Raw genomic sequence first — 269,269 nt, forward strand, 5'->3', positions numbered from 1 at the left:
TTAGTTATAGAGATTCGTTTATTTATATTTAAATATTTAACAAATTTTAAATAACATTTAGGCCTAATAACATTGTGTTGTAATACGTAGGCCTAATTAGAAATAGTGTGGATGCTATTTTTCGTATTTTCTTATATGGATGCCACCTATCCTCGTATCTTGGAATTATGTCCTAACTTTGGTAATATTACAAAACTAGTTTTTATAGAAATGTGTATAATATTTTTGATATTTGTTTAGGCCTACAATTTGTACAAAGATGTACCGAACATCTGTCTCTGATAATTGTTGCACTGTAGACCTACATTTTTTATGTTTCCTTGACGTCACTCATGTCACGCACAAGGTCAATATTCAATTAGAAAGAGATTGACCTTGATCTTGCCACCTTATTATCTTTTTGACTACCCGACAATTATCAAAGAATTCTACGCCATATGTATTTAGTTTATTCGTCACATTTAGATATCTCATTTCAATTTAGCTCCATAATTATCATTTTTCAACGTATAACCTATTAGCCACAATTAACACCTGGTTGTCGTATGCAAAGTAGAGAAAACTACATTCCAATGCGGCTATGTCGTATTTTCTGTTAAAAATAATACCTCCTTGGTATAACATTATTACTTATAATTTTCATTTTGTGGATGAAAAGGAGGACGAGGCGATGGTCAACTGCGGGCGGGCTTGCTGGCTCTGTATAATTAAACTCGAGTTCATGGGATTGTACCTGGAGGATCCGTCCTGCAGGTAACACCTTTAAAGTTCGCGTTTAACTTACAATTTTTCTACACAGTTAAACTAAAACTAGTAATTTCTCATGGTATTAATGTTTGTGTTGTGTTGAAGTGGTGTTAAATTTTCTCACTTATAAGAACTTTTTTTGTAAAAGATTTTATTCAATTAGGATTAATGTTCTCAGATTAAGGAGGTGGGTCAGACATTTAGGCACCACGCCCTCAGCACTTTAGGTAATCTATATGCAAACTACGGTATAGTGTTATAAGTAAAAAAATATATTAAATCTGAATATGGTATAGTTATAAGCTGGTTTGTAAATGCGATACCAGGACACAGCTGTTGGCTTAGAGAAGTTATCGTTAGCGATTAAGAGAAAAAGAAAATAACGATGAAATAATAGAACTTTGGTTTGGTAATGTTTGTTGGTATATTATGAGGTAAAAACAATATGTTTTAGCAAATGATTGATGCAATAAACAAATAATATGTCCAGATAGCCTTTAGAAATATCAATAATATTAAGTAGTGTGTGTTTTGCCAAAGTAAAGAATAAACTAGTTATGATTTTGCATTGGAAATGGGATCAATGCCTAAACAAACAATCATGGATAGATTAAAAATTCCTGCTAGCTTCAGATAGGACTGAAAACACTTCTAGATGAATGGTTTAGATTTGAGAACCTCAAGCTTCTTCAACATTAGCCTAAATTGCTATAAATAATATAGGCCAGTTATACGATTTTATTTGCAATCTGGTAGAACCGTTTTGAAATATTACAATTCAACATACTTTATAAGCGAAACGGTTGCCTAGAATATATACCTAGGACTGCACATCTGTTTAATTGTTTGGAGAAATGGAGAACTATATATTACACAGCAAATGTACTTTTTAGGTATAGGCCTATTATAATAACTCATTGGATATTGTGCAACTTGTTTGCTGTAAAACTGATCTTGAACTGTGTAAATATTTACTAAGAGTTGTTTAAAAGTACAGTTATATTGCATATAACGGATTGGATAGGCCTCGGGCAATATCGTTCTGTATTTAGGAACAGGGAGTATATGATTGTTACTCGCAGCTTTTGAATGAAACCCAAATGGCAAAATATCAATTCGGTAACTGTTTCAAAAGATTTTATAAGTCAATATAAATGTAGGTAGGCCTATATTGAATTTTACAAGTCAATGAAGGGTATAATAAATAAAACGTAATAATAAATAAAATGTTTAGTAGGTACCGTAACCAATTGCTTGAAGGATAGTTGTGGAGCACAGTGGCCAATAGAAATACTGTAGTATAAATAGGAATATTGCAGAGTAGTAATTTTAGAGGCCTAGAATAGAGAATTCTCCATGATATAAGTAACGGCAGCAGTATCTGTCATTAGTAGATGTCAAGTTGAAACAAAACCATATTTCTATCCAAATATTATAATGCTTCGTAAAAATGTTAGTAACTACTTGTGATTGTGCAGAAGTTTAATAAATTACGTAGATCTTTAGAATTTAAAAAATATACACTTTCACGAAGATAATTGATGATTATCAATAAAAAGCTATTTTGGTATTAGACCTATATAATTGCTTTATTATTTAGGTCTGACATGATAATAGTATATTAATGCTATAACTTGTGATGGTGCAGACTAGTTTTTTATAAATTGTTTAAGGACCTTTAATAAATAAACGATAATATACTTTCATGAAGATAATTGCTGAGTATTAATATAACACAATAAAAACTATTTCGATATTAGACATAGGCATATTTGCTTTAATATTTAAAGGTGTAAAGTCTTGACAGTTTCGATCATTAACCAAATATAACGGAATACCTAACGCCTGTAGTTTTACTATTCTAAAAACTTATTATTGTTTGTTTTAATCATGATCTATTAGGTTATTATGCGTAAAGATACATATGAACACAGGGAATTTAAGCTTTTTCTGATCTCTAACAAAACTCTCATTACTACTAATTATCTTTAAATCAATTGTTTTTAATCAATTTTCTACTAATTCGGCAGTAGAATTGAACGCTAACTTCGTATTTGGCAATAAAGTAAGCCTAGTTAGCATAATTAACCAATGAAGTCCGAATCAAAACCTTACTTTCTCAACTAAGGTATTGGCGTATATGCATTTAACGTACAGGTAAACAAATACAAAATAGATAGCCACAATCATAAGAGGTCTTAGTGATTGAACTTCTCTATATTACCAATTTTAAGTAGGCCTTATTATTAGTACTTACGTTATTATTACGTATGTCCTTGATGGATGCTCAAATACTTGTGAATGGAACGGCAGCGCTAAATAAGGACGAAGAATGCCTTTATATTTGACATTTCATTATTATTTTGGTCACATACTTGCTACTGCAGGCCTTATATTTGTATAATATGTAGGAGCAGGCATATCAAATTTCGGGAAGTTCTATTTACTAGTATAATGTATATTTTATTATTTGAATCCTAATAATTCGAGGTATGTCGTATACGAATACGTAATAATTATAAGTATGGTTCCTTGTTTAGCAACAGTAGGCTTATAATAATGAAATACCATAATATAGAAATACAATTGTATATTATAGACCTAGGCTTGTTAATAAACAGAAATATTATTATAACTAGCTGATCAGTTTTGTTCAGAGATAGGCCTATCCGTAATATGTGCAATAATAATATAAAATCCAACGTACTATACCGTACGTCAATTAAACATTTTTTGTTACTAGGCCTACTGTAATTTGTTTTTAATCGTTATCTCATGTTTTTCTGCATTTTACTTTTACTGAAGTGTTACACAATGTAACCACCCTTTTAGTGTATTGCGTGTAATCCTGTTCTTGTACTTGACAAAATGAAAGAATGGAAAGTGGCAACATATTTATCAACTTTAAACGAAATAATGTCCTATATGAATATATTCCCCTATATAAATTAGTTAATTAATAATAATAAATGTTGTTTTTGGTTAATTAAAAAAAAATGAAAAAAGGGGATATTTTTTTTTGCGTGAAGTTGTTGTTCGAAGTTGTGAGGTTAAGAAATGTGTGGAGACAAACTTCTGTTTAACGGCCAAAAAGTAACCAATACTGTAACTTAAAGCAGATTAAGATATATGATAGTGTTATTTGATACATTATGTTATGTAAGTCACGTGGGAAGAGAGTTACATATTTTTAGGGTTTGATTCTGCCTCGTTTAACACCCCTTGTAAATCCGTATCTATTTTCGTTACAGAGTAGTTAAACGGACATTTTCGAAACCGTAGACGCAAACAATTTTTTTCAAAATAACAATCATAATTCAAGCTTAAATTCACTAATTAAAAACTTCCCAAAGAAGGAACTGTAGTATTTTTCTAGATATTTTGTAGGTTTTAACGCAGCCCTTGGCTATGATTACCGCAGTCTATTTAGAAACAACCTGTTGACTAACAAGAGCCATACAGGTAATCTACAATAGGTGTGTATAGGAATTGCTCGAAAATAACATTGACCCCGGCGTATACTATTGCGGCTGGGCTCAAGGTCACGTAGATTTCCGCAGCAGTGCCCGCAGCGCATGCTTATTCTTCTTATAAGGGCTCTGCGAGAGGGCTATATAATACCAAGCTTACAGGAAGCTGGCTTTGTCAAAGCCTGCAAACAGTATTCTTTCCATTTTGTTTTCTTTAGGCTTATCGTCGTTGCTACTTGGCATTTAAATTTCCCTTTACGGTAACCTTGGACCTAAAAGAAAAGCAAAGTTATCGAAAATAAATACGCCTAAAAAGTACAACACCATACACGCGATGCGGAGATAATAATGAAGTTTTACATCATCTTGTTGCACGCAATGCTAAAATAAAAAAAAAACTTTTGTAAAGATTTTCGTTTTCTCTCTTATTGAATTTAACAGTTGGTTGGTTTCATAATTGGTTAAACAAATTATTTACTTTTTATTTAATCGCAATTATTATTAATATAACAATTATCAAATTTCAATCAACAATCGTCGGCTTACCCACCCATCGGCTACTGAACACATTTATGTAATTGATGGTAGAAGAAAGATGAATGAGCATATTAGAATTACATAATTGTGCATTGATATGAATCCGACCTTAAAACAATAAGTGTCATCTTCAATAACCACGCCCATTATTAATTATGTTCTACGTTACCGGTATTTGAAAGTTTGATCGATATAAATATTATCATCGCCTCAATGTTCAGTGTAAACTGAAACTAATCTAGGATTTGTAGTACATTTTTAAATTTGAAACAATAAATGGATGATTTTTTTTTATAATGACAATAAAGATATTTTTCATTAAAAAAAATAATTCCTTTAAAAAATATGTTTAAAACATTTTTTTAAATGTTGTATGGCATTGTAATGTCACATATTACCGTAATTATAGTACTCAATTTGACCAAACATTGATTAAAAAAATATTTATCTGAAAAAAATGTAATTTAAACAAAAAAGTCATCCGAATTTCAAATGATCAAATTCAAATATTTATGTTATTAATCTTCATTTTTCATGTTTTGAAATATGGATAAGCGTAATTATTATTTTATTATTCTTAAGTCAAAAATATTGATTTACTTTTTTATTTTTGTTCTGTTTATTTTGCTTGTTGAAATGTTTATATTTATAAATATAAGCACATTTAAATTTTGTAAATAGGTATAAATAGTTTGATGAATAAATATTGACCCTTAGATAAATACAGAGGGCGTAACATGCAAACTGATCAATACATTTAACTTAATTATTAATCAAATTCTTGCTGTTAACTTGTTCACAACGAGGTTCGGCGAGGCTGAAGTTATCATGTTAAATGTACCAAAGAACTTCTTCGTAAAGCTTAAAGATTCGCCATATGCTACATTAATTAATTATATCTCGTATCATCAGGTAAATATTAAAGATTGTTGGTTTCAATTACGAATTTGCAAAATAAATATTTCTCTTGTCCCTTGTATCTTTAGAATTTTGAAACCCTAATCAATTTGCAGGCTTTATTGTAATGTACATCACTATTTATCAAGTATACAGAACTATTATTAATGCTGAGTTGATGTAGAGAAAGTTTTTTATTGTGGAAATAATCATCGCCATAACTTCAAATACAAACACATTTCATTGAAGTTCTGTTGAAAAATTCACCTTTTAAATTTAATTTTTATTTATTTTATAATATTATGATGTATTCAATTAGAATTTAATAGATTAGTTACCGTATTAATTTTAGAGAAATTTATAGTTTTAAATTAGTTCATAAATGATTTATGAAAATAGTTTGGGAAACTGTACCGTACTTACCGTACACCTTATTATTTATGAGAAATGTTATAAATAAACTTTTATAAATTAATCAAAAAGAAAAAGAGTTATATACCCGGCTAAATGTCACTTTTTGTTCCCTGATATATAATAGAGAATTATTAAAAAAAAAAAATAGAGTAGGAGCTTAATTTGAGATAACATCACAAATGATGTGATAATTGCTTGAAACGTCTGGAAATTACCGGTAAACTCTAATTTGTTAACTTGTTACTATATTATCGTATTATATTAAAAAGCAGGTAAGCTCCTTCAACAATACATGGTATAATACAAGTATATAATACTGACATTTAAGACAAGAAAAATAACGGTGTTTTGGCCATGTCTATTACTTAACTATAGAAAAAATGTCAGACTGTTGTTTGACAAGTACTTTTTCTATTTCATTTGGAGCCAGATTATGAACAAATTCAATTCAGTTTGTTTTTCATCAACACTTTATCAGTATTGATTTCCTTACAAAATACATGTATCTATTGTAATAAAAAACCAACATGTTTCGTAAGCACGTCAAATAGAGAATGATTCTAGCTTCTAGAAAAAAAGAATTAAGAAGGTTTATATCCGTGGTTAGTGGAGTTTGGCGCCGCTACTGTTTTGCTACGCCTCTGGCGGTACACGCTTGTACAATGAGCTTTGGCAATACCTGTGTACAGCATGGAAATTCTATCTTGTCGTTTATCCGTAACCAATTGTTGGCAATCCAATAACACTAACTAATATTGTAGAAAGGTGTCCAATTGCTCCTTAAATACACTTCGTAATTAATTACCTGTTACTAAATAATCCGAATGAGTGTTAAATTAATCGATACGATTAAGCAAATTTGGTATGTTTAATTTTTCAAGCAAGTAATAGGGATAAAATTGTGTAAGCGCGATGGTATATTCTAATTGGTTGCACTCGATTTAACTTAATGTTGTTTTATGATTTGGATGTGGTTATGTCGCATGCTCAACTGCTTCGGTACAAATGAATGAAGAAGATCTAGCCTACGATTTCACGCATCTTTTGATTTATATAGCAAGCAGACAGATCAAGAAACTTAGCGAATATGCTTGCCTACAAATTCCTTCTTCCTGCCTTTACGATGGGTAATTTTACAATAAGCCTAAAGTTTGAAAACGAAAGCACTGACCAAACCCGTTGTTGAAATATGGAGAAACGTTTTCCTTCAGAAACAAAAACCAATTTAAATCATGATGTACTTTCAATGTTCTGTCTCTCCTTTCTTTTGTGAGGGTACTAGGTCTACATTGTCTAAAGTTAGCAAACATTTTCCCTCCATGCTGACTCCTATCCGTCTTCAAACAAACGGCAGAAACAATCGTATTCACCACTAGACTCTCTTCTCTTGAAAATACTAAACATTTAGCGCTACCATATTCCATTAAATTAGCAATTAGATTCACCCCGCTTTCACAAATTGATCTGTTATTGCCTGTGTGTATTAATTATGAACATTTGTAAAATAGAATATAAAATAATTACGTTGTTGGTTTTTCTATTCTTATTACACTATTCAATTGCATGAGGAATTGATATCTATTTTAATAAAATTTATTTATTTAGATAAAATTATTTATTTCTAATTTCTCCATGGTAATTGTAACTGCAACTACGAATGGTAGAGATACGATGATTATTGTAAATGATACTAATCATTGTTTTTATCATAATCATCATATCACTCATGAACCTAATCACGACCGGACACGATTTACGCTAACATCATAACAAATTTGAAACATCTTCAAAGATATTTTTCCGAAGGTCACCAATATTGTTTGAATTTTCCACTTGAACTGAGCATGACATTCTAGGCCTACCTGTTAAGACAAAGGCCAATTTCAAGGTCAGAATTTAGCAATCCAAAGAAGCCTAATCAACTAGAAACATTTGCGTGCATACGACTGATTTTAAATTTTCCGGGTAATAGCATAAACATAGCAATTGTACGTTCATTATATTGTTTTTACTATACAATAAAATTAATTACCGTAGACTGACACGCGATTATCATATCCTAATTTTAAATTTTAAATCAATTGGTGGCGCATTTCATGTATTGTGCTTGTGTGTTATATATTAAGAAAGATCAAATAACGAAATAATAGTAAACACGAGTTAAATTGGAAGATTATTGGTGGTAATAATAACCACGTGCATATAAAACAGGCCTAAATATTGTCAGACGAATTATTGTGAGCAGTACGGTACCTAATTTGTAATTTTACCTGGAATTTATACATTTATACACGAAGTAGACCGTAATCAAATATATCCTATCAATTAAAAATAAAAAACAATGGTGGAATCAACAAAATATAGGCCTATAGCACCCATTTAGTACACTAGGTCAATTTAATAGATATGTATTGTGTATTGTAGAAAACATGCGCTTTTAGATAAAAAATAACTCAAAGTAGAAGAGATCACATAGGTAGTTCTAATTGGACCATGTGATTGATTTACAATGTTTGTAAAGTTTATTATTTTGTAGAAAAAAATCGTATGAACTGTTTATTGTGTTAGATTTAGTACATTTTATCAGTCTATACTCTACTATTTTACAGTAGTCAGCAAGAAAGTAACTTGGACTTTCTGCATGGTGATGTTAAGGCCTAAACCATTTCAAAAAATAAACACCAAAAAACAATGAAAAAAAATACGAAAAAACAAACAAAACCAAAAACAAATAGGCCTAGGCCTTAACTAATTCAAATTGATGGTTAAAGTTTGACGTAGGGTCAAATATTCTATAAAAATGCTATTGTTTCGGGTTACTAACTTTGGTTCAGGTTTTCAAAATATCTTTTGACTAGCTTGCTTATAGGCCTAACGGGTACGGAAGGAGACACGGTCTAGTGTGTAAGTGATGATAGAGCTTAGGCTATTGTTACCAATTAATTAGTTTATTTAGATATGTTGTGTATCTAACGAAATCAAATACAGCAATGTATTTAAATGTTATTTCACTTTTAGCAAACACAGCGACAGCTCAATAGGATATTATTTTTCAATGTATTTAACGAATAATAGCGTTACCACAAGATATGTTTGAACCTACATTTTGCACGTGGAAGTGGTTCATAAAAGAAACCAAACACTACAATGTACTCACATGTTATTTCAACTGACAATGTATTAAAAAATAGAAAAAAAAACAGCAATAGGCCTAAGTAATACAATATTTGATTCTTCTTCTAACTTTTCATTTATAACGTTATTCAACAATGGCTTTACCGCAACCCATGTTAATACTTTAAAAAAAATAGAAATTCAGACGCCCATAATTCAATGTAGCAAGTAAAACACAGTATGGTATACGTTTGGTAGGCCAATATACTAGTTGAATTAAACCAACTTGTTCTATATAAAAAAACAAGCATGTAACCATTAGGCCTAAACTTATGGTATCATCATTCAACAAAATATAGACATTTTACAGAAATAAAATTAGTATACATACTCACCCACTTCAGCATAAGTTGAATATATAAGTAATCGAAAGAATATCTTTCCCAACAATAGTTGACTTAAATGTAGAGATACTGTAAGCATGTGCTTTTCCACAACTGGAATAAAGTGCGCATTACTATAAGTTTGGATAAAAGTTTATTAGGATTTGATTGGCTGTGTTGTTTTCGATGACGTAACTCATATTGAAGTAATGCCTTTACGATTGGTCAAATAGTTTCCGATCTGTTTCTGTCAGTAATGAATGAACTTAATTTTATTACAAATGTTTATGTTTAAAGATCAAGTTGTACCGAATGATTTAGAGATGTAGTTGTTTGACAGTTCTCGTTCTTGTTGAATGGAATGAGGTGTACCTGTTAAAATAATATTTCAACTACAGGAGAAAAATGTTACAGATATATTGTGCCCTAAACATATTTGTTTTTTCAATTTTTTTTGTTGAATAGGCCATTTTAATGTCACAAAATAGTTATTCACTTTGACCAAAAACTGGATGAGAAAACAAATTATTTTCCTGGAAAAAACGTAATTTAAAGCAAAAAAAACAAAACAAACTTAGGCCTATATTGTCTGTCAGACAATGGTTTTTAGTTTCAAAACTGTTTCTTTCGTCTTTTTGTAAGTGAAATAATTGGTGAATAACTTTCTGAACTGTAGACTATATGTTTGGACTAAAAATATAGCGCGAAGTACTATAACTACAAAATTGGACAGACGGTATTAATTCATTACAGGAACTGTGATTAATCATTTAGTTAAAATTCCAGATTGTTTACATTGTTAGACATAAAAAAAGGCTAGATTTGTTTTTGTCTTGTTAGAGTGATGAAAAGCACACTCTTCCCTTTCCGCAACGTCATAAAAAAAGTACAGTCACGTGGAGTTTGAGTGTAGGGTAATTGATGAAGTTTCATCTCTTATTGTGTTATCAAACTGACACGAGAGAATTAAAAAATGGTGATTCAAAGAAATAAACTACTTCCGGTTTAGAAGTGCTTCAATTGAAAAGTGAACAAATAAAGGAAATGCAATAACATGTAATTCGCTCTTGAAAAGTAACTAATATTACATAAGACAGTTAATTAAGTATTTAAACTTGTTGCGTGTAGTCTTTTTTGGTGTTTTTGTTGGGATTTTTTTCGAAAAATGGTCAAATGTCATATGTTCTTATTTTAATGTTTATTTTACACGTACGATTTGGTATTCTCAAACATGTTTTGCTAATTGACAGTAACGGTATTGTTTCTAACAGTGCACAATTACTGTGTATACTTCTATCAAACATTACATTGGCAATTTATAAATAATATGTTAAAAAAATTGTAGGCTTAGTTAACACTCATCAAGATTTTCAATTTTATTATTAATCTACAAATGTGTTTATGCGTAGGAACAAGATGTACAATTGGTATAATTACTCACCTCTTATTCCATCAATATAACCATTACCACCCCGCCACACCCAACCTCCCCAACCCAAGAATCGTCCTACACAAACTATACTACATCAGGTTTCTGTTGTCACGTGAATATCAACGAATGAGTGTTGACAGCTATAGTAGGAAGTAAGATAGTCAACAAAGATGTTTTCGAATAAGCGGAAAACAATAATGTCGTTTTTAATTCCAAATTTTAATCAATAAATTAGTTTTTATTGTTTTTAAGGGCCTATCTGTTGTAAATTACGTGTTTTAATGTCACAACAATCACTTTTAAATGTCGATTTTAATTAGTTTTTAAATGTATACTGTTAAATTGTTAGTATCTAACTTTTGATGATGATGTTTGTTGTCAATTCAAAATGTTAAACAGCCTATTTCTGATAATTTGTTTTCGCATATATCGCTTTTATACTTGTGTATTTTAGACTGATGTAGGCCTACCTTTTTTTATCAGGCATAAATATTTGACTTTGGAAGGGAGAACCAACTTGAGTGAACTTGACAGTATCTTCAACTTATACCTACATGGTAAAAGCATGTAGGCCTACCTAATACATTATAGGTCATAGTAAAGGGTTAGATTTGTGTGTCTATAGATGGCTCAACATTATGTGGAGTTGTTGTAATATCTCATTGATTAAAACTCGACGACTATTACCACAATGTTATCATTGGTTTTAATCACACCGTAGATCAACATGATATCGTTAAAATAATCCTCTGTAGCCGCTGACCATCTAATTAGTCATAATAATGCTTTATGCGTATAAAAGCCGATATAACACTATATAGATTGCTTAAAGATAACCTACATGATAATCGAAATCACATCTTAAGGCATAACTAACTACATTATCGATGTTATTGTCTCTCACTGTAACGTATGTATATCATAGTTTTCATGTCAATTTTACTTCTACGCAATGCTTTCTTTGAGAGAGTATAGTCTTTGGGACACTCCGTATTCATGGGACACTTTCTTGCGCAAAACATGGAAAATATGTTTCAACACAACTGCCGACCTCTATTCAGAGGACTCTTCCTTGTTGGGTCCTGTAAATAAGTGAATGATAACGACTACATCTTCTTATCTCGTACTTAAAAAGATATCATGAATTCTAATTTAGTAAATATTAACAAATTCAATTAATGAAATCACTTCTGTTAAAAGGCAATATATTGTCTCTCTGTTGCCATTTAAATTTCAATCTTTTCTATATGAATTCAAATACTACTGGTTCGTAAACCTACTTTTGTTATCGTCTTAATCCATTACTTAATATTAATTACAGCACTTAGACCATTGTGCCTGAACAGTGTTCAACACAGCCAATCAAAATTACGTAAAAAGTAGTAATTAATTAGTCTTTCTTTAAAATCACCCTGTGGGCATGCATTACGCATGAGCAAACGATTGTTTCCGTTTTTCAGAGTATGGTATTCTTTCATTTTATTTAGCCTATTGCTACTTAATGGTGTTTTAATTATTGTAAGTAAAATTCACCAACAATAGCGTAATGTTCAACATTGCATCTGTCGCACAGGGCCCGCTCGGGCTTATTTGTTTACCAACCAACATAGAAAAGAAAATTGTATTAGTTACCTCTAATCTAAACAATTGTAAATCTAAAACGAAAATGCAACCGATTTCTTATATTATTTAAATATTCGATTACAATAATCATAACAATAACAATAGTTTAATTGTCCTTAAATTATTTTTTAATTACATTTTTTGTGAATATTTTTTTTATGTTTAATTGACCACACTTCGGGCACATTGATGGACTTACTTAAATTAAGTAACAACTTAACACAGTTAATTTAGCAAATTTGTAAAAAGGTCATCATTTACGAAAACCTACGCATATTATTTAGTCACGCAACTACTTCATGGCTTATTAGTAATAATAATTGTTAATTATTATTGGTCGTTACGGGTTACATTTGGTCTACTTTACGTTTGAGTTATTATACTTCAGTCATTCATAATGTTATGCTATTTCCTTACTCTCAAATTAAATATACCGATTCTTTTTGGTGTTGTGGCGTAATCAAACGACATATATATTATATTTAATGTATAGGCAATGATCTACTACCACAGGCCTAACTTAGTGAAATGAAGTAATTCACTACTGCTTCTAGGATAGTATTAATACTACCGTATTTTTACATTTTTTAAACAAATAAACAAATACGACAGCCTCCTAGATATTTAACAATAAGGGAAAAATGAAACGGCAATTTAGTCTCACCATGGAGAAACTTATTTCTCCATTGTCTCACTAAAAGTTAACAATAAAACAGATCAGTAGAGGGCGCTAAGTAGACTACTAAAGGGAATCATTCTGATATTAAGATTTGAAAAATGTAAAGTTAAAAATTCTATAGTAAAATAATATAAAATATTCATTTCTTCGTATATAAAATATAACCTTGTTTAAATCAATTACTTTCGTTCAATTTAAAATCTATAATGATAAATCATCAGGTAATTGTATGCCTTTTGAGTGTTTTTTAGACCTTCTTTGTAACTGTTATGCACCTTTTTGTTTCGTTCTAGCCTACACCCAAGATGTGACCTGGGATGCTTGTAACATTCTTATGTATTTATTTTTAAAAATTTAAATTTAAAAATTGATATATCAATCAAAAATAATACAACGTCTGCCAAAAGGCGGAAAAGTAGTATTTTACAATTGGCCTACAATTCATAAAAAAAAAAAAATTAAATTAAAGGAAAAAAGTTACACATCAAATTAATTGAGTGTATTTTTATTATTTTCAGAATAAACAAATGAATAAATACATTATTTATTTTAAATCAATTAAATAAAAAAATGAATCCTCACCTTAAATTATATTTAATTTAAAGATATATTTAGGTTATGGCTAATGATTTGTAATTGTATATAAATAATAATTTATTAACTTCCCGCTAATAGCATAATAACATCCAATGGCGAAAGTAATAACCTACCATAGGATAGTCGTTATTAAAACATACTCATCCGAATCTATTTCTTCTGTCTTCTGTTATTCTAACAAGGCCAGATATTGACAGCGTTTCGACTCTAACACGGCACGATATTCATTCGCCCTGACAGATGACGTCATCATCCCCACACGGTAACTTCTTTACAGTTATCTGATAAAAGAGTAACTGTGTTGTTCTGAACATTATTGATACCGGCCGGCATCTTTTCATCTTCGATACCATTTTTCTTCTCATCCTGAGACAAGTTTTAAAAATGCGTGTGAGATATGTGCTTGCTGTATTCATGACATTATTTATTTGGTGAGTTTACCGGAGTTTCTAAGTTGTTTTAACGCCCCTTTTATTGAATAAAACGATATTTATAAGTAAGTTTCTTTTTGTTTATCCAATTCGAAAAACTTTACATAATAATAAGTACAAACATAACTTATTACTACTACTACTACTTTCTCAAGTAGACTGTTTATCTTCTCGAATTGGACCAACAAAAATAGAAAGTTACTAATAAATTGAATGTTTGAATCAAAATGAAAATATCTTAAGTTAGGTGATTGTTTAATTAGATTAGATATATAATAGTGTGTATAAACATTGTGTGTAAGCCGGTAACACACCTTATATTAGTTAGCATGTTTAATTACGTTTTAGACAGACTTGCCGAAGTATTGACTACAACCTCTAATGTATATAAAGTTCTTATTCTGGATTATTATCGAGAATAGAGATAATAGAGCATCTATTCTACCTATCAGGCTTGATTATTTACCCGGGTAAGTTGGTTTGATAGGCGGCACAATTATCGCTAACTTTGGTAAACTTTGGCTTACCAGGTAAATAAGCCTTAACAGGCGCGGTGTCTAGGCATACCGTATGTGTATTAAGAGATCTATCTTTCTTTTTATTAACCTGTTATAAAAGTCTCTGTTCCACTAATTGTATTTTCAGTTCTGAGTGTATGATATGTTTTTGTGGTAAAACACTGAAGGAAAAAAAGAAACTATGTAAAGGTTCTCCAACCAAATCCAGCGAATGCCCGTTTGGAACCAATTTGGTACCCGACGCATGTGGGTGTTGTCAGGAATGCTCTAAGGTAAAAGTTGTTTATTTCTGATATCACTATGTCTGACTACGGTGGGTAGATTGTTGTAGGCCTACACATTACCGTAGTAAAATGTCTGTTTTTGTCGTCATCATAATCTTCTTGCAACCCACAATGCACTTCGTTATCAACATCATCACCATAGGCCTACTAATTTATTCAATAAGCGTCAACATAACACTTCGAACCAAATCCTCTCTTCATCGATTTATGTTAGATCATCATCGTCATCATTATCATCGTCATCATCATCACCTCCTTTTTCTAGCATCACCTTTCTAATCATTATCTAACAACAGATCTATGTTTTGTCTTTGCAGAGATTGAATGAGCCCTGTGGTGGCATGATGAGTGCGATGGGAAAATGTTCAAATGGCTTAATTTGTAGTTGCCGACCACCATTAAACACTGGGTACTGCACTGTCCCACAAAGTGAGTACAGTACTTATTGAATAAGAAATGGCTTGTGTGTGTAGTTACTAATATTGGTAAAAAGATAAATATTTTGGCACACAAGTCCTGTCATACGTATATTTGAGCTGGTATCAAATGTGGTGATCCGCTGGTGGCGCTCGTAAAGAAATACTAACAACATGAACAAAGAAACAAAAGAGACTTGAGATAATAATTGATAATTCCTCTGTTTGCTCACGCGCTCCTAATAGTACTCGTTAAAGATCTAGGCCTACTCGACTACTGCTCGTATAGAAACAGAGAGGAGCTGCTCAGACACACTGATAACAACAGGGTACACCGCCATCTACACTAAAGGTTTTACCAACTGTTTTGCTTTCTTATAACAGCGCCCCCTTTTATGTATTAATACTAAGCAGTAGACCTATGAGCAGCCCTACAACAAAATCACCGAATAAAACTCTAGATAGTGTTTCATGTATTTCACTAAATTAAGAAATATGAGCAAATAATTAAAACCATTTTATTTCTGAAAGCGTATGTGTTTTTATTTTATAGCATGTGACTCTGTAAGGAAAGATGATCCGCGGGGTTTTCTGACCCCAAGATTCAACAGTCACCATGAAAAGTGCCGCCAAAAGCTAATAGCGCCCTCCGATCAAGTTGTCCATCTCATGATATACAAAGTATCTGGTCTTGGATACGCTCAACAAGGCAGGACCTGCGTAACAAAACTCCAGATCATTGACTACACAGAACATTCAGGAAAGCAGATCACCGACGTATGTTCTAATCAGGAAGGCGGTTTTCCAATCAAGTTTAAGTCTTCTACGCGTAGGTTAGATATCGTTTTTATACAAGATGAACGTGGCTGTGGTTATTATGGACCGTTTGATATGAACGCGAAGTACAGAGCCTCCTACGAGTTTGTACCAAGTGAAGGATCTGGTACTGATGAGTCTAACTTGTCTATGATACCATAAATAAACGAAACACATAACTTGTATTTGTAGGTATAGTCATAATTTGGAGAAATTAATTTTGTATACAATATAATTATTTTTTATACACAAAATAATTATACTTTTGTTTTTACAAAATTGCTTATATTATATAATATAGGTCTTGTATATTAGTTTAAATAGTTTTCTACTATATATTTAGGCCTATTTAGGTAAAATTTAGGTATGATAATGTAATATGAATGTCTTTATGTTAGCTGCCAAAGTGTATTGACAATAGACTGCTATATACTCAGTAAAAGTGGTTTCTATCATAAATTGATTTAGCAAATGTTTATTTAGAATCTTTCTTTTAAGGGAACCCCTTCGGAATCCAACAAAGGAGAATGTCTCTCCTGGGTCGAGTTCTACTGTATTATATTAAACTTCCCTTCTAAAATTCATACATTTACATTTAGGCCTACATTTAATAATTTTCTCAAACTACGATATGTTTAAGTTATTAAACGTACAAGCATGTCAATCAATTGAGTCTAAATGTATGTTCCGTGAAGGTTTAATTACACACCTTAAGTCCTACAGCTTGTACCTATGTCAAGGGATTAAACAATTGTGAGAATCCAATTCAGTATATCTCCAATGTAACACAGCAGAATGTTAGAAATGTTCGGTATTGCACGACCGAAATTGAATCTTCCGTTTGAGCTGCGTCTCAGTTTTCTAACAAACTCAATTTACCGTTCAAACGCTGACGCGTACGCAACAGGTAGTAACGAAAGCTTCGCACGATTTTTGATGACGTCGAAACAGCAACAGTCGTTCTGTGTATGCTACCGCGAGCAAGTTAAGATTCTAGCTGAGCTCGAAACAAATTCACACTGGGTATAATTCATGTTTAAACTGTGTTTAATGTGCATCCATCCTGACAGATAGAAGGTGATAAGTATTTGATGGTACCGCTCATCTTACCAAATGACAGCGGACATGTCATAGATATGTTTGTATATTCAGTGACGATTTAGAAATAAATACAATGATAATACATAATGCATTAAGCGAAAAAAAACAAAGAAAAGCAATAATGGAACATTATTATTTTTTTCCGTTTTCATCATCCTGTCATAATTCTCTTAAGTTATGTTCATCGTCGTTTATTATTATTATCTTACTGTTATTATGATAACATATTTTATGATTTTATTTATATTTTTTCGTCATCGTAATCGTCGTTGTCGAGTTATTATCGCCGTAGTTTTTCCGTAATATCGTCGTTACCGACAGGTTGATTCAAGCAATTCATCGTCGAACCAATGTATCATCACACGTCTGCAGTCCTGTGTTTTTACCTCCGTCGTCAGTTGTACTTAATGTACTGTTATATACGATTATACGGAACATACTGTTTACACCAGTTATCATGTGTAAAAAAGTGTAGGCCTTATTCACTTTATTTGTTATCTCAATTATTCAGAACATCCAATTTTATACTTTTTAATAATTTTCAAGAATCGTAAAAATGCATTGAAACGTTGACATGTCCATGTCCGATTTCGGGATACAATGCTTTTTTAGGCCTATACATCTTTATGTTTAAACTAGCTTTCTTCTCGACGAATCAAATAAAATTGATGATCGAGTCGGACCACCAATATGTACTTGTTATATTGTAGTACAGTGCTGTATTTCAATAATAGCTGTACACGTTTCAAAAACAATTTGAGAATTCTTTAGAATGTTATCTAATTGTAAAATCTTGATATAACTTTGTGGTATTTTACAAATGATTTAATTTAGATTTTGAACACAAACACTTCACTATAGTATATGTAGTGATATGCGGAAAATACAGAAAGCACGTACCAATTTTCTATCCGCTGATTTAAATGATACCATTAGATAATTCTATTAAATTCAGCTTTCGTTAGCAGTTTACTAATATCGAATTGGCTACAAATGTTCTAGTGCAATGTTTTCGAATGGAAATATGGGAACGGTTACAATGGAGTTGAAAACGAGTATAATACATCACACCGCAGTTTTGTCACGTCTTATAATAAAAATATTTGATTTAATAATGAAAAGTAAGTTACCGAAAACTAATTTTAGTATGTGTGTGGTGTATTTGTTTTGTATGCATCTTTTGATGAAACATGAACTAGAGATTTTTAAAACATGTTTAAGTTTTTATACCAAGGAGCTTTTGGTTAGTCCTAACCTGTAGAAACCCGAAAGCTTTCTATTGTTGTCGTTTGTGTGGCACACATCACCCAGTATAATAGTCACTTTTTATTTGAACGTTCCATATACTCTTGTTATATATTACTCCAATTTGGTAATTATTTTGTTAAAGTTTAACGTAATAGTAAATGGTATCCTAGTAGATCTTAGATGTCAAGCTCATTGCGATTGGTTCACAGCCAACATCACATAAATAAAAATAACGTATACACGATTTGATGTATTTATTCACACAATACAGTAGTCACATTGTGCTCAGGTAGACAAACTTTATTTTTTACATTTAATATAATTTTATGTACATTTACGCAAAATCTACAAGCATGAGATAAAAATGTACACTTTAATTTAAACACAAAACTATAATATAATTATATTTCAATGAAATAGTAATAAATAAATAATACAAGTTTGAGAGAAATATAGTTTATTAGTAGGCCTAAGGCATGCCTATCGTAAATTCTTACGACGATAACGTCATTAATTTCTAAAAACATCGGCCGAAAAATTGGATATTTGGAAAATTGTTAGAAGAGGCAGACATCATTTAGTCTTTATATGAACAAGCGCCAAATTATCAACAGTTAGTATGCGTAGAATTACTTCAACTCGAAAATCGAAGCGACAACCATATATTGCAAACGGTGTCATCGCGCATGCGTATTATAGAATTAGGAGATAGGATGAATACTAAATGCGTGTTACGTTTACACTTTTTAATTACTATTCAATACTATAAATAATTTTAATCACAAAAACATGCCTCCACCCAATTACAAAAATATAACCATATTGATTTTGCGTTTCAGAAAAAATTATGTTCCTCAGTATAGAACAAGTATTTTAATTTATGCAATGTACGTAAATGTACTCATGTACTTTTAACTCATAATCTCAACAAGCAATTCTAAAGAACTGTCAGAAACCAGTAGTCGCTCGAGCTTGGCATTGCTTCAGTGCTGGTTCCGTTTAGTTGCGTGTTCATGTCGCTCAACTGATTTTATTACAACCCACCGTAGACAGACGTTTAGAAAACATTGTTTGATTATTTCAGCTGCATATACCAGTTTTATAGAAATGAAACCATTCCATTTCAAAAACACCACTGTAGGCCTATTACAAGAAAATATGATTTAATCCGTTTTCTCCATTCTCTGCGGAGAAATCAATCGGGAACATTGCTGTTGAAAACTTCTGAGCAAATATTGCATCTAGAAAATAAAACAATTGAAAACAATCAATGTAGGATTCCTATATGTTTTATCGAAAGTTATTTATTGAAAATTATTGTTTGTGCGATCTGTATCTAAAAACAGCAGCCATGGTCCAGCAAACCTCCAACCAAATTATTATAAGCTACAGGATTGATGATAACAATGTTTTACCAATTTTACGATGATGTAATAACTTGTTATAAAATGGTACTACACCCACCTTCATCTGTGTCTTCGACACAAAGTCCAAACACGAAGTTTCCGAGACTGAAGCTACATTTCAAACCAGGTGAACACGCACCGAATAGATCATTAGTACCCCCACAGACTTCGTTTTCAACCTGTGTAATTAACAAAATAAATACTTCGAAATAAATTACCATAATAATAGATATATACGTTTGTTTTGAAGAAGTAGTACATATTTTGGTATATTTAGTCATTAGTTTTAGAAATTCCCAAATTGCTCGATATGAAAAGTACCACTTCAAAACGTTCAAAACTTCAGTAACAGTTTAGATAATAAAACATTACAATAACACATAAAGTATATTTATAAGTATAAGAAGATTGAATATAAAACAATAGCAGTATTGATTTATTAATAATAATAATTACTAGCTCCAGACTGTAAGGTTATCGCCACCAGAGGTATGCGAATGATAATCGTAAAACAAACAAACACTTTCTTCCAATAGAATCAAACATTATGCTAAATTGAAATTGAATATTCGTTTGAGAGTAATACAATATCTTCTGAAATCTAAAGAATGTGAAAGATTATATTTTTGGCCAGGTAAGTGTTCCATCGGGACTGGATCCGGGTTGTGAACACCAGGATATTCAGTGCTTGTCATCGCCAATAGTTGTCAATTATTGGCGTGACAAGAAGTGTTGGAAAGGGGTTTTCAAGAAGGGGTCCGTGAACAACCTATGGTGGGTTGTAGAGAAAGGGAACATTGTTTAAACCAGTGTGAATACTCAAGATATAATGGCTTTGAAATAATGGCGAATAAACAGTAGAGTCGTTTATAATACGATTTTTATGGCATCAACGTAAGTGTGTCCCCCTCCTATGTCCCACTTAATTATGTACAGTTTATGCATTTTATGTAATATTGACATTGTGATGGGAGTCTTTTTATCATCTTTTAAAATGATTTTTAAGAAAATAAACCGTAGGCATATATTTATTTGTATTGTCACGATTACAAACTGTCTGCCATGTCTGGTCTGTCAAATTATACTTCCTAGTTTGACATTTAAAACAACACTAAAAGGCAAATAACATTTTTTATGTGCATAGTGTGTATCAATATAGGAATAAGCCTGCTTTTAAAAACTTTTATATAAAAAATTATAGAATTAATCCCTATCAATTAAGCACTAATGCTTTGATAGACGGTGTTCTGTTATAATAATGCTCGTGGTTATAATGGAATTACTGTAGTTGTGTTTATATATACATTTAGGAAATGTTAGGTTCGATTATTTATAGTAATATAATAAGAGTAATCGCTTTGAAGAGCGCAGGTGACTGATTTTATTTTAATATGTAAATAGCATATTTTTATATTCAATATAGTCTTGTAGGAAATAATCAACTCAAATGATTGTTATAGTACAGTCCTACACTTTATTATATATTACTCAGAATGAACATTATAATTTTAATTTATTGTTGATAAATGATCTGCTTATTTACTATATTTACTATAGTATATTTTTATATTCAATATGGTCTTGCAAGAAATAATTAACTTAAATGATTGTTATAGTACAGTCCTATACTTTATTATATATTGCTCAGAATAAAAATTATAATTTGTATTTAATTGTTGATAAATAATCTGGTTATTGGAAACTGTTACTTTACATTTCATTTTTCTACCAAAATTGGATGCGATAGAAATTGGTGATATTTTATTATCATAATCATTCTGTTATATTTCGTACTGATTTCTTCCTCCCACCAAAATGCCCTTTTTCCTTTCCATATCTGATTTACGGTAACATCCAGTTCATTTGCATATTATTTATTCAGGAAGGTGTAACCTTTGTTTGCATTCCTTTGTGTCTGTAAGTCCAGATGTGTTCCAAACTACGAGAATGGCAGATAGAACATTATGGTAAGATTTTAGTTTGTTTTGGATTGTCTATAGCCTACCGTATAGCAATCTGCTATCAGTAGATCGGTTTCCATGAAATATAAATCCATTTGACCAAGTCTCAATAACCGTTACTCTTTAAACTACCATTATCTAATATCACCAGCAAGTAAAACTATTAATTAATAGAACGTTCAAATTACCGTTCTTACCCTGTATTATCCAATCAGTATCGATTTTCATTTTTAATTTCAAGTGTGAAGATGATGCGTGTCTAGATAATTTCATATTATTTTGACCTTTAAATATCGTATGCATTGAAGTGTGATAGGCCACGTGTTAATTTGAAATTAAAACATATGTGTTGTCAATCTATCATAAGTATAAAAGGCTATTAATGTCTGTCATTATCTTATTGTTAGGAAAGTGAATTCTTTCTTTAAACTTTGAACGGTTTGGGTTTGGGGAATTAAAATAGACAATTAACAAAATAAATAGTATAAGTATAGACCTATACATTTATAGGTCCATGGTATTAGTAATTATTATTTGGTAAACATCACTATTCAGATTGATTAGGGCCTACCCTAGGCCCACCTTTCTCAAAGTTTACTTATTTAGTAAAGTAGCTTATTTTAGTTAAAATTGTAAGTTTAGATTATTAAAAATATTACAGACATTTCAGTACATTCATAAATATATAAAAAAAGAACTCACCCTCGTACAACGTTGACAACATGCGCACGAATCGTATTCAACTACAGCATTTTCGGCGCATGCGTCAATTGGTTTCGAACCAGTCACAAACTGTTCACAATGTTCCGCCAATTCAACTTCGTCCATGTCCCAACATGGACAGTCATCAGCCAGCACGCTGTGAACGTAACAATGTAACAACATTACTTGTATTCGTTGGTAATTTAACTTGTACTGACATCGACATTCGATACAATCAATGAATTATTTTATTATGTGTAAATTACCGATGAGAATTGGTAACACTCTGGGGCTAAATGGGTAACTCAATTAAATTTTGAGATTGACATTATTGTATTTTCCCACAATCCAAACTAACTGAATAATGTACGTCGCAAATATGAAATTGAAATATACATTTTAAAATAAACTCTACCTGAACTCTGTAGCTTAATATTGTTTAAGATTTAGTTTAATAAATATCTGATCATTATAAACAATTATTTGGACCAAAAAACCCCCAAAAAACTGAAACATGTAAATAGACACCCTAATTGACAATCAAACATTTGCTTATGTTATGTTTGTATATCAAAAGTTATCATCTTTTAGCTATAGTGTTTCTAGATATGGTGGTTGATAAAAGACAACTAACAGCTTAGTCACATGAAGTAACTGTGTTTGTTTGATAGAGAGAGATGGTATTTATTGACAAACGCGTTTTTCAGATGTTATACATCAAAACTCAATGCACTTTCGTGACATGTTTGACTGGATTTGTTATGTTAGTTTTCAATCAAAATATGGTACGGAAGACAAGCTGGGATAGGGTTAAGTTCATGCTTAAAGGTGATATAATGCCATCAACTTAAGAAAACAGAGTCTTCGTCGTATCAAATAAAATATAAATCTTACTCTTACAGATAAATTTAATTTAATCCACGAGTTATCTGCGTATCAGTTTATTTAACAATAGGATCAGATTCATCAAACTTGCTTACCAAAAAATCGTCTTAACTTAATTTCAAGTCACATATTTTGCTTAAATCAGTTTTTAAAATAGCAATAAGTAAATAATTTTCCCCACATAAGATAAAAAAATATCTGGTAAATTTTAATGTAAGCAAAAACGTATTCTTTTAATAAAATCTAATTTAGTTAAATTGTTGGAGATGCAAAGGTAACCAAGTTTTTTTTTTCGACATTTTCTTTCAATATCAATATGAAACTTTATAAAGTACTTTTTAGTAGAATACGTTAACAAATTTAAAGTAACATAAAATAGAAAAGGATCTCACCGAAGATATAAAATTATCAACCATGAATAAAAAAAAGTTATTAAAGATACTATATACTATATACATACAAATCTGAAACGATACCCAACAATATGACGACCGTAAAGGTGATATATCAAAACAGAAAAAAAAAATCTCACAGTAAGATCCAGGTGATAACCTAAGCCACATTGAAACTCTTTTGTTCATTCTCATATTGATTATAACTTATTTTGTTCGTGTAAGCGTGTTCTAACAGTAAATAGTCGATGATTTCACAAGTTTGGAGTGTGGGCAAGGAAATTAATTTTTTTAATTAACGAAAAACTGTCAAATGGAAACAATTCTCCGGAATTGTAATTCATTATGTAAGATCTGTTTCAAAATATTAACGAATCGTTATTCATTCCGTTGACTATGCGTTTTTTTACCATGACTTACCGTTTTGCCTTTAAATTTATAATTAGGCTTAGATGTAGAAAATAAATCTGAAAACATTAAGATTTATTTTCCCAGAAAAAAAGGAGTTTGTTGTTGTTGAATAGGTAATTATATTATTAAATTAAGTCTTTGGATACTCCACATTTTTTGGCAACAGAGAATTTATAGTTTTTATTTCCATTTATATATTAATAATTTCACATAATAGTTATTCACTTCACCAAAAATTAGATGAAAAAATATTTATCTGATAAACCGTATCTGGAAGCCAATGATGTGTTACTGATTACATTTATTTTGCCCTTTTTTAATAAGCGAAATCGTTATTAAAATAATATTAACAACAAATGATAGAACATGTGTAAAACTTAATTTAATTACATTTTATAATAATAAAAATAAAACAATAATTTATAAATAAATTATTCCGAAAACAAATAATTTAAAACCATATACTTACCTTGGTAATATAACCGCTGCAATTAAATAGAAACACAACATGTTGATGAGGTAATTTAAATGTTCCGCACAGATAAACCAGTCTTCACGTCACCACGCTATAGAACAGTCTACAACTTGGTACAGGTAGGCCTATTGACACGGGAATTGATACCTGATAGAGAAATCTTCAAAACAAAATTTGGACTGCGTAATTGAAATTTAGCTAAAAAATTGAAAAAGCGAAACATGAACGTCCACTATATCTATAAAACAAACACTTTCTAGATTAAGAAATAGAAGATGCGGACGGCCCTGTTCCAGGTGTATCAATGAGGAAGACATCCGTCTCGGATACCTATATAAGATACCTGGATATCTAGGGGTTGTACATGCTATAGGCGAAGCCACGGGTAAGCTGTTGAATATTTCCCGATATAGAACGCGGTGAGGTATTACAAATTATGCGCATTGCATCTGTCAGGCCGCCGTATGCGAGAACCCCTATGATCTAACGTTACGGACATTAGCTCCAATTTTACCTGCTGTGCCGAATCAGTAGAACGGGGCTAGAAACGTTAGATCTGAATCAATTGCTCAATTGTAACCGCCTAATATCTGGCTATGTTGGCATTATTAGATTTGCACACAGTTATGACAGCCTTGATTTGTTAACAGTGAATCGAAAGCGAGATAGATGTCTGAATATAAATATAAAAATATCAAGAATGTGGACTGAATCGATCCTTTGTTAAGATCGTCTAGTCGAGTTAATTTTACTATCTATTTTAAGAACCAAATATGTCTGTAAAACAAATTTGTCGTTAGGTTACAAAATAGTCTAGATAATCACCCAGTCAAATTACTTTGACTTTATTTATGGTCCAAATCTATGTAAAGAACCATAACAATTATTTTAAAGAAACAGTATTGACTTATCGAGCGAATTTAGAATTATTTAATTGTTTTTATTGCGTTTTATCCGTTATTTAAGATGTAACAAGCTATCATATCACACTTAATAGAAGGAATTCATTTAATTTCATTTCTATTTATTATATCATTTGCATAAGAAATATACTTCGGCGCCGTAAACAATATATGTCTAAGTCTATGTCTATATAATATTTTGATTTGATTTGTTTATAATTGTAAATTTGCTGGTTAGCATTAATGTAGATAAGTTGTAAGGCTTTTGACTAAAAATATTCCGCAAATGATAACTTAGTTTAGCTTATATACAGTTAAAAGCGACATTTTAGTCTGTAATGAGACAAGTTTATTCCTGTATTTGGCATGTTACTTAAAAACTCTAAAGCTAAATCATAATACTTTTATCCATACAATGTTCTGTTTCATTCATTCATTCATTTGACCAATTTCGAAATAATTTTATTAAAAATAGTTCTACTGTACATCAACATAGCTAAACTAGAAAACTAGCAACATTACCAAAAAGCTAAAACGAATTGGAAATGATGAGCAGAGAATGTTTTAGAGACGAAATAACCACCTAGTATACAATATAATAGCCTAAATTGAGATATTTGACCGTGTTTCTATTCGTTATTCAGTTCTAATTTTATCGCACAGATTGCACCCTGTGGTTTGTACAAGTAAGTTCTTCAAATCTTCGAGACCTTTATTGTTTCAAATTCCAAAGAGTCCAACACCTATAATATATAAACGTGATTTCATCAGTATTGAAACGTTAGATAGATCGAGGGTATATGCCTATCTGGTGGACTAACAGTTTAAATGAGATATATATTGAAAGCTAGCATAACAATCATACAAGTCTCCAGACACCTCAGTCTTATGGAATAGATTAAGAGCGCTCATTGTATTTTAATTTGCTTCTTGGTTATGTTATGTACTAGAAAAACGCCCCGGGAATCAGGGTATTAAATCTGTGTATCTTTTACCATTTGGGGACGACGGGGAAACACTTGTAATAACACGTCTTGTTTTTAGAATTTTTACTACCAAATTTCAGGATTTTTTCTGTCGATCATTGCATTATGCTTTATGACGACACGGGCAACAACAATTGCCTATTGATAATTTAGTTAACTAATTGGTATTGACTAACAATAGTACAATGTACCTAGGTGTTATGATTATATATTACGGTACTATATGAGTAAAGCTGTACAGTAGGTATATTCGTGGTTAACGTGTTTACCTTCCAATTCCAACGGCCAGGGTTCAATTCTGACAGCCTGAAATGGACTTATCCGTCAATGGGTAATTGGCGAGTTTCTCGCTGTTGGATGCGTATAAATAATGATGATAAAACAATATTATGTATGAATGAAGTAGGCCTACTTGCTTTATATGGTCGAGGCCTTGTACGACAACAGATGTCTTTCCGAGAACATAACGACAAGACCCTTCACGAAAGGAAAGTAGGAATTCACGTTCAAATATCTGCCGAGCGAACATCCTAGTCGCTGCTGATTCGCACACTTCATTCGCTGTCGGAGGTTATAGGCGGTCAACTTGACTCCAATCAAAATCTGTCTAAATTAAAGTTACCTCTTAACTTTGCCCTTTAAATAGCATCATCACAGCAGTGTATGACCTTGCCGATTTAGTGTCGGCAATTAGACATGGCATAACTATAATGTAACTATGTTTTAAAGATATGACTGCTGGCTAACTATCGTAAGACGTGAATTGGATTATTATTATTATTGATGATTGATTATTGTAACAATATAATTCTATCGTACCGCCTTTTTTTCAATTATCAACCTTTATTTCGTTAGTAGGCCTATTATAGCTAATCAATCACAAATATATCGCAAATCACATACTGTATACTAACGAAGTTTTTTTTATATAGATAATCATAGCAAGGCATTCCGGAGATCAATGGGTTAATTTGTGGCTGCGACACGATCAGTTCCACACCCCTTAACAGACACCGCGCCGCGGAGAATATGTAAAATAGTACAGTACTGTGGGTTTTGTCGCAGCCAGAAATAAGTAAAAGGACTGTTACGAGTGCCTATCTTGGTATGTTACTATAATTTTGTGATTACAGTTATTGAAAAATACTGCGGATGAGTCTTGTGATATAAAAAGTGCAAACGATTTATAATAACTAAATAAAACAGTCGTCATAGGTTAATACCCATAATGCAACACAATCCTTTCCCTCAGGAATCCTAATGGAACAGCGTTGTAATTTACTAATACTAAAGCCGCATGTCCGTTTTACCTTTCCCTGGTGCCTGCCTAATTACATGACAGATATTTACAAAATGATAAACAAACAAAGCACTTAGTTGTGCAAGGTTTTTTTTATATGATATGATTTATCAATTCCCCCAATGGAATAGATTTAATATCGATTTCGACATAATCATTTATTATTACCAGGACTGCGTGGTATTGAATGTCAATTAATTTCATAAATTAAGCAAAAATTATGATTAGATGACGATATTAACGCATGTTGAACAGCTCACCTTTTGGCCAAATCAGTTTAAAGTTTAAGTTGCCACTCATTACCGTAGATACATTTAGAAGCAAAACAATAACTTCACTTTAATTATTATCCTCTATAATTCATATAATGAAATTATACATACAATTTTGGCAAGAAACCTTAGGCAAAATTTGACAAATTAAGGCCTAAACAATGAATTATACTAAACACAGTTTCTTTTGTTAATTAATTTCATAGAAAAAGGCTTTGGCGAGAATGACAGATTAAGGTAATCAATGTTGCTAATATATCATATTTTGAGGGAATAATTTGGCGTATTTGGAACAGTAGGCCTACACTTAAATCAATTACGGACGCATTAGGCATATACCATATTGTCATCATCATGTTCTAAATTTTAAAATCATCTGACTCGGTGGGTCTTCTTTTTCTTTCACCATCTGTATGAGCTTTGCATATTAAACAAATAATCTTTCTGCGTTTGCCTACAGATTAATTTTCTTCTATCCCCTTTCAATTACATTATAATCCTACCCTTTAATATCATATCCCCTGAATAGGAGTTGATGCCTAACAATCTAATATAATGTTTTCCTCGTTCGTTTCACGACGAGAAAGTCTTCCCTGGATAGTGGGTGTCTCGAGGGAAGAGTTCCCTGCATTAGTCAATAGTTCCTTCCCAGTATAATAGATCTAAAAAAAATCATATTCAACTTACACGTGTGTTCATTCGTTTAATAAGATATAATGTCCGCCAAATATATATTTTTTTTCAATTTTTAACATTAATACTATTATAAAAAACGAAATATGTATTTGAATAAAAATGATACGCTGATGAAATTTGAAAAAGGTGATTTTATTTAATTTTCTTTATTAAAATGAATCGTCAGAAACGTGAACACATATTTCTATGGCCAAAGAAACCTTGCGAAAAAAAGTTAGAAGAAAATACTTATAACACAATATTGCAATAATCTAAAACAACTAACGATCCATTAACTAATCTCTAGGGTAATAAGTAGGAGATTGAAGTTAATACATGAACACGCGTTTATTAGTCCATTTACTTTTTGGTAACCGAACCATCGACATCTTTTCGGAGGACAGTTCGTTGTAAACATCAAAAACAAAAATGAGAAAGTTTGTGGCATTTGGACTTGTTTGCCTTGTTCTTGCTGTTGCATTTACAGAATCAGTAAGTATTCCCTTTTATTATGCATTTAGTAGCATAAGTAACATATAGCAAAACATGCATGTATATAGCGTAATAATTAAGTAAATATGTATTTGTTGGCAGTACAAACGACTTGTTTTTGTTGTTTTGTTTGTTTTACCATATTTAAAGAGGGTGATCCATCCAGCAATTGCTGATCATTAGGGACCCTTAGAGGTTCACAAGACAAACATATACACAAGACGCTCTACATAAACAAAGTCTTATTACAAGTCTTTGGGAGTGGAGTGGTAGCCAAGCATCATAACCACCAAGCCACAACTCCACTCCATGAACTCCACTCCATGTGAATGGTTCTTAAAATTGTAGCTTGTAGTTTACACGATTTGACCATCAATGTCTGTAATTTTAGAGCGTATAGGAAAGCTGAAAAGTGTAGAAAATAATCAAAATAATCCATACCCGTATCATGTTATCTATTGCAATTTCAATTTCCCTTTAGGCCAAAGATATTGCATGGACAAACATTGTAAACCTACCTGAAGTGTGGTGTGGTTAAAGGCAATATTGTCTAACTACCATTTATTAGTAAAGTTTGACCAGATTACTGAAAAACAAATCCACATATAATTTGATACGAGCAATGCTCCATGCCTATTGGGTGCTTGTTTGACCGATAGTCAGTATAATCATCTGAACAGTGTGAATAAAAATAATTATACTTGTACTATTGTGAATTCCACGTTATGTTGAACCATTAGGAATTCACACCATTCCATTATACACTACACACATTTTAAAGAAAAATAAATAATTGAACACAATTTAGAAATATTTTTCCCAATTTGTTCTACATGTTTTCGATAACTATCAATTTCGTCAAACTTTTGTGAATCGTTGTGAAGCAACGTTTACAACGTTTTCAAACTGAGTTTGTCACGTCACTGATGACGAATAAATTAGAAAGACAAACACAGATGCTGACTTTAACACTTCTCACTTTGGATCAGCAGAAAAACAAGCCTCGTATGGTTCCACTTTTGACGCATATTTATGGAGGTTTCCGTACTTTACCAATCTGTCATGATCCATTTGTTCTGCTTGTTGCTGAACAAAAACAATAAAAAATAAGATTTTTATTTTTATTAAACTTTGTTTAATGCGGGTGACTTCAAACAGCAAAAGGTGACGTGAGGCCCTCAAACATTTACAAAACAAGAACGATATACATACACAAGAAAAACAAAAAGAAATTAAAAAGCCTATTATAATGTTTATAAAAATATATTAATATAAAAATATGCCTTACAAAATATTATATGAATTGGGAAATTTTATTTGAGAACATTTCGTAACCTAGGGACAATGTCTGCCATAATAGGTTTTGGGGTGAGGTGTTTTTTGAGTCGCCTTTAAACATATTTAATATTTCGGATTCAAATTGGTAATGCATTAAGTAAGGACGATGCTTTATGTAGACAGTCCCCGAAGGTTTCAAAACAAGAAAAGGGGACGACGAAGTAAATCTTTATAGCACTTTGAATGCAATGATATCTTTTGTGGGTTCTTGTAAGATGGCAGTTTTGGTAGTCCGGTACGAAACCGTTGGTGGCGCCACTGACAAATGTACCAGACGATTCCATTCCTCTCAGTCGGACGATTATTCGTTCTACTAATTATATCATTACGAATTTATAGTTGCTTTTGGTTTTTTGTGAACCAATGTTACAATATTTAGTTCATAGTATAATACTTACTCTTTTTAGGATTATTAAAAAAAAAATGTTTGATTTGTTTTGTTAGGCCTACTAATGAGTATCTCACTAACATGGTTGGCAATTGTTCTTTCAGAATGCTCGAAGCTGCTCGAGTCACGCCGACTGTGGCCTTCTCTCTGGTATGTCATGTAGAAGTGGCTCATGTGTAAGAATTGTTCGACGAGATGGTGAGTATTTATAATTACGTAGTTAGGCAGGTCTTTTAGGAAGTTTATGTCCCTAAATGTTGACGATGTTGAAGGAAAGATTATATACAATCAGTTGTTACTTACTAATTTCTCTTTTTTTAGGCGGCGATAACGGTTTGGCACAGTTTATCGGATCTGAACTCGAACTAGAAATCGAAGCAGATGAAGAAGATGATGATGAAGATGATGATTAAAAAGTCAATCATGTGATCGTTTTCTCGGCCCTCATTGGTCATCTTTTCCGGAATTTTTCAGAGCTTTATTGTAGTATAAAATAGAAATTTATTCCACATTCACAACGATTATAATTAAGAAGGTATCCTCTGTTTGTTCAGCCTGTAACAACAATAAACGTCTTCCATAAAAAATGTCGTTTTCGTCTTGATTTATTACATAGTATCACGGAAGCCCAAGCAAATCAATTAATTAACTATTTTTATTATATTAATTGACATTGTGCTTCTAATGTGGGTTAATGTTGTTGTACTGATGACTGATGACACGTGGGCCATAATGTAATTCAACGCTATCGCATGGTACCTTTCCCGTAACTCAAGTGTACACGAAGCATCACTAAAGTGACGAAAAACCATACGTACAGAATAGACATGTAGCCCACGGTAAGCGAGCGTAACGCGTAACAATTATTTTATTATTAAATAATATGGAAAATAGGGAAACCGTCGAAGAACCGCTCATTTTTATTTCATTTGTGTAGGTGAACAATGGACAAATCTGACTTGGATTCAATCATTTTGTATTATGTTATTAAGGTACATTGTTATTCCATACGGTACAATTAGTATTTTATTTATTTCCAACTTTGTTAACGTACAATACGGACCTGCCTACTCGGCGTAAGTTAATTGAAATACTTGATATATGCCTAAGACGTCTTATCGGAAACACTCATAAGAAAAGTATTTGCGACTTTTCAGATATCTAAAGAACACAATTAAAGTTTTACAATCAACATCGGCACATCAATAAGATTGTAGTGTTACCTGTTTATTATATCGAATAAAAAGAACGTGTTTGTGGTCATACGGCCTCATGCAGCTGGAATGGGAATACTATGGTCTTGAAAAGTTCAAAATTCCATAAAGATTTGTTGCTTCGTTTTACCTTATTATTTATTCTTTTTTATATTTAAAATGTTAATACATTCACCTAAGGCGAGTGAGTGGCCGAGCGGTTAAGCCAGTGGGACCGTAATTACGTAGAACAAGTATTTTTGGATAAGGACTTTAAACCGTCTAGCTCATGTGCACTTTAAAGAACCTAGTATATCTTCCGAGACGAGTAGGGGGTTACCCCGGTGTACATCACAGCCACTGATCATATCTGGGCCCTCTGGAAGACCAGTCTTTGACTGAAGAGGTCACCCAGTAGAAATATTTCAATTCAATAAGCTGAGGTCATCAACAAACTTCCCTTTCGTACATTACCAAGTAGCGCCTGAATCACATTAAAGAAAAATACCAAATTTCGTGTCATGTGGAACACACTTAAAGATTCTAAATAGACATGGTTCCATGATACCTAACATGAGTCAATAACAAATAACGTTATCTGTACAGTACATAAACCGCTGAACACAACCAACTGTCAATAAAAACGGAAGATTAATATTCAATAATACCCATAAGTCAATTATTATATATTCTGGGTTCCAAGATACCTAAATCTCTACCGACTTCCAATGGGTAAGTATGTAATCCACCTTTAACAACATAAAGGTTAACATCGCATTAGTTTAGTAATTCATTTCACTTAATGGTTTACACTTAGACCACATTATATTGTTATCATCAAAATCAAAAACTGTACCAATTCCCCCATGGTTGCAGTATGTTGTATTATACAACTCGTAATGACATGACCTGTTTTTCCTTTGTACAGAATTTGTTCAGAATACGGGCTGCCAATATGCCAATATGGTTGCGCTTAGTTATCTAAAATAGAACTACTTTCAGAACAGGTGACATCCTTTTGAGAAATTTATTCAGATTTAGTGTGCAGGTGGTAAAACCGTACGGAATCAAAATATCGCCTTTGGTCCATATGGCTAATTTTCATTGTTTTTAAGTTCTGTAATAAATAATAGAGAAAGTCCTACTCGTTGTTTTATAATTATCATATGTATCATCTTGTGGTGAGAAGTCAATTAAGAACTGATAATAGGCATTATAACGCAGCGTATAATACAGGATCTGTGTTTTAGTCGGCGCTCAAGTTTTATCAGCTTAACTCTTAAAAAAGTTGATTTAGCTATACAAAACGTTCATATACTTGTGGTCATATCCTTATACAATACACTGACAACGTGTGGTCACCTGAACTCTGCCGGGTTCAAATCCTGAACTCCTCCGGGTTCAGATTCTGAACTCCTTCGGGTTCAGATCCTGTGACATGAGATTGTCTTCAGACACGTTCCATCTACAATGTATCTTTGTTGATAATCTGTCGTTGTGTTAGTTCCGGCGGTTTCGAAATTACTAGAGGAAGTTAAAGATTCAGTATACTTAATTCATGCTGTGACATAACCTATGACCTATTGTATTTTGTCTGTTTCGAAAAATATCTAGGCAATTGGGAAGATCTTACAACATACAAACAGAGATAACTTTACCTACGTAACGTCTCCATTTTCGTATGGGTCTCAAAACTATATTTGTGCCTTGATGGTTTAAAAAAAACCGACAAGAAATTACACTATATACTTATAACATTTTGCTTTCATTTGTCATCCAGAGGGTCTGATTGAATTGCAAGAGTCAATGACCAATTGAATGAACTTGTTGAAACGTTCGTGTACCACTGCACAACCAACTCAAAGAACGGAAGCGTTATTATATATAATATTATGATCTCATGCTTTGTTTTTGAAGTGGTGATATTGTATTTTTAACTGAAAGAGTGTCTGTAATTCGTTCTGAAAGATGTTTTTATGTTGTCAGTTCAAATTTTAGGTCAACGGATTGTGTCTAAATTACAACTTTAAGTTGTTCGATCTTTTATTAATTTAAAGTGAAGTGGTTGGGATTATTCATTGTTTCGCTCTAAAGAATAGAAAACTGGAATCAATATGTCCCTAATCAGGATAAAACTTTAAGGACCAAATAATACAATAGATAAAAAAAAAAATTAGTATAAATATGATATACATCCAGGCTATGATATAAGTATAAAAGACTTCATCAGGCCCAGTGCAAATCATTCCACCGGCATCAGCATCTTTAAGTTGCAAGTGCGCACATACAGAGCAGCAATGGCTAGGTCTAATTACTTTGGACTTCTTGGTATCTTTGTGTTATCATTAAGTTTTGTATCTGGGAAACCTTCGGTATGTATATGCACTTTTTAAGTAAACATTTCAGGTAATTAATTTGCAACAAGTGTATGTTAGTAACTTTAAGATATTTATGATATGGACCAAACTACCATTTTCTGTTGGGCCATTCATAGCTGAAATTCAGACTGTAGAAATCCGTGATGGCATAACATCTTGTTTGAAATTGAATCGCATAATACTATTTATAGTATCATTTTTTAACTTATACTACTTGATAACATTTATTTTGTAACATCAGGAAAAACTCTAAAAAGCATACCACTAGAAGTAAATTCTTTGCTTCATTAATTCATTTATTCACTAACCATCTTTACTTATATTTTATTTGAATTTTGAACAAGCTCGAAAGAGTAATCATTATGTATTTCAAATTTAAACAATTGCATTGTTAATAAAGTAAATAACTTTTCAGGTTATGAAACTGTCAAAGAGAGACGTGATGAGTTATCTTGCATCTGAAAATATTGATTCAGGTTAGTAAGGAGTTGTTAACTTTATTGGATTACAGTATCTTTTTTATTGTTTGAAAGTTTGCATGGCGAAATCAAATGTTGATATAAACAGTGAGGACGTTCAAAGCATATTGATCGAAACGTCGACAAACTCCACAGTTATTTTAAGAACTAGGCCTAATTCTGTGTACCGAAAACTTTATATCAACAGTATCTTTTTTCTTACAAGCCCAATCTTACTTGGTACTAGTTATTTGGCTTACAATATTTATGAAATAAAATCTCATGTAAAATAATAATTAAAAAAGAAAATGTTGAATAAGCCAATTTAAAGTATAACATAATTTTTTCTTTTTTTTATAAACGAAATAATTAGTTTTGTTCCTTCGTTTTGGTAAAAATGAAAGGATTAAAAAATGATAAAAAATTACGAAATGGTCCAGTATTCAAAGTTTCATTTTGCAAATCTTATTCGTCATGTTTTGGGGACAATATCTTATCTGTCTATACTATCAAACTTTCTGTGACAAACAAAATGCCCATATATGGACATGATGATGTCATATTACTACCATATTTAAGTATATCACTACCATATTTGGGCACATCACACTGTTTTTTGTCAAACTAGTTTGATTGTGTGGACATAGCTTTAAGGATGATTCTACTTTTGTTTTAGTTGCTGACTTTGACATTGCTACTACGATGTATATACAAGATAACCATAGGAACAAACGCTCTGTAAACGTTGACGAAAAAGAAATAAAATTTAACGCCTTTGAAGAGAAATTTCATCTGAAAGTGCAGCTTAATATAGGTAAGACATGATTATTTAAATACGACACGGGGCAAAGTTATTCCCAATTCTGATGTAATGTTGTTGTTCTCTATTGGATATACAATACATCGAAAATACTCCATATTGATTTTAGAAAGATATCAATCTAATCCACTGGACTTACTTGTTTATTAAACAGTCCAGTGTATTAGATTGATATCTTACTACTTAATACTACCTTGATGAATAAGAATATTCATATCCGTACTCCAGATTGAGTTATTTCCACTTCCCAAATCATTAGGGAATCTTGATTTTCTGTTTGAAAAACATCATCGACCTTATAGGAGACTGTTGTTGACAATCCTCTATGATGGCGAGAGGTTCGGAGCCATACAGTACGTAAGATCTCTTTAGCAGGGATCAAATGCTCATAAAACTACTTTATTGCTACAGAGCGAGATTATTCTGCTACACATTCATAGTATTCATTCAAATATATGTATAATAACAAGAAATCAGCAAAAACTGTTTCTATTCAGACTTTAGATCAGTATCAGTTATTGCAAATTAAACTTTTAAAGTAAAATTTTCAGTTTAATTGGTTAAATCATGGACACAAATAGGGGCCTAAGTGAGTTAGGATGACATTCTAGTCGAGAAGATTACTGGAGAAATGCTGGAAAAAGTTGATTGTAATTCTCAATAATCACAGATTATACACCTATACGACATATCCATTCATAAATTTTCAGTAAATAATGGACCTGTGTATTAATAATAATAATATTAGACCTTCATGAAGTTATTCACAAATCAAACAAATCTAAAATTAATTTGTAATTGCGTCTTACTATTAGTACTACCAACAATGACTTTGACTGTATTGTATGTATTAACGTTGATACAATCCGCCTTGACTCTCGTTTGACTTTTGATTTCTTGAATAGACCATTAATCCAACATGGAAGTTTAGCTATTTTAATATTTAAGTATATTCAAATGTCCAGGTCAGCTTTAAGCTTGTGGTTAACAAAATGAAGTTAAACCAATGTTTATACTGAGATATTGATTGGATTGAATCTACATGTTTAAGGAAGGTTTTTTTAAATAAGAATAGGACTTTGGTCTACATTGTACACTTTAATATAAAATATTGCTAACATGATGACATTACAATAAAGTAAGAGTGTTTGTAATGAGATTATAGAGATGTACTTGAGGAGTTCAGAACACTTTTCGAAGTAGAAAAATATGGATTTATAAGTAGATAAAGTAGTAAAATAAATATTGTTTTCAAAACTATAGTAACTTTAAATAAAATAATAGTTTTTTTATTGAAATAATTATATGTCAGGAGGTAGAAAATACCGTATTTACTTAACTTGACTTATTTCCTCATCTTATCGTTTCAAATTAATAATTCAATTTCAGTTCACCGGCCGAACAATAAATTAATGTTCTATGCCTGATGTTTGAATAGGCCTATAAATAATATATTTTCATTTTCTATCTAGTAACAAAATTTACACATTCATATTTAATATACTGTAAACTCCACATGCATTCCTATGTTGTTTTATTGTACATACACAATCTAGGAATGATTTTAAATCGTTTGTTATTAATCAACAGACCTTTTCCCGGCAAGTTTTGTGATTGAGAAGATTGGCGTCAACGGAAGCACCATTCACACGCCCAAGTTTGCTGATTGCCACTACATTGGGAACTCTGTCAGTCATGATGATTCGATTGCTGCTATTTCAACGTGCAATGGAGTTGTAAGTACTGTACAGAGTAAATAGGTCTCATTTTTTCCAATTTTTTTTATCTCTCTTATTTTTAATTTTTAATGGCAGCTTTAATAGTTATTCCTTAGTACATACTACATTGTAATAATAAAAATTATTTTACTATCCGTAAATATTGGCTCACTAGACCTGAGAAGAGTTTCTTTGAAAATATTTTTGTAAATAAATTCTTCGAGAGAAACATCTTTCACTTGGAACTAGGACATGATCATAACTTGCTATATAAAATATATTTATTTCTACTTAAAATAATATACAGAATGGATATATCAACACCGGACTTCATGATTTGTTGATCCGTCCTTTACGTCCGGAACACGCCGATAAGCTTCGTCTACGACGGAGCAGTGATGACGAAGACGTAGGTTCGCACATTGTTATCAAATTTGACGTTGTTAGCCATTGTTCTGTTGGAGAATCTGAAACTGCAGAAGATGTTACATCGTCAACTTCTTCACCCACTACACCATCAACAACACCATCAAGTGACTCAGTGACAGGTAATATGTTTTTTCTGTTTGTATGTACATCAATTTAGAAATACAAATTAGGGGAAACCAGAAGGATGTGAAGATTCACTTTTAATAAAGACTTTGTGTATAGCACCTTGTGTATGATTAACAGGATTGTCACATTTAAGGAATGAACACACTTATCACTACTTTGACAAAATGGCCATGATACTTATTTGATATTGCATAGTATTTATTATGTTATGTCTTAAATGTAGATGATCCATTCGAGTACCAAGAACAGACCAGCGGAGAAAAACATCTCGAACTGCTTATATTTGTAGATTATGAAATGTACAAATACCATGGATCAGTGACTGAGGAATATGCTACAGTTATACTTAACGTGGTAAGTCGTGTTTAGGTTGCACCATCGAGTGACTTTGAAAAAAAACACTGCCTGTAGCTTTCTAGACATTTTGTTTAATAATCGTGTATTTCTTCCTTCAGTACCGTTTCTATAACTAGACCTTTCTAGAACACAATTAAAATAATATTGAATTTAAATGTATACATACATACACACATTTATTTCTACAATACTGTATTTAAGCACAAACAATACAAGTTAAAAAAAGACAAACAAAAGATTGTTATTTAACTTAGAGAAGGACCAAACGAAACTAGACCAGGTGGCGTCATGTTTGCGACAAGTAGTATTTTTAAGTGTTGATAGAAAGAAAAAAGAACGAAACGACTTAAAAAAAGAACCCAGTCGGCTAAACCGACTGGGAACAAACATGCAAAATGTTGGAAAAAATCCCAGCATAATCTAGCCATGTTGATCATGATGATTGACTTGAAATAAAACAAATGTTTGATAATAATTTTATTGTAGTTGTCAAGCTTGTTTCTTCATAAAAGTTTGGGTGTCAGCATGAAAATACACGTGACTCATTTAGTCATCATTACTAATCCGTCTGCACAGGTAAGTTCTTCCTTAATAACATTACTAATAACGTTGATGACTATTAATGTACATGTGGTAGTTGATATGGTGATTGCTTTTTTCAAACTTCTCTACTGGGAACCGGTGAATAGCAATAACGCATCACCTCAAACTACCGAGCGCGTACAACACAGCCCACATGAAAGACATACTACTTTACTTTAAAACCATTATCTATAATTTAATTGTTTAACTTGATAGGACGCTCCATCGCTTTCACCTGATGCAGCATTCAGCTTGGATAGTTTTTGCAATTGGCAACGATCACGTTATGACGTTGATAGTGCTGCAGTTCTAACAAGGTAAGTCAAGCACCTTGGATATCAACCATTATTATAGTTCGGTTTAAATTAATAACACAGATATATAAGTTTACTGTATTTACACTATCCATTACATTTCCAGATTTGATATTTTTGGAAGCTCATCACGAACCATTGGTTACGCCAGTATTAGTTCCACGTGCAGCGAGTTTCGGCGATGTTCAATCAGTGAAGACACGGGATTAGGTCTGCCGTTTACACTGGCACATGAAGTAGCCCATAAGTAAGATACTCATTGTTATTTCAGTGCCATACCACCCAACGTATTTTTTTCTTAAATGTTAACATACATTATTGCTTGTCAACCGTTGACCTAAAGACAATTATAGTAGTTTTCTCGCACTTTTCTCAGATTCTGATGGTGTTCGCCCAATCTGTTCTTCTTCTTCCTCTCCCTTTTTCCTTCCAATGACCAGATTGTCGATCTCTTTCAGTTTCTGGCACTTACAGTAATAAAATCATCCTGAGTCATCTAGCCTAATTTTAAAACCATGCAAAACACCAACTTTTATTCCATTTTCTGTGTTACTATTATACCGTAATGTAGATTATTCCATTTTCTGAATTACCACAAATTTGATTTCGTTTTACTATTAAATCGCTAATATATGCCGTAATGCAGATCAAAATAAGTGGTAACAATAGTACTAAGTTGATACTGTTTAATTTCAGCCTGGGGTTATCACATGATGGAACTGGCAATACATGTGAAACGGGTGTAAATATCATGTCTCCCTCAACGCCAAGTGGCTCAGGATCTTTCAGCTGGTCAACATGTAGTGCCGCTGGTTTACAAAACTTCCTTAAGTATGTTTAACAAGTTGTCTTTCTCTACTTAGTGAGAGTAAAATGTACTCTACTACTCTAATTCGTTAAATTTATGGTGTTTTTTCATTGTATCTTGAACTTAATATAAAAATATCTAAACATTATTTTAAAACCTATTAAATTCACAGCTCTGGTAGAGCAACCTGTCTGGACAACGTTCCGAGGAACACAGTGGATGTTTCGTTATCTGCTGGTGGTCAGCGTTTACCAGGCCAGGTGTATTCTCCTGACAGACAATGTGACTTTAACTTTCCTGGCAGTCAAGGTGTCTGTAGAGGGCAGACTGTAAGTATTCTCGGTAATATAACATGATGAGAAATCAAAAACATTAAAACCATCATCAACTTTATTTGAAAGACTCTCCTGTCTTTGTTTCTATTCATTTTTGCATTTCCAAAAATGTTTTGGTGTTCATAATATGAAAACAAACAATTTAACATTAGTCATCTCACTATTACATTAATCGAACATACATTCTTTTAACTTACCATTATTCATTAAGTTATTGTACTCTTCTAGGAAAATTGTGCAACAATGTTTTGTGTACGATCAGAGGGATCAGGGTGTACCACTCGTAACAGCCCTATGCTCGACGGGTCACCATGCGGAGACAGTAGGGTAAATATACATAAAATATGCCTAAAAATGTATGTGCTTAGTATGTTTTATATTTTATGTTATAAAACGATGTTTTAAATAAATGTAATCATGTTGTAGTGGTGCATCCAGGGACAGTGCGTTCCAGCAGATGGGCCAATTGGCGGAGGAGGCAGTGGTGGTGGTGGTGGCGGAGGCGGCTTTCAGATTACGTTTATTTGGGTGACAGTGTTTTCTGATTGTAGCCGATCCTGTGGCGGCGGTAAGTTACAATCCACACAAATAACATCAATACTTTATTGCTGTTTGTTTTACAAAGCAGCTACAGTATTGGTTTTATATTTAAACAGGACTGGAGACTCCTAACATAATATGCAGGAATGAAGAGATTCGACAACAAGTCCGGGATAGTAATTGTGACATCCTAATAAAACCCATTCAACCACCAAGCAGATCTTGTAACTTACAACGCTGTCCCACAAGGTAGGTCCTTAGGTAGGAACATTTTTCTTGATTACCTACTTAATAAATAAATATAAACAACAGCAACGAATAATCAGGAACCTTTTTTAAAGATTTTGAATCTTTTTTTTTTTTTACAAACTCCGAGTTTGCCACTTTTTGGAGAAGGATGTGATACTTGAGGCTGTCCACTTCAGGTCCACATGACTACATTAAGCCATGCGCCTCAGATGGAAAGCCTCCAGTAAATATCAACCACCTCCAAAAGTCGGAGTTTGCAAACAAAAGTTTGTAAATGTAGACTAGGCTTAATAAACTTTAATTTTGTTATTAAAAAGATGGAGCACTGGAAGTTGGTCAGGCTGTAGTACAGATTGTGGTACTGGTGTTCAAAACCGAAACGTTCGGTGTTTGTCTGTGAGCCAATTTGGATCTGAACAACCGGTTGCTGATAGTGCATGTGATCCAGCAAGCAAGCCACTATCATCAAGATCATGCGCTGGTGAACTCTGCCAGAGTTGGATAACTGGTAATTGGAATACATGTTCTGTTACATGTGGAGATGGTGGAGTTCAGACACGGCAAGTGTTCTGTGCCATACAAACTCAAAGTGGTCAACGCATATTGGCAGATAGCGACTGTGATAGCTCATTGAAACCAGATACATCACGAGCTTGTCTAGGGTCTCCTAGTTGCCAAACACCTTCATGGAAAACTGAAAACTGGGGACAATGTTTTGGAGCGTGTGGCGAAAGTGTTCAAACCCGAAACGTTTTCTGTTCAGTACAGACTCCTAGTGGACAACGGGTTGTTCCACAGAGTGACTGTGTTCAACTAAAACCACGCACGACACGTGAATGTACTCTTCCAGGCTGTCCAACGCCATCGTGGAACACAGAGAACTGGGGAGAATGCTCTGCTGTTTGCGGAGAAGGAATTCAAAGGCGCATAGTTTCCTGTGCAATACAAACAAATGGTCAGCAAATAGAAGTTGCAAATAGTGATTGTCCTGGCACAAGACCTGCAGCAACACGGACTTGCGTAGATGCCAATTGTCAAACACCGTCGTGGTCTACTGGGAGCTGGGGAGACTGTTCGACTGATTGTGGCATTGGAATTCAAACACGTGAAGTAAACTGTTTACAAAATAATGTTCCTACATCTGACAGAGACTGCCCTGGTGCTAAGCCAACCGAAAGTAGGAATTGCTTCATAGAACAGTGTCAATTTGCCTATTGGTTCGCTGGTAGTTGGAGTCAATGTTCGACGACCTGTGGACTAGGTCGACAACAGCGGTATGTTGGTTGTGTCTATCAGAATTTTATTGTTTCAGATAGCAGATGTCAAATTACAAAACCAGATGAATTCCGTGAATGTCAATTAGATGACTGTTCTACCAATGTTTGGGTAACAGGATCATATTCACAGGTAAGACCTTTTTTATATGTAATGATTGATACTATTTCAAACAATATTAATCTGTATCTGGCATCAATACAAGTCACTCACTTCATTTTCATAATTCCATGCTCTTCTGGAGTTTGTGTTCATCATTCAAGTCGTTTGTTTCTACAGTGTTCAGTAACTTGTGGAGAAGGAGAGCAATCAAGAAGTGTTACTTGTCGACCTGATTCTAATAGTTTGATTATTTTACGACAAAACGAATGTTCATCTTTTACAAGACCATCAACGACACGGAGCTGTTTGAATGCATGCGAAACTCCAGGTAGAACCACATTATATAACATACATGTGCTTAGGAGGTACACATATGTAGTAGTGTAGTTAGACGGCTTATTTCCCCGAAGTTTAAGTTTCTCCATATCTGTTGTTAACAAAGTTTTCCTTCAAGTTGTCTTTCTGTATACTCAATGTACTTTGAGTTTATTTATATTAAATATGTTTTTGATTTTGTATATAGATATTTCATGTAACAGCGTACTCACGGAGAATTACGCAGTCTTTTCTTCTCCTGGATATCCCCACGGTTTTGGCCCAAGTCGATGTACAACACAGATAACAGCGCCCCCTGGAAGGCGTATTCGGTTAACTTTCAGTTTTATATCTCTTCCATTTACTCAAGATTGTGACGATCACATAATGGTAGGTGAATGTAATATCATTCTGTATTGTGTATAATCTCCCGTTAGAGTATGATATTTAAAAACATATTAGTTGTAATGTAGTTTATAAGGATTTCAGGTATGACAATGGTACAAGCTAGAATATCGTCTATTGCATGTTGTTCGTATTCCTTTACGAGCGCCACCAGCGAATCACTATCAAGCTTTGATTCAGTCTCCAACTTAATTATGGCACGCTATGTGTGCCAAAATATTTATCATTTTACAAATGTTTAGCCGAATGTTGAACCTAAGCTAAGCGCGCTGCCACTGCAGTTGCGAACGGCACGGTTTAATTTGTTTGCATTAACTATCACACGTGGTGTGTTAAATAATGTTTTATTAATTCCTACTAAAAGAGATGCCATAACAAGTTGTGCGTTTTTTTGCAGGTATCAGGTGGTGTTTTATCCAGACGTTATTGTGGTTTTTCAGTTAATGTGCAATGGACCTCACCAGGAAATGAAATCATAGTTGTTTTAAACACCAACCAATACAGTCAACGCCCAGCGTTTTTAGCATACTACGTTTTTATAAATTAGTAAGTCAGTTGGTTTGAAATTTTAAATAATATTTTTCAGAAACAGTTAGATACATCCTCTACTTAAATCAGTTTAGATCCGACAATAATCAATATCAATGGACATAAACAAAATAAAGAAACAGGCCATTGTTAATATAACAAGGTAACTAAACAACGAGAAAGAGAGAAATGGTAGGCCTACTAAATAACAACAATGCATGGCCTTAAAAAGGACTCTTCTTCTTTATTGTAATCTCTATCTTTCGTTCTTACTTGCTTACTTCTCAAGCTCACTGGATTAAAATCTCTTACACAAATTCTACTTTAAATCCCACTATACCATCGGATTGTTATTATGGGTTATCAAACAAAAAAAAATGTTTTTATTACTTATATTTTGAATTTAATTGATAGATTTGTAGAAATATGTTTAAAATGTAGCAGATTTAAGACACACGTGAAACCAACTGCAATACTTGTATCATTACAAGGTTGGCAATAGCTTTATGATGTATTCTAAAAATACAGATACTTTTACTGAACAAGTATTTTATTGTCTAAGTTTCTTCATAATAAGAATATATTGTTCAACGAACAGCAGAAACACTTTGCTGTGTATTGATTGTTGACAAAATAATTTTTGTTTCGTCTTTTTTGTTGAAAATTGATATTTATTCATATAAATTGTACGTCATGTATGATGATCAATCATAAAAAATAAGCTTTCAAGGCTATGTGCATATTTTAGAAATTTGATCTGATTGATTGTAACTGCAATCTCATGACATTTTATTTGCATTATTATTTGTATTGTTAGTGATTATTAATTTAGTTATAATTTATACAAATTGTTTTTAATATTTTATTCCTTTTGATGTTCTCAAAATATGATTGATATTAATGAGAACACTGTGATAAATGTTACGAAATGTAAATATTTATAGATTACACTTTGATCACCTTGTGGCCTACCTTTGCTACATACTTTTATATAAAATAATAAACAACATTTAAATAAACCACCTACGTCTTTTCCGTTTATTTATAAAATAGGCTTTTATCGATTATTATCGGTTAGTTCCGTGTGGTAAAAGGTAACACGATAAAGCAGTATATTACAGTAGACAAACAACATCCGGTTGTTCGGCATCATGCTATTCTGCATCCGGTTGTTCGGCATCATGCTATTCTGCATCCGGCAGTTCGGCATTAAACTGTTCAGCATCCGGCTGTTCGACACCCGGCTCTTGGGCATCGGGATGTTCGGCATCCAATAATTAAAATCACATCTTTTCGCAGAGCATACAACGAAAGTCATAATGCATCATTTTAATTTGCATTTTTTTCACATTTTTCCTGAATTACACTTCGTAAAATTACAAGCGTCCATTTTAAAACGGAGCACCTTTGGTGGAGAAATGTGCATTACACAGAGTTTGTCACATACTGTATGTATACAAAATAAAAAGTAAACTCAGTACTGTAAAGTTGTGCTTGCGAATTTATTACCATACTTATAACACGACAATAAAAATAATTAACACCATCATTTTAAACTTCCAAACACTAAACGTTTTTTTCTTAATATATATTGTTTTTACAATTTAAAAGTACACTTGTTTTTTGTCAGTCAATTGGACAATATAAATATATTACACTTTAATAATGCACTGGCCCCTCAACACGATAACTGGATGTAATGTCGCACAAATACAGTACATAGGTGATCCGGTGTATTGTATTGTAGACCACTTAATAAAGATCATGAGGATAATAACATTTTGCCGATGCACAACATTTATGTATCGTTTTTTGGGAACTACTTGTAACATTTTACCACCCAAGAAAAGGAGAAAATGGAAAAGTTATGTCATTTTATTTAGGACTCAAATTCAATTTAAAACCACCTCAATAGTTTATATTGTATTGTTTGGTAGAGAATGCTTTACATAAGTTAAGTGACCATAACCATAATATAAAAAAAATGGGATGAGTCTACAAGAGGACAAAAAAAAAATGATTTAGTACAATGCCACTGTTAAATCTGGACAGTAGCAAACTTGTCGCTAACACATCCCTTCTGTGTGGGACATAAATGTATACTTGCTGTCCGATCAACTTTAAGAATATAATTAAAATATGTACCAACTCTAGCACGATGGAGCAGTTACCCATACCCATTTAGTCAAAAAGCAAGATATGTTTTCAGATATGTTTTGAAGATTTGTGTTGCTTCTTGTTCTCTTCTTTCACATACAGGTTTAAAATCAAACGATATAGTCTTTTCTTTATCATTGTCTTCATACATTGTTTCAAACATTAACGTCGTTGGATTGTGTTGAACGCCTTTTCCTACCTGGTCCACTTGAACCAAACATTCCTCCGCCTCCTTTGTGCAATGTGCCGATAGCTAATTCTCGGCCAACTTTAAGTTGAGCACAGCCACCAAACCCTTCGCATCCACGTTTTTCTCTGTAATGTACATATAATAATATTAAAACTAGTAGTTGAGCCTCTATTAAGAGTTAAGAAGAAGGGGAAAGAAGTTAACACATAATATATTGTTTCTTGTTCATAACGGAGAAGTGTCCACCTTAATGACGGTGTCCCAGGGGAGGGAGTCAATTGTATCATGACAAATAAAATGGACTCGCATATTACAATTTAAGAATTTTAGCAAAATACTTTGAGTGACCTTATTTGTTTTATCCATGTTGGAGTAGGCCTGTCTGTTATGTTGTAAAAGAAATTGGGCCAAATTTCAAATATTGCCGCGTAGTAATCTTTAGCCGCCAGTCATCACTCACTCACTCACCAGGATTCCGCGTTTAGTAGTCGTCATCAACACAAGTCAGCAAATAAAATTAATTCATCAAACGTTCCGTAAGTTATGTTATTCACAGATTTGTATTGATCTTGATTAGACACAATGGTTTACTACTCTGGGACGTTTTACGTGTATATATGTTGTGTGTTTTCTTCCTAGGCCTTGTGTTTTTGGGATCTTTCGAGAGTAACAATATTGAACTAGGCAAGCAGAGTGGTCGAACGAAACTCGAGCGGTACGCCAAATACCGTTTGGAGTACAATGGCGCTACTGTTAAAAGCTACTACTTCCACGAGGCAAGCTTTGAATCATCAGTATGATGTATACGGTCGGAAAGTAACAGTTACTACAACTGAAAGTATAATACTAAAGAAACCATACTTACTGTTGTAGTTGGTTATGGTTATCGAGATCATTTAGTTCTGCCCATTCATTATATATATCAATTCTATCAGCCAGGTCCCGTAAAAAGTTTGATGAGATGATACCTCGTCGTTCCCTTTTACAGAAAATAATCACAATTTGAAAATAATTAGCAAAACAAAAAAAGAGAAAGTAGTAGAATTAATACCTTAAGAAGACACTAAGCTTCGGGGCGACAAATGTTTCCCCTTATACTTGGTTCCCACTAGAGACGCTACACAAGACGTAATGCAACATAAGTTAGTTGACCAATCACAAGCGATGAATTATTCGAACTTGTCATTGGCCAACACGCTTGCGTTGCGTTTACGTCCTTACGTTACGTCCTAGTGGGAACTAAGCTTTAGAGGGTCGGCCGAGTGTTAAAACATTATTCATGTGTCCCCTTTAAGCTTAGTTCCCACTAGAACGCAACGCAAGGACGTAAACACAACGCAAGCGAGTTGACCAATTACAAGCGACAGTTCGATTAATTCATCGCTTATGATTAGTCAAATCCCTTACGTTGCGTTACGTCGTTGTGTTGCGTCTCTAGTGGGAACCACGCATTAGTAATGTAATGTGATATAGCGCATTCCACAATGTGCTGCCTAATTAAGCTTGGTTCCCACTAGAGACGCAACGCAATGACGTAACGCAACGTAAGTGATTTGACCAATCACACGTGATGGATTATTCGAACGGTGGCTTGTCATTGGTCAACTCACTTACGTTGCGTTTACGTCCTTGCGTTGCGTCTCTAGTGGAACCACGCTTTAGATGTGGGTTTGTACATTATTTAAAATTGAAACTCAATATTCCAGAACCAAAGAGTGTGTTGGATACTGTTCTTTATTTCCAACACTTCCAATTGATCTGAGCCATTTCTGTCATTGTTTTCACGACATATAACGAACTGTGGAAATTTACTCAAATAACGCAAATATAAGAAAATTAAAGCTTGGTTTTTCGCTCCTCCCAATACGACCCAACGCAATGAATGTACTACGCGCACGTAATTTTACAAACTGCAACTTCTGATTGGTAAAATGACTTGTGTTGTAATTAACCTAGGGACTAAAGCGTTTGATCGATCATGCCAATTTAACGCCACACGATGGGTATTTTTTACGTGTTGTGTCCCCATTTATGTATAACAACATCTTTTTATATAAACTAGTCCTGTATCTATAAAATTATGACACATGAATTGACGTCAGCGCCATTTTAAGTTGTTTTTATTTGCCTTCAATAATTATTATTGGTCTGATTGTGTTACATATCATATTGTGCATTTTATAGCATAACATATTTATTATCATTTTGTAATACCATAATATAACATAATCATATAATATTACGATTCAAATTGAATAATGCATTGTATCATGCCATGCATTTAGATCGTATAAGTTGATCTTTTATGTCTTATTGTAGTTATGAGGACAATAATATCTGGTGTACTTTACATACCTACTGGCTGAAGCTGATTGGACTATACAAATTAGTAAGCAAGATATTAAAACACTTGATATCCATGATGTATTCATGTTTGAAGATGGTCGTATATCCCTACAAAAAAGATGACAGAAGTTAGTAATTCTTTTAATTACTTTTTAGTATCCGTTGTAAATGTTATTGATTAGTTTATGTACAACTGTTCGGCTAGAATTACAATCGATATTCACTGGACATTGTCAGTTACAAATTAAACGTTGTAGTATGTAGTCTGCGCGTGACGCGAACACGTTGATTATGTACATTTTACTTTAAGTCTTTTGCGGTACAAGGTGCATTTGACGATATAAACGCTCACTGAACGACGATTGGCTACCTACTACTACTAAAGTCCACTTTAACGCCGTATCGTATTTACGGGTACATTATACAATCGCGGAATGACGTTTATTTCGTCATCGGCTACGAGTGTACATGGTAAGCCTACACTTGACGCGATATCATGAATGTCATTTTTTTATCATGGCATGGTACTGGACACTTTTTCATGAGGCCCTAATCCAGGCATATGCACTCGACATAAACACGCCTGGTTTCTGACCGGGTCTTAACTTCTGCATGTAGCCCACGTAAATCAAGCGTCAAACATAGTTTATACTTATTCACGCGATTATCTTTCATACCGTATGAAAACTGATCATCGTAGGTTTTTTTTTTACAATAAGATAATCAAAATGTGTACAACGATTGATAGAAGATTGATACAGATAGCAGGTAAATTTGACAGGTTTCTTCATTACAACGAAAATATTGTTTCATTACTATAATTAACCCTTTGGTTACACAAACTCGCATTGTGTTTCAATACATTAAAAATAATAATTAAATCTGACGTAGTTGACAAACGCATTGCCACAGGGGCGGCCATTGATAATACTAATGAACAATCCATCACTCATTAGAATTTTTTTTTTAAAGAAAATTCGAATAAGTTGTCACATAAATGATGAAAAAACTATATATCAAAATTCATCTTCAAACCTCATTAAAGGCATAGCACAAGGGATGGTGTCGTGTTATTTTGGTATAAGTTTTTTATACATCAACCCGCCCATCTCCCCCATCCCCCCCATCCCAAAATAATGAACAGAATATAATATTACATAACAAGAATAATTAGCATATTATAATGGATTATAATCCATTACATTGCCTGAGGCACAAATAGCAAGATTTCCTTGGCATTTCGGATGTGATATTATATTGATCAAATCTACTAAGCGAATATTGTAAAAGATAAGACGTGAATACAGAAAACAATGTTAATAAAGAAGAGTGTTGATTTGGGTGTCGATCTAAAAGTGTGTATGTTGTACGTTGTTATGTTATTTGTTTTAAATACATTCGGAGTCACATACTGTGGACACAAATAACGGTAAATTACGTTATAAAATGCGATGACATTATTAAAAAGGAAAGCCTTTTTATTCGTTTTTTTTAATAGAATACTTTTAAAGTTTAGCCCTAACAACTTCGAATTGCTCTTAATGGGTGTCTGAAATGTTAAATCAAATCAAATCTTTACTTGTTCCATATATAAAAAGGTGTACATGGAAAAATTGTTTTCCATGACAGAAATATTGTAAAACAACAAAAAAACGTTTTATATTGTTACTATTATGTCTATACACGTCGATGAGTATTTGGTATGCGAAAGACTGTTTTGGTCGTAAGAAATTTATTAGGATTGGTTAAGTTAGTTAACCTATGCAACTAAGACGAGATACAGCTGCTGATTGGCACATGCTCCTTTCCCCTAGTTCTTGCGCTTCTCTTGCCATTTCGATCACCTTCTAAACGTCCTCATGCATGACGCACATTAGTTTGCATATACCAGGATTAGGCTATTTTAATGTATCCATGCAATTCGGTTTATTCTTAAACCGGAGATATTCAATCAGTGTTTAATATTTACAAAATGAAACCCATGGTAACCGTGCTGCTGACTAAACACAAACAAATCTTGTTAAAGAGATCATTTAAGAAAAAGTCGGATTCTCTCTATTCTGCCTCGTTTAAAATCACGATGAATTAACAAATTCATCTCGGAACCGATTCTTAAAATGACTAAAACGTGCTCGGAAACCGATCTCGACACAATCTTATAAAGAAAAATGTGATGCAAGTCACGTACAGGTAAGGCTCCATAATTAAGACATAAACCAACACGTTGTGATATGTAATGATTAAATGCTTCTTCTGACGACATAGGCCTAAACAATTTCTATTTCGATAATCGTTAAAGAGTAAATACAATTTATTAAATACAACCGCATGAAAATCAAATTAATCGTGTACCGATAAATATTAGTCAATTTTTACCTAAACCGTATATTCATTCGACATTTCGACTACTTATTTCTAAAATGAGAAATTGCGGCTGAACGCAGAGGTTTCTGTAATGTACTCTGGATTTGCATTATCCAGTCACCATTATCGATGCGCTTGCGGATTTTGTCAGTGCCGAATATTCCAACATTGTAGTCGTAGGAATGATTAGTGGCGCTCTTTAAAGAATGGCAAAACTGCTTACTTGATTTCTGACTTCTAACTGACCGCCAAAACAAAAAGCTTTAGAGTACAACGTCAAACGAATTAGTGATCGAAAAGACGCACCTAAATCGCGCAGTAATGCTTCTATTTTGTTTAATGTCTCAATTTGATAAGTCAGATAACCGACGTACCTTGTCACATGCTGTTAACGGCAGATAGCATTTGAAATCTTCAAAATTCATTCGCTAAAGCTCAGGGTTTAATTCGTATGTTTTTAATTGATAATTTCTTCAACTTTGCCCGTATTTTAACGGAAACGTCAGTGTTTTCTTTGCAGGATTTAATGTCCTTACAATTGTTGTGCGCATGTTTGTTAACATAACACACTTTTTACATGCTGATTTATTATAACTGAATTTTTGAACTCACAAAAGGCTTTACTTATCATTTGTCAATAAGTTAGTTTCTTGTTCACATGACGAAGATAACACTATTACAATGTAAAATTGAAGTCAATGTAGGTATTACATCCCACGTATTCTCAATATAAATTTTGATCGGATGCTTAATAATCTGGTATTTAAAAAGTTTGTTTTCATATCATTAATGTATAAATGTATTAATATATGTTTTTCGTTCAACACAATAGTTCTAACTATAGGAACCTAGTGAGTGATGTGGTTTAAGTATGAACTCTTTACGGAAATGTAGTGCGGGCGTGAATAACCATTACCTGTCTGTAGGTAATCGTGGAATATTCGTTTTAGTAATTGCAGTGTTCATGAATGTAATAATAATGATATTTATTTGGCATATCAAGTACAATCTTGCCAGGAGCAAGCAATAGGCATGTAGGCCTGAACAGATTTAACTGCCCTTGCTCCAACATTAACAAAGTAATTATTTATAACAAAGTTAGAAAATTAGTTAAAATGACATAAAAATAATATATGAACTAGATATTCAAAAGAAAAAAAAATGTGTTAAATTGAAAATCAAATGAAATTAAAAGAACATAATTGCCACAAATCAGTATTTTATTTATTTTATTTTCAATCTTTCTACATAACAAAAAAAAACATATAAGTATAACAGGGGAGTAGCGGAAAAGCAAAAGTAATAAAACTGTCATCTTGTGATGTGCTTCACCAGCCCCTGTCAACTAGGACGATACAATGAAACCGAGATTATAACAAAAAATATAGAAAAATACATAGAAAAATATGTATGATGAAACCAGGTGATTAGTGATTTGAGCTTTTAAAGTTGGCCTACCAAAGAGCAATTTTTAATATCTTCTGGAATTTTTTCGAATAGTCTAGGAAAAATTACAATAAAGTAGGAAAGACAATTTGTTCTATAATATTATTTTATTATATTATATAATAATGATTTTTTGTATAATATACATTATTGAATGAATAAAGATGGGAGAGACCCATAAAAGATAAAAAAAAAGTAGGAAAGTGGTGTAAATCCTTACTGTACGATAAGGGACATTTTTATACTCTATGTGTATACGTGTCATGCAACACATTTTAACAAACAAACGCACACGAGTAGGGAAAACTGGAGAATTCAGACACCCCTTTGGTGGCCATATTGGATCCGAGGTGGTGGATCATTTTCAAATGTAGTTAAAAACCTTCCCAGTACAATTCTTGTCATTTTAATACTCCATGTTTATGTGAGTACAATAATGTGTATAACCGACACACGGTTTCTCTTACAAACGCATCGATGGTATTCATCCAAAAATTAATATAGTTCTAAAGAGGGACCCTAAAGTCAGTAAGAACACAAAAGAAAACATGTATTGTATTGCATTCTAAATGTTACCGATTCTGATGGGTTTAGTCAAACGTATATTAAAAAAAAAATCACTGTAACACGATGATTATGCGGACTAGACATAGTGATAAACATACTTAGATTATAATGAAGATTTAGAATAATAATGATTAGTCATGACTATACTATTCTGCAAATGACCCCCAAGTTAACCAAACATCATAAACAGAGGATTATTTGGTTTGTACTGAATATCTTAAGACAACATTATTTTAGCATTTAATCCGAGATATTAATATAAACTACTATCAACACAAAATTCCTAAAAACAAGCATATAAAGTATCTATTTTCTATACAAAAAAGTATCATTTATGCGTACAAATAAGATGGTCGAATCTCTTTTGGAAGACCGTTACCATCAATTTTAATATATTAGTAGGCGTCTTGTAGCATGGAGGTGTAACAGATATGTTACCTCCATACTCGTTACGTAGCTACAGTAGATCGTAGGATAATGAACGAATTAAAATTATAGTGTAGACAGAGCTTTAAGGCGGTGGATGCGAATTTGTTAAAATCACTTTAGATGTAGATAACGGCCGTCCACTTTTAAATGACAGCTAGGCTTGCATGCTGATTAAGATTGTGAACGGAAAAAAAAATAACGGGTACTGGCTATTACTGATCATTTTTTATACCAAACAGTAAGGCGCACTTTCAACTGCATTTTACTTTTGATTTAAATCACTTGCCCGGCAGCACGGATGTGTATAATGTTGGCAAGTTACAGAATGGCATGACATATATAATATACAGTACAGCATACTATAAAGTCGTTCATGTAAGCACCTTTGCATTGAATCCGATACCTTAAGAAATGTATAAGCCACTAGGTTCAGGATAGGATAGAAGGCCCGCTGTACAGGGCGCCGCTGTTATATTTTTGTATAATTATGTTACAATACAGCCATTGTATAAACACAATTTTTTACTTCGCAAACATTATGTTCTTTGAGGAGAAATTATAATATTATATTCACATGCTGTTTACTTTTTTTGTTTACATAATTTCTTGAGAGATGTTTATTACAAGAAAAAAATCAAAATACGGAATTTATGCTAAGTAAAAATGTGTCTACACAATGGCTGTATTGTTCCAAACAGCGCCCCGTACAATGCAAATTTCCTACCACGGTTTTCGAATTGGTAAGACATAAACTAATTGTAAGGACAAATATATAATATTAGGACTTGTACGATAAATGTTAAATTTATAATAAATCTATGCCTTAACTATTGGACACATTTCTTGAGTACTTTTGGAGCGTGTTCATGATTATAATATTTATTATAATTTAATCATCTTTTTCAAGGCTTAGAAATTTCAATTTTATGAATAAATAAAAATAATAATAACATTAAAAAAGTACAGCTTAAGAATAATAAGGCGTATGTAATGAAAATGATAACTCACATTAAAAGATTACCGTGCATTTTTAATTTAATAAAATATTGTTAGCATAAAGATTAATTCTGTATAACACATTTACGAGCTCGTAAGAAAAATTAATAAACAGTTAATAGAATAGATTAGTTATATATAAAAAGGATTACTAGCAAACTCATTCAGTAATTTGCAATAGCCATGTACAATTTGCTCCCTTCTCAATTCAATTCATTTTTTTTTATTTCGGAATTTCTGGTCCATAGAAAGTAAATTACATAAATGAATTAAAAATAAACAAGACTGTACTAATTAGTACTACTCATCTCAGGATAGCATTCCACATGGAGAGCATCTTTAACTTATATATTATCCTTGTTTATTTCCATTGTTTTATACCATTTAAAGCAATACAGTATTTAATATACAGTAGTAAATATAATATATTTTTAAAAATAAGCTCGTATAACGCGGTTTTGCACTTTAAATGGCTAGCATGGTATACACTCCATGTTGAATAAAGCAATTTAACATTACATTGTGGAGGCTTATATTGCCATGATTTCCACGTACTGAAAGACATCAGAAATTTTGAACTCTCAATTAATATATTTTTCAAAATAATTTATCTAATAAAAAAGATGTGGACAATATAGAAACATGCTATACTTGGTAAGTTATCGTTAACATTTCTCTATTGGAAAATGATGAATACAATAAGCTTATAAACATTGTTTTATATAGATCGGTTATTAGTAATTTAACTTTGGTATATACAGTGTTTTAGTAGTAGTAGTATTATTTAATTGTTTTCCCACTGTGTATGGTAGATTTGTTATTACCAACTGAAGAAGATCAATATACCAACAAACAAAAGTAAATCAAAGAGTATTTTTATATTTGGTGTTGATGACCTATGTATTCTTCCTCAATGCAATCAATATACATTTCATTATCAGGCATCGCAAACTGAATTAAATCAAGACGTAATTATGTTTACGTCCTAAATTCTTTGGTTTGTACGTTAATAACTATTTCTTATTAAGTAAACAACGATCCCATACAAGGCATGTGATTGTTATAGGTCTCTCTGATTAATAAAATTCAGAATTTTAATATTGTAGTACAGTGTATGTTTTTGTAAATGTCTGCATTATAAAGTTCAGTGATCAATCACAAACTGTTTGTGCGTGATTCTCTCTGCGTATCTCGGTTTATTCAAGTCATTCAAATGGTATTTAGTATTCATTGACAACTCTGCTGATTTAACAAGAGCGAAGCGTTACGTCATCTTAGAATCAACCCTAGAGAAACATAGACACTATATCATAAATTAGAAAGCGTCGAAATGACGGGTGCGATGGCCGACCTACATGATGTAGATACTATTAATTATTGTATCACCTAACTTTATCTTAATCAAGTCTATACAGTTTTCATATTAGGTCAAGATTTGGCATCGATAGTAAGATTACATCGTAATCTGAGAGTTAAGACATCGCTGATGCAACGCTCTCTGTTGCCACGCTTGCGTACAGAATCTTATTATTCAGCAATCTTACCACTTCCCCCGGGAAATAAGCATCATCTTAACAAATAATGCGCTTTAAGATTGCTTCTACAATTATGCTAAGGACTCGGAACCTTCTTGAAAAAAACTGATGTGAACTGTGATAATAACCAGATACCATTTTCAGTCACTTTTGTTAGATCATATAGATGATTGTGAACCTTATTGTGTCTGTTCAACCTGATTAATTACGACTCATCGTAATAAAATTATAGCATGATTTATCACGTTTGTTCTAGAGTAAATGAAGCCATACTGAATCTTGGATATCCGTAGATTAGAGGGATTAAATGTAAATCACTTGGTGAAGGATTAGCAGTAATAATTTATCACAAATTGGCGAATGACTTTAAGATGAATGTCCCGGAACTGTAAACATTAATAATGTATATGAATTTGATCTTAACTTTCTGAAATATTGAATAAAAGTAAAAATATTAGCACTCATTCTCTTAAGCTCTGTCTACACTATCAAACTTCTATATATGGACATGATGATGTCATATCACTACCATAATTGGACATATCACTACCATATTTGGGCAAATCACACTTTTTTGTCAAACTAGTTTGATAGTGTATACAGTGCTTTAGATTTCCGACAAATTGAGAGTGGGTAAATATTTCGAAACAGGTAATGTTGAGTGTTTAAATTTTCTAATAAAAAACAAAGTGAATGATAATTTAGAATTATTTTTCTTTTCTCGTTGTAGCCGAATTATTTTATGTTTTCTTATAATATGAACCGGTTTGTTATTTCATTAGTTTCCAGTTATAAGCTAAGTTAACCTTTACCTTTAAGATGACAATTATTTGTAACTTTTGATTTTTTTTTCTACACAACTGTACAATATCAATTATGTAGAAATATTTAAAATATATAAATATAGTCCTATATTGTTTTTAGAGACAAGTAAATAAATATATTTATCAAAATCCTATTTGCAATTGCTGACGAAAAGAATATTATAGAAAATAGAAATTATACTCAACTTCTACCACAACATAATAAAGCAATCGAAACAAACAGAAGTAAAATGTCAAAACAAAAATGTTTCTAGAATTCAAAAACATATTTTAAAGTTTTACTCTAAGATAAATTTTTAATTGAAAATATAAATAGGAACTGTAACTTATACCTACACTTAAGCCAAAAATCTCTAGAGGGCGAAAGTAATTTCGCAAAGAAATGATTAGTTTTTACTTATACAACAATAGAAGGAAGAGTTAACCTTCGTATAATAATCCGAACAAATTATCATAAATGACTTGTTTCTCTTTATAATATTCAAATCTGTTTTATTATTAAAGATTTTTTCTAAAAACGATCAAATTCAATCAAAAACCCATTGTTTGAAAGCTAATTTGACTATTTTGTTTTGCTTTAAATTAAATTGTTTTCGACTCAATTTGTGTTCAAAGTGTATATTATTTGACAATAAAATGGCATATTCAACAACAACAATTAAACAAATGATTTTTTTTCAAGGGGACAATACATCTTTAACAGTAGCCTAATGCAGTTATAGTAAGATTCCATAAAAATACTGAAATAACCAGTTTCGATTCATTCGTTTCTTATGGGTTTGAACAAGCATTGATGAGTTGTAGCATTCATTAGTCGGTATGTTTGTTTTCGTGATGCCAATATCCTGTCGTGGGTCCTAAACTTTCCCCACAAGTATAATGTACAAATAATGAATGTTTGTGAGTTAAATTTGGAGAATATTTCATGAGTTAAATTAGATTGACTCTTCTATTAATGAGGTGAAGCCGAGTTAAAAAGTCAGGCTTTCAACGAATGGAAATATTTTCAACTTTCATCTTCTACTTTTCTAAAGTAAACGTTATCAATTAATCCGCTGTTTCCATCCTGAAAAATGGTCTAGGCTATAGAGGCTAGGTCATTAGGATAGCGCTCGAATTTTGATTGCGAGCAAACCAAAGTGGTGGTTTCCGAATACACGCTCACCTCGTGTTGCTGCACATTGTTTTAAAATGCTTAGGTCGACAGAAAGCTGTACACGTGCGATAGAACCATTCAATATAAGTGTTGCTTTGTTGATGTACACCACGTCCACCACCACACATTAACATCCATTAACTTGTTAAATTACTTTTAAATGGTGAATATTGCATTCAAATAGAAAAATATGTATAGGTTAGTATCCGCTTCCAAAAATAAAGATTATCAAACTTTGAATAGGTTATTTTGTAGTTTTAATAAAGTTAATCACTTCTGTAGAAAAAATGAAAATAAAAATAAATAAAATAACATGATAAATGGTTAAATTCAACCAAAAATCCATTGACTGGCAGCCAATTTGATCATTTTTTTTGCTTTAGGCCTAAATTGCAGTTTTTTCAGGTAAGTAAATTTTGTTTCGATCTAATTTTTGGTCAAAGTGGATAACTATTATGTGAAATTAAAATTGCATCTTTAAATGTTAAAAGCTTAAAAAACCCCAAAAAAACAAAAAGCACGATGAAAACAAGCGGAAAGGAGAAAAAAAGAGGAAAGTAAAAGTTCATGTCAGAAAGTCCACCCAAACCGAAGTATTCGCACTCATTGCTAACCAGGGTTCGAACAACTAACTTCTATACAATAATATTCTCGTAATTTTGATTACAATAACATTAATTACGTAATATTTTCATCTTGTGGCTTCATGCCTTAATTTAATCAGAAGACAAAAATACGATTATGTTAAAGTAGATTAAAGGATCATAATTAATTAATCATGGTTTCTCTTTCAAATATTTACGTAAACTAAATATATAAATAAACACTGACGACTGTCGAGTAAGTATTTATTTCGTAAATCCTGTTTTCAAGTGTCAGCTTATGCGCATGCGTATTCGCATTTTCATCTTCCAAATTCCTGATTCTACGAATTCTAGTTCCATGAGCTTTTTGCTTCAACATTATAGATTGTATTCCTTGCGAAGCGAAACATTGCGCAGCCAATCATAGTTCATGAAATGAGTTGTAACGCGTTCATTAGCAGTCATGCTTAGCGAATACAGACACCCGATCAAAATAACAATCGTACCTATTGTCTGTGTAAATAATCTTAAAGGCCAATTTACACAGACAAGCAGTAACGGTAAGCGGAAAACCGCGTAGCTTGTCCCACGTACCGCTCGTCTGTGTAAATTGGCCTTAAGGGTAGCGCGAAAACATTGGATTCGCGAGAATGAATTCCCATAGTGGAAATCGGGCTATAGATAATGAATTACAAAAATATTTTATATTATGTCACAAAAAAAAGATTTCTTTTTTGTTGGCACACATGCTGCAGCAATTGCAATAGTGTTTATTCTTGAATCCCTCTTGTGTATTCGTCTTACAAGATTTATAAGCAACACTTTACTCACTAATACTGTGGGATAATCTTAAGAGAATACTGTCGAAATGATTGTAACATTTGAAAGTCAGCTTCGTTGGATTGTCCATGTGCCGACAGATTTATTGGCAAAAAGATTACCAGACAGGGCACGGGGGCTTGAGTTGAATACGACCAAGTGAATGAGTACGTCAGCGGTACAGTGTATCAATATGTGACGTTAGTGCGACGATTTTAGTCTAAAATATGCCAATAAAAATTACATTATGGAATAATGAAGGAACTATGTGTGTCTGCTCTCGGGTTTTTGATGGATGCCATCATGAATCTATTTATGGCAAAAGAAATGAGGATATTTGAAAATTATTTTTAGATTTGATACTAGAATTTGAAATATGGGTTAGGGCTCCGTGCACTAAACACGAAACGGCGTACGATTTGTTTATATTGCTGAGACTTACGGAACGAGTTGACCAATGAAAAGCGACAGTTCGAATAATCCATCGCTTGTGATTGGTCATATCATCACCGTAAACTAAGCAATTTAAAACCTAATTGTACAATGGAAATACATAAATAAGGTCTTCACTACTTAAAAGGCAGTGTTTTTAATAAGGTAGAATGGGTTTAGCCCCTAAAGGTTTTAAATTTATATAGCGCAAAATACAAATAGTCTCTATGCGCTGTTTAGCACAAGTGTGAAAATGAAAATGTTAATGTAAAAAAAGAACACCGACTAAATTGACCAAGACAACAGAAAAAAAAGTCCGAAAACGGCCTCTCACATCACCACACTTTTTCACTAACTTGTCAAGACAAGATAACAATTTTGGAACAGCGACCACGAAAGATTGCTCCCCATATGACTTCAATCTACACCGTGGATAGTCAAGAGTGGTTAAGTCAGACGTTGACCGGACCGGAACATGAGTTAAATTATGATGGTTATTATGGTTGATTATGAATACACATTTACTGAATAAATTCTTACAGTATACAAAGCTAAGTAAATTGTTTGTTTCAAAGCGACATAATTTGACGTTGCCAAGCCTAATTGGTCCTCGCGTGTCGCTCGAATTTTACAACGCGTGTTACCCGCCGATAAAAGATTTATATATAATATGTATATGGTGTTGTTGACCCGTAGTGATTAAACACTCAGTATAGTGTATTCTTCCTGTGCCAATGTATCTTTGTATAAATAAAGAAATCTTTAAGGCGAAAAATTGTTTAATTCATAAACGACAATCGGTTTGAAAGACAGTAATTAACCCAACGGAGAGGTTACAGTACGGGGTCAGATGTATCGCTGACTGATTAGCCAAACAATCTAGACAATTCGACCTTCTTACGGAATTGGAAAGAAAAATCAAACAAAACTATAATAAACTACTTACAAATAGTAAATTGCCTTCCGGTATATGAAATATGCCATTACATTGCTATTTTTAATTCAATTTACAAGACAAATTAATTTATTTATTATGTGCTGTATAAATTAAAAGAAACCGAAGTTGTCTTTTTATATCGACACGACTAAAAACCATTTCTGTCAAAAGCCATATACAGAATGATCTGCAATAACACACTTGTGACGCTGCTAAGCCTATGACGTTCTCCTAGCTCTATGTGACGCTCTTCCTAGCCCTATGTGACGCTCTCCTAGCCCTATGTGACGCTCTTCCTATCCCTATGTGACGCTCTTCCTAGCCCTATGTGAAGCTCTTCCTAGGCCTATATGAAGCTCTTCCTAGGCCTATATGACGCTTTTCCTAGCCCTATATGACACTCTTCCTAGCCTTATACAATGCTCTTCCTGGTCCTATATGACGCTTTTCTTCGTCATTATGACGTTCTCTCTAGCCTTATGACGCTCTCCCTAGCCTTATGACACTCTCCCTAGCCCAATGACGCTCTCTCCAGTCCTATACGATACCCTACGACACCCTATACGATGCCTCTACCTAGCCCTATATGACGCTCGGTACTAGCCTGCTGACGCTCGGTACTAGCCTGCTGACGCTCGGTACTAGACTGCTGACGCTCGGTACAGCCTGCTGACGCTCGGTACAGCCTGCTGACGCTCGGTACTAGCCTGCTGACGCTCGGTACTAGACTGCTGACGCTCGGTACCAGCCCTATTGTCTTTGGCTTAGTAATAATATATGAGTATGGAAATCATCAAGTCTTACGTTATCTCTGTTACCATTTGATCTTTACAATTTGAAAATAAATTAAGATTAGATAGAAATAATGTAAGATAAATATTAGATTCGATTAGATTAGCCTTGGAATGATGTTACTATGTATCCATTGCATAAAACTAATAGCAAGTTATAGCATAGCCCTTGAAATATTAAAGTTCATCTTCGGGACAAAACGTCATTGTTGATAGTCATGAACAACTGTGTTCGCTTAAGGGATGTGAATTAGTGTATTGATTTTCTATGTAATCTGTTTTCTTTCTATTTAAACTTATTACACTACATATCAAATAACCAATTTGTTTTATAGAAAAAAAGAAAATTAGTGTGTAATATTCCTAAGGGTATTTATTATGTATATAATAATGCTTAGGTGAAACACAAGAAATGATATGTAAACTCAAGATAAAGGCCATTAAACTATAAAAGTAAAACACTGTTAACATGTTAGTTCGGTAGTCATAGTAGCATATTAATTTCTATGAGATAATATCATAAACATAATTTAGAAAACATCCAAGAAAATGCGTCATATTACAAACATAATTCATCTTCGTTGCAAATTGATTTCAAATTTAATCTTAAATTTAGCCTAACATTACAAATATGTTAAAGTATACGGATGGTTAATGTGTACGTAAAATGTTGAAGATCGAGTTACAACAGCATAGCGGTTGACGTAGACTTACACACTTACTAGAGGCATAACATAACGATATCAAGTGAAATTCTGTGCAAGTTATTTAAATGATATTTTAGATCGCAACCGTTAGACGAATGAATTAGAAGAAGCATTGTACCGTACCTGTTGTAGGCCTAGCACACACACCAACTTTGGGGCGTTTTTTACAACTATTCGAATCATATGACGCTCTCCCTAACCTTGTGACGTTTTAACTATCGATGTGACGCTTCCCCCCTAACCCGTCATATCGAGATACAATGCAATCAATATAGTTGTGAACGTATACAACAATACTTTAGTAATCAACTAGGAATCATAACACATAACAAATTGTATGTAAACCGTAATCAAGTGAGTTTAAACATGTACTGAACGTACTGTATGAAATCGATTTACTAGTTTGTTACGGTATATGGCAGTCAGCCACATTTGTATAGTATCATCATTACTGGTATTCCCAGAAAATCCTGATCCTTAAGGAAGTGATCGCAAGTATTTCCTTCTACATTAGCCTACTCAATAGTATAGATATCTATAGTATAGATATGTTGGGACAAATTCGTTCAAATTTTAGTTTAGAGCCTACTCTTAATAACATGTTTAAACAATCTAGTCTAGAAGTCTAGATAATGTTACCAATGTAGCTAAAAATGTGCTTGACTAGATAATAGCAAATAAACGCTGTTAATGTGATTTTCATTTGTTTCAATACGGTCATTCTTTCAGGGATGAATTATTTTAGTGTGTTTTTTTACAGTAAAGCTATAGGACAAATACATGTTTTCAACAATCACTTCTTGTTTCTTTACACTGCTCTAGTTTGGTTCCAATCGAAAGCGTTTGAGCAACAAACCCGTTTGAATTAATTAAGCTTGGTTTTTACTTACACGCAACGCAATGACGAAAGCGCAACGCTTGTGATGGATTATCCGAACTGTCGCTTATCATCAATTCGTTTTCGTTGTGCTTACTTCCTTGAGTTGCGTCGTAATGGAAACCAAGCTTTAAGTTTCTATTATAGATTTCAACGAGGTAATTCTCTTTCCACCGCACCGAACTAACAAATCAATAATATTAGGCATACATATTTTGCTACAAAATTCAATTCAATATACTAAATAAATAATAATCAAGTAAAATTTATTAATCAAATTTAAATCAGAAATATCAATAAATGATTCGACAACAATATGATATTTTAGATAATATCAATTTTGAAAAGATCAACATTTGTCTCTTTAGTATAATGCTTTACTATAGAACAGCATTAAGTTGGCTAAATGTGTTATTCTAAGTACAGTTTCAAAAAGTTGGGCGTCTAAAAGCAAATATGTGATGCGTTTAAAATATACAAAATTAAGAAAACATGTTTGAAAATATTAAAAAGATCAAACCATACCAATTTATATACATTCAGAAGTGAGAGAATTTGCTACAATATCAGAATTAATGTGTTCTTAATTGATAGCTCGAAACTTCTTACCTGAAAAATAATTGAAGCAAAATCCACTATACGATATCTTGTGTATCCCACCTTAGTTCTTTCAATTGTAAATTGTGTTCACACAAGCAGATAATTTCTCAATCTCATTTATACCTCGACAAGGCCAGTCTACTGGCCAATGTATATCTCAATTGGTTGAATCTATTTTGCTGTATGACGTCACAAGTAAAATCTTTATTGGTGCTGTTTGATTTGTTTATAAGGACTTTGATATTTAATAACGCATGTGGGTGATCGCATCCAGGATTGAATGGTCACAAACAATTTAATTGACTATGCATTATCGTCAGTAAATATACTGGTAATTGGGATGGTATTCTTTTTTTTTCTTCAAGTCGCTGATTTGTTTTCAACCAACTAACCCACTATGTATACTATAAAATAATGACGTTCAATTAGACGGAACTTACGTACATCTCGTATTTTTAATTCACGGAGTAGTTGAAATACCTGTAAATAGGTGAAACGGTCAATTAGATGGGCGAGTGATTCATAAACGACACATTATCGGCACACAAACATATTTAGTTAATTCTTGAGTTATGACGAGGAGACAAGGTGACGAGCGTATTCAGAAATCGTATTATCATTTTTTGTTTCGAATTGTGTTTTTTTTTAATGAAAAAGGAAGATTCATTAAATCAGACTTTGGGTAGGTTACTATGTAGTTTTAATCAAGTTAATCACTTCCGTAGAAAAAAAAAAGAAAAAAAATTTCACAAAACAAAATAAATGGTTAAAGTTAACCAAAAAAACATTGGCTGGCAGCCAATTTGACTATTTTTTGCTTTAAATTACAGTTTTTCAGGTAAATACATTTTTTTTTTCAATCCAATTTTTGGTCAAAGTGGATATTAAAATGGCATATTCAACAAAAAATTGTTTTAAGAATTATTTTTTTTCAGGGGGACAATACATCTTTAAGGTAAACGCGATTACAATAGGTGATTCGATGATTTAAAAAGGAAAGATATGGGTTCTAGACATAAAATGGTTTGCTTTGAACTTAAGCATCCTTTGCATTGTATTTAAAAGAAATTGGAATGGGGAGAGGGGAACCCCGCCACATTTTTTTTATATCTAAATGGAGCACAGGCATAATCTTGTGTAAATAGTTACACAGACTTAACATCAGTAAACGATTCAAATGTAGCCATGCACTTGTGTTATCGCTTTTGGCAGTAATGATACATCTCCAAAGTACACTCGACCCAGATGTAAATTGTAAATCAAGATATTTACCAAAAGCCATATAATTAATTACAAAACGCAACTGTTTCAAACATTGTTCTTAGTTGTGAGGTAATTAGAAGAGTACATTAAATAATTTAATTACATTACAACGATTACCATGTCAGAGTCAGAGTTCGAATCCATCGGTGATACATCAGTATAGGATGTGTATATTATTTATTATTTATTAATTTACCAATGATATTGGCACAGATATGCTAATTATAAACTGTTATCGTTATATTTATATGGAAATAGATTCAATAATGAAAGGAGGAAGGGCCTTCCATGTCAACGCATGCGCACAATTAACATGACGTAACTTAAAGATGGGCTTCTAACCACATGATCACAGTGTCTGCACTAAAGACACAATTCTGTTTACTAGAAAATTTGCATATTTTAAAAATGTAATTTAAAAACCGCAAAAATCGTGTGTGGTTGGATGGCTTTATTACATTTTGTCTCCACTGGTTTTCACTTTCGAACTGTTAACATTAGAATATCTTGTTGGGCAGGTTCACATCCAATACAATACCCCCGTTTCGTGTCTTTATATTGTACTGGTTATGACGCTATTTTCTGTTCCAGAACTTTAGAACATTTTTGTTACACTTCGGGTCAAATGTGTAGTTATAATAATTCATTGCGGATCTTTAAAGCATTACATAATTTCTGTTCTCACATTTGTAAGTATAATATTTAATGGTGGTATTAAATCGTATAATTGGTCTATAATAAATAAACACATCTCATTTGGTTGTTTCTGATGCTTTATTATATTTTCACATAATTATTGGCCTACGCTTAAATTTGTCGATACTACGACTTTACTAGAACGGCTAATCAATTTCATAACGTCATTAAATTATGTTAACACGAACGGTTTTAATCAAGTCTAAACCAGGCAAATGAATACAATTTGTACTAACATCAAAGCTACTTTTGTGGGTTTTCATTATTATTAGACGCATCTAACAAAGTAAGATGATAATAGTAATATTAACTGTATTGTTAGTCGAACGTACTGTTTATAAGTTTAACTAAGAAGTAGGCCTACATTAATCTGAGAAAATAACTGTTTCCCATTTGAAAATTGTATACTTTTACTTTGATCTGAATCAAAATTAGCTGTTTAAAAAAAAATCTGTAAACAAATTATCCTGCGCATGCTCAGAAACATTTCAACATGAGCAAAATGACTTTATACTTTTACTTTGGCCTATATGAATTCAAATTAGCTGTTTAAAAGAAAGCTGTCAACAAATTATTATGCGCATGCTCAGAAACATTTCAACATGGGCAAAATGACTTTTGTACTCGACAGTTGCGTAGTCCTACGCTCCTGTAATAATGAAAGCCCCTATAAAAATACTACTAGATAGTGATTAGGTTCGCTTTTTAGGAATCCTGTCTCTGCCTGGTTTTGTTTGATGTTTTCTTGTTCTTTGTCCACGTTTTTTTTAATTAGGTGATCATTTAGAATAAAATGATCACCTATTGTTATTGTACTTGCATTAAAATATTTTTCTTCTTTCTGTACACTTTTTGTGTAACAAATATCTCAAAAAGTTAAATGTCAATGATTACCAAAATTTCACAATGTCTTTCAAATACTGTAACTTAGTCCTAATAAGCTTTTGAGCGTGATCACTCACCCGTGACGTCATTTATACGCCATTTTGTGAAATCACATTATCAATCATATCTCCATAATTCATTATCACATATTAATAAAATTCACTACACGTAAGGTTCAGGCCAAGGGTAAAAATATTAGCAAATAAAAACGCACGTGCACGTTGGGTCATGCGCGTGAAATCGCGCGTTAAAAATTTAAAAAGCTCAAAATGACGTTTTGATCAATTTAGAGCATGAATTAGGCCATTTGCGTGTTTTAAAAAATTACTGCGCAAAAACACGTTTTTGCGCGTGCGTACATAGAAAGCGTAAAAAATACCAATTTTTTGTACAAATTGCATTCTACTCATCTTCCTTAGTACATTCACCAAATTTGAGTCCATTTCGACTTAAAATAGTGCTATACGAGCAGGTTAAAAATGACAAAATGCGCACATTAATTGTACAAAAGTGCTAAAAATGGTAAAAAATAAGGCCTTTTTAAAATGAATATAACTCTTCAGAATGATGGAAGGTGACCCCCAATTTGTTTAACTTATTATGGAAGCCAATGAGTTGTAGATATAAGTGTATATACACATTAGACGTACAAAATGGTACAACGTCATCATTTGGCCACATGAATTTTAAAAATAGAGTTTTTACCTCTTTTGTCATAGACCACCATATTCAACAGAGCGCAACTCGCTTATTTGTGATCGATTTTCTTTTAATTTTTAATATATTCTACCTCAACCAATTATGTTACTCATGAGTTGCCCATATTTTCATTTTGATGACATCTTTACGTCTTAAAATTTGAATAACGATGGTTACGTAATTTCACCTACAACGTATATTTGAATACCTTATAGCTCTTCTGAATTAAAGTTGACCTTGATGTTTATAACTTATTATGAGAGCTGGTGAAATGTAGATATGAATTCATATAAATATTATGCCTATCAAATGTTGTGACGTTATCATATGGCCAGTTGAAGTTAAAAAGTAGTTTTTTCGTCTCTTTCGTCAAAGTTGTACAACTTTTAAAGAGCGCGCATCGCGCTTCTACGTGCCAAATTTTCTTCCAATTGATATATTTCATTGCTCAATTCATTATCTTTCGATATCGTTATCCACAAGTTTATTTTGATATTGTCATCAGTGCCAAAAAATTAGAACATGATGTATGTCCGTAATTTCACCAATGCTACACTGTATATAGATATACAGTATATACTGTACATAATGTATATGGCATATAATAGGCACATAATAGGCACAACTCAGCACTATAAGCGTCTAATAGGATGGCATACATCAACATTTTACGATCGTATGTTAACATACGTGCATGTTTAAAAAATATTAATGTCAATAAAATTATAAAAATGATCACCTATAATTCGTCAAAGTGACGAATTAAATTCTAGTTTTTATTGTATTTTTAGGGAGACATAATAAGTGAAATGAAATAAAATTTAAAGATTGTTGGAAATGTCAACGAACTTAAAACTCGCACAACATTAATCATAACCGATTTACCTCTTTTAATTACTAATCAATTCATTATTGGCCTATCTAACAAGAACTATTTGGTTTAATGTTTGAGCTGTCAATTTTATTAACCTTCAATCTTGTACATGATTGAGAATGATGCTAGCTTTATTATATTTGCTGTTAATAAAAGAGCTGCTAATTCAAGGATCTTTTGCGAGCCTTTCCTCCTGAACTATTAATACAACTGATAGAATCTAGATGTAACTAAGAAGGTTCGTGTAAGATACACACGTGATATCGGCAGTTCATGGATACTGGCATATAAACGTGTCCCTTCTGTATACTATTTATATTTCTTGCTGAAATTCATATACATTAGGCCTACTATATTATACAAAGATTACATTTTCTGAGATAAAACGATTTTTTCACGAATTTGTATGGCAAAATCTTGCCTAAAGCTAAAATAAAATTACAGATTTGATAGGCCTACTGAACTTAACTCGTGGAAATATATATGTATATATACATATTTGCTGGATTACTATACTCAATCGGGAACTTGTAGTGGAAACTCATGTCACTCCATTTTGCAATTAATATTATTTCATTGTTTTTACAAAAGGGACAGAAAATAATGTTGACAAGGCCATGATCAATAATTGTTGGTTAAACGTAGAAAAAGAAACATTTAATTATATTCAAACAAAATGTATGTTACAAAATATTTCCATTTCTAACATTGACATTTTAGAAAGTCAATTTCAACAACAGAGAGTGTATTATATATGTCGTTATTGTCTGCATCGTAAAACTGGTGATAAAAATACATGTTGTTTATCGACGTATTGGGATAAAATATATCAACAACATGCTGCTTTAGAAAGCATAAACAAATCGTGTTTTTTTAGCTTTTTCAGATATTTTTAAAAGTCGTGTTTAAGTATAACTGTGTTATGTATTTTAGTGTATTTTAGTGCATTTGTTATTATAAATCATGCACGGCAAATGATTGGTTACACGATATGATACGTATTCTTTTTAGGCATAACATTCTGAATTTAGAGTTCTTAATTTGTTCAACAATAAATTATGAAAAGAGGTGGGATTTATAATAACGTTTTATTATGTACATTTATTATCTTGTCGTGGATTGGTACATCGTTTGTTAAACCTTCGTATTTGGTACGACCCCATCAGGACCCAATGTAAAGGACGGACACACATCAACGCAAGTACATTTATTAAGCGACGCAACGCAAGGACGTACGCGCAACGCAGGCGAGTTGACCAATGACAAGCCACTGTTCGAATAATCCATCGCTTGTGATTGGTCTAATCACTTACGTTGCGTTACACCCTTACTTTACGTCGCTAGTGGGAAGCAAGCCTTATTGGTATAATTGGGCTGCGCTGCGTGTACGTATTTGTGTTGCGTCCTAGTGCGAACCAAGCTTTTGTTCTTTGATATTTTCTGTTTCTGCTTTGTGAGCATTTAAACAAAATTTAATCATCTAATGACGCTTTAAGATTGCAATATTCATAAATGTATTTCAATATAAGTAATGATATTCCAGGTAATATATTCACTTTATGTAATTAATAACATGTAATTATCACTAATGTAAAGACAATAATAATATATTAATAATAAAAACCATTAGTTTAGTCAGAGAAATTCCTGTAGCATTAGCAGTTCAGCAGTCACTAGAACGTCTCACTCCAAAATCATGTAAATCAACGAGTAACGAAGTGAATAACAAACTGAATAATTCATGGTACTTTTTTGGTGATCGTTGCATATTTTAGTTGATTTATTTTCAACATCAAATGCGGTACTTATTCTTTGAATTGACGCTTTTAAATTTTGCCTAAGGGGATCAAATACGTCAAGTTGAGACAATAAAAAAAAACTCAGCTTACATTTATTTTGTATGTGGAAATCTGATAGAATTAACAAGTTACAATAGAAAGACTCTACATAATTATTATGCATTTCAACTTCAAATTGAAGGTAGCATATCTGTCAACGTTGTCTGATGAAGTATATATTATTAATGTAATATTTGAACCTGTTGAGTATTTAAACATATGGCAAAAGACATCAAAAAATTATTATTAATTAATGGAATTTATTTTCAATGTTGATCATAATTCTTCCAAAAAAATACAATCTTCCTTAGAAATACAGTCCTATAAAATACTCTCTTCCTAAAAAATACACTCCTGTATAGGCCCTAATACTCTCTTCTTAAACAAAACTTAATAAAAGGTACAACCTTATTTAAAATAATATAATCTTCCTAAAAATACCCTCTTACCTGAATCCTCAGGGTGCTGCACCGCTGTCTTGTTGTCATGTATTTTTGTGCCTGAAAATTGAATAAAATAAATAAATAAAATAAAAATGTAATATACCAAGGCCGTTTCTCCTAGTGTATCAAGGAGAGCTTCATAAGTTTTTGTAGTTAATCGGCAAATTCCAAAAAAATTGATTTTATTCTAATAACCTTAACATGACTTTAAAAATAATTCATATGATACATGTGTTTCTGTATCATGGACTTTCCTAATATACTGAACACAATAATATACAGTACGGCAAATTGCGTGTAATATGAATATACAAGACGACACATAGACATTTGCACAATATTTAATACTCCACTTAATAACAGTATCAATCTCACAATCTAATACGATTCTATAACCTAATCGTTATAACTTTAAATAAACGTTTTTGCATGTAATTTAATATAAGATGGCCTATATCATCCCGTTTATGAGATATATCATGTACAAATTTAATATCGAGAACCATATGTCTATACTACGCATCTAGTCAGTTTTTTTCTTGTATTATTTAGTACGAACAAACTGCAATCACAATGTTGATGTTATTAATGCATGTAAAAGCGCCGCTAATTATTAGTTTATGCGAGAAATGTACGCCATATAAATGTTAATGTTAATGCTTAAAAAAACAGGCATTCGGTTGCTTTAGAACAACATTGCATTTAAATAATGAAGAGTTTCTATTTAATGAAAGTGATAAAGATAAAATGGAAGTGTTATACTTAATGAAAACAAGGCTACTGATAGTCTTGATGAAAATATTGGACGAGTTATTTTGAAATTGGAGTTAATTTTCATAAGCACTGTTTGGTGAAAATAGTAGATTGACATTAAAAATGCCAATACATAAAAAAGATTGAGAAAAAATGTAAAACGGATGATACCATTATAATTGTCAACGCTTAAAATAATTGTATTGCAAGACTAATAAAAGTGCATTCAGATTAAAAGATTATTCCTTCCTTCGGTTATATATTCATTCGTACAAAAGTGATGGACTTAGGCGATGACAAGAACTGTAGCCCGCACTAACACTAAGCTCTGTCTACACTATCAAACTTTATTTGACAAAAAAAAAAGAGTACCCATATATGGACATGATGATATCATAACACAGCTTAAAGCACGTGCATCTTGGTTGTGCCTTTTTATTTCATTCTGTGCCTTAGTAAGAGGCAAGTGAATGTGAGTTTGGTGTAGGTATGCATCTTTTCCACCGTTACAAACCTTGCTTAAATCCTGCTGACTCTCTTTTTTTAAATAATGAAAGACAGAAAACTTGTTTATTTTGTTTTCTGAACGATTTATTTCGTTGTTATCAGCATTGTATACTAAACAGGCATTTAATCATAATATAAATCTCCTCCCTTTCCATCTCGTTTATATACTACAGCAGCTGATGCTTTTTAGGTGGCTGGTAGTTAGCCTTCAGCGCTATCCAACTAATGGATGTGTATTTTGTAATCGTACTCTTCCTTTACATTTTGATACGTTTGAACATATATCAGAAAATTAAAAACCCGGATTTTATTATTTAATTAGATATTTAATCACTTTTCGGACTATTACACTCCCATTGTCTAATTTGTAATTGATAATCTAACGTAGCGTATTTAATTGCAACTGACATAATCGGTGCATCTTCATCTTACTACTCGAATTATGTTGATAAAACCTTCTATTAAAGTCTGTTATTAGATTATGAGTGTCAGGACCACAATGCAGATTTTCATTGACGCATGTATTTGCCCTTAGGAAGAGCAAATCACTCAGATAGCCAAGAGGATGTCAAGAAAATAGTGTAAAATAATCACGACTATTAGAAATAGTGAGAAAGACACTATTATCTGATTCTGAAAAATGATTGGGGATACAATCTTTTACAGCTTAAGGCTCTAGAAGACAATATCTATTGGTCCGTACTAACGGAAATAAAAATGAAGAAAAAGTTAATAACAGCCTGACGTTTTTAAGCATAATTTCTGTTAACAGCCGCGTTCTATGTTTACTTTATTTTCTGCCTGAGGTCGGACAATCTATCACGTTTGAATATAATGATGCGTCTTACATAATGCTGATTAGTATAAGACTTGCCGATAATATGATAATACAAGGGTATTAAATATAATTCTCGATCTTGTACTGGATATTCTAGCTCTTGAAAAACTAATATACTAATAATTTAACTTACTTTTCGTTACCGAAAGACTTTCTTGTTAAAGAAGATAATTGTATACAATATTTAATTTGTTTATGCATTTTTTAATATTACATTTAGAATTCTGTCTGTTTAAATGAGTTTTCTGAGTTGAATGTTTAATTTGGAAGTATTCCATGTTGCTTCTATTAATAATAGATTCTCAATTTGTATTTGAAAGAGATATATTCTGGTTCTAGCATTTTTTTCTTTTCTGTGTACTGTTAATTTATCTAAGAAATGTCGATACTGTGAGGCAGTAAACATGCAGTTTGTAGATTGTAGACAGAATAAAGTGCAACACTGCTAGATATTGAATGTATGAAAGCTAGATATTGACAATATATTTTTAAAAACAAAAAAGAAAGGAGGGAGGGCGGGGGAAATAACTGACTATAACGGACTATATTTTAATTCTATTTATGCGTTTAAACGGAACGCGAATCACATTTTTGAAACGAATATTTTAGACTTGAAGACGTTTCTTTAATATGATTTCAAGCAAAATAGTAGATATTGACAATATATTTTTAAAAACAAAAAAGGTGGTGGGGAGGGGACATTGGAAATAACTGACTATAACGGACTATATTTTAATTCCATTTATGCGTTTAAACGGAACGCGGATCACACTTTTGAAACAAATCTTGTAGACTTAAAGACGTTTCTTCAAGATGATTTCAAGCAAAATAGTAGTTAGGGCGTCCCATAGAATACATTTATACATACGTAAATGATACGGAACAAATAGGTTCCATTTTACTAAAATTAAAATAGGCTCGTGTTACTTGCTTACGCAAATGATATAACTCAACTGCACCGACTTACTAAAATATAATATTGTTGAAATATGATTAAATTATAGTTTTCTAGTATTTAAGATTTGTTGAACCTTTTAACAAATCTTATTTATATTTCAATATAATATTGTTTGAACGTGTTCAAATTGTTTGTGTAATATCTTATTTTCTTCTTGAAATCCTATAACTTTACCAAAATGTGTTAATAGAGGATGTACGTTTATAATTTTATCCTAACAAGAACACGTATTGCCAATAACAATATATTGGAATAATATAAAGATAATAGATGGAAATAATGGATTTGAAAATATTTGAATTATAATTTAATATAAGCATTGATATTAAAAGTAGGTCTATGAAATGTGTACCGGTGAATGCAAATGTTCGAAGAAAAGCTTGCAAAATTTGCCAATAATCTGAAAAGTTTTTATTCAAATGTCTTTAATGTTTTCGATACGGTTGATGTAGATGTACCTATTTCATGTATTTTGTCACGTAACCTTTTTTGATATATTTTCGTCTAGTTTTCTGTAGCTGTGGTGTTTGTATGTTCTGATAACGATTATTTGATTGATTTAATTTCAAACTATCTCGATTAATCTGTCCCCTGGTAGAGTAATCTGATTGGCTAATATGAACTTAAAATCAAGTTAATGACACCATTGCTTTTCAGTCGTCCTTTCATCTTCCAAGAACGTCACAAAAGAATTGCAACAATGTGATTTTGTTTATCATATTAAACATGATTTGGAAATTCAAGTTATGGTTATTGTTAATGCATTATACCTAAAATTATATTAATCGGTTAATTTGTAGGGTAACTGGTCATCTTATCAGTTCATTGTGTTAAATGTTAGTGTCTTAACCCATTTAAGACTGCTTTGTAGAAGATGTTTGTGGTAAAGAAAGTAGATAACATCGTATAGCCCTTAGTTAATGACTATAATAGTTTGCTAGGATTCTAACGAGTTTATCTAATATCGTAAGCGAAACAAAGTGGATGATGGATAAGTAGAAATAAATTCTAAATAATCTATCTCAGTTCTTCTAGAAGTCATAATGGCGGTAATTCATTACTGTAAAATCATGCTGTGTCGTGTACAGTAAATTAACCCTACAGCACCTCACAGCGGATTTGTTCAAAATATAATGTTTAAAAAACCTCACTTAATAACAGTAGAGATTTTGCAACGAAAATGGCTAATTCCCGAACCGCCTATACCATAATTTAATAACCAATTTCGACAAACACGATTAAGAGATATACACAAAATAGTGTTAAAAGGATTTTGTATTTCCATTACTAAGATTGAATTCTTCCAATTAAAATGACATATAGCATTGCACAATTCAGATGATTATAGATTAACAATCTGTTTTTAACATGCACGACAAGAACCTATGTAATATCTCTTTATTTGCACGTAACTTAGGGACTTATATTTGATTAGCACAAAAATACTTGGATCGAAGTAATCAAAATTAATTTAGTCAAAACAAAAAACAACATTTTTACTGAAATTTCACTTATAACATATTTGTCTATGTATTTTTCTATGTTATCTTTATTATTGCAGTTTTAATGTATTGTAAGCACATCACAAGATGACAGTTTCATTACTTTTGCTTTTACGCTAAAATTACACCTTTTTTGTTATGTAAAAAGATTGAAAACAAATGATACATAAATCTGGACCGATATGATCGCCACTCTGTATATTTGTTTGTTTAAAAATATTGTTTTAAGGTTTATTGTAAAGAATGGGCATAATGCTCCGTTCTTAATGTGCACTAAAGACAGAAATTTGTCGATTGATAACCATTAAGGATGTTTTAGTTTCCGAAATAATTTGTTTCAGGTTCGTGGCTTCCACACTTATCACAATAGAGATATTGTCTCTACAGTATTACCCATGAGGTACGATCGCCGCCATGACGGTTGAATCAATCGCGGGTGCATACGTGAGCATAATAAAAGTATTACACAACTTGCGAGTTTATCAGGTTTTTGAACTATTAACCTATTGTTAACGCAAACAATAAATTAAATATTCGTACCTTATTATGTTAATAAATCTTGATTTCAAAGCAATAAATAATTACAATTTTTTTTTCATCAGGAGATGGATAACGAAAATTGAATATGAATTAAGAATAAAAAAACGGCTGAAACTCGTCGAGAATATCTGAATGTCGGCCTACTTTATATTATAAACTAAGACAACCATTCAGAAGTTGTCATTTTGTGTAGGCTCTGGCGACAACTTTGATGATTATTTTGTTGAAACGATGGCAAATAGATAGATAGTATTCCCTTATTACATGAATATTTTTGCTCTCTTTTAGTATTATATAGGTCATTAGTCTATTTTTGTAATTTGCTCTGTCGGCATTCTCTGTACACAATTCTCATTATTGCTATATATTTTCTGTGCATTTAGTTTGTAGAGTAGATGGTCAAATAAAAATAACGTGACTGTGAATTTCGTGATTGTTGACTATGAGCGAGGACTGTTGAATCACGGATTATCGTCTTTTACTGCTTTACAGTCGGTAATAAATTGTATACAAGTCAATGGAGGAATGCTTCTCAAACAAATCAAGCGTGTTCGTTCCTTAGTTCTATCGCCGTGTCATAAAATAAAAAGTTATGTAGGATCAAGGGTTAAGGAAGGATGTAATCGTATGTTTACCTGTATTAAAAAAAAAATTACAATACAATATCCTTTCTTTCTGACTTTGATTGTATTTATCACCGCATGTAATTATGTTGCAAATATGTTTTTCCCCTAAACTTAGTTCCCACGAAAGCGAGTTGACCAATCAGGATGATCCATCGCGTCGAATTTGGTCAAATTACTTCCGGTGCGCTTACGTCTTTGCGCTGCGTCCAAGTGTTTATCAAGCTTTAATCCTCTTACTAGAATTCGGTCATTTACCTTAGGTCATTACAATTGACCAATGACTTTAGGAGAATGAATACGAGAATAAAAGAGCATTATAATTATTTCTTAAGACGCATAAAACACTCGTCAAATACGTTGACCTCTAGGCTGCATTGCCATCAACAAGATGAACTTGAACAGATTTCCATTTTTAATTTAAGATTAAATATGTTATAGTTGATTAAAAGTATCATTGCAATCATGCCAAGGAGAAATAGTTAGATACATTTATTTGACTTTTCTTAATACTATATCTAGGTCATATGTAGTAAAATGTACAATGTAGGAACGATCACATTTTATTGTTTATAAACACTGTATTTAATAAACATTATGTAATGGACATAAGCTCTGTATCACACGATTTGCCTAGATACTGTACTCTCGAGAATATTATACAATATAGCCTACCTTGATAACTACGGATGATAGCCTATTACAATCAACATTACAGTGTTATTTGTCCACACTGCTGTATTGCTAATAGTGTTTTATTTATACATGAATATCAAAACAGGCATTGATTCTTCCTATCAAAATCTAAACTACTAAACGAATCCCAAATGATTATCTAATATTATTAATATATCAGGCATGTAAAATAAAAGTTCCGAGATAGAATAATAAAGAAGTAACAACACTGCCGAGTGTAATAAACTTGCGATAACATTGATAAACTTTTAGCCTTGTAAAATGATATTCACTAAAATAATATATTCTTTTTTCAAGCATTCAATATGTAATACAGTAGTAACAACTGTATGAAGGCTCATCATGTAGCGACGTAATGACGGCGTTTGTTTGTCATCTCTTTTAACTAGAGGCTAGAAATGACACAATCACTGCAGCATCCTGTGACAAGCTTTACATAATTCATGTTGTGGTAATTAATAAAATAATTAGTTTACACCGAACATAAAAATAACATGATTAATATGAACTCAGAATATTAACAATTTTACAAGGATCTAAAGAAACACGTACTCAAATCAATATAGCATTAAGGCTTTAGGCCTACGGCGAAAATATAATCTGTTAGAGTAACAGGAAGTACTCCACCGGTAAGATGTGTAGGCCTATTATAGGCTACTGTACTTTGTATAGGCCTATATACTACTACAGAGCCCACAAAAACAATAAATAGAGTCAGATTGGCACTATAAAGATACAAAGGAAACAAAGATTCATCAATTTTATCAACTAAGGCTAAAATAAATAAATTTGAGCTAAGAAACTGAGCGAAATACTTGAAGGAATGCAGAGTGTGACGACAGAGGGCGCTTTATTTAACTATTTGAGCAATATTTAAGATATAGATAACTCGAGATTTTAATCAGCTTTTGTGACGTCATCAATATATCGATTTAAAATCAAAATCAATAGGCATGGTCTGTTGTTATAGCTATTTATAAAAAAAGAAAACAAATTGTGAACGATATCGTACAAACAAAATATATAAACAAAACTAGTATAGTAAAATGATCTGGTAAAATGTTTGTTCCTCGTCTTTCCGATGAGACATTAAACCGTCGGTCCCACGAGAGAAATAGGCGATAACAGTGTAGTAATGTCTTACTTCAAACCAACAGCAATCAGGCAATTTTGATCTTTAATTTAGAAAGTTCAAAACCAATCATTAAATCTTTCAATATGGATTAATGTTTGTTACTTTAATATAATTGATCTATTGATTTTAGTAATTAAAGTAGCTGCTTATCTCCTGATCTTCTGTACTATAAAAATAAAAACAAAATGCCTATATCACGAATTCGTGAAAGTCAATTAGTCGTATATCATTGATTTGTTGTTATAAACTTTTATGATGTAATTATTTCTTTCGTTCAAAATACATAATTCGAATGTTACCTTGGTGCTCCATTTGGCACGTGACAGCGCGTATGTGTGTCTAAAACATAAATCCTTATTGTAACAATCAAATATTGTTACGTGAATGTATTCGTCAAGATGACAGTCACGTCATATATAATGTTAGTGACAAATAATGAAATGAAAAGTGATAAAGAATGCTTACAGTATAACAAAAAAAAGCATGGAACATCCTCTTGATCGACTTTGAAAGATAATTCTGTTAAACCATAAATGACATGACATATACTTCTACAGGTGCATGTTCTACACTGTTCAATTATATTATATATTCGAAAATGAAATATTTTAGGATTTTCAACACATTTCAGTAATAATGAGGATGACATTTGTTGTCCTTAGGCTCTCACATTTCATGTACAGCAACCCATGTAACCCTTTATATTTTATTCAGTCGACCTACTTTCTCATTTTGACAATAAATACATAAATTTCAAAACTATGACATGTTTTTTAATATCATTATATAAACGTCTGTATATCATCTTGATAAAAAAAGGCCTTCTGTTCAGTTCCATGGAAACAATGTATTTAGTTCACGTTCAGCTTTCGTTAACATTATTTTGAAAATGTTTTTTTTTTGTTAAAAGCTGTTAGTGTGTGCCGTCTATAATCGTTCTACCCCGCGGTAGATCTAGCCTCTCCCCTGGTCTTTAACATCGTTCTGCCCCGCGGTAGATCTAGCCTCTCCCCTGGTCTTTAACATCGTTCTACCCCGCGGTAGATCTAGCCTCTCCCCTGGTCTTTAACATTAATTGAAGATAGAAGTAGCGTACTAATTGAATATAGAATCATTTTGTATTCGTTAAATATGGGGAGAATATTTTAATTTCTGATAGCCTCAACGTGTATCCTCGATAAATAGAACAGTCAAACTATTCTTCCCATTTCAACTCATAAACGTTCATGTTTATTATTAATCATTTTAATATAGACACGTTGCAAAGATAATACTTGATCATGGGTCGATCATAGATCATGATAGGATGACCATGATATTAGATCAATACATGAAGTACACATGTAAGGTACGTGTTGTGTAGGTGTAGTTTATTCAATTTCATAATAAGACATTTAAAAACCTGATAAAACCAATTTAAAAAGAATCAATACGAATTTGCACTTTTTAATATTACTGGTGTATTTATGGACTTTTTTTGAAAAAAAAACCTCATTTTTTTTTTTGAATATTTTTTTTTTTATTACATTATTTTTGTTGTTGAATATGCCATTTTTTATGTCGCATAAGTTATTCACTTTGACTATTAATAAAAAAAAATATTTACTTGAAACAAAAATGTAATTTAAAGCCAAAATAGTCTGTGTGTGACCGCATATACCCATGGTTCGCTATATCCATGACCGTTATACTTATTTTACTTTGGGTGTGGGGTGGGGGACATTTAATGAATGGCCGATACTGTGTAGTAGGACATCAGCGGCTATTTGTTAACAAAGAAGTTTCCAACACACGTGTTATCTAGTGACAGCTTATAGTTCTTTTCAGGTTTATACTTAAAGCAATTTTTTGTTTATAGCTAGTATTCGACAGGTAAAAATAGACTGGTAATCCACTATAATTCTAATTCCATTGCTGGCTTTTTCACAATAATCACCCACCTCTGGCAATCACGGAAAACATTTCCAGTAAAAATAAAGCAACCGTCGCTTTTTTAAAACACAATAGTATAATTATCGTTAAATGTAAAAATATATCTTATGTAATATGTTTACTTAAATGAATAACACTTGAACTTTTTTTAGGTTTTCTAAATATTGTCTGAAGCGATATACCGGTACTGTTGACTATTTAAGATTTACGGTGTGACGCGCGCGAAGTATTAATATCAAAACAACCAAGAAAAAAATATATTAAAATTGTTGTTATGTTGAATCTATTGGCGCTCCCTTTTACTAAAAACGTAGACAATAATGTGCAAATATAATATGAGTAAGCTATGGGTTCCGACCAGAGCATTTTGTTTTCGATGTGTGATTTGAGATATGATCCTAAATCAAGAACCATGAAATACAAAATGTTCGACACCTCGAATCCACTAACTAACCAACCAAGAGGCAAGAAGTGAACATCACTAGAAGGTTCAAGACATTGTATTTCTGTATTGACTTTAATTATCATGTACTAAAAAATGTCTTCAATGTAATAAAAAACAATACATCATTGGTTATAATTGGTTGTATTACATCATCGCGATGACGTCATTAAAGGTTTATTATACGTCATTGTCTTTTAATGTATTTTAGTTTTAAATAAATCTAAAACACCATCATAATCATTTCTACAGAAAATTGTTTTTTTTTTTTTTTTTTGAGTAAATTACCAGTTCAGGCCAAAATTACTGCACAAGTGATTTTAATTCATTCAGATTATATTCTACGCTTTAAAAAGTAATGGACTTCACGCGTTCCCAATCAAGTTTATTATTTTCGGCGTTCCATATTTGAGATCTTGTTACCATGTATTTTCAGGTTTTTTTTAAAGTAATACAATTTGAAACTCTCGTATCTTTAAAATAATTTTACCTTAAAGGGATTTTCCATTATTGCTGTAAACAAAATACTCAATCATTCCAAATATCACGTAAATGTTTTGGGTAAGTTGTTGAATTTCATTTTACGTATAATGTATAAAACAGTACGGCACTCTCAATTCAAAATGTTGATATAAGAAAGCTTTTAGAAATTTGATGTATTATATAGTAGATTGCCAACGGTACTATTAGATTCTGTATTAGGTGTTCATTTTGTTCTGTCAATATGAAACTGTGTTAATAAAGGATACATCATCCGAAAGTTACATTGTATGGTTATGGTTTAAATTATACAGTAATTTGTACCGTTCACACGTATTCAATTTTATAATAAATAAATAAATAAATGTCGATCGTGTTAGTGATAAAAAAAAGGTATACGACAAGTACCATTGACTGGCACTCATATACCATTATACTCTAATGCCACATTTAAACATGGTCTCATCTAAGTCAATACCTTAAAGGACAACTTAACCGAGGACCATATTTTTACAACGTATGAGGGATGTACATATGATTTCAGAACAATCGCGAGACTAAGGATATCGCCGCACGCACTCGCCGTACAGCCGTCGCCGTAAATTGCTGTGACGTCACAGGTGCATCGCAAAATCTACTTAATGAGTCCAGATAAGCAAAAGAAACAATAAAAAAATCATTTATATTTTTTACGATTTATTTACAAAGTGTGTTTACTAGAAATTTTTGCGATTTGCCAGAAAACTCATGACGTAAATTTTGTGATGAACCTGTGACGTCACAGTAATTTATGGCGACGGCTGTACGGCGAGCGCGTGCCGCAATATCCTTGATCTCCCGATGGTTCTGAAATCATATGTACATCCCTAATACGTTGTTAAAATATGGTCCTTGGTCAAGTTGTCCTTTAAGGACAATTCTAAAAAAATGCATTGACTTAAGTGAAATAATCCTTCTTCGTGATATCCCTATTCAGAAAACACTCACATTAAGACGACTATTTTTCGTGAAGCGAAAATTAGGAAATAAATATTTTAAAGGCGAGGTGCGGCCAAAAAAAAAAGACACTTTGTGGGGTCTTTAAGGTAACACTCTAAATATGTGTTCTACTGTTGGCCTACTCGTATTTAAGGGAAATTCACAACAGTACAATAGTCCCATGAATAATAGTTGATTAATTGAACTTATAATCTGCTTACGTACAGAGCAATGTAGATTATTAAATTTAAAAAAGAAATGTATCCTGTAATATTATTGAACGTTGAATAAAATGGTAATGTAATTATTATTATGTTATCCTTATAGTTATTACAATAATGCAATTCAATTTGGAAAAAAAAACTGATTAGATATGATAATGATAATAATATTTTTTAAATAGTTGTATGATGATAATGAAAATTAAATTTGGTTGATGTTTGTGCAAAAACTGAGCTTTCCTAAGTGGATGTAAATAATATAATATTTGAAATTTTTTTGTTGGATCGATCTTTGTTAAGACTTATACAAAACAAAAACAAAACATATTTTACTTGGAAGATTCGCAGTCGGTATCTATAATGTGTACAGTATCATGGACACGTTTTTTGATACATTGTCACATGTATCACATGTGTCGCCATAATATTATAGTCCATACGTCTAACTCAAACTTAACATTAACATCAGGCGGCACATGTGATACTGTATTAAAGATTTTGCCTATACTGACATAATATGTCACATATAATGCCATAATGTGGAAAAAGAACGAATTTCAACGATGTATTGCATTTATTATTGCCAGTTAGAAAATCGAATTAGCATTAGTAAATGCCACTAGATGCGCTCAGATTTAGGGCGAGTTCGGGTAATGTAAATATCTTACAATGGTGCATTTCTTAAGTCAGGCCTTAGGAACTTTTGATTGACGCAGATTCATAGACCAATGATAGTCAACCTTTCAGAAGGTAACCATACATTGCCCCTAGAGTAGCATGGACTTACATGGGTAGAATATTAATCACAGTACAATTAGTTTTGTCTAAATACAGTTTATACATTTTGTAATTCTAGAATATGTTGTGGGAATTCAATTCTTAGAAGCGATAGCGCATTTGATGATTTTAAAGGAGTATTACTCATTCTTTTATTTATTCAATCTTACCACACAGTCAGGGGAAAATGGCAAAATGCTTCCTACTTTTTATAGAAATTTATCTGATAATCTATATTGTTTTGACAACAGTGCTTATTTTGCCATTTTCCCCTAACTGCACATACCACAATAATACTTTTGTCTAATAAACGAAATTCATTTCATAATCTCGTGTTTTAGGAAATTATAAATGCGGTATGGTATGTTATTTAAAGCGAATGTGACAATGGTTTCATTCAATAAACTGCTATGATCCACATCCGATTCAAAACCATGTCGAGGGCGTGTTCGTCAATTGTGTTTTGCCCTAAAGTTACACTTCCTTCACTGAGTTCGGTCTGATAGTTGATCTTTCCACAAATAGTTTAATAAGTGTCTTTACTATGCATTTTACTGAAATGTAAGACCTAATTGTTTATTTTTATTATCTTAGACCTACAGCCTCTTTGATGGACAGATGACCCTATTATACACATTAAACAATCCCCTATAATGGGCAAAAAAATACTTTTTTATATTTTAGTCAAACTTTAGTATTGGGGGGGGGGGGGGGATTTAAGATTATTTAAGGGTGGGGGAACTAGCCTATGTTGTTATCTGGTCTGAAAAAAAACCAATACAATATAGACAGCCTTTATGATGAAAAACAGCGCCCTCGACGGCCTTTATTATGGAAAAATGAGGCCCCTACTATGGACATATTTCAATAATTTGTTAATGATTTTAAATAATGATGAGTAATTGCTATACAAACAAAGTTGATATGGTTAGTGGGCGTTTACATCCAGTAGAAGTTCGAGTATCGGTTAATCGATATATTGATTATAATGTAACTAATTCTTTTTCAGACTTTATTATCACCTTTTACCGTTCTGCTTCACGTACTGTATGTCACACAAATCTTGCTACCTCCAGCTTAGACACTTGATTATCTTTACAAAAGCAACGTAATAAAAACCGACGTATTTTGGGATAATGGAATTAAGTTACATCATTTTGATTATGTATTGGTAGTTTATACGTTTAAATTGATTTTTAAAATGTCTAAGAGAAAATCAATTTGCATACAAGTCAACTCGTTTACTGTCATGCAATGATCTCTTTGTATTCCTATCATCGTTTTATGCTATTTACAATCAGTCATGTCCATGTCAATTTCAAATATTTGCATTTTAACTATTCTAAATAATTAACAAACGTCTATTCTGCTTTATGCCAGTGGTTTTTCCACTTATAACATCTGTGTATGTTGAGTTTATCAACTATACAGGATTTTATTAGCTTGTTGTACAGTTCATCGGATAGCCATCGGTGTTTAGCAGTATGAGGCAATGTAGTTTGTTACATAACATGTTAAATGAACATTACACACATTTCTACCAACATGCCTACACTGATCAGTTCGCCTAATCCGTGAATAGGCCAGGTATCAAAACCCAAAGTCCACCTCCGTTTTCAGTTCTGCAGTAGCTTTATTGTTAATCTTATATTCCTGCAGCCTGCACCTTACATATAACAATAAGCGATAATTAAGGTAATTAAATAAAAAGGCTATTTTTACACAATGTTTTCAATAAAACACAATTCATATCTTTTTAAAACGTGTTTAGAACATCTTCACAATGGAATCATCCAATTCCGTCGCCAGAATATCCGAGAAAATCGTAGTTGAAAAGATTGAATGGTCATTAGAGGGCATAATTAGCACTAAAAGTACACACGATGAGCTATAATTAATATATTCACTACCATGTTGTTTTCACTAAACTCGGCATTTCATCTATTATTACTCTTTGTAGTTTGCGTCAATTACTGACGCTCCGTCATATACCAGGAAAGAGTATAATTCACTATTCCATGGACATACGGATAATTAATTATGTTACTACAATATTTCCTTTATAACACAACTTACATAAGTGAGAAAAAGTCCGATGTAACAGATGTAATTTAATTTGGCGCGAACCAGGTATAAAGTTTTCTTCTATTTATATATGTATATATATACACATCATGCATATAACATTAATTCTAAACCGCCCGGTGATATACTGAAATTTAATTAATTAATTTGAAGCTATAAAGATGGGGAAATCTGTGAGAATGAGAAAAAGTCGCCCCAACCGAGACTCGAACCCGGAAACTTCTGCTTGATATGCAGATGTCCTAACCATTAGACCACTGGGGCTTTCATGGTATATATATATTTATTTTTGTTTGTTTTGTCCAAGGGTTTTACGTGACAAGCTTTACTTCTTGTAAAATCCTCTATTAATGGTATATTTCTTCATTATTTAATTTGTTATTGTTATTTTCTATGCACCCTTAATAGAAATAAATGTTTATGAATGAATGAAGTTGTGTTTCATAATGTTTCCATAACAATGAAGATATTCTTGAGGCGTGAGAAGTGGAATGGAACGTTGTATTTATCCGTCATTTAGGCCTACCGTGAGAGAAGTAGTATCTGGTGGTATGCTACTGTGATTGTAATGCTTCATCTTGCTATATGAATGTGTGCTCAAACTTATAAATATATGTTACTAAGTGATGTATAGTGTTGGTTAAAGTTGGTTAAAACATGTCTTTTGAGTACTTAAAACAGACACAAGACGGATATATCTATATTAGCAAAGATGCGAAAACTATCATGGGATAACGACGTCATTTAAAGTTAGGGATTGCATTAGTTAATTGACTTTATTTAAGCTACCTTTACACTTATGACAAAATTCATTTTTAGACGTCGGCTTGATTTTTTCACGTGCTAAATTCATGTTTTATTTAAACTGACAAGGAATTTCTTCATGGTTTTTGCAAGAGGGCGATGTATATACTTTGTTGTTCACGTCAACTACAGGCCAGTATGATGGTTTAGTAATTGTAAGTGTGAGAGAGTGAGTGATGAAGTGAAGTGTAAGTGGAGAGCAAAAACTAAAAAGAAAAAAGAAAAAAAGAAGAAAGGAAGAAAGAAAAAAAAAGAAGGAGCCTATATCTTGGGAAGGCCTATAATCATACAAAACGAAACACGATACCAGTTTAATGTTTCCTTATGAATCTACTCCGATTCTCGGTACTGTATCTATCCCTGGTCATAGGATGGTAATATAACATCGAATGTGTTTCACAAAACAACCTAAACTTCCATGATACAGGCACCGCATGTGATGCAAATGAGATTGTGTATTACCAAATATTCCTATGAAACTGAGCCAAAATGGTAGTATATTGAGATACAGCAGTGAGAATTGGATAACGAATCGAAGATAAAGTATTATTTTTAATCTGCAGTTACAGTTGGACTTTAGCATCACAATGAGGAATATTTACCCAACCCTATGATAGCTCAGAGCTTACGGATACTGCCTATTGATCGCTGTTGGAAAGATACAAGCCAAGGTGAGTATGTGAAATAAATGTTATAATTGTTCTGCTATCATGGTTTCTGTGCTCCTAAATCTGCGGTTTAAGTGGTAGTATACTAAGCCTACTTGCCAAACTTACATCTAACGTAACTAACACAATTAGTATTACAAGTTTTATCGGTGGATGTCACGTGGTAGTCGAGCAACAACTTTAAAAACTTTAATTTAGTTAAGTAATTTGTGGATATCACTTCCCTTTATTTCCATTAAAGATATTAAAATCATAATCTTCATTATGGTGTACGATATATAACTGACGTTTATAAAAAGAATTTATAATACTGCGGAAATATTTCAATTTCATATAAAACCAAAGAAAATACAATACTACTGTATTCGGATGTTCTCTAACAAAACAGTTCACGATTAATGTCATGTCCCATTTATGTCACAATTCATGTTTGCATCGTACTGTATGTTGTATTTCATTTGTATTGTTTTTTGGTATTTGCTATATTTGCGATAGCCTAGTGGTCAGGACACTTGACTACCAGCACTCAGCTGAGTACCTGGTTGAAAAATACTACGGCGTGGAAAGGAATTGATCACTTTCCAACCACAGAATGCTCTTGAGTCTTGTACAATAAGCAGAGCATCTGCGCTGTTCATAATGGTTGAGACTAACTTTTACTTTACTCTTTTATTCTAAAGCTATCAGGGAATTTTAACTTATAAAAACAATGGTGGACTGTAAACAGATTGGCAGTAAATTCTCCGTGACATTCCTGTATGTGACTAGCATATTCGTTTTGGTAAATTGTTATTAAAATTATTTGTTTAATATGTAATATTAATATTTAAATAAGAACAACAATTAACAACACAATTGTCAGTTTGGTGGTATAAAATATAGAAATAGATCATTATTAAATATATATACAGATATTGCAGTTTAGCAATCAATATAACATCATCAGCCCAAAAGAGCCCTCCCATCCAGACACCATTCATTCTTACCCCGAAATTGCTTTCACGAAGAAGTTTAACAAATTCATTAATAAATATAGAAAATAAAATTGGTGAGAGTACACACCCTTGTTTTACTCCTTTGTGGATATTAAACTCATCAGTCATGCTTTCCCCCACTTTTACTTTTGCTTTAACATTGTCATATAGTGAGCAGTTTATTATCCATTATACGAAGAATATGTATTCATTTATACTTCTACAAAGTACGGCATTACCTCTTGCATTTATAAGTATTGCTTAATTACATTTCAAGTGATTAGTAATAAAGTGGAAATTCCGAAATAAAGCCAATGATGCAAAGTTCAAATTGTTCGGCAAATAAAAAGTTGTTTATCTTTGCTATTGACCCGTGTAGAGTTACTTGATACCTATAGTGTTTACACTGCAAATTTCAAATTATGAATTTTTCAATTTCGCTACTTCTATTTAACGCTGACAATGCCATATACATGGCTGCAGTCGCCTGCTCAAATTTGAGTTAGTGATTACCGACCAACCGACCGACATAGTGAGCTGTAGAGACTAATAATGCCTAGATTTGCGACGACCGCCGCATAAAGCTTGTTTCCCACTGACACGCAACGCAGGGACTTCAACGCAAGGACTTAAGCGCAACGCAAGTAATTTTACTAAAAGCAATGGATTATTAAAAAAATATCGCTTGTCATTGGTCAACTATAGCCTGCGTTGCGTTTAAGTCCTTGTCTGCGTTCCAGTGAGAACCAAGCTTAAGGAATAACCCCAGAATGCCACGAGTAGCACCGACAGGTGGAGGTTGTGCCATCCCTATCCCTCGTCAAAGATTATGTGTAACTTTTGTCGGGGAAAATGTCAACTGAATATATTTTTTATATAAATATTATACGTAATTGAGGACATGGAAAGAAAACCGAAGGCTACCTATGGATGAAGACGTCGTGAACATAGGCCTTATACTCTATGTTGTCAATAAAAAGTTATTTAATGGTTTTATTTTTAGCTTGCAGGAATAGCTACACTCAGCGTTGGAATATGGCTTTTCACGGTATCTGATAACATTTCATACCTCCTTGATGAAGTTACCTTATTTGTGGTCGCCATTATGATAATTGTAGTGGGCACGTTATCAATTCTTGCCGGCTTATTTGGTTTTTACGGTAATTCAAGAAAAAATAAATACATCATAATAACGGTAATTCTATTTCAATTTTAAATACTTTTTTCAACGTGTAAACTAATCAATTGATAAATGCCCTATTGGTGTCTTAAAAGAGCTGTTATATTGCTTTAGTTGTTATTGTTACGCTACTGTCTTTTGTTTCAGTATGCGATCGTGGTAGCTTTTATCATTTTTGTAGAGTTTGGCGCTGGAGTTACAGCACTGGTTTATCAAGATAAGGTAGGCTTATAACAAATAATATTATATTCTTATTTTTCAATCGTAATTTTGATTATCAAATTTTAGAACCATGCCTTTGGACACCACATAGGGAACAAATGAGGGGCAATGATTTAACATTACGACCAAGCTCAGGGAACACTTCTATTTAGGGGAAGGTGTCCTCCGTTTATCTACTACATGTATTTAGATTGCAATGAGTAATGCTTGACCAACGATTTTCAGGAAATGGAAAACGTGTCAGAGTCGTCTTCCGTTCCGTTATTTTGAATACCAGTAACCTATAACACTATATTGGCCATCCTATTTTGCAATTCTATCATATTTCCAGGTACGCTATGAGTTAGAAGATAATCTAGAGTATATGATTAGGTATGAATACACCACATCATACCGTGCAACAGAAGCGAAATCGGCTATAGATTATCTCCAAAATGAAGTAAGATTCAAGTATTTATATAATAATATTGTGTCCTGCACTATCCATATAATTGATTATATAAAACAGATTGTGGTGGTGATATCGTTTTTCGATCACACACGTACGGTTTGTACGGGATGTAGAGTGTGAATGATTCTATTTTTGAACACTAGGCCTACACCATTTTTACGAGTTTGTATCTGACCAGAGAACGGGAATCCGGACTCAGGTAAACGTACAGTTTGATACTTTGATGTGCAGGAACGTTCTTAGCTAGTGGCGCTTCATACAGTATGACGCGTCCGATTTTAAAGATGATCACTTTTTATACAGTTATTTCATGATTCCTCTCGACGTATACATTTAATCTCTAGTGTAAGTGTTGTGGAGCTGATGGTCCTATAGATTGGTACCAATCAGCGTATTATTGGGATACAGGGAAGAGGGTTCCAGAATCCTGCTGTGCCCAAGGAAATGATTGCGTGGACGATTCCTCGTATCGTAGCAGCGGCATTTACCAGGAGGTGAGTTTGACCATGGCAATCTAACAAGATGATGAGCTCCGGAGATCAAAGGGGTTATCCGTTGCTGCGACAGTTCCACGCCCTTTTAACAACAGACACCGCGCGCCGCGGGGAGAATATAGTACTGTTATGGTATTTGCCGTAGCCAGACATTAAGATCAAAGGGCCCTGTTATGAGTTCCTATCTTGGCAAGGCGAGCTCAGTGTCCTGTTGTTAGATTGCCTTGGTTTGACAATGGAAATAGAATTTATTCTTGAACGTCATCGTTAATATTTCTATGGTATTATATCTTCAGTGTAACAAATGGATTTTTTAATCTATTGATATGCCTATTTCGAAATCAATATTGAATAATGAACATTATTGATGTTATTAGGCCTACCGTATATTACCGAATTCTTGATAAAATGTTTGTTTAGGGATGTACGCTGAACGGAGGCGACTGGATGCAAGAAAACTTGGTTGTAGCCGGAGCAACTTGCTTAGCGATTATACCTGTCCACGTAAGTACTATTGTAAAATATCTTCTACTCCTTTTAAATGTTTGTGATGGAATAACGGTGCGAAGAGAAGAGTTTATGCTTTTCTTGTCGATTCCTCTAGAATGTCGAAAAACCAGATTTATTCTAAATTAAATAAAAATGACATTGGATTGCGCTAAGTAAAGTAAGCGGATTCGGTATGCGTTTTTAAAGCTTGGTTCCCACATGGACAACGTTGGCGCAACGCAAGTGAGTTGACCAATCACAGGCGACAGTACGGATGACCTGGGCGTATGTCTAAGTGCGAATCAAGCTTTAGTCCTGTCATTCAAAACTAGGAAAAGGTGATAATCCCGTTAGTCTCATACTCTTTTGTAGATGTTCAGATTTCAAATGTGTTGTTTACTTTACCACGATCAAAATGTGGATTTATTCTTCTTTTTTTTAATTCTCTGCAGGGAATTGCTATACTGGCAGTGGTATGTTTTCGGTGGTTAGTTCCAACAGACCTTAGCAGATTACTGTGATAACGCCTCATGTTTACCTATTAAGCTCATTCCCGACCCTACTGAATATACTTTCAGTCATAAAGGCCAGCTATAAATAGGCCTAATTTTGTAATGTTATAACAAATTTTTTTACTATTTCCTATATACGAATGTACATCATTATAGATATGATGCAATATGCAGATTGTTGAAATATAACTTTTAATGAATTGTAACTTTAATCGTATAATCGTTATAGTAGCTTTAATAATAATGTAAAGCAGTGTGTACATATATATTTAATATGATATAGATACACCTTTTGAATGGCACATTATACAGTAGTTATAAAACAGCGCCCTCATGATGTATAGAACGACGCGAGTTCGAAGTTTGGATAGATGGCGTTTGTTTGCCCTTATCTATTTAAATCATGGAGGATGTTTAAATTGACTACCTAACCCAGCTTAAAATGTTTCCGTGGAAACAGTAACAGGACATCGGTACTGAAGGACGCGCTTTATACTAATACATGTATTTCTCTTCTCAGGATTTTTTTTCATACAATAAAATAATAATATATACTACATATAGCGCACTTTTCATGAAAATAACATGATTAACCGGCGCTTTACATAAAAATACATCAAGGACAAAATTAAAGAATATATTTAGGAGAGACTGAATAGAAAGTGTAATGTTCAAATTGGATTGAATTTGGTAGCTAAATAAACGCACTTTTATACATAAAAGCTTGTCATTGAAACAAAAAAATAAATATAATACTTGGTGTCTGGCGGCGTTATTTTTGATTAAGACGCGTGTAAAAAGTAGATCACAACAAGACAGGAAAGAATATATTTACTCTTCTCTGATCACAATCATACATTTATTTATTTTGGGCTAAAAAACAGACGTTTACTATTTCAAATTAAATAGTTAATTAATCTTGCATCTTATTTTGTTAAGAAACATTAAGGTTTAGGTGAAAATATTATGTACGTCTTTGCTATTAAATTTTATTTTAAACATTAGATATGTGAAGTTATCTCTTAGTCAATACTTAATTTCTTTAACGTGAAGTCTTATCACAATATCGGACACCCTTGAACGAGGCCAATACGTCCGATTTTCCGGATCGATGCACTATGAACGAATTTAGGAACAATTTCTGGTTTCAGTTGTAGGCCTAGATCTGGCCCGGCCCACCCAGATAATAATGACTAATTCAAAATGCCACATTTAAAAATGGTTTGTGAGCGCTTCCAACGCGTGGTTCATTCAGAATGGAAAAAAAAAGACAAATATTTCCCTTTTGTCGAAATTCCTTACGTAAATTACACGTTAACAATAGGTCATTTTGTCTAATCAATAGACGTCCTTCGACCGAAAGAAAAACATTTGTTTTGTAAAGCGTAGGTTTGTGTAATACAAACCTACGCGCTCGTTCCGCCTGAGTAGTTTAAATGACCGAAATCTGGGAGTGTCATCGAGGCGGTATTCAATCAAATTTCGAGTCGTAGTAAGTAAACATCGCTCTACGAAAACGGTAAGTTTCTGCTCATATTTAATTTACTTCTTTGTTCATTAATCGAGAATATGTTATCAGTATTAATGTGGTAATGGTATTTATGTTGATGTCGTATCGAGCAATCCTTTCCGTGAATTGTCACTGTATGGATTTTTCGAATTGTTGACAGTACTGTACATAGAGACTGCGGAGATTCATAACGGCATACGGAGATTGACCTACTGTAGTTTATTACATATTGTAAACTACACTATACATTAACACTACTACTGTATTTCACTTATTGTTTACTGTTTAGTACGGTATGATGAAGATTGTATCAGCTGCTGTGTTATGCTTTGGCCACGAACATAGAATAGATTCCATCTTGTCACATTGTGTATGTAAAGACTGTTACAATACTAGTACAATAGTAGTTAATTATTCCAACAAATCGATCAGCAAAACAAAAGCGAACGGTTTCGGTTGAATACGACTCACTCTTCTTTATAGAACTATTATACGTTTCTATTGCCACTTCTTTGTAAGAGAGTGTGACTATCATTATTGCACAGAGTCGATCGGCTTTCTGGTAGGTTATTTATGCTCTCGCTACCTCTTTTTCAAATGAAAAATGTATACTTTTTTATTCTGTAATATAATTATCAGTAATAAAGTAAGATCAACCAACTTTTTAGTTCAACTATCATGGTTTACTGTTTTTCTATTTATACATTCATCAGGTCCGATATATTTTTGGTAGGACCAATTTTCACTTCATTAAAGGAACGTTTAAAGAGCAAGGATATGTAAAATAAATATATATAATAATATTTTACAACTCATTTGGAAGAGGTCACCATCTATTGAGTTGTTTGAGAGATTCTCTATTATAATAGTAGAAATCTACAATTATTAAACCAAATCTTTCACTTCACTGGACTTATATACTATCTATGCTATATACGTTGAAGTCCGAAAATTAAAAAAAAAACAATTAAAACAATTTGGCCCGATTTTATCGGTATGGGAGTGGACGATAAACAATTTTTTGTTTTTGTATGGCCTTTATTTAGCATAATTTTAAATTGAAGATAACAAATAAAAGGAGATGATACAATGCTTGTGCGTTTGGATGAGAAACTGATGATCAAATAGGAACTCACAACAGTGGTTGCTATAACAACAAGCTCACGTTTTATAAATACTTCCTCAATCGTAGCCTTATTTTGAAGATTTAAGAATTTTAAATTTATTACTTCTTTTGTTCAACATTTATCTTATATTTAATAAATGTGTTGTGTTGAGAAATTTATATTCTATAAATATTGTACTGTACTTGCTAATAATATACCAATTACCATGGAGGTATACATTATTTTATAGCTATACTAAAACAGTCAGTGACCTTGTCTTTAGCTCGTGAATAATTAACATACTTATATGCAGCAGTACCAGTAAATATTGTTATTATTCTTTTAATAGGAACGGCGCAAACACAAAACTTTGCTTTCATATTTATATAAATTTTCTTCCTATATCAAATGGTTGTAGGCCTAAATTATTTATACGCAACTTCACGAAGTGTGAATAGTGCTAGATAGTATGTCAGAGTGAGCTGTTATTATCAATCAAAATGACTATTTTTTCGACCTCTCTATATAAAAAAGAATTCAGTGATTAAAACTAATGATATATTCTTTAACATTACGACCGAATGATAATGACGTATATTTTGCCATTCACTTTTGAACAATCTATGTATGCCTAGGCTACAACGACCTAATTAATCTACCATTTGTACTGTGTGAGTGCAATTAATACTTAATACTCCCTGGTGTTGAGCCAACGCCTAATTCCAGGGTCAATCAAAACTGCTATTCTATAATTCCAGAATCTGTTTTCGTGATTAAAATATAAAGAATGCATGACATAAGTAGCCCACGGGAGTCATACAAGTTAATGAGCAATGCATCTTTCCTATTAAGTATAGTGCTTGACACATGGTGTTTATATTATAGGCCCAATTGTTCCATAATAATATAATAATGCGCGCCTACAGCCTATATTTAAACAATAATATAAAACAAATGTATACAACTATGTTTTTTCATGACATAAATATTATTTAGAAAATATTTCCACGTTTAGTACAGTGAAAGTAGTATAGTATAGTATAGCTTGTGTTTTATTTACAACGTACCACCATGACGTCATCATGCAGACGTTATAATCGAAAGGAATTACTTCCGGTTTAATTCAAACGCCCCTCAGAGTGAGTTGCATTGGTGTACTAATGCAGCTGGTTTTAAAAGGTTGACGTATGTAAATACGGTATGACATATAGGTTTGACTCGACAACCGTAATAATAAAATAAAATTGATGGATAATTAATTTCGGGATTCACTTTCCCCACCCCATGGGGCACCAACTTCCAATATTTGTTTGCGATGAGTTTGACATTTCTGACTCTTTGTTATATGGAATGTACGCAATTGTTGTAGGCCTATGTTTATACTGTATATATGGATAAAAAGAGCGTTGTTTATGTACAACAATATACTGTTATTATAGATAGGTTAGATAAATTTCAATGGCGCTCATTAGCATAATTGTACACTCATTATATTGCGGTAATGAAATAAAAACCATCGGTTCCCACGACAACGAATACAATATTGCAATTATTAACTGCAGGTCTACAACGCCCTATCATGTATTTGATTGAGTAATATTTAAATCAGTCAGTTATAGTCCCAGGAATATAATTATTTATTGTTTTTGTTATGATAGTTTGGCATATGAACCGTGACAGTCCGCAGTTTTCCACTGACATTCATTATTAAAATCATGAATATTTTTGTTTACTCCTTCGAAAAAACCATACCGTAGGCCACTAATTATCTTTCGATATATTGGTCTCGTTTGAAACATGCCCATTATTATGGTTTTAAGTTCTTTTAGGTCATTTTTTGTTCATTTTGTTCTTAAATAAAACCATCCGTTCTTCATACGAAACTTTAGAAAAAAAGAGAAGTATAAGCTGCTAACATATCATTTTACAGTATGTTATTATTTTATTGCAGAAAACGAAAACCTAGTTCATCATGGGTGATTGTTGTACAGCATGCGGATCTGGAATTGCTAAAATCATATTATTTGTACTAAACTTGATTGTGTGGGTAAGTAATACTAATACAGAACTAACTTGTTGCCCTTTAACTTACTGCTGAAGTACGGTAAGCTTTAATACAGCAGAACCGGATGGGAACCAATGAAATGTCACCTTGATAGGAGTGTCTCTTTGATGTGTATTGGCCGTAGTGTAAAAACATATTGATCCTTGTTTGTTTCACGAAAAAGGAACCCCTTAATATATCCACTGAGTAAAGGTAACTCCCGTATTGATTCCTGAACGTAGGAGAATGAGCTAATTTTACTAAGCCTCGGCATTACGTGGCAGGGTGGCTATACGCCTTTCTACGCCGCCTTATCCTCCCTAGTATTTTCAACCAGGTGCTCATTTATAGCTGAGTATTGACTGTGAGTTGTCGGGAATTGAACCCGGGTCGCTCTGTATGACAGTCAAGTGTGCTGGGGTTCTAACATTCCCCAATAACTGAACAAATATAAAACAATAATCATTCTATACGGTGGCCTTTTTCGTGTAGGACGACAATATTTATAAGTCGCGTTTTTAACTTCCCGTGAAGTCATTGGTGATGGACCAATACATCCCAATTACCTCCTTTGAAACTATACTGTACCGGATAAGGTTGGCCACTTAACACGAAACTGATGATAATAAATATACGGTAGTAGTAGGCCTACTCATTTCTTACATTGTATATACCAAGAACGTATAACTATCCTTTGTAATAATTCAAAGCATAAATTTAATGTACGGTAACGGTGGCAATTAGTGCATTATTATATTTTTTTTAATATGATGAATTTTATTATCATAATTATTTTTACGGAATGAATATGATTTCATAACAACACGTTGCTGGGTAACTAGTAAATACGTTTGCATTTTACGTCGACTACAGTATTATTCTTCAATTAAATGTGAAGTATTTTCAATTGACTCTAAAGTTTAATATCATTATATAATATGTTAATTATTATTGTTATAGTGTTTTGTGATACTAAATCAATTATATACTAATTAATTTAGGCCTACATAAATTAACTTAGGACTCGTTATTAATTTTATTATAGTTTATTTGGCCTTCTATCGATTTGAACACGCAGCATGTTGCTCTTTACCATGATGATCAACATTGCAAGGCCGCTCACAGAACAACAATAACATTTTAATAATAAACGCATTCAATATTATCAATATAACCTTATATTCCCAAAGGCGTATAGTCATTGTGTACAAACGCAGGCTTAAGTGATTGTGTGGTAATCATAGTGTCCAGTTTGATTAAATTCAATATTCACAATCTACTTTATTAACGCAAAGAATATATATTTCGTTATAGAGTAACATAGAGCAAAATTTCTCTATGTATCTGTATAATGAATGGGTACAGCGCCCACCTGCAAATGCTGGCCTAATCCCAGGTTAATGTGTCGACTTGGAATGTAATATCAGGGAGTTGTAAAATATTTTTATTTTTTTCCTAATTTACAACTCCCTGGTAATATTAAAACTGTCCTACAATTTCTTGCTATGTAATATCACGGTTTATCACGGAAGCTCGAGGTCTTAATAATAAATGATGTATAGTTAATATTAAAAGATGTTTATGCCTTAATGAAATTGTTAATCAAGATAGGCCTATGTAGCAATAGCATCATTTGTCAGATTCAGACGTGCTAGACCTACATTATATTACGGTGTGAAGCACTTAAAAATGTCTTCTTCGCTCTACTAATAACGGATTCCCTGCCATTGTGTTTTCTACGTTTAGCTGTCTCGTCTACGTCGTACTGCGACAAACTGATCTTCTTATGTGACGTCATTATGACGTCATTAACATTACTGTTATTATACATTAATGAATTTGAAGGCTTACCGGTATTGCTTAATAAAGGCTAAGTACCCTTAAACCGAATATCTTGATGACATTAGTAATAATTAGTGATAAGTAATACATATGTATACATGTGTTATAAGGTTAACCATAAATCAAATAAGAGTTGATGTTGTATGTCCATCTGTCCGTCTGACTAATTCAATAACGTGGTGAGGAGAAAGGGGTACAACTGACGTATACGTTTGATTTAAATAACAATCTATGGTACCGTACGCAATACATTTTTTACGATGCTAAATAATGATCATCATTTTCATTTCAGATAGCGGGATGCGTGATACTAGGACTTGGTGCATATGTGTACATTGAGGCAGACGATTTCTCATCGCTCATTGAATCCGATACAATTTACAACTTTGCCATTTTACTGATGGCTACGGGTGGATTTTTGTTCTTGGTTGGATTAAGCGGCTGTTACGGTGCATGCGCAGAGAATGTTTGTTGTCTGATGCTGGTAAGCTCATAAGCTGTACATTATTGTAAATATGTAATGTGTGGCCTGTGGTTTCAGTTCACTGGAAACAGAGGAAATGTTTGTGTGGGCCCTGTACTGTACGTGCCACGCCTAAATTATCTATGGGGTATCGAATTTTTTAGACTACAGATGTCACAAACTCCATTTTCTTTCATTCTTCCACCTCCTTCTCCTCTTATATAGCAGTTCATGCAAAAAGAAACTACACACGTTGTATACTTATAATACTTATATACTTACTTACTTCTACTTTCTTATACTTATTAAAGTTATATAAGTAACGGTTTCAATCGTTTATAAACAGTAAAAACAAACTCTATTTCTTCATGCTTCCACACCTCCTTATCCTCTTATATAGCAGTACAGAAAGAAACTACACACGTTGTATACTTACTGTATATACTTACTTATACTTTTACTTACTTATTCAAGTTTTATAAGTCACGTATATCGTTTATACACAGAAAACAGTGAAATTAATAATTAATAACAAATCTTCATTAATTTTTTGTAGTATTTTGGATTAATGGTTATTGTGTTGATTATGCAATTAGCCGGTGGTATCATGGCATTTATCTATCAAGATGACGTAAGTAATTGTGTTGTCCTTCTCCACATATTTTCTATGAATATATTCATAGTCACACTACCATGGTATCGGCTGACGATTTATGTTTGTGACTTGTTGAGATTTTGACGGTTATGTTCAGTTTATTTAGTGATTGGTTGATTTTGAAGGAGCTAATCAATTACAGGCAAATTTACACAGACGAGCGGGTAGCGATAAGCGGAAAACTCCCCTCCCCCCACCTTCCCCACCACGAGAATCTGTATCTATCCTGGGTTTCTGCTCAACCGCTTTTTGTAAATGGTCATAAGAAAGAACATTACCGTTACCGCTCATCTGTGTAAATTGGCCTTAAGAGTCAATAGGCCTATATTTAACTTAACACTGTACGGCCGATGTAATTACAAGCAAAAACACGATTGTATTATAATTATTATAAATTGCACTTTTTTCTGTTTTTAAATAGTTGCGAGCTGAAATAGAGACTACAATGCAAAATGCTATTAAGAACGATTATGACACAAACACAGAAACAAAAGACTCAATAGATTATGTGCAGGAAAAGGTAAGTAGGAAAATATCAAAGTACAGTAGAACCTCTTGGGACAGCTTTTAGACCTTCAAAAAGTTAGTAGTATTAAATCACATATCGCCCCTCGTTTGTTAGACGAGAATGCGTGGTGTCCCAAATGGAGTGGTGCTATTGCAGTAACTATGGTAATTAGGCCTATAGTTGTTGTGTATTATTATGAATAAAGCACCAAAAAAACATTTTAGAACAGAACTCGTAAAGGGCTATAGCAACTCATCATTCAAGATTCGAGTATGCGACTATCGTTAGCTTATATTTTGTAAGAAAGATAGTAGGCCTAAATTAGTAGATCGGTGACATGTAAAGTAGATACCTCGGCCGATTCTCACTTCTGCAAATGTCGTATCGCATCTACTAGCACAACATGTAATACTGCTTGACATGTGACTACTATCTTAGGAGCAATATCACATGTGACACTTTATTTACCCATCTCTATCCTTATAAAAATAAAGTATTATCCACATGTGTCGTGACTGCGCATCACACAATACTGCCTAGAAAGGACAGTGGGCCGAATCGGATGAGAACCTTAAACTTATGCCGTATTGAATTTCTTAATAGTTTGAATGCTGTGGAGCTATTTCACCAGCAGACTGGGATGGCAGATCCTTGGGAAAACCTGCATCATGTTGTAAGGAAACAGACTGTAACCCGTCAACGTCGGGAACTACATGGGAATCTGTAAGTGCAGTGCAGGCCTAACCAATGGTCATCATAATTGATTATCATTGTAATTATTATCATCATAATTATTGTCATCATTAATCATCACATCAAAGTCATAATAACCATTCCAATTTACTCTCGAAATTTGCATGCATGTTTTTGTTACTGATGTGACATTTAACAATAACATTTTGATATTTCCCAACTCGCTCACCAAGCAGCTGCTTATTTATACCTCCTATACCATTGATTATTTATTTCACAGGGATGTGTCGACGCTGTTGACGATTGGGGAAAGCAGAATCTTTTGATTCTCGGTGGCCTGTGTCTTGGTCTACTAGTCTTTGAGGTATGAGCACTATCGCACTTTTTTTAAATAGATAAAGAATTTGTAGATTGGTTATAAAGATAGGTTCCCAATGATGCAGCGCAACGATGTAAGCGGAAGGCAAGTGAGTTGACCAATGACAAGCAACAGTTTGAATAATCCATCGCTTGTGATTGGTCAAATCGCTTGGGTTGCTCAATTTCGTCTCTGTGGGAATTCAATTCAATTCAATTCAAAGCAACATTTATTTTCTCCTTTCATATACAAAACAGATTTCAATGAACAATATATATGTAAACAAAATTTCGAAAGAAGAAGGTACACGCCCAGAAAGATGAAAAACACATCTTGTGGAGGACGTACCTATTACAGACACAGACAATGAAAATTTAACAAAAATATAAATGAAAAATAAAAAATAAAATTGACCGAGGAAAAGTTAATATTTGGAAATAAGGTGACTTTTAAGTTTAGATAAAAATGATTTGCTAGAAACAGAGTTTAAGATGGGGAGTGGCAGATCGTTCCAAAAAGTGGGTCCGGAATACCTAATGTTGTGTTGAAAGTGGTTGGTTTTATGGGTTGGAATATTTAATTTTGAACAAATAGGGGTATGATGATAATGAATTGAAGAATTTGGAGTGAACATGGAGCAGAGATGTTTGGGAAGGTTAGAATTAATAGAAAAAAAGATGAACGAGCCTTGTTGGGTTAGATTGATATCGGAGACTTTGAGAAGATTAAGCTTTGAAAAAAGATGAGATGAATGAGACAGGGGTGGGGCGCCAGATATAACCCTGATGGGTTATGTCGATGTGTTATGTCACCAAATAAAGTATGGCCAAATAGCCAAAAGTAATGACACAAAATAAAACTATTTCGTTTTATTATTGTTTCTTTTCAGCTTATTCCAATGTGCCTTGCTTGTTGCTTAAGGAAATTGATCAAAAACGACTAAATATGGTAATATTTTATGGTTCTTGTCTACGAACTGTGTTTTAAAATTACTACCCATTAACATGTTTTATATTATAGAGTTGTCATTACTCTATTTCAAAGAATTTCTTAAACGTTTTTTAGTTAACCATGTCGATTGTATATACTGGTACTTGTATTTATCAATGTAGAAAGTGTTGTTTTTAATCTAGGCATTCGGGTTGTATTGAAGTGTAAAAAAGTGTATTTCAATCTTAATTATAAACCCAACACCACGTTACATAAGCTACGGAAAACATGGCGATTGTAACAATATTGATAACAAGTTTAGGCCTAGAAAATTGATATGAAACACTAGGCAGCCAAATTTACTCGGCCGGGACTTTCTTTTGATAAAGTAAACCTACATTCGAACAGTAATGTACGATAGGCTACAGTAGATATAGTACTATACAATAATGTCTTTCGAAAACAGCACCGCCAAAATTAAGTTTTAACTTTGCTTAGGCCTAGAACCTTCTAAACTTTATTCGACTAATTGTTTTAATATAGAGGTTAGAACACGTCACGCGGCCAAGTGAATTGTGTGTTTGTACTTTGTGGAAATATGCACACTTTCATTAATAATATATTAAAGATACATTTTAAAAACTAATTAAACTTTTTTTTAAAGTTTATAAACAATTGCAGTGCGAAGGAAGAAATCAGGAAATTAGTTATACGTATTTTAATTTTATAAGTGTGTATTTTTTATTTAAGGATTGCAACAATGTAATTGGTCATACGTTTTCATACCTTACTCTGACCTAGACTGTCCTTTATACAGAAAATTGCTAACAACTATTTTTTTTATTACAATACCTTATCTGGTCTTTGATAGGATGGAGAATACAATACATACAAAATAATCTATATTTATAATGAAAACACTTTTAATATTTTTAACGATGTTGTTATAGATTTTAACCGATTTTGAATTTTATCTTGTAACTATTTATAACAATGTTATTTCTGAATTATAGTGATAGCGCGTTAATAATATATACGATTAAATACAAGGTTTATCGTATCTTTAGTGGATATTGTAAAGTAATGAAGCAAAAAGACCGACTTAATTGTTGAAAGAAAAAGATGACATTCTTATTGTTGAGGTAACATGCACGATTTATAATATAGTAACCAGTTATGTCGAAAAATAAAAGAGTACAGGGATTTTTTCCAAAAATGGCCAAAATATCCACTTTTTAAAATTCAAATATTATGCAATAATATTTCTCTATATGTATATATTACGTTATAATCATCTTATAGACTGTTTTTCACCAGTTATGTCGAAAAATAAAAGGGTCGAAACTTGGTCATTTTCGACAAAATCCCTGTTCTATAGTACAGGGATTTTTTCCAAAAATGGCCAAAATATCCACTTTTTAAAATTCAAATATTATGCAATAATATTGCTATATATGTGCATATATTGCGTTATAATAATCTTATAGACTGTTTGTAACCAGTTATGTCGAAAAATAAAAGGGTCGAAATTTGGTCATTTTTCGAAAAATTCCCTGTACTATAGTACAGGGATTTTTTCCAAAAATGGCCAAAATATCCACTTATTAAAATTCAAATATTATGCAATAATATTGCTATATCTTTGCATATATTGTGTTATCATTATCTTATAGACTGTTTGTAACCAGTTATGTCGAAAAATAAAAGGGTTGAAATTTGGTCATTTTTCGACAAAATCCCTGTACTATAGTACAGGGATTTTTTCCAAAAATGGCCAAAATATCCACATTTTAAAATTCAAATATTTTGCAATAATATTGCTATATATGTGCATATAATTATTGTCTTATAGACTGTTGGTAACCACTTATGTCGAAAAATAAAAAGGTAGACATTTGGTCTTTTTCTATAGTACAGGGATTTTTTCAAAAAATGTCCAAAATATCCACTTTCTAAAATCAAATTATTATGCAATAATATTGCTATATATGTACATAATATTGAGTTATCATCATCTTATAGACTGTTTGTAACCAGTTATGTCGAAAAATAAAATGGCCAAAATATCCACTTTTTAAAATTTAATTATTATGAAATAATATTGCTATATATGTGTATATATTGCGTTATAATCATCTTATAGACTTTTTGTAACCAGTTTTGTCGAAAAATAAAATAGTACAGGGATATTTTCCAAATGTGGCCAAAATATCCACTTTTTAAAATTCAAATATTATGCAATAATATTGCTATATATGCATATATTGTCTAATAGACTGTTTGTAACCGGTTATGTCAAAAAATAAAAGGGTTGAAATTTGGTGATTTTCGACAAAATCCCTGTACAGGGATTTTTTCCAATAATGGCCAAATTATCCACATTTTAAAATTCAAATATTATGCAATAATATTGCTCTATATGTGTATATATTGCGTTATAATCATCTTATAGACTGTTTGTCACCAGTTATGTCGAAAAATAAAAGGGTCGAAATTTGGTCATTTTCGAAAAAATCCCTGTACAGGGAAATATTCGAAAAATGGGCATTTTTCGACCCTTTTATTTTTTGACATAAATGGTTACTATAGCACAATAAACATGCGCAGAGTCGAATAATGGGTTCTGCGCATGCCAACTATGCTATAGTATCCAGTTTTTTCGAAAAATAAAAAGGTCGAAATTTGACCATTTTTGGAAAAAATCCCTGTACTATAGTACAGAAAAATTTTCAAAAAATGGGCATTTTTCGACCCTTTTATTTTTGGACATAAATGGTTACTATAGCACAATAAACATGCGCAGAGTCGAATAATGTATTCTGCGCATGCCAACTATGCTATAGTAACCAGTTTTATCGAAAAATAAAATGGTCAAAATTTGGCCATTTTTGGAAAAAATCCCTGTACTATAGTACAGGGAAATTTCCGAAGAATGGGCATTTTTCGACCTTTTTATTTTTGGACATAAATGGTTACTATAGAACAATAAACATGCGCAGAGTCGAATAATGGGTTCTGCGCATGTCAACTATGCTATAGTAACCAGTTTTATCGAAAAATAAAAAGGTCGAAATTTGGCCATTTTTTGAAAAAATCCCTGTACAATTATAGTACAGGGAAATTTTCGAAAAATGGGCATTTTTCGACCCCTTTATATTTTGACATAAATGGTTACTATAGCACAATAAACATGCGGAGAGTCGAATAATGGGTTCTGCGCATGTCAACTATGCTATAGTAACCAGTTTTATCGAAAAATAAAAAGGTCGAAATATGGCCATTTTTTGAAAAAATCCCTGTACTATAGTACAGGGAAATTTTCGAAAAATGGGCATTTTTCGACCCCTTTATATTTTGACATAAATGGTTACTATAGCACAATAAACATGCGGAGAGTCGAATAATGGGTTCTGCGCATGTCAACTATGCTATAGTAACCAGTTTTATCGAAAAATAAAAAGGTCGAAATATGGCCATTTTTGAAAAAAATCCCTGTACTATAGTTCAGGGAAATTTTCGAAAAATGGGCTTTTTTCGACCCTTTTATTTTTGGACATAAATGGTTACTATAGCACAATAAACATGCGCAGAGTCGAATAATGGGTTCTGCGCATGCCAACTATGCTATAGTAACCAGTTTTATCGAAAAATAAAAAGGTCGAAATTTGGCCATTTTTAGAAAAAAATCCCTGTACTATAGTACAGGGATTTTTTCCAAAAATGGCCAAAATATCCACTTTTTAAAATTCAAATATTATGCAATAATATTGCTATATATGTGTATATATTGCGTTATAATCATCTTATAGACTTTTTGTAACCAGTTATGTCAAAAAATAAAATAGTACAGGGATTTTTAAAAAATGGCCAAAGTATCCACTTTTTAAAATTCAAATATTATGCAATAATTATTTGCATAAATTATATTGTCTTATAGACTGTTTGTAACCAGTTATGTAGAAAAATAAAAGGGTCGAAATTTGGTCATTTTCCGAAAAAAATTTTTTTTCCAAAAATGGCCAAAATAACCGCTTTTTAAAATTCAATTATTATGCAATAATATTGCTATATATTTGCATATATTGCGTTATCATCATCTTATAGACTGTTTGTAACCAGTTATGTCGAAAAATAAAAGGGTCGAAATTTGGTCATTTTCCGAAAAAATCCCTGTACTATAGTAGGCCTACAGGGAGTTTTTCCAAAAATGGTCAAAATATCCACTTTCTAAAATTCAATTATTATGCAATTATATTGCTATATATGTGCATATATTGCGTATAATCATCTTATAGTGTTTGTCACCAGTTATGTCGAAAAATAAAAGGGTCGAAATTTGTACTATAGGCCTATATAGTACAGGGATTTTTCTCAAAATGGCAAAATATCGATATTTTAAAATATGTATATAATATTGATGTAACATGCGCAGAACACATTATGTATGTCTGCGCATGCCAATTTTATAGTAATCAGTTATGTAGAAAATTTATCGAAAATATCGACATTAAAATATGTATATATTGATTTAACATTCGCAGAACATATTATGTGCGTCTACGCATGCCAATTTATGATATAGTAACCAGTTATGTCGAAAATGCCAATTTATGAAATAGTAACCATGCCGAAATAAATAGTACATGGATTTTTTTCGAATAATGGACAAATATAGACATTTTATAATATGTATATAATATCCTTTCGTTTGCTAAAAACTCAGGATATAAAACAAATTATTAAATTGTTCACCTTCAGCCTGAAGCTTCAAACGTTGTGTTTAACGCGTTAGTAATCAGGTTATAACGAACGATAAATGAGACCGTAATTCTGTAATTCCCGAATAATCTTACTAGTACGTCCTCTTGTGACATCTTTTAAAAATGTTAACAATACTGTATAACTATACGGACACATTTTGATCGGATGAGGGCGTCGTTGTAGCAAGTTAATGGTCTTGAATTTGATTTCTTAAGTAAACTATAATCACTTCAATTTTCGCGGGCATCATTGGAATTTTGTTCGAAGTTCACGCCACGCCATCGCGATTTAATTAACTTTTAGTTACACAGTATTTTAATTGGTCTGATTTTACGCTAACTTCATTTTTGAGCTGGTACCCTACGTGAAAGTGCTATATCGATATTTCTAGAGGATACAGGGAGTGTAGTGTGATAAAAGGTGAGGTTGTAAGATTATTCATCGATTGTTGCACAGTTTGGTACGCGTTGGTAAGCTAAATCACAGTAGGTGTTCCTCATTTTAAGGTAATGCAATCCAGACGGCTTTTCTGGTATTAGATGTATAGTACTATGTATGAGTACAAGGGTCCATATTAAAACAATGGAATCGTATGTTTGTTTTAATCAAGTAGGCCTGTGTGATTCTATCATGACATGTATTTTTGTTTTTTCAATAGTTTTTTCAGGTTATTGGTATATAAAATGTAATTGTGGACATTCAGAAAATGTGTCTGTTGTATCTCATGTTTTAAAAATGGTTATTGTTTAAAATTCTAGAGCCGAGCTATTTAAGCATATTTTATATTCCTTCTTCAACCATGACGTATGCCTAAATGTTAAGTTATTAATATTTAGTACCTCTAGTATGGGATTATGTACAGCAGTTTGGATTCTAAAGTATGTATAATAGATACTTTTTAAGGTTTTTGCTTCATTTATCGTCTTCAAGATAAAGGTGATCTTCTTTCTTTGTTGTTAAATTACATTTAATCTAAAACTAGCCTAACATGTTCTTTATAGTAGTATGCCTACCATATGTTTCTTATTTATTGAGAGGAGACCACAGAAACTTGTTAATGTAAAGTGTAAAGAGTTCTTTAAAAACCAAGTCATGTATACCACTAGGGGTCGCGCCAACGGGCCTTTTACATTAACACACAGACGAAACGCATTTGTTTGTTTTTTTATTTGTATCGAATTGAAGTGTAGAGTAAACACATTCAAAGCCACGCACTAATCTGAAGGTCAAGACCATGGTCGACTTTTAAACTTTGTATAATATTTAAACATTATATTATGGTTTAAACTATAGCATCAAAGTTGTAATGTGCTACTATAAATAATACATACCAGTATAAGCGACTGGCACATAACATCAATGCGTATAACGACACAATCTGTGTGTATGATGTTAAAACCGAAATAATTAAGAATATTTGAGGCTTCAGGGAATGAAATCATGTTGGAATTTCAGACTTTATAGACAATTGAGAACCGTCTAATCTACGGATCTACGCTAGCCTACGGAGTAAATACCATATGGCCACGAATGTGCTGCTTTTGTTAAATGCTGTACATTTAGGCTAGGCCTATATTTATTATGAACTTTTGATTTAGTATAACTATAAATGCCTGAAAGATTTACGATTCATTTTTCTAATAATTTTCATCATGTGACCATGCGACTTGCCTGTAAGAACCAAGTTCATTGAACCATGGAGGACTTCCTTTAAGATTTAACTACAATCCTCACATGATTATCATTATAAAAATCAAGCCCCGGGGACAGATCGTTGCTTTTGTTCATGCGGAGCATATTAGGCCCACATTTTTTGGCTAGGCCTACTAGAATAATTTCATGAGTTTTTGTTTCTAGAATGACGTGTCGCAGCAGTTTTATTCGGTCTGCTTTGATGGTGATTAACCTGTTTGTTTGGGTAAGTTATAATATTAAACATTAGTTATGAATAATTATCTTCATCTTTAGGCCTATAAGTGTTATGCAACTTTCGTCGGCGTTTAGCCAAGACAACGGTCATCTAGCTGAGCCAGGGAAGAGAGCGAGGTTATTACACAGTCCAACTCAGCTGATATTTATTAATTTTCATCTACACCCTAGAAACATTTTTATATAATGTTTACTAATATAAATGGGCCGGCTGTTTCTAGCTATTGCACTAATAATCTACTATACTTGAATGCATCTAGCCATAACCTGCGTTGTTCTCACTGGCACCTGTAATGCAAGGCAAAGACGAAGCGAAGTGCGCAATATATTTTGACCAATTTTACGTTGCGAGATGTTTTAACGAATGATCGTACGATCAAAACGGTATTGGGTATGTTCTTTGTTATATGTTCCTAACTAATCATTCATAGAAGTACTGATGAAGAAGTCAATGGCGACTATAGAATGGACCCGATACCTGACTTTCTTCGACTTTTGATAATAGTTTTGAAAAATGTGTTAGGATAGAAATGTACGATTATGATATACAAGCTACAGTTCGAATGCTCATCATTGTGTTTGGTCAAAACTCATTTATTGGGTCCGGGATCCAGACTTTATTATCCTTAATTGCAGCGAATTAACTACCGGTATGGTTTTAAACAATTTAATATCAAAGTCGACCTTATGTCAAACTAAATAAACCATATCAATGACGAGGTTTATAGCCTACCCTTATCAAGCTAAAGTTACTAAATTTAAATTCCACCATAAATCGTAAATTAAATTAATTGGTATGTTATTGATAACTATACTACCCGTACATTGGTTTATTGTACTGTCTTTACTGCACCAAACTGTTGCACTCTTTCTTAACTATGTCATACAATCTCAAAGAAGGCATTGAGTAAAAAACACAGTATTTTCACAATAGAGGAAAATTGTGAACCACGATAACACAGTGAAAATTGGCGAGTTGTAGACAAATTCTAAACAAAGCAGATCTCGTTATGTTGGTTGTATATTTTTCAAAATGTATGTAGAAAATTTGTAAAAACCATTTACAGTACAAAACTTGAAACCTTAAATAAAGTCTTTTACCTCCCGGATAGGGGCCTAACATAGTAATGCTATTGTGGCGGTCCATAAGTTCATAATGTAATACTGTACAATATGCGCACGACCGGTGGGTCAGACGCCTCACTCACTCCCCGCCCATTGTTTTCTTTAGTATTTCTCTCAAAATCTAATCTTCCATTACTAAGTATATCAATAAATTCAACACAAACACTGCGCTAACCAATTCTTATATTATTTAAATATTTTCTAATATTGCTATAGCTAGGAGGAACAGCTATTCTAGGCGTTGGTGCATGGATTGTCAGTGACCTTTCTGATACCGAACAAGAAGCTCCGGGTCAGGCCTATATCTTGGGAATTGGAATAGCTGCAGTTGTTCTGGGTGTATTTGTTTCATTAATTGGAATCAGTGGATGCTGTGGAGCCTGTAAAGAGAATGCTTGCTGCCTGAAATTGGTATGATAACTTTAGCTATGTTCACACGCTCTTTTGTCTATCGCAGTTAAATACAAGCTTGTTCACACGCTCTTATGTTTATCGGAGTTAAATACTGCAAGCATTCGGTTTATCTCTCTTTTCCTTTACGTTCAAAAATGTTGTGGTCTAACGTAAACCGGAGTTATATAAACCGTTATACTGAAGTTGCATCGGAGTTAATGATACGGAGGTGTAAGATACGTTGGATGTACAGTACCTCATGATTTGAATCAGCTTAAATATGTTATTGTGCGTGTGAACATGCTTCTCTCCAATACTATAATATTGGAAAACGCAATGATAATAGTCCTTACATTTTTCAAATCAGATACCGGGTATTTAAATCCAATTTACTCTTACAGGATTATATTTATTTATAACTATTATTATTATTTTTTATATGATCATTATTTTAAAATAAAGATTGGTTTGTATTCCGGCTTTCCTATTGTTTCCCTAACCATATTGTTTGTTTACAGTTTGTTGCCTTGGTGTCACTATTGGTCTTATCGGAACTTGTGATAGCAGTGTTTTCTATTTTGATGTCTAGCCAGGTACAATATGTTACTAAATGAAAGTTCAAATATAATGTTATAATCTACAGTTTATACGATAGTGCATTTAATGTTTTTTTATTGGAAACAAAAAATAATGTAACTTGAGGTTCCATTCTATCATCTTCTCTAATTTCCACCCATAATTTATCATATCATAGGCAAATTCTACAATACAGCATCACATGCGTTTCCGTGTGATCCCTGTATTATGAAAAGTTAGGTTAACGGTTAGGGTATATGATATTATTTACAGAACAGGATTTACAGATACATGTATAAATTTGCAATAATATTGCAAACTTGTAAAAATACGCACTGTACAGAGAATCGGCAAACTTTTGCATAAAATGTTTTATTACAAAATATGTAAAGTTATAGAATGCCGAGTTATCCACCTTACCCCTCAACTTTCCACCAGACTTTAATTACTTCTATTATATTGGAACAGATTGAAGAAAAAGTAGACGAACAAATGATGCAAACTGTAATGGCGTACAACCTCCATGCAGAGGCAACTAAAGGCTTAGATCGTGCTCAGTACGGGGTAAGACATTTTTGACAAGCTTAGATACAACAACGTAACATAAATAGGTAGTTTTCCACTGGAGACAAAACGCAAGGACGTAACGCAACGAAAGCGTGTTGACCAATGACAAGCAAAAGTTCGAATAATCCAAAGCTTGTGATTGGTCAACTCGCTAACGCATTAATGACAGACTTGAACTGTATATTTTTGTTCACTAAGATCTAAGTTATTTTTGCTCGTTTATTTTGTGTTGTAATGGGATGAACGTTATTTGTGTTTTGTGAATGAGGGAGGTAACAAAAACAAACGTACGGACCTGATAGATCGCTGTTAAATTGACCTGTTGGTTTGTTGTCTCATATTTGACCTGTGTGAATTTTGACCAGTAATTACTCTTGATGATAGCTTTATGCTTTTATACTATTGACCGCTACCATGTGTATACAGTTTTTATTTCACAAGAATCTCACGCTGTGTGAGACCGCCAAATAAACTAAGCAAGATAAATTCTTCGAGGGTGGGGTGACTTTAAAATTAAAATTAACTAATAGAAAAAGCAACATACCAAGATAAGAAGAAAAACCTTTAGATTGTGTGTGCATACAACTACATGAGGCATACCTATTATACATTTGTACCAAAAGTGAACATACATAAGACAATTAAGTTTGAGGCTAGGAATTGAAAAAATAATGAAAACCTGAACATGATACAAATGTACTGGTTCTTTCCTATTTGTTCTAATTTCAGTCAATGTTCTTTTTTTCTGTTCGTATACTATTCTGTTCTGTATGTATAGGTAAGGTTAGGTCACAGTTCAAGTACTATTCATTAAAGATAGTTCCTGTTTCTAATCTGTTTAAATTTTGCCCAATGCATCCATACTTTGAAAGAGTTCCTATATAATTTACAGGCCTACTGTACAGCCACCATTATCGTAAATTAAGGTTGTTTTAATCTAAACTAGTGAACTACTAAAAAGTGTGATGTCCCCAAATATGGTAGTGATATGCCCAAATATGGTAGTGATATGACATCATCATTTTTGGTCACATAAAGGTTGATAATGTATCATATGTCACTTTATTTAGTTTCCATACCCTTAATTATGTTCACAACTCTTTTTATAACAGTTACAATGTTGTGGTTCATCAGGTCCTAGCGACTATAGCGAAAACATTAACATAACAGAAAACATGGTACCGGCAACGTGCTGTAAGCAACCTATGGATGAATGCACCTTTATTCAAGATTCTGAGACTGTCTACCAAACAGTAAGTCTAATTATCCAGGAGGATCTAGATTTTTAAGGGTGGGACAACATTCTTATCTTAGCTAACGTTTGCTACGATGGCCTAATCGCGTTAATAAAGGTATAGATTATACAATCTTCTTACTACCTAAGTCACTAAACATGTGTTGGGATTCTGCTTTCTCTCAACTTCAAAATTGACTCCATTCACCATGGCCTCTAAAAATATTGGTCTTTCAGTCCTCTTTCAACAACCTCGTCCGCATTATTTTCTCCTGTCAGATTATCCTTCCTATCTATATATCCATCCTTATATTACCAACTATTGTCCTGATTTATGCCATAATTAATTTTTCCTTAACCTGATAGGAAAAAAATAATCCCCCATCTCTCGTTTGGCGGCAACCATTCACCGTTTCACATTCTGTTTTATTCTATAGGGATGTACAGAAAGATTGGTAGAGTATGCTGATGAGTATCTAGCATGTATCATCGCAGTTTCGTTCGTTTTACTTGTCTGCCAGGTATGTAGTCACATTTGTATGTAAATGTCTGTTTTTGTTGTGATTCGTGTCCTGTAAGTTTGTTCTGTAGCTGTGTGTTTGTGTTCTGTCTAACTTATTTATTACTTCATTGTGTGGGCTTCCACATCACAGGCTTGCCTTTTGTGGATTGCCATCTTTCTTTCTACATGTTGCTGTTCTTCTTATTATAAGGTTTATTTGATGTTATTAATATAAAAAAGGAAAAGGAAGTGAAAATAGTCTATATTGGCTATATATATATATATATTTATCGAAATGTATTATTTGAAATTCGTACTTTCTTTTTTAATACCTTATTCATTTGTTTTATTGTAATTGATTGAAAGAAAGAAAATAAATGTTTATTGATTGATTTGTATTGTTATAATATGTTCTGTTTTTTTTTCTTATGATGGAACACCAACGATTACTTGACTAAATTTAGGCCTACAGAAAAGCTGCGATAAAAAGGCCCCAGTCCATGAAGGAGATAGAAACCCAATAGTTTTCAAATTTAAAACGAAAAGTGAATTTCTCCCCGATAGGACCTGCAGTACACAAATTTGCATTTTTTTTTCAGATTCTCTCTCTCATTTTTGGTTGCTGTTTGATCCGATCAGTTCAAGATGAAGAGAAAGTATAAACGAAATACAGACAATCGTTTTAAATGAAATACAGCATATGGTTGTATTATTTTATAGTTTGTTAAAGCTTTTAGTAAAAATTAGTACTTAGAATAAAACGCGAGATGATACATTTAATATTACCGAAAACGTAATGTGCCGAATTTATCAATACTATATGTACTCCACGAGCGTATTTAAATGACCTATATTAGAGTTACGGGGCGCAAATTGGGACATTATCTATTCTTGTTGACTATAATTATTTTAGTATTGTAAGTTGACAACACCTCAAAATAATGTAGATACTTTTGTTTTCTGTAAGGTTTAGTTTGCCTGGTTTGCTTATTGATGAGATATTGGGAAAAATTTCAATTAGCGACGTATAGTCTATGACGTCATGTTCATTTATTGCGCATGCGTTTGAATTTGGTTTGGCAATTTCGTCGGACCCAAATTCATCGAATAGGTCCAGGTGACGACCTTGAATTGGTTTATCACAGACATTCACATTTGAACGTGTTGGTGTATGGTGACGACTTGGGACATACTATGACCTAATGCCTGATTTACATAAGTCCTATTCCTCGGAAGCTCCCTAATACACTACATAATGTTGGTAGAGTATAGGCAGTCTTACACCTACTGCTGAGGCAGGAGTATTACATGCGAGTATTTCCGACGTCAATGAAGCAACATTACCGTGTAACAGATATAACTCAACCCCTTTATTATCATATTATTCGTTTCATAAGAGAAGATTGTCCAGAGTCATCGATACTTTGTGTATTGTTTAACTCTTATGTTCAACATTAGTCAGTAACTTTGTGAGAGTTCCAAATTTTGGAAATATCTCATCCCAAAAACAGCTTTTTAAAATAAAAAAAAATTCAATTTGAAATTTTATTTTGTTATGAATTTATTTTGAATTTCTTCAAGAAAACAATAAATCACAAAACTTTTATATTTCTGTAAAATTGTAACATTCTCTAGATTAGGTTTTTAAATACTGTACAGTAGTAATAAAAACTTTAATAGTGTCACGCCTACGAGCAATGTCGTTCTATTTGTATTTAAATCATGTTTATCTAATTGTCATTATAACGTCGATTAAAAACGAAATAGTCTGCAAAATATCCAAAGTCCAAAGAGTGGTATCATGTAGATTACGGTTGTACGGTATAGGTTATCGCAAATTATACATTGAAATGAAGGTCTGTGTTTAAATATTGATACGTTCTACCAGTCGATAAACGGCATATTATTTCGTGGAGAGCTACGAACATCGATACAAAGGTAAGATTAGGCCTAAGTTTTCAAAGATAATAGGATAATGTTAGCCTAGGTCCATTCTTCTTATAGGCTACTAGAAAGCATTTTGTGTCTTGAATAGACAGTATTTTAGGTCTAATCATAAACAAGCTGTTTTGATATAGTTAAAGTAGTAGGGCATATTCTGTGGAGCGCTATGAACATTGACACAGAGGTGTAATTAGGCCTAAGTTTTCAAAGATGATATAATATATGCCTAAGGTATGTCCATCCTTCTTAAGGTCTGCTAAAAAGCATCGGAATTAATGTCTTTAATAGGCCTAAATATCACAGCGATACTATGTATTGTTGACGATTATAAACGTGAATGTATTGTGACGATTATAAACGTGAACTAGAATTTAATTCGTCACTTTGACGAATTATAGGTGATCATTTTTATAATTTTATTGACATCGTGAATAACAAATGAAAGTGAAAACAAGATGTAATAATACAGTATGACATCATATAGCAGGGATGTAACTTATTTATAAGTTAGGTTTTTATAGGCATATTTCTCATTATTAGATCTATGCTTGTAAATTGGAAAAACAGTTGACATTTCGTAATGAAAATAAAAGATATTTGTTTTTCAGATTACAAAATACGGACCAAGATGGCTTTCAAGATATCGTTCATTAGAAACTTGCTTTCAATAGTAAACATTTTCACATGGGTAAGTATTTGTATAGACGTAAGCGCAACACTGCTAACCAGAAAAATCCATAGGCCTACTAAAATTACTAACTTTCAGTACTTGCTTTTTTTGTTTGCACGATATCGCCTACAGTTTTCATTCTGATATGATAGAACATTCAAGAAAATAACATCACAAATTTAAAAAAAGAACAATTTGTATTCTTGTAACATGGGCCGAAATGTCAACATGCGCCCTCCGTGTCAATATTTTGCCAAGTACTTCACTCAGTTTCTGAGCGCTTTCATTTGTTTGTTAGATCGCTGGCGGTGCTATACTAGGTGTTGGACTCTGGATTTTGATAGACTTTGCAAATTATGGAATTGAGTTTGGAAAAGACGTTGTAGAAGCAGTCGCAATAGTTGTCATTTGCGCTGGATGTTTCGTGTTTTTTGTTGGTTTCATTGGCTGTTGTGGTACAATGACAGAGAATCTCTGCTGCCTTTACTTGGTAGGTAGAAAAGACATTTTATCTTTAAATTTAAAATGTAGGTCTATCTTAAAATAAATAGATTTTGCACCGGAAATGTCTCATCTATTTTGTTTGTATTCCCTAATCCAGTTTTAAGATACTTTATCACGTTGATATTATTACTGTACATGTTTGTAAAGGAGAGAGAATCCATGATTTAGGAAAAGGATATTAAGAAATGGCTGAAATTAAAACCTAATTAATGATACAAGTAATCCTCAGTTCAATTATACTTCGTAGTCCCCCAAAAAGGTTTTCGTATGATCTATAACTCAATCAATTAAGTAGGCCAAACCACTCATGATATTTTTTTTATATCCAGTATTTCGTATTGCTTGGTGTAGTCATACTGATAGAGGTTGCTGTGGCATCGGTTGGGCTTAGTATTTTATCTGTGGTAAGAAATACGATGAGTATTTTTTAATGTACTAGGCATTATGTAAATTAATTAAAGTTAAGGTGATGGTGGAGATAATATCTTTAATTTGTGATAGATGATAACACTGATGATGAAAGTGATAAGTACGTTGATAATTATGGCGATGGTTGTGATAGTAATTGATAATATCACGTTGTTGTATCATTGGTTTAGGTTGAAAAGGAAATGAACAAATCCATGAAGTATACAATAAAAAATGTTTACGGCAAGAAAACTGACATAGGCATTGATTATATACAAAAAAAGGTATTGCAGTATTTTTTTTATCATCGTATTCTAAGTCATTACAATCATCACAATCATAATTTAAGCCTTTGGGTCAAAATAGCGGGCGTTTAAGGCAGGGACGCCGAGTGCCATACATAAATAACCAACAATATCGGTAAGGGTTCGAGGCCAACTCGCTCCTAGTTCTGGTGGTGGAAAGTCTTCTCGGATAAGGGCTATAGACCTTAGGTCCAGTGTATTACAGTTTGCCCGTGTGCACTATAAATTACCCAGTTCATCATTCGAGACGAGGACTACCCGGTAAACTGGTTTACAGCTACCTCTTGTATTAGTGGGATTACCAACTATTTGATAGGGCAGTGCCTACAGATTTCAAATAAAATCACCCACACAATTATACCCATGGGCAAATGATTATACATACTCTATTATCAGCTAAGCTTTTAGCGTCTTTGATCTTGTTTGTCTTTCATGACCAACTCTTAGCATTTGACAATGCAGTAATAATTTAAAAAACAATTTCGTTAATAATCCTCATTCACTTGGGTAAAAATTACAAAAGACAAATTATAAAAAGACCAGCCTAATCATAATATTATCATTTGGTAATATTTCATTTCAGTTCATTCAATTTTACGTACAGACAGATTTAGAAAAAAAAGAAAAGGTACAAGAAAACAATAAAGAAATAAATATTTTTATTAATTTATTAATTATATTTGTGATGTTTTATCAGTTCGAGTGCTGTGGATCAGTTGGGCCCGAGGATTGGCGGACATCTTGGTGGGTTTTAAGCAACAAAACGTCAACGGGTGTACCTCTGTCGTGTTGTAACGAAGAAGCATGTTGGGAGGATGGTTATGATTCTAGCAAAATATATCAAAGGGTAAGAAAAGAATAAGATTTCTATTTATAACAATTTAATGGTATGTGTTATTTCAAGCCTCTCAACTTACCTAGTCAAAACACTGGTGGTAACAGAATGAATCGTTAGGCTTACAAACCCAAACGCCTACTAAACCAATGCTATAGATACAAGGAAATCAAGCCTTTCACCTAATACGAATAAATTAACTTTTATAAAAACTCTTTTAATATATACGCCTAAGGTCTAAATTAGACCTTTAAATGTTACAAGATCGTTTGAGTGACGATCTGGAAACAAAATTTAGAAATTCGAAATACTATGCGATGGTTTATTTTTCTGATTTAGGGTTGTGTGGAAGTCTTGTATGGGTACATTCACGACTATTTTACAGCCGTTGCTGGTGTTTGTTTTGGAGTATTGGCTATTGAGGTTAGTTTACTGGTGAACGGAAAACGAGCTTTGCTCACCAACATTTTATATATACATTTAAATTATATTATTTTTTTGATATGGTGGAATAAATTGATACTGATATTGTTGTAGTATATACTTTATACTATACTTTAATTTATTTCAGATTTTTGCAATGGTTATATCTTGTGTGCTAGTGTTTGAATTGAAAGAAACAAAGAAATTGTGAATCTTGGACAGATGAGTTGTAATTTCGAAGAAATTTCTTGCTTTAAACATGGAATGAGAAACGCCCGCTACCAGAAAGGGAGGGTAACCATTAGTCTTCAACGCCAGACAGTTAAAACATGCAAGAACTTTCAAAGACATTAGTGCCTATTATATAATACCATAATTATGTTATTCTACTTATACTTCCATTATTATAATAAATATTTGTTCCCAATGACGTAGGCGCAACGCAAGTCTGACGTCGTGATTTAACCAAGGATGCTTAGCTTGGGAGATCAAAATGTTTATCTTTGGCTGCGACCAATTCCACACCTCTAATAACTGAATATGTACATATAATAGTAGGCCTACTGTTGGTATTTGTCTCAGTCATGAGTAATATAATAATGACATGAGTTCCTCATGTCCTGACCAGGCGAGATCAGTGTCCTGTTAGATTGCCTTGATTTAATCAGGGAGATGTAAACTATTTTACATCTCCCTGATTTAATCAATCAATCACCCACGGTGCGTTTACGCCCCTGCGTTGCATCCAAATGTGAACAAGCTTAAAAAGACTTTCGGATATCGCCTTGTATTTTTTTTTTTTGTAAAATGGTCTTAAAAATATAAGGGATAAGATCCATGCAAATATTGGTTAAAAAACAACACATGGGCATACGTACAACTGGTAGATTTATTTATTTAACTTTTTAGACCTGTAGAAGATTGATTTAAATAAGTGCATCAAATACATTAAAAAAAACATACATAAAAAAGAGAAACAATCGCAGTCTTCCATTAAACAAAAATGTCCAAGAAAAAATTTCCAATAAAAAAATATTTTATGCCAAATACACAAATAAGCATCCAATGAATACAATAATCCTCATTCAGCATTTAAATGTAGGCCTACCAGATATTTTACAAACAGCACCTGACTAACTCATTCATTTTCTAATCTGTTTTATGTTTATACAATAATACATGCAGTATACAGTGTATATTACACTGAATCTCTATATAAAACATTTTCAAAAGTCTTAATACAGTTTAACCTCACCTTTGGGACAATTTAATCCTGAAGGTGTCCCCTTAATAGAGGTTCTACTGCGATTATTATTTAACGAAAATACATACACTGTTGAATTATAACTACTTTTGACATGAGAAAATAATTTAACACAATGTAGTATTCAACATACCACATTTTAACATTGTATTTGCAGTAATTACCGCCATTTTTATTTCTTCGTAAACTTTTCACAGCCTACTTATTGGGCTGCACTGTATTAATACACTATTGAAATGACATCATGACCCTCATTTGTTATGCATGGTTGATTTTGACAATTATCCATACATTACTGGAATATAAATACCTCATTCCAAACACTGTAAAATAGTTCGTTATTAACATTATTTAAAACATAAGGAAGCCGCATTCCTTAAACGTTGATTGCCATCCGATGTCCAAATATCTTCATTCAAAATTACCAGTTGAATACTTTTGGAATTCTGGAACAGCAAATGATGCAAGGCAGCGAGAATTTGAATCTGCTTTGGCCTACATGCAAGAGACAACACTACAAAGCATTCAAGCCCGCTGTCCTAACGCATGTGATATGTGAACCGCTGTTTACATTCGCTCAACTCGCCTTGGAACTCGACGTCTATTTCAAAATCAAGATCTCTCTGGAAATAAAAAATGTTAACAATTCTTGAAGATACAGTCAACTCTCCCAATACCGAACTCTCTGAAAACCAGAAACTCTCTCAAAACCAGACTTTTTTTAAATCGAAAAGATCCTAAATTCATATTTACCATACCATCTACATACCAGATAGTATCTCCCATACCAGATGTCTAGTATTGGGAGAATTGACTGCATTACCATTACTACTATGTATTATTAACTATTATATAAAATGGAAAGTCAATATTGCAAAGTATTGCCTTTTAGAAATATTGTATTGTACTCTATATATTCTAATAAAATACAGTACCCTGTATTAGCATTTTAAGTGTAGAGCATTACTTACATTGTTCTTAGCATTAGGCGTCATAGAAAGGACACCAGTAATGCCTTCACCCCGTTTAACAGTCAGATAATCATCAAGATAGAAGACCGTCTGCTTCCAATGAGTATAGTGTGAATCAGGAGCTATGTAAATAAATTGAAAAAATAATTTTATGTAACCATGAAAATAGAGTTGTTTCTATAAATAAAATTACTTGTACACATCGAAATATATCCAGTAGAACCCTCCACTAATAAGATACTTTCAGATGAAAAAAACTAGAAATATATGTTTTAACACTATGGCCTACCTCTATTCAGGGGATAACTCTTTGAAGGTGTTTCCTAAAAAGGGGTGCTTATCCTATCAGAAAATGTTTTTACCGATGAATGAATAAATTCACTTCTTTGGAGAAGAATATTTAATACAAAAATAGATTTACCTGTAGAGAACCCTGTGCGTTTGTGACACATTGTAAACTCAATGTTAAAGTAAGTGACAAGAGCCTGAACATAGTCACTTCTACTACATTTCAGTTGAAACGGCGACGAGAAACTCATATCCTCGACTTTCACTGTGTACATGTCAATTTCCTTTAGTAAACAAGCGTTTGACACGACCTGCTTCGGGTCAACGCAATCGACAAGCGGCTCACTCACTGCCACATCTCGTATACAGCTCATGTCAAACCCATATACATTCTCCCACCCTGCAAAAAATAGATACATTGAAACTATTAAATTCCATATAAAGAAATCAATATTAATTTTCTAACACAAATTTCAAAACTATCGGCTAACTAGTAAAAACCAAACCAAAGTACTGTACCTAAATAGTAACTAGAACTACATTACTACTAGTATTATACTTACAATTGATCTTTTCATCTTTATATTGTCTGTCTTCTATGGCAGTTACATAAAGTGTTGCACGGTCAGGAAATATAAGCCCTTCAGGTGCCTGTTGGTAAATAAAATTGCTGTTTGTGGTTGTATGCATAAAACGCGCTGTGACCCAAGTGAGTGGCCGAGCGGTTAAGACAGTGGAACCGACATTACATAGCCATCGGCAAGGGTTCGGGGCTCACTCTCTCCATGGTTCTGGAACGAGTCTTCTTGGATAAGGACTATAAACCGTAGGTCCAGTGTACACATCTAGCTCATGTGCACTTTAAAGAACCTAGTACATCTTTCGAGACGAGTAGGTGTACTAGTACATCACAGCCACTGATCATAACTGGGCCCTCTGGGAGACCAGTCTTAGACTGAAGAGGTCGCCCAGTATGAATAAATAATACCATAAAACGTTGCTTGGCTTCCGGTTAAAATTTCTACTATCTTCGCATAATGTATTATTGTATGCGCTGAACTGTGAACATTGCATCTGTTTTAAGTTTCTGGCTGGGAACTTGTTTTATATCCATACAGCAATGACGACCGTCAAATTTGCGCAATGGTTATCGTTGGTGTTATACACTTTATCTTTCAGCAATAATATGATATAAACACAACAATGTTTATTAAATTGATAAAAGAACATCTGCAGTACTTACCAACCATTTGTCACGTGCATAGATCACTGTGTTTAACATACTCTCGTAAAATAAACAATACCCCATCCATTCACTGATGATTATATCTACTTTATCTACAGGCAATGTAACATCTTCAACCTTTCCTTTCACCAATGTTACAACTGTTAGAAAAAAAAAAGATGCCTAATAGTTTATATATTATTATTATTTTTTTATTGGGACTAATATTATACGAATGATGAGGGTACATTTATTGTAAATAAATAATAGGAAAATAATGCTAAAAAAAATGTTGTTTCGAACTCCATCATGGGGTCATTAACAAGTCCAATGAAGACATTCTAAAAAACAACTAATTATATAACACTAATCAAGGGTCAAAAAAAGACCTATTGTCTAACATCCTGTTAAATGAAAAGCCTTAAAGAATCACATTGTTTATTCAGACTAGGTTTTAATTGTCTGATGTACAGCATTTAATTAAATAAGACAGTCAAATTTGTTTTTGCATCTCCTAAGTATACTAATAATGACACCACGATGAAGTCGAAACATCGTTCTTTTTTATGCGTTATTTTCCTATTATTTAATAATATATTGTACAATAAACAGTGCATAGACAACTTGTCTGTGATAACTTACTGTGGCTTAGGTTGTTGGCTTCTACTATTTTCTTAGCATGATCCACTATACTTGAGCACTCAATCTGAAAAAGTCATTAATTGAATATTGATAAAATTAAATGTCATATTTTTTTTATTAAGAATTGCAATGCATTTTAAAATTGTAACTGTACAACTCAATTTCCTTTTAAGTTAACCAGTGATTTGGATTTTGAACTCTTTTCTTTTTTGTAATGTATTTGTTATCTTCTGACGAAATAAAAAATGAAATTTTCCTTTCTATAGTATCTGTACCATATGATTGACTCTAAAAGTTCAATTTTATATGCCTGCCTTGTTGTTTTGCTCATTGATTTTGTTTGTTTTGTATACAAATTGATGGGGTTGCTGTTGAGGCCCTATCTAGTCTAGCAAAAGAACTGTACATTTGTAAGTCATGTTGTTATATAACCCAACATATGATACTAAATGAATAATATGTATCAGTAAAGTAAAAATTATACATTATTTACCCCTATAACTTGTTTTGCTCCTGCCTTGGCCGCAAACATACATAGAATACCAGTTCCACATCCAACATCCAGCACGGTCTTTCCACGAAATAAATGCTTGTTGTGGTACATTGAATTTTTATATGTCAACGTTCTAACTTCATCCTTTAACATTTCCTGAAATAAAATTGCGCAAATGTTATTTTATTAAAACATACAGTAGCTATGATTTTCGTTAACCAATAATACAGATCTTGGATACCCTATCAACCAAACAGTACCAACCAAGTCAAGTTGTGTGTAATGGGGAAGCTACATTCATTGGGTACTGGTCCAACTTACAGTAGCCCAAAGTCAAACACTGTAAAGCTCTGTCTACACTATCAAACGTGACAAAAAAATGTGATGTTCCAATATATGGACATGATGTCATATCAATAACATATTTGGGCATATCAATACCATATTTGGGCATATCAATACCATATTTAGACACATATCACTACAATATTTGGACACATCATACTTTTTTTTGTCAAACTAGTATGATAGTGTGGACAGAGCTTTAGATTTGAATAGTTTATACTCACTTCATGGATACCAAAGTGAGCATATGAATCAAAGTAATAATCTTTAGACGTCATTGAATCTACGGTTGCTTCATCTGAACCCTTGGCCTTCTTTTCAGGAGATGGAACGATGTCTGCTTTACTACAAGCAACTGCTACCGAAGTCTACATTAAATGAAAATTAAATTCTTATTCAATCAATCAATGCATATTGTGTACTTTCATTTTATTTAAGGGTTTTATTCAATAAATGAAAATTTACATTGTAGCCAAAGGCTAAATTGTGTAAAATTTTACAAAATATTGCACATTAAAAGAACATCTTATATTAAAATGGAATTAGATAAAGTACATAATATGAAAATGAGAAAAACATTGAAAAATCAAAGAAATTGTTACAAATCATGGCCTAATAAAATAATACTACTGTAATAATTCGGATAAGTTCTAAAGGATGAGAACATTTGCATGCAAGTACAATGTGATTTTAAAAAATATATTAATATTCCATTATAAAACTGCAGGCACTGGGCAGTCATTTAATTTAACCCTAAACAAGCCCAAAACTCCAAGACCTAAATAATGTTGGCATTAATGATGTACTGCATAACCTAAACACAAAGAAAAGTAATAATAATAATAATAAATAACATTTATAAAGCGCAAGAGACAAAGGTTTCAAAGCGCTGTGTTTTCCAAGATATGTGCAAGTAGTAGCGTGTGATTATGCTTCTCTGAAGAGATGAGTTTTGAGTTTAGTTTTAAATGTGATTACAGATTTTGATGAGCGTATTTCGAGGGGTAGAGTGTTCCAGAGTTTTGGGGCTGCGACAGCGAAAGCACGATCACCGTAAAACCGAGTTCTGGAACGGGGTCCAGGTTTGAGAAGAAGTCTGCAGGATGAACGAAGCGAAGAGTTGGTTGACGGAGTAATGATGTCACATATGTAGGCTGGAGCACATCCGTTGATGGCCTTATATGTCAGCAACAGGATTTTAAAACGAATGCGCTGAACTACAGGCAACCAGTGTAAGTCACGAAAAACGGGAGAAATATGTTCATGTCGTTTAGTGCCAGTGATAAGTCTTGCGGCGGAATTTTGGATTCGTTGAAGAGGAGACAGATAAGAAGTTGGTAGGCCGTACAGAAGCGAGTTATGACAGTCAAGACGAGATGAAACAAAAGCATGAACAAGACGTTCAGTTGATGTTTTGTCAAGGTACTTACGAATCTGTCCGATCTGGTAAATTCCAAAGGAAGCACCACGACAAACATTACGAATGTGTTCTTTTAAACCGAGGCTGCTGTCTAGTTGGACGCCAAGATTTTTGGCTGAGCTGGAGGTAGAGACACTAGTATCTCCGATATGGACCAAAGGAAATGATGATGCCTCACGGAACTTTGAATGAAAATGGATCATTTCAGTCTTGGAGTCGTTGAACATGAGTTTATTTTGAATGGCCCATGAGCGAACATCAGTGATGCATAATTCAAGGCTGTTAACAGATTCAGAATGATGTGTAGGTTTCATGATTAAATATAGTTGAGTGTCATCTGCATAGATCATATGACGAACTTCCGGGTGGGAATCAATGATGTTGCTGAGTGGTCCAGTGTATAAGATGAAATCGAGTGGACCTTTTACGGATCCCTGCGGTACACCCCAGGGTAGAGCGAACTCATCAGACATCGAATCACCCACAATGATTGCTTGTCTACGATTCTCAAAATATGAAATAAACCATTTCAATGCGGTTCCGCTTATGCCGTATCTTTTCTGAAGACGTTGAAATAATAAATCATGATTGATAGTGTCAAATGCGGCGGAGTAGTCGAGTAGAATAAGTACCGCTTCATTACCTTTGTCTAAAGCAAGTAGTAGATCGTTTGTAACACGTAATAAAGCGGTTTCAGTTGAGTGGAAGCGGCGGTAGGCTGATTGGACTTTTGAAAACAGGAAATGTTCATCCATATATGCTTTTATCTGAGCAGTTGCAATTCTTTCCAAGACTTTGAAAAGGAAGGGAAGATTTGCAATTGGTCTATAATTTTGTAGGACGTTGGAGTCGAGATTTTGCTTTTTCAACAGTGGAATAACGAGGGACAATTTAAATGCAGATGGTACAGTACCTGATGACAGCGACATGTTGACGATTTTAGTGATATGCGGTAGTAGAGCGTCAATGCAGTTTTTTAGTAACCATGTTGGAATTGGGTCAAGTCTACTGGACTTAGATGCGCTTTCAGCAATGACTTTGCGTACCGTATCTTCTGATGTTTGCTCGAATTCAGCGAAACTACTATTACATGAATCGTCGACGTTGACAGTTATTAGTGGAGTGTTTATGGAGTTAAGTTTCTTGCAAATCTTCAGAATCTTTTCATTAAAGAAACAGCCAAACTGGTTTGCGAGATCCATTGAAGATGTGTGTTTCGGCAGAACAGGAGAAGAATCGACCGAGTACAGTTTACTTATGATGCGGAAAAGGTTCTTGTCATCCGCATTAGCGATTTCATTGCGATGATAATTGCATTTTGCTAGATCTAGCATATCTTTATATGCTTTGCATTCCAACTTGTACCTCTGTTTGTCGATATCCAAACCAGATTTCAACATTCTGCGTTCTGATCTCCGTTTGACGCACTTCGCTTCACGGAGTTCATTCGTGTACCATGGTGCCCGTGGTCTAATGGTGATCAGTTTAGTTGTTAACGGAGCATGTTGGTCAAGGATGTACTGCAATACATTATTGTATTGGTCAGCGAGATCGGAGACATTATCTTCCGGTGCGCAGACGAGCGGCGAATTCATTATATCTTCCACAAAACAATTTAGATCAATGTTACGAAGTTTGCGGAAGGAGGTTGTCCGCGTTGGTTGTTTAGGATGTGATAAATCCATCAGGCTGATGACAGCCATATGGTCGGAAGGTAGTCCTTGTTTGACAGTGGTTTGTTTTATTATGTTGTCGGTTTTCCGAGAGATTAGAAGGTCCAATGTGTGCCCACTAACGTGAGTGGGGCCTTGGACATGTTGATGAAGACAACTCGTGTCAAGCAGTTCATCAAATCGCTTGGTGTTGTTGTCCAAGAGGTCATCTGTGTGAATATTGAAATCACCAACAATCAGAAGGTTTTTGGTGCAAGAGACTGATTCAAGAAGTAGAGGGTAAATGAGTAGGAATGGACTGAATGGTAGGAGTTACTAAAAGTAAGTTTACAAACAATTTGCAGACAAGTTCATTGTATAAATAAAAACTATTAAATTTAGCAGGCCTAAAAAACTGTAATTATAATTTAAAAATTAAAAGGCAATATTAATTTACCAGCGGATAATATGAATGTGAAACAAAGTAGGGTCCTCTGTAGCTAAATATTATTGTTCTATCACCTTTAATAACATCCTGCAAATACCAGGCCTGCTTCCTTATGCTAAGCCGCACATTTTATACACAAGGCATGCACCGCCTGGTATCATGGATGAAATACAGTAGTGCAGTCACTCTGACTGAGGCTAGCCTAGGCCTAACAATAAACAGTTTAAATCACGTTTAAAATAAAACCTCTCTGCACTTTGACTAATCTTATACTATCTTTAATAGTAGGCCATAACATAGTAGCAATACTTTTGACATTACCTGCATGTTTTCTTCCATTTTATAGCGTTAAATGAATAGTTGTTTCCTCGACTTTGTTTGAAAATTCAATCGTACATACCATGTGCGATACGACGCGCAATAGGCTATCTCTTAACGACGACTACTGGATCCGTTTCAATACAATGTGGGTTTTTAAATGTGACGTCACGATTATCAGAGAGATAATAATTATAATATATAGTTTATCATGGAGGTATAATAAAATATACCTCCATGAGTTTATATAGGCTATTGATTTGGTGAATTTATACAAATTAAGGGAAATAATTTGGTACGCAAGCACTCGTGAAAAGTGATATTTGTTGCTCTCGCCCCAGGACAATCTGCTAAGCTGACAAACATATCAGGGTACTATACTGTACATATAAATTCCAAAGATAGACGATACCATTTTAGTACATTCCTTTCTGTTTTACTACTTTCATTAACAATAAATTCTTTACATACGAGATAGTCAATAGTTATACATAGAAACAATAATTTATGGACATATGATATTAATGTTTACTTAAAAATCACAGTAATCAGTAGGAGAAAATAATTATTACCCACTGTAAAATGCAATCGACAGACCAGCTGCAGCAGCATCATTAAGATAGGATACAGTGTAGTATCAATGGAAACCGGAAGTAATTACATCTAAGCGGAGCGGAAGTTGTTTGGAAGTTCAAGAACGAATTGAAAGAGATAGAGAATTGAAAGTCAAACTTTTAACTTCCACTACTAAAGTTCTTTAACAACGGGATAAGTGTAACTTGTAAGATTATTTAACGAATTTATAAATTATGTATAATTATAATAAAAGAAGGGAAGGTAGGCTAGCTAGTAGTAGATGTCTTTATATATAGGTAGGCTAGGCTAGTCTAGGGCGGCAGCAGCAGAGGGAGAAGGAGAAAACGAGAGGGTGTAGGGTTTTTTTCTACCTGGTATACTGGGCTTGACAATAGTAGGCCTAACTTTTTTTTCGTTTCGTTGAAATGCAAAAAGAAGGAAATTAATCTACCAACCACTATTTTTCAGCCATCAATGATCATCATTTGTTTTTATTTTATTATTTGTATTCTACTTTTTAAAATTATTATTTATAACATTTTCAAACCCCTACTAACTAGGCCTAACTACAAAACTCTCTCTCTGTTCTAAACTTTCAAATTAGGCTTTATGGTCCCTCTATGTTTATTGATGAATACTGTATTGTTTTTCATATAATTAAATCATTTTGTACCAACAGATAACACGTATAAACGATGGGCTCACGTTATGATGATGAACCACGATGTGGAATTTCCTGTCTCAAATATGTGCTTTTCATCTTCAATTTTTTCTTATGGGTGAGGCATACATTTGCATTTAATAACAGTGTACAGTATGTCTCTAATTTTTTCAAAAGCTCTGTCTACACTATCAAACTTTTTATGTGACAAAACAATGTGCCATATATGGCATTACTACTATATTTGGGCACATCACATTTTTTGTTTCATAGTGAAGACAGAGCTGATTGTATTTTTTATTTTTTATAAATATATACATATAGTGTGGAGGAGCTGCAGTGACCGGTGTAGGAATCTGGACATTAGTTGAGAAGTATGACTATGCTGGAGTTATGTGTAGCAACACATATGCTGCTGCTACATACATTCTACTTGTATCTGGCATTCTCATAATCTTTGTGGCCACCATGGGTTGCTGTGGTGCTGTACAAGAACAGAAATGCTGTCTTCTTATTGTAAGTCAACTTACCTAACAGCTTACCTAATACCGAGTGTGTGTGGGACAAGTTATGCTTGACATTACTGCTCGTCTGTGTAAATTGGCCTTTAGTCTATAAATAATCAATCAATAATGCAAAGATTGGAATGGTTGTAGTGCCCATCATTGATTATATGTTGGCTAAAAAAAATGAATTTGAAGATACTATACATGCCTTGAACCATAATTATGATATCCATTTTTATTTTCTAAAGATAATGAGGTCATTGTTTGATTATTTTTAATCCGTCTTTTCAGTATTTCTTGCTGATATTCTTCATATTTTTGTTAGAACTTGTTGCTGGCATTGTAGCTTATGCATACAGACAGCAGGTATAGTATTGTTCTTATAATAAAGTGTATAAATATTGATAGATAAATGAATGGCATATTAATTTGATAAATTTAATTGTAGAATGTAATTGTAGGTGTTTAGCAACTGTTTGGTCTTTCCTTGCCTTTTATATTTGTTTTTGTCTTCTTTGTATTGTATGTGGCAGAAAATTGAATAAATAAAAATAAATAAATTGTAACCTTTAGATTGATACTGAATTACAAAACTGCTTGAATGAATCCTTAGTGGAGAAGTATGGACAACCAGGCTATGAAGCCTTCACTGAGTCATTTGATGCTATGCAAGGATATGTAAGTGTAATTAAAACACCTTAATGTACAAGTTCAGGAAAGGACCCTCGGAAGTGTTGGGTACTTTGATATACTTGAGACGTTTATTTAGATGTTTAGGTAGAGCAAAATAATAATATTGGGTGAAAGGCCGATGTAGCAGCACACATGACATACTTATTTTTTTTAACTCAAAACTATAAATACCTACTCCAATGTAATTTTGCATGTATATACAGAGATAAGATAAAACTGGAATACCATTTTCCAATTTTATTAATTAATTTTTTTATTTAATTTTTATTAAATTATATTATGAAACCTATATGCTAGAGATAGCCTGCTTACCAAACTTTTTTTTGTTAGTTTAATTGCTGTGGAGCTGCTTCTTATAAGGACTGGGACACTAGCATGTGGAAGAAAACACAGGAGGGAGTTAACAAAGTGCCTGACAGCTGTTGCAAGTCAGAGATGTATCAGTGTGGTATTCGTGATCACGCTTCTAATATTTACAGACGTGTAATTATATATTTTATATTTTAAATACCTATCCCGAACTTCTTCTACTAGAGGTTTTAAATTTGTTTGTCGACATGCTTTTTATGCTTAGATCTTATGCAAAATTATCTTTTTATCTTGTTTGGCTTGTAAAATATGTTTTGGAATATGAGATACACCTTGTTTTGCATTTCTTCTTTTCAGGGATGTAAAGATGGTCTTGGTGATTACATAGGAAACCAGTTGCTCGTCATTCTACTTGTCTGTCTCGGTGTTTGTGTGTTCCAGGTGAGGGCAGGTTATTCTTGAAATATTTATATTTAGTTGCTTCTGAACTGGGGACTAAATTTGATTATTTAAATTATTATTATTATTTAATAATTTGATTATAAGAATATCTGCTTAATTATTTATTACCAGCTTCATTGCAAGCAATGATAACGTCCATTTGTATAACGGTCATTGCTCATGGTGCTTTGAAATTGTATCTTACACTTACACTTTGGGGTTCTCTCCTAATAATAATATAAGAAATTTGTTTTTTTAAGCGCATAATGCATAAAGCCTATATGCGCTTCACATAAAAATATAAGTAATTCATGAAATAAATAAAATAAAAGATTAATTAATTAAAAGTGAGAGTGACAGGCCATAAAATATATGGATCTCAACTGAATTGAATATAGTTTAGGAGTCATGTCAGTGTAGCAAATTATTAAGGCACTCTCTCATAGTAGTAATAGGCCTATTTGTGTGATCTTGAAAAATTCTTATAATTTTGTTTTCTTTTTTTTTAATACTAATTATTTACTGTTTTCTTTTTCATTGCAGATACTTGGTTTAATTTTCTCCATGTGTCTTCTTTGTCATCTGAAGCATGAAGATGATGATATTTATTGATGTGGGAAAACAAGACATCATACTTGGTATGCATTTTTAGAAATATGATTGCTAATTAAATGTCATGTATGGACATGACTTTAGAATATATAAATTAGCTGAACTAAATGTGTGTTTACACTGAAGACAAACCAAAGAGGTTTCTTAGTTTAATATCAATAGATATTGTTTTTATATAATATAATTATCAGAAACTTTCATAAATCTAAATAAAACTTCATGTTTTTATATTTCCAATTTAGGCTAAGCATTCTCTGTCTGGTTGTTATGATATACTGTTTTTATTTTGATTTAAAACGGTTTTATTTTTCTGTTTTCTTTTCAATTTCATCATAGCTTGCACTTCAACCTAAAAGCCACCGTTCTCATTTTCATTTTATGCAATACATTACATTTATGATTTTTAATGCTTTTCATGTGACAATATATTTGGTGCAGTTTTGACATTTTTGTTCCAAAATGTTTTGTTAATGTATTAAAACTATACCGCCAAACTCTTCCCACGGTCATTTAAAAACTGCTGTTTTTTAAACAATAATAATTGTATAGCTTGTCTGCAATTTATTACCTAGTGCTATCGAAGTTTGTTTATGGTTGATTGTTTATCTTCTGCTTTTTCTAATACTAATAATGTTCTTACTTGCCAAATCATGACTATATTGTAATGATTGTATTTTAAGTACACAGGCCAGCTCATTTATATTTCAAAGTCTTTATAAGTTTTTTTTTGTAAGTGACCAAAATTAATGTTTTTATAAGAAATCTATAAACATGTGGTAACACTGTACAATTTATGTATAATTATAAAAAAACACAAAATATATCATATAACACAATACAAATGTATTTTAGGCCTAATAAACAACTTTCTCATGCTTTGGTACTTACAAAATACAAATTTATGCCATATTTTTATCATTGATTGATGTAGTGTGTTTAGTAATTTATAATATAGATCATTTATGATAATATAGTATAATAGATAATTTATAATAATCTATACTAATTTATGCAAATAGATGTAGTCAAATGATAAGTTCCAGTATTAAAAAATTAAATCAACATCATCATTGATAATTTATATAGTTATAGAAGTGTGTACAGTATAGTTTTTTTTTTCCGATGATGAATTTCTTTAATTGTACTAAAATTGCTTATAAACGAATAAATAGCTTTATTTTGGTCTATTCCATGCCAAGCTTATCTGGATAAACCAACAGTAGCCATTGTTCTCCTGAAGGAGAGCTATGCTATTGATAAATAAAGTTCCATATGCGATAATGGACTAGCCCGACATAAAAGAAAGTGGCTTAATTGTTTATGGTATTTATGTATAGATTTACCAGTAACCATAATATCTGAGATTACTATGCATAAAATACAATTAAAAACTAACAGAACTTGAATTGCTTTGCCATGTTAGTTATTACATTTTTGCTTTTAATTTATAGAAATTGATCATTTAGTTAGGTAAATGATGTTAGTCTGTAGTCACATTTGTGCGTGTTATTTGCCAGGTAGCTTTAATAGTAATGTGTGTAAATTATTTAATACGAAAGTAATAAACACATCTGGGATGTTTTACATTATAGTTTTGGATTTTCTTCTTGATTTTTTTTTTTCCATTTGGGTCAAAGATAGGAAATCGGAGGTGTAAAAAGAGCAACGTAGATATCGATCATAGACACGCTATAAACAGTTTCGTTCACTATTGGCTGTACAGCACCTCACGATCTGGGGCGGATCTAGGGCGCGACTAGTAACAATAGATAACATTTTTGGTGTTTAATAATGCGAACGTCAAGGAAGTCCCCGATGAAGATACTTCCGATACGGTCACCATAAACGCTAATAAGGCCGAAAAATGTTTGTTTGTTTGCCCTCCATGCTGGAAAATTGTTATGGAAAAAAGTTGTTGTTATTACTGAAATCGTATCTTTGGCTATTCTTAAATCTTTTGAAAAATAGAGCTCCTAGGTCCCCGGAAATTGTCACTTATACATGAAACAAAATACTGTATATCCAGGACCAGCCTTACCAGCGTTGGGGCTGAACTAAGAACATTTTGAAAAATAGAGCTGCTAGGTCCGGACCCATTGACCACGATCGTCAACACCTTTCGTCAGTGGATACATCTCCCGTGAGAAAATATAACATATAATTTGATTATGACTATTAAAAGGGAATAATAATATACGGTATGTTTACGGTATAATATATCAAAATACAGATTTTAAAATTCGTGTAATTTGTGTACTAAATACGATATACCTATAATTCATGATTCGTCAGTTCAAGAACCTCTACGACATGCCTTTTGGTTTAAAATACGAATATGACGTTAGTTTCAATGTGTAATTCTTGTTGATTCCAATAACAACAATACAATGCGAATAATTAATTTTAATCTAAACAAAGGAATATTATTAAACAATGATTACAAAGTAGTGTAAAAGAAGAATATCACAAATTAATAGCAAGCATTTTTTAAAGCTATTATGCCTAATGTTGATAATTATATTTATTTGTTATATTTATTTTTTATATTTGGTTGTAATTTGCTTTGGTTGATCCTCCAACCTCTTTTGTTACTCAAAAAAATATGGAACAGTTGAAATGCAATGAAATAAAACAGATTATTCTAAATGAATAGGAATAAAAACAATGCATATTAATGATAATGTTTTCTGATCGATTTTTTTTCTTCAGTTTTTTATGACAAAATTGTTAATGTACTGTTTTTTATATTTTTTATATCTGCTTTTTAAAAATGTTTTATTTATTTTTATAGCTTTTTTGTCTACACACAAGTAAAGTCTTCGCCGCCACTGGCAATTGAGATTTTGATAAAATGAAAAAAAAATGAAATGAAAAGCATACAGTAGTTGGATTGACGACGACGATTCACAGTTGGCACATTTCGCGTTTCATATTCATACCACTTATAATGTTGTCATGACTTCATCATGATGGCCGCGATTTAAATGTCTTTTATTTGGACCTTTTCTGTCACATTATGAGCTAATAATTTACTATACTACTGTCATCATCATAGCATTGGGCGAACATTGTATGTGTTTAGTTCAAAAAAAAAATCGTAGGCCAAAGTTTGGCTAGGCCTAGGCCCTAGCCCACTAACCAAGGATTGCCTGACCAGTGACAATAGTGACAAGACCACTTGCACTTACCTCTCTCCCCCTGCAACTAAAAACGGCCACTGTTGCAGCCTAGTAGGCCTAGGCCAAGGGGGACAGGGCCTAGCCTGGTACTACTGTATACTCCCTCTCGTTAATCTAAGAGTGGCTACTAATTAGGCTTAGCCTTGAGTTGGCCTACTATAGGCTACTACTCTAGCTGAGCCTATCATATGTTATGTTGTTGAGATTTAATGCCAAATTGTTATTAGCAAACATGCAAAGAAATGTGACCAAATCAGTAAAGAAAAAGTCTTCATCAGGAGGAGGGAAAAGGCATGCAAAGAAGGGTAAGTTTTTAGGCCTAGAGAGGTGTACAATGACTTAATTAATTAATATTATTTTGAACCTTATGAAAGTTGGGCGCCAGCTACACAGTATGCCAATCTGAACCCCAGCGGAGGATGTCGACAAGCTTTATCAGTTTAACATTTATATAATAACTGTTTCTCTTAGAAAGCACAAGACCAAAGACAAGTTTATCCACTAATATCCCCAGTAGTGATATCCATACATCAGCGTCTTCCAGTAGTGTCAATAATCTCAATCCAAGAAGAAATTTCCGTCAGAAATCAAGTCCTCAAAAGTCAGAAGTTGGACTTGAAAAATCTTTTCAAAAGTTAACCTTACGAGAAAAGAGTACATCTGCAACAAGGTAACATTGAAATTATATTTCTCTATTATTTTCATAAACATGCATACACATAGAGTGCAAGGCTGTGCTTAAAAGTAAAATGAATTGTTGGTGGTTGGATTTTGGTTTTAACAGAGGGATTCAATCTGGGTTAGACATATTATGGCCATAATGGTTCTCGTAAGATCCAGTTAAGCAACGTTGGACCCCGTTTTGTTCTTGGATGGGAGACTGAATGAAATCAACTTGACTTACTTTATCAAATTCCAGCTCATCTATTCTTCTGTCCTACCTAACCTTTTTAAAAAAAATTTATTTTCTTAAGGTGTGTGACTCGTTCAATTTCCTCAAGCAGTCACACTTGCAAATCATTAGAAGATGTGGCTAGATGGATTCTAAGTAAAAAAAGTAAGAATATTGTTGTGATGGCAGGAGCTGGCATTAGCACACCTAGTGGAATACCAGATTTCAGGTAATACATAACTAATATTGTACATATGCCCCTAATGTTCTAGAGTATATTGTATACTGACATGAAAATACAGCATGACTATATGGCAATAGAGGGGGAGAGAGAGAGATGCTTACTGTATGATTATAGCATTGTAGATGTATTTGTTATAAAATCTAGATGCATGATTGTAGTATCAAATGCGTACAGAATTTCCATTTGTGTGAATACTCAAATATCAATTTCAAAAGCTGTAAAACTGCCTCTAAAATAAACCAATGCAAATAAAAAAACACTTGGCCCAACATCCGCACATGTGCTTTATGAAATAGTATAATATCAATATTTTGGCCTTGAGACTGAGTAGCAGTGTATTGCCAGTGAGACTCCCTGTTATATCCAGAGAGAAATTTGCACTCAAATTATAAGTAAAATATATGCATGATTCAATATACAGAAAAGGATATCATTTTGTATGCTATTTTTTTTTTTCCAGAACCCCTGGCACTGGTCTATATGACAATCTACAGCAGTACCGAATTCCATATCCAGAAGCTATATTTGACATTGACTACTTCCACAAGGATCCTCGACCATTCTTTGCCTTGGCCAGGGAGCTATATCCTGGAAACTTCAAGCCAAACTATGTTCACTATTTTGTAAGGATGCTTCATGAGAAAGGACTGCTTTTGAGGATGTACACACAGAATATTGATGGACTTGAGAGATGTATGTCAATAATAAGATTAAAACACAGTAGAACCCCTTAGGTGTCACTTTCAGGACCCATGAAAGTGTCCGTTTAATAGGGTGTCCCCTGATCAGTCGTGTTCCAAAGGAGGGTCTTTTAACCCTGCTGTGTACAAGTGCTTCTGTCTGATTCAATTGGATGAAATAAGAAGCTGCATGTTTCCAAGAAATATATCCAGATTAATAATTTCCCAGTCAGCTGGTGCTGATCTGTTTTCAATAGTTCGAACAGAACATTTTGTTATAAAAGGACTTACAGGGTGTTCATGGATTTAGGATCAAAAGTAATATTTATTAAGTGATATTAATTCATTAAATATTAAATATTCTAATAATTGTTCTTTACCAGTGGCTGGTATTCCTGCTGTGAAGCTGGTAGAAGCCCATGGGACATTCTCAACTGCATCATGTGTTAAATGCGGATCAAAGAGTAATGGCCATGAAATCAAGGTAAGAATGGTTCTATAACGTATGACTTATGTCGACATGAACCTCAATGCAACTCAAATTATCTTAACTCAAATGAAAGGAACAAGTTGCGCAAAAGCTTTTATGTCAACTGAACAGAACTGACAAAATTGAAAGGAACCAGAGTGCAAGTGCTTATGTCAACATTAGTTAAAAAATGGGTTTTCTATAACGAATGGCTTATGTCAACATGAAACTCAATGCAACTCAAATTATCTAAACTCAACTGAAAGGAACTAGTTCGCAAGAGCGCTTTTGTCAACTGAACTGAACTGAAAAAAGTTTAAAGGAACCAGTGTGTGAGTGCTTATGTCAACATTAGTTAAACTGAGTTGAGTTCCGTGTCAACATAAAGAATGGTTTTCTATAACGAATGGCTTGTGTCAACATGACACTCAATGCAACTCAAAAACTGAAAGGATTAAGTTGTGCAAGAGCTTTTATGTCAACTGAACAAAATTGAAAGGAACCAGTGTGTGAGTGCTTATGTCAACATACCCCACCCCCCCCCCCCCACCCCCTTAAGCGTATTGTAGAGCTTAGGTGTGAGAAGGAATACTTTAAATAATAGTATTGGTATTTTAATTTTATTTTTCTTAAGGCTACAATTCTGTCAGGCAATGTACCAAAGTGTTGTAAAAGATCGTGTTTTGGTGTTGTAAAGCCGGACATTGTGTTCTTCGGTGAAGATCTTCCCAAGAGGTTTTTCTACTATCTTAAAGACTTTCCACAGTGTGATCTACTTATTGTTATGGGGACATCACTACAGGTAAAAAAAAACTAGACTACAAACCCATTCATTTTCTTGATCTTAAAGGGTAACTCCGGGATTACAAATTTCATAGTTAATTATTAAGCGTATACCCTCTTAGAAGATATTAAAAGGATACTGTAAATGTTTTTTCTGTAAATCTGTTTTAAATAAGCCTTCATTTGATATGTTCAGTTGCCCTCTTTTCTAGTGTTGAATTATATATAATTTTTTCAGGTTTACCCATTTGCTGATATTGTTAATTCAGTAAGAGGCTACATCCCTCGACTACTAATCAACCGGGAAATTGTTGAGCCATTTAAATCCAAAAAGCGAGTGAGTGATGTGGTAAGAGAGGGCGATCTTGTTGAAGGTGTCCGCAAGTTTGCTCAAGTTCTAGGTTGGAAGAAAGCAATGGATGATCTTATAATAGAGTGTGAAAAGAAGTTGGTAAGTTTTGATTAAACATGACATGTCCACCAAGCATAGATTATCTTTTTTTTTTTTGACATGACACAAATATTTAAAGTACCATCCTTCCGTGGATGCAGTCTGAACTAAAATAGGATCATACTGTACATAATCAATGAACTATTAAGGCATTGGATATTCATTCCTACCGCAACTGCATAGATTTTTGTCATTCACAAACTGGTTTAGTCAGGAAAGGAAATAGTGGATTTGGGGAAGTATATTGTGGTCAGGGTGTTTTAGGTGTATTATAAGGTATCAAAACAATTATTGTTGGAATGGGCCGAACATTTGTATACTAATTACGATCCCTAAAACATCATTGTATTTAATTATTTTAATAGGAAGAGCAAGCTGAAAAGGATAAAGCAGTAGAGAAATTAAAAAAACAAACAAACAATTCAAATAATGGCACAAAACCGTTAGATGGTGCTCAATCAGATCCAATGTCTTCTAAAAACGGCCTGTTGAGATCACATCCAAGCACACGTAATATACACACTGCTATACGGCAGATTAAGTCCGATTCCGTGTTGGATGTTCGTAGAAAACAGCAACAATCTGCAGCAAGTAGTATACGATTGCCACAACTTGCCAAAAGGCCAACTTACTTTTCTAAGAAAGAAAACTCAAGTAGCGATGAATCAACTAGTAGTGGTGAAGAAAGTACTAGTTCTAGTGATAACCTAGAGTAGAAATGATAATGATGTCACAACACCACTTGGATCATCTTTTATGCTCGAGTGATTTCATAAGCAAGGACATAATGGTAATATGGAAGTATACTACATAGGGATTCTGGCACCAACATTTCACAACACATTGAAACTGATGGTGTACTGTAACTTATATAGTAGGCTTGAAACTAAAATATTCCTAAAAACATTCAAAATGTTTTTTTAGAGCCGTTTGGATAATAAATCTTCACAAACATAATAGATTTGTTTCAGTCAGTACGCGCAATGATTATGGGCATGGGAGTTATTGTTGGTGCTTTAACCTACTGAGCAAGATTTAGAGATTTATACCATTGGCTGAGTTGTGACAACTTTGCACGGGCAAAATGCTCCATGCGTTTGATTCATTTAAGCTTTTAATTCTTTGGGGTTAGGTCTATACAATCTATTAACATGTTTGGTAACAGGGATCCAGAGAGTAGACTATTGTCAAAACGCAACGATCTAAAGCAAGCATCATAAAGGCTGATTTATATACTTCATTTGAATAAATGGGACCTCGATAAAAGACAATGTGCGGTTAGGGGTTACAATGGTTAGAAGAATTCAAGGATTCTGAACTATTTAGACATTGAATACCGTTTTTCAATTGTAAACTTGTTAGTTTATATCGGAGTCTCAGATTAACTATACTTGATACAAATTAATTGTGTTTATTCTATTTCTGAAACGCTTCTGTTTTTGTAAGTACACTGTTTTTTTTCTTATATTTTACCTTTGATAACAGCGACGTTAGTCTAAAATGAAAGAATTAATAGCAAAATAGTTAGGACATTTCTTTTTAAATAAGCATAGCCAATGTGTGCTGCATTGTTTTTTAAACAACTATTACTATACCTAATCGTCATACGACCTTTCTTTATTCTCGTGAGTATCTTTTCAAGTTTAGCATTTAACGTTACAGCAAAGGGTGTTTTAAAGCGAAGTTCGCAAAAAACAACTGAATTATTATTTTTCTAAGGTACTTTTACAACACTCAGATGGCTCAGCAACAGTCAAAAGATTTTCTCAAGCAGTTTAAGTTAAATGCTGGTATCACAGAAGATGAGTTTATGAAGGTACGGTACTTGATATTTTCCAAACAAATTATAGTATTATAATTACCGGTATTAAATAAAAACTATTTGTTTAAATTATTGATAGATTTGGAGAAACTATGACGCTGACAAAAACGGATATATCGAACTAAAAGAACTAGAGGTAAGAAATTAGCAAAAAATTGATTACATAGTACATAATGCGAGTAATACTAATACAGAAGCAGTAGCACTGTAGGCCTACATTTGTCTATGTAGTGATGTATTTTATTTATTTCAGAAACTAACTGATGATTTGTTGAATTCTGGAAAAGGTGATCTGTCACGTGATAATATGGATTTGTACAAAAAACATATTGTAAGATTTTCTCTTATACCATGGAGAAATAATTTCTCTTATAGTACTAAATTAGGCTACTAATATCATTATCAACAATCATATTTATACATGGTAGGTCGTAATTTAAATTGATTTAGCTTAAAATTAGGCCTTACATTGTTATCATTCTCAAAACGCAAGCATAACATCAGAAATTATCCGTAGACATATATTAAACTATTTATGATTGACAGGACTGTCCAATCTTTTTATTTAGTTGAAAATTTGTGATGGTAACGACGATAAAAGACTGAATCTCAGGGAAATGCAGAGGTATGACAAACATATAATTATTATTTTTTTGACAAGTAAAGTTAAGTGGATAATTTATGATTTAAAAAATATATATGAGACGCTAAAGTTGACTTAAATGATACGTGTATTGTTGGAATAATGAACATACACAACAAGTTTAGCAAATTAGATCACATGTTTTACCGATAGAGTGTTTTTATATTCTATACGATTTGTATTCATATCATACGCATATCCTATTGCAATAAGTTACAGACCTTGACACAGCATTGTCTATATCCTTCATAGATTTGTATTGTTTTCAAATAACAATAAGAATGAGTAGAAATTATTTTCAATCTACAATAAAAGGTGAATTGTTTAGGGTTTAGTCATTACAGATTGATATAAACACATCCAACCTTTCTATTCATAAAAATACTGTATCTACAGATATATCTGTATTTTGTTAAGTATAAACAAATTCCAAGATAGCATTTTGTCACTGTGGATTATTTAAATGTAATTATTTTTTACGCACAGCGCCGACACACGTGGATATTCCAACAATTGTTAATATTAGTTTGTTTTACACTAGTCACATTCATTTGAATTATTATTTTGAGTATACTTTCCAGAAAGTGATAATAGACTAAAATTAGCTAGACAACCTATTTTTTTTTCTTTTCAGTTTGTTCATAATAAAAGATCCATCCCCTTCAAAGTAAGTAAGCATTGACATTATTAAATCAAATATAGGTTTATTTTTTCCAAACAAGTTCATGAAATGGAAAATAAAACTAAGCCATAAAAAGTAATTGCACTCTAAGTAGCACTTAGCGAGAAAGCTCCATTTAGTCAGATGTTTTGCCCTACTCTGACGTAATTTATACTTTATAATAAGTACACTGAGACTCCACAGTAGTTAAATACAATTACAAAGCTCCATTGAAACCAATATTTTTAGGGGCAAGTTGCATGGAATCTTACCACAACCAGAGTTTGACTTAAGTTTGGCCTATTCATTTTATTTATTTATTAATGTATCTATTGCCATGACACTAATCAACACAATTCATTTTAGCAATGCCGCTCTAAAACAAGTATTTCTTGGAAAATTCCGTTCAAAAACTGGTGTACACAGTGTAGACTTTATAAAGGTATTTATCAATCAAACGTAGATGATTTTTTTTGTGAAAATTTGTTTTTTTGAAATGTAGATTTACCTTGGTATTATCTAATTGGCTTTTTAATTTTAGACGCATACCTTCCTTTCTAGGCAAGTTATCTTCGGTACTTTGCTGCCCTAGTTCTATTCTTTTAATTATGCATTAGTTTTTCTCCATCCTTTCTCATTCTAACAATTATCCGTCATTTTAACTTGTAAATGTTATTATCCGGGATATATAACTGTACATTTTCTGTCCTTATAAAAGTTGTAAGTATATTAATTACTTAATAAACAATCATATTTTTCATTTATAATTACTATTAATTAGATATGGAAAAAGTATGACACTGATGGTAATGGTTACATTGAAAGTGGAGAACTGGATGTAAGTCAAATTTACAAAGACTATCCAGTAATAGTAATGCATGATATAAGGTAATAATGACATGATTGTTACCTGTCTGTGTGTAGACGTCACAACAATCAGCCAATCAGGAGCCTGTAAAAAAAAAAAGATTTTTAAATTTTGTAACAAAATTAGCAGTTAAGCATGATATTACAATATTTCAATGGCAATGGAAAATATTTATATAAACCGTATTTAAATTTTTTTTAAATAATAGAAAATATCCAGAATAAAAAATGATTTATCTGAATTTTTTGTTCTAGAAATTTCTTGGAGATTTGATGAAGGAAAATTATAAGACCGACGGTACTGGTTCACTGCAAGAGTATAAGAAAAACATTGTGAGTTACCATTAGAATAGATAACCTCTCTGTAAATGTTTGTGTTTTAGTGTTACCTAATAATATTGTCTTCTCTTACAGTTGCAGTTTTTCGATACCAATAGAGATGGCAAATTGGACATAAAGGAAATGTTTGAGTAAGAGTGTTGTGTTTTACCATAAACTTGACTACAGAGTAGTGTCACCGTATTAAAATAGTTAGCCCTCATCCTCCAAACGAGGCCTACATTGAATAGCAAACTCTTGTTCACTACAAATATTTTTCAAGACCAATGTTGCCACTAATTATGTACAAACCACCTGAAATTTTGTTTAAAAACAGGAGTACTAAGAAAAAAACACTTATGAGCGAATATTTCTATCCTTACAGATTTTTCCTATGTATGTAATTTACTTTTTATCTTTGCCTTAAAGATGTTTTATAATGATAATAATTATATGAATTGTTTACAGACTCTTGCCGATTGAAGAAAATTTCATTGCAAAATTTAAGGTAATTTTGAAGTAGTTGAATCTGGTTGACCACGTTTGATATAAAGTACCTCTTAATTTTCGCGATCTTACCTACGACAATTTAATGTCTAAATATACTAAGAATCGGTTATTATGATGATATATATGATTTTCTAATTATTCACAAATATTATGTTTATTTATTCAGGGAGCACCTATGACCATCAATAACTTCAACAGAATATTTGCGCACTATGATAAGGTAAATGAAACTATTTTCTGCATTATGTACAAAAATAAATTGTAATGCGCATGTGTAAAACCTTGTTCTATAACTCGTGCATTAAGGGTCTGTTCAGGTGTGAAAGACCCTTAAGTTTTAAATTATACTGTACAATGTAACGTTCTATTACTTTTGTTTGGTATAAAAAAGAAGTATTAGATTTATTTACAACTTCACTCTCCATTGGTGCATTGAGATGTTTTCATATAATAATATGACATGGTTTAAGAAATACTATAACTATGCTGGGAATACTGTTTCGATTGATTATTATAAATGTTTGGGTAAAGTTCATAAATTATAAACCAGTGGAAAGCCTGCGTGTCAAACAGTTTCGTTAGCTAACCAGCTAGACTGCTTAGTAGGTCTATTTACCTATACCTACTACTAGGCCTACAGCGAAACCAGATGAAATTGTTTTCATAATTATATAAATGCTTTAATTGTTTGTTTTTAAAGAACAATGATAACACTCTTGATGGCGATGAATTATTCAGTTTTATGAAAGACTTCATGGAAAACAGTGGTGGTGTAAGTACAAAAGATGTTTAACTATCAGTTATTTCTACTTCTCTAAAGTTGTTATTCTTTTAACAGTAATACGTCTTCCACCTTTTTGTTAAATTCTAACAAAATGTCCTAAATTATAGTAATGTCATACAGAGAGTGTATCATGTGTATACCTATTCTTAATTCAATATCAAGCTAAAAAAACATATTGTGCAACTTATAATTACCATCAGCATTTCCTTATCCTCGACAAAATTTATTTCCTTTATTTTCTCTGTCTGTCTCTCCCTCTTTACTGTATTTAAACTACATACACTTTTTAACTATAAAGATGCCTTACAATAATACATAGCGTCGCCTTCTTTTTCCCCGACGCGCCACGTCCTTGCGTTATCTCTAGTAAAAACCAAGCATAACAGTCTTTCTACGCATGTTAATATATGTTTCTGAACAGTTGTGTGTTGTAGTGGTATATCGGAAACGAAATGGCTAAAACCACGTTACAATTCTTGAAACAAAAAGACAATAAGACAATACAACTTATCCAACATCCAAAATAATGATACAAAACAATAGTGGGATAGATATATGAAATATTACTGTAATGTAAAGCAGGCTTTCATGAATAATGCTATTTTATTTTTAGCTTTAATAAACATATTATGTTTCCACTTCAGGACGTTAACGCCAAAGAAATCGAAAGTTACACAAAGCAAATGACGTTATTGTTGGACAAGAACAAAGACAACGTATTTCAGAAAAGCGAACTACGTGAACTGATGCTATAACTTTCAAGATATGTAAACGATGTTTTTGGCAAGATACCCTCAAACATGAAGAATAAAATGATCGCTAATTTTCCATTTATAGTCAGATTACATGTTACATTTCCATTGCAGGTGGAAAACTAATAATTCCAAATTTAAAAGAATGTAGGTTGAAAGTAAGATTCATAATTTTGTTTAAACTTTCATAAACACAGTTTGTTTTTTCAGTAGGTAAGTTTGCACATACTGTAGCTTTATTCTAAGGTGGTGGAATTGATTAAACAAGTAAACAATTTCGATTTACATATTTATATGTACGGACAGTAAACATACCTATAGATGATTACATAAGTAAAGAGTAACTCGCCTGAAAGCAGACGCATACGTATGACGTAGTGGTTTACTTGAACCAGCGGAGAGTGAAAATAAAATGAATTTTCACTCACTGTTTTGTTCTCAAATATAAACTTTTATTAAAGAAAAGTATACAAATATATTACCAATAACGATGCATTAATAAGTGTACGTACCCATTAAAGCTATATAAACTCACTCCTTTCACAGCTTCCTATACAGGAGAATGACGAAAATAATCAAAGAGAATATGCTTGCTTCACGTGCTAGCGATTGTTATTCAAACTAGCCCGCTCTTGATATGCATACCCACAAGTTTATAATCAGCCAATAAGTGGCTTTCATTTAGCATTTGTGTTTTAGCTAGACGATATAGTCTGAGAGCTTGTTTAAAACATTCAATGCAGTTTTCCGATATGTTGTGTTGGTTCTGACCGATGGTATATTCAGGTGTTGAGATAATCATGAGTTCGGCTTATGTTCGGAAAAACGACCGAGTGCACCCGATATGATCCGATTTGCGGAAATTCTATTCTAAAAAAATACAGTCGGCTTAAAGGTTTTCTTATTTCTTTTTACCAAAATAAAAATTAAATATATACTCTTTTTCGTGTTATTTAATTACGTTCTCGTTGGTATTAAAATAAATGGTATACGGTACTTTATTTATTTTTATGTATTTATTTAAAGTTATTGACTTTTATTTACATTTATAAATTTTAAATGATTACAGGTGAATTAAACTATTGTTAATTCCTGCTTATAAAAGATCAAGTATCTTAAGTCAATAAGTATTCTATAACAATTACACTGTCAATTCATTATTTTGACCTATATCATGTACATTATTTTTAGGGTATGTAAACAAATGGCGGGATTTCACTAAATAAACTCATTTTTACTCACAATATAAGATGTTTATATTCTTAATCATTTACGTACATAATTCTATCCTACCGTAATTATGTCACGAATCCAATCAAGAAAAGATGGAACTCTAGTGTAAAATCCATATTTTCCTGATTGTCCGCAACCTTCACCCCAACTGACTATCCCGAACAAATACCAACGGTCATCGTGCAAAATAGAAAAAGGCCCGCCACTATCTCCTTGGCAGGCGTCTTGCACTTTTCGCTTGTATCCAGCACAGAACATATTACCTGTCACTGTGTGTCTTGTGGAGGAAATACATCTTCTTTGGTCAACGACAGGGACATATACCTCATTCATAAACCGTGGTTTTGGGCCACCTTTCCTGAGACTCCCCCAACCGTTTACTCGACCAAGTTGGTTCCTTTTCAAGGCTCTCGCGGTTAGGTTTTTTGTCGGTAAGCATATTGGCCTAACGTAGTCTGTAAAGTTTGAAATTGGTTTCTCAAGCTTAATCATGGCAATATCAGCGTTGAAAGTGTCAGGACTGAAATCTTCGTGCGTAACAATCTTCGCAATTTTGAAAAACTCTTCTTCAGATTCTTTATATACAGAGTCGTGGTCAGCCACACGAATAAGAGTATTCCTCTTTTTCACTTGGAATTTAAGACTATTAATGCAGTGAGCTGCTGTTACTATCCATTCGGAGTTAACGATTAATCCTCCGCAGAAATGTGTCCTTTTGCGAGAGTGGAAGAGTCGTACTATCCACGGAGCAGAACCTCTCACGGATTCTCTTCCACCAACCACACGTCCACTGCCTGCACTGCGCTTTTTCTGATCAAGTAACGCCTCTGGTGATGTAACAATTCCACATTCTATATTATATTAAACAAAACATTTCTTTTATTTCATTTTTCGTTATCAGGGATAATTATAAATTTAAGGGTTGCCACGTAAACACACTATAATAAGATTAATATTTGGCCATTGTTTTTTGTCGCGTGTAACGCGACTCTACAGCTCACTATGTCGGTCGGTCGGTTGGTCAGTCAGTTGGTTGGTCGGTCGGTCGGTCGGTTGGTTTGTCGGTAAACACTAACTTGAGCACGCGACTGCAACCATGTATATGGCCTTGTTATACTGCATACGCATGCTGACATGTGTGGTTTTGTCTTTGCAGTAATACATTGTACAATACATAGCATAACAAAAATCACTGAACCAAATGGGGTATGTTAACCTATTCTGATACTACCTGCCATGACGCTGGTAAACATAAACAACAAATATATTATACATGAGAGGCTAATGCAGAAAATTATTATTTATAATCAAATAATGTGTTTTAGTTTAGTTAGTTAAAGACAGTGATTAGTCAAGTCAGTTACTTACCAACAATGTCTTTAATTTGAGATTGTACAGCGAGAAAGGCATACTCTACTTGGAGAACCACATTACCGTCTGCCATTACGACGCATGCGTATCTTCCTGCATCTTCAGCAGTAATTGTGGTAATGTTTAAACTTCCATCTGGCAAACTATACACATGTTCGTTACTGGTTATGACCTCACCATCCTTTTCCCACGTTATTGAATACGTATCTTCTGCCAGTCTACAGCTGAACACATGATTGTCACCAAAACTACGTGTTATATTACTGGGTTTTGTAGTTAATAGATCGCCAACCATTACCTCTGTGCACAAAATATAATATAGACCATTGTAAAGACAAGGAAATTGATATTACAGATTCAGTTCATAAAGCTTTTTCAAAAAAGCTCCAAGTTTTTATTGACCAAATCACGACACTGAAATCATCGCAATGAGGCTATTGTACGTGTGGGTGTGTAATCATGTTCTTGACGTTTGATCAAACGCTTAGCTACTGTGAACCAATTATAAATATCCAAACGTTATATTAAAAACGGTAACGTAAAAATGTATAAAACAAATCACTTTAGTTTAACCTACGTTCCTTTCGCTTTCTTCTTAAACTTACATTATTGTATCCTCACTAAATCAAGGAAAATCAAAAAACTTGTATTCGCCTACAAGGGAAATCATGCTCGTCGTACATAAAACAAAACTGCATCCCTTATGTAACATAACAAAGTTTAAAATTCAAAATAAAGAGGTATATATAATCGACCCTTCCTTGAAAACCGTGTTGAGCGACATGAGGAATCATTAAAATATGGCCATTTGCTCACTATCGTTAAAATGTATCATTGTGATTATAATATTACTGAAGTTGATTCACCTATAAACATTTGTTGTTGTATTAAATTATTGTTTTGTCCTGTAGCACGACATGTATACTTTGCTTGATGAATGAAAGACACAGAAGCTATGAACAAGATTCCTCCAGGCAGAGCAAGAATACCATCCGTTGCTTGTCCTAAAAAACATACAAAAGTTAAACCAAGGAAAGATAATAACAGGACACTCGAGCCAATATAGAAACTCGTATCAGTCTTTTGATCTTATTCCTGGCTGCGACAAATACCAACAGTACTGTACTATGGACATATTCACTGCGGCACATGGTGTTGTATATAAGTGGCGTGGAACTGATCGTGTCGCAGCCACAGATAAACGCTTTGATCTCCGGAGCTCAGCATCCTGTCGATATATTGCCTTAGTTAAACTAACAATAATATTATTAAAAATATCGAGAAAATGATTTGCATTAAAGAAGCTTCGTCGCAAATCGCTGATAAACACAAATGTTTTCTTTTTAATTTCCGGATTTAATCTATGACTTTTCAAGCATTTTTCTCAACTGAAAATGTTCTCTACTATTCTATTATTATTGTAGATTCAAAACAAACAAACTAATTGAAGTATTTAATTATGCAATATGTTGCCTGACAAATTTTAATTCAACCCCCATTCCTCCTGGCAACCCTGGTTTTTGAAAACACAAACAACATTTTTTTTTCTTTTGTGTGTTTCACTCACCTTTATTTCATTTCAAAATATAATCATTTTGATAAATAAACATTTTTTTTTATGTTTGTGTATTATCTTTTTAAATATATAAATATTTTCATTTATAAATATTAAGTTTCCCCTTACATCTTAAAAAACACAAACAACATACCTTCTTCTAATAGTTCGTCATTTCTCAACCAGACAACATCAGCGGATGCGTCGCTGACTGAACACGTCTCTGTAATTAGGTCTCCCAATTCAACAGATTTATTTTGAAGAGAGTTTACAAATGCAAGTTCTATCATCAAAGCATATACAAAATGTACAGTAAGAGTAGGATGAAATGTAAGACCATAGCAGGTCATTTTTGCTAGCTTCAATATTTCTAATTATCATTCAACAAATACAATTATATTCGATATTAATATGGCTAAAACATCATTAATAATTATTGTACTCTCACATGCACTAATGAAGAACTAACAGTTTTGCCCGAAAGCTCTGCACATTTTTCTGGCTGTTTTACTTTGTCGTTTTGATTTAGCTTTTTGCTTATTTTTTAAATTTTGAATCTCCATTGTGATCGAGCCACCGCAGCATTGTTATCTTTTCAGTAAGTTGCATTGGGATTTATATACATAGAAAACACTGTTTTTTTTATATATATTATTAGGCACACCGGTATGTAGGACATGCGAATCTCTATAGATATAAAACTGATTTTTTTATAATCTGATACTGGACATAATTATTATATTATCTGCAGATAATATAATAATTATGGAATGGATGGTTCTGTAAAAGAGAAAGCATACTAACCTTGACAAATAAGTTGACTTCCTGTCCAGGTACCATCCTGCTGGCAGATACGATGAAAACTTCCAGCAACTTGAAAATGGTCGTCTGCACACTGGAATATGCAAACTGAGTTAGATACTGGTTCTAAGCATAGAACCACTTCAACACCAGGAAGAATAGGCAATTCTGGACATCTCCTTTGAATTTCTAAAAACATATTTAAAGAAAAAACACTTAACGGCACAGTCTACAAAATCTTACACCACTAATCGGAAACACGTCCCACCCTTTACCCAAATTAGTACTGATCAATCTGTTATACCTGAGCAAGACAATGCTTGTCCAGACCACGTTCCATCTGCTTGACAAACTCTGGTTTCATCTCCACTAACTTTTTCACTTCCTGGCTTACAACGGAAAGAGCAAATGGATCGGAAAAGAGACGGTTTAGGGCATCGCTCGCTGTTCGCAAAATTCGGAACAACCAATGCAGGACAAGCAATAGCTAAATACAAATAAACAGGTAAACATTAATGTACACATTTTATATTCATGCAATCAATCGGTATTAATAGTCACACTGTTGGGTCTCGACCGCATTGTTTCTACTCTTTTATTTAGCGAAGTTGATGAGTCGCTCTTCGGTGTATGTCAAGTTGATGTCAACGCTTATGACTAGATACTAATTTTACGACCCTACCTTGACACAATAAATCGTTTCCTGACCAAGTGCCGTCATCTTGGCATTCACGTCTGACGTCACCAAACGTGATCATGTGACCCTCAGAGCATTGAAAGTTACATACTTCTCCGGGTTTTCTTAAATTTGTGCAGTCTCCGCCAGCATTGGCTGGTGTTCGTAAGTGTGGACAAAGTGTTTCTAAGTGAAGATACAATCATACCATCGAATGGAATAAACAACATGAAAAATGAGTTCGTTTGTATAAATGTACGAGTAATGATAAATGCCTTTTATCACACATACACACATACTAACACGTATCCCATTTGAATAATCAATTCTGTATCACGTGTACGTTATGTATTGTATTTTGTAATTTGCTTATGCGGCCCTCTATGGCAAAATATTAAATAAATGTTGCACAAAACAGTCAGTTTCAACGAATAAACATTCATCTGCATACTATTCGCCGGCAAGCTCTTTTGTTTTGTCACGCGATAGGTCGGTAAATAATCCAACAAAAAAGTCTTCTAAAATTCGGTACTTACCGATACAAACTAGCTCTACAAAACCATCCCATTCCCCAGACTGCAAACAAGTGACATTGTTTGTCGATATCGTCTGATAACCAGAATTGCATACTATCGAACACGTTGAATTGGCTCTTCTGTCACAACCAGTTGTCTTTCCATTTGGTATATCAAGAGGACATCCTTAAATAAAGAAATAAAATGATTATACTAGAAATTGCAAAGATAATGATAATGTAGCTTATTTTTGTATTACAATACTATATAATTACATCACTACAAATACATACGATCATCTATATTAGTTTTGGCAAAAGCTGAAAGATTCATAGCGCACTCATTAATGAATGCGATAATAAAAGTGTTAATAACGCACAATCTTACCAATAGTACTAGGCCTACACAAAATACCATCGTCAGCCAAGACATTTCCTAGTGGACATGCGCATGTTCGTCCGTTAGGCGTTGCCAGGCAAAGCTTACTACATCCACCATTGTTCTGAGTACAAGACGTTTCACCTATAATTGTAATATAAAACGTTAACAATTGTAACGTTATAATTGTAATATAAAATGTTAACAAAAACATCTGTACCCAAAAAGGTTATGAAGTTATGAGATAAATCGAAATATCAGATGAAGAAGACAGACAAAACATAAAACAATTACACTTTATATATTATAGATATAATTATCTCACGTTTATCGCTTATTACATCTATGTGTCTATTTTTGTTTATTTTATTGATATCTATTTTGTACATATGACCAAAAGGAAGTTCAGTCTGATTATGACACCGTATCTAATTATTGCAAATAAGTAAATAACTTTCCAGTTTGTAAATCACGTGACTTATACAGCACCAGACCACTGAGCTTTCCAAAAACGTCCTCGCCAACAGAAACTGGTTCATCGTTTTCGACCTTGTTCATGCGCATAAGTGTTTTCTTATTCCAGTCTGTAAAATAAATGTAAGTACCATCGACAGCAATGCCAAACGTGTGAGAAAGAAAGTCAAGCTGCTTCATTACGGTGCGATGAGAACCGTCGTACTTCACTCGTTCGATCTTGTTTACTTGTGCGTCGCACCAATACAGGAATTGACCTGTAACATAAAACATTTGAGTTAAGGTAGGTTTGACTAACTCCAAAACCAGTCTATAACCAAACCAGCATAAGAATATATATTCACTTAAAAGTCATTGCGTAAAATCGGCTGGGTACGTGCTGCAAAACATTTAATTTACACCTCTCTTTTCCACGTATATCCAATTCTTTTCATGAAGTTAGTTCAAAATGAATTCTTAACTCCCCAAAAAATATCTGAATTTGTACGTTTGATCGTTAATACTTTCCACTCAGTATGGACATTACCTACTACTACATTGAATCAAGATGAAAATGTTTTCAAACTTACTTTCAGTCTCCAGTGCAAGACCATTAGGCCAACCGATATCTGTATCGACCAGAATACGTCGATTAGTTCCATCCATCCAAGAGCTTTCAATGTTCGTGTTACTAGATCCCCAGTCTGTCCAGAATAACAAGCTGTGAATGTATGAAAGGCGTCTTAATAACAATATAATAACATAATAGACCTAGTACATCACAGACCACAATAAATTTCCATCGACAATGCATGTGAAATCGTCAACATCAGTATTATGATGATTATACAAAAAAAATTGATGTTCCTACATGTGGAATATGGGCAACTATGTGTGAACTACTTTAAAAGATAATTTCGAGAGTTTATCGATGGTAATCCAAACTAGAGAATTTGAGAAAATGATATATAAGTAACAGTAACATAAACTTAATTGATTATTTAACAATTATAGTACTAACATACACGACTATATTTAGACTAGTTGGTAGTTTCAATAATTAGCTTCATTATCATTACCCTCTTATTGGATCAACTGCAATCGCTCTTGGTTTCTCTATGTTTGAATTTATCAGCACGGTCTTGTTACTACCATCTAATCCAGAGACATTGATGGTGCCATTGATGCCATCTGGCCAAAACAGCAATCGGTGAATATGGTCAACTGCAAGCCCATCACAAGCTAATAAAAGAAAGCAATATTCATTTATTCAAATGTTATGCTAACATAATGAAGTTTAGAATATCACAGATATTTTATATAAGTCCAGGCCTACGATTTTAAATATTAAATTATTAGATTAGATAGGCCTATAAAAAAAAATCACTTTCTGACGTTCCCCTAAACCGCCATCAGTACTACAAAAATCATAACAGATGCTTCCAGGGATTTGTTTTCATTTAGAGTACTCTGTTTATTTGTACAAACCATAAACGTTACGATGAACGATTTCGAGCTCCCTGCCATCGAGTAATGATCTCATAATCATACGCGCATTGACGTCACTCACGTACACGTAGCGATGAACTGGATCAAAGGCAATTGCAATTGGGTTTTCAAAAGGACCCATGTACAGTGCTGTGTGGGCATGGTTCGTTGTACTTTGTGTATGCACGTCAATTTGATATGCTGTTTTACGCCCCGTGTCTGCTACAAGTAAGAAGTTGTCTTCCACAATATCTATTAAGCGAAGTACAATATGAATTGTTATACATAATGCACAGCAACAACGAGAAAGAAGGTTTAAATATGTGTTTACGTTACCTTATTGGCCATAACACTTTTTAAAACAAAAATAGAGTTTAAATTTTAGGCCAAGTCAGTTAGGCCTACTTACTATTAGTGCAATTTCCATTTTCTACTGCAGTGAAACCGGTAGAACACAAGCACGTACTGCTATTACTCAGTCCTGCTGGGAGACAGATTTGCTCACAGCCACCATTTTCGATCATACATGGACCTATGATTACAAATAATAAAAAGACTAAGTAACTACTGACCATCTATACTTTTAATAATAGCTATATAAATAATATGTTCTTTAGTTAAACTGCAACGTTGTATCTATTCAAACTTGGAGTGTGTGGAGACAAGGTCACATTAGAACTGCGTATGATTGGAATGCTGGCTGATTTCCCGCCAAATGTTCAGATAACATTACTTACTGGTTCCATTCGGTTGTCGTGAGAAATCCAGCGTGGAGATTCCATATGCTCTTCCAGAAGTTGGAATAGAACGTAAGAACTCTCCAGTTTCTCGATTCAATACATGAAGACCATTATTGGGTGGCAATTCAGTCCATATCAGAAAATCCTTTTGAAGTAACATATTTTGAATCAATATTTTTTATATAAGTAAGATGAAATAAATAAATATAAAAATAGTGTTACTTTTTGCTACTGATAATGTCTATATTTATAGGACCGTGTGCACTTGAAATCGGAATGTTGTTGTGTTGTGCCATGCATATCCACTAAGGCAATGTGCATGCTACCAGAATATAATGTTTGTTAATGTACAAAAGCAGTCATCATACAGTACTAATACATGATTTATTAAATCTTGCGAAATGTAAAAGGCAATTATTGTTTTTGAAAGAATGATCGAAATTAGTGAAACATTGTCGATCGTATGTCATAGGTTGAATTTAATTAGTTAATAGTATTAGGACTTTATAAAGTTGTAAGCAATACCTGGAAAATATCCATGTCAGAAAATACAGAGCCCGCTTTAACGTATAAAACCTGTCTTGACTTTCCATCATAATCAACAGATTGAATAGCACCAGACGATTTATCAGCAAAATATAATCTTAAAAAAATAGAAGTTTGAAAAATGTGTAAAAAAAAGACCACGGTTATGAAATTCAATAAAAAAAAAAGAGAAGTGGATTTCCAGAAAGTACAAAGGTGGTGGCCAAAACGGGGTAGTCGAAGTACTGTGAACGGTAGTGACTCTCAAAAGTAGTATGGAAACAGAAATGAATACTGAGGTGGAAGTTATGATAACACGGAAGTGCTAAGAATACTACAGTATGCCAACGGAAGTTAAAGTAAAAAGTCTAACAATGTTTGCAATTTAACTCCTCCATTAGAAATGATTTTTACTTCACTAGTTTACCTATTTGATTTGAAGTCAATGGTCATTCCATTTGCTATACCCAGCTGTGTGTCCACGATTATCTTTCTGTTACTCCCATCAAGTCCAGCACGTTCTATATGTTTAGACAATCCGACCTCTACCCAGAAGATGTATCTACCAAAGACACGACACACGTTTTATTAAATATAAGCAAACTTTGAATCAAAGATGGTATAGACATGCATAATATTTAAAAAAAAAACATAAGTTCAAGATACTTAGCATTCAGAGTTCCGCATGGCGGTTCATCATGTTATAATAACCACGCATGCGCATTACATTTCTGAATGAATAATAAAGAATCCAACTCCAATTCCAACGAGTGCAAATAAACCGATTTAAGGAATTCCAGTACGAAAAATGCATCACATGAGAACAAACTGCCACCGGGACAATTCTGCCACAATTCTGTTGGGAGCTAGTTATGCTTCAATAGGCATATATTTAAATGAACAAGTACTTTTTGCGATGATTACCTTTGAATTGGATCGACTTCAATACTTGTTGGTTGCACAATATCTGTATCTAACAGAACATGGCGGTACTGTCCATTATACGACGACGTCATGACATGGTTATTACCGGAATCAGTCCAATATAATGTCTGAGAAAGGTAGTCAACAGCAATTCCTAAGAACATAAACTATTCTTGTAAAAACGTCTTCAAACGAAGCAGTAACTTAATTATTATAACTCAGATTATCGTACCAACAGTTTACGTAAAGTAAACAAAGCATGCAAACATCGACACTTCGACACATTGTTACCTTACATCATTGTAAGTGACATAGTCGTATGGTATTACTAAATCTGTGGACATTTGACAATTTCAGTTTCTGAAAAATGTTTCCATACAAATAACTTAACTTGAGATAATACTGGTATAAATAGAGATATGTAGCATTAGCTAGCATTATTATGGCCGACATACCTTTCACTGTTCCTAGATTTGCGGAAATCAGCCTTCGTCTACCTTGTATCTTTAAATCTAAACTGAATATGGATTTAGCAGCGTCATCCGAAAAGAACAAAATGCGTCGCCTGACGTCTGCCTCTATTGCAACGACCAAACGTTGATTGTTCAGTAATCCGACAAGAGGATCGTTTGGAGAGAGTGTGTGTGGAAAGTTTGATGTCAGCTTACAAACAGAGGTTTGATTTGAGAAAAGTATAACTGGTGTGGCAACGAAGTTATCTGGAAAAAAGGGTAACTTACATTAATTAATTTAATCTCAGATTGATCCAGGGGGCATTGTGATGACATAAAAATAATCATAACTACAACCAAGTATAGCTTTACATCAGGATTACATGGTTGCGTATTACTTGCCAATTATTTCGTAGAATTACGCCAGAATAGGGAAAACCATCTGTGCAATAATTAACATTATTTTAGACATGTCTTTGACATTTTAGATATTGATTTTTTAATAGGTTAGGTTAGGTATTGAAATGTGTCATTCGTGTGTTGTGGATAAGTATATTACCGTCGCTTGACATGAAACAGCTCCGCAGTTTATTGTTTCTAGACATGACACCGTACTAGAATCGGATGTTACGTAACGGAATAGGAATAGAGATGCCACTGATTTGTATGAAAATATGACACATCAAAATACAATGAATGTTTCTTTCACAGAAATGTTTAACACATTTACATTTTATAGAATCCAAAAACCTTTATATTTCTATTTCAACTTTTGTATAAACTAGTACGTACCTCGTTGACATGTTTTTCCATCAGGCAAAATATTAAATGATTCTCTACAGAGACATCTATATTCACCATTACCAGCACTGGTACAAACTTGCGAACAAGGATTGCTCAAACAAGGGGCTAAAATATTAAAATGTTGACGTTAATATAAAACAACACAGCTTATCATTTACATCTTAATATATGCTTACTTGGATAATAAAGATATGAGAACAAAAGTGGACATTTTTAAAATGTGCTTGTTTTGTAAAAATTGCAAACTAAGTCGATCTCTCTCCTAATATTTCTTTGTTCTCTAACTCATCTCACATTATAATCTAACTATTTCAAAATTTAAGTTGCCTTTGAAATTATACTGCAATATTGAATAGCTTAGCAACGTAAACATTGAGAATTAACTGTGTGTAAGCGTGGACAAATTAGCGCCTCCAATCGGTGTGTCGTGATTTTATACCCATTTCATTTGTTTTGTCACTAGATTAGTAACATGTAATTAGTAAACGAAAATACCAATGTTAGGCTTCTTACATTGTTGATTAACTTGACTATCGTCTCCATATATTGTAACATCATATGGACGGGATTGTAGATTTAAGCTAAAGTAGACCTGTCCGGAAGCTTTATGTATACACCATAGTTTAAGATTCCAATCAGTTATGTAAACGTAATCCTGAAAAACATCATTTACATTATTAAAGACAATTATAATATATTCAATGAGTAACAAACACATTCAAATCTCTGGGTTATTTATTTACTACAAATTACTTTACTGTATATTATATACCAAGTCCACTTCCCATTACCTTATGTACTTTCAATTTAAAGAACTCTGAAGTTGATCTGGGTTTTCTAAAAAGGATGCGTCGATTGGCTCCGTTAAGATCACATGACTCAACTTTAGAAAACTCTTCATCAACGTCTGTCCAGTAAAGTCTAAAACATACATAAACAAACTACATAATTTGATATTAGCTACATTTATGCGTCACGTCAGCGTTTATCATCGTTAGACTTAGAATATTTGTTTATTATGACATTTCTTTAAGTGTATAGGCTACAGTCACTGTAAAAGATGTAATCACAATTGTGGGACATTTCAAACTGACCACTTTAAAAGGCAAATCAACATTATTGTCAGTATCGTGACCAGAAAACAGACCTTCCTGCTTCCCATGAATCCCTCACCTCACTACTTAAATTATTGTGGCATGCATCCATAACTAAAAGCATAAGTTCAGGCCTACCTGTCGTCCGAATAGTCAACAGACAGTCCATTCGGTGAAGTTATATCAGTGGTGATCAACTCTGTTCTATTGGTTCCATCAAGATTTGATTTTTCTATTTTTGGCACTTTTCCACAGTCACTCCAGAAGAGAAGTCTATGAAAGAGACAAGTCATTACTTACGATATCTGACCACAACAGTGTTTTGCGAATTAGCGGAACACAAACAATTTTTGTGATACTGCACAGTGACGAAAAATGGCTCTCTGATCTGAGATTTTAGAATTGTTTGTAATTATTAGTCAATTACTGTATATTTTAAAAATTCAGGTTATTCAAAACAATCTAAAAATTAGAAGGATTATTACATTAAACCTTTGATGAAGACCAATACACTATTAAAAATTTAACTTGTAATGTTTGTATTTTTCTTAATGTATTTACCTTTTCTTGATTATCAGTCTATAGGATACAATTTAAAAAATAAAAATGTTCACTGAAATATCATGTGGTTTCTACTACTTTCAAATAAAGTCCAAATTACTACATAAGAAAAACAATGATCACTTTGATAACGATTGCTTTGTTTCTAGAAAAGAAATATGCAACATTACCCCTTAGTTGGATGAACTGCTATTCCACGCGGTTTGTCTAATCCATCTCTCACTAACATAATATAACGTTGCTTGTCTCTATGATTCATAAGGAAAATCCAGTTGTATGATTGGTCAATATAATATATATTTTTGGCCAACCAGTCGACTGCAATTCCTTCGACACTTTTAGAGGTTCCACCGAATACTCTACTAGCACTGTTACTCCCTGTATCAATTGTCCCTTTAAATATAGACGTACGCAAACTAGCGCTAAAAAATATCACCTGATCAAGATGATCAGTATCTAGTGCAACAAACTTCCCCGGTGCAACATTGTATTTAAAAGACGTCTGGATTTTTCCAGTAGATATTAGGCTCGGTGCATATGTCGTAGGGTCTGCAGGCAGAGTTTGGATTTTAGCAGTAGGTAGCGATGGGTTACCTGTGTCCACTTCCTCTGTCCATAGCAGCAGATCATCTCCTGATGACGTAGTTACCAAAATAATCAACCTTAATTAGTAAAACAAAAATTGATTCATTAACTTCAGTTTGACTGTAAGATTCCATTTACGGTGTAGCCAGTTAATATGTTAGTTTGGAAGTGCGCGAATAAAACAGGTATTTTGAAGCAAAATTATGAATTTTGAAAATCTGTTTTTACGAAACCCTACATGATAATTACTTACATAAACCATTGCATTGAGTCCATTCTGTATTTTTAAACTAAACTGCTACCATAAATATGACTTGTTGTAACAGAGTATTGAAAAAAACAATGAAAGAAACTATTGAAACGTCAAATGAATTCCTGTTGTGAAAGTTTACAGTCAATCCATTTCAAAAGTATTCAAAGTGTCAGTTTCCTGAATTAGCAGACGGAAAATGCATATTATTATACGACCATTACTCCGGATAGATAATTTCCTGTTCACATGAGAAGAAAGCTGTAGTACAGTAAAGGGGAAACCCCTAAAAATATTGTAGGGTATTTCGAAACAGCACAACTTTTGACCTTAAAGTTTCTGAGGATGATGATGATATATTTTTTCTTCTATTTTAAAAGAGAGATATTTAGAGGGTTAAGTTAATTTTGGGAATGGGTAAACTATATTTGCGTTTCCTATCGCTTGAGTTCCAACAGTTCACTATATAATGTGAAATTGGAATGTTTGTTGGAAGAAACTTGATATCAGCGCCGTATTAAAAACACTTAATGTATTGTTCTTTTTGCAAGTACTTCGAAGTCACATCCCTTTCTTTCTCATCTCTTTAAGAAGTTGATAAAGGTAATGCCAACGCTTTCTGTGTTGAACTTTTTCAACCCAATATTAAAACAAGTAGGCATACCGGTATACGTATCAACTGATAATCAAAAATGGGTAAACATACCACGTCGTGTACAGACAGACTCTCTCAAGTACCTCCTCGCCTCCCTTGAATCATTGAATTATGAATATAAGAAGTTGATTAGGCGATACCAGAGCGCCTTCCGGGTTGAATGTTTCGCAACACAAATATTTGCTTTAACATTCAAATGTCATTAAGCCTCTCGTACATACTATAATACTAACGTGTTATTTATTATCAATCTACTTTGACCAGGTAGTTCCCACTTAATTGAAAAAAATTTGGATCAATGTTCATAGACAGAGACAAACAGGGGTTACAGACGGTACATACACTACGCAATGGAGATACAAAAAAAAGCGAAAAGCTGAATCAAAACAATAAAGTAAAACAGCCAGAAAAGTTAGCAGAGCAAGTGAAGTTACTTGGACAAGATAGATCGATATATATCAGGCAAGCGCTTCCTGAGTGGACATGAATAAAAGAAATAAAACAAAATAGGCATAAGACTGTTGAATAGAGGATGGAGATAGTATTAGGTAGAAAACAAAGAAGAGAGCTTGGTAGATATAAATAATTTTGGAATAAAACTAAAAAACAGCTTAAATGGTGGTTAATATTTAAACTTAAATTTAGGTAGACAATGGAGTAATTTTACCGATCGATCGATCGATTGCAATCGAGCGACCAGCTGATCTGTGCATACCATTTTATATAGCAATAGCAAAGAGCATTAGAATGTAAAATATATAAATAGTATAGTATATAGCAATGTCCTTTATTTCAAACAAACACAATATACAGTTTCCGCAAAAAAAGAAATATATATAAATTCAGTAAGAATGGAGGCTATAAATAATTGAAATAGACAAACGATGGAAGAAATAATTTACATTGATTTGGAAATTTGTTTCAGCCACTGAAAAAGGTATTACGGAGCTATTCCTTGTAGCAATCAAAAGCGAAAAACATTTGCATACATATAATGTAGGCATAACGGTTCGTTGATATTAATATTCTTCTATTTGCTATAATATTGCTTTCGTTTTGAAGTGTAATGGTCAGGAGTTTTTTAATCTTCCATTCGGCAGGTTGGTTTCCGTCTAGGGGTTATTATCTTAACCTTGTTTTCTGAAAAATACCATTGCCTGTACTGTCAATCAAATAAGACTTCTTTCCACGGACGTGACGGATATTTATTTAATTTAATATATTGTAACTGATATTATGGGCGGAGTCAGGTGTATGCAATGATTACGCACAAAAATATGAACACTGCTATTAATTATAAGCAATCTGATGAGACTATATTAACACCAATAGGCTAATATGAGATTACATAGGTCTTGCATAACATCGGGTTTGCTGGTCAGAACCTTCCCACTCAGCCGTCTAGTAGGCCTCTTTGACAACCCCCATATTCTGGCACGATACATTCCATCGTATTTTTGAAAGGCGATGTTAACATCTTTCTGACTGACGTAGTAGGCCTAGATCATTATTTGGGCGGAGTCTGTTGTATGTAGTGACACGCACCTGGGAAAACATAGAGGATAGGCCTACAGTAGGCCTATATAAACAACATTATTTCTAGTTACAGCAGTTCCTGTCGTGAAGTTTCTGAAGAAGCTTAAGCTAATTCTTAACCAATAACAGTGAGATAACGAAAGGTATAACTTTTTTCATTTGTTTTCGTCTATATATGAATGCGTATGTTTGCCATTTCTTTCACTGCTTCCATCATACTATATTTGAATTTTGTTGTTCCCACACATGTGCCATCATCTCGCCTTCACCCCTAGTTAGTATAAGCTTGCTTGCTTGCGTCTGTGACCAGAGTTGAATTCGAGTCTAGGAAATTATTGTGAAGTGCAAAACCTGGTTGGAAGTTTTTTTTGTTGTATACCGCTTAACGTACGACGCTACGAGCGTTACAGTTCAAAATCAAGAATGTCTCATACAGAATCTGAGGTTGCACGTATGAAGTCCAAGCGTGGATACGCTAGGGGAGCTGTTACCCGAATTATGGGTACCGTGCAAAAATTGATGGCAAAAAAGGAAAACCTTTCCCAAGTCCATGAACGAATGGAGGAGGTGGAAACTTTGACGGAGGCGTTTGCAGCTGCACATGCAGACTATGTAATGTTGTTAAAGGATGAGGAGGCCAAGCAGGAAGCGGAGGTTTATCGGAGAGAATTTGTCACGAGAATAAACGACTTCTGTGATGATATCGGCACATGGATCGCCAGTGTTGAGCACTCTGAGCAACATAAGTCTGTTTCGGAAGTTGGCAGCCGCTTTTCACTAATTTCAACCACATTAAGTGCCTTGGATGAAGCGAGAGCTAAGGCTAGGGCGGAGAAAGCTGCACTTGAAGCTGAAATACAAGGCTTGGTGGTGCAAAAATCTTTAGAACAAGAGCAATTCGAATTGAGACGAATAAAACAGGCGCGCCAGATGGAACTGGAAACCCAGCGTTTTCAAGCCGAGATGAAATTGGCGCTAGAAGATCATCACGCAATGATTGAGATGGGAAGACAAGAGTTGGAGCTCGATCATCGCCGTCGAGAGATGGAATTAAGTGCTAAAATGGCGAAAGCTGATGCAGTTCAGAAGGCCTACACCGAAGTTATTGAGACTGAAACTCTACCACGTTATCATTCTACACCGGAGGATTTAGTCATACCAACTATACACCTACCTTCATTTGATGGCCGACATCTCGATGCGTCAAGGTTTGAACGCAACCCATCTAAACCCACTGAACCGATACTTCAAACACCTAAAGCAGACGATCCTTCAGTTAGAAAAAAGTCTGATTCACCAGCACTAAATACATTGCACCAACCGGAAGAATTGTCGAATACCATATGCCAGATGTTAGCCGATTCTCGATTACACCAGCAATCTCTTGTGGAGGCTTTACATCTACCGAAAAATGAGCTACCGATGTTTGATGGTGACCCGCTGCATTACTGGTCCTTTATTAGAGCATTTGACAATGCTATAGACAGAAAATCAACGGACGATGGAGCAAAGCTTATATCCCTGTTGCAGTTTTGTACCGGAAAGGCCAAAACGTTACTACAGTGCTGTCTAATTAAGGAACCAGCTGAAGGTTATCGTCTGGCAAAAAAATTGTTAAAGGAAAGATTTGGCAATAACGACAACATAGCACAAGCCTGGATAGACAAAATAACAAAAAGAAAGAACGTTAGAGACGAACTTGACCTACAAGATTTCGCGGATGACATAAGATGTTGTCAGGAAACGTTAGAATCAATGGGGTATTTAAGTGAGCTTGAAAACCGTAGAAGCCTTTGTACGATAGCTGAGAAGTTACCAAATTATTTAAAAACACGTTGGCTAAAGAAAAATTATGATATCAAAACTAAGATGAAACAAGCTCCAAATTTAGATGACATGGTAAAATTTATCACTGCTGCTGCTGAGGAAGCAAATGATCCGATCTTTGGCAAGTTGGTTCGCAAGGATCGACGTGATAAACAGAAGCAGAATACAAGCTACAGTGCGCAGTCCATACAAATTCCTTCATCAAAAAAGCCTGAGGTACCACATGTAAACCCACCTAAAGAAGATGAACACTGTGTATACTGTGGACATAATCACTATGTTACGTTCTGCAAATCATTCAAAGCTCTGCGGGTTAAAGACAGGCTAGCATTTGTTCAGTCGAAGCGGTTATGCGTTAATTGTTTCAAACCTGGGCACATAGGAAAGGAGTGTTTGCGTCAAATTACTTGCGACATAGATGACTGTGGTAAGAAACACAGCAAATATTTGCATATTCCACGTTACGTAACCAATTCTCCACCTAATCCACCTAACTCTTCACCTCATCCACCTATCCCTACAGTGACTACAGCACCAACTACCACCGCCACTCCTCTGATGCAAGCGGCATTAGTTCAAGGAAACAGCAAGTTTATTCAAGCAAATCGTGAAAGGGTGGCGTTGCCGATTTTTGCCGTCCGTGTACGTGGCAAAGATCCGAATTCATATGTTGACACTTATGCTTTAATAGATACAGGCGGAACATCTAGTTACTGTACTGAGGAATTAGCTGACACACTACAAGTGGTAAGGCAGAAGTGTACGGCGGAGCTTACTACAATTGAACAGAAAAATATTTTGATAAATACGGAGCTGATAAGCCTTAACCTGTCCAATTTAGAAAACACATACACTGCACGTATGCCACAAATAATAGTGAGACCCTCTCTCAACCTAGGCCTAGATAATCTAGCATGCCATGAAGACTTGATAAAGTGGCCTCATCTTGCCGATATACAGTTACCACCAATTCTGGACGTAGCAGAAGTTCAGCTCCTCATTGGCCAAGATATGCCAGAACTATTGTGTCCACAAGAAGTGCGTAAAGGCAAGCCTGGCGAACCGTATGGAGTATGGACAGCTCTTGGCTGGGCAATAAATGGCCCAATCAATAAAGATGTTAATCAGCCTCGATCAAGTCACCATGTGCAACTTAAAGCAACCTATGAACAGTCGGGTAGCTGTTGGAAGCTGAATACAAGTAGTCCCAGCGCCGAAACTACCTTATCCATCAATGATCACAGGGTATTGCACATATGGGAAAACTCCATTAGTCTAAAAGATGGCCACTATTCCATGAATATTCCATTCAAGCACAGACCACCAAACCTACCTGATAATCGTCAGATGGTAGATCGTAGATTGTACCTGTTGGGTAAACGATTGACACGAGACCCAGTTCTGAAGAAAAAATACGTAACTGAAATTCGTAAACTACTTTCTGATCGACACGCAGAACTTGTTCCAGAAGAGGACCTCTGCAGAGCTGACGGTTGTGTATGGTACCTCCCGCATCACCCGGTGTTTAACCCCAAGAAGCCGGACAAATGCCGAATCGTCTTTGATTGTGCTGCTAGGGCAAATGGCACCTCGTTAAATGATCAGGTACACCAAGGACCAGATTTGACCAATAAACTAATCGGCGTCCTCCTTCGTTTCCGACAAGAGGCTGTTGCGTTCACAGCCGATATCCAAGGCATGTTTCACCAAGTTGTTGTAAATCCCGCCGATCGTGACGCACTGCGGTTCCTATGGTGGAAAAATGATGACCCATACAACGTGCCTCTAGAGTATAGAATGACTGTTCATTTATTTGGAGGAGTTTGGAGCCCAAGTTGCGCCAATTATGCTGTTCGTCGGACTGTCGAGGATAACGCAAGTGAATACAGCAATGCTGCAAGGCAGACAATTAAGCGTAACTTTTACGTAGATGATTGCTTAAAATCTGTAGCGTCTGTTGACGAAGCCATATATCTCGTACATGAAATTAAACGACTATTGCAGTGTGGAGGGTTTCACCTCAACAAGTGGATGTCGAATAGCCGGGATGTTATCTATTCTCTACCTCAAGATGAGTGGGCCACAGGATTAAAGAACATTAGTTTCGACAGCTTACCATGTGAGCGAGTCCTTGGAATGCTTTGGAATATTGAGCAAGACAAGTTCCAATACGATATTCAAGTTGCTGTTAAACCTATGACACGTCGCGGAGTGCTAAGTATACTCAACTCTGTGTACGATCCACTTGGTTATGCAGGACCCTATGTACTGCGAGCAAAGATGATATTTCAGCAACTATGCCGCTGCAAATACGACTGGGATGATCCCATACCAACTGAGAGTGCTGATCAGTGGAATCGATGGCTCATTGACCTTCCTACTATAATGGATCTGAAGGTACCACGTTGTTTTAAGCCCATTGGGCTTCGCATCAAATCCAGCCAACTACATCATTTTGTCGACGCATCCGAAGCTGGATACGGGGCAGTAACGTATCTTAGAATGATAGATTCCTACGATAAAAGCCATTGTAGTATTCTGATGTCCAAATCGAGACTTGCACCTTTGAAGACCACAACCATCCCAAGGTTGGAGCTGACCGCAGCCGTCGAAGCAATCAAGTTGGACAAGTTGTTGCTGCGTGAGCTAGAAATTCCGCTGTTGGAATCCACCTTTTGGTCGGACAGCATGATCGTCTTATGGTATATTCAAAATGATGAGCGTCGCTTCCAGACTTACGTAGCAAACCGTGTTTCGGTAATCAGGGAACATAGTTTTCCGCACCAATGGCGATACATTGACACAAAGAGTAACCCTGGAGATGACGCATCCCGAGGTTTGACTGCAAGCAAGCTGGTTAATAACCGCAGATGGGTTAGCGGACCATCGTTCCTGTGGAAAAATGAAGAAAGATGGCCAACTCAACCACCCTTTAAATGCGCAGAACTTGAAGCAAGGGCGGAAATTAAAAAATCGTCAAAAATCTACACAGTTGTGACAAATAATAACGCTACTGTCGACCAACTCTTAAAACGGTACTCTTCCTGGTACCGGCTGAAGCGAGCTGTGGCATGGATTATGCGCTTCAAAACCTATATGTTGAAATCTGCATACCTAATTACTGGAAAACTAACGGTAAACGAGCTTAAGAAAGCAGAAAAATCCATCTTCCGGTATATTCAAACAAATAGCCTGAAGCCTGAGCAGATTAATTCGCTTAAAAGGTTGAATCCTATCCTGACAGAAGACGGTCTGTGGCGTGTGGGAGGTAGATTAGAAAAGGCCAATGTATCATACCAAACCAAGCATCAAGTGTTGCTACCATCAAATCACCATGTTACCAAGTTAATTGTCGAACATCACCACTTGAGAACGGGTCACGCTGGAGCTGAACGCACTTTGGCTGAAACCAGACTAAAGTATTGGATTGTTCGAGGTCGCCCCACCGTGAAAGGTATCTTGTCCAAATGTATAACATGCAGGAAGTTGAGAGCAACAACAGAAACACAAATGATGGGAAATCTTCCTGAAGCCCGGGTTAAATCAAATGAAACGCCGTTCAATAGAGTAGGTATCGACTACTTTGGACCGTTTATAATAAAAAGAGCCCGTAGCGAATTGAAAAGATACGGATGTATCTTCACTTGCCTTGCCACTCGAGCCATTCACTTAGAGGTTTCACACACTTTGGACACCGACTCGTTCATTAATGCCTTACAACGCTTTATTGCACGTCGGGGCGAGCCAGCTGAAATTCGCTCAGATAACGGCACGAACTTAGTAGGTGCTCAACTGCAATTAAGGCAAGCACTTAAAGGATGGAACCAACATAAGATAGGTGACTTCTTGCAACAAAAGGAAATCGAGTGGATATTTAATACTCCTACTGCGTCACATATGGGTGGAGTCTGGGAGAGGCAAATTCGTACGGTGCGTTCCGTGCTGCGTGGCGTATTGGGTCAGCAGAAACTAGATGATGAAGGATTATCAACACTGATGTGCATAGTAGAAAGCATAGTAAACAGTCGTCCCATAACTAAACTTTCCAGTGATCCAGATGATCCCTCGCCCCTTACACCTAACCACCTATTGCTTATGCGTGCTGGACCATCATTACCTCCAGGCATGTTCGTTAACCAAGACTTGTATAAGCGTCGTTGGCGTCAAATTCAGTATATGGCGGACATCTTTTGGAAACGATGGTTAAGTGAATATCTTCCTGCCCTACAACAGCGCCAGAAATGGTTAAAACCAAGAAGAAATCTACGGCAAGGGGACCTGGTTCTAATGAAAGCAGAGAACACACCTCGTTACCAATGGCCTTTAGGATTGATCACCAAGATTTACCCCGGCACCGACGGACGGGTTCGTTCTGTTGAAGTTAAAACCCAAACGGGTGTATATGATAGGCCAATTGTTAAAATTTGCTTACTAGAAGGATGTATGTAATTAATGTAGTTAGATTCAGAAAATCAGACAATTAATGATACACCATGACATTGATAAATTCTTTATTTTGCGAATCCGTGCTAAAAACATGGCACTGGGTTACTTATTATTTATTACTTGATAGGAAAAATACATTATGTATACAATGTATTGGGGCCGGGGTGTTAGTAACGCAACGCTTTATTTCTGCTATGTTAAACTGCACCTGACATAATATGTAAATTTCCCGTTCTTTTGTTTCTATTATTCCCTTTTACTGTGCTGCGCTTGTCGTTGTTCTTTTCTTTCGTGAGCGGTAATCCTATGCACACCTTTGTATTACACCAGACAGGCCAGTGATGTAAGTTCGTTATTTTGCTTCCTTTGATTACTTTATTTAGTTTAGTTTAGGCTTAATACCATTTCTACATTTTGCTAACTTAACCTGGATACATTGTAGTTCTTTATTGTATTATTTTATTACATTTTCAGTTTGAACCACAATAAATCAATTGTGAAGTGCAAAACCTGGTTGGAAGTTTTTTTTGTTGTATACCGCTTAACGTACGACGCTACGAGCGTTACAATCACCAACAAAAAATACAGCATGTTTAGACCTTAGGCTTAAATAATTGTTTTTCATTCTTTCAATTTAAGGACATTTTTTATTAACAGTGTTTTAGCTCTACTTAGCCATATAAAAACTAAAATCAATCTCAATCATGCTTCCGAATTCGTTTGTCCATGTCTATAATGTATTGCCTTGCACTTTCCTTACCTCCACTTTATAGTGAAATATGTTTGATCTATTGCGTATGTGTACCGTTACGAATTTAAATAATTGTCTATACGCTAGCCAGCGTTTGCTTTTTAGCTTTCCCTAGATCTTTGTTTTATAACATTTATTAATATTATCATTAAGTTGTTTTTTTGTGAAAATAAATTGAAAATGTACAGGTTATTTATACCATACTTTTTATTTCGTATAACCCAATGTCCTAACAAAACAGCGAAGAAAGAAACTTTCTTTGAGAACAAAATAGTATATGAATACAATCAGAGCTTGAAAGTATGGATCCCAAGAAGCAACTGGAAGTTTTAATGCTGTTTGGTTATGGTCAAGAAAAAGATGCAAGTTTGGCGTATCATTTTCCAGCATACTTTGTTACCGTTCCTGCAACAACGATTTACCCGGCTAATACCGGAATTCTTAAAAAGGGTGAATTTTTCTCCAACTTCAAAAAGAAGCACACCGATGAAGCAGCTAGAGTTTATAACTATCTCATATCATGTGACAAATTTGAAGATTTCGTAAAGGCCGCCTCATACTTCAAGGGCATACTCAACGAAGGCTTGTACTTATACGCACTCTCCGTCGCCCTTGCACACCGCAAAGATGAGCATAGCTTCGATATACCATTTCTATGGCAGCTACATCCACATGCATATTTCTCTAATTCCCGTATCAAGGCTGCTCTAGCCCGTTTACAACTTGACAAGCCAACAGTCGCAGAATCTGATATTGTGTCTACATTCGTCACGGGCACACATCGAGACCCTGAGTTCAAGGTTTCCTGGTGGAGAGAAGATATTGGACTCAATTGGCATCACGCTCATTGGCATCAGGTAAGTCTGGTAAATTACACAATCAATGATTACTATTTTTCTCTAAATTAAATTCATGTGCAACTAATTACAAAATGGAATTAGAGATTTATTTTTAAAAAGCAAAGGAAAACAAATTTAGGTTTAATTTTTTTCGAAAGAAGACACTTATGATTATGTCTACTACAGTAAACTAATCAGAAGTAAATTTTACCAAAACGTGTTCAGCCAACACATAAAGGCCAACTCAGACTGCCCGACGCTTTGACAAGACGACTCGTCTCGTCGGGTTTCAATTCAGACAGCACCGACGAGTTAAGACGTTTGGTCGGTCCTCGTCGTACGACGCAGTCTGAGTTGGCCTTAACACATGCACTGCTAGTCCATGTCTGACTTGTATGCCATTGTTTCAAGCCCACTCGTGCATTGTATACTAAAATACTATTATTTTAAACTAAAATTAAATAAATCAATACTGATGTCACTTGTACCTCAGCCTTATCTTTGTTTATTTAAAATTCATTGGTTCAATTTATGTTATTCTTAAGATTTGTGCCACTGTTTGGAAAGACAGAATCGACTAATTTTTCAGTATACATTTATTTTGGATTAAGATTTTATAGTATGAAACCTATTTTTAATCCTACTGTTGGGTCCCCATTAAATTTGACTCAATTCAATAGTGGTATTAGTGAGTTGGCGTTTAAAAGTAGTCTTTGTAAATGATAATATTTGATGATGTAGGCCTATTTGATAGTGTTTCATGATACTAAGGTCTACTCTAGTAGATTTTTTCCACATTCCACTACCTAACTAACCTGAAAACTCCTCTAATTTGCATGTTAAACGTTTTGTCCCACGCCTGAGTGGGCTCAGCCGACAGCAGAATGAATGTTGTTGTCACAGAATGGAGAAAGTGCAAACAGAATTAATTATGTCGACACAGAATCAATTAGTACTATGATTTTTTTTTTCAGAATTCTGTATAGGCCTACCTGAATAATTTATGTATAATTGTTTCTAAATAAAGTATTTCTGTCTCACCTGTAATATGTTGAAAACTATCAGCCGTGCCCCAAACGGAATTGACAACTCTTCTAACTGTTCAACGTACTTCCTGTTGAACCACTTACCGTGCGTGTCTTTAATGTTAATTTGCATATGTACGTGTACTTGATCCAATCTTCATCTTTTTACCAAAGTGCTATATAATTGCATATAACATATTTTCCAACGTAGTATAATGTAAACAAAAAAGATTAATTATAAAAATTTCCATAAAAAAAAAATGTTCATATAGTTTTCAACTTATAGGTTTATCCTTGGGCCGGAATTGAAATAAATGGAAAACTTACCACCAAGGATAGAGAAGGGGAGCTGTTCTACTACATGCATCATCAAATGTTAGCACGATACGATGCGGAAAGACTAGCGGTTGGTTTGCTTCGAGTTATACCGTTTGATAATTGGAATATTCCTATTCAGGTAAAGTCGAGTCAAAATCAACTTTAAGCAAATTTAAGATTAAACCGCCGCTACAAATCAAAGTAATAAAAATACTAATGCAAATTCCGCACTACAAAGTATAATCACAATGAGGTTAAACAAAATTAGTTTTAAATAATTACAAGACCAAAAATTCATAAAATAATTATACTGATACTAATATTATTAACCTTTATTTTTTATAGTTTAGTTAGATATTGTATAATATCCATAAATCCCCTTTCATTTGACTCCCTGGGAAGAATTCCAAATAGAATACCTACATGTACTGTGTCAATCGGTTTGCACAGGCGATTCTGCTGATTTTGGATGTAAGACTAAGACTAAGTTGAATATACATTAAATGTACGCAGAGGTGAATACGAGCTAGGGGCAGAAACTAGCCAGCATGAGGCAGACCAGGCGCTCGCCTCGCCTGAAATTTTCAATTTTCACCAGAACAGATCGACATATTTTATATTAATAATTATATTTAAAGTATATTTGCCTGTTTTTAACCTCTCACTACGGCCTTGCCGTCGAAATAAGCAAAGCAAAAACATTAAGCTTTTGTAATCATACTGTATATCACTTTTCAGGAAGGTTACGATTCACATTTGACGAATGAATACGGTACGCTCCAGTATGCTCCACGCCCTTCTGGGATGGTTCTCTCTGACAACTACACGGATCCCACCTCTCCTGTCACTGTCCACCAGCAAAGTTACAACTGGAATCGCCTCTTGAACGCCATTAACACTGGAAAATTCCAAAAGGTATGAAATTGATAATTACAGATGCAGGGGAGCAATTACAGTTTCAAAAATACTCTTCAAATCAAAGAGCACAATCCATTTTCATTTTTACAATGCTAAAAAAGAATTTTCAAAGTTTCTGAAAAGGCTTTTTACACTTTCTGGTAATCATGCATAAAGTGTCGTGTGTATAAAGAATACACAATATGACGTTGATTTTAACTATTACATATACTGTATATTCGATAATTATTACAGAAAGACAACTCTTATGAAGATGTTAACATTGATAATCTTGGAGCCGCTATTGAATCCAGCGTTAGTTCTCCTAATCCAGATCTATATGGTTCTCTTCACAACCATGGACATGACCTTCTCAGCATCATCACAGACCCGGATGGACGGTACAAGCAGGTTAGTCTAATTTTAAAGTTAATTAGCAAGCATGGTTTGTAGAACGAAAATCTAAATTTAATAATATAATAACAAATTAATAATGAATGTTTATAATGGGGTAAAATATTTAATTATCTATTCAATGACTGAATTTATCAGACACAGCTTTTCAACGAAAACGCAACGATTGTTCTCAAACCACTAAATGACAAGGCGAGCGTCAGCAGCTAGATCACTAAGACCTATCTGTATTAATTCACATAATAGATAGGCCTATTCTATCAATGAACTGATATATAATGTCAGCGCAATGGCTGTAGTGAGATCAGAGAGAAATATTAGTCAGCATTTAACTCGAAGTATGCTGGTTACCAGGTTTCTTTCCTGTAAATGTTATAGAAATATTTTATCATTGCAACTCATAACCAGCTAATAATAGACGGTGTAGCCTACCCTATTATCAAAATTGACAAGTAGGCATATACATTATTAATTATTCCTGATGTTTACACCAATCAATGGTACAGTTATATTATCCTCTACAACAAATAAAAACATATAATATTACACACATTTGACTCTGAGAACTTATATTGCCTACATTCGTTTTATTAGTCACAGTTGCATTTTGCAAACAACATGATTAAGTGTTGATATATAGTTTGCGGTACACCACGTGTATAAGTTCTGAACGTTTCGATCAATATGCTTGAACTTTCTCACTACTGAGGATGAGCAAAGCATATTGATCGAAACGTCGAGAAACTCAACAGTTCTTTTCAGAACTAATACACGTGGTGTACCGCAAACTTTATATCAACATTTGATTTCGCCATGCAAACCTTCAAACAATACAACATGATTAGGGTCATTAATGTTTTTGCCAAGTCTGATTCATTGAGGTGAGTTTTACTTCGTAGCAGCAGGGTTCTTGATCCCTGGTAGCAGTGTATTTGTTCAGCTAATTTAAGCATATTTTTTTTCATAATCAAAATAGGCAATGGGAGTAATGGGATCGGTAGAAACTGCTGTTCGAGATCCTGTTTTCTTTCGTTGGCACAAATATATTGATAATCTGTTCATTATGCACAAGAACATGTTGGATCCTTACAGTGCCGATGACCTAGGTTTTAAAAACATAACATTGGAAGAAATAAGCGTCAAGGTATGGATAAACTTATTTGATCATATCTCATTCATGTATAAATGAACCCCGCGCTCATTGACATATAAATATTCACAATGGACTATCGTGCCAGGAATTATATATGCAGTATATACCGACCGCCTTTCAGTAATTATTAGTATTTTTGTCGTTGTTGTTGATGATGCTGCTGCTGATGTTGTTGCTGCTGTTGCTGCTGTTGTTGTATGCTCTGTAGTTGAAGCATTACTTGCTGTTGCTGTTGTTGCTGCTGGTGTTGCTGTTGCTGTTGTTGTTGGTGCTGTTGTTGCTGTTGCTGATGTTGCTGCTGTTGTCAGTTAGTTATTATCCTTCAATATGCGTACGTCGCCGCGCATTTTCATGGAATCAGCGCGTCGTTGGAGTATGTCGTCAATGTGGTGTAGTGTTTCCTAAATGTCTATAATTCTTTAATATAATTTGGGCACCAACTGTAATTTCATTCAGGTAATATAAATACATAATATATTATTATATATATAGATTTTTATATTAATAAGTGTTACTTTCAACCTCTAACAAGTTTGATCGTGTGCATTTGATGTATTGCTTTTGATAAACTTCTTTAATTATTAGGTAAACGACTGTGATCAGAAAGAGAATGTCTTGACTACACGCATGGAATACTTAAATGTGGATATTTATCAAAGTATGTTCCAACAGGAAAACCCACAACAGTCTCTCCAAGTAAGTAAAGTTTGGAGTTAGTATATTTCAAAACGTTCTGAACATTACAATTGATATATTAATTTTGAGTACTTGTTGGTATTCATATTATTCCTATTATAACTCTATTGTACACTATTTGTCTTGACGACCAGTCCGACCCGACCTTTGTAGTGTAAATCAGTCACATTAGAACATCACCAAAAGAAATTCATATCCAAAGAATGTGATTTTAAAAATTTAATTTAAACGCATACAATATACTAAATATTACCCTCAGTTTACAATAATTGTTATTGTATTGTTTTATATTGTACTTTCGTTATTGGTATCGTATGATTTATAATTAGGATGTAGGACTACTACCGTTGGTGTATGCCTCTGTTGAAAAAGCGTCAATCCAAATAAAGTTATTATTAAGGCGATCTAATTGTTTTGCTGAAACCGATTGTATATGCTTTCGTGTATATTTTCATCAAAATACTCTGGTAAGATATAGTGCATTAAGAGTGCTTGCTATTCTCTTGTATTTTTAAGGTTAGCGTTTACCGAGTGAACCACGACGAATTCGAGTACAACATGAAAGTCAATAATGCAAATAGTAATAATGTAAAGGCGGCTTTCCGAGTTTTCATGGCGCCCTCATTCGATGAACACAGCGATCGTTTTGGTCTGAACGAACAACGACGGTTGTTTATTGAAATGGACAAATTTGTTGAAGAACGTAAGTACAATACTACACAGGTAGTACTATTTTGTCTAATAACTTTTGATTGAATGTTAAGAATACGCAAAACTCATTGAATTTGAAATTAATATGAAAAAGTAAACGATGAGAAATCATTCGTCAAATTTTAATCTGTTTATTTTTAAAATAAACTAAATTCAAACTTAATTCTGCATCTCATACCATTATCTTGCATATCTGCTTTTGCTTTACGTTTCTTGATATTTTAGTTCCTGGAAATACAACCCATGAAATCAAACGTTCATCAAAGCTATCTTCCGTTGTGAAGCCCCCTGGTCTATCCATTAAAGACATCCTAAAAGAGGTGGAAACCAAAAGAAAATCTACTAAAAAAAATGCCGAGAGCGAATGTGTCTGCCGAAGAGAGCGCTACTGTGAATGTGGTTTGCCGCAAAACATCCTTCTTCCAAGAGGTACAGAGAGTGGCATGATGTTTGACCTCTTTGTTATGGTGACCGATTGGGGGTCTGACAACTGCACCGACAACCTTGACCAAGGTACTAGTTACTGTGGAGTTAAAAACCAAAAGTATCCAGATGGTCGTGCCATGGGCTTCCCATTTGATCGAAAAATTGATGTCAAGTTTTTTAATAAATTTCTTGATACGTTCGTGGACAAATTTGATAATATGTTGTCAGTTCCAATTACTATTAAAACTATGCCAACCACTAAGCAAACTGCATAAGATATCATTTGATAAACTCAGCAAAATACAGTATATGTGTTATAGGCTACTCTCTATGCATAACATTAGATAAAGGTCTCAAACTGTTTATTGATCTAGTTTATTGAACCTGATTAGTAGTGTAATTGTTATATTAATATTGTTATTTACTTATTATAGACATTTTGAACATTGCTGCTTATTAATTTTACTATGCGGATTAATAATCGATTATACGATTAGTAAATAATGTGAATTAAACACATTTTTTATTATTAGACACTATGCTAACGAATGGACTTAGACATATTTAACATTGTTGCTTATTAATTATACTATGCGGATTAATAATGGATTATACAATTAGTAAATAATGTGAATTAAACACATTTTTTATTATTAGACAATATGCTAAGAAATGGATACTGTCATAGAATTGGTACGTTCACTGTGTTATAGATCGTTGTTAATCTTGATCTTAATCCCTTGCATGTTAAAGGATACATTTACTGTACTGTGTATAGATACTTGAAATACATTATAGGCTCAGTAGGCCTATTGTGTTTAAACTGATGACGCATTATCGTGTGTCATACACCAATAATAAATGTTTATTAGTACGATGGTAGGCTACAAATAATGAGGTGTAATATAAAAATATAAACATTTCATCTTTCACCGAATGAAATCATTTGTACTGTAGAGATACGAATAACCGCCAGTTTATCTAGATCTAAGCTAATGTCTTTTTTTTTCTTAACGATCTAACCTCTTCTCTAGCTGTTGCCATTAATGAATAAAAAACCATACAAAAGATTTAAATGGTTGTTTGTATTACTTCACAAAACTTATGAATGCTATTGTTATATGCCATTCAAAGAATAACAAAACATTGGAGGCGATGACGACGTCGTGGCAAGCTAGGGCCTAAATGTTTGTTAGGCATGAACACATCTACCAAGCAATTATCAACTATGATGAATCTAAAGTTTTTAAATCAGATTACAGTAAATTAAATTAATTAGCAATTAATGTAAAAAACATCAAATTTAATATCTTAGAAGTATGGAACGTCTCTTCTATTTCTCTAGGCCATAGAACAAATTTGTTTCGTTTTTACCATGCAAAATAATTTTACTACGAATGTATTAGATTGAGCATCCCAGCTCGTCACTTCCATCACTGCATTCACTGTTTCCATCACAGACCCACTCTGACGGAATACACGCAATATAACCTGACAGGCAGTTAAAATGATCTGGCGCACATGTTGGTGGTTCTATGTAAAAAGTACAAATTTCTCTTAGTTGAAAACAATTAGTTATAATATCTTAAATGTAAACTTCATTCGACGAACTAAAATTAAATCAAACGCAAGTAAAAAAAGCATTTCTAAACAGGAGATGGGAACGACGACAACTAAAACAATGATAATAGTAATAGTAATATTAGCAGCAGCGGTAGCGGTGGCGAAAACGACAACAAGAAGAACATCAACATCAACGACAACAAAAGTATAAGTTGGAATTCTCATCAATCATAGGCAGCATTGACGATTTTCATCAACCTGCATTTGGAATTCCACTAAACCATAAGATACACATGGGTTTCTTTTAACCATAATTACCAAACATTAATTTTAAAAATGTATGATGTTTATTTAAAGAAGAGCACTTTGATTCATTTCTAGTAATAAACTATAGTTTTTAAGAATTGCTATAACAAAGTCTGGTTTTATTTTAACAGCAAGCTCTGAACATGTATATCGTGCTTTGCAATAAAGACATTCGGTTTACAGTACTTACCGATGCAGTTATGTTCATCTTGGTCTAGCATCATATTTGGGGGACAAGAACATCGAGTAGTACGCACATGGGTTAAAATGCAAAAATGGGAACAAAGACCTTTCATGTTTGAACATGGCTGAGAAGCTGCAAAAGAACATGATTGAACTGTCATTAATTTATAAATATAGGCCTATATATAATAATAGCTGATTATTAGTCCTAAATTGGAAAAATGATAGGGCCAAACAATTTTAAACAAATATAAAAATACATCTCAGATGAAAATTCGTATTTTTCCAACTGGTCCTATTTGTTCCAGTTCCAACTGATATAGAGGGTATTTGGGAGTATGCATTTGTAGTAAAGTAGACCTGGAACGTTCAAAGAGTGATATATATTCGCATTTACATAGCCAAAACAGGTTTGGTTAGAGTTTAATATTTAATAGTAAATGTATGCACTATTAGGATGTTTTGTGTATACTTATGAGAAATACAAATCTCTGAAAATTCCCGAACATTATTGAGAGACCTGTGAGCACAATAAAGTATACGTGTAAAGCATGTCCATTACGAACAACCTATACCAATATTACAGCAAATGCAGAACCACTAATTACCAATCAATCAAAATGGCTCTAAACTATTCCAAAGCGATGCAAAGTGGCAACCTAAAAACCGAGAGGACGAAGCTACTCACAGTATTGAGGTTTCTTGACAGCAAGAACATCAGTTAGTAACCCATTGCTCCTCAACATTGTCTGGTTGTTTGCCCCTGTCTGTTTATCAGCTCGTTCAATGAACTTGTTACGTACCCAGTAAACGAAATCACCATCAAGTGTCAAACCTCCTACATTTTCAATGCTTTCTGTGATTAGGCGATGACGTGTGCCAGCTATGTAAATGAAATGAAAGAAAGAGTGTATAAAGGATTTGAACACTGGACCTTAATAAAGCCTAAACACACTTCCGCATTTTGTACCATTTTTCTATGTTTCATAATTCTATGTAATCCAATTGGATCATGGTAGAGCCACACAACTCTTCTATTATGTGTACTGGGTTATCACGAAATAGACTCTACAGTCGTTAAAATTCAGCAGAATACTCACTATCAATTTCAAAATATTCAATAGCCTTCAATCTGCTGTCGAACCAATAGATCCTGTTAGATTTTGCATCTGCTGCAATTGGGCCTGGCCTGTATAGGCCAGTGACTAGTTCCTGTTGATTACTGCCATCTATTCTAGCCTGCATCAGTTTAGGATATCTTTTAAGCATATTGGTCCAGAATATAAGCCTAAATATGGAATAAATTAATAGTGCTAACAGTGGAATCTTGAATGTAATTGAAAATGACATTGAGAACGTACTGCGCAGTATTTTGTCAGATGTTTTGCCTACTCTGATGTGATTGCAACATATTGCGAAAGAAACGTAAGTAATAGTCGTGTGGGACTCCAACCAACGACCTTCAGATAACTAGCCTGGCATTGACACCACTATACCACCTAAACTTGCGATAATGTCTAGGGTTAGAGCAAGTACTGCATCAACATGATGATAATTGTTTTACCACTACGGCGAAATAGGACTGATCTATTACTTAGCCCTGCCACCCTTGATTGACGTACAGTATTCGTATCGTAGTATCAAGATGTAGGCCTGAAATATTAAGACAATTGCTAACATTTTTACAGAAAATAGTAAAGTTGTGGTGACATTTTACAAATAATCTTACCCTTTTACTGGCATTAATGCAAGATTTCTTGGTTTCTGATTTGGTCCATCAATAATGGTGCCAACGGTTGTGCCATCCACACGAACAGCATTCACTTCATTATTTATCTTACATGACCAGAAAATCATCTGGTTGTATGGATCGTATGACATTCCGAATGGACTGATGTTATCACCCGAGACTATTGTCCTGGGCTAGTGAAGGTAAAAAGCAATAAAATGTATAAATAAGAAACATACACCAATTATCTTCTAAACGTATAGGTATTAGGTCTGAAAAGCAATAAAGCATAATAAATAAAGGATTATGTAATAATTATTTCCATATTGCTTGCCATATTGTACACCATGTGATACGTTCTTGGGAACCCTTAACTTTACCAGATTTCCTTTTAATAAGTATATGATTAATATTAACTGTTCATTATGATTATATAATAGGCAAAAAACAAAGCCTTTACAAGTCTTTTGGAATTAAGTTGTTGAAAAAAATCCTGACATCTAATCTAAGGAAGATCATAACCTCTAAGCTGCAAATATTTTTACTTCTCTACCTGTTCTGATTTATAGTATACTCTTAGTATGCTAAGGTTAGAGAAGACTGGTGAGTAGCGTGCTCAGTTCACATACTCAGTAATGGAACACTGAATGTTTATTGAATGACGTCAAAATCGAAATACCTTTCCATATTATGTTTCTGCAGTTTATATGCATCGAACAACTTCGAATCAAAGAGAGGGGTTTAATCACTCATGCTTACCTCGCTACCATTAATTCTTGATTGTTGTATTATCTTTTTCTTTCTGTTGATCCAGAACATAATTCCTGCATTGTAGTCATAACCTATATCACTTATCCCAATGGTGTTGATTGGAAAAGTGTAAGCTGGTTCTTCAAGGTCAAATAACACTCTGTTTAAACTTTCCCTTTGACTGAAGAGTATAAATTCTTCAGGAGCTAAATATATAAGTGCAAAAAAACAGAAATGTACTTCTTCACTGGGTGGTAGTGACAGTGGTTTTCAGCTAAGTTGTTGTTTAAGTAGTGTTCAGTTAACACTAAATACTAATACAATTAAAATCGAATTAATGAAGTTTTCAAAAGGAAACTTCCATTTTAAAAACAAGTTAAAAATTCTAGTTAAAACCAGATGAAATTAGCTGGTTTGATTGGTTACTTCATAGAGATATTATGGTTACTTGTAATATCTGGTTTACAAGGTGTAAAACTGATTTTTTGGGTTTGTGTTGATAATGCCAAAAACCAAAAAGACCTTTACTATAGTAGTTGATCCAATGTTAATGGAAGTATTAGAAATAACCATTTTTATTTTGTTCAAACCTGGTATGTTTCATATAATGTCTAGTAATGTCTTGCCAAAAATTATAGTAACGTTAAAATTTCTTACGTGAACAAGAAGTACGGCTGTCCGCATCCAGTGTGTTATGTGCCTCACATTGACAGCGGAAACCATCTGGAATAGCCAGGCATAAATCTGAACAACCACCATTATCGAAACTGCACATATTAGTACCTACAGACAAACATTAAACCTTTAAAATAAAGTATATAAATGTAAATTTCTATCTTCGAATTTTATAGAAACTTAATAATAAAATAAAATAATCTAAATAGGTCAGTGGCAGTCACAGCAGGCAATCTGCCTAGTATTCAACTAATTTAATTGTAATGTAAAGCAGGGCCTCATATTTGTGTACGAATTACAATACTCTCTAAAAGCTCTGTCTACACTATCAAACTTTATGTGATGTGCCCAAATATGGACATGATGATGTCATATTACTACCATATTTAAGCATATCACTACCATATTTAGGCACACCATACTTTTTTGCCAAACTAGTTTAATAGTGCAGACAGAGCTTTAGATAAAACTAGTCATAGAAATGTATTTATTTGGCCATTCCGTATTCAACATACTATTTAGATTTACTTTATGAGAAAAAGAGGTTCACTGCGCCAACTAACCTGTTTGAAGAGACTTATGGAAAACTTTGATGTCAATTACATTATCTTGATTGTGATGGATAGTCTCATGTTCTGCTCCATCTATCTTGTTTGCTCGTTTTATAGTCATTGATGATGCATTGTCCCAGTAAATGAAGTCGTTGTACTGGGCGAGGCCGAATGGACTTGATATATCACTCTGTACAACTATACGTTTCTTGCTTCCTAGAAATGACAATTATGGATGGAAATAGTAATCATTGAGGTATGTTTAGGTCGAAACAGAAATTATCCCAACTCATCTTAACTGCAAGAAGCAAGTTGCTCATGTTAGCATAGAACCCATTGAATATATTTTATTCGTGGTCACTCCAATACTGTATGCGCGACAGAATTAAAAGTTGAAAAAAGAACTAGTGCACACAAGCGCCTTTCGAAATCAAACTGATCGCGGTTGCCCACACTGCATTGTGCGATAGTTAACGGCTGAAAGCAACTAAACTGCGCTCATCAACATTTTTGTATTGGCGCACCTGTTAATATTTACAAACGTGGAAATGTATGGCGAAATCTTACCAATTTCATTCAATTTTCATTGAGCAAATGATCTTTGATGCAATCTGTTTGAGGTTCAAATGATCGTTTAGAGGAACTAAACTGCGGTATGTTGTCTTTACCAAACAACTGATTCAAGGCATACCAAACAAATGCGTGCTTGCTGTATTGAAATGAATCACTGATTGTATTTTTTTATTCTGAATACGTACCATCCAAGTATGTTGAATAAATTTCCCTCTGATCTACATCGATCCAGAATAGTTTCCCATCCTGATAATCAATGGTAAGTCCAGTAATATGCCCTTCACTGTCTGCTATAATGGTTCTGATAGCCCCATCCATGTGTGCCCGAAATATAAGAGACCTACTCCACTCACTCCAGTAAATGTAACTATAAATTTAAAAGGTGAATATTAAAGTTCGGACTTACTCCAAAATGTAAATACTTAGCAAAGTAACTAGCACGACATCATGCATCATCTAAAGTACTAACCAATTGCCTCGTGAGAGCACGCGCAAAAGAATAGATATAATTTTGTTAGCGTATTAACTATATTAACTGGATAAAAAGCTAAACTACTTAATTGACTGGATCAAGCGCTAAACTAGTCAGTGACTAACTACTAACCCATTGACTGGATCAAGAGTTAAGCTAGTCGGTGCTTCTACATCTTCCCAGATTAGCAGGCGCCTAGATGAACCATCAAACCGAGCTACTTCGATGCAATTTTTTTCTGAGTCTGTCCAATATATGTTCTTGGCTATCCAATCAACAGCGATGTCTTCTGGAAATCCAATTCCAATTGTTATGATAACATCATATCCACTGCCATCCATAAAGGCTGTCATGATTTGCTATTAAAAAAAAATATTATGTACTTATACCTACACAGTATTGTATAGTCTACAGTTGGTTTATGTGTACTCGCATATTATGTATTAAGCAACAGTGGAGCGAGTTTAGTAAGAGAGTCTATGACGTTGCATAGAATGGATTAAACAAGCTAAACAAGCTAGTGTACAGTTAACTAACCTTTGTCTTCTTACTAGTCCAAAATATCCTGTCATTTTCAAATTCAAAGTCAATAGCTGAAGCATGATCTGCCCCTGGAATGTTTATAGGTACATCACTTGAATTAGTTTCTAGACCCAACAGATGTAGTCCGGAGTTTTGATGCACAACCACAAGCATAGGCAATGGTTCTATGCAGGTTTTCTTGTCAGCATGTAACTCTAATCCAGTAGGGCATTTGCAGACAACGCCTGATGGTGTATACAGGCATAGGTTGCCACATCCACCATTGTTTTCACCACATGCATTTGTTCCTAAATAAGAATACACATTTAATCATTAATACTGTATAAATAAGTGGAAACATAACTAAATTAGGTTAGGATAGATCTAGAAAGACGAAAGTAATGATCCAATGGATCTTTATTGGATCATCATCAATACATATTCTGGTGTTGGAACAAGTCTTCCTGATTCTGGTTGTTGGAATAAGTCTCTCTGATTGTGGTCTTAAAACAGGTTTATAGGATTCTGGTGTTAGAACAAGTCTTCCTGATTCTGGTGTTGGAACAAGTCTTCCTGCTTCTGGTGTTGGAACAAGTCTTCCTGATTCTGGTGTTGGAACAAGTCTTTCTGATACAATAAATATCGACAAGTTGACTCGACTTCTTTCGCATTATGTGGCGTAATTGTAAAATTACCTCTAAGCATATTATGATAAAACAGACTCTGAAAGTGGTATCCATGTATATTATGATACCCTAGTTTAAATTACATGAAAGAGAAACAAAAACACACAAGATGGAATTTAATTGTAGGCCCTAATTGACATTAAATAATTTTCAAGGAATCATGTTTATAAGTTTGTAATGAACATATCCACAGCATTGAATTAAATTAGCCAGGGATGTAGTTGCAAAATAGTATAATATGTTATTTGATCCAAGACACGTGGTAAAGAAGGAGAGAACTGTAATCTATGTTAGAGCTACATCGGTGCATGTTCCAAGGCTCTCCTTGTCCATGAAGTCCTGTGGTTTTCTGAGGCCCAGTGCACAAATTTGAATTATCTTTCATGATGACTAGTGGTGTGGGTGTAATTTACTTTACTTTACACATCCATTTGATTCATTAGTCATGGCTGATGGCTCGTGACTGTTGCTTGCAGTCTTCAATTAATTAATATAAGTCATCTGATAAATATGTTAAACATAATTAAATGAAAAGAAGTCATTACCTAATTTTTGGTTTACATCGATTGCTTTAAGGCCCATCAAAAACGGAAGTGAATCGATTACTATTTCTCTGTCCGCTCCATCATTCTTATTCACACGTTCTATACTTCGTCGTTGCCAATCTGTCCAGTAAACATAATCCCCTGTAATAAACATACCAACATATTATAACATGTGAAGCCCAGGCGCAATATCATCATATACCATGACATGAACATGCATTTCAATATCAGTGAGATTCTGTTTCTGTTTTTCTAGTTATCTTGAGTGAGTACCAGAGTGGTTGTATTGAATTGAATGGTTAAAATAAAATTTATTGTCATTTTTTATTAATTGTGATTTTTAAATTTATGTTGACTGATTACTAAAATCATAATTGATTTCAATCAATTATAAAATATATTTCATATTTTACCAAGTAAGGTAATTCCAAAGATATGTGTTCCTCCTCCAAGATCGAGTAAAACTTCACGGTTACGCCCATCTACATCGGCGCACTCAATCATATCCGTCTTTGCATCTCCCCAACATATTCTTTGTTGTTCATAGTCAATTGCAATGCCATTTGGCCAACCAAGCGATGTATCAATAAGAACTTCACGATCACTGCCATCCAATGCTGCACGTTCTATTTTTGCATTTTCACCCCAATCTGTCCAGTACATATATCTAAGAATTAACAAGCAGAAGACAGTCGTTTAGCAAGTTGATTTTAGATTGTATCAGTAAGTTACTCAGCACGCAGTGTTATAACTAAGATAAGCTTGAAGCATCTGACAATCTTTATTTTTAAAACAATATATTTATTGACAGAATTTTTAAAAAAGGTTTAGTTAGTTCTAGAATAAGTTGAAGACAAATTGAAATAAAGAATGGTCAATAATTGAAGGAGAGTTTGTTAAAAACAACATGAAATTGTCAAAAGTGTGTATATCCGGTCTTTAAAGTAGTGATAAAGATGAAGAATACAGAGTAGATGCTTTTCAGTTTCATTGCTACTCTCACACCTCCTTAAAAACATGCTTACATACCCATTTTCTGGATCTATAGCAATACCTCTAGGTTCGTCCAAGTTCTCGTCAATCAAAACACAGCGTGATGAACCGTTTAAACGCGAGACCTCAATTATATCACTTCCAGCCTCAGTCCAGTACAGGTTACGTGCAACCCAATCCACAGCAATTCCGTCCGCATTAAAAGGATCATCTTGAATAATCACTTCAGCCTCTATGAAATATATAATCGGAGTAGTGCATATGATTTATTTCTTCTAAAAGTGGAGCACCAAGTCCTTTACCATGCAAATGTGTAATGTACACAAGACCAACGATTTTACGTCACTTTAAGGAAAAGACAATTAGGATACTTATCAAGCGGTATACGAGACAGTTCTCAAATACATGCCTCACATTAATACTAGGCTCTCCCATTATCCGCACCGTCCTCTCTCTTTATTTTAAAAAACATTTTTGACACCATACAAAAGCATGAAGCACGCCACAATACAGGAAGGAAAGTGTAAGAAAATGCTAAATTAATAAAGATAAAGTAGGTTTGACCATCTAACAGCTACACTTATTGAAGGCCTATTACTATTTTTTAGACTCGGCTAAATCAGTCCATATTTCAACTCATAAAATTGTATTTACTTCAATCATTAACATTATAATATTCAATACCTGAATCATCAAGCTTTGCTCTTCTGATGGATTTATATTTATATTCATCATCGGTCCAATACATAACACCATCAACTGGATCGTAGTCAATTGCAATCACATTCACTAGCTCTTTATCTTTAATTACAACATCAATGAATTCTGGCGTGTCCAATGATATCTGTAGAATATCAACCCTTCTTGCTACTAGTAAAAACTCTTTAGGACCTATACAAAAGAAGAAAATGTTAATTGTTTAGTCATTTTTTATGGCAGCCTAGTATTATCTATGATTGATTTTAGTAACAATTTGAGTTCAAATTACCCTATATTTTGGCTCTTTTGAGAAATGATATGCCTTTAATGCTTTGAAACGACTTCATCTTTTTCTGAAATAACCGTCTTCTTAAAATATTTTGTTATTGAATTTCTCTTGAGACTTGGATACTACAGATGTTTTTAGAGATCTAAACTACATTACATTGTGCACGTAAACAAAACATAAGGATTTTTCATCGAACCTTATTAGATTCAGACCATACGAGCAAAATTATTCGTGTAATGATGTAAACGTAACTAAATTAATGAGAATATTGTAAAATAAAACGGATTGCATTTCCATTTTGAAGAAGACAATTTTGTTTTATTTTTCACAATTTTAATTACATTTTGATTAACATACCATCGGCAAGACGTAGTACACCAGTAGCACAGGAATGGTGAAATTCATTTGGAGCCATTAAACACAGGTGTGAACAGCCTCCATTGTTTACTGCACATGGATTAAAACCTGTCAAGAAAAACGTCTGATTAGGTTTTTCTATTTAATCATTGAAGGTGGAAAAAAGAAATGGACAGCTTCTATTCATTTCATGTGTTTTGGCACAAAATCATGTAACTGTTCTTGGCCCACTGAATTTTTCGGTTTAGCTATAGGCCAAAGCTTCATAATTCCAAACATACATAACTTATATACATTACAGTTCTTTTTTACTTCTAACAATATTCCAGCAATTCCAATTTGTTCCATGCCAATTCCAACAGCAAACAGAGGTGGCTCGCTAATTAGAGAGATAAGTGAGTCTCGTGGGAGGTTATAGGACGGTGCACTGATTTGAGCCCATGATCATTGGATTGGTGTCTTGACAATTGCAAATTTGTCTATTAATTGTTAATTCTTACTTGATGGTTGTCTTTCTGCAGAATAAACTCGTATATCCATCACTGACGAAATATCGTCTTCTACAACAGTTCGCCTACTTCCATCATATTTATTACAGGAAATAATACCATTTTCTCTCCAGTCCGTCCAATATACTGTATCCGCAAAGACAGTCAAAGCGTATGGATGGGGAATTGAATCAGCTCCTTCAATCACAGATAACCTATTCGATCCATCGAAATCGCAGCTGTGAATGAAGGCCCTTTTGGCATCAGCAAAAAAGAGTCGTGACTCTTCATAGTCGATTGTTAAGCCATTTGGCCATGCGACATTGTCATCTATAATTACAGATCGTCTGGTTCCGTCCATTCCGGCACGTTCGATTTTCGGTACTTCACCCCAATCTGTCCAATACATATACCTTAAGAAAACAACATTTAATTCGGGCCAAGTACTAACAAATGGGCAGTAAACCATCACACTTCAGAATAGAAGATGGGATTTGGTGGGATGTGCAGAAATCAACATACAAATTATGACCAGAACCGTAAGTCATAAGTTGCCCGATTGATTGGGGGTTTTCCTTAATTAATGTATTTAAGTCTTTTCTTAAAACTGTATTCTTAAAATATTACTATGTAATATGTTGTTATAATTGGAAGGTGGCTTAAAACAAAGAATATGCCTTTGATTTTTCTACAATATAATACAAAATGGGTTTATTTACATTTCTTTGTTATATTATATACTAAAAATAATTGTAGGCCTACGCGTGTACTAAACTGATTTTAGTTTTACCATTATAGAGCCACAAACTAAAAATTGCAATATATATTTTAAGACATGATATGAAAATGTTCAGAATAAAATTAAAGAGACCTACCCATTTACTGGATCCAAGACAATCGCACGTAGTTTGTCAATATTATCCGAAATAAGAACCCTTTTTAAACTGCCATCGAAGTTAGCTACTTTAATTTGTCTACTATCTCTATCTGTCCAATAGATGTTACGGCCAATCCAGTCGGTTGCAAGGCCTTCGACGGTAGATGAAATGATGTCCTCACTACTATTGTCCAATTGTGTTCCATTTAACGATGTTCTTGTTATTTTATTATGACTGTAATCAGCCCAGAAGAGATACTGTTCATCGTAAATAAAATCGACTGCGATGGCATCTTCAATATTGCTGATAAGAGACCGGCTAGTATCACTCTTAACATCAAAAAGTCGGATATCTATACGATTTGCATACAGCAAATATGGCTCAGCTACAAGAATAATGTTAGAGAAGTAGCTTTGGTTAACCTTATTGTATACAAGCCTATAACCACACCCCTACATTCTAGATTCAGAATCAACCTAAGCTAATTGTTCAAAGTTTATTTGTAAAGTAATACGATTGGGACATTATTAGACAGGCCTTAATTGTTGTTTACACCGAAAGTCCGTTTAATTATGAACTTAATAGAAAATATTCCTACCTGTTGCAAACGATAGAAATACAGACAAATTTACCACGTTGAGTATTGTTAAGAAATACATTCTCTCATTTTTTTGGTTTGAAAGAAGTGAATGAAATAGAAACGCGCAGCTAAGTTTACTCTCAACGAGAAAAGGAAACTTATTTCCTGTACAAGTATCTGCCAGTGATTGTCTGTACCTGGTATAAACACAGTTCAAGGTTTAGTTCATTATCATTTTACAACAGAATGGCATTATTAAACAAAACTTCTTTTCTTTCCTGCCAGCAAACACGATGACATAACATTTTTGCGTATATTATGTTTAGAGATGCACGTGTGTTGTGTGTGTGGACCGTCGATTGTGTGATCGTTCTTCAGAGTCCGGTGTTTTGCTTTGATTTGCCTTCATTGCAGTCATTATTTTATTTTAATACAAGATAAAAAAAGACATGGCTGTTAAATGTTAGGGAGGGGGGAGATGGGGGGGGGGGGGTGTTGGGTATAAAGCTTGTTAAACCCCCTTCTAAATCCTTCAAGTAAGAAATCTCTATGGAAGCCTTCCAAAGATAACTGGTACCACCTCAATGAGACGACAGTAATTTGCAGGAAAGTGTGGTATAGTCTAGACCAGAGCCATTTATATATATGGCTCTGGTCTAGACTAGTTAGACCAACACAGGTATAAGAACGTGGCAAGACCAACCTCTATGATGGCATAAGTTAACCAGCTTTAAGACACGGGCTATACAATCAGAGATCTATAGACCAATATAGTGTATAATATGCAAAATATACATTTTTTGAGAATCATAATTAGAGTCCGGAGAGAGCGAGTAAACCTTATACCCGGAGCTAGCCTTTAAAGTAGGACTCAATTATTCTTATTTTATAGTTCTTATTCGACAGTGGTATAATCAAATCGTCTGTGCCAACAAAACACTCAACATAAAACAGATTGACATGTTCATCTTTTAATATACTATTTGACATTAGGTGTATAAATGACAGTGGCTTTGAGACAAGACGATAGGTGCAGAGATAAAGAGCAGGTATATGCCAAAGTTTCACAATCATAATGACTGGGTTCACATTAGAATAATTCTGAATTGTTAGCAAAAAGCACGCATACCATGTAAGTACATGAATACTGGTTGCAAAACCTTATTCTAGTTTGAACCCGTCCGTAGGAAAGCAATGCACTGTAATAAGATAATGATTGTAAAATCGACGTCCCTGGACTTATTAATAGGAAGAGTTTTTCACATCAATGACAGCTAATGGTTCCTACTAACGAACTTTTTTTCATTTGACAATAACTAAATGTTAATGATTTCACAGTTATCCTCTTCACACTAACATGTAGGCGATATAAAAAACACAAACCACCACAATAACTTATCCTCAAAAGAACATACAATGGTATCCTAGCAAATGATACCAGGAATGCCAAGATATAGTCATATTTTTTACAAAAATGGTCAGAAATATGACTATATAAGGGCTTGCATTTTTCGTCATATGTACTCAAAATTGAATAATGACCTATTAGGATTATAAATCTGTCAAAAATATGATATGGCAGTGAGTACATCAAAGACGATTATTCAATTACTGGCAAAATACAAATTAATTCCATCAAAGTACATTTTAAATTTAGAAACATTTGCAGAAAAAGTTTTAATTTTGAAGAATCACTGTTAAAGCTAAAATCAATACAGATTATCTTTGTATTAATTAGTAAAAACCTAATGTCTTGATTCCTATGCAAACCAGTTAGAAAATTCCAGTTAAAACTGGTTTGAACTGGAATTTGGTCACTGGTACTGTATTTACAAGTATCAACTGGAAATTTCTCCTGGATATTGTCTAACAGTTGTATTGAAATGTTCAATTTAAAATCTATTTTAAACTCTGCAGGTAACAGAACTGTATTTTTTTTAAATAAGCTAGTAGAAACAATAAAAATTACCTGACAAAATAAAACCAAGTAGCATAACACTTCAGCAATGGTTTAGTAACTTAAATACAATTTCAACATAATATTTCATTTGAACAAAATATAAATAAAATATAAACCCTGGAAAAGTTTTCCCTCCAAACAATATAGCCACATTTATAGAGGCAGACAATTTATAGGCCTACTACACGTTTAATTTTTAAGATATGGTATATAATATAATATATTATATTTTATAAATGCCACAAGTAAACTAAAGATAATCTTTTAAATTAACAAAAATATTGTTTACCACATTTAAGATTAAATGCCTCTTCATTCAGAAAATACTAGAAATACAACAACAAATTTATGTGAATACACTTCAACAACTAAACAACTTTTTGACTGGTGGTAATTGTGAACGGAGGTTTCTACCTTTTTCAACATACAGTTATTTACATTTCATCACTGAAAATAATTTGTCTACACTCCAAAATAGATTTAAATTAAATTTCTATGCTTTTACTGGAACTGTTCAACTCATTTTCAAGACAATGGTTATGTAGACATTTTTCCATCGACATTATGTAAATATTGAGAAACACCTGCCTGAATTTACATATTTTGAATGTTGGGTGAACACAGGTAAACACTGTGAACACAGGCAGTACTGTTGACACAGCTCGGCAGCAATGTGAACACAGCTACGCAGCTAAAGACAAAGAGCCCAGTTAACACAGGCAGTCCTGAGAACACAGCTAGGCAGCAATGTGAACACAAAGAGCCCAGTTAACACGGGCAGTCCTGAGAACACAGCTAGGCAGCAATGTGAACACAAAGAGCCCAGTTAACACAGGCAATTCTGAGAACACAGCTAGGCAGCAATGTAAACACAAAGAGCCCAGTTAACACAGGCAGTCATGAGAACACAGCTAGGCAGCAATGTAAACACAAAGAGCCCAGTTAACACAAGCAACACTGTGAACACAGGCAGATCAGTTAACAAAGAACATATGAAGCCATTAGAACACAGGCAGCATTGTCTATGAACACAGGCAGCACTGTGAATACAGTTAAACAAGCAGAATTGTGAACACAGACAGCAAAGTGAACCCATGCAGCACTGTAAACACATCAAACACAGTGATCACAACTGTGAAAATAGGCAGCCCAGTTCAGAGCATAGAAACTTTATGAAAACCAACCATAAGAGACTATTATTGGTAGCTTTTTATATCTTTCAAGATGTACTGTTCTTAAAAACAAGTAAACAACAAAATAAAGTAGCACCTTAAACAAACATGGCACTGGGTGAGGTGGTTCAGGTGGACTAGAACATAATTTAAGCTCATACCAGGAATATGTATTATACTCATCTTGCACTAGCTAGTGATCTGCCAACTAAAACAATGTATGTCATTGATAATAAAACATGAAATGCAAGTTAACTTATTTGTGTTTTGTTGATGGTAAAACACAAGGGTAACTAAAAAGAACTAAACAGAATAAATTCTGTAGAAATAATTTTAAGACTTAAAGAAGCAAGTCAATGTACAATTTTTTTTCATTGGGGTGCGGTATCATTTTTAAGAACAACACATCTTCAACAAAGCACTCATATTAACTTTATTATTATGATATCCATGGACATGCATAGCAAAACAGGCTGCATCTAACTATAGAAAAATCAAGGAATTATTGTTAACAATTAAGCCTGGTTCGTATTCCCAATAGGACGCAGCACAAGGACATAAGCGCAATGCAAGCAACAGTTCTGATAACCAATCGCTTATGAGAGGTCGAATTGTTTACGTTGCGCTTATAATCCTGTGTTGCGTCCTAGTGGTTTACCACTACAGTGTAGATTAACAATACAAATTTATAATTGCTTGTTCAAAGGTTAACTGTACATTGTTAAATCATGTCAGCTTGCAAAGTAAGACACAGTAGGAATAGAAAAACATTTAACTTATTCACAATTCAAAACTCCTAAACGTTTTGAATAGATTTAAGCTTTCTGCCGTCATTGAAGCACAGTACGTATACTTGACACCAGCGAAATAAAGCAACCATTTCTTCGTCGGGTCCGTGGAGACGATGATTCAAGGCAACGGTCTAAGTCGCACCACATGCGTAATTTTAGGTTCTTTTAGATGATCTATTGCTGTTTGCATTCACTTGGTTTGTTATCCTACAGATTAAAAGAAAAACTTATAATTATATTGACCCCTGAAAAATTAATTTAAGACATTTTTTGTTGTTGAATATTCACTTTGATTAGATTAAAAAAAAATGATTTACCTGAAAAAACAAATCACATAAATAGTCAAATTGTCTGTCAGACAATGATATTGATTAGATTTAACCATTTAGGTTTATACAGTGGAAAGAAAGAAGAAAATGAGTACCACCAACTTAGATGGCTGATGATATTGGAAATGTGCTGTATAATAGAGAGGTTTCGCAATCTTACGAATACGATAACAAAAACGGATACGCCACGCACACGTATTCGTTTTCGTAAGCCATAAAAAAATCAGTTTCGCATGGCAACGAAATATTGAGGCGCGTCAAAAATATGACTGCGGTAAATTTGAGCGAAGCGCAGGTACGTGTTGCTTGGTGCTTGGCTGCCTAGGCCTAGCGTAACATCAAAGCGAGTGAGGACTTTAAAAACTGCTATTTATCTAAATTGACCTGGCATTTTAGTAAATTACTTTAGTAAATTACTTTCAATAAATCTATAATTATATTATAATCATGAATCATTCCTAATTCAAATGCAAAATGTGCAAAATAGATCAAAAACTATACTCGTTTTGTAGTTACGAATATGACTGGTGATATTCGTCAACACGAATACGCTTTACGAATATGAAATGGGGATCAGCTCAAAAATTTCACAAATGTATGACGTATCCGTTTTCGTTATCGTATTCGTAAGGTTGCGAAACCTCCCTAATATCATGCAAAATGAAAAATGTCATGCACTATATGTTTTTCTTTCTCTAAAATAAATGTATGAAACAAAAAGATGAACTATCCTATCAAAATTAACCTTTCATGCACATATAAACGAGAATTCCCCAATGTTAGCTATCTATTGCTTACTCTATGTTCCTGGACATCTGTTAAAAGGCTAGCATTGGCTACAGAAGAATTTGTAATCAAATTATCAATATTCATGTTTTAAGTTTTTAAAGGCCTACTCCATGTACTACATGACCTGCACTTTTTATCCATGAATTATGTAACTAGTGTAATTACTGTTTACAATATATGTAGGTCGCTAATATGCATTAGCTCTGTTAATTTAATTCAATGTGCATCTGCCACAGATAAACATACCTCCTTCCCTTTACAACCTGGTGGGAATAATTGGTTTAAAGAGACACCATGTTTAAATCCTAATTGTACAGAGAGATAAAAAATAGAAAATACCATTCCATGTCATTTTTGAAATTTCTTTTGTTGTTGTATTAAAATCTTCACAATTAAATGTATGGGCATACAGAAACTCTGACATCATTTTCTGAATTTAGTTGCTGTAGCTTTTACGAACACCTTATGTTTCTATTCTTGAACTCAACATACTTTAAATATAATGTTATCACAGACCATGTAGATAAACAAGTCTAGCGATATAAATGTATGTATGTCTAGACACTAGTTTAAATATCCAGTGTTGCTTCTAGACACCACTCCATGTATCAATTTTAGTGTTGCATCTAAATGCTAATTTGAATATGTAGTTTTGCTTCTAAATGCGAGTAAGAATATCTGGTGTTGCTTCTAGATATCACTCTAAACATCTAATAGTGTAGCCTAATACTAGACTATCTAGTGTTGGTTTCTAAACACAATTCTAAATATCTAGTGTCTTCTAGATGCTACACAGGGACTATTTGGTGTTGGTTTCTAAACACTATTCTAAATATATAGTGTTACATCTAGATGCTACACAGGCACTATCTAGTGTTGGTTTCTAAACACTATTCTAAATATCTAGTGTTGCTTCTAGATGCTACACAGGGACTATTTGGTGTTGGTTTCTAAACACTACTCTAAATATATAGTGTTACATCTAGATGCTACACAGGGACTATCTAGTGTTGGTTTCTAAACACTATTCTAAATATCTAGTGTTGCTTCTAGATGCTACACAGGGACTATCTAGTGTTGGTTTCTAAACACTATTCTAAATATCTAGTGTTGTTTCTAGATGCTACACAGGGACTATCTAGTGTTGGTTTCTAAACACTATTCTAAATATCTAGTGTTACATCTAGATGCTACACAGGCACTATCTAGTGTTGGTTCCTAAACACTATTCTAAATATCTAGTGTTACATCTAGATGCTACAGACACTATCTAGTGTTGGTTTCTAAACACTATTCTAAACATCTGGTGATACTTCTACAGTATGGCAGGTGTTCTTACCTTGGATGGATCATAATCACTGTCTTCATCTTCCTCCTCCTCATTAACCTAAACAATAAATAAATATAATGTATTAACATGTTCAATACTGCAGCTAGCTATCCATTCAGGTGGATAGATCCACAAAGTGCTAAGGCATTTTATACAGGTTATATCCATTCATAACCTGAAAAGGTAGTTCAACTACCTTGATCAAAATGTACCTTTAACTATACATCATATGATTACCATTATTTAAATTATATGCAAATCTGATATTTTTTATTTAAACAGAACAATTTGATAGATTTACCTCTTCCTCCTCTTCTTCAAACTGAAAAAAAAAACCACACAAAATGTTTTAATTATTTTATTCATTGTATAACAGGCATAACTCCCTCCCTGCCCCAAAACAATATTGCAGCACTCTAAATGGTGATAAATGTGCAAATGGAAATGGATAGCATAAAAGTCGCACTTTGGTACTGTTTATGCTCAACTGGAAACATACAGTGAATGTGTAAAAATGAGCTAAATTTATTTATTTATTTTATTTACGCATAAATAATCTTACTTCATCCTCTATGGCTTCGCCTGTGAAGTACAATACAGCTCGTGGGACAACACGTTCCTTGAAAAAGTGACCAATCTCAAAATCTGCACTCAACAGTGATTCGGTCTCTTCATCCTGGAAGAAAAGAGATTTGAAAGAAGGTTGAGAATCAAAGCATTTAATGGATTCTGCACTAGATTTCCAAAAAAAAATAAAAAAAATATGGCTGTAGGCCAATTTATGAGGAGGTGCTGAAACATAGACACCACATTTTGATGGGTTCTGTACACACATAACAGGTTTGCAGAAAAGGATAAGTAGAGAAAATAGGGAACTTTGGATTTTCGACGAACTAAGACCTTCGTCATTGGTTGTTTGCTAGAATCAAGCTAAAACTGTCCTAAAAAAACAAAAAAAAAACTGTGCTAAAGAATCAATTTAGGAAGGATTATGTTCCAATGTCCCCAATGTAGTTTCAAAACGAAAACTCCCTATTATGTACATAAATCCCCTTTCACATTGCCTTGATTAATGACCTAGATTGGACTTGTGTACTCACCACTTCCACACCTTCTTTTGGTACAGCAGGTGGACTGAAAAAATTGAAAAATGAATCGTTTTGCTCAGTTTTAGTGACCACTCGAGTTGTTCCTTTACCCTTGTGCTTTTGTTTCTTCTTGACGAGTCTCACAGTTATATTTTTGCCTTTCTTCCAATCGATAGTACAACTATAGAGAAATAATATTAACATAATTAACAAAGAAATCATAAATAGTTTAGTAAATTTGAATCAAGTGACAAGTTTCTTTTTTTTTTTTCAGAGTAAAAATTCTCTGGTACACATTTTTTTAGACGTGCATACTACAGATTCATTTTATTTCGTCATATGTTAAAATATTTAAAACATATGAAATTTGTTTCCAGAGACAAAAGTTATAAACATTTATTTAAAAATACATCAACAATTTAAAAAATGTGGTTAAAATGTTAACAAGTTTTCCAAGTTTAAAATAAAAAAATACAGATTACATTCCAAAACTTTGGTTTGCTATTCGTATTGAATTGAAGAAAAGAATCTCTATGTCTAATGTTGAGTTATTTACGCTGAAGCATTATTACAATATTAAAGAACCATCAGCGGTGACCATCTAGAGAAGTGAGCGTACAAAGGAATGCAATTGAATAACTTACCCTACGGAACTAATAATTTCTGGTCCTTCGTAGCTGAATGGATCGGACTCGTCAGGTTCACATTTCATTGTATAGTGTTTCTTAAGAACTTGATTTGTGAAAAATGCATTTTCTTCAAAATGGAATTCTAATGTAAAGCCCTGTGGTAAAAGAAAAAAAAAAACACAACTGATCAACCAATCACAGAATGAAGAGCTGGATGATTAAAATCATACAGCATTACAACATTTTCAGTAACGGTTAACCACTTTCTTAATCTAGACTTAAACTTTCAGAATTCGACAAATGCCAATTCAATTTAATTTCTTTTATTTTGGAAATAGTTTTTTTTTCTTTTGTGTGTATTATTTTGAAAATAATTCATCCATATAAAAATACAAAGAGAAAAAACAAATTCGCAAACTCTACACATATCTAATATAATGTTTATTCATTACCATATTTGGATTGTCGCAGTATTGAACTTTGACATCTTTAAGATGCTTCAGGATTGGTTCATCATGTTCTTGTACCATATCTGCCAGTAGGTCTACATTCTTTAATATCGTTAACCAAAACTCTGGTATGCCTGATGGGTTCTCTGCAAAAAAACAAACAGTTTATACATAGAATAACCTGTACAATGTAACAACAATCTTAAAGAGCCACATTAAAAATAAATAATTTATCATAATCTCTTATGTTTAAGGTATTATACACTGCAAGAACATCCTATTGCACTCAATCTATAATGATCTTGTGTTCTATTAGATATTATATAAAGTTAATTGTGTTATTTATTTAAATAAAAGATATGTTTTAATTTTTTTCCTTTGTTCTAAAAACTAACCCTCTTCTTTATCTTCTATTTGGGCTTTCTCCTTCAGTTCATCCTGTAATAAAGTAAACAAACATGTCATTTAGGAATTTAAAACACATGGTTTTATGTTCACCTTTAGGAGCATATTTGGTACAATACAGAGTGGGCAATACATATGAAAAACTGTCAAATGTCTCTGTATGGTTAGGAATTAGAAAACGTAGTATTAAAGAGATCCGTTTCTAATCAAAAGTTCTTGTTTGTCACAAATAATCAATACATATATATACAATATAGAAAAAATACCGCGGAAGTGAAACAATTTTGTCAAAACGAGTCTTTTTACATATTAACACATATAAAATATTAAACATCAAACACAAATTATAACTATTAATAAAATATCATTTAATTAATATGGAAGGTTACAAATAAACGGACCAAATTCCACAAATATCTATTGAGGTATTTTTGTGACCCTACCACGAAGTACACAGACGGTCGGGTCGTAAATATCGCCGCCTGATACAATCCCTATTCAGACAATTACTAGTCACAGATGGAAACAACACCATATACTAACATCATAGACAATTGAATTAAAATGTTAGTTACCCATCAAAGACAGTAGCAATGGTGGTATGGACACGATGGTGAAGATGAATTGATACAAACCCCAAATTTAACTTACAACAGACCCTTTTGGCTCACTTACAGCAAGCTTGTTATCCCCCTCTTCCTCCTCTTCTTCGTCATCGCTGCTCTCCCATTCACAGTCGGAATCCGTCGGCTCTATATGTGCTGTAACTATATCTTTCCTCTGAAAAAAAAAAATTGGTTTTATAACAGAGTGAGTGGCCGAGCGGTTAAGACAGTGGAACCGTAATCCATAGCCATAACATCGGCAAGGGTTCGAGGCTCACTCGCTCCATGGATTGGCTATAGCTCCAAATAGTTTTTACTAAACATGCGTTTGACTACTTTTAAATAAAGTCATGCATAAACACAAACATAAATATTGAACAGCATACCTTATCATAAAGATTTTCATAAAGTTTAGCATATTTGCACTCCAATTGATGGACCTCCTCATAGAACTTTGCTTCTAATTTTGTGTGGTTTAGCTGTAGCTTTTTCAAGGCTTTGATTCGACGCTTCACAACTTTTGGTAAACTAAATGAAAAACAATTATTCAAATCATTAAAAATAATTTGCAAAAAAAGATATGTTGTTACCAATACATAAATTCAAAACAAGATTTTCAATAGGCCAGTTTGCAGTTTTATTCAAGTTATTAAGATGAAAAAAAAAAATAATGATATTGCTTATCAAAAGTACAAAGTATTTAAATGCTTACATTGATCATAAACTGGACTTTTGGGTAATATGCTCTGGGCCTTTAAACTAATAATACCAATGGTATTATTTTGGTCAAAATGTATAAATATTATGTAACACTAAAATGCTTGATTAAGAAATTATTTATCAGGGGGACTATTATATCTTTAATCAAAAACCATATCAACTGTTGAAACTTAATTAATACTGTTTTGTTTTCTCTAAAGAAAGCTATCCAATTAATACATATTTGTCATCAATTAAACACATATCATGAATATTTATTGCAAAATAGCCCATTGCAGTGATACTGACCTTTCAATATAGCCACTTCGCTGACCAACAAGACTGTCTAATTGATGTTGTAGTGATGCCAACACCTGGGGGTTCTGTAAAACAACTGCAATATACAAATTGTAAAATAATTAGATACCAGTACTGTAATGAATAATTTAACATAAAAACAAATACAGTTCAAGACTTAAAATACAGAACACTCTCAAAACCAACTTATTTTTTTCCGCACAACAGCTACTTTACCTCTCTCCCTCCGCCAAAACTCTTAAGATATTTCCGCTTCTCAAAAACCTCTGCAGACATGCAGTTATTTACTCTTCGAATGATTTTTGTTGATTTATGAAATGGTGGATTCGATGAACAAATTAGCCTAGTGCAAATATAGGCAATAACATCAGGTTGTATGTGTCAAGTTGTCTCGAGTGTCGCCATACTGTGATGCATCAAAGGCCTGGGAAGCGCACTGGACATGGTGGGGTAGTGGTGCAGGGTTGAGCAAGATACTGTATGTTTTTTAATGGGTTAGACTTACGGTTAACCTTATCATCTGTAACATTTCCCTGTATTTCTTCCACCTCCTCTACATCATCCATTGAATCTCCCCCTGGTCCTGCTTCCATGTTCGCTACAGCATCACTGGCCCTAGAGGAGGAAAATTACAAATATAATATCTGTACTGATCAATACTCACTGTATATTGATCAATAAGCAATAAACATGAACAAAACACAGTATAGTTATTAGCCTGAATTAAAAAAAAATATTTAGAAAAAATGCATCTTTCATAGAAAAACAGATTACAAATTAACGTACCATTAAAAGATTAATCTTGTAAAAAAAACACCAAATAAAATGGTGGAGAGAAAGATTATAATCACTCTATTCAAAGGCCAATATCAATCATCAACTATCAAAGGACATACTGTACTGTTTGTTTATTTTGTTTTTGTTTTTAATTTTATTAAAAAGATAAACTAAATATTAAAATAAAAAATAATAATACTAATAATTATTACAATTATTATGGGAAATTAAAGGAACATCACTAAATTTAACATTATTTAATGATATCTCTATTTAATAATATGCTTGATACAATAACACATTTTGCCTGAAATTATTTATAGTAGACAAAAACAAGCCGAGATAATTTATTCCACATGACTTACTACAGTGTACTATGACACAAGTGGCAAGACCACGACACAAGGATGTCATACTCTCGTGTGAGCTGCCTGTAATTTATGGCTAACCCAAATTAATCTTCCCATTCACAGACAAATTATCAAGAATCTAGCAACGGCTAGCAATTGTTATTCACTCACTGGCTGCATGCCGTGCATAATGTTTCTTAAATTCATGCTTGGCATACTACAGTAAAAAAGCCATGGTTTTAGTAATTTAACAGTAGATCTGAGACATATTTGAGATATTGAAATGACTGATGATGGTCATGCATTATATATATTATTCAGATTGCTTTCATAATATTTTTTTTTAAACAAATCTCACTCTCTACACAAAATGCTCCTTCTTTAAAGATTTTGGTTATAAATAATAAATAGCCTAGAATATTAACTCGACAAATATGGAATAATCAGCAACTGTGCATGTTTACCAATGTAGATTAATAGTACAGACAGTAAAAAATTTAAAACATGCATATTTTTTACAGGGGAATAAAATGGGGATCGGTCGAAGGAAAGGGGTCACTGTGGGCGCGGTTTAAGTATGTGTATATATTTATATATCCATTTAAATTTGAGAAAAAAAATTTACAAAAATAATAATTGCCCCTTGACCTTCATTTTAATATTCAAAATAAATATTTTCCTGTTTTCCATCCTAAAACCATACTTAATATTATTAGTTATATTTTATATAATTAGCAAAACTATTTAGACACACTGTTTAGATTTTTTACAGTAAATAGTCTGCATAGATCAAACATAGAAAAAAAAACACCCAGCAGACAAATTAAACAGGCTCTTTAATTAAGTGGCAGCTGGTCTTATAGTGAAGTACAGTACTACTACTGTTTGTTAGACAATAATTAACCTATATCGATGAGACCATATTTTTACATTTGTTTATTAAAGATAGTAAATTGTTATATAAAAAATAAATGTCTAGGCCTACAGTAGCTCAGTTTGTTATAATCAGCTTTTGGCGAGGTCAGTAAAAAATGCAGTCTTGGGATGATTCGCCTTGGCAAAATAGTCATCAAATTGGTGAGCTGAATGTCCAGGGTTGCAAATGTGTGTTTAAGCAATCAAATTTAAACTATGCTACAATTCTAGATTAGTTAGTCCCACTTAATACTTCAATAAAGGATTAACAAAGTATTAACTTATTAATTAGGACTTCTAGAAAATGAAATGTTTACAATGCAGAATTGTTCTACTGTTAAAGATACTGTATACTGTCATCCAAAACTTTAAAAATGAAAATTAATAAAATCAGACTTCATAAATAAGCCATTTTTCAATTTCAATAAAGTTATTCACTTCTGTGAAAAAAAATTGTTATTTCACTTTTCTAAAAAGACAAAATAAATGTTAATTTTAACCAAAAAGGAGGGACAAAATAACTTCAATTTTGGGTGACAATACATCAGAACCCCCACTATTTATCTGTTTAGCAATATACTGTAGCAGGCCTTTTCTTTTGAGGTGAGCGAGTGCGATCACTCACCTAACACACTCCTAAACTGCCCTTGAGGAGTGTGATTTACAACACACTTAAATTTGGTAAACTTACAACAAAATACAAACAGCACACCTACAGCACCCCTGAATGTATTGAGGAGTGCAATTTGTAGCACACCTACCATTTTAAAAAGACAAGGCATACTTACTGATTGTTTTCTGCCATTGTAAAGACAGTCTTGTGTATCTCTGAAATTTAAATCAATAATTATGATCAAGTACATTGGAAAAATGGCATTATCTACTGTAAACAGAAATTCCGCAAACATTTTTGAAGGGCCACAGGGCAGCTTAAAAAATGTAGAAAATTGATAAAGTTTTAGCGTTGTTGCGTAAGGTTTGCAGAAGGGAATGCTGATCTAAGCTCCTTCTGGGTACTTGGCAAAAAAACAAGATACATTTGTCACTTTTGGAAATACAAAGGTAAAATTCGTTTTAAACCTGATGCTACAAAAGTATTGTTCAGTAGAGAGAGAGTAGAGAATTTAGATGGTAAAAATAGACAAAAACTCCAAAAAGTTAAAACATTTGGTATTGCACTAGCTAGGCCTAGTATAACTATAAGGAATTATCGGTCAACGTTAGCATTATATAGACTTGGGCGGGTGAATAAATTTCCTAAATTTTCCAACTTACGTTTATAGTTGCTTGACACGACATGAAAAACGTTTTGATACTCAAAATAATGTATTTACTCTGGAAACAGGGCGTTTCATGGTCATTCATTAGTCCATTATGTAATGGGGTTTGTTTTTTTTTTGGTGGGGGAAGGGGGGGGGGGGGGGGCGCGGATACTGTAATTTTTAATATTACTTGATTTTACGGTATCCGATTTTACCACTGCTTTGGCTGGTTGGCCTAGCTAGCAAACTAAACTCTGATTAAGAATTATGACAATGCTCGATCCTATTTTAAGCTGAAAGCCTAGCTTACTATTAAGTAAGTGGGAGCCGTACCTAATAATAGGCTAGGCCTAGGCCGCTACGTTTTGTTTTAAATCATCTCAACCTGCAACAAGACGTGCAAGAGCAATCGATGTGTGCGGCTAGTGCATCAACACGCACGGTGGACTTCTTCACCGGATACCGAGCAGAACAATAAAAATATTCGAGCTTAGAACGATGAAATTTATCGTTTTAAATATCCCTTAATTAATAATACTTTTTACTACATGTTATATTATTAACAACATTTTACAAAATTATCAAAATACATTTTCATCACATTTTAATGACGATTACGTTTTCGTTTATCGGTACTTACATTCTTCCAACATACACCACGCTGCAATATGGCGGGGAACATAGACAGAGAATGATTGGTCAGTGTGTGACGTACGGTTACGTCATTGTAACGGTTTGGCCAATCAAAGTGCTCAGTTTAATTGGTACAAGTGGCGCGAAAATATTTTTTTTTTATCATGACTGTATAGGTTAACCCAAAATTAATTTAATAAATATCAATTAATTGCGATACCGTATTTATTCGTTACTTGTTCAGAACCGATTTTAGGAGGGCGTTTTTTCGGCGGAGGCGTTTATTTTTTGTGTGTAGACCTATAATTTGGTAACACATAATAAAATAAATACCCTCAACAGTGCAACACAATTAATATCAAAAAACGGATAAAATACACAAATGTATATGTAAATATATAAAAATGCTTTGTAAATTGTAGAGAACAATAAATTGAAATGTGTTGTAATTATTAATATTTGTAGTATGCATGTGTGACGGGGGAGTCTATTCGAAAATACACGGGGGGGGGGGGGGGGGGATAGCTCGATGGTGAGGTTAATTGAAGGTGGGGGAGTTATTCAAATGGAGGATTATTGGAATAAATACGATAGATCAGATGTCGCTTATTAATTACAATCATTTTTACAATATTGTTTAATATTATTGATAACAATTCACAACGTTCATTTGAACAAAAATGCTTGTAATATTATTTTATTTTATTATGTTCTATCTAGGCCTACAAACTTGTTTTTATTTGATACAAAATGATCAAGTACACACATGCATGCTCATATGATTTGTTTTTATTATTTTTTATTATATTTTATGTTAAACTGTTGTCATTATTATTATACCGATTACTCGATCGTTGTATTGTTTATTTATTTATTTATTCACAAATTTAAAAAATCGTGTGAATGCAAATTAAATAGTAATTCGGATCATGGCCATGGCACGTTCTTGATGTGTCAAATGCACATACAATGGAACCTTGTTGCATTGACTTTATTATATATATATTTTTTTTTTTTTGTTCTATGAGCTCTTAGATTAAGATTTTTTTATCTCTTTTGCTATGGATATATTATGTCACCATGGTATTCCGAAATAAAAAGATGAATGAATATGATACATGGGTTTGAGTTTTGAGTACGTAGTTGGTTTATTACATACATCGTATTCTTCTTTGGTTGTTGGTTCATAGTCAATAGAAAGTAAATATTGACTATGGTTGGTTTTACATTTTATATCTTTAACGCCCGCCCTCTACCTCCTTCACGAAGACGCGACTAACACGCCACCACACACAACAACACATGGCCAAAAAAGTCTGCATAAATTCCCAGGTCCTCTTTTCTCATCGTCGGCACACTCAGAAGGTTGATTTGATCCCTCTCCACGACCACCATTGATTAAGCAACAAAAAGTAGGCCTATGGATTCAATTATTAAATATTCTTATTAAATATAAGCACCTAGTGACATAGGTTCGATTATAGGCTATATAATATACCCTAGCTAGTTGGATCATGAAGGTATAAAATAACCTCCATGGTTGGATAAGCTAGGCCATGGCCATGATCATCATCATTATTGGAAAAGGTAGGAGTTTGCTTGTGACTGGCCTACTAGTACTAGACGGTGGGCCTAAGTAAGACTAGGCCTAAGTAAGGCTAGGCCTAGTAGCCTACTACTAATAGGCCTATATGCCTATTTATTATAAGCTACTCTAGTAGATAGTAGGCTAGGCTATACAGGACAGTACAGGTGGTCATTGTGGTACAGTACTCCCGGAACAGTACTTCCGGCTAGGGCACGATATAGACTATACTTTCCAGATGTGTTACTTTCATTTTTTCTTAAAAAGAATAAGAAACTTGCACAATTGGAAAATGCGTTGGGATCTCCTTGCGCAATTTCAAATTACGCTGTGCAATTTGTTTTACATACAATAATACTAATTAATAACACAAAACATAGGTCTAGACGCACCCACCCGCAACCAGGGACTTGAATTGTTTTTGAAATGATAATAATATAGTGTCTGGAAATCTCATGAATGTGCTATCTGCTTTCCAACATGTTTTTTGTAGCGCAAACATTGTGTATTGAATTAGCCTATGAAAGCCAACTTTATGGCATCCTGAATTGATTTAGTTATGTTTGTTTAAACTATGTATTTTCTGCTTTCTTATTGTTCCTGTTCTCTTTGAATTAAAATGATTGATCGATTCAAGAATAAACACTTGAGTGCGTTCAAATTCCAGTAGTCACTAGACTGTACCCTTTTATCCAGTGTTCAAATTCTATGTTCCTTTCAGCAAAATGCATGTCATGCCAATGTTGAGAAATTACGACGTTGGGGAATTGGAATAAGGGTGGGCATATATTTATTATATAATTTTTTATTTTATATTTTTTATACAGTATATTACAAAAATTATATACAGTATTTTCAACAAATTAAAAATTTTTCCAATACAATTATCCATCAATACTGCTTCAATCATCCTACTGTACGTACTTCTTCCCTAAGTTTTAAATTATATCAGTGTTGCCAAGTAAGATGTTCTCTCAACATTGTGTGTAAATTGGTAATGTACTAGTTTTTTTTTACTATCTTAACAAGCATTTTGTATACACTGGACCTACAGTTTATAGTCCTATTCTCAGATTCAGAAGATTAGTTCTACCACCAGAACCATGGAGTGAGTGAGCCTTGAACCATTGCCGATACTATGGCTTGTATGGCTCACTCATTCACTTGATAATAATACAGTAATATTATTATTAATCATTTTTTTTTTTTTCAGTGGGTTATAAATTGACATACTTTCAAATCCATGGTAAGATTTTAGTTATATTTTTAAACTTTTATTTACATACAGTATTTACATAAAACATAATACCAGGTCTGGGATACACTAATTTCGACCCCATAGCAAAACGAGATTATCATTCATTAGTCTGGCAATATTTTCATTCTCTTCCTACAGTATTATTATATTTTAACAAAACCCTAGACCAACCATTTTGAATAAAAAAAAAAAAATGGGCTTAATCAGTAAACACACAAATCTAAAATATCTACTTAGGCCGTGCAGAGCCAATCAGATTACTTTTACTGGACAGTGGTATTGACTTTGAAGATCACATGGTATCCTATCCAGACTTTGCACCAATCAAACCAACATTGGTAGGTATCTGAGTGTTACATTTTACAAATAACATGTTTGCGGTACACACCAAGTTATATAGATACAGTACAGGAGCAGATCCACTATGTTTGGACTGTTGTCTACTGTCTCGAAAGCATTGGTTATATTCAAACAATCTCAAAATGTTAGGGGTCAACAATTTAATGTTATGGAGAACCATAGAAGCAGATATATAAATCTTTAAGGTAGACCGTCTTCGAACAGAACTAGTTTTGTTTTTTTAAAGTTTATTTAAATCATCTTTATTATTTTTTTTGCAGCCGTTTCGACAGTGCCCTGCATTTTATGATGGAGACTTAACCATTGTTCAGTCAAATACTATATTGAGATATCTTGCTAGGAAACATAGTAAGTTTCTACACATCCTGAACCTTGACCTGAACTCCTGCATGTGTCATATACCTATGTATGTACAGTCAATGCTCCCTATCTGGACATTGAAAACTGGAAATAATCCCTAAATCAAGACTTCTTGAGGTCCAAAATGTTACTGAATGTTACAAAAATATTGAAATACTGACATATTGGAAGTTTTGACTGTAAATTATAAATAGAACTTTATTTTGTAATTTATTTTTAAAAATTGCTCTTTATAACATCATTTACCAGGTCTTTATGGTAACAATGACTGTTTCTCTCCCCAATTATACAATTTATTACTGTATTCTTGTATGACATTTATACCAGGTCTGTATGGTAACAATGACTTGGAAGCCTTGAAGATTGACATGTTCAATGATGGAGTTGAAGATCTGAGGGTAGCTTACACTAACATGATTTACAGAAACTATGTAAGTAAACAAGTGATATTTTCCTTATGATTCATTAAGCAGAGTATAATGTGAATGTGATCAAATCATATTGAGAAAGTCGTAATATAATTTTAAAAATTCATCTTTTTAACAGGATGGCAAAGATGATTTTGTGAATAAATCTGCCCCTCCTCAACTGGAACTACTAGAGGTAAATGATTCAAATGTTCTTTTCATGGGGTATTGGCCTATTGTCAGTGGCACACAAATATTGTCACTAGCTGTATGAACATCTCTTATCCTCTGCAACTATCATTTTACATCCCAATGAAACCCTACTTTGTAAGATTGGACAAAGTTATCAAATTACTATTTAATATAAACTGAATACATACAGTCAAGTAATTACTGCTGAAACTTTTTAGAATGACAGTCTCTCAACTTCTCTGTTATGTTTCTACTCATTAGATCAAAGAAAAGATGGGGAGAAAAGTAGAGTTACTGTACCTCCTTTTAAACTTGTTCTTTCCAAAGTAGTTTGTTCCTATTTTCTAATTTGAGCATTAATAAATAACCAGTCACCACTATATTTAGATGAAATATGTTGTACACTTCATGAATTACAAAATTATCATCAAATTATTATCATAATTTTTCAGAGCCTGATGAAAGCTAACAATGGTGGTGCTGATGGTGGATTTGCTGCAGGAAAACAGGTATTGTTTCTATATTTAAACAAATATATGTATTTTATTCATTTATTCATCAATTGAAAAAACAATTCCATATATTAATATCATATGCATAATCATACACTATACAATGTTGAAGGTACAAAGCATGCCTACAGTGTTTGTACAAGAGACGATTAACCAATGACCACGCTACATTAACCTCAATAGAAGAGTAAAGTATATTTCAGTAAATGGAAATTCCATGACAGGCAGAAAATACGTACAATGCTACCATAAACAAAGTATATAATATTATGCTTGATTGTGGTTGTGCTTTGCTGAGAAAAACCATGGAGTTGGGTATGATTTGAACCCAGGCTTGAACCGGTCTTACCATACCAGCTTCATAGCACCAAATCTTTAAACTCTAATATAATTTTCTCTCTTTTTTATAGATTTCTTTCACTGATTTCAATTTCTACAACCTACTTGACGTCTTCCTGATTTTGTCGCCCACTTTATTAGACAAAGTGCCTGCTCTGAAGGCGTACCATCAACGTATGTCCGCTCGTCCGAAGATCGCAGCACGCCAGGCGACCGAGGCTTACAAACAGCTGAAAGTTAATGGAAATGGAAAACAATAAAATAGAGATTGAATCTAGACCAAATTAGATCTGAGATGTTTTTTTTTTATTAATAATTATGTAATAAATTGAATAACCAGTATTAATATCATAAAAATTCAATAGTTGTAATTTTTGTTTGTCTTGATTTAAATAGACTATTCTATTGCATTAGATGCACTGGCTGACATGACAACCTTCAATATTGCAGTAACTGATGAAAACAATCAGTAATGTTGATGCAACAGTGCAAATTTGTCTTTTGAGTATCCTCGATAAACAATCAAGTATTATAATTGTTTAATCATGTAATAGTGAGCAAATGAAGTATTAAAGTTAAACCTTGTTTTATCATTTTAATGATTTGTTTTTCTATTATATTTTGTGTTATAAATCACTAGATAGCTTATAGTTGCAGGTGGTGTTGATGTTTGATTTTTGGTTGCCTTTCTTTGTAAAAGTCTGTTAGGGGCGGGTCCAAACAGAAGTAAATCAGGGGCACACACTCCCTTTTGACTGTCTGAAATTAAATATGAACTACACTTTTTATATTTTTGCCAGACTAGGCCTATTATTAATTAATATGTTTCAATGTGCTCCCATTAAAAAAATCCTGGAACCGCTCCTGGTTTGTATAGTAATGTTTGGATGGAATGTTTGGGTATTGACAGGACTGTGAAGATAACCAGTAGATAGGCCTTTTTTTCCCCCAAAGAATTGTTAGGCAAGTTCATGAATAGTGCATGAGTGACCATTTATTACGCAATAATCCCCAGGTCCTTCTTTTCGTCAGTGCTGCATCATATCATTGCACACGCAAATACATGCTGCACGTTGTGTCACAGAGAGTGTGTTGTGAAAAAAAGAAGTTAAATAACAGGATTCTTTGATGAAATGCAACACAAACAAGTAAAGCGGCGAATTGAATATACATTAATACGTTAATAAGTGTTTGGAATTAGGCAATAAGTCTTTTACAGTGATCTCTTATGTATGATTCTAAACTAGGCCTAGCTAGTCTAGCCACAGAGAGAGTGGCCGTGCATCACCAGTAACCTGTTCTCACTAGTTAGGAAGACAATGGTCTGAAGCCTATGCTAGCCTAGTAGTAGCAGGGAAGAGTGATCAATCCAATTAATATATATATATTTTGAGTAAAATTATTTATATTATAATGTAATCTTTTTTTTTCAGTGGGTTATAAGTTGACTTACCTTACATTCCAAGGTAAGGGATAAATTATCACTTTTTTATCATTTTTTTTAACGTTTCACAATTTCAAATGTGTAATATTTTAGAACTCGCAAACATCAGATCATTGCATGTAATCATATGTGAATTGAAAACAAATGCAATCATTTTAAACACTTTATAAGCGCCCTCCCATGATGGATTCACACATTATTTTGTGCATGCACTACACATAAAGTATGTAGGAGTAGAATCCATTCTGGATCCTTTTCCACTTTTTACCCCTCTTTAGAAATCTTCAAACTTATGATGGGATACTAAATAGTACATATAAGTTCAAGCTTGTACATGTTAATAAATATTTTTAGTTTTTCAATCATTTAGGCTATGCAGAGCCAATCAGATTACTTTTACTGGACAGTGGTATAGACTTTGAAGATCACATGGTATCTTATCCAGACTTTGCACCAATCAAACCAACATTGGTAGGTATATCAGTTGACGATGGTCTACACCAAAGTTATAATAATATGCCAATTAACCATTAATTACTCCATAATGTCTGGCTCGACATCCCCCATTATTTAATAGGGATGAATGGTTGACAAAGGTTATTTGTACAAAAGCGCATGTGTGTATAAATAACATGACTATATTATTAGCCTGGTTTAACGTTCGTCCTTTGTCTACCATCCCAAAATAAAATTGTCCCCCTCTCCAAATACCATGCTATAAAAACTTTCACTTTTAGAGGTTGTTGTTTTGTCTTGTGAGATTCCCAATATAAAAGCCTTGCTTTGTTGAATGCAGCAGTCAATCTTTGAACTCATAAAAACTCATTCAATTCAAACATAATTTTGAAAACCATTGTTTTGGATCGTAGCTTAATGTGTGTTTGTGGATGTAAACATTTTTAGTGCTTAAAATATTTAAGATTTGTATTATTGACATTTTTGCAGCCGTTTCGACAGTGTCCTGCATTATATGATGGAGATTTAACCATTGTTCAGTCAAATACTATATTGAGATATCTTGCTAGGAAACATAGTAAGTTTCTACCACTTTCATTTCTGAACTTTGACCTGTGCATAGGTCGTACCTAAACAAGGGTAAGAGTTTACTCTTACCTGTACTGTTTCGTTTCTCTCCCCAATATACATTTTATTACTGTATTTGTTGTATGATGTTTTTACCAGGTCTGTATGGTAACAATGACTTGGAAGCCTTGAAGATTGACATGTTCAATGATGGTGTTGAAGATCTTAGGAGGGCATACACTAACATGATTTACAAGAACTATGTAAGTTATTAATTACAGTAAGTAATACTTTTTTATGGACCCCTCATAATGTAAAATGTCAAACAATGTGGCGTTAGAAATTTCATACAAACGGCACAGTTCTCCTTGACCATACAGTGTTAGTTCTGGTGATTTATCAAGTGTTCTCGGATAAGGATACAAAACTGCATATTTAACAATTTAAACAAGTTACCAATATTCAATTTGAATATTTCCAAGGCATTTGTCAAGCATTAATACATTACATGTTATTGTTTTTTTTTTTCTTTTACAGGATGGAAAAGATGACTTTGTACATAAAGTGGTACCTCCTCAACTGGAACTCCTTGAGGTAAAGGATTCACGTTTTGTATCTATGAGAGTCATGGGAGGGTAACACAGTCATGGGAGGGTAACACAAGTCATGGGAGAGTAACACAAGTCATGGAAGGGGTATACACCTTGAGAAGGGGTACAAAGTCAAAGGAGAGGTATACAAGTCAGGGGAGGGGTACACAAATTAGAGGAGTGGTACACAAGGCAGGTGTATGAACTACAAGTATTCAGGAAATGTATTTATTAAAAGAAATTGATTAGCAATAACTTGCGATCTACTAGAATTTGGGGTTGGGAAAGATACTGTAGTTTTGTATTGTGTTTTGGCTATGATTAGTAATTCTTGAACTGGTGTGGAATTCTATTGGCCGAGTATTTCATTAATTGTCAACAAAGAAAATAAATAACATTGACAAATGGTAATATGGTTACGGTATATAAATCTAAAATTGTCTAGTGTTTTTTTTGGGTTTTTTTCCCTTACCATGTTCATACCATGGAGCTATAAAATTAGATCTAATTTTATAGCTCCATGTTCATACCATGCTAAAGCTAGGTGGAGCTTGTCTCAATAAGCATTTTACATGAAACGTTTCACTGATTTATTTTCTTTACATGTTCATGCTCTTTAGGAAAGACAAAAATAAAACATTATCATTCCCTGCATACAAATGACATTTAAAACTTAAATTAGTTCTAAAATTAAAATTCTTTTTTAATTTTTCAGAGCCTGATGAAAGCTAACAATGGGGGTGCTGATGGTGGATTTGCTGCAGGACAACAGGTGTGTTTATTTAAAAATAAAATATATAACATTCATCTGGTTGTTTATTTTTTTATGAGAAAGATTGCAGTGTTAAGACTAGGACCAAATTTGTGAATAGAGAAAAGAAAAATTATTTATGCTAATTTATATTTTCTCTTTTTATGTAGATTTCTTTTACGGATTTTAATTTCTACAACCTACTCGATGTTTTCTTGATTTTGTCGCCCACTTTATTAGACAACGTGCCTGCTCTGAAGGCGTACCATCAACGTATGTCTGCACGTCCGAAGATCGCAGCGCGCCAGGCGTCCGAGGATTACAAACAGCTGAAAGTTAATGGAAATGGAAAACAATAATCTGTTTAATAATTTAGATATTTTAATATATAAATGCAAACTAAAAAAATAATAAATAAAATAAGCCTGATAACAGGTAAAATATTAATTTTGTTAATAAATAATTAAAAAATTGTGTTAAATCTGTTGTAAATAAACAAGTTATTTTTGTATTGATTCTGTGATGAAAAAGATATATTTTTTAAGGAAAATAATTTGGTGCAGTAATTCGACAATGCAATATAACCTTTGATAACTAAACAAAAGAGAATGCACTTTGATAACGATTAGTAATGACTAACCATGTTCATATATTTTATATGAAATAAATCCTTTTGGTTACAGTATATTATGAAATATTGTTTTGATGTGTGGTTATTAATTATTTAATCGAGTCTTTTAATCTGTTTTCTTTTCTTCTATTTATTTTTTAGTACATGTGTCACTTGTAAATCACTTAATTATAATTGGTTACATTGGTTTAATTAACTGTTTTAGTTGCAATCCTGACATAAATCTGACAGGATTTGAACCAGGACCATTAGAGAAAAAATAAAACTCAAACCATTATATCAAAGCGCACAGTTCACGCATCGATAGTTTTCTGACCTTTAACCTACCATTTGTACACGTTGTGTATGTTGCGGTGTTTTCTAAATCTGGTAGGCTAGCCTATCCCATATTTGGTGGTTTAACCTGCTATAATTCGAAGATCAAGATGACTGACGGTAACTAATATTTTGTATTAATCAATTTCTACAAATTTGAAAAATTACACTAATGTGCCACCTTTATCCTAGTCTGTTATGGCTTAGCTAGGCTAGCCTACCTACACCCACACTTTACTGGTGACACGGACTCTGACTGAGTCTGAGTGAGTGAGTGATGTTTTGTCAATAATATGCCTGGCCTAGACCTATTCATTAGTGGAAATTCGTAATATAACCAACATTTTAATGTTATAGACCTATCATCTTTTATTAATGTTATCACCCTTCTCAGTCAGTCTGTATTTTGTATTTCTAAACTCACTAACTATTGAATTGTAATGCATGATGAAATCAACTAACTTCTTGTGAAATTTAAATATGTTTTATATTCAATAGAATAATATAGGCCTGTTTTATTAGTATAATTCCTCAATAACAGAGAAAGTAGGTCATGAGCACAAAATACAAATAAAGCACACAAGGCTATAAATATGTTATATTATTATAAATACCGATTTAATAAAGGAATTTAAAATAAATTTCTTGAATGAATCCAACAAAACAAAAAACAACATAATTAAATGATAGGGCCTAGTGGTATGGAGTCCATTTTCATTGACACCATTCATCAAGGCGCATGTTTTACAATCAGCAGCAGGTCATTATAGATGCAGCACTGTTTATACAATTTCATCCAACCAAACATAAATAATACCTTGTTTGTATTATTGTTGTCATTTTTTTTATATTAAAAATAATTTTTATTTATTCCTCCTTCATAGGTAAAAAGAGATGCCAACCGGAATGGATCTTGCCATCAGGGAAGACTGCTCCACAGCTGACACTCTTTAACAGTCTAACTAGGAAAAAAGAACCATTTATTCCTACAAACGGGAATACAATAAAGTGGTATAGCTGTGGTCCAACGGTTTATGACTCATCTCACATGGGCCATGCAAGGTACAGCATGAAAGGAGTAACCCAATGAAAAGGCCGTACCTAAAAACTATGAGATCAGCTTCTTATTTAGTGGTTTATTCAATTCAAAAATGTAGAGGTCACTCATTATAATATTGTAATGCCAACCATTATGATACAAATTTTATTTAAAAATATTTAGTTGTATTTGCATTAATTCTAAATTCAGTTTTATAAAAGTATAAAACAACTTCTTGAAATTAATTATCATTCTTTTTAAAATGTTTGAATTTTCTGTTTCAAAATGTTAAATATCGTTTAATTTGAAACTACCTACGTGCACAAGTTGGAACATGCTTCCTCACTCTCTTGACATAGTTCCGGCGGTTCCTAGGTAAAGGTCCGTCTGTCATCCAAAACCTAACGCTCCCAAATATCATAGAAACAATTATAAATCATATTTGTTTCACAATTTCAGATCCTATATATCATTTGACATCATGCGGCGTGTTCTCTCAGACTATTTTGGGTATGATATATTTTATTGCATGAACATAACCGATATTGATGATAAGATTATCAAGAGGGCTCGGACAACGTACCTGTTTGAAGATTATGTAACCAAGGCAACAGACACTGCACAAGTTCTAAAGGATGTTAATGAAGCACTCCTGGTAATAAATTTATCAAACTTTATGTGCCCATATATGGACATGGTGATGTCATATACTACCATATTTGGGCATATCACTACCATATTTGAGCACATCACACTTTTATTATATCAAACTAGTGTAGACAGAGCTTTATATGTAATAATGCTTTATTTAAATTTGTTTTAACACATAGAGAAGTGTAGCTAGAATTTTAGTGGTCCTGGTGTCACAGATTTTGGTTGGTGAGAAAAAGTACTTTCCAGAGGTTTCTTGGGTTGGCCATGGAAGAGTGAAACATTTCCCTGGGTGGGCTTTGTGTTTGGCTATATAGAAAGCCTTAAAATACGTTTTAGGTTAGGTAGAAAACTTGGTTGTTATACTTCAATTTTAAGAAATAAATAATAAAATAGATCTGACTATATTTACGTCAAAAAGTATCTTTAAAAGTGTGTTTTATATTTGATAGAAATTCAAAGATAAATGCGAAAAGGAAACAAATGCAGATAAGAAGGTAATGCAAGAAAAGATAATAAAGCAGGTTGAAAAGTCACAGAGTGCATACACAGAAGGGGTCAAAAGTCAAGCTGCAACAGATCAGCTACAAGAAATGAAAACAGTAAGTTATTGACATAATGATGCAAAGAGCAAAGGTCAATAATGAAGATGTAAAATGTGTCTGTAAAATGATTGTGGTCCCAAAAACCAATAGAAATATGGTAACAAACAATGCTGAATAATAAGGTTGTTGCAAATAGCTAATATCAGGAAAGCATCATTGCACAATGCATGTTGGGAAGGAATTGGGGGGAAAATAACAATTTTCTTCCCATCATGAGTTATCTGCAATAAGTAATTGATGTTTTTAAATTCTATGTTCTGGCCTAGCAATATTCGTAGGCTAATAATTACAATTATTTCTACCCAACAAATGTAACTTTTTAAAGCCCTGTTAATATATTTTTTAATGAAAAAATATCAAATCAAGAATAACAAATTTCAAAGTCAAATCATTTTTTGCATTTAAATCAAATAACATTTGTACAACACCACTATCTGTATGACATATACAGACAGTATCTGCATGACATACATCAAATCTGAATTTAAGTTCAATTATTCTCTCACAGATATCTTTATTATTTCTATCTTTATCTTATTAATTTATTAACATTAATTTCAGTATATCATGCTTTTATTTATACTATACTAGCAACTGTTACAAGATGCCAAGGACCCATTATCCGAGTGGCTGGACGCACAATTTGGAAGCAGAGTTGAGGATAATTCCATCTTCAGTAAACTACCTCAGCATTTTGAGGCTGAGTATCATCAGGATATGGAAAACCTGAATGTAAGTGTCTGGTTTAAACTTATATTGTTTGAAGGTTTGAAATCAAATGTTGATATAAAGTTTGCGGTACACCACGTATCTTAGTTCTGAAAAGAACTGTTGAGTTTCTCGACGTTTCGCTCAATATAGGAGTGAGAATGCCCGCAAACTTTATATCAACATGGTTTAAGCTAGTATTGTATTCGTTAATAAGTTAAATCAAGAGGAAGGCCAATCAAATATTATCACCCACCGATAATGAAAGAAAAAAATGTTTTTATTATATACAAATAATAATGAATTGACATTGAATGGGGATGTTCCATTTGGTAAAGAAAACAATTGAGTTAATGGAAATAATTCAGAAAATGAAATTATTCTCTTCATTCAAACAAAAATTGCTTAAGTTTAACTTATTTTTTATATCTTTTAATATTTAGGTTCTATCTGCAGATGTCCTTACAAGAGTTAGTGAATATGTTCCAGAAGTTGTCACTTACATTGAGAAGATCATTGAAAATGGTTATGGGTAGGCCCCTTAATTTGTCCTTTTATGAATTTTTTAAAATTTGTTATTTATTTATACTGGGTAACCGTTTCAAGTCAAAGACTGGTCTCCTAGAGGGCCCAGTTGTGATCAATGGCTGTGTGTGTAATAGTACACCGGGCTAACCCCATGCATGTCTCGAAAGATGTACTAAGTTCATTAATGTGCACATGAGCTAGATGTGTACACTGGACCTACAGTTTATAGGCCTTATCCGAAAAGATTTGTTCTACCACCAGAACTATGAGTGAGCCTCGAACCCTTGCCGATATTATGGCTACGTATTATGTCCGCTCGACTACTCACTTACTTTGCTGTTGTACACTGTCTTCTAAATTTGTAGAATATAGATAAACACGTAATTCACATTTACAGGTATTCGTCAAATGGTTCTGTGTATTTCGCAACGAGCACATTTGATGAAAGCAAGGATCACCACTATGCGAAACTCGTACCCGAAGCCTATGGTGACAGTACCGCATTACAAGAGGGTGAGGGCGACCTTAGTATATCTCAAGATCGTCTCAGTGAGAAGAAATCTGACAGTGATTTTGCGCTGTGGAAGGCCTCAAAACCAGGGGAACCAGCTTGGGACTCCCCATGGGGCAAGGTTGGTAATACAAATGTTGTCGTTAAACCAATTTTAAAAGCACTACAAAAAACATAATGTAATAAAAATTTGACTAATGATATTACTTATTATTGTAATGCTTACATTCTGTGATGTAATATTACATTTATTTTGCTTGAGTGCCAAGATTCTGTTTCTGTCCAAATTAGTACATCATTTAACAACCATCACACTATCATTCATTTTCCATGTATACTATTGCCTGAAACCTATTCCCTATTTATGCTTCTGATGTCTATCAATTGCCTCTGTTGAAATAGTATTTTAACAATCAAGGTGTTTCTAATTTTAATATAAAAAGATTCTATTTCACTTTATAGGGTCGTCCTGGCTGGCATATTGAATGTTCCGTGATGGCTAGCTCTATTTTGAATGAGTCCATGGATATTCACACTGGTGGTGTAGATTTAAAGTTTCCTCACCACGACAATGAGTTAGCTCAAGCTGAGGTAAGTCTGTGTAGAAGTCATAACTTGGAAAAATGAAATCTTTATAAAAAATAGCCAAACATTAGAGAGTGCTATGGATAATGTTTAATACTTTAAACTATAGAGGGTGCTATTTAAAAACAAATTGTGAACTGAACTGAACTGAACTGTTATTAACTTAAGAAATGTACAAATTAATTTTGAGAAGGAATTGTATTATATATATCATTTCATGTGTTCAATGCCATGAAATGCCAGAAATATTTTACAATGTTTATATGTGATAATATGAAGTATCATAACAAGACTAGGGAGTTTTGTATTCTTTCAAACATTTATACAATGCAGATGACCTTTTTTTCCTAGCATGATGCTATTAAAGTTTTACTTTGTAATTCTTTGAAAATTATATTAGATCTCGCTAATATTTTGCAGATGATTTATACTGTATTTATGTAAATATAATATTGCAATAAACCAGATATTATATAAGTCCACATTGACATAATTAACTTTTTTATTCTTATTTATCAATGTTACTAAATGTTTTTGTTTATTGTTTATTTCAAAGGCTTACTACAACAATGATGACTGGGTCAAGTATTTCCTACATGCTGGACACTTGACCATCGAAGGTTGCAAGATGTCCAAGTCCTTAAAGAATTTCATTTCGATCAAAGACGCCCTCAAACAGCATTCAGCTCGTCAGATTCGTTTGATGTTTCTGCTACACTCGTGGAAAGACACTTTAGATTATTCTACAGCCACTATGGAAATCGCTAAAGGTTTTGAAAAGTTTATGCATGTGAGTGTTAACTACAGTATTTAATATTACATAATTACTATTTTTGTGTATTTTATTGTAATTTGTATAGTACATGCATTTCCATTTTATATTACTATGGACAATAAAATAATATCATTATCAGTATAATTATAATGTAGAGTTTTTGATACCACATTTGAAAACTTGTTCAGTGGAATTTTGCCATTCAGTTTGTGTTGTTTTTCATATTTTAAGTTTACTATACAGTACTACATAATAATTTGGTTTTACAGTGGTCTCTTCCCTATTTGCATCAATTGTCTCTCTAGTAGTTTAATAACTCTAAATGAATTTGACTATTTATACATTTTATATTTACAAATTTTCAGGAATTTTTCCTGAATGTTAAGGACGTACTAAGAGCAAGCCCCTCTTCTGGACCCGGTGCTTTCTGTAAATGGAATGAAGAAGAAATTAAACTAAACGATAGGTAAGTAGATAATTTTATATAACTAGACAAGAAACAAATTATTACCATAGAGTAATTTTTTAAGATGCCGATATACAGTAGAATCCATAAGGGTAATTCACCCTATTAAGGAAACACCTAAATGAAATCGGGACATGCTTACACTACGGATAACCCCAATTCAGGGGACATCCCTATTAGGGAAATTTTGTTGTGTCATTATAGTTCTGACATAGTTTTAAAGTTCTATCTAAATAGAAAGCTTAAAATAAAAGTGTAAATGATATGTTTTTTTTAATATATGTATATTTATTGAAATGAAATATTTGAAATTCAATACTACCAACCTTATTTAAGTACTTTATTAATTTATATTATTGTAAGAGTTTATGAAAGAAAGAAAATAAATGTTTCCGTTGAAAAATGTATGTTTTCTAAACCTTGATTCCCACTAAGATGCAAAACAGGGGCATAAACACAATGTAAGACACAGTCAAAAGTGATGTACAGAATCATCCAAACTGTAGTTTCTGATTTGTACATGCATTGTGTATACATCCTTGTGTTGCTTTCTAGTGTGAACAAAGCTTTAGACTAGTGCTCCAACTGTGATTTTATTTGACTAAAGCTCTGTCTACACTATCAAACTTTATATGACAAAAAAATGTGTGCCCATAATGCTGTCATATTACTGCCATATTTGGGCACATCACACTTTTTTTCAAACTAGTTTTTAGATGATATTTCAAAATGTAAATGTAAATGTAAATGACTCATGATGTAATTGTTTTGAAGTTATTATGAAGGTAAGACAAAGATCCACCAATCTCTATGTGATTCAATTGATACACGCTCAGCTATGGAATCAATGCGGCTACTGATAACACAATGCAACATATACATACAAGAGAAACGCTCATCTAAACAGGTTCCTAATGCAAAACTGCTAGAAGGAATTGCCAAGTATCTTACAAGACTTATGAAGGTAAGTTGATAATCTAATGCTGAGCTATGAAACAGAACAGTGTGACTAATCAGATGCAATAGGCTCTGGTATAGGTTAAATTTTGTTCAGTAGTAATTTATAGAACAAATAAAAATGACTACAGTTTTCTACAGTCTGTAAAATTCACTCTAACCTGGATGACAGAAGCACAGAACATTAATAATAGTCATTAGGAGTGGAGTTGTGGCTTGGTGGTTATGATGCTTGGCTGCCACTCCAAGGGTCCTGGGTTCAAGTCCAGTCACATGTCAGGATTTTTTCTAAGGACAAAATTACTCCACTCCACTTATGTAGATCATATATTTGTTTTGTGAACCTCTGAGGGTCCCTAATAATCAGCAAAAAAAATTCATCGTCATCCCCATCCCATTTCACTAAACTAGAGCTATTTTTTCTTTTATTTATTTGCAAAGAACCAGTCTGTCAATGTCCTGATTCATTGATAAGATTTTCTTGTTCATTTCTGGGTGTTAAAAACAATAGCAAAGAAAAAGTTTCAGTAGTAAAACATTAAAATTAAATTTGTGTTCCCCTTTGACCCTCTGTTACAAAAAAATATACAATGATGGGAGTTACACCTTAGCAATTATAAACAAGATTATAATGTACTTTTATTTGTTTGTCTTTATTTATACTTAGGTTTTTGGTGCAATATCTGGAGACGAACTAATAGGTTTCCCTATTGCTGGTGGAACACAAAATGCAAATGTAAGTATTTGTGTTCACATATTATAATCGATACAAGGAGCATTAATGCAGAAATCAATTCAATATTTTAAAAAAACTGTTATCTTGATTGATACTTCATATGTAAAAATTCTATATACCCAATTTTTACAATCACTGGAACTAACCATATTAGTTTAAAAATATATATATATATTTATGTTTTGTTTGGTACACACAGGTAGAGGAAACTGTTATGCCATATTTACAAACGCTATCAGAATTCCGTGGACAAGTTAGAAAAATTGCAAGGGAACAAAAATGTGAGTTTTTAAACATTGATGTTTTGTTTATGTATAATTCATTATTATAAATATTGACCAACACACAGCTAGACTGTAATTGTAGAGTTAACAAACACATCTAGACTATTAATAGAGAGATGAACTGGCTGTCACAATGGGAGATAGAAAGTTATGGAGGAATCTAGTCATATAAATTTGTCCCAGACTAAGTAATGCGATTTTTACATTAAACAAATTTTCAAATAGCAATGGACATTTTAAAACTGTGTGACAGTCTACGAGATGATGTGTTACCAGAACTTGGAGTGAGGTTAGAAGACAGAGAAGGGGTTGCAGCAGTCATTAAACTAGATGACAGAGAGACGCTCTTGAAAGAAAGAGAATTGGCATTGAAGGTATGGTACTAATAAAGGTAACACAGAAACATTTATGTAAGTGTAAATTACAATTGGGAAACACATGTAAAATTGTAAGTATTGCATTGCACAAGTATGACTGCACTTTTATAAAGGAAACTGAGTAACGATTTTGATTTCTTATCTGTTCAGTTTTTTAGCTGGTCTTTAGTTAGTCTTAATTAAAATATGTTTGCCAAAAACCTCGCATTCGGTTTTAATTTTTTAAAATTATTTATACTGTACTGGTTGGCCCAATACAAGATAAGCATACTGAAAGATGACCTACACTTTTCTAATAAGTATGTTGATTTCAAATAGTCATTTTGTAAATTTATCTTTTGACTTGCCACTTACTAAGAATTGTTTAACAAGAAAAAAAGAGACCAAATTAGATATAAATGCTTCTCCAAAATTTTAAAATGTTAGAGTTCATCTAAAATGGTAATCTATTAAAATTAATCTTTCTTTTTTAAACTTCTCAAACAGGAAGCAGAAAAGAAACGAAAAGCGAAAGAAGAAGCAAAAAGAAAGGAACAAGAGAGACAAGCAGCTAAAGACGCACAAAGACGGATCCCTCCACAGGAGATGTTCAAGAAAGAAGCTGATAAATACTCGCAGTTTGATGACAAGGTATTTATAATGACGACATACCCGGGCCAGATTTAGAGGTGTAGATTGGCTATTGCATGTTCCTCTAGGCCTACTATAACTAAGTAGTGTTTTTCTTTTCATTTGTCGTCTCTGTGTCCTAATTTTAACAGAACACCAGGGTAACTCCCTACCCATAAAAAAAGATGGGATGGGTTCCAGATTTGTTCCACAACCAGAACTATAAATGAGAGAAACTCAAATTTTATGACTATATTCTTATACTCCATCAAAAATGGTACCTACCTACTATATTATTTTTTTCTCTCCACCAGGGCATGCCAACACATGACAACAAAGGAGAACCTCTCAGCGCTAAACAAGTAAAGAAACTAGCCAAGGCTTATCAACAGCAAGAAAAACTCCACAATGACTGGCTGAAATCTGTCAATAATGGCAGTTAATGGTAGATAGAAAGATTTTATGTATTGTGGACTGTGGTAATATAGGCTATTGATGACAGGAATTTTTGGGAGTTTGTCTTTGTATTAGCAGGGCAAGGTTGGTTGGTAGAGGTGCGATGTTGTCTTCCAAGATGTCAGGACATCATCTGATTCTGTGACATCCTGTTAAAGCCACAGTGCTGACTCTTGGTAAAAGTGACAATACATGTAACAGTGGGTTGGTAAACTTTAATGAGTTGTCCAATCACACGATGAGGTGCTTCAGATTTTAGAAAGGTCATGACCTCAATTTTAAGAAAATCATGACAATGCAAGCATTGCATTGGTTACATTTTACTTTAATTTAAATAATACTTATTAATAATAATCAAAATAAATATTTATATAGATCCAATTCATAAATAAAAAGGTGTTGGTTGACAAAATTAACTTGGTGTCATTTCTGAAATAGTTTTTGTTTTTAAATAGAATGTAAATTAGTTTCATAAAGATGGAGCATAATTGGAAAAATCACTTTTGTATATCGTTTATTTATTCATGTAAGACAGGATAATCTTGGGTCACCAAACATTTAATTCTATTTCGCAAATTTGTTCATGATTTTATTGACTTAGGAATATCTTTTAAAAAATCAGGTAACTCTAAATAAAGAAAATCTATTTCAAGAATCTGATGAGCTTTTTCCATATACAGACAGTATTTTTATATTTATTTTTTTAAAAGTGTCACCGAAAGCGTTAACAAATTTAGAATTGATAAATTGGTGTAATCATTGGGACTTTATACTATAACAAAGGAGAAAAATATATTATATATTATATATAATATAATATGAAAATCGTGCATACAGTAACAATACAATCTGTTTAAGTCACTCCTATGTTGCTTTTAGGTGTGAAATTAAAAACAATCTTAGTTTGCACAGTAATTACAATGTGGACAAAATAATTGTGAAAGCGGTTGTTTCTGACTTTAACCAGAGAAATTCAATGGGGATATATTGAAATTGCACTTGCATCATTATAATATTATACCGTACATGGAGAATTTTATTTTTTATTTCTTCATGGTTCAATGGAGTAGTTATTGAATACCCACATTCCTTCAATAAAAAAACCTCCTAATTACTCTCTCTAAGAACTGAAATATGTAGGGAGTGGTTAAGGGGCAGCTCTTCAAATGAAATGGTTTTCTGGGGATTCAAATCGAATCAAAGAGTTGTTTTTATTCACCATTATTAATAGTTATTGAGATTATCTATGGCCATGAATATGCGTTATTGCCAGTCAAATTGACACAAAAGCAAGAAAGCGATTGTTTAACCATGAGTAAAAATGTTTCAATAGCGTTCATAAAGGGGGTAGAAATGTAGTACTGTTTAGTAGGCATGATTGTTTGCTTGGACGTCATTTCCGGGTAATTTTTACCAGGGAACAGTAGCCGATATTAACTTAATCACTGCTGTTCTAAGTAATGAGCAAAGTCTACATACTCGAACATAATGTCAAACGTTTATCCTGTTCTGTCATATTGATGCCTGTTTTAATCTTTGCCTGGTTGAGGTTTGTGTCTTTTTATTTTACTTTTGATTTTTCTGATTTTTTGTTTAAATATTAAATTTTAACTTTTCATTAAAATCTATAGGAATATGAACTGCATGATTCCTGGTAGAACGTATCCTTTATTAGACCTTACATATTTCTACTGTTGTATAAACAATAGGCCTAGGTTACATTGTCAACGATGTTGCGTCAGCCCTCTACACTTCTGAATAGAATCAATCCAGAGTCCAGGTAAAAAAGTTTTAAAGAGCTGGGACTGAATATTGCAATTAAAACTCAGCATCAGGGAAAAAAATGAAAATCAGTCGTCAGCGGCCTTTTTCGAATTCAATTATAATGTTAGTGGCTTAGGAAAGGACATAAAATAAAAGTACCAACACCATGAATAAAACATAACATCATTATTTTAATTTTTAGTCGCGTGGACGCGACTCAATAGTTCACTATGTCGGTCGGTCGGCCTGTCTGTCGGTCCGGCATCACTGCGTTTTATCGCTTTTCTGTACTTTTTGATGTAGGCCTACAGATAAGTTTTAAAGTACATTACTTTTTGAAAGTTCATTTTTTTCTGAGAGCACGCGACTTATGGCTGTTGGCCTTGTTATAATAAATTCTTGTTTGCATAACATGTTTTATTCACGGTTGGGAGGATGGTACTAGTTAGTGGTACTAACCTTTTCTAAACAATATGTTAAATAATAGGTTTGATAAAGAAAATCGACATTAAACATCAAGATATTTCAATGCCAACTTTTTCTGCATTACTGAATTAAAATTGATTTGGATACTACTAAGAGAAAAAGAAAATTGACCTATGACCCATTATTAGGTTCATCACCTAATATCTTAAAATGTTAATACAAAAAATACGTATTTCATTATTGTTACAATTACATTATTAAAAATGTACAAGAATTTTCAATTTTCATTTTCTCCTACAATTACTTCTTTTGATTGATTTTATTATAACGTAAGGTAAAGTCTGTTTTACGAGTCTATTGTCTCATCTCTTATCTTCAGATAAGATAAGAAATATTTGGAACGAAAAAAGTAAATAGAAACTACACTAGATATCACTACGACGGCCTCAAAGTACTGTAAATGTACAGGCTTGTACAAATATTAATAACATAACACATGAGTGGTGAATTGCAGCCCATAAACTGAACTGAAAGGACAACAGACAAAAGAAAAGGTAATATGTCGGCCTACCGAAAGTGTTTATATAAAAGTGCACTGACAATGTGGTAGCAAAAGGAAAACAAAGAAAACAAAAAGAATCAATGTACAGTATAGTTGGAAACTATTAGAAGCACTATATATACCCTATTGATTCCATTATAAAAATAGCTAACAATTAAATTGGTAAGTTTATTTAAATTTATGTAAAATATAGAAATTCATAATTAAGGTTTTATTAAAGCTTAAGAATATTGGTATTTTGTTGATATATTAAATTTAATAAAAACTGTAATTTAATAATAATTAAATAATGAATTATTTATGATTATCTAAAAATAAATTGAATGAATAAAACCAGACATTCCTAATTAAGCCTATACTTTTCTTTTAATTTCTAATAAAATCCACTTAAGTTTATTGAAACTACAAATAATAAACGTAACAAACAATTTACAATAACAATCCTTAAATATTATAATACAAAATGTCTATTTTTTTAGAAATGAAGACAGAAAATTGACAACATGGCAACAGGTAAAAATAAAAGTGTATTTTATGTTGCAAATTAAGTAATATAATCAGTTTTTATAATGTTTTTTTAGGGTAGAAAGAAGGGATTACCGTGCACCCCCATGATGTATGTTTTTGTCTTGAATATATATATTTAACATTGTTTATGTTCCCAGGACGAAATATTGTCTCATGAGGTCTTTTGGGGGCCATTTTGGTGGCCATCTTGGATTTATCAAAATCCTAAATGTAACTGTAGACGGTACTTGACAATGAGTGATCTTGGTCTGTAATTGTTCAGAATATGCACATTTCTATGTACTATCATGAAAAGCTTTTGTTCAAAATGGCCTGAAATACCACGTTTGACCTTGTCTATGACCACTGGTTGTCACGATATAGAACGAATACAAAAATAGTCTAAATTGTTGTGAAAATGGTCATGCAATAATGTCAAAGGTCAAAAGTGATATTTCCAGCCAAATTTAAAAAATATGTTTCAATAAAGCTAATATAATTATAACAATTTTGAACAATTTACAACAAAAATAAAATCTTTATGACCAGGGATTACCAAGTTATGACCCTTATGTAATAACAAGGTTAAAGGTCAAAAGTGGTATTTCCGGCCATTTTGAACGAAAACATTTCATTATAGTACATAGAAATGTGCATATTCTGAACAGTTTAGGACCAAACTCAGACCTCTATGATCACTCATTGTCAAGTACCGTCTATATTTAGTAGCCCCTCCTTCCTACTAGACTATTTTTTTATAATACTTTTTTTTTCATTTTCTAGATTTTGATGTTGATTTAGCGAACTTTTCAAAATGGTACGATGAACAGGAACTTTTAGGACAGCTAAAAGTGTTATACCAAGGTTTAATTACAGCAGCAAACCTTGACAGAGCCACTGCAACGATAGAATTGGTCAATTATTTAAAACATTCGGGACATTTGAGTTCAACAAATCGTGTTTTACTATACGAAACAATACAAGTCACTAAGCAATTTGGTCTCAGCCAAAAACTCCGATATGTTCCTGAAGTTCAGGAAACTACAATTTCAAAATTCGGCTTTTATCGACTACGAATTGTAGATTTTGGAAATGCGCTGACACGTGCTGATACTAACGCTATTGCTTCATTGTACAATATTCCCTCAAAGAATTATAAAGATGCTTGGAGTATGATTATTTATTTGGAACACGAACAAATACTTTCTGAAGACAAATTACAAAAATTTATTAACGATCTAAAAAATATTAGACTAAAATCAGCTGTGACGTCTTTGACTGGAGGTAGGCTTAAATTGTTGCAAAATACGTAAAACAATTAAATGCGACATTGGTTAAATTACTAAACTAAATTAACATATTTTCACAAGGTATAAATAACATTCTGAATTCATATAATTTTTTCATTATTATTATATAGATAATGTTCCAAACAGTAGTAACGAGCAACAAGTAGTAATGCAGCAAGAAGCTAAATCTGAAACAACTAGTGAGTTTATACATAACCCTATATTACTTACTGATATTACTGGTTTTCTTACAAAAAAATTATTATTATTATTATTATTATTATTATTATTATTATTGTTATTGTTATTGTTATTGTTATTATTATTATTATTATTATTATTATTATTATTATTATTATTATTATTATTATTATTAAACAGAGGCAGTTCCGAGTAGTAGTTATAGTAACAATGAACAAGGAATACTGCAAAAAGCTAAATCAGAAAAAGATGGTGAGTTATTTCCTCATTATATTTTATTTATCAGTAATCAAAGAACCAGAACATACATGGTTATAATAGCTTAACAAATATATAAAACAAAATGTGTTATTATTATTTTATATTGTCTTTTTTTACCATAGAAAAAACACACAAGAAATCGTGGTATTCACTGCTAAAACATCCAATGAAATTTTACAAAACCAGAAAAAGTATGTAGTGATAACCGATATTGTGCGCATCAAAATCAATTTTAGTGTCGCCTCAAATTAATAAGGAGGATATATGTAATAATGTAATATTAATTCCATTATATAGCTAATGGCCGGTATAGTAATACAGGATCGTGAAATGGTGTTTTATCACCAAAATGTGCAAAATAACCAGAGGAACTTATTTTAATTTTATATTTACAAAATTACAATGTTTGTAATTAAACAAAAAAAATTGCCGTCATAATACCGATAGTGCACGTATTCATAAAAAGAGGTAATTAACACGCGTTATTATTAAGACGAACATAATCTGTGATGACCATCGGTTTAATTATGATTTACATTGTACAATGACATTTCTATGAAATTCATACCAAATTATTATCGTCTTTATTTTAACAAAAAATAGAGAAGTCAGAAGATGCATCAAACAAATCAATAAAAAAAGGACGCTTTACAAAAGGGCATAAAAGACTTGAAAAAGCTGAATCAGAAACAGGTGAGTTGATACAGTTGTTTTGGTTGAAAAAACAAAATACTTCTTGTGCATTATTTGCTTCTTAAATGATATAATACTAATATTAAAAGATTTTTACTTTAAACATATAAATATTTGAGATTTACACAGAAATGTATCTGTTATAGAATTAAGAGTCTACGAACAACTTCCAACCGAGACCACAGGTGAGTAAGAGACGAGTAAAGCTGCTTTTGTCGCACAGTAAGCTATCGAGACGATTCTTTATAGTCATTGTAAACTTCATTTACAGTATTTAAACATTTCAAATCAATTTATCTTTTCCTTCTGAATATTGCTGCAAATAAAATTGTTTATTTTCTATATTTAACAGAATGTGAGTCTAAATCCAGTCCGATCAAACATGCTAAGTCAGAATCAGGTAAGGTATTAAGATATGCATACGTTCTATCAAGAATACCACTGGGTGTGGATTGTCATAGTAGACCTAATTGTTAATATATCCAATGTGTTGTATACTTTCTTGCAAGCAACAGAGCAACATAGATCACATTGACACTGTATATGATTTGTACTAAAGATAGACTCGTAACCGATTTGTAACCAATTATTTTTAAACGAAATCTTTTATAGATATATTAACCTACGAAAGACTGCCAATGTCGTCTACAGCAATACTTATAACTTAAAACGTTATGTAATTATGTTTAATGTAATTTCATTTCATTCATTCATTCATTCATTTATTTATTTCACTTTACAAATATATAAATATAAAGTGGAGGAGCCTAAAAGAAAGCAAAGCTTGTGGTGAATAGGCTCCTCAAAAAAAAAAAAAAAAATATAAATAACATAACACAATTAGAAACTAAAAAAAAAACAACAATTTAACTAATATCATTTCTCTAACACATAAGTTTAACATGTTTAAATTAGAAAAATAAAAAGCCTTTAAATACTGTGGCTTTACTAAATTTTACTTTAAACTGACCAATAAAAGACTCTTAATCTGTTCTACAGAAATAAGTAAGTCAACCCCTTATTCGAGTTAAATTGTTTTTGGAATATTAGTAGCAAATCAAAATGTTATTTTACTAAAATATATATATATATAAATGTTAAAGAGTCGCTATCCAATCGAGTTCGAACAATACCATGAAAGCCCCAGTGGTCTAATGGTTAGGACAACTGCATATCAAGCAGGCGGTCCGAGTTCGAGTCTCGGTTGGGGCGACTTTTTCTCATTCTCACAGATTTCCTCATCTTTATCGTTTCAAATTAATTAATTAAATTTCAGTATATCACCGGGCGGTTTAGAATTAATGTTCTGTGCCTGATTTGTTTATATATATAAAAGTATCTCTTCGGCGGAGATCCCGCCTCGTGAATAAAAATACTGTAAGATGAGGGCGTATCAATTTGATCTCTGGTGCGCGTGCGTACAACTGAGGACTAGTGCTGTTCCGCCGTACCACGCCGAGAATGTTAAAGAGTCGCTATCCAATCGAGTTCGAACAATACCATGAAAGCCCCAGTGGTCTAATGGTTAGGACAACTGCATATCAAGCAGGCGGTCCGAGTTCGAGTCTCGCTTGGGGCGACTTTTTCTCATTCTCACAGATTTCCTCATCTTTATCGTTTCAAATTAATTAATTAAATTTCAGTATATCACCGGGCGGTTTAGAATTAATGTTCTGTGCCTGATTTGTTTATATATATAAATATATATATATAAATTCCCTCACTTGCACTGATGAAGGGCTAGTGTTGCCCGAAAGCTCTGCTAACTTTTCTGGCTGTTTACTTTATCGTTTTGATTTAGCTTTTCGCTTTTTTTTTGTATCTCCATTGAGATCCAGCCACTGATACCCACAGCATTGTCATTTTTTTCAGTAATTTGCCTTTGGATTTATATATAAATATATATAAACACATCGGGCATAGAACCTTAATTCTAAACCGCCCGGTAATATACTAAAATTTAATTAATCAATTTGAAACGAATATCGTTTCAAATTAATTAATTAAATTTCAGTATATCATCGGGCGGTTTAGAATTAATGTTCGTTGCCTACTGTGTTTATATATATAAAAGTATCTCTTCGGAGATCCCGCCTCGTGAATAAAAATACTGAAAGATGAGGACGTATCAATTTGATCTCGGTTGCGCGTGCGTACAACTGAGGACTAGTGCTGTACCCCGCCGAGAATGTTAAAGAGTCGCTATTCAATCGAGTTTTAACAATACCATGAAAGCCCCAGTGGTCTAATGGTTAGGGCAACTGCATATCAAGCAGACGGTCCGAGTTCGAGTCTCGGTTCGGGCGACTTTTTCTCATTCTCACAGATTTCCTGATCTTTATCGTTTCAAATTAAATTTCAGTATATCACCGGGCGGTTTAGAATTAATGTTCTTTGCCTACTGTATTTATAATAATATATAATTTATTTCAAATAATATTTAAAATATTTTATTAAATTAAATGTAAACTGGTTATCTTTAATAAAATATGTTATTAACCCATAGAAGAATCTGAATCTGAAATCAGCCAGATGAAACATGCTAGACCTAAATCAGAAACAAGTATGTTTTTATTTTAGTAACATAGTACCAACGTATTCGTTTATAGAAAATAATAATTTATACTAAACAATGTTATAGATTCAAACAGAATACACAATGGTGTTTTTTTTAAATATAGAAGTAACAACCAATGAAATTCTGCCAATAATGGTCTACCGAGAGGGACAATATTTAAACATTTCAAATCCACTAATCTTTTCTTTCTGAATATTGCTGCAAATAAAATGTTTTAATATTATATTTAAGTGTTATCATCAATATTCTGTATTTAACAGAAAAACGTGAGTCTGAATTCAGTCTGATCAAACATGCTAAATCAGAACCAGGTAAGATATTAAGACATGTAGACGTTCTAACAAGTACACCACTGGGATTGTCATAGTAGGCCTAACAGAGAACACCTTGACTAAAGAGAGATTCGTAAATGATTTGTAAACAATTATTTTTAAACGTAATCTTTTATAGAAATATCAAAAATCGAAAGATTGCCAATGTTTTCTACAGCAATAGGTATGAAAAACTAGTATTTTAATTTAAAACTATTGAACTTTTTTAAATACTTATACCTTAAAACGTTATGTAATTATGTTTAAGACAAATATAAAGTAAGGACAGTCTAGACAGACAGACAGTCTAGACAGACAGACAGTCTAGACAGACAGACAGTCTAGACATGTTGTGGCTTTATTAAATTTTACTTAAAATTCAAGCCAATTATTCCTTTATTGCATTGGTTTCTTGTTCTTTCCGCCGTTATCATAGTCTTATAAAAAAAAATTATTGCTTCTCCTACTTAATTATTCGATATTGACAGAATGATATTAATAGAGTTCAAACAGAAATATTTTTAGAAACAACAAGCAATGAAAGACTGCCAATCTGGTCTACAGAAATAGAGGATAAACATAATTATTATTTAATTTCAACCTTTTTTCCGCATATATATGCTGCAATTTAAATGGTTTAATGTTATATTTAAATGTTTAATTTAACAGAAGTATCTGAATCTGGATTCAATCCAATCAAACATGCTAAATCAGAAACAGGTAAATTATTTTAGTTGTTTTAGTAACGTATTTTGTTTACAAGTATTTACTTCTTGTGTATATTTATATTTGAAATCATCTATTATAGAAATGAGGACCAATGAAAGACTTCCATTCTTGTCTACAGTAATAGGTGAGTATTTAAAGATGATTACAGTTGATTTTCTCGCACATCTCCACCAAGATATTTGTTTACAGTCATTGTTTATTATATTCACTGTGTTAAATATTTGTGTTTCATAAACGTTTGTTCAAAATTATGGTTTTGAGTTTTTTTTATCATGGTTATCATCAATATATATTTTTTTAAATTAGTAGAATCTGATTTTGAAATCAGCCAGGCCAAAAAAACCAGGTCTAAGTCAGGTAAGTAATGTTAGACTTGTTTTTGGTAAACATAGTATAAACGTATTATTTTACGTTATGAAACGTTATTTATATCCAAACTAATTCATTTTTTTGAATATTTGTAGAAATATAAATGGTTGTGTATCAATCAGGAATAGCTTATAAATAATATGAAAGTCCGATGAATTATGCAAATTCAGAACGTTACGCTATTATATTATTAGTTAAACTATAATAACCTTAGTTTATCAACTCTTCAATTTGTGGAGAGGAATAATGACTATATCGAGTCATCACACATTTTTTTATTGAGCCTTGTTTGTTGAATGTGACTCAAAACAGCAAATACTGACAACCAAATGACCCTCAAATAAAATAAATAACAAGCATTGAACGACTGTCAATCTGGTCTACAGAAATAGAGGATAAACATAATTATTATTTCATTTCAACCTTCAATTTCAATCTGCATATAGTTGCTGCAATTTAAATGGTTTAATGTTATATTTAAATGTTTAATTTAACAGAAGTATCTGAATCTGAATTCAGTCCAATCAAACATGCTAAATCAGAAACAGGTAAATTATTTTAGTTGTTTTAGTAACGTATTTTGTTTACAAGTATTTACTTCTTGTGTATGTTTATATTTGAAATCATCTATTATAGAAATGAGGACCAATGAAAGACTCCTAATCTGTTCTAAAGAAATAAGTGAGTCAAACCATTATTCCAGTTAAAAATTGTTTTTGGAATATTAGTAACAAATCAAAATGTTATACTAAAATATTTTAAAAGCCTATATATATATGTTTTTTTTATAAATATTATTAGAAATTAAAAATGTTATTATATTAAAATAATTCTAAAAGCTTATAATGTTGTTTGTTTTAAAAATATTAGTAGCAATTCAAGATGTTATATTAAAATATTTTAAAAGCATATATATATATAGGGCCTATATGTTTGTTTTTGACTATTAGTAGCAATTACAAATATTTTTATAATTAAATATATGAAAAACCTTATTTATTTCAAGTAATATTTAAAAAATTAGCATTTGAAATGTAAACTGGTTATCTTTACTAAAATATGTTATTAATCCATAGAAGAATCTGAATCTGAAATCAGCCAGATGAAACATGCTAGACCTAAATCAGAAACAAGTAAGTTGTTATTTTAGTAACATAGTACCAACGTATTCGTTTATAGAAAATAATAATTTATACTAAACAATTTTATAGATTCAAACAGAATACACAATGGTGTTTTTTTTAAATATAGAAGTAACAACCAATGAAATTCTGCCAATAATGGTCTACCGAGAGGGACAATATTTAAACATTTCAAATCCACTAATCTTTTCTTTCTGAATATTGCTGCAAATAAAATGTTTTAATATTATATTTAAGTGTTATCATCAATATTATATATTTAACAGAAAAACGTGAGTCTGAATTCAGTCTGATCAAACATGCTAAATCAGAACCAGGTAAGATATTAAGACATGTAGACGTTCTAACAAGTACACCACTGGGATTGTCATAGTAGGCCTAACAGAGAACACATTGACTAAAGAGAGATTCGTAAATGATTTGTAAACAATTATTTTTAAACGGAATCTTTTATAGAAATATCAAAAATCGAAAGATTGCCTATGTTTTCTACAGCAATAGGTATGAAAAACTAGTATTTTAATTTAAAACTATTGAACTTTTTTGAATACTTATACCTTAAAACGTTATGTAATTATGTTTAAGACAAATATAAAGTAAGGACAGTCTAGACAGACAGACAGTCTAGACAGACAGACAGTCTAGACATGTTGTGGCTTTATTAAATTTTACTTAAAATTCAAGCCAATTATTCCTTTATTGCATTGGTTTCTTGTTCTTTCCGCCGTTATCATAGTCTTATAAAAAAAAATTATTGCTTCTCCTACTTAATTATTCGATATTGACAGAATGATATTAATAGAGTTCAAACGGAAATATTTTTAGAAACAACAAGCAATGAAAGACTGCCAATCTGGTCTACAGAAATAGAGGATAAACATAATTATTATTTAATTTCAACCTTTTTTCCGCATATATATGCTGCAATTTAAATGGTTTAATGTTATATTTAAATGTTTAATTTAACAGAAGTATCTGAATCTGGATTCAATCCAATCAAACATGCTAAATCAGAAACAGGTAAATTATTTTAGTTGTTTTAGTAACGTATTTTGTTTACAAGTATTTACTTCTTGTGTATATTTATATTTGAAATCATCTATTATAGAAATGAGGACCAATGAAAGACTTCCATTCTTGTCTACAGTAATAGGTGAGTATTTAAAGATGATTACAGTTGATTTTCTCGCACATCTCCACCAAGATATTTGTTTACAGTCATTGTTTATTATATTCACTGTGTTAAATATTTGTGTTTCATAAACGTTTGTTCAAAATTATGGTTTTGAGTTTTTTTTATCATGGTTATCATCAATATATATTTTTTTAAATTAGTAGAATCTGATTTTGAAATCAGCCAGGCCAAAAAAACCAGGTCTAAGTCAGGTAAGTAATGTTAGACTTGTTTTTGGTAAACATAGTATAAACGTATTATTTTACGTTATTAAACGTTATTTATATCCAAACTAATTCATTTTTTTGAATATTTGTAGAAATATAAATGGTTGTGTATCAATCAGGAATAGCTTATAAATAATATGAAAGTCCGATGAATTATGCAAATTCAGAACGTTACGCTATTATATTATTAGTTAAACTATAATAACCTTAGTTTATCAACTCTTCAATTTGTGGAGAGGAATAATGACTATATCGAGTCATCACACATTTTTTTATTGAGCCTTGAATGTTGAATGTGACTCAAAACAGCAAATACTGACAACCAAATGACCCTCAAATAAAATAAAGATAGAAGATGTAATACAATACACACGTAGTGGGACTAATTCAAATTCCTTTATAGAAGGAAAGTCATTATATCTGGTGTTAGAATGACTATATTTGAGAGCAGAAATGTATCGACATATGCAAATTATAGTAAACCATTAAGTAGTAGTAGTTTTAATTAAGAAGATCCCTTGTTTAGTTTAGATTTGTATTTCTTGCATTGCTCCCTTTTGTTTTTTGTTAAGACTTCTTTTGTTCTTGTTCTATTTTAATTTATCCACCTGTATCAAATTTGCATAGCCAAGTTATATAAGTACTGGAAGCTAGGCTAGGAGATAGCATTTTAAGCAAGGAGCTCAGCTTGTTAAATACCATGTTGTATCTTGTTGTTTAAATGCCTTATTGGACATTATACCATATTGGATACAACTGTACCTTGTTGGAAAACTTAGTTGTTGAATACTATAACTGTACCCTGTTGAATACTGAATTTTTGAATATTATATTTATATTATTTTGTAAACCTTATACTTATTTATAGAAAGCCAGCAATTTTGAAGCATATGAAATTGTTTTATTTTATTATATACTCAAGATTCCGCACCTGGTGTGCTACACCAATAATAGGCCTAGAATCCTGTAATAACATAGTTGGAAAGTGTCTGAGATGATAGACAATTTGGCAAGAAAAATGCATTAAAATACTGATTATAGGAGTTTAACCGAGGTAAACACCTATTCGGACTCTCGAATGATGAACTGGGGTTTTTGAAGTGCACACACTTAACTAAATGGACCTACGGTTTATAGTCCTTATCCACCACACAGAACTAGGAGCGAGTCGCCCTTTAACCCATACCGATATGGGTGGCTTATTATATCATATTGTAAACGGCGCCCGCTTGGCCATTTGATCAAAATGCTTTTAAATGAATAGGAAGTTACATAGAGATGCATACAGTAACTACAAAACAGAAAGTGGAAGGTTTCTTGTGTTAATTAAAAATATAGACATTGGTTTAATCTACAACAAGGCCATATACATGGCTTCCGTCGCGCTCAAGTTAGTGTTTACCGACCAACCGACCGACATAGTAAGCTGTAGAGTCGTTGCACGCGACTAAAAAAATGCAGACATTGGGCGCTACCTAGTATTACCTAGACACTATTGATTACAGAATTCCATATTTATGACACACAAAAAAGGGTAGATATTGTACATAAGTGTGGTCTACACATACGCCCAACGAATTGTGTGTTTTGATCTTGCTTTGTTTTGTGTTGATGCTGTTTATTAGGCTCCTCCAATACAGTAAGCCTAACTGCTGTAGCTGAGTAAAACATGATACTGTATAATGTTATGTGTACATTTAATAATTTATATTATTCAAATATTCTTGTAATTAAATTTTCTGAATAATGAATCAATACTAAATCCAGAAAAAAAAAATTAAAACTAAAAGCAATAACTGATAAGCAAGAAGATTGATTGAAATTGAAATAAGATTTTAAAGATTTATTTATCTGGCTGGGGTAAATATTATTTGAGATTTTTGTTTATATTATAGGCACCCAGCTAAGAAAGTATGTTAGGATGAAACTTGAAGAAAAACACATTTCTTTAAAAAAAGAAACAGACCAATTAGCAAGTAAAGGTAGGTAAATAACACATGTAATAGTAAAATGTCCATATGTCCAGCTTATCTGTTTCTAAGCCACAGTTAAGATTAGGGACAACAATAAATCAACAAATTAAAAAACAATTAAAATGTCTTTTTATATAGTTTTTTTAGTAGTTTAGGTTAGTTTTTACACAGACAAAACACTATAATCTTTACATTTAGTTAATGTTAAGAGACACCGTTCATAATTACTTAAACATATAAATGTGATATAATATACCAAATATTAAAGTAAGGAAATGTGTGTAAATATTAAAATCTACTTATGCGTTTTTAAGGTATTGATAAAAGTCTGTACTTATGCTCAGATTCACAGCTACCAATAATGCAGGATGAAGATTACATAGAGGAAATATGTACTACTTTGAAGAGCTGTTGTAATGACATCATAGCCAAACCTGTTCTTAGGGAATCCAGATATTATAAATCTGGATTTTCTAACTGGATTAAAAGTCAATTAGAAATAAGACGACCAGAGGACATTGGTAGAATGTTGTTTCATCTTCTAATTGTAGTTAAAAATGAACGTGCATTTTTATTAGAAGTGTGTTCAGTATGTACCGACACTGTGGTAAAAGCTCTGTCTGATGAAATTCAAAATTTTACCACACATTTCAGGTACAATGTTCAGGAAATATCATTTATCACAAGTATCACTGCATCGTTTTTAATTCATATACTAAGTAATGGCCCCGAACTTAAAGATCTCATGTTATTTCGATTAACACAAGATGCTTTAATAAGTACTGTTAATATTCTATCAACGAAAAATGTTATGTTGGAATTAAATAGGCTTGGTATTAGAAGCAGTAACCTTGGTTATGCCAATGGCTCCTCACTTGCTATGCTACTGTTCATTGCACCTAAATTAAAAACCCTTTATTTAGATAAATGCAGATTATCAGGTGATATTTTGGATTGCATGCTAATGCATTGTGCTACTAGAAAAAATCTAGTGTTGAAATTAGAGTGTCTTTATATTAATGGCAATAATCTGAGCAGTATCAAAGGTAGCTCACTTGCCAATTTACTCAAAATTGCCCCTAAACTGAGAACCTTAGACATTTCTAGTTGCACTTTATCGGGGGGTATTGTAAACTGTATGGTTAGTAAGTGTGTTAGTATGAAATTAAAGTTGAAATTAAATAATCTTTATATTACTGACAATGATCTTAGTAATATTGAAGGTAAATCACTTGATGCATTACTGTCTATTGCCCCTAAATTGATAACGCTTGACATGAAAAAATGCAGACTACCCCGTGCCATAATTAATGATGTGTGCAAACATTTCAATAAGATAAACGGTAATTTCATCTATTAGGCCTATTGATACAGTCTGTGTTTATGGTTAAATTGCACCAGGTTCAATCATCTTGATTTGTTAATGTTTTTTTTTCTGTATTTCTCATATTATATTATTTAATATTATTTGTATATTTCAGAATGTATTATTACCCACATTAATATAGTCTGGTCGTGTTGTTTTACTGACTGACTAACACAGTTGGACTAAAATGAGACTAAGTACTGTAAGAAATACATAATTAGCATATTCAAAGTGCTGTATAAAATACAAAGGTCCATTTTGAAATGAAAAAATAACAGTTGTGCAAGTAAATAAGTACAAGTATGTATAAGCAAGGATTATTAAAACGCATAGACTCTGATAGCCATATGTCTATATATTTATTTTAAAATAATGGATTAGAAATTAAACAAATTGCATAACTAAGATAACTAATACTTTTTTTCTTTTCTTTTTTATTTAACCCATAAATATAAATTATAAACATTGTAACATACAAACAATAATAATTATTATATCAAGGGAAGAGCTAAAACATAGTTAAAACTGAGGTTACAATAATAACAGGAACAAAATGGTCAATTACACACGAATGCAAATATAACATTTCAATTAGGTGAAATAGATCCACATGACGAATGTAAAGTTGAATTGAAACAACTAAATGGTGTACCTGTACATGTAATCGAAAAACCAGAATGCTTCTATGATTTAGATCCTTCTCTAATCGCTAAGAAATACAATTACAATTTCATACCGAAGAACGATGGTTTTGCCGTTTACTTAATAGGGCAAAATCGGTATCACCGACCATGCGGATGGTACAGATATGCTGTTAAAGATGTCTATGGGGACGATTGCACTTTGCCGGGCCAGACGGCATACGTACGAAAACTAGTCCTGATGAATGGCCAGTATCGTACCACGGAACCAAAATGAGAAAAGAAGGTGAAATTGTAGCCAAACAATCGGATGAAGATGAATTGGAGTATATTAGCGGAGTTTACAGCAGCCCATCGTTGGACATGATTGACGTCTACGCACAGATCTTTGAGTTTGAAGGAAGAAGTTACAAGATCGCTTTGCAGAATAGGATCAATCCAGATATTGCTGGTGGTCACTTGAAAATCAAGTTGGGGCTGACTACTGGGTTTCACCAATGGAAGACCCAACAGAGGAAATATATGATGTCAGACCATACGGTATCGATCATCAGTAAACAAATTAAGATTGACAAATAAAAATCCTAAAACCTGATCCATTTTAGGGTCTTGGACACAATTCAATGACATATGCACAACGCAAATGATTTGACCAACCACAAGATTCACCGAGTTGTGTGTCAAATTCCTTGAGTTGCGCTTGCGTCCTATACTAGTTAATGATTGGTTCCCACTAGAGAAGCAACACAGGGACGTAACGCAACGTAAGGGAATTGACCAATCACAATTGCAATGTCGCTTGTCATTGGTCAACACGCTTGCGTTGAGTTTACGTCCTCGCTAGTGGGAACCAAGCTTTAGGTGGAAACCAACCAATGCAATCTAACAACAGGACACGGAGCTCGCTTGCCAAGATAGGATATCGTAACATACTTTGATCTGCGGTTAGGCTTCGAGGTATTCATATAAAGCCATCGAATTCTAAGATAACACCATACGTTGAATTGTTTTTTGCTATTTAATTGTGTTTCGGTATTTTAAAAGGTCGTATGTGTCAGATTTTTTTACGAATATAAAGTTTAAAATAGGCATCTACATTTTAAAATTGATTTGATCGAAGTAGACACAATATTTCAGATTTAACAGTTATTTTAAGTTTTTTTTAATTTTTTGCCGTGAATTGAAATTATGTTTACCGTTAACCTTCATTGCAACGGTTTATGGATGGTACCGTTTTGGTACCCACTGGTGACTGCCACTAAACATTTAAGGAAGCCAATTGGCCAACCGAAAATCAGTCAATCGTTTAAGGGGGCGGAGACTGATCGTTTCGAAACTGGAGATTACCCTTTGATCTGGCCAATCTCAGCGTCCTGTTGTTTAAATCAGAAAATAATTGTTTTTACTTCTTTCTTCAACACTAACTCTACAACTTATCAGACAGTACCAAACTCATTTCTGAGTAACTCCAACTGAACCTATGTGAAAGTACCAGAAAGCCCGTTGTTTTTACTTATTTCTTCAACTTACCAGACAATATACCAAACTCATTTTGAGTAACTCAAACTGGACCTTTGTAATAGTACCAGACTGCCCTTTTTGGAATTCCAACTAGATCCATTAAAAAAAAGGACCGACAAACTGACCTTTCTGTAAGCTCCACTGTACCTTTTTGAAAACTGGTACAACGAGTATAGTACTACTCTAGGTTGCCATTTATGAAATATTTTGGTATTTTCCCTAAAATGCGAGTATTTTGTTACGGATGTTGCTTTTCTTTCAGTACTATACGGTGACAATAGTATAATAAATACTCTTTCTAAAACACGAAAACAAACTTTAGTCAGAGGTTAAAGAAAAACAGCTTTTCCAATGTTTGCCAATGTAGACTAGGCCCCTAGTTGAAAACTTCTGAAAAACTGAATGAAGAAACATAGTTTGTAGAAGCGATTTTTGTGAATAGAAAGGGGAACTCATCAAATGACGGAACGTAATTCAAAACAAACAGCATTCTTGCACTACAATTTCTAGGCTGCTTCGGCAGCAAACGCAAGGCATTGTTATAGCATACTTTAAACGATCTCAATGTACCAAGATATGTTTAGAGTGATCAACTTTCCTCATTGATGGTAATATAACAAAATTATCTTTTAATTGAAATTGACAAATATTCAGAACAAAAATATGGATAAACTATATCCGTTCATAACATTTTTAAGAAAAATACATTTATACTGAATACATGCATGTTGAAACATTTGATGTGATGATAAGATGATGTCATTGTTTCTTGACGATCACGATTGCACAATAAATACAACAAAGTTACCGTTTTAAATATTTTTTTTCAATACTAAAATATAGTTATTGTTATACTATTGATCCCGTTAGCAAGAAAAAAAATAAAAATAATTAATAGAAAGACCTTTAGAAGAATTGAGGCACTTCCTGCAGTGACATAAATAATGCATGACGATATGCTATATAAAGATAGGGTGGAGTAAAATAAAACATTGTGTGAATTGGTGCTTGATCTGTCTCCTCGTTACGATAAGTACATTGTGGTGCACAAGTGTAAGTACCTTTACTATCACTATTAATGTATCTTACTTTACTACTGTAGTAATTCATTTACTTTTTTTCAATATTGTATATAGGCATGTTCATCATCGTGGTACTTTAAATGTGCGTAATGTTTCTGGTGTTTATATTTCAGCTTGGTGAAAATTATGCCTACAAAATCCAGTACATTATATTTCATACAGTTTTATTTCTTTGCTTTTTCTTTTTTCAATCTGTTTTATTAAGCCAAGCGATAATTACAACGATAGAGATGATAAAAAAGGAGGAATAGGTCTTTATATTTCTAAATTTACCTTTCTCAAATATAACATTCCTTATTATAAAAACAAATTCAGTTTTAGGAAAGGGTACAATACTCTTATGGTCTTTATCGATCTCACCAATAAAATCGTAGATGTATTTGAAAATGGACAGTTTGCAATCGGCTTTTGACACCATTGACCATAACATTCTAAAATACGCGGCACCGCACTTAATCTCTTCCAAAGTTAGCTTTCAGATCGTGGCCAATGCACAACATATTTTAACTCTACTTCTAACTTGAGTCCTTTAAAAAAAATTCATTTCCTGTATTTCATTTTATAAACAATATAAATTACATCGGTATGGTTACAAATTAATACAAAATTTAGCTTGAGTCCTATCACAATGGGGTGTTTCACAGGGTTTGTTACTTTATTCCGCTTCTTTTTATTCTTATATTAATTATACAAATTTGTCTTCAAGACTGCTTTCTGTTTTTCTCTACGCGGACGACACCACTGAATTATTTAAGCAATCATATAAATCATCTTGCTGATAGCTTGTTAAAACATTATCAATTAATTACACAATATGCAGCTTCATTCTGTTTCGAACACAACCTATTTTCAACCTAACATTAGATATACTGGTCTTAAATTGTGAAATAGTTATATCTGTAAATAAATACTCGTTTTCTAATAAGAATATAAAAAACACATTACAATTTCAATTTATCAATGTGGTTTTTTTTCAATTAAAATTATAAATATACTTTGCATCTCCCATCCTCTCCGGTACGGTAGGCCTACTTGATAAAACAATAATAAAAACACCATTGGTGGAGTAACTTATCTTCCTCCAAACCAGTACTGTAAATTATTAAATGATCTTTCTCTTGTCTTGCAAGCAATTATTAGTGAAAAGAAAGTATCTTACCATATATAGGTGACATGTATGTTTATTACACTATTCTGATGACCATGATATAGCAGGCGAAACTTGAAACGTTATCAAAAAGTAATTTAAGTAATGAATATAATTTGAGAATGACACGTTTATATTCTATTTAAAAGATTAACCAGAAATCAATTTTTTTGTTTCAATAACTGGACCTAAAATGTGTCATGATCTCCTCGTTAAAATAAAACTTTCTGTATCTTTAGTTACTTTCAAAAAAATCTGTAAAACGTTAATACTATTAGCCACTTAAACAACTTAACTTTTGTTATGCTCAATATTTTATCTCTCTCATTTTTAACTATTTTTTGTTTTGTTTATTGTTTTATGTTTCTTTTAATGTATTATGCATATTTGCATTCATTGTAGGGGCCCTCATGAGACAAGCTTTTGCTTCTTGTGCGGACCCCAGTTATTACCGTATTGTTATAACTGTATAAATGTGTAGAAAAAGCAATCCGTGAGTATCAAAGCATTGACAATCTTGGATTTCTCTGCAGTCGCGACAAGCTGAGGATAAACTTCGACAAGGCAATGCGTTGTAGAAATACATTTTTGATCCCAAATCTTAGAACCATATACGCATGATATATTGTATAACAAGTAAAAATCTGTATGTATGTTATTTTTGGGTCTAGGACAACTACCATCTGGACAACTACCACCCGGACAACTACCACCCGGATAGTAGTAGTTGTCCTAGGGGTAGTTGTCCGGGTGGGAGTTGTCCTAAGGGGGTAGTTGTCCTAGAGGGTAATTGTCCTAGGGGGTAATTGTCCGGGTGGTAGTTGTCCTAGGGGGTCATTGTCCGGGTGGTAGTTGTCCGGGTGGTAATTGTCCAGGGGGTAGTTGTCCGGATACGGCTATTCTGCCCAAATTGTCAAAGATTCCCACTTTAAACTTATTTGAGTAGGAACTTGCCTTTGTTAGAGATTTTAATTACTTGGGTCATACTTTGACACCCGATTTGAAAGATGATACGGATACCAAACGACAGTACAGGTCATTGTGTGCATTATAGCTAATACTCTATGTAACTCACCGTACACCACTCTAAATGAGTGGTGCAGGAGGCAGGTGGGCCGGTCGTGGCCCTCTAGCCTCCCTCGTCTTCTGAAATTGTCTTTTAAATACAGTAGTAACAATTTAGCAAGGTATAAAATTAACGTTTATAAAATTGATATTTAGGTAAAGTAAAATATAACTTTTTTTGATTGCCCGAAAGAGATAAAAAGAGTTATAAAATAAAGAATTCTGTTGTAAATTATACGTACATTGTTAAGGATTGAAAAACGTGTAAGAGTGTATAACATAGAGGAAAATATTTTTTTTCTTCTTTCCTTATACTATTATATATAAAATGCAATGGTAGGAGTGAGATATCAGATGTACTGAAAGTTATTTAATGTCAGTTATATTGTATTGTATCATTACATTACTCATGTGCAATGCATTGTAAACGAACATTTTATTGATGAAGAAATATAAGTGGGTCGATCCTACATAAGAAAAAAAAAAATAATAAAGTAGTATGGTTGTGTCGACTTCTACTGTACTGGCAGGGAGAGCATTCCATGAATTTACGACTCGTTGGGTAAAAAAATGATTTATTCGAGCATTACTCTTTTTCAATTTATGTTTATGACCCCTAGTGGCGGTATATTCAGACTTTTGAAAAAAGTAAATCACAATCAATAGCCTCTTTGTTGAAAAGAATATTTTATGTTTGAATCATGTCGTCTTTCTTCTAAGATTGTTAAATTAAAAACTTTTAACCTATCTACATAGGGCATGCCATGTAAACTAGGCGGTAGCCTAGTTGCTCTCCTCTGAACTTTTTCTAATAAAAGAATGTCTTTCCTTAGTTGAGGAGATCATGCCTGGTCCAGAATTGACCTCGGAATGCACACGTCCAAACAATTTAATCATTTAGTCATTAGCAAATTTCAACATTCAATACCATGAGCCAAAACTTACTACCTTACATGAGAAACTTTATCGAAGGCCTTTTGAAAGCCAAAATAAATTACATCTACTGGTAAACCCTAGTCAATATCATATGTCACCTTCTCAAGAAACATAAGTAAATTTGTCAGACAAGATCTTCCTTTCAAGAACCCATGTTGGGATGTATTCAAAATGATCAATAATATCATCCCTCAGGACAGATTCCATCAATTTACAAAAATGGGTCGGTGCCGGTGATTTCTTAGAGCCTTTTTAAAAATAGGGAAACATTTGCTTTCTTCCATAAAGGAGGAACATAATTTTCATCAAAGCATCTCTGAAATCGATGGGCTAAAGGAGTCGCAATAACACTAGCAGTTCTCCAACAATATTCTTGAATTTAAATGGTCCCGGTGATTTGTTAGGTTTAAGTTTCTGCATCAATTTTAAGAGTCTCTGTGGGGTAAACAGTACAGTGGTCAATTTATCATCATCTAGAAACTTGTAAAAGGTAAAAAACTCGTTTGGTATAAAGTTAGAATCGATTGTAAACACGGATGTAAAGTATTTATTTCGGCTGTTTCCATGTCATAAACAACTATATTCCCTTCATCATTAACTAAGGGCCCCACTGAATCTTTGGCTTTAATACTGTATCTGACGTAACTATAAAAAGACTTTCGATCGCGCTTACAATTATCAGATAAATTTTTTCTCAAATTTTCTCTTGGTTTTCGATAAATCCAAATAACAATGATCGTAGCAAAATGTTGCTACTTGTCAATTAAGTGGATTAACTCGTCAACATGGATTAAGTAAAACTTTGTCAAAAAATAAGCGTAGGCGTATATGAAACATAACATAATCCGGGATTAAGTAAATCTTTGTCAACATTCAAAGCTATAAATATCCCTTACTATAGTGTTGTAAAAACTCATCAGCGTAGATTAATAAATAAGCGTAGGCCTACAGTATATAAACATAAATCATACCTTTTAGTCTGATGAGTCTTATTGTAATCTGACAGTTTAATTTAAAAAGAAATGTTTCATATTCATTTATAAGAATTCACAGAAAGTTGTTATTGTATAATATAGAAAACTTACTAAGTGACGTCTGGCTGAAGGAACAAAAGTTAGGGATTAGGAAAGAGAGTAGGCCTATAGAATGCCTGGTACCATTATTTTCAAATGAAACATATTTATTTCTTTTTTCTAAAGTATAAGTAATGCGTTACCAAAATATACAATGTATTTCAAGCAATAAATAAAATGATACCTGAATTGGTTTGTAACACCAGATTAAAAAATAAATGCTTCTAAATCATAAAATCATTTAAAAATAACAAATATTTATTGTGATATGAAATATTTTGTTTAATCATAGAAATGCCTACTACAGTAGTTTCGAAATTAAACTTTGAATTTAAAAAAATATCATAAAACATACTTTTCAGTAACAAAAAATAGTCGTTAGGATTATGAAAAGAATAATATCATGACCTACTATACGATTTTAGAATCATACACTGTACATTTTTTGTGGTAATTAATTGAGTCATATAAATACAAATAAATCATTGCAGGCAACGGGCATTGCTCACATAATAGAGTTAGAAATTAGAAGTTAGAAATAGAACTGCGGCAATATAATTACGATAACACGACAATCCTTTTTTATTCATGTTTATAATAATAATATTTTATAACATATTTATACAGGATAAAGACATAGGTACAGATGTAACACCTGTTTTACATATGGTTCTGTTTTTAGAAAATAAAAGGTTAAAAACATGTATAACAACTCATTAAAATTTGATAAAACAGTAAATAAAAATACAAAGATAAAAAATGTGTATGTACAAAACATATAACTAATATGAAGTAGCACAACTTTTTGAATAAATAGGCCTATATAAAATATAATAACATGCATTATAGTCTGATGAGTAGGCTTATAATCCAATAATGATTATAGCAAAGTGTATAATAATAAGCGTAGGTCTACACTCTTATCAAATTCAAAACTGTAACTAATCCTTACTATTCAACTAGTGTATAAAGTGGATTAACTCGTCAACATGGATTAAGCAAAACTATGTCAAAAAATAAGCGTAGGCCTATAGGAAAAATAACATTTACGTTCTAGTCTGATGAGTCTTTTTTAAATTTGACAGTTTAATTTAAAAGAAATGTTTGAGTTGCGATAGATGATATGGTGCAGACAATAAAAAAACGTGTTACGACTACACCTTGCACAGAATGCTGCAAACCAATGTGGATTACATAATCATAAAATATAGTTAAAATGATTACAAATCACAATATATTTGCCCTATATTGCATGATTTACCCAATCAAATAAATTTATTTAATTACAACCTACTAAACCTAAAAGTTCATTTACTTCACTTAAAATCTTTAGAAACATACATTAAAGCTATTATATTGAGGAGATTGTACAAAACTACGGATAATGTGGTAAATCTGTTTCTATGATAGTAAAAAAAAACACTCCATCGATTCCAAGATTGGACCTAATATGACACAATTTACACCAAAAATTCCAAAGCAGGCAATCCTGGTAGACCCATCATTTCGGGCAATAGCACTTCTGAATATGGGGATGGTTTCTTAGATCATGTGTGAGTCCCTTCATTCAATCAGGAAACCAAGACTTTATTAAAATTAACCAATTCAAAATTTACCAAATAATGTTCTGGCTTCAATAGATGTTTCATTATTATTATACTAATATCCATGCATTCATTTTAAATTTCAAACAATTAAAAATGTTTCCATTGACTACCTAAGTTTCAGTATTAACCAACATTTGAGTTGTTTTTTTAGTTTTATCCCAAAATGGTTTATATCTACCGTAATATCATTGTATCAATGTTTCTCTTGTTGGAGACCCCTATTTTTTCAAGTTTGCATTATTCTATGTATTTATTTTCATTCAAATAATATGCTGTTCTTTAAGATGTACTGCCCTAAGTAATAACTATTACTTACTTATGCTCATTTTACACATAAATTATAATTAAATTGTAATATTATAACAGAACATTAACTATTATAATTTCACAGGTTACTTTCATAATATCGAAGATTAAGGTGAGACTGGTAATTTCCGATTTGTGTACAGTATTCGAAGACCCCGACAACACCCTACATTATACAGAAGAAGAATTTCACACTTTACAGAAAGAAACACTCAAGTCTAATCATGCTCTACAAACAAATCCTATCGATGGTAGTTGGACTAGTGTTGATGGTTGGAGCGGGAAAAGCTACCCGAACCCCTAACCGCCCAAATCAAGATGGAATTCCATTGGAAAACTTCCAGATGCTGAACAGCCAGCCGAACACAGCGCTTGCTACAGATGAAATTACCGGTGGACATCTGAAAAAGACCGCGGGGGATCCCGCTGCTCAGCCACCTATTGTGACACTTACAGAAGACCAAAAACGACAAGTTCTTAGCACTTATGGAAGTTACTTCGGAGCAAGACAACAGAGATCGGTGATTACAGAGAATGAATCAGCAGACATTTCTCCAGAAACCGAGCCTTTCATTCAATTGGCTTCAAGAAGTAATAGGTTCGACATTTGTCCCCCACGTAACAGCTATGATATGATTCGATTATATGCTGAAAACGTTGACGGGAAAATGGTTCAACTTGTACACGTGAGTAGGAATTAAATGGGATTAACTATCCAGCAGTTTTGTTTTTCAATTTGTGACGACCTAGGGCTATTAAAGTATAGTCCAGGCAGGGAAATTACAATTTCACTCTTCTTCCTTCCAACGAAATACGAAAGTATCTGATATACGATCTTTGGTACCTCCTACATGCGTCGTTGGTCGTTGGTTTAGGCCTAAAATACGCCAAAACTGCAAGGAATCGAGTAAGGAAGTGGGTTCCATGGTCCACGCATGCTATAACTCACCACTCTCATCAAAATTACTATACAATTATATTCTTTTAATACAATGTTCTGTTTTTTTAATCATATTACAGATTGACGATGGTTCTAATGAACAATGGATTTTAAATGAGGAGTGTAGTAATAGTTATTCATATATCGTCAACAATGTCAAATGTGGCGTCAGGAGCCGTTTAGTCAATGCAATTGTTATAGATGTGGAAGAGGGAGCGATAGTTAACGAACTTATTAAAGTATACAGCTGTTATGCTTACTATGTAGAGTAGTCATGGTCCTCTTGTAATTCCGTAGAATTTATATGCCCAAAGTAAAATTACATACATACAAGAAAACCAAAAATGTTAGGTAACAAATTTGAATAACCATTTCCGTAACCATGGTAAAAGCCACATTTCAAAATTCCGCCCAAATGGCCCTATCTCCGTAACCCTTTGGTCTACCAACAAGATATTGGTATCAAAATACTCGAAGCATATATATTTATATTCATTGTAATGGAATATTTTGACGAAACCTAACAGAAAATGATATTTGTCTGCACTATTGACCCTTGACCTTAACTCGCCTTGTATCTAATAAACGAGTTGTCATAGAAATTCAAAATGGTATTAAATTGCTCAGACCATACATATTTATTATATTGTAATGAAATAGTGTGTGAAAAAATGACCGGAAGTAAAGTTATTGAGCTTTGACCTAATAAACATGAACTTGATGTATGAGAATTTATTTTTTGGGGCATTTGTCGGTAATTATTTGTTGTAGGGATTAAAAAATGGGTTTATACATATTATAATCACTTTAGTTTCTTGAATATCGAATTATCTAATTCACATATTTGATTTTTATATATTTTATAAACATTATATACGTTAGGTCTATAGTGTAAGTAAATCTATTGTACTACATGACTTTAGTGATGTGGATGGGAGGAAAATGAATGCAGTGCAATGCATTTCTACTGCAACTATTGTTCGAAGTTGTTTACATAGATACATTTGTTACTAACTGAACCAATCACTCAAACTGTCATCTGACCACGTAATAATGTATGGCTGGCAGTAGTTCAATGTATGAGTAACCTCTATATGAAAATGTTTTAAGAACAATCTCTAGGAAATAAAATGGAATTTGCCATTCATGATGAATTTTGAAAATGTTTGTAAACACCATCTTCGAAGATCAGAGATACAAGTAACAATGTTAAATACAACTGTTTTACAGAACAACGTAATTTACTCAGATGTACTTTATTTTATACCACCCTCTATAGAAAGAGGGACTTTACGAGTAAAGCCTGTTTTCCTGTCGACGTTATTCGACGCTATCATCGTTGATCGTTAACAGGTCAACGACGATCGTCAAGTTGAAATGATAACGATAGCGAGTACCTTTTCCTGTAAATCGTTAACATTTCAATGTTTACGTAGAAGATCGCCGATTATTGTTAACGATAGCGTCGACTAACGTCAACAGGAAAGCAGGCTTTAGAGGATGACGAATCTCCTCTGTTCTAAAATCATAACACAGTCAATAGCCGTTTTTAGTTACGCACCCTTTGCGCGGAGACGACGACCGGCAGTCCCTCTGCCTCCTCTGTCTCGTGGCGCAGGGCCCTTCTGAATCGCTTGGCTCTGGTGATACAGCATAGACCTGCCTTCCTAGCTAGAACCTCGAATTCAAATTTTAACATAGCCATTTTAACCCAATAGAAATGTCATGTTCATTAAACAATTAAATTAGAAGTTCAAATATTATTTAAAAATTCCACATTTAAGTGTAATTTGAACTGTATATTTAAGGTTATATATATTCATTTCTAGTCGTTCTACGTACGTAAACGGGAAAATGGCAACTTTATCGCGCTAAGCTCCGCCCAATGCATAAATTATTTATGAGCACTGTCCTGTGACTTCCTGTCGTGTTTCGTAAAGTCCCTCTATAATATGTAGGTCTACATATTTCAGGAAAAAAAACAACACAGCCGGTGGTTTAATTGCCAATGATCATACTATTACATTGTTAAGCTAGTTCTGTCTACACTCTATCAAACTAGTTTGACAAAAAAGTGATGTTCCCAAAATGGTAGTGATATGACGTCATCGTGCCCATGTATGGAAACATCACATAGTTTGGTAGTGTAGACAGAGAGCTACACCATTTACAAAACGATTTGAAATTGAATTATTTTAGAAAACTAGTATTATTGCTCAGATAATCTTTTTCGACGGATTTAGAAAAATAATATTAAAATAAGCAAATTGAATTCAATTCAAAAATGGTTTCAAAATCTCAGAATGAGAAGATGTGACGTGATTGGAAAGCTTTTTATAAATTGGGGCTCGATTATTCAGAATAAGAACATGTGACGTGATTGGAAAGCCTCGATTATTTCTCACGATGAAGAGTGTAATCTATATATATAAATTATGGTTAATTCTGACATAGGCGAGCACAATGCAAAAACTTCGGTACAAATCTCCGCCTTGGATACCTACCTTATCTATCTCAGATGTACCGCGAAACGTAGATTTGATAACATTAGTTTTCACATCGACGCTATTGTTTCATTTTTGTCTTTTACAACGACAACATTTAGCGTTACCTATCGACATTTGTGGATATCACAGGGTTACTTTCACACACTCGCGCTGTTGTTCAACTGGCTTCCGGGTCCGTCACTTCCCGGGCAAAATGGCCGTTGGTGGCGACAATCAATATTAAATACAAATATTTTAGTGGTTCAACGTATCGTGAACTACTGCATTTAATTTGTTTTAGATATTAAACTAATCAATTATATTGATTAAAGGCATTAACTTTACGTGAACTAAAATTTGTTTTAGTAATTTAACTATTGTTGAAGGCCTTTACTTTTACGTGAACTACATGTGATTTTAGTGTTTCAACTGAATCATGAACTACAATTTATTTGTTTTAGATAATTATTCAACTAATCAATTATAAAGGCCTTTACTTTACGTGAAATACAATTTGTTTTAGTAGGCTTAATTTAACTACTTATTTATGCTATTTATTAATCATTTAATCAAATTTAGGTGCGATTCAATGTTACTATAGGAGGCCTGGTAGGCCTAACGGGGAAATACCTTTACTGTTTATATTATCGATTATTTCTGTTGCTTGCTCTATTTATAATTATAAATGGTGTCTACTACGACTGATATATAAGAAGGCTACGAAAGTTGTTATTTGATCATTTTGTTCCAAAATTAACAAGATATGCATCAAAAAGAAAACATGCATTAGTCATCAGTCATAATATGCATAGGTGTCACCCAGGCTACAATTTCAAGAGGCGTTGGTCATGTTTTCGAGAACCATTCGAATACACCCACTATAGGGTGCGCGAGCGAAGCGAGCGAACCCTCTAGTAATTGGGAATTCTTGGTCTCAAGCAAGTGTATCTTACTCCTAATACACATTGGTATTGACTTTCATTGTGGGCCTTATAATTGTAATTTGCCTAATACTTGGTTCCGACTAGAAAGTAACACAAGGACGTAGGCTAAACGCAACGCAAGCGAATTGACTGATGACAATAATGACAATCTACAGTTTGAAAATTTCACTGTGATACGATATGATTTTTATTCGTTATATCTTGTATATAAATACATTGTATAATCTGGGTTCTAAAATGAAAACAACCAAATGAAAATGAAAAATTCACAAAGGGATTTTTCTTTATGTGTAAAATATTTTAAAACGAGATAAATGATAATGATGATCATTGTCAAGTGTATAGAAAAATATAAGAAAATTAATGAAATAAGGAGGTAATATGGAATTCAAAAATGTAAAAATGTTATTGATGAATTGTAACGACATTTGGAATTAACATAATTATATGATTTTATGTAATGACATGAGATAATATGAATTTGAATAAAAGTGGTGTTTGCGCCACAAAAGAGAAAACATTGTGATTGGTCAAACTTTGCGCTTACCTCATTGCGTTAGTGGGCACCAAGCTTAAATGAATAAATAACGGATTGAATCGTCCAATTAAAAACAATAATATGATCATGACATAACCACTTATAATCAAACCGATAGCAATGAGTAATCTGGTTCATAGAGTTACGATGTTGTCTTCCAAGATTAGCTTTTGGTTTTGTGTCAGGACAACATCTGATTCTGTGACATCCTGGTAAACACGACACGACAATGGGTCATGGTGAAGCAAAATCAAATTAATAATACAAATAAATATGTATATGGCTCCAATTAATGGTGTTGGTTGACAAAATTAAACTCAGTAACATTTCTGAAATAGTTTTGTGTTTTAGATTTTTAAAATAAATTAGGTGAAGTTCGAACAGAAAGAGGAAGAGAGTTTTCCAAAAGCAAGAATATAATACATTATATCTAGTATATAACAGTATAATCTTGGATTTCGCATTACTTATACTTTAGAAAAAAGAAATAAATGTGTTTCATTTGAAAATAATGGTACCAGGCATTCTATAGGCCTACTCTCTTGCCTAATCCCTAGCTTTGTTCCTTCAGCCAGACATCACTTAGTAAGTTTTCTATATATTATACAATAACAACTTTCAGTGAATTCTTATAAATGAATATGAAACATCTTTTTAAATTAAACTGTCAGATTACAAAAAGACTCATCAGACTAAAACGTATGTTTTTATGTTTATATAGGCCTACGCTTATTTATTAATCTATCCTGATGAGTTACCCAGCTTACAACACTAGTTGAATAGTAAGGGTCATTTATAGTTTTGAATGTTGACAAAGTTTTACTTAATCCTGGATTATGTTATTTTTCCTATAGGCCTACGCTTATTTGTTGACAAAGTTTTACTTAATTCATGTTGACAAGTTAATCCACTTTACAACATTCTTGAATAGTAAGAGATATTTATAGCTTTGAATGTTGACAAAGATTTACTTAATCCTGGATTATGTTATTTTTCCTATAGGCCTACGCTTATTTGTTGACAAGTAGCAACATTTTTCTACGATCATTGTTATTTAGATTTATCGAAAACCAAACTAAAGACTGCCTTTGTAAATCATGTCAAGATAATAACAAACCTGTACGGAAGCACTTAAAGCCATCTATAATCACGTTACCACACATACAGTACATGGGTAGACTTTCCATACCGGAAAGGGCTGTATTTGTAGTCGTGGAAGTTATGAGTAACTGAGTTGCATCGCGAAAGGTGCCGGATTGTTAGAGAACTTACTTGTAAAAATGTTGTCGTGTTAGGATGGAAATCGGTGATTGAAAATAAGAAAATTTGTCTTCAACTTAATGTGATCGTGTTAACAGAGATGGTGCTTGATCAAAGAGGTCAAAAACCCGCCCTCTCCGTTCTCAAAATAGAATTATGTTCCCAACCCAATCATGATTATTTTGGCAATTTGTTAGATAAATTATTAACTTTAAGGTCCTATTGTATTTGATGATGTAATCTGTTAACTAATTCTCTTGATTATTAATAAGTACTTTAAACAAAATAATTTAAACTAATTAACCATATTTTAATAGACCATAATTTTCTGTTGAAAATCGAAAATTCTTTCCATTCTTGAATATCTTTTCTCTCTCAATTAGCATGTAGGCTTATTTATTTAACTATAAGTTAGTACTTACTGTATTATGAATAAGGTCTACTTAATTGTGTTTTTTCTTAAATATACAGACACACAATTGCAGAATATGTACAAGCCTAATATATTTTAACTGATTTTAATATCACTGGCATGGACACTTTATAATAAAGTTATAAGTTGACTACCTTTATACATCCGGGTGTCGTGTTTAAATTAATGTTACTTCACTGGTGCAGAAATAGTTCACAAGTTTGAACAGTGTTTGAATATCACAGGCGCACATAAAGAAAACAAAACATGAATAATACAAAAGATCGTGGTGGTGTGGTGGTTTGTTTGTCTGCTACGCCATCGCGACACCTGGTGTTTGGTACAAATCATATAATACAATAATATTACATACTAATAGTAGGCCTGTTTGTAAACTTGATTTCCAGGTAATATTTACCAAAGGTATTGACTTAATCAGTGCTAATAATAACATAAAGCAATAAATGAACAAAGTCTACAAATTGAGCATAATACAAGTTTATCTATTTATAGACAAACAAAATTAAAAGACAAAATTTAAATCATGCAATTTTTGCTGATAAAATATAAGTAGTTTGCTTGATGGGGCACCCAGCCTTTATATCTAGTTCTATAAAAGCCTTAAGCCCAATTGACAGGACACGGAGCTCGCTTGCCAAGATAGGATAGCGTAACATACTTTGATCTGCAGATGGGCTTCGACGAATTCATATAAAGCCGTCGAATTCTAAGCTAACACCATACGTTGAATTGTTTTTTGCTATTTAATTGTGTTTCGGTATTTTAAAAGGTCCTATGTGTCTGATTTTTTTTACGAATATAAAGTTTAAAATAGGCATCTAAATTTTAAAATTTATTTGATCGAAGTAGACACAATATTTCAGATTTAACAGTTATTTTAAGTTTTTCATTTAGTGCCGTGAATTGAAATTATGTTTAGCGTTAACCTTCATTCCAATGTTGACATTAAAATGCATAAAATCAGATGATGTTTATAATCACTCTATGGTTATGTTTCAAACAAACAAAGTGCCTCTCATATACATAACCTTAATGTACACATTGATAAATGTATATTGAACGTGAGAAGGGTTTTGGATTAAATCAAGGCTATCAACATGTACGGATTATGGATGGTACCGTTTTGGTACCCAATGGTGACTGCCACTAAACATTTAAGGAAGCCAATTGGCCAACCGAAATCAATCGATCGTTTAAGGGGGCGGAGACTGATCGTTTCGAAACTGGAAGATGATGTCATTGTTTCTTGACGATCACGATTGCACAATAAATTCAACAAAGTTACCGTTTTGAATATTTTTTCAATACTAAAATATAGTTATTGTTATACTATTGATCCCGTTTGCAAGAAAAAAATAAATAAAAATAACGAATAGAAAAGACCTTCAGAAGAATTGAAGCACTTCCTGCAGTGACATACATGGTGCATGATGATATGCTATATAAAGATAGGGTGGAGTAAAATAAAACACTGTGTGAATTGCTGCTTGATCTGTCTCCTCGTTACGATAAGTAGGCCTACATTGTGGTGCATGCTGACACAAGTGTAAGTACTTTTACTATTAGTATTAATGTATCTTACTTCACTACTGTAGTAATTCATTTACTTTTATTCAATGTTGTATATAGGCATGTTCATCAATTTTTTTTATAGTCAGTGGTACTACAGCTTCTACGGGACCGTACATAATATACACTCCGTGGCACTTTAAATGTGCGTAATGTTTCTGGCGTTTATATTTCAGCTTGGTGAGATTTTAAAGTAACATTTTATTGTATGAAAAGTATGCCTACAAAATCCAGTACATTACATTTCGATGAAGTAGATGTTTTGGCTGGGTTGATGTTCATACAGTTTTATTTCTTTGATTTTTATTTTTTGATTTTATTTTATTAAGCCAAGCGATAATTACAACGATAGAGATGATGATAAAAAAAAGGAATAGGTCTTATATTTCTAACACTATTAAATTTACCTTTCTCAAAAACACTCCATCATTTCGGGCAATAGCACTTCTGCTATAAGAACACATTCTGAATAATGTGGATGGTTTCTTTATCATGTGTGACTGATCTCCCTTCATTCAATCAGGAAACCAAGACTTTATCCGCAAAATTAACTAATTCAAAATTTACCAAATAATGTTCTGGCTTCAATAGATGTTTCATTATTATTATACTAATATCCATGCATTCATTTTAAATTTCAAACAATTAAAAATTATTCCATTGACTACCTAAATTTAAGTTTCAGTATTAACCAACATTTGAGTTGATTTTTTTTGTTCTATCCCAAAATGGTTTATATCTACCGTAATATCATTGTATCAATGTTTCTCTTGTTGGAGACCCCTAATTTTTTAAGTTTGCATTATTCTATGTATTTATTTTCATTCAAATATTATGCTGTTTTGTAAATTGTACTGCCCTAAGTAATAAATATTACTTACTGACTTATGTTCATTTTACACATAAATTATAATTAAATTATAATAATATAACAGAACATTAACTATGTTAATTATGACACTGTGCAATTCCACAGGTTACTTTCATAATATCGAAGATTAAGGTGAGACTGGCAATTTCCGATTTGTGTACAGTATTCGAAGAACCCCTACATTATACAGAAGAAGAATTTCATACTTTACAGAAAGAAACACTCAATTCCGAAGTCTAATCATGCTCTACAAACAAATGCCATCGCTGGTAGTTGGACTAGTGTTGATGGTTGGAGCTGGAATTGCAATCCCTGTGTACAACCCACAAATAGACCATCTGCCTAATGGTAACCCGCTTCCTATTTGTCCCCCATCTATTAATGATATAATTGCATATGCTGAAAACGATGAAGGACAATTGGTCCAAGTTGTACAGGTGAGTAGGAATGGGAAATGGGATTAACTATCCAGCAGTTTTGTTTTTCAATTTGTGATGACCTAGTGCTATTAAAGTGTAGTCCAGGCAGGGAAGAGTGAAATTACAATTTCACTCTTCTTCCCTCCAAAGAAAAATATCTGATAACACGATCTTTGGTACCTCCTACATTCGTCGTTGGTCGTTGGTTTAGACCTAAAATACGCCAAAACAGCAAGGAATCGAGAGAGGAAGTGCGTTCTATGGTCCACGCATGCTAATCTAAAGTGATACATTTAGAAAAAATAGAGAGAGCTTTTGATTTGTTAACCTGGCTACTAGGTCCTAGCCAGGTCAACAAATCAAAAGCTCTCTAGTAATGTTAATGAGAGTAGTGATTTATAACACATGATCATTTGTATATGATGTTTTTATAATAAACAATTTAAGAACTGTGAGAAATATACTTTATTAATGTTGAATAAAGTAGGTTCCGTTTAATACGAGAGGTTTTATTTTTAACCAGAAACTCACAAGTTAAAGTATATTTGTATACTATACAATTATATTCTTTTAATACAATGTTCTGTTTTTTTTAAATCATATTATAGTTTCCAGAAGAATTTGAGGAACAATGGTGTTTAAATGAAAAGTGTGATGATAATCTTTCATTAGTCGTCAGCAATGTGAAATGTGCCGTCAGCAGCCGTTTAGTCGACGCAATTGTTATAGATCTGGAAACGTTCCAAGCAACTGAACAACAGATTAAAGCCTGGTTTCCAGTCGACGTAAGAAGACGACGTTTTTACCTTCGGACAGGAAACCGTGCTGCTTACTATGTCGAGGACTAACACCATAGCCATAGTCCTCGTGTAATTACGTAAGATTTTTATGCCCAAAGTGAAATTATACTCATTAATTTTATGGTTAGACAAATTTTATTTATAATTTTATTTACTTCACATTAGAAAACGGACTTGTTTTTAAACAAATGTTTAACTATCAGTAAAAAGATTCCCACTTGGACGCAACAAACGCAAAGGCGTAACCGAACCGCAGATGAGTTGACCAATCATAAGTGGCAATTCAGAAGACTCATCACGTAGTGATTGGTCAAATTAACAATTGTGTTACGCTTACGTCCTTGCGTTGCGTCCTAGTGAGAACCAAAGCAGTTAATGTTTAATATCACGTCAAATACCATAACAAAATACAGAGTGATAACGGATTCATTAATTTTTATTCATTTCCTTTATTTTGGATAGTACATTCATATACAAAACAAAACAATTCACCAGGAAATTATCAATATCATCTTCCACAAAACAACTAAAATATAAGTTTGCACCAACGGTGATGCAGGTTGGATTATGGAAGTACGGTACTGGTTTTAATTAGTGAATCTGTTCTTAAACTATGAATGGAGTTCCTCCAATATTATAATATAATATTAATTACTAGTAAAGGTATTTATACAGTATATGTATACTAGATGTTTAAGTTTTATTATATACTTATTTACTTTGCAAAAATGTAATAAATTTGGTGGTGGACAAACTGATTTAGCAGTCGTTTTCTTTTCTGAACACAGATAATTAAGTTATATATAACCGTTTAACCGATTGTTAAATCTATAATATAAGTAAAAGATCCAACTTATTAGGGGGCTGGGCGCAACACTATACTTGCAAAATGACGTCAAACTCGAAACGAACACGCTATTCGATTATAAGTGGGAGGATGTGCGGAAAATGCGATCCTCATCCTATATCCACCACTGAAAATGTTTGTAAATATGTGCTCGGTAAACACCATCTTCGAAGATCAGAGATACAAGTAACAATGTTAAATACAACTGTTTTACAGAACAACGTAATTTACTCAGATGTACTTTATTTTATACCACCCTCTATAGAAAGAGGGACTTTACGAGTAAAGCCTGTTTTCCTGTTGACGTTATTCGACGCTATCATCGTCAAGTTGAAATGATAACGATAGCGAGTACCTTTTCCTGTAAATCGTTAACATTTCAATGTTTACGTAGAAGATCGCCGATTATTGTTAACGATAGCGTCGACTAACGTCGACAGGAAAACAGGCTTTAGAGGATGACGAATCTCCTCTGTTCTAAAATCATAACACAGTCAATAGCCGTTTTTAGTTACGCACCCTTTGCGCGGAGACGACGACCGGCAGTCCCTCTACCTCCTCTGTCTCGTGGCGCAGGGCCCTTCTGAATCGCTTGGCTCTGGTGATACAGCATAGACCTGCCTTCCTAGCTAGAACCTCGAATTCAAATTTTAACATAGCCATTTTAACCCAATAGAAATGTCATGTTCATTAAACAATTAAATTAGAAGTTCAAATATTATTTAAAAATTCCACATTTATGTGTAATTTGAACTGTATATTTAAGGTTATATATATTCATTTCTAGTCGTTCTACGTACGTAAACGGGAAAATGGCAACTTTATCGCGCTAAGCTCCGCCCAATGCATAAATTATTTATGAGCACTGTCCTGTGACTTCCTGTCGTGTTTCGTAAAGTCCCTCTATAATATGTAGGTCTACATATTTCAGGAAAAAAAACAACACAGCCGGTGGTTTAATTGCCAATGATCATACTATTACATTGTTAAGCTAGTTCTGTCTACACTCTATCAAACTAGTTTGACAAAAAAGTGATGTTCCCAAAATGGTAGTGATATGACGTCATCGTGCCCATGTATGGAAACATCACATAGTTTGGTAGTGTAGACAGAGAGCTACACCATTTACAAAACGATTTGAAATTGAATTATTTTAGAAAACTAGTATTATTGCTCAGATAATCTTTTTCGACGGATTTAGAAAAATAATATTAAAATAAGCAAATTGAATTCAATTCAATAATGGTTTCAAAATCTCAGAATGAGAAGATGTGACGTGATTGGAAAGCTTTTTATAAATTGGGGCTCGATTATTCAGAATAAGAACATGTGACGTGATTGGAAAGCCTCGATTATTTCTCACGATGAAGAGTGTAATCTATATATATAAATTATGGTTAATTCTGACATAGGCGAGCACAATGCAAAAACTTCGGTACAAATCTCCGCCTTGGATACCTACCTTATCTATCTCAGATGTACCGCGAAACGTAGATTTGATAACATTAGTTTTCACATCGACGCTATTGTTTCATTTTCGTCTTTTACAACGACAACATTTAGCGTTACCTATCGACATTTGTGGATATCACAGGGTTACTTTCACACACTCGCGCTGTTGTTCAACTGGCTTCCGGGTCCGTCACTTCCCGGGCAAAATGGCCGTTGGTGGCGACAATCAATATTAAATACAAAATTTTAGTGGTTCAACGTATCGTGAACTACTGCATTTAATTTGTTTTAGATATTAAACTAATCAATTATATTGATTAAAGGCATTTACTTTACGTGAACTAAAATTTGTTTTAGTAATTTAACTATTATTGAAGGTCTTTACTTTTACGTTAACTACATGTGATTTTAGTGTTTCAACTGAATCATGAACTACAATTTATTTGTTTTAGATAATTATTCAACTAATCAATTATAAAGGCCTTTACTTTACGTGAAATACAATTTGTTTTAGTAGGCCTAATTTAACTACTTATTTATGCTATTTATTAATCATTTAATCAAATTTAGGTGCGATTCAATGTTACTATAGGAGGCCTGGTAGGCCTAACGGGGAAATACCTTTACTGTTTATATTATCGATTATTTCTGTTGCTTGCTCTATTTATAATTATAAATGGTGTCTACTACGACCGATATATAAGAAGGCTACGAAAGTTGTTATTTGATCATTTTGTTCCAAAATTAACAAGATATGCATAAAAAAAAAAACATGCATTAGTCATCAGTCATAATATGCATAGGTGTCACCCAGGCTTCAATTTCAAGAGGCGTTGGTCATGTTTTCGAGAACCATTCGGATACACCCACTAGAGGGTGCGCGAGCGAAGCGAGCGAACCCTCTAGTAATTGGGAATTCTTGGTCTCAAGCAAGTGTATCTTACTCCTAATACACATTGGTATTGACTTTCATTGTGGGCCTTATAATTGTAATTTGCCTAATACTTGGTTCCGACTAGAAAGTAACACAAGGACGTAGGCTAAACGCAACGCAAGCGAATTGACTGATGACAATAATGACAATCTACAGTTTGAAAATTTCACTGTGATACGATATGATTTTTATTCGTTATATCTTGTATATAAATACATTGTATAATCTGGGTTCTAAAATGAAAACAACCAAATGAAAATGAAAAATTCACAAAGGGATTTTTCTTTATGTGTAAAATATTTTAAAACGAGATAAATGATAATGATGATCATTGTCAAGTGTATAGAAAATTAATGAAATAAGGAGGTAATACGGAATTCAAAAATGTAAAAATGTTATTGATGAATTGTAACGACATTTGGAATTAACATAATTATATGATTTTATGTAATGACATGAGATAATATGAATGTGAATAAAAGTGGTGTTTGCGCCACAAAAGAGAAAACATTGTGATTGGTCAAACTTTGCGCTTACCTCATTGCGTTAGTGGGCACCAAGCTTAAATGAATAAATAACGGATTGAATCGTCCAATTAAAAACAATAATATGATCATGACATAACCACTTATAATCAAACCGATAGCAATGAGTAATCTGGTTCATAGAGTTACGATGTTGTCTTCCAAGATTAGCTTTTGGTTTTGTGTCAGGACAACATCTGATTCTGTGACATCCTGTTAAACACGACACGACAATGGGTCATGGTGAAGCAAAATCAAATTAATAATACAAATAAATATGTATATGGCTCCAATTCATGGTGTTGGTTGACAAGATTAAACTCAGTAACATTTCTGAAATAGTTTTGTGTTTTAGATTTTTAAAATAAATTAGGTGAAGTTCGAACAGAAAGAGGAAGAGAGTTTTCCAAAAGCAAGAATATAATATATTATATCTAGTATATAACAGTATAATCTTGGATTTCGCATTACTTATACTTTAGAAAAAAGAAATAAATGTGTTTCATTTGAAAATAATGGTACCAGGCATTCTATAGGCCTACTCTCTTGCCTAATCCCTAGCTTTGTTCCTTCAGCCAGACATCACTTAGTAAGTTTTCTATATATTATACAATAACAACTTTCAGTGAATTCTTATAAATGAATATGAAACATCTTTTTAAATTAAACTGTCAGATTACAAAAAGACTCATCAGACTAAAACGTATGTTTTTATGATTATATAGGCCTACGCTTATTTATTAATCTATCCTGATGAGTTACCCAGCTTACAACACTAGTTGAATAGTAAGGGTTATTTATAGTTTTGAATGTTGACAAAGTTTTACTTAATCCTGGATTATGTTATTTTTCCTATAGGCCTACGCTTATTTGTTGACAAAGTTTTACTTAATTCATGTTGACAAGTTAATCCACTTTACAACATTCTTGAATAGTAAGAGATATTTATAGCTTTGAATGTTGACAAAGATTTACTTAATCCTGGATTATGTTATTTTTCCTATAGGCCTACGCTTATTTGTTGACAAAGTTTTACTTAATTCATGTTGACGAGTTAATCCACTTTACAACACTCTTGAATAGTAGTTTTGTAGTAGGCCTACACTTGATTGACAAGTAGCAACATTTTTCTACGATCATTGTTATTTAGATTTATCGAAAACCAAACTAAAGACTGCCTTTGTAAATCATGTCAAGATAATAACAAACCTATACGGAAGCACTTAAAGCCATCTATACTCACGTTACCACACATACAGTACATGGGTAGACTTTCCATACCGGAAAGGGCTGTATTTGTAGTCGTGGAAGTTATGAGTAACTGAGTTGCATCGCGAAAGGTGCCGGATTGTTAGAGAACTTACTTGTAAAAATGTTGTCGTGTTAGGATGGAAATCGGTGATGGAAAATAAGAAAATTTGTCTTCAACTTAATGTGATCGTGTTAACAGAGATGGTGCTTGATCAAAGAGGTCGAAAACCCGCCCTCTCCGTTCTCAAAATAGAATTATGTTCCCAACCCAATCATGATTATTTTGGCAATTTGTTAGATAAATTATTAACTTTAAGGTCCTATTGTATTTGATGATGTAATCTGTTAACTAATTCTCTTGATTATTAATAAGTACTTTAAACAAAATAATTTAAACTAATTAACCATATTTTAATAGACCATAATTTTCTGTTGAAAATCGAAAATTCTTTCCATTCTTGAATATCTTTTCTCTCTCAATTAGCATGTAGGCTTATTTATTTAACTATAAGTTAGTACTTACTGTACTATGTATAAGGTCTACTTAATTGTGTTTTTTCTTAAATATACAGACACACAATTGCAGAATATGTACAAGCCTAATATATTTTAACTGATTTTAATATCACTGGCATGGACACTTTATAATAAAGTTATAAGTTGACTACCTTTATACATCCGGGTGTCGTGTTTAAATTAATGTTACTTCACTGGTGCAGAAATAGTTCACAAGTTTGAACAGTGTTTGAATATCACAGGCGCACATAAAGAAAACAAAACATGAATAATACAAAAGATCGTCGTGGTGTGGTGGTTTGTTTGTCTGCTACGCCATCGCGACACCTGGTGTTTGGTACAAATCATATAATACAATAATATTACATACTAATAGTAGGCCTGTTTGTAAACTTGATTTCCAGGTAATATTTACCAAAGGTATTGACTTAATCAGTGCTAATAATAACATAAAGCAATAAATGAACAAAGTCTACAAATTGAGCATAATACAAGTTTATCTATTTATAGACAAACAAAATTAAAAGACAAAATTTAAATCATGCAATTTTTGCTGATAAAATATAAGTAGTTTACTTGATGGGGCACCCAGCCTTTATATCTAGTTCTATAAAAGCCTTAAGCCCAATTGACAGGACACGGAGCTCGCTTGCCAAGATAGGATAGCGTAACATACTTTGATCTGCAGTTGGGCTTCGACGAATTCATATAAAGCCGTCGAATTCTAAGCTAACACCATACGTTGAATTGTTTTTTGCTATTTAATTGTGTTTCGGTATTTTAAAAGGTCCTATGTGTCTGATTTTTTTTACGAATATAAAGTTTAAAATAGGCATCTAAATTTTAAAATTTATTTAATCGAAGTAGACACAATATTTCAGATTTAACAGTTATTTTAAGTTTTTCATTTAGTGCCGTGAATTGAAATTATGTTTAGCGTTAACCTTCATTCCAATGTTGACATTAAAATGCATAAAATCAGATGATGTTTATAATCACTCTATGGTTATGTTTCCCCAACAAAGTGCCTCTCATATACATAACCTTAATGTACACATTGATAAATTTATATTGAACGTGAGAAGGGTTTTGGATTAAATCAAGGCTATCAACATGTACGGATTATGGATGGTACACTGCCACTAAACATTTAAGGAAGCCAATTGGCCAACCGAAATCAATCGATCGTTTAAGGGGGCGGAGACTGATCGTTTCGAAACTGGAAGATGATGTCATTGTTTCTTGACGATCACGATTGCACAATAAATTCAACAAAGTTACCGTTTTGAATATTTTTTTCAATACTAAAATATAGTTATTGTTATACTATTGATCCCGTTTGCAAGAAAAAAATAAATAAAAATAACGAATAGAAAAGACCTTCAGAAGAATTGAAGCACTTCCTGCAGTGACATACATGGTGCATGATGATATGCTATATAAAGATAGGGTGGAGTAAAATAAAACACTGTGTGAATTGCTGCTTGATCTGTCTCCTCGTTACGATAAGTAGGCCTACATTGTGGTGCATGCTGACACAAGTGTAAGTACTTTTACTATTAGTATTAATGTATCTTACTTCACTACTCTAGTAATTCATTTACTTTTATTCAATGTTGTATATAGGCATGTTCATCAATTTTTTTTATAGTCAGTGGTACTACAGCTTCTACGGGACCGTACATAATATACACTCCGTGGCACTTTAAATGTGCGTAATGTTTCTGGCGTTTATATTTCAGCTTGGTGAGATTTTAAAGTAACATTTTATTGTATGAAAAGTATGCCTACAAAATCCAGTACATTACATTTCGATGAAGTAGATGTTTTGGCTGGGTTGATGTTCATACAGTTTTATTTCTTTGATTTTTATTTTTTGATTTTATTTTATTAAGCCAAGCGATAATTACAACGATAGAGATGATGATAAAAAAAAAGGAATAGGTCTTTATATTTCTAACACTATTAAATTTACCTTTCTCAAAAACACTCCATCATTTCGGGCAATAGCACTTCTGCTATAAGAACACATTCTGAATAATGTGGATGGTTTCTTTATCATGTGTGACTGATCTCCCTTCATTCAATCAGGAAACCAAGACTTTATCCGCAAAATTAACTAATTCAAAATTTACCAAATAATGTTCTGGCTTCAATAGATGTTTCATTATTATTATACTAATATCCATGCATTCATTTTAAATTTCAAACAATTAAAAATTATTCCATTGACTACCTACATTTAAGTTTCAGTATTAACCAACATTTGAGTTGATTTTTTTTGTTCTATCCCAAAATGGTTTATATCTACCGTAATATCATTGTATCAATGTTTCTCTTGTTGGAGACCCCTAATTTTTTAAGTTTGCATTATTCTATGTATTTATTTTCATTCAAATATTATGCTGTTTTGTAAATTGTACTGCCCTAAGTAATAAATATTACTTACTGACTTATGTTCATTTTACACATAAATTATAATTAAATTATAATAATATAACAGAACATTAACTATGTTAATTATGACACTGTGCAATTCCACAGGTTACTTTCATAATATCGAAGATTAAGGTGAGACTGGCAATTTCCGATTTGTGTACAGTATTCGAAGAACCCCTACATTATACAGAAGAAGAATTTCATACTTTACAGAAAGAAACACTCAATTCCGAAGTCTAATCATGCTCTACAAACAAATGCCATCGCTGGTAGTTGGACTAGTGTTGATGGTTGGAGCTGGAATTGCAATCCCTGTGTACAACCCACAAATAGACCATCTGCCTAATGGTAACCCGCTTCCTATTTGTCCCCCATCTATTAATGATATAATTGCATATGCTGAAAACGATGAAGGACAATTGGTCCAAGTTGTACAGGTGAGTAGGAATGGGAAATGGGATTAACTATCCAGCAGTTTTGTTTTTCAATTTGTGATGACCTAGTGCTATTAAAGTGTAGTCCAGGCAGGGAAGAGTGAAATTACAATTTCACTCTTCTTCCCTCCAAAGAAAAATATCTGATAACACGATCTTTGGTACCTCCTACATTCGTCGTTGGTCGTTGGTTTAGACCTAAAATACGCCAAAACAGCAAGGAATCGAGAGAGGAAGTGCGTTCTATGGTCCACGCATGCTAATCTAAAGTGATACATTTAGAAAAAATAGAGAGAGCTTTTGATTTGTTAACCTGGCTACTAGGTCCTAGCCAGGTCAACAAATCAAAAGCTCTCTAGTAATGTTAATGAGAGTAGTGATTTATAACACATGATCATTTGTATATGATGTTTTTATAATAAACAATTTAAGAACTGTGAGAAATATACTTTATTAATGTTGAATAAAGTAGGTTCCGTTTAATACGAGAGGTTTTATTTTTAACCAGAAACTCACAAGTTAAAGTATATTTGTATACTATACAATTATATTCTTTTAATACAATGTTCTGTTTTTTTTAAATCATATTATAGTTTCCAGAAGAATTTGAGGAACAATGGTGTTTAAATGAAAAGTGTGATGATAATCTTTCATTAGTCGTCAGCAATGTGAAATGTGCCGTCAGCAGCCGTTTAGTCGACGCAATTGTTATAGATCTGGAAACGTTCCAAGCAACTGAACAACAGATTAAAGCCTGGTTTCCAGTCGACGTAAGAAGACGACGTTTTTACCTTCGGATTGGTAAATCAAAATCGACAGGAAAGGCCTAACACCATAGTCATAGTCCTCGTGTAATTACGTAAGATTTTTATGCCCAAAGTGAAATTATACTTATTTATTTTATGGTTAGACAAATTTTATTTATAATTTTACTTACTTCACATTAGAAAACGGACTTGTTTTTAAACAAATGTTTAACTATCAGTAAAAAGATTCCCACTTGGACGCAACAAACGCAAAGGCGTAACCGAACCGCAGATGAGTTGACCAATCATAAGTGGCAATTCAGAAGACTCATCACGTAGTGATTGGTCAAATTAACAATTGTGTTACGCTTACGTCCTTGCGTTGCGTCCTAGTGAGAACCAAAGCAGTTAATGTTTAATATCACGCCAAATACCATAACAAAATACAGAGTGATAACGGATTCATTAATTTTTATTCATTTCCTTTATTTTGGATAGTACATTCATATACAAAACAAAACAATTCACCAGGAAATTATCAATATCATCTTCCACAAAACAACTATAATATAAGTTTGCACCAACGGTGATGCAGGTTGGATTATGGAAGTACGGTACTGGTTTTAATTAGTGAATCTGTTCTTAAACTATGAATGGAGTTCTTCCAATATTATTATATAATAATAATAATAATAATTACTAGTAAAGGTATTTATATATGTATACTAGATGTTTAAGTTTTATTTTGCATTTGTGCCCTATTATATACTTATTTACTTTGCAAGAATGTAATAAAATTGGTAGTGGACAAACTGATTTAGCAGTCGTTTTCTTTTCTGAACATGCACAGATAATTAAGTTATATACATAACCGGTTTTTAATAAAAGTGAACGATCCAACTTATTAGGAGGCTGGGCGCAACACTATACTTGCAAAATGACGTCAAACTCGAAACGAACACGCTATTCGATTATAAGTGGGAGGATGTGCGGAAGATGCGGTCCTCATCCTATATCCACCACTGAAAATGTTTGTAAATATGTGCTCGGTAAACACCGTCTTCGAAGATCAGAAATACAATACAAGTAACAATGTTGAATACAACTGTATCCTGTGTTCTCTAGAGCGTAAAATAATAACAGTCAACATAGCCGTTTTATTAGTTACGCACTCTTGCGCAAAGACGACGACCGGCAGTCTCTCTCCCTCCCCTTCTGAATCGCTTGGCTCTGGTGATACAGCATAGGCCCAGCCTTCCTAGCTAGGGCCTCGCATTTAAACGCCGATTTTAACATAGCCATTTTAACCCAATAGAAATATCATTTCATTAAACAATTAAATTAGAAGTTCAAATTCAGTTTAAAAAGAAAAGTTCAGTTTAAAAATTCCACGTTTAAGTGTAATTTGAACTGTATATTTAAGGTTATATATACAGTACATTATTTCTAGTCGTTCTCCGTAAACGGGAAAATGGCAACTTTATCTTCCTCAAAAAGTTAAGACGACGGAATTTCACGCTAAGCTCCGCCCACTTTATTAAAGCTCATGCATAAATTATTCATGAGCACCGTCCTGTGGCTTCCCGTCGTGTTTCGCAAAGTCCCTATATAGGTCTACATATGATTCAGAAAAAAAACCAACACAGTCGGTGGTTTAATTACCAATGATCATATTATTACATTGTTAAGCTAGCTCTGTCTACACTCTATCAAACTAGTTTGACAAAAAAGTGATGTGCCCAAAATGGTAGTGATATGACGTCATCGTGCCCATGTATGGACCATCACATTTGTTATCACATAGTTTGGTAGAGAGCTTTACACCATTTACAAAACGATTTGAAATTGAATTATTTTGATAACCAATTGGAAAAACTAGTATTATGCTCAGGTAATCTTTTTCGACGGAATGCCTACGTAATTCAGATTTAGAAATATAATATTAAAATAAGCAAATTGAATTCAATTCAATAATAGTTTCAAAATCTCAGAATGAGAACCTGTGACGTGATTGGAAAGCTTTTTATAAATTGGGCCTCGATTATTCAGAATGAGAACATGTGACGTGATTGGAAAGCATTTTATAAATTGGGCCTCGATTATTGCTCACGATGAAGAGTGTAATCTATATATAAATTAACGTAAGGGCAAAATTCGGTAATTCGCGTGTTACTTGTAAAATGTTTACTCGATGGTATAAAGTTGGTTCGTATTTTTTATTTTAACCACCTGATGTAACTATGTTTACTAATTAAATTGAGTTAGATAATTAGCTATTGACAATTAAAACGAATTTATGTTCAACGATTTGCCTCAAATAGGGATGTTTTTCGATCGTGGTATACACTCTCTAATGGATGTCTATCTTGAAAAATACTCGCACACAATAATACGAGGATGCTTCGCATTTTCTTATCTCCTCCTACGATAATTGTTTTTAATAACTGAAAACCGGTTGAACAGTTCAAGTACAGCATCATAATGTTGAAGACAGGCCGATTTTCTTCCAAGATTAGCTTTTGGTTTTGTGTCAGGACATCATCTGATTCTGTGATATCCTGTTAAAGTCACAGTTCTGACACTTGGCATGTGACACGACAATGGGTCTTGGTGAAGCAAAATCAAATTAAGAATACAAATAAATATGTATATGGCTCCAATTCATGGTGTTGGTTGACAAAATTAAACTCCGTAACATTTCTAAAATAGTTTTGTGTTTTGGATTATTAAAATAAATTAGATGAAGTTCAAACAGAAAGAGGAAGAGAGTTTTCCAAAAGCATGAATATAATAGTATTATATATCTAGTATATAACAGTATAATCTTGGATTTCGCATACTTATACTTTAGAAAAAAGAAATAAATGTGTTTCATTTGAAAATATTGGTGCCAGGCATTCTATAGGCCTACTCTCTTGCCTAATCCCTAGCTTTGTTCCTTTAGTCAGACATCACTGAGTAAGTTTTCTATATATTATACAATAACAACTTTCAGTGAAGTCCTATAAATGAATATGAAACATCCTTTTAAATTAAACTGTCGGGTTACAAAAAGACTCATCAGACTAAAACGTATGTTTTTATGTTTATATAGGCCTACGCTTATTTATTAATCTATCCTGATGAGTTACCCAGCTTACAACACTAGTTGAATAGTAGGGGATATTTATAGTTTTGAATATTGACAAAGTTTTACTTAATCCTGGATTATGTTATGTTTCATATAGGCCTACGCTTATTTTTTGACAAAGTTTTACTTAATTCATGTTGACGAGTTAATCCACTTAATTGACAAGTAGCAACATTTTGCTACGATCATTGTTATTTGGATTTATCGAAAACCAAACTAAAGCCTTTGTAAATCATGTCGAGATAATAACAAAGCTATACGGAAGCACTTAAAGCCATCTAATAATTATATTTTGGCATATTAACTTTAAGGTCCTATTGTATTTACTGATGTAATATGTTAACTAATTCTTTTGATTATTAATTATAAGTACTTTAAACAAATTAATTTAAACTAATTAACCATATAGACCATTATTTTCTGTCGAAAATCGAAAATTCTTTCCATTCTTGAACATCTTTTCTCTCTCAATTGTCATGTAGGCCTATTTATTTAACAATAGGTTAGTACTAACTGTACTATGAATAAGGTCTACTTAATTGTGTTTTTTTTTAAAATATAGCCTACAGACACACAATTGAAGAATATGTACAAGCCTAATATATTTTAACTAATTCTAATATCACTGGCATGGACACTAATGAATAATAATAATAAAGTTATAAGTTGGCGACCTTTATACATACGGATGTTTAAATTATTGTTACTTCACTGGTGCAGAAATAAGAAGAAAGTAAAGTTTGAACAGTTTGTGAATATCACAGGCGTACAAAAAAAACATGAATAATACGGAAGATCGTGGTGGTTTGTTTGTCTGCTACGCCATCGAGACACCTGGTGCTTGGTACAAATCATATAATACAATAATATTACATACTAATAGTAGGCATGTTTGTACATTAAATAACAAAGATTGTAAACGTGATTTCCAGGTAATGTTTACTAAAGGTAAGTGCTATAGTAACATAAAGCAATAAATGAACACAAAGTCTACACATTGAGCATAATAGATTTATCGCGTTCCTTCATGTCTGCTGATCTAAAATCTTCGGATAAGGATAAGGTGTGTGTGTCTATATTTCTTTATTTTTTGTATTTTAGAATTATACATTTGTTTAGTATTCCATAGGCCTACGACATCAATGTTTTTAATTTTGAACGTTTTCTGTGATGTGTTGTGTATATATTATATCTATCTGATAACTACATGTTTACCTATGGTCTGAAGAATAAATTAGGTTAGTGTGACGACCAACAAACGTCTTAATAATGCATACAGAAGTTAAAGTTAGAGTGTGTCTGTATGTTACGGCAAAGGAGAAAGATAAAGTTACATTAATAGCGTTTATTTATTTTAGTGAGTGGTTTACTTTGGGATCATTGGAATTGTTAGCCGCTGGTTTGTCTACAGCACTCGGGGTTAAAGTTTGGCCTCCGGGAGGAGTATCCAGATCTCAACGAATATCTAATGGTTATCGCAAGCTTACCATCCATGACATCTTTCATCTTTCGCATACAATGGTTCCACGGGAGAAATCATTTACTGGTAGAGAGACTGTTGTAACATTTACATCGGTCAAAGGAACAACTGATGTCACAATAGCACCAGGAACAAAATGGTCACAGTTGAAGAAATCGGTAGGCAGACAATTACACACCAATGCAGAAATAAAATTTAAATTAGGTGATATAGATCTACGTGACGAATGTACAGTTGAATTGGAACAACTAAATGGTGTACCTGTACATGTCATTGAACAACCAGAATGCGTCTATGAATTAGATCCTTCTCTACTCGCTAAGAAATACAATTACAATTTCACTCGCAAGAACGATGGTGATGCCGTCTACATGAGAGGAGAATATCAGTATCACCGACCATGCGGATGGTACAGATATGCTGTTGCTGTTAAAGGTGTCTACGGAGATGATAACGCTTGGCTTGGACCAGACGGCATACGTACGGAAACTAGTCCTGATGAATGGCCGGTCTCGTACCACGGAACCAAAATAAGAAAAGGGTGAGGTTGTTGACAAACAATCCAACACAAATGAATCGGAGTATATTAACGGAGTTTACAGCAGTCCATCGTTGACCATGATAGATGCATTGTATGCTGAGACCTTTGAGTATAAAGGAAAACGTTAC

At 33.0% G+C, this 269,269-nt stretch overlaps 22 protein-coding genes and 1 long non-coding RNA gene across 36 annotated transcripts; 17 read left to right on the top strand and 6 right to left on the bottom strand.

Annotated features, from left to right (window-relative positions):
* The first annotated feature begins 14,123 nt into the window (after positions 1 to 14,123).
* Positions 14,124 to 16,572, top strand: LOC144848581 (uncharacterized). The gene is made up of 4 exons (XM_078705376.1): positions 14,124 to 14,324; positions 14,970 to 15,114; positions 15,444 to 15,555; positions 16,096 to 16,572. The coding sequence occupies exons 1-4, from the start codon at positions 14,278 to 14,280 to the stop codon at positions 16,518 to 16,520; spliced, it is 729 nt and encodes a 242-aa protein (XP_078561502.1). The 5' UTR covers positions 14,124 to 14,277; the 3' UTR covers positions 16,521 to 16,572.
* A 2,834-nt stretch (positions 16,573 to 19,406) lies between these two features.
* LOC144848207 (uncharacterized) lies at positions 19,407 to 25,255 on the bottom strand. Its single transcript, XM_078704919.1, has 4 exons — positions 24,934 to 25,255; positions 22,777 to 22,933; positions 20,172 to 20,292; positions 19,407 to 19,948 (listed from the first exon to the last, which is right to left on the bottom strand). Exons 1-4 carry the CDS (start codon positions 24,972 to 24,974, stop codon positions 19,854 to 19,856), a joined length of 414 nt encoding a protein of 137 aa, XP_078561045.1. The 5' UTR covers positions 24,975 to 25,255; the 3' UTR covers positions 19,407 to 19,853.
* Positions 25,256 to 29,407: 4,152 nt separating this feature from the next.
* Positions 29,408 to 31,746, top strand: LOC144848208 (uncharacterized). Its single transcript, XR_013613834.1, has 3 exons — positions 29,408 to 29,566; positions 31,397 to 31,490; positions 31,614 to 31,746. It is a non-coding gene; the product is annotated as an uncharacterized LOC144848208 (long non-coding RNA).
* Positions 31,747 to 34,782: 3,036 nt separating this feature from the next.
* On the top strand, positions 34,783 to 44,714 carry LOC144848353 (A disintegrin and metalloproteinase with thrombospondin motifs 6-like). Its single transcript, XM_078705071.1, has 18 exons — positions 34,783 to 34,857; positions 35,279 to 35,339; positions 35,998 to 36,135; positions 37,732 to 37,877; positions 38,167 to 38,407; positions 38,638 to 38,768; positions 39,258 to 39,347; positions 39,570 to 39,670; positions 39,774 to 39,914; positions 40,364 to 40,498; positions 40,648 to 40,804; positions 41,039 to 41,137; positions 41,237 to 41,378; positions 41,467 to 41,599; positions 41,917 to 43,006; positions 43,154 to 43,304; positions 43,500 to 43,681; positions 44,094 to 44,714. Exons 1-18 carry the CDS (start codon positions 34,783 to 34,785, stop codon positions 44,241 to 44,243), a joined length of 3,363 nt encoding a protein of 1,120 aa, XP_078561197.1. The 3' UTR covers positions 44,244 to 44,714.
* A 993-nt stretch (positions 44,715 to 45,707) lies between these two features.
* Positions 45,708 to 64,118, bottom strand: LOC144847901 (uncharacterized). Of its 2 annotated transcripts, none has more exons than XM_078704475.1 (4): positions 63,991 to 64,118; positions 48,918 to 49,025; positions 47,437 to 47,550; positions 45,708 to 46,696 (listed from the first exon to the last, which is right to left on the bottom strand). In XM_078704475.1, exons 2-4 carry the CDS (start codon positions 49,001 to 49,003, stop codon positions 46,537 to 46,539), a joined length of 360 nt encoding a protein of 119 aa, XP_078560601.1. In that variant the 5' UTR covers positions 49,004 to 49,025; positions 63,991 to 64,118; the 3' UTR covers positions 45,708 to 46,536. The 2 variants fall into 2 exon arrangements, with proteins under 2 accessions (XP_078560601.1, XP_078560602.1); XM_078704476.1 differs by having other exon boundaries at positions 48,927 to 49,025; positions 63,991 to 64,111.
* Positions 47,056 to 91,146, top strand: LOC144847898 (tetraspanin-11-like). Its single transcript, XM_078704471.1, has 10 exons — positions 47,056 to 47,107; positions 48,891 to 49,045; positions 86,514 to 86,621; positions 87,299 to 87,399; positions 88,596 to 88,787; positions 88,920 to 88,994; positions 89,326 to 89,433; positions 89,790 to 89,939; positions 90,360 to 90,443; positions 90,881 to 91,146. Exons 4-10 carry the CDS (start codon positions 87,328 to 87,330, stop codon positions 90,947 to 90,949), a joined length of 750 nt encoding a protein of 249 aa, XP_078560597.1. The 5' UTR covers positions 47,056 to 47,107; positions 48,891 to 49,045; positions 86,514 to 86,621; positions 87,299 to 87,327; the 3' UTR covers positions 90,950 to 91,146.
* Positions 91,147 to 92,372: 1,226 nt separating this feature from the next.
* LOC144847688 (23 kDa integral membrane protein-like) lies at positions 92,373 to 102,098 on the top strand. Its single transcript, XM_078704174.1, has 8 exons — positions 92,373 to 92,459; positions 95,508 to 95,603; positions 97,735 to 97,926; positions 98,462 to 98,536; positions 98,982 to 99,080; positions 99,672 to 99,791; positions 100,042 to 100,125; positions 101,009 to 102,098. Exons 2-8 carry the CDS (start codon positions 95,529 to 95,531, stop codon positions 101,060 to 101,062), a joined length of 699 nt encoding a protein of 232 aa, XP_078560300.1. The 5' UTR covers positions 92,373 to 92,459; positions 95,508 to 95,528; the 3' UTR covers positions 101,063 to 102,098.
* Positions 102,099 to 106,031: 3,933 nt separating this feature from the next.
* Positions 106,032 to 113,065, top strand: LOC144847900 (23 kDa integral membrane protein-like). 3 transcript variants are annotated; one of them, XM_078704474.1, is made up of 8 exons: positions 106,032 to 106,230; positions 107,668 to 107,728; positions 109,081 to 109,275; positions 109,776 to 109,850; positions 110,302 to 110,397; positions 111,513 to 111,653; positions 112,072 to 112,155; positions 112,736 to 113,065. In XM_078704474.1, exons 2-8 carry the CDS (start codon positions 107,669 to 107,671, stop codon positions 112,796 to 112,798), a joined length of 714 nt encoding a protein of 237 aa, XP_078560600.1. In that variant the 5' UTR covers positions 106,032 to 106,230; position 107,668; the 3' UTR covers positions 112,799 to 113,065. The 3 variants fall into 3 exon arrangements, with proteins under 3 accessions (XP_078560600.1, XP_078560599.1, XP_078560598.1); XM_078704473.1 differs by having other exon boundaries at positions 106,214 to 106,316; XM_078704472.1 differs by lacking the exon at positions 106,032 to 106,230 and having other exon boundaries at positions 107,487 to 107,728; positions 112,736 to 112,842; positions 112,971 to 113,015.
* A 1,913-nt stretch (positions 113,066 to 114,978) lies between these two features.
* On the top strand, positions 114,979 to 117,498 carry LOC144847475 (CD63 antigen-like). Its single transcript, XM_078703859.1, has 6 exons — positions 114,979 to 115,240; positions 115,584 to 115,658; positions 115,854 to 115,946; positions 116,665 to 116,814; positions 117,142 to 117,225; positions 117,374 to 117,498. The coding sequence occupies exons 1-6, from the start codon at positions 115,211 to 115,213 to the stop codon at positions 117,434 to 117,436; spliced, it is 495 nt and encodes a 164-aa protein (XP_078559985.1). The 5' UTR covers positions 114,979 to 115,210; the 3' UTR covers positions 117,437 to 117,498.
* A 602-nt stretch (positions 117,499 to 118,100) lies between these two features.
* LOC144847715 (protein arginine N-methyltransferase 1-B-like) lies at positions 118,101 to 126,618 on the bottom strand. The gene is made up of 9 exons (XM_078704209.1): positions 126,295 to 126,618; positions 122,678 to 122,821; positions 122,109 to 122,264; positions 121,616 to 121,679; positions 120,992 to 121,134; positions 120,312 to 120,399; positions 119,882 to 120,148; positions 119,461 to 119,582; positions 118,101 to 119,112 (listed from the first exon to the last, which is right to left on the bottom strand). Exons 1-9 carry the CDS (start codon positions 126,310 to 126,312, stop codon positions 119,029 to 119,031), a joined length of 1,086 nt encoding a protein of 361 aa, XP_078560335.1. The 5' UTR covers positions 126,313 to 126,618; the 3' UTR covers positions 118,101 to 119,028.
* A 336-nt stretch (positions 126,619 to 126,954) lies between these two features.
* On the top strand, positions 126,955 to 131,680 carry LOC144848672 (CD151 antigen-like). Its single transcript, XM_078705508.1, has 8 exons — positions 126,955 to 127,072; positions 127,547 to 127,646; positions 127,853 to 128,044; positions 128,326 to 128,400; positions 128,608 to 128,712; positions 129,058 to 129,210; positions 129,394 to 129,477; positions 130,021 to 131,680. The coding sequence occupies exons 2-8, from the start codon at positions 127,563 to 127,565 to the stop codon at positions 130,087 to 130,089; spliced, it is 762 nt and encodes a 253-aa protein (XP_078561634.1). The 5' UTR covers positions 126,955 to 127,072; positions 127,547 to 127,562; the 3' UTR covers positions 130,090 to 131,680.
* Positions 131,681 to 133,041: 1,361 nt separating this feature from the next.
* LOC144847565 (NAD-dependent protein deacetylase sirtuin-3-like) lies at positions 133,042 to 137,738 on the top strand. Its single transcript, XM_078703991.1, has 8 exons — positions 133,042 to 133,573; positions 133,740 to 133,938; positions 134,243 to 134,389; positions 134,865 to 135,097; positions 135,468 to 135,568; positions 136,188 to 136,355; positions 136,575 to 136,787; positions 137,153 to 137,738. The coding sequence occupies exons 1-8, from the start codon at positions 133,462 to 133,464 to the stop codon at positions 137,501 to 137,503; spliced, it is 1,524 nt and encodes a 507-aa protein (XP_078560117.1). The 5' UTR covers positions 133,042 to 133,461; the 3' UTR covers positions 137,504 to 137,738.
* Positions 137,739 to 138,212: 474 nt separating this feature from the next.
* LOC144848671 (calretinin-like) lies at positions 138,213 to 144,145 on the top strand. The gene is made up of 14 exons (XM_078705507.1): positions 138,213 to 138,228; positions 138,507 to 138,603; positions 138,689 to 138,745; positions 138,863 to 138,940; positions 139,179 to 139,234; positions 139,887 to 139,919; positions 140,280 to 140,355; positions 140,695 to 140,751; positions 141,036 to 141,113; positions 141,195 to 141,250; positions 141,567 to 141,606; positions 141,775 to 141,828; positions 142,309 to 142,380; positions 143,037 to 144,145. Exons 2-14 carry the CDS (start codon positions 138,526 to 138,528, stop codon positions 143,145 to 143,147), a joined length of 846 nt encoding a protein of 281 aa, XP_078561633.1. The 5' UTR covers positions 138,213 to 138,228; positions 138,507 to 138,525; the 3' UTR covers positions 143,148 to 144,145.
* Positions 143,899 to 157,652, bottom strand: LOC144848670 (uncharacterized). 2 transcript variants are annotated; one of them, XM_078705506.1, is made up of 26 exons: positions 157,553 to 157,652; positions 156,885 to 157,376; positions 156,292 to 156,426; positions 155,851 to 155,980; positions 155,573 to 155,714; positions 155,048 to 155,164; positions 154,259 to 154,522; positions 153,804 to 153,957; positions 153,307 to 153,441; positions 152,880 to 152,997; positions 152,352 to 152,499; positions 152,024 to 152,146; positions 151,615 to 151,866; positions 151,206 to 151,368; positions 150,717 to 150,847; positions 150,131 to 150,404; positions 149,683 to 149,816; positions 149,317 to 149,481; positions 148,787 to 148,966; positions 148,409 to 148,591; positions 148,108 to 148,293; positions 147,458 to 147,586; positions 146,615 to 146,752; positions 145,746 to 146,048; positions 144,423 to 145,228; positions 143,899 to 144,009 (listed from the first exon to the last, which is right to left on the bottom strand). In XM_078705506.1, exons 1-25 carry the CDS (start codon positions 157,573 to 157,575, stop codon positions 144,429 to 144,431), a joined length of 5,019 nt encoding a protein of 1,672 aa, XP_078561632.1. In that variant the 5' UTR covers positions 157,576 to 157,652; the 3' UTR covers positions 143,899 to 144,009; positions 144,423 to 144,428. The 2 variants fall into 2 exon arrangements, with proteins under 2 accessions (XP_078561632.1, XP_078561631.1); XM_078705505.1 differs by lacking the exon at positions 143,899 to 144,009 and having other exon boundaries at positions 144,210 to 145,228.
* Positions 157,653 to 159,787: 2,135 nt separating this feature from the next.
* LOC144848730 (hemocyanin AA6 chain-like) lies at positions 159,788 to 174,319 on the top strand. 2 transcript variants are annotated; one of them, XM_078705592.1, is made up of 9 exons: positions 159,788 to 159,883; positions 167,006 to 167,621; positions 168,915 to 169,085; positions 169,685 to 169,861; positions 170,099 to 170,254; positions 171,234 to 171,401; positions 171,996 to 172,106; positions 172,623 to 172,809; positions 173,043 to 174,319. In XM_078705592.1, exons 2-9 carry the CDS (start codon positions 167,067 to 167,069, stop codon positions 173,516 to 173,518), a joined length of 2,001 nt encoding a protein of 666 aa, XP_078561718.1. In that variant the 5' UTR covers positions 159,788 to 159,883; positions 167,006 to 167,066; the 3' UTR covers positions 173,519 to 174,319. The 2 variants fall into 2 exon arrangements, with proteins under 2 accessions (XP_078561718.1, XP_078561717.1); XM_078705591.1 differs by lacking the exon at positions 159,788 to 159,883 and adding an exon at positions 166,273 to 166,356.
* LOC144848354 (uncharacterized) lies at positions 160,091 to 166,016 on the top strand. Its single transcript, XM_078705072.1, has one exon. It carries the CDS (start codon positions 160,164 to 160,166, stop codon positions 166,014 to 166,016), a length of 5,853 nt encoding a protein of 1,950 aa, XP_078561198.1. The 5' UTR covers positions 160,091 to 160,163.
* Positions 174,320 to 174,345: 26 nt separating the features above from the next.
* On the bottom strand, positions 174,346 to 186,260 carry LOC144848355 (low-density lipoprotein receptor-related protein 6-like). Its single transcript, XM_078705074.1, has 19 exons — positions 186,101 to 186,260; positions 185,500 to 185,887; positions 184,637 to 185,037; positions 184,137 to 184,244; positions 183,476 to 183,682; positions 182,828 to 183,023; positions 182,212 to 182,465; positions 181,799 to 181,939; positions 180,583 to 180,875; positions 180,178 to 180,404; positions 179,759 to 179,940; positions 179,013 to 179,216; positions 178,432 to 178,557; positions 177,784 to 177,980; positions 177,025 to 177,218; positions 176,396 to 176,583; positions 175,984 to 176,178; positions 175,303 to 175,428; positions 174,346 to 174,776 (listed from the first exon to the last, which is right to left on the bottom strand). Exons 1-19 carry the CDS (start codon positions 186,159 to 186,161, stop codon positions 174,646 to 174,648), a joined length of 3,819 nt encoding a protein of 1,272 aa, XP_078561200.1. The 5' UTR covers positions 186,162 to 186,260; the 3' UTR covers positions 174,346 to 174,645.
* A 777-nt stretch (positions 186,261 to 187,037) lies between these two features.
* On the bottom strand, positions 187,038 to 200,637 carry LOC144848684 (nucleosome assembly protein 1-like 1). 5 transcript variants are annotated; one of them, XR_013613907.1, is made up of 15 exons: positions 200,591 to 200,637; positions 199,477 to 199,516; positions 197,152 to 197,261; positions 196,638 to 196,722; positions 196,016 to 196,157; positions 195,676 to 195,804; positions 195,015 to 195,057; positions 194,623 to 194,765; positions 194,186 to 194,325; positions 193,554 to 193,722; positions 193,016 to 193,129; positions 192,755 to 192,775; positions 192,463 to 192,510; positions 189,033 to 190,212; positions 187,038 to 188,837 (listed from the first exon to the last, which is right to left on the bottom strand). XR_013613907.1 is itself a non-coding variant. In XM_078705525.1 (14 exons), the coding sequence occupies exons 2-14, from the start codon at positions 199,491 to 199,493 to the stop codon at positions 190,180 to 190,182; spliced, it is 1,170 nt and encodes a 389-aa protein (XP_078561651.1). In that variant the 5' UTR covers positions 199,494 to 199,516; positions 200,591 to 200,637; the 3' UTR covers positions 187,038 to 190,179. The 5 variants fall into 5 exon arrangements, 3 of the variants coding, with proteins under 3 accessions (XP_078561651.1, XP_078561649.1, XP_078561650.1); XR_013613906.1 differs by having other exon boundaries at positions 187,038 to 188,895; XM_078705525.1 differs by having other exon boundaries at positions 187,038 to 190,212; positions 195,700 to 195,804.
* On the top strand, positions 194,228 to 210,099 carry LOC144848686 (glutathione S-transferase-like). Of its 5 annotated transcripts, XM_078705527.1 has the most exons (9): positions 194,228 to 194,240; positions 201,949 to 201,995; positions 203,382 to 203,414; positions 203,664 to 203,764; positions 204,047 to 204,134; positions 204,474 to 204,577; positions 204,693 to 204,749; positions 205,198 to 205,254; positions 205,668 to 206,195. In XM_078705527.1, coding segments are annotated over exons 2-9 (630 nt in total). In that variant the 5' UTR covers positions 194,228 to 194,240; positions 201,949 to 201,994; the 3' UTR covers positions 205,857 to 206,195. The 5 variants fall into 5 exon arrangements, with proteins under 5 accessions (XP_078561653.1, XP_078561655.1, XP_078561652.1 ...); XM_078705529.1 differs by lacking the exons at positions 194,228 to 194,240; positions 205,198 to 205,254; positions 205,668 to 206,195 and adding exons at positions 209,369 to 209,425; positions 209,575 to 210,099 and having other exon boundaries at positions 201,872 to 201,995; XM_078705526.1 differs by lacking the exon at positions 194,228 to 194,240 and having other exon boundaries at positions 201,872 to 201,995.
* Positions 210,100 to 210,370: 271 nt separating this feature from the next.
* Positions 210,371 to 220,049, top strand: LOC144848734 (cysteine--tRNA ligase, cytoplasmic-like). The gene is made up of 16 exons (XM_078705600.1): positions 210,371 to 210,470; positions 211,235 to 211,412; positions 211,849 to 212,044; positions 212,493 to 212,642; positions 213,237 to 213,377; positions 213,797 to 213,885; positions 214,279 to 214,513; positions 214,855 to 214,983; positions 215,534 to 215,767; positions 216,118 to 216,218; positions 216,993 to 217,182; positions 217,843 to 217,911; positions 218,111 to 218,192; positions 218,421 to 218,569; positions 219,059 to 219,202; positions 219,496 to 220,049. Exons 1-16 carry the CDS (start codon positions 210,461 to 210,463, stop codon positions 219,622 to 219,624), a joined length of 2,226 nt encoding a protein of 741 aa, XP_078561726.1. The 5' UTR covers positions 210,371 to 210,460; the 3' UTR covers positions 219,625 to 220,049.
* An 18,331-nt stretch (positions 220,050 to 238,380) lies between these two features.
* Positions 238,381 to 246,621, top strand: LOC144848451 (uncharacterized). Its single transcript, XM_078705182.1, has 3 exons — positions 238,381 to 238,424; positions 244,673 to 245,273; positions 245,608 to 246,621. Exons 2-3 carry the CDS (start codon positions 244,812 to 244,814, stop codon positions 245,797 to 245,799), a joined length of 654 nt encoding a protein of 217 aa, XP_078561308.1. The 5' UTR covers positions 238,381 to 238,424; positions 244,673 to 244,811; the 3' UTR covers positions 245,800 to 246,621.
* Positions 246,622 to 252,663: 6,042 nt separating this feature from the next.
* LOC144848184 (uncharacterized) lies at positions 252,664 to 255,605 on the top strand. The gene is made up of 3 exons (XM_078704895.1): positions 252,664 to 252,734; positions 253,734 to 254,065; positions 254,656 to 255,605. The coding sequence occupies exons 2-3, from the start codon at positions 253,871 to 253,873 to the stop codon at positions 254,893 to 254,895; spliced, it is 435 nt and encodes a 144-aa protein (XP_078561021.1). The 5' UTR covers positions 252,664 to 252,734; positions 253,734 to 253,870; the 3' UTR covers positions 254,896 to 255,605.
* A 6,238-nt stretch (positions 255,606 to 261,843) lies between these two features.
* LOC144848383 (uncharacterized) lies at positions 261,844 to 264,800 on the top strand. The gene is made up of 3 exons (XM_078705108.1): positions 261,844 to 261,914; positions 262,916 to 263,247; positions 263,838 to 264,800. Exons 2-3 carry the CDS (start codon positions 263,053 to 263,055, stop codon positions 264,072 to 264,074), a joined length of 432 nt encoding a protein of 143 aa, XP_078561234.1. The 5' UTR covers positions 261,844 to 261,914; positions 262,916 to 263,052; the 3' UTR covers positions 264,075 to 264,800.
* The last annotated feature ends 4,469 nt before the right edge of the window (positions 264,801 to 269,269 follow it).

This window comes from Antedon bifida, chromosome 7 (assembly GCF_963402885.1).
Source record: "Antedon bifida chromosome 7, ecAntBifi1.1, whole genome shotgun sequence".
NCBI classification, from domain to species: domain Eukaryota; kingdom Metazoa; phylum Echinodermata; class Crinoidea; order Comatulida; family Antedonidae; genus Antedon; species Antedon bifida.

Coding starts and splice junctions, on each gene's coding strand:
- LOC144848581 (XM_078705376.1), top strand. CDS start 14,278: ATGCGTGTGAGATATGTGCTTGCTGTATTCATGACATTATTTATTTG. Junction 14,325..14,969: donor TTCATGACATTATTTATTTG/GTGAGTTTACCG, acceptor TTGTATTTTCAG/TTCTGAGTGTATGATATGTT. Junction 15,556..16,095: donor GTACTGCACTGTCCCACAAA/GTGAGTACAGTA, acceptor TTTATTTTATAG/CATGTGACTCTGTAAGGAAA.
- LOC144848355 (XM_078705074.1), bottom strand. CDS start 186,161: ATGTATTTCTTAACAATACTCAACGTGGTAAATTTGTCTGTATTTCTA. Junction 185,888..186,100: donor ATTTCTATCGTTTGCAACAG/GTAGGAATATTT, acceptor TTATTCTTGTAG/CTGAGCCATATTTGCTGTAT. Junction 179,217..179,758: donor TTATTCAACATACTTGGATG/GTACGTATTCAG, acceptor TGTCATTTCTAG/GAAGCAAGAAACGTATAGTT.
- LOC144848686 (XM_078705527.1), top strand. Junction 204,135..204,473: donor ATATCTTGCTAGGAAACATA/GTAAGTTTCTAC, acceptor CATTTATACCAG/GTCTGTATGGTAACAATGAC. Junction 204,578..204,692: donor ACATGATTTACAGAAACTAT/GTAAGTAAACAA, acceptor TCTTTTTAACAG/GATGGCAAAGATGATTTTGT.
- LOC144847898 (XM_078704471.1), top strand. CDS start 87,328: ATGGTGGACTGTAAACAGATTGGCAGTAAATTCTCCGTGACATTCCTG. Junction 88,788..88,919: donor ATAAATACATCATAATAACG/GTAATTCTATTT, acceptor CTTTTGTTTCAG/TATGCGATCGTGGTAGCTTT. Junction 90,444..90,880: donor TAGCGATTATACCTGTCCAC/GTAAGTACTATT, acceptor AATTCTCTGCAG/GGAATTGCTATACTGGCAGT.
- LOC144848354 (XM_078705072.1), top strand. CDS start 160,164: ATGTCTCATACAGAATCTGAGGTTGCACGTATGAAGTCCAAGCGTGGA.
- LOC144848353 (XM_078705071.1), top strand. CDS start 34,783: ATGGCTAGGTCTAATTACTTTGGACTTCTTGGTATCTTTGTGTTATCA. Junction 40,499..40,647: donor GGTTTACAAAACTTCCTTAA/GTATGTTTAACA, acceptor TTAAATTCACAG/CTCTGGTAGAGCAACCTGTC. Junction 41,138..41,236: donor CACCATGCGGAGACAGTAGG/GTAAATATACAT, acceptor ATCATGTTGTAG/TGGTGCATCCAGGGACAGTG.
- LOC144847901 (XM_078704475.1), bottom strand. CDS start 49,003: ATGAATACATCATGGATATCAAGTGTTTTAATATCTTGCTTACTAATT. Junction 47,551..48,917: donor TCAGCCAGTAGGTATGTAAA/GTACACCAGATA, acceptor TTTCTGTAAAAG/GGAACGACGAGGTATCATCT. Junction 46,697..47,436: donor AACCATAACCAACTACAACA/GTAAGTATGGTT, acceptor TGTACATTACAG/AGAAAAACGTGGATGCGAAG.
- LOC144848670 (XM_078705506.1), bottom strand. CDS start 157,575: ATGGACTCAATGCAATGGTTTAT. Junction 153,958..154,258: donor AAATCTAGGAACAGTGAAAG/GTATGTCGGCCA, acceptor TTATGTTCTTAG/GAATTGCTGTTGACTACCTT. Junction 152,998..153,306: donor ATTGACTTCAAATCAAATAG/GTAAACTAGTGA, acceptor TATTTTTTTAAG/ATTATATTTTGCTGATAAAT.
- LOC144848672 (XM_078705508.1), top strand. CDS start 127,563: ATGGGCTCACGTTATGATGATGAACCACGATGTGGAATTTCCTGTCTC. Junction 128,401..128,607: donor CTTATGCATACAGACAGCAG/GTATAGTATTGT, acceptor TGTAACCTTTAG/ATTGATACTGAATTACAAAA. Junction 129,211..129,393: donor CTTCTAATATTTACAGACGT/GTAATTATATAT, acceptor TCTTCTTTTCAG/GGATGTAAAGATGGTCTTGG.
- LOC144847688 (XM_078704174.1), top strand. CDS start 95,529: ATGGGTGATTGTTGTACAGCATGCGGATCTGGAATTGCTAAAATCATA. Junction 97,927..98,461: donor ATGTTTGTTGTCTGATGCTG/GTAAGCTCATAA, acceptor AATTTTTTGTAG/TATTTTGGATTAATGGTTAT. Junction 99,081..99,671: donor TAGATTATGTGCAGGAAAAG/GTAAGTAGGAAA, acceptor ATTTCTTAATAG/TTTGAATGCTGTGGAGCTAT.
- LOC144848207 (XM_078704919.1), bottom strand. CDS start 24,974: ATGTTGTGTTTCTATTTAATTGCAGCGGTTATATTACCAAG. Junction 22,934..24,933: donor GCAGCGGTTATATTACCAAG/GTAAGTATATGG, acceptor TTACGTTCACAG/CGTGCTGGCTGATGACTGTC. Junction 19,949..20,171: donor TGTCGAAGACACAGATGAAG/GTGGGTGTAGTA, acceptor TTTATTTTCTAG/ATGCAATATTTGCTCAGAAG.
- LOC144848671 (XM_078705507.1), top strand. CDS start 138,526: ATGGCTCAGCAACAGTCAAAAGATTTTCTCAAGCAGTTTAAGTTAAAT. Junction 140,752..141,035: donor TTGAAAGTGGAGAACTGGAT/GTAAGTCAAATT, acceptor TTTTTGTTCTAG/AAATTTCTTGGAGATTTGAT. Junction 142,381..143,036: donor TCATGGAAAACAGTGGTGGT/GTAAGTACAAAA, acceptor TTTCCACTTCAG/GACGTTAACGCCAAAGAAAT.
- LOC144847715 (XM_078704209.1), bottom strand. Junction 120,149..120,311: donor TAAAGATGAAAAGATCAATT/GTAAGTATAATA, acceptor TATTTTTTGCAG/GGTGGGAGAATGTATATGGG. Junction 119,583..119,881: donor ACGCACAGGGTTCTCTACAG/GTAAATCTATTT, acceptor TTATTTACATAG/CTCCTGATTCACACTATACT.
- LOC144847565 (XM_078703991.1), top strand. CDS start 133,462: ATGTTGTTGAGATTTAATGCCAAATTGTTATTAGCAAACATGCAAAGA. Junction 133,939..134,242: donor AAGAGTACATCTGCAACAAG/GTAACATTGAAA, acceptor TATTTTCTTAAG/GTGTGTGACTCGTTCAATTT. Junction 136,356..136,574: donor TTATGGGGACATCACTACAG/GTAAAAAAAAAC, acceptor TAATTTTTTCAG/GTTTACCCATTTGCTGATAT.
- LOC144848451 (XM_078705182.1), top strand. CDS start 244,812: ATGCTCTACAAACAAATCCTATCGATGGTAGTTGGACTAGTGTTGATG. Junction 245,274..245,607: donor AAATGGTTCAACTTGTACAC/GTGAGTAGGAAT, acceptor ATCATATTACAG/ATTGACGATGGTTCTAATGA.
- LOC144848184 (XM_078704895.1), top strand. CDS start 253,871: ATGCTCTACAAACAAATGCCATCGCTGGTAGTTGGACTAGTGTTGATG. Junction 254,066..254,655: donor AATTGGTCCAAGTTGTACAG/GTGAGTAGGAAT, acceptor ATCATATTATAG/TTTCCAGAAGAATTTGAGGA.
- LOC144848734 (XM_078705600.1), top strand. Junction 212,643..213,236: donor AGCTACAAGAAATGAAAACA/GTAAGTTATTGA, acceptor ATACTATACTAG/CAACTGTTACAAGATGCCAA. Junction 216,219..216,992: donor GAAATTAAACTAAACGATAG/GTAAGTAGATAA, acceptor ATTGTTTTGAAG/TTATTATGAAGGTAAGACAA.
- LOC144848684 (XM_078705523.1), bottom strand. Junction 195,058..195,675: donor GTGAGCCAAAAGGGTCTGTT/GTAAGTTAAATT, acceptor ACTTTATTACAG/GATGAACTGAAGGAGAAAGC. Junction 190,213..192,462: donor GTGATTATGATCCATCCAAG/GTAAGAACACCT, acceptor TTTAATCTGTAG/GATAACAAACCAAGTGAATG.
- LOC144847475 (XM_078703859.1), top strand. CDS start 115,211: ATGACAGAGAATCTCTGCTGCCTTTACTTG. Junction 115,947..116,664: donor TTGATTATATACAAAAAAAG/GTATTGCAGTAT, acceptor ATGTTTTATCAG/TTCGAGTGCTGTGGATCAGT. Junction 116,815..117,141: donor CTAGCAAAATATATCAAAGG/GTAAGAAAAGAA, acceptor TTTCTGATTTAG/GGTTGTGTGGAAGTCTTGTA.
- LOC144847900 (XM_078704474.1), top strand. CDS start 107,669: ATGACGTGTCGCAGCAGTTTTATTCGGTCTGCTTTGATGGTGATTAAC. Junction 109,276..109,775: donor ATGCTTGCTGCCTGAAATTG/GTATGATAACTT, acceptor GTTTGTTTACAG/TTTGTTGCCTTGGTGTCACT. Junction 112,156..112,735: donor TCGTTTTACTTGTCTGCCAG/GTATGTAGTCAC, acceptor TTTTTTTTTCAG/ATTCTCTCTCTCATTTTTGG.
- LOC144848730 (XM_078705592.1), top strand. CDS start 167,067: ATGGATCCCAAGAAGCAACTGGAAGTTTTAATGCTGTTTGGTTATGGT. Junction 171,402..171,995: donor TGGAAGAAATAAGCGTCAAG/GTATGGATAAAC, acceptor TTTAATTATTAG/GTAAACGACTGTGATCAGAA. Junction 172,107..172,622: donor ACCCACAACAGTCTCTCCAA/GTAAGTAAAGTT, acceptor TGTATTTTTAAG/GTTAGCGTTTACCGAGTGAA.
- LOC144848383 (XM_078705108.1), top strand. CDS start 263,053: ATGCTCTACAAACAAATGCCATCGCTGGTAGTTGGACTAGTGTTGATG. Junction 263,248..263,837: donor AATTGGTCCAAGTTGTACAG/GTGAGTAGGAAT, acceptor ATCATATTATAG/TTTCCAGAAGAATTTGAGGA.